This window comes from Zootoca vivipara, chromosome 15, assembly GCF_965207765.1.
Source record: "Zootoca vivipara chromosome 15, rZooViv2.hap1.1, whole genome shotgun sequence".
NCBI lineage: Eukaryota > Metazoa > Chordata > Lepidosauria > Squamata > Lacertidae > Zootoca > Zootoca vivipara.
This window is the reverse complement of record NC_142598.1, coordinates 38,271,048-38,559,405: the sequence shown is the minus strand read 5'-3', so window position 1 is coordinate 38,559,405 and position 288,358 is coordinate 38,271,048. Positions and strand designations below refer to the sequence as shown.

General features: G+C 43.6%; 1 protein-coding gene and 1 pseudogene across 7 annotated transcripts; one reads left to right on the top strand and one right to left on the bottom strand.

Annotated features, from left to right (window-relative positions):
- Window positions 1–79,909: 79,909 nt before the first annotated feature.
- Window positions 79,910–282,565, bottom strand: CCDC171 (coiled-coil domain containing 171). Of its 7 annotated transcripts, none has more exons than XM_060269246.2 (26): window positions 282,326–282,565; window positions 280,648–280,814; window positions 273,529–273,655; window positions 271,817–271,991; window positions 267,324–267,514; window positions 264,760–264,891; window positions 257,093–257,243; window positions 247,114–247,202; window positions 244,936–245,096; window positions 241,944–242,082; window positions 226,013–226,115; window positions 212,832–212,938; window positions 210,548–210,637; window positions 209,840–210,040; window positions 206,614–206,781; window positions 202,451–202,639; window positions 196,469–196,976; window positions 194,522–194,638; window positions 188,399–188,625; window positions 187,614–187,796; window positions 184,844–185,029; window positions 163,871–164,016; window positions 160,578–160,632; window positions 140,548–140,679; window positions 110,157–110,309; window positions 79,910–81,963 (listed from the first exon to the last, which is right to left on the bottom strand). In XM_060269246.2, exons 2-26 carry the CDS (start codon window positions 280,695–280,697, stop codon window positions 81,748–81,750), a joined length of 3,996 nt encoding a protein of 1,331 aa, XP_060125229.2. In that variant the 5' UTR covers window positions 280,698–280,814; window positions 282,326–282,565; the 3' UTR covers window positions 79,910–81,747. The 7 variants fall into 7 exon arrangements, with proteins under 7 accessions (XP_060125229.2, XP_060125230.2, XP_088514868.1 ...); XM_060269247.2 differs by having other exon boundaries at window positions 282,331–282,501; XM_088658742.1 differs by having other exon boundaries at window positions 273,529–273,658; window positions 282,326–282,450.
- Window positions 274,943–275,317, top strand: LOC118097629 (transcription initiation factor TFIID subunit 13 pseudogene; annotated as a pseudogene).
- Window positions 282,566–288,358: the final 5,793 nt, after the last annotated feature.

Here is a 288,358-nt window from a genome sequence, read left to right as displayed (position 1 = left end):
TAAACCCTTTTTAGAGAATGAAATGTGAACTAATATACACAACCGTTATCAATATTCTGTTTTTATGACGATGTGAGAGGGAAGGAGAAAAGGAAGAAAGGGAGACAGAGAAAGTTTTTACTCGGACCACAGTAGCAAAACTTTTGAAATCGCATTTGCTCATTAAAAGATCTGAAAATCACTCCGCAGAATCTGTTACTCTCATCAGCATTATACTAAAGTGCTCTTGCGTATAGCCTGTTGCACATGAAAGATGGCTGTTTGATTCCCAGCACAGTTGGGTTCCAGTGTTTCAGACAGCGGGGCTGCATGGATTTAAGAGCACTTTCTACTTGAGGAAGTGAAAGCCCCGAGGAAAGAGAGGTTGGGGAAGCATGCTGTTGATTGAGAACCTTCGACTGCCCAGCCCAGCTCCAGAGGTCAGTCTTGTCTACTCTACACCGAATCAAACAAAGCAAGGAGTCACAATTCATTTCTCCAGTCAGAAAGAATCGGGTTTCTTTGCTGGATGGCAATGGGAGTTCAGCAACTATAACTGCTGTGCGGCAAATCTATAAGTGAAAAATGTTCAAAAATACTGAATTGCAGAGAGAGAGAGAGAGAGAGAGAGAGAGAGAGAGAGATGAATAAGAAAGTGAGTTCTGGATTATTTTTATCTGCACACCCATTATTTCTCGCTACACACGCTATCCTAATATTGAAATGTGTTTTCTGTCAATAAGTCAGAAATATATCCACATCATTTATTTATTTATTTTAAAATATATTTATTAAAGATTTTCAAACATGCAAAAATACAAAACATACAAAACACAAAAATACAAAAAATACAAAATACAAAAAAACACAAAAATACAAAAACAAAAATTCTTACTTGTAACCCTTATTTCTAATCTATTGACTTCCTCTTCCACCTCCTGCTGCGCTTCTTTACATTTCATATTTAGTAAGTTCTGAATCTTATGTAAGCTCTAAATTTACTTCAATATTACCATTTTACTATATCTATTGTATCTTATCCTTTAAACACTCAATCTATATCTTACTTCTTAATTAAAATATTCTTATCTTCTAACAATACTTATTTTCAAACCCTTATATTATCTACAACCTCCTTGTATCTCCCTCACTACCATTGAAATATATCCACATCATTTAACTGAGTAAATTGCATATTACTCTGTATGGGAAGAGCATTCCTAGGCAGGTATGTTGCTGTAAGCAGGCATTATCACCTTTTCAGGGAAGTCTGTGAATGATCACAAGAGTGGGTGGAAGGGGCAATGTCCTCATTCAGAACGACACAGACTCCTGCAACTGATAAATATAAATATAAAGTTTAAGCCTTAGAAGTACATCAGGGACTTGAAATACACATTTCTATGGTCTTGGGTGCATCATGAAAAGGGTTGGGCACTATGGAATCACAGCAGGGGCTTGCTGGTGTGGTAAGATGAAAAACCGTTTTAAAAAAAAGACAAATCTTGGGTGGGGACACAAAAAAACTTTTGACAGAACAACATCACAGTGGGATAACTCTGTGAAACATTGTTATATTCCTTTAAGAAACAAAAGTGAACAAACTTGGAGGCTCTAAGGGGCTACTAAAAAGCTTTTTTGTATCATAGCATCACCCCAGAATACTGTGGTATCTTGGTAGCAGTGAGTAAAACATCTCTCTCTCTCTCTCTCTCTCTCTCTCTCTCTCTCTCTCTCTCTCTCTCTCTGTGTGTGTGTGTGTGTGTGTGTATATATATATAACATATATATATATACTGTGTGTGTGTGTGTGTGTGTGTGTGTGTGTGTGTGTGTGTATGGCCTTGGGGCTCAAAAAAATCATGGTATCACAAAGCTAACCACTTTGTTACTGTGTGCATGTGATGGGCTTCATTTGAACCCAAATTTCTCATGCCTTGTAACCTGTTTTCAGTGCCAGGAAGAAGTGAAGCAATAATAAAGAGAACAGTGCCTCTGAGAATACTTAGAGTGCATTTCCCTTTTCAGTCAGTCACCCCAGCTCCCTGCACGTGGAATTAAGATGTAGGGCTTCTAGAGCAAATAATGTTCTATCTAGACAAGTTGAGCCAATATTTGTGTGTGTGTGTGTGTGTGTGTGTGTGTGTGTGTGTGTAGACTTGCATTTTCAACAAAAGAAAGCATTTTGCCCTCCCCACTGCCTTTGTCATGTGACAATTTAACATTAATTGCTAATTCTTCAAGAAGGCTCACTTGGAGCAATTATGGGTTGCAGCCCCTAAAAGATAATACAGTCATACCTCGGTTTAAGTACTTTCAGTTTAAGTACTCCGCGGACCCGCCTGGAACGGATTAATCCACTTTCCATTACTTTCAGTGGGAAAGTTCGCTTCAGGCTAAGTACGCTTCAGGTTAAGAACAGACTTCCAGAACCAATTACACTCATACTTCGGGTTAAGTACGCTTCAGGTTGAATAGGCTACTCCGCGGACCATCTGGAACAGATTAATCCACTTTCCATTACTTTCAATGGGAAAGTTCGCTTCAGGTTAAGTACGCTTCAGGTTAAGTACAGACTGCCGGAACCAATTGTGTACTTAAACCGAGGTAGCACTGTATCACCTTTAGAGAACCAACAGAGCCTAATAAGACAATGCGTGCCCAACATTTCCACAATTGTGACCTATTATCGTGCACATTTTGACACTGAAATTTGCATTCCCGTTTAGAATACTGTTTACCACAGCATCAAACCTATTTGAGCCTTGTGGTTGCATATCACACCAAGGTGCAATCCCAATGTAAGGAGGAGGGAAAGGAGACGAGAAGGCAATGTTAACCTCAAAGTTAACTGAAGAATTAATATGGCATCTGCTTTCTGCTTTTTATTCCACAAACCTCCCAGTGACACCATTCGGTGATTTTACATAGCACCACTTGTGGTTTAGGATTTCAACTGCATCCTTCTCAGACTATATGGAGAGAGTTGTTTCTCCAAAGGACTGGTATCAAAGATTCAAAATGATGATATTATATCTCTGTCTTGCAATGCAACATCCCTAATGAAATACAGCCAAGATACATTAAGTAGGAACAAGAGATAAGAGAGGAATTTTGGCTATAACTCTTTCTGGAGGATTATATTTAGGAACGCTTGGAGAAGAAACTTATATTTATGGCTCAACAAAGAAATAAGATCTCTTCCAAATTGCTGAAGGTACGAAAACCTTGTATTAAATCCATTAAAGTTTACATATGGAAGGCATATGACCACCTCACGATCGGTCAGCAACAAGGTGTGCAAAGAATCCGGTCTCTCCCCCCCCCCCCCATACTCCTTATGCTTGAAATAGGAAACCAACTGAGCAAGCTGCAGCTTCGAAACACGCACGCACGACGGCTGCTTGTGCAAAACTCCCATTAAGTTAATCCACACGATCATTTGCACATGGAATCTTGACAGCATCCAAATATGTCGCCTTTGCCCCTCTGCAGATGCTTAACTGTGGCTTTTTGTAAGCGCCAGATTGAACAGGGAGATGTGAGGGGGTTTAATTAGCTGAGAAATGTAAGCATTGGCATGTTTGGACAGTTTTTACTGCTCATGGGTATCGGTTATTGCACCGGCCAGGAAGCGTTTAGTATGTGAGTCACAGCCATGCCAGTGTGGCACCGTGACCTGTAGCAATGTACTGGCATCGTATAAAAAGCCAGGATATCGTGCCAGCAAGGAGGGGTGCTTCAGTACTGCTGTGCCATCAGTGCTCATGACGGAGAGAAACAGGGCTTGCCCAAAGTTGTTGAATTGGAGAAGAACATGGCCAAAGAGGGTACTAAAATTATTCACACTGTGGAGGCGACTGCATTGCAACTCCATGTGCAGGGCCGGATTTAGGTTTGATGAGGCCCTCAGCTACTGGAGGTAATGGGGCCCTTTATATGTCCAGCTGTCCTTTGTCAACAACAAATTGTCGCTGTTTTTTTTTTTTTTTGTCGAATAGATGCTATATGGTCATTTATGGACCTCATAGGTATCTCAGGCCATTTGCACATCACAAAATATGTATTTTATCAAAGGAATTGTTGAACTGAAATACAATTAAGCAGAAGTATATTAATAGTGAAATAATTACTAAGCTCTAACTTAAAATTATTTTTTATTCATAACAAACACATTGCAAATTGCACATTGCAGAACACATTGGCATTTGGCAATAACAAAAGTTCCTTTAGAAACACAATTTTCAATTTGGGGGGGGATGCCCCAAGAGAGAGGAGCCCCAAGCTATCACTTGTTTAGATTATGCAAGCTTTTTTAAAAAAAATATTCAGTTGGGAGCCATCCAGAGTGGCTGGGGAAACCTAGCCAGATGGGCGGGGTATAAGTAAATAAATCTATTATTATTATTATTATTATTATTATTATTATTATTATTATACGTAAATCCACCACTGTCCGTGTGTAGCAATCAGCAGGTACATCTTTGCCACTACATTAATGCAGGCTACTCTGAACGATTATAGCTATGCAAGCTATAGAATCTGTGTGCCCAGTGGGGAAACCCACTGATTCACAATATACTGTGATTCCTTTTGAAGTGAAATATTTATGGATCCATATTTCAAATTTCCCCCAAGTTAAGTCACAGGAATGTATTTCACTTCTAGACATCTACTATTTTAAAGATGGAAATGGCGGCTTCTAACCAATAATCAGATAATACAGAATTGGCACATCTCTTTTTACCTAGGGATCTACCTGGTACTCTAGCCACAGCAGGTAGCAGAATCACGTCGTCAAGCTCGTTTTCAAAAATCTGAGAAGAGAATGTGAAAATGGGGAGATTTTGACAAATGAATATCATGCACTGCTAAAGAAAATCCGTACTTGTTCTTTATCACAAGAAAGCTATATTTATGATTTGGAAATCAATGATCAGAATGTAAGGGTTTCCTTGAAATGTGGGCAAGAATTCCTTCCTCTTCTTCCATTTCGTGATGGGGATGGTGATAACTTAGAAAGGCAGATCTATCTCATTCACACTTCATATGAACTACAGTCGTACCTCGGTTTACGACCCGCTCGGGTTGCGACACCGCTCGAGTTGCGACCTTTTCGGGTTACGAACCGCGATCCGGAACGGATCATGTTCGTAACCCGAGGTACTACTGTATATATATATGCAAAATGAACCCATCCTTAGAAAGTCACATTTCTCCGAATTTTGCACTGCAGTTCTCTGGCCAAGCAAGGTGTGTAAAAATGTTTAAGCTAGGAAAAGTGTGCATTAAAATGCATATATTAGTAAAAAAAAAAAAGCATTAACGTGCCTTGTATTACAGAGAAATGCTTTGCAAAAATGTGTATGTTAGGCAACATTGCACACAAGAGTGCATACTGATGCATTTACATGAGGACCTCCTGCTTTTCATTTTTTTTATAAATGCCAATTGACGTGGTAATGTGGAGAACTAAATTTAAGATTGGAAAAATGAGAGGCTGGGAAACAGAAAGCAGATTCACCCATCTTCAACTACTTACAGCACCTCCTTTGTGGATGAAGCCTCCACAGATACATTTCCTGTACTGATAGAATAAAATAATCCCTTTGGGGGCATTGAATAGTGCATAATGCACATGTGTGAGGGAGTGGCATTGCTGCTGCAGCCTCTGCCCTGAACGTACGTGCATCCACTAATTTTTATTATTTAAGTATTAAGTATTTTTCCAATCTTTGTTGGGCTGAACACTCTTTTGTTTCACTCAGGGACCCTACAAAGGCAAGCACATGCGCACACCATTAGATAAAGGTGCCATTTTGGCTTTTATCTGGATTCATTTTATTTGCACAGACTTTCTGAGGGAGTGGGTACTGTTGATCGTTTGGTTGGTTTGGTTTGCTAGTAGGGATGTTACAAGGAGGACAGGCGAAAAGAGTGGTAATAGTACCACTGTATTCTGCTCTGGTCAGACCTCACCTGGAGTACTGTGTCCAGTTCTGGGCACCACAGTTCAAGAAGGATACTGACAAGCTGGAACGTGTCCAGAAGAGGGCAACCAAAATGGTCAAAGGCCTGGAAACGATGCCTTATGAGGAATGGCTTAGGGAGCTGGGTATGTTTAGCCTGGAGAATAGAAGGTTAAGGGGTGATATGATAGCCATGTTCAAATATATCAAAGGATGTCATATGGAGGAGGGAGAAAGATTGTTTTCTGCTGCTCCAGAGAAGCGGACACAGAGCAATGGATTCAAACTTCAAGAAAGAAGATCCCACCTAAACTTCCTGACAGTAAGAGCTGTTCGGCAGTGGAATTTGCTACCAAGGAGTGTGGTAGAGTCTCCTTCTTTGGAGGTCTTTAAGCAGAGACTTGACAGGCATATGTCAAGAATGCTGTGATGGTGTTTCCTGCTTGGCAGGGGGTTGGACTGGATGGCCCTTGTGGTCTCTTCCAACTCTATGATTCTATGATTCTATGGGACTGGGTCTCAATACAATGGACTGCTGTGTCCAAATGAAAGTTTCATAGACAGCTTTGCCGTTTGGACAAAAAGAGAAAAAATGCTGTTTATTTAGCTGTCCAAAATCAGTTTTTTAAAAAATTGTAATCTGCTGTGTCAGAAGGTTAAGTTAGTTCTTTGCTTTGCTCCAGAGCCTTGGCACCATTTGACTGAGTTATGCAAAGCCATGGGGGGGGGAGGCTGGGGAGTGATTTCCTTATTTCTCAAGGCACGCCGGACAGTACTCTTTTCTTCTTTGGCGTGTGCTTTCCTATATGCTGTTCCCTTCCCCATCCTTTTCCTAGAGGCTGTGAGTCCAAGGGCCAATATTGACCTACATTACAGGGGGACTCTAGCTGCAGGATGAAAGAGCAAAAAATAAAGACAGTGGCAAGAACAGAAAATCCTCCTCACTAGCAGCCATTAACCGTGGAGCAAAGGCTCACATCCACCCAACTTGTGGTGGCCTCTTTCCTTCTCTGCTGGAAGTGGCTCCCTGCTTGTGGTAAATAGGTCACAATTTTTTTTCTTACACCACAAACATCCTCCGTATGGGCTGAGTGGGTTGTGTACATAACTGCAGCTTCTGCTAAAGGCGAGGAAGTCAGGCAACCCAGGCAGAAGCAGAGGGTCGCTGTGGGGAATCAGCAAGCCCTGGAGGAAAAAGTTGTTGTATAAATGTACAAATAAGAATGCATGTGGACAACCTGTATTCTATATTATAGGGTTGTTTGGTTTGTGGGTGGTTAACCTGATGAGTTCAAGATAAGGGTGGGTTGTCTAGACCAGTGTTTCCCAACCTTGTACCTCCAGATGTTTTGGGACTACAACTCCCATCATCCCTAGCTAGCAAGACCAGTGGTCAGGGATGATGGGAATTGTAGTCCGAAAACAGCTGGAGGCACAAGGTTGGGAAACACTGGTCTAGACGTTGCTCCACTCCAGCTGCCAGTGGTCAGGGACAGCAGAGGCGTAGCTTGGGGGGCAGGGTTAGGGTTAGGGCCGTGCCCCTGGGTTGCACATTTCTGAGGGGGCGCAATCAGGTGCCCCCGTGACAGGCACAGAGCCCTGGCAGCTGAGGTGTCGTGGCAGACGGATTGGTCTAGTGGGCAGGTGGATGGAGGCAGTGGGCAAGGAGCCTGTTGGAGGTGGGATCTGCTCACCCTCTGTGTGGGCTCAGGGGCGTCTTAAGGTTATCTGGCGCCATGGTGCAGGGATCCCTCAGGCGCCCCATACCCCCACGTTACCCTCCGGGCGGGCAGCACCTCTCCCTCGGGCCCCTCTGCAGCCCACCTTGCCCCCCCCCACACCGCCATGGCGCACCTTCTGCTTCTTGCCCGCCGTGGGCAGGACCGGCAACGGCGATGCCGGACTGACTCATGCTCCACCAGGCAGGGCCAGGCGCGGTGGGCAGCCGGAGGGGCGGCCCGAAAGGCGGGGATGCCGCCAGCTGTGCGGCGCTGCTGTCCAGGGAGCCCTGGCTGTTGCGCTGACGGGAGGCTTGTGGCCGGCTTCCCCGCAACGGCGCCTGCAGCCCGAGAAGAGTTGGGCAAGGGCAGCGCTGCCGGTGGGGCTTGAGGCGGCTCCTTGGGCAGGGAGGAGGCTCTGGGTGCGGCGCGGCATGGCGGAGGCACCCTCCAGCACCCTCCAGAACTTGCCGCCGTGGCACCTTGCGCCAGTAGCCTCTATAATAATAATAATAATAATAATAATAATAATAATAATAATAATAATTTATTATTCATACCCCGCCCATCTGGCTGGGTTTCCCCAGCCACTCTGGGCGACTTACAACAGAAAAATGAAATAAAACAATTAAACATTAAAAGCCTCCCTAAACAGGGCTGCCTTTAGATGTCTTCTGGTAGCTGTTTTTCTCTTTGACATCTGATGGGAGGGCGTTCCACAGGGCAGGCGCCACCACCGAGAAGGCCCTCTGCCTGGTTCCCTGCAACTTGGCTTCTCACAACGAGGGAACCGTCAGAAGGCCCTCGGTACTGGACCTCAGTGTCCGGGCAGAACGATGGGGGTGGAGATGCTCCTTCAGGTATACTGGACTGAAGCCATTTAGGGCTTTAAAGGTCAGCATCAACACTTTGAATTGTGCTCGGAAACGTACTGGGAGCCAATGTAGATCTTTCAAGACCGGTGTTATGTGGTCTTGGCGGCCGCTGCCAGTCACCAGTCTAGCTGCCGCATTCTGGATTAGTTGTAGCTTCCGGGTCACCTTCAAAGGTAGCCCCATGTAGCCCCATCTATGGCTAAGACGCCCCTGTGTGGGTTCCACACACACCCCCTGTTATAAAGGGGATAAGGAATTATCCAGGGATGTTTGTGGCGCTGTTGTCTAAACCACTGAGCGTCTTGGGCTTGCTGATCGGAAGGGAGTGAATCTCTCCCACTTCCTCATTTGTCATCTTCATCATCTCCTTTACAGGTGCTGCTAAGTGCCCTCTGTCTTTGAGCTCTTTGCTCTCCTACTCTTTGCTCTCCAGTTTCTGGAAGATGGGGAGTCTGGAATACTTTCTAGCAACGTGTCAGCCAGCTACTGCTCCAGCTCTGCCTGCACCCCCTCTCCCATGATTCCCCAACTTCCCCCCTCATCTGCCTCTGAGCTGTGACCTCCCGCAAACTCCAGTTGTAAATCTATACTGGGGAGGCCGTAAATCTATACTGGGGTGGTCAGGCTGGGGAGGCCGTCTCACCCATTCCTCCTCATTCTCTGCCCAGCCCCTGACATCCATGTGTGTGGGAGCTCTGGATGGGCTTCTGAAGCTTCCCAGACAGGGCCGGTGCTAGGGTTTTTTGCGCCCTAGGCGACATCACCTTCTGCCCCCCCTCCATTTCCCAGGGTTGTTGACTTTTTAAAGAAAAAATAAAAGGAAAAAATAAATAGAAATAGAAAAAATAGAAAATAGAAAAAATAAAAATTAGAAAAAATAAAAAAGTAGAAAAAATAAAAAATAAAAAGAGAGTTCCTTGGTTGTTGGTGAGGGGAAGGGGTAAAAATCAGTCTCTTTACCTGGCCATCAGGGGCGTGGAAGGGGCGCAAAACTCAGTGGTTTCAGGCAGCTCTCCGAGGCCGCCTGTCAATCAGCCGCCAACTCGCTCGCGGCGCAAAAGGGGCCAGCAGCGCTCCCGCCGCTGTCCATTGCCCTGGCGGCGCAGAAGGGCCCGCGGGCCTCCCGCCGCCGCTCAGCCTTGGGCCATGCAGCCCATGACGCTCCGGTCGCGCAGAAGGGGCGGCGGGCGGCGGACAGGCTGGCAGCGCCCCCTCCATGACAGCGCCCTAGGCGGTTGCCTAGCTCACTTATATGTACGTGCCGGCCCTGTTCCCAGAATGGGTGTTTCCAAGAGTACCTCTTATTTATGCTATATTGGTTTATGGTAGGAAACATGAGAGTACTGATGGCAAACACAAATGACGAAACATGCAGCTCCTTGCAGATCACCATTTACAGCTAGATACAGACCCTCAAAGGGACCCTATTTTCCAGGGACAGCCCTGGGTGTTCAGAAGCCGTCCCAGTTTCTCATTTCATCCCAGAATGTCCTGCTTTTTCTTAGGATGTCTCTATTATGCGACCCCCAAGCCAAGTAACTATACAACCTTTAGAAGCCATCTGTAGGTAGCTCTGCATAGGGAAGGTGTGTGTGTGTGTGTGTGTGTGTGTGTGTGTGTGTGTGTGTGTGTAATGATTTATTATGTTTTTATATATGTTGGAAGCTGCCCAAAGTAGCTGGGGCAACCCAGTCAGATGGGCAGGGTATAAATAATAAAATGATGATGATGATGATGATGATATAGGACACCCCTATTTTTCATTGGAGAAATGTTGGAGGGCATGTTATAAGACAGCTAGATGTTTTTGGCCTACAACTCCCATGCATAGCTGCCAAGTTTTCCCTTTTCTCACGAGGAAGCCTATTCAGCATAAGGGAAAATCCCTTAAAAAAAGGGATAACTTGGCAGCTATGCTCCCATGATCCCTAGCTAGCAGGACCAGTGGTCAGGGATGATGAGAATTGTAGTTTCAAAACACCTGGAGGGACGAGTTTGAGGAAGCCTGTGATAGCTAGATGTGTAGGCTGCAACAATAACAGAAAAAGGGGGAAAGAAATAGCCTCTGCCCCATGTAACTACCAAAGACTACCAAAGACTACTGGCCCAATGCGGGCCAACTGATACATAGCTAATCAAACCAAAAATATGTTGTCTTGGTATGTAAATCTATACTCAAGGTCAAATATGAGAAGGGACAGAGTAAGAAGTTAGGAGATCCACATTTCTAGTTGTGTTCATATTCTTCTGAACACCATGACTTTAATATGGATATTTTTTCCTATGCCAAAATTTGTGCTAAAGGTCAGAGAAGGCTATGGGACTGTATTTAATATCTACTTCTTGTCTACTGAGAAAACACATTCTCTCAAAGCTTATTAAAACCTGGAATCTGCCATGTTTGTCCTGGGTTGTGGTCTTTCCTGGGAAATTTTTACTTACCTTGCCTATTAAAAAATATGACCTAAACAGAATAAATGTATTGAAAATAACACATTTTCAGAGTCATCTAGAGAATCAAATACATTTATATTTGATATCTGCTCATTCTTGCTCCAGAAGCTGTTTAAACCTGATGGCATACTTGCACTTCCCCAAGGGCTAGTGACGAACGGCTCATATTTTCTACTAAAATGGAACTTGCCCTTTTTGGTCAGATTCCACGACACATTAAATTATATTCTACATTTGTATTGTTTGCATAGCCCCCTTTCATCTACCAGCATTGATCTGTATTACCAGTTGGCCTCTAATTGATCTCAGTAACAGGCCCTCCAAAATTTCACAGGTGAAAATGGGGACTCTTGCATATATACTTTGACTGACCTTCCTATCTGTGTGACTCCCCATTGCTGAAAGTTCTTCCTCCTCTTCCACACATTAGAATCCATTTATTAGGCAATCGTTGGTCCTGCTGTGGGCGCCTTCGAAGCAAGTAAGTTTTAACATGGAGCAGTATAGATTTGGAGCAGTGGTTTGCAGAGAGACGTAGTTCAGAAGACAAAATCTGGGCAGAGTTGAGTGGGGGACACCTAGGAGGGGGAGAAATGGGAGAGAGAGAGTTGACAGACTCCCTTTTGCTGGAAAGTGTCCAAGGAAATTAGATAAGGTGGCTGCACAGAAGGCACAGTGGTTGCAAGAGGAGGAAGTGATGAGGGGGGTCTTGCGGGGAAGTAAGTGGAAACCTTAATTGAGAGCACCTTTACCCCAAGAATGGACTCTTTGTTCTTTCGCTGTGATCATTAAAATCTCTTTAAATGGTTTGTTTGTTTGTGAAGACAGCACCCTGCGTCTGCTAGAACTTATCACGGGAGACAGTTGCCTCAGAAGAGCAAGGAGCATTATCAGGGATGACTCACACCCTGTCCAGCACCTTCTTAATCTCCTGCCCTCGGGCTCGAGATATAGAAGCATGATAAGCCACACCAACAGGTTAAAGAACAGTTTCTACCCATGGGCCGTGAGGCTGCTGAATGGAAGATAGCAACATTACAGCTGACGTTCGGGGTTGGTGGTTGTACGACAGCACACAGAGTGTAACAAGGACGAAGAGGTTGTGGGTGGGTGGGTGGGTGGGTGGGTGGGTGGGTGTGCACGCGCAGAAACTAGCTCTCCTGCTCTCAGAGTCCGACCCACCCTGCCCACTCTACTGCATGAAAACTCTCTCCCACACTGGACAAGGCCCCGCAAACTCCCTCTCTCGCTCTCTGACCCACCCGACACCCTCCTGCCCACACAAAACCCAACACTCCACTATAGCAGGCCTGTGTACTGAAATTGCAAAGCCCTTCTCTCACTCTCCATGACCCACCCTCTGCCCACATCCCACAATAGCTCTTGCTCTCGAACTCCCACTCAGGGTCTCACTCTCGTCCTCCCACAGGACCCACCCTCTGCCCACGCAGTTTTGAAGAGGAAGAAAAGGATGAGCTCAAACATGGGAGGGGAAGGCACCCCATTTGAAGTCCAAACAGGACAGCAGACACTTTTCTCAAAAAAAGATGTCCCCCTTTTTCTAGGGATGGGTGGCAACCCTAGACAACCGTGTTAGCTCTGGCAGAAACCATGTTTTCCTCCCTTGAGTGTTGTTGAGATAGGCAAAACATCTAGATGGAGGCAGGAAGTTTTGCAATATATGTGTTGTGGGGGGAACCTTCTTGCTCTAGGGGTGCATGATTATTGATTAAAAGAATATACTCCCTTTCTGATGAAAACGCTGAGCTGTTTATTTTTTCTTTATTCAGAACACATGGACTCCTAGGAAACTCAATGAATGCTTCACAAGAGATTAACTTGCAAATTTAAATGACAGAATTGTAAACAATAGCAATTATTTACATTATTAGGAAAGTTAATAAGTTGGACATGTTTATGTGTTTGCAGCACGAAGTGCAGAGTGGATATATTGTGAATGGCACTCGGCCTCCTTTCTAGATGAACATCTAAACATGCAGTGACCCAGACCAGAATATGCCACTACTTCAAAAGTCGCCTGGTTCCTCTGTCAACAGGAGTGAATTTCATCACGTACCACTTCTCTCTTCACCACAATACTGAGTGTTCAAAGCAGCTGAAGTTTCCCACAAAACACAGCCATGAAAAGAATTGGCCATTTTAGGAAATATGAAATATTTTGCACAGTTCCTCATTTTCTTATGGATTCGCTTTTGTAGTGTGCATGCAGTCCAAGTGAAAAGGGGGATAGACTTAGCCTCCTCTATTTCATGCTAGCAGAAACATGGGTAGATTAATGCTGTTTCTAACCAACTGTCAACCACATAGAGTGAAGATTGGAGACTATCTTAGGCCATTATTCACCGCCACTTTGCTTTCCTTGTCCAGTGTACAGTGGTACCTCGGTTTTCGAACAGCTTAGGTCGTGAACAACTTGGAACCCAAACGCTGCAAAACCGGAAGTAGGTGTTCCAGCTTTTGAATGTTTATTCGGAAGCCGAACGTGCTCCATTTTGAGTCCCCCTATGTTTTCTGTTGCGCTGCTAATTTGCGTCCCCCCCATTGTAATTCAAGCCTTCTGTTTTCGATTGCAGTGTTCTAAGGTGATATTTGGAGCTTATCTTCGGTGCTTTTGTTTTTGCTATTTATTTTGTATAATAATAATAAAGTTATTTTGTTTTTGTGACTGTGTGGATCCCAGTTCAGCTACTGATTGATTGATTGCAGAAATGGATAAAAGCCCCCCATCCAAACAATGACTATCATCAGTGCAGGTAAGGAATTTTTTTTTAAATTTTTATCATCTACAATACTGTTTTAATTATTTTATAGTACAGTACATTGATTATTGCTTTCATTTTTATGGATCAGTGGTCTCATTAGATAGTAAAATGCATGTTAACTTGCTGTTTTAGGGGTTGTTTTTAAAAGTCTGGAACGGATTAATCCATTTTGCATTACTCTCTATGAGAAAGTGCACCTTGGTTTTGGAACACTTTGATTTTGGAACAGACTTCTGGAACGGATTAAGTTTGAGAACCAAGGTACCACTGTATAACCTAAAGATTTGTAAAGCTTTTTGCAGATATGATCTGCTTGAACCTGTGGAGCAGCCTAAAACACTGAATCAGATGTCATCCTGCCAAATCCCAAGATAATTTTTTTAAAAAAACTCAGCGCTTCAGTGGATAACACGGTAAGAAAACTGGGCTCGGAATTGTTCCGCGGGTGCCATGAATATTTGCATTCTCAACTGCAACAGCAGATTAGTGGCACAGGGATAGGATGTCTGATAATACAGTTCTTTGAAACATGGTTGTCGGATTCCCTACCCAATCTTGTCACATAGGAGATGCAGACAGACGGTCCCAAGTTTCTCCTCACTTCTCACGCTTTCCGTACAACAAACCTGCTTTTACCAAAAAAAAAAAAGCCTTGCTCAATGAAGCTCTGAGCTTGGAAGGGAAACTTAATTGGATTTCTTTATGACTTGCAACAATCCCATGGAAAATTATGTAAGAATAGCATCATTCAATCTTGGCATTCACTTGAACCGTGTTTGGGGTTTTTTTTTATTTAAAAAAGAGCTTTAAAAAGAGAGAGAATTCTCTATCTTTCAAAAAGGAACGAAAACAGCAGAATCCAACCACGCAACTGAGCGTCATTTGTAGCTGCACAGAAACCCTACATGTGTCATTGTCCCAACTCAGTGTAACATAAATGCGCAAATTATAAGCCATTCACTGTGAATTCCAAAGCCTTTCAAGGCTTCCGGGCCTGACATTGTGAGGAAATAATGCTGCCTTTCATGCTATCCCCATGTTCTGCAGCAAAGTGTAAGCTTTGTGAATTAAAGGGGAAAATATTGCTCCGTCTCATTATCAGATCTACCTTTCTGAATAATGACGCGCCTGAGCGTTGCAGCGCTGACATTCTTGTGTACAAGTTTGTACTTTCGTTATTCCATATAGTTTCACAATGAAAAAGAACGGAGGCAATCAAAGACTTTTGATGAGTGCATGTGTTTCACCCTTAGGGTGACCAGATATATAAAATCAGGACAGGGCTGCTGTTCTTTAACCATTGGGGAGAAGAGAAATTTCAGCAGGGACAGTTTTTCTCAACTCTGGATGACAAGCTGCACTCGTCAGTATTTCCTCCTTCGTTCGTTCGTTAAATAAAATGGTCAGTTTCATTATACATACACTGCAGTATATACTGCAGTAGAATTGCTGCATGTGGGACGAATCCAAATAAGTTATTATGATTGCATAATAACTTCAGCTGACATGACAGAAATTTGCCTCCCCTCTTTACACACCTTTCCCCCCTCTCCAAATCTGTTCTTCTGACTGAAGGTGTTGGGATGCAACTCAGCTTGTTATGACGACTGCTGGGTTTGCATGGGGAGAGAGGAACCTCCAAAATGTCCTTTAGCCTGTGCTTGACTTCTCATCAGGTGCTAGACCAGAGGTCTAGCTTTTTCAACTTTTTCAGCAGGGGGCCGGTCCACTGTCCCTCAGACCTTGTGGGGGGCCGGACTATATTTTGAAAAAAAAATGATGCAAGAGCACCACGAGCCCCGGTGGCTGCTTACCTGTGTCTTGCGGGCGGCAGGGGCTGGCGGCGGTGGCAGAGGGACGATGAGTGGCGGGCGAAAGGGCTCTGGAGAGGGGCTGCTTTAAATGGTGGCCGCTCGAGCGCTGCTTCTGCTGGCACCAACAAAGCCCAGTCCCCTTCCTCCTCTAGGCAGGGCGGGGAGAAGCCAGGAGGAGGGAGGGAGGAGGCGCCGCCACCGTCGTGTGAGGGAGAGGGAAAGAACGCGTGAGCTGGCGATCCACACAGCGATTCCTGGAGTGTCCGCGGGCCAGGTCCAGAAGGCAATTGGGCCTGATCTGGCCCACCAACCTCAGTTTACCTACCCATGTGCTAGACCAAGACTCTCAGGGTTGCTGAGCAGATTTCACTTCCTACTTCTTCATCTTTGCCTTGGGAGGGGAGACACTTTTGTGCGCCTCTCCTGCTGAGATCAAAGTCCAAGCATGGCTCTATCTCCAGCTTTGTTAGAAAGAACTAGGATCTTCCTATTTCATTTCATAAACGTAGCTCTTGCTGCATTCATGACTATTGTAGTGTGAGAGCCAACTGGGGGAAGAACGAGCCCTCAAAAGGGCATGTGGTTGTATTGGAGATCAATTGTGATTGCTTTCGCCAAGGCCTTGACTCTCTCATGGGACTTGGCTGTACCTTGCCAAGTGGTAGACCTATTTTATTGTCTCTCTTTTTTCAAGGACAGCTACAGAACACTAATGTCCCTAGAAGAAATGTTTGACTCACCAGTTTTTCTTACAAATATAATTATTTTATAACATAGAACCACAATCTCTGGAAAATATCAACATCTTGACAGTTTCTTCCACTTAACTGGTGGAATACATCAATTTCTTCTCCTCATCTAATCAGCAATTAAGTCTCTTCCAACCAGAGCACAAGATCCCTTAATTTCATTTTGCTGAACTAATTGTATATGATTATGTCAATCCCTAAATCCATGTTGCCCTGCGATGCAGCTAATCTCACAGTTTCGAAATTATAAGCTATAAAACAGCACACTAGAGTGTTTTCTGCCATTTGCCAATATTTCCATTTTACTGATACCAATTTATTTAGGTTTCTTCTTTCACCTATTAATTTGGGTATTTTCTTTCATTAATATCTAATATAATGCATGATGACATTTTTTATTTTAAAAAAATGTTATTTGCTTGGCTTTTGATTTTGTGTGGCATTCGAAACTTTTACTTTTAATATGAATGATGAACAGGGATCTCGTACAGCTAAATTTCAGACATCTTCATGACAAGCCAGGAAATTGAGATATTGAGGATTATCCACAGCCAGTAAATTGGGAATGTGATTAATTAAAAAATTATCCATTCTGAGATGGTGGCATAGCTGCCAAGTTTTCCCTTTTCTCGCGAGGAAGCCTATTCAGCATAAGGGAAAATCCCTTAAAATAAGGGATAACTTGGCAGCTATGGATGGTGGGGCAGCCCTATCCCTTGAATTTGGAGGGTAGAGGAAAAAGTAATCACCCTGTACAATGTGACACAATATAGGTGTGTCTGAAAACTAAGAGTCACAAATCAAGATAAAGTTGGTTGTAACTAACAAGTCCCATTATTTTCAGTGGGTCTTAACCATGAGCAACATTTCTGGACTGGAACAATGGTAAACCTACCACTAGGAGCCAGGATTCACCCCAACTCTTGCATGCATTACACTTTAGATACACAAACATCCCCGTGACATCCCTGTAAAGGCAGTTTTACATTACACATGGATCTGAGTAAAATAAAAAAATTCCTTCAGTAGCACCTTAAAGACCAACTAAGTTTTTATTTTGGTATGAGCTTTCGTGTGCATGCACACTTCTTCAGATACAGTGAAATGGAAGTTTCCAGGCACTTATGTAGAGAAGGGGGGGAGGGGTGGGGATGGGGAGGGGGGATCACTCAGAAGGGTGGTGGAAATGGGTGATTGACTGACTGATAGCTGTTGATGACCGCAAACGACTGCAAATGGTTTTGCATGAAAAAGCAAGGGTTGAGATGGCTGAAGATCGCTTATCATGTATAATGAGATAAGAACCCGATATCTCTGTTCAAACCAGGTCCCTCCATGGTTTTGAGCTTGGTGATACGTTGCAATTCAGCAACTTCTCTTTCCAGTCTATTTCTGAAATTCATGCTACCTACCTGTAACATGGATCTGAGTCAGCTGTGGTGATCATTCGGTTGGAGAATATTTATTTGTTTAGAAAAATTTGATCCTATATCACCCTTTCATTAAATATCAGGTCAATACACAGCAACATAAAACCCCATTAAAAGCAGCACAGGTAGAAAATGGCACATATCACATGACTAGCGCTTTCTGGTTGAGGAAACTGAAGCATGGGGGTTTAGAAAAAATTCCTTCGGTACAGCTATTTCTTTGTATTTATTTAGGCGATGGAGAATAATATCCTTACTGGTGAGACAATGGTGAGCAGAAGTATGAATCAACCTTCCTGTCCAACAATGCTCTCTCTTTGAGGAGAAAGCTCTTTATCATTAGCTGTTAATCATGTTTCCCTCTTTCTTTTCGTCTTGATGCTATTAGAGTGATGGGTAGCAATTGTGTGTTATTTACTCTTTGGGTTGCTGCTGCTGCTGCTGCTAAGTACTGTGTTACATTATCACATAATTTGTCTCCATTAGAATAACAGGTGGCAACTGTACATCTTTTTCTATGGGTGGCCATTACTGAGGTAATTTCTCTTCATTTATTGTGCCCCACGCCCTTCCTTACTATTGGTGAAATTCAACATCTTATAAGGATTTGAGTAATGGATTTTCAGCCCCAGGTTCATTGACTGACCTTGGTCATGTGACATTCTCCAGCACTTCATTTTGCCTATCAGTAAAAGGAAGATGATAATATTATTCTTACTTGAATTTCACCTGAAGCCTAAATACAGTCATTTAGATGTAAAACCATTGATTTTAATGGGACATTCTTCCAGCTGTGTTTAGGAGCATAGCTGCACATGGTTTGAAGACTCAATCCCTCATGTTTACCACACTTTTGTTCTTATTTCTGGTTAACAATATATTAACTGTAAGGTTATTCAATTTTGAACTACTACTGTTAAGAATATGGAATCATCCACTCTCCTAGTTTTCTGAAAGTGCCAGGCTTTAAAAATTCTCTCTCTCTCTCTCTCTCTCTCTCTCTCTCTCTCTCTCTCTCTCTCTCTGGAAACATATTTCCTAATCAGGCAAATTGATTCAAGTACTAACTGAATATTTGAGGAAGAGGACTTTTAGCCCTTAGCTGGTTGTATTCAGCCTCAACCTATCAAAAACAAACAAGCCAACTTTTGAGCTATGTAATTTCCTTTCTACAGTTGATGGGTAAATCTTACATTGCCTATACATGAAAGGATTTTCTAGCTATCGTTCTTACACAGAGGTGATAACTGTCCGCCATTTCTGATTACTTAAGGTTTTCTCTTCTGCTTAATAGTGGCCACTGCAAAAGCTCGTCGTTAAGTTGATCTTTTAAATAATGTTGATCTTTTAAATAATCAAATGGTACCTTTAACAATAAGCCTGCTTTAAAGCAATGGACAATTTGCCTCTTGCACCTCCTCTTCTGGAATATTCCTCCCAGTGGAATACATCCATACTCTGATTACACATGACAAGCATGCTGTTTCATCATTTCGAATCCCAAAAACTAGACATGGGTTTCTCCAGCCTGCACAGAACCAGCAAACAAGAGAGGGCAACACCCAAAATGACCAGGAAAACAAAGCAAGCACAACTGGCCCTATTATTAGGTAGAGGCAGCAGTCTCAGGTGGTAGATGTTGGAGTGCAGGGAATGGCGGGATGGTGTTCGGAGACAGAACTGTGCTCTGTCTGCCCTGTGCCTGCTAAGCTAGCCTACCACTCTCAGTGTTGAAATAAGGGTCAGCCGCAAACTTGTTCGGCTTCTGCTCATGTAAATTGGAGGGGCTGGGAGACTTGCCTCAGGCAGCAAAATGTATTGGGTCAGTCCAGAAAATGAGAAGCAGAACTTGAGAGAACTGTGTAATCTTCTAGCTCTTTTCTTCTTTTCTCTTTTATTCTTTTTTGTTTAGTTTTTTAAAATTGTAATGTGAAAAGTTTTAATAAAACGAGAAGCAGAAGTTAGGTGGCACCCAATAAAGAATTTACCAGAATGGGGGGCGGAAGGGGGAAAGGTCCAGCATATTTCAGTATGTCTCTTCTTTCAGGGAAATAGCTTTGTATGCTTCAGTTTGGAGTTCTAATTGGAAGAGTGCTATTCCTTTTGAGAACTGGAACTCTTGAGAGTACAATTCACTGAAACAAGAGAACACATAGAATGATTACTCTTGAAGAAGCCAGATTGTTATTTGTTCCAATAAATTCTTCATTCAGCACCAGCCTAAAGTTCATCTTTCTCTTTTGTCCCTGTTTTGACTATTGGCATGGTAACAATGTGAATTGCGCATTATGCACAGACAGATTCCTGTGGCGGGCCTGGAGGACTCCTGGGCACACTATGCTGCCCAATCAGAACCACAAGAAGGTGATGTTTGGTCATACCTGTGCAAACAGGACCAGATTCGTACATCAAATGGTTCCCAATTCATAGTCCAAATCCATCATTTAAAAAATGGATTAATGAAGAGAAGGGGGGGGGATTGGTTATACTCTATGCCTGCACAGTCAAGCGGAACTATTGCAAATATCTGCAAATAATGCCTCTTTCAGTGCTCAATCTACTGTAATGCCAATACAACTATGGCACACTACACCTTTTTTAAAAAAAAAACCCTACACATAATTGGGAAGAACTGGATAACCTTGTAGGTTGGCAGTACTCACATATTTCGCTGTAACATGTCATTTGGGCCTCGGTTACTGTCATGTTGTGCAGATGCCTGATGATCGTCTTCCAAAGCAATTACTCTATTCCAAACTTAAAAATGGAAAGCATAATGCTGGTGGTCAACAATAGAGGTTTAAAGACTGTCTCAAGGCAAATCTTTAGAAATGTAGTATAAACATTGACAAGTGGGAAACACTGGCCTGCGAACACTCTAGTTGGAGAACAGCCTTTACCAAAGGTGCCATGGGCTTTGAAGACACTCGAACTCAGGACGCAAGGGAGAAACGTGGTAAGAGGAAGGCACGCTTGGCAAATCCACACCGTGATCGACTCCCACCCGGAAACCAATGTCCCCACTGTGGAAGGACATGTGGATCCAGAATTGGCCTTCACAGTCATTTGCGGAATCATTGTTAAAACCGTGTTTATGGAAGACAATCTTACTCGGCTACGAGTGATTGCCAAAGAAGAAGACTGTAAAGATTCAAATAACTGGGCTTTGGTTAATAACATTACTTTGGCGTTTTATGTTTTTTTACTTGCAACCTTAAACATTGCTGTCGATGCAGGGTGGTTATCTTCCTGAGCTGGTTTCATGCAGAACCACCTCAGATTTAGCCCAAAACATGAAAATAAACTTCCAAAGATCTGTAAAGTGCTCAGTGATTTTGTGGTGGTGATGGCAGCAAAGCCTCTCACACTCATTGGCTGAATCGATGTGACGTCGTGGAATGACATCAGAGTGTGTTCGCAACATGCCCTGCCTGCTGAGGCAAATGGTCAGCAATGAATTGTTCACACAGTCCATTGCTGAGAATTCAGGCTAAGGAAGAAAAGCTTCACGCAAATTAATTTTCAAACTTCAAACAAATGAATGAGCGGAGAGGCAACTAGCACACATCAGGAAGCCTCCTGGTGAAATGGAAGGGTTGGCAGTGAAAGTGGAATTAGGCTTTGCTCCAGTTTCACCAACACACGGTAGTGGCACCAGCCGTGGTGCAAGAAGCATGGGGCACCCTATCCCAAGGCGCCAAGGGGACGGGCAGCGAGAAGGGGCTCCGTCCTGGTAGGAGAAGGTCTGGCTGGCTGCCTGCTCTCCACTCCCAGTCCATCTGACCGCCCAGAAGATGTGCGTTGTGTGCAGATCACATGTTGCCGGGCTAGAAAAGGTAGCCACCTCCCTCCCAGTTTCACAGCACCTTTGGGACTGCTGCAGCCCAGTTGCGCCCTTCTGAATGTGTGCCCAGGGCGACAACCCTTGCTGCCCCTCTCCCCACTATGCCTTTGAGAGCAGCCAAGCTTCGGATCCCACCTCCCCACTTCAGAACCATAGTTCAAAGCTGGGCCACAATGGAACAGCCTTAGGGGAATGGTATGGTGAGGGAAAGTAAAACAGGAGCCACGAAACCTAACGTGGTTTATCCATCTCTTCACACACAGAAGAACCTGCTTGAGGTGAGCTGAGTACCCTTGGTGTTTGGTGGGTTCTTGACCTTTGCTTCCTACAACTTCCTGAGAGAGAAAAATCAAGGAAGCGTATTTACGTAGCAGTTGTAAACGATTGCCTTGCGCTTTTTATGCATGAACTTAATACGCTTGTTTTACAACCTTAACCCTCCCTGATGAATTTGTAACATTAGCAGGCACAAGCAAGTTGACATGTGTGCTGTTTTGTGACAATAACAAGACGTAGGTTAGAGCAAAATGTTCTGGCTAATAAGGGATGAAATACAAAGCTCTTTGTCAACAAATGTGACTGGGGCAGATTTGATAAGTCCTTTAACTGATCCAACTGCTGTAAAGTTAATTGGCACAAATTTGGGTGACTCTTCCTGAGGTTTTATGCTCATGTAATTCTATTCGCTCTGCATGGATTGGCTATAATTTCCAGTGGTTTAAGCCAGATGAAAAGGAGACTTTCTTTCTGGGAGTAGGAAGTAAATATATACTGATTACAATAATAGTGGCAGAACGAAAAGGAAAAAAGCAGTCTTCCTGATGTATTGTTATCTGCTTCTTAAGAAGTTCAATAGTTAAATGCAAGAAAATGTGGCATGTGATGTTATATCTGTTATAGAACTTCTAGTACCTACTTAGGATAGTTTAAATATCATAGGCTCTTTTTTCATATAGCAAGAAAAACCCACACCCACAATGATCCCAGATTAGTGGATTACACTGTCAATTGCAGAAGTCAATAACAGCATGTCTCAAATGGCAGATCTAGGACTCAGCTATACAGCGGCAAATAAATGTGTTAAATGTGTTGTAAAGTGCAATATATAAATGTGACACTGGGTGGCGACAGTGAGCTATGCCAAATTCTATGTATTTTTCAAAATGTTTTTTAAAAAAGCATTTTCAGAGCGTTTTTATAGGTATGTAGATTCCACCTTAGTGAAGCAATCAAGTCAAACTACAACCGCAAACAAAAGGGGGGAAAGTTGAGGCAGAAATGAACCCTAAAGCAAGATTAATCAGTTTGGGATAAGGAAGTATCTTACGTTAGAGCCAGTTTAGTTACTATTTTTTCGCTACTGTGAGTTGTCTCGGTTGTGACTGACCCCGCATTTACTTGGGCAAAAGTAATGGTGTGAAACAGGAATCATAGCTATTGGCAGCAGCAACTTCTGTGACCTTGGGAACATATTTCATGACCTCTGAGACACAGAATAATAATAATTTATTATGTATACCCCAGCAATCTAGCTGGGTTTCCCCAGCCACTCTGGGCAGCTTCCAACACAATATTTAAAATACAATAAAACATCAAACATTAAAAACTTCCCTAAACAGGGCCGTCTTCCAGATGTCTTCTAAAAGTCAGATAGTTCATTATTTTCTTGACATCTGATGGGAGGGCGTTCCACAGGGTGGGCTCCACTACCGAGAAGGCCCTCTGCCTGGTTCCCTGTAACCTCACTTTTCACAGGGAGGGAACCGCCAGAAGGCCCTCGGAGCTGGACCTCAGTGTCCAGGATGGACGATGGGGGTGGAGACGCTCCTTCAGGTATACTGGACTGAGGCCGTTTAGGGCTTTAAAGGTCAGCACCAACACTTCAAATGCCTGAAAGTACTATCCTACATAGTTCATGATTCACTTGCTTACACAAATGCCATATGTCAGAATGCTTGAGATGACTTCTGAACCTGCACAGAACCCTAGATTTCCAGCACAGTTGCCACCTTGGAAGATGCATGTCTACCCAAGTCCAATTGCTGTTGCGTTCTCTACTAAGATGGTGACACCCTACACCTGTTGATCCAAAGATGGCAGTCATCCAAGAAGGGGGACTCAGCACATCCACGTTATATACTAGATATAACTTCAAAGAGGAATGAAAAGTTCACCTAATACCTACCGTATCAGATAGTATCACACTTTTGAAGTCCTTCCCTGTTTAAGCCGGCTGATGTGCAAAATTCCACACTTTTCATCGGCTGATATTGGCCAGATGGGCTTTTTAAAACCATTGTTGTATTTTCATGTTCCAGCTCTCTTTCTCTGAAGGGGAATTGTTTAACATCTCACATTTGCTATTAAAGAATTGATTGCGTAAGCCTTTGATACACCAGGAAACTGGTTGACTTTAAATCAGTACCTGCTAAGAAAGGATGTGTTCATGACCAGTTGGAACAGAAAAATTTCACATGCTCTAATTGGGCTAAGAATATACATTGGCCAGAGCTTCTGGTTACAAGTAATTTTAGATGAGGGTGAATAGTCAGGAGGGCTTTGCAATTTAACAGACAAGTAATGTGGCCTTACAGTTGATGGAAAAAGCAGGCAGTTTTACTATGGGAGGAAAATTCATGGGGGTTTTTTTTTTACCTTGAACACTGGACAAATTATAGAGTAAATCTGACTTTTACAGAAACAAGTACCCACTTACTTGAGAATAAGCCTCAGTGACCTCAGAGGAACTAATTCTGAATAGACCTACCCAGGATTGTGCTGCAACACTGCAATCCTAGACATGAGAAACAAGCCCATAGAGTTTAATATTCCCAGGTAGGCAGCAATCATGTAACACTTAAGGCAAGGGATAGGTGAATCTGAAAATTTTAGTTCTCTACATTTCTCATTTTTCCAGTCTTAAATCCAGTTCTCCATCTTTCTGTGGGAAATTTCAGGGTTGTTGTTGTTGTTGTTGTTGTTGTTTTTAAACTGATCAAGAAAATTGATCAGCGTTTTAATGTTAACATCTCCTAATAAACACATTTTGTAAGCACTTTTGGCTAATACATACATTTCCCAAGCAATCTTCCATAGTGTGATGCATTTCTGTAGATTATTTTTACTAATATATTCATTTATGTACATGCTTTGAACTAATATGTACATTTCTGCGCATGTTACATGGTTGGAGAACAGCACTGCAAAATCCGAAGGGTGGCAAAATTTCAGTTCACATTTTGTTTTGCAAATTAGATAAGTTCGCCCTTAAATGTGACCTGAATCAAATTTCTCCCCCAAAGCTGCTCAAGGCAACATATCTTCTTTCCTGTCTCCCATCTTTGGAAACACTGATTCCCAAAAGAAGTTGAAGAAAACCTCTGAAACTTCACGGTAGACACCATTCTCCCTAAAGCAGTTCTGCCCAAATTGAGGCACGATATTCCAAACCATTAAAGTATCCTAAATGAATACATTGACAAACATTTAGTATAGACGGAAAAACCACTGTTATTTGATGGTACAGTGGTACCTCTACTTACGAATAACTCTACTTACGAATGTTTCTACTTACGAATGGAGCTCCATCCGCCATCTTGGATGCGGTTTAGATAGGATTTTTTTCTACTTACGAATTTTTATATAGGGTTGCTTCTACTTACAAAATTTTTCTCCCAATGCATTCCTATGGGATTCGACTTACTATTTTTTCGACTTACGAATGTGCGTTCGGAACGCATTAAATTCGTAAGTAGAGGTACCACTGTATTCTAATTTACTGTACTCCATGTTGGTGCAAACTCATGCAAATGGCAAATGTGTGGGCTATTCACTGGGCTGTTCAGATATATGACTGCAGGATAATTGAGTAATAATTTAGCTGCTGTATTCATTGGCAGCAGATCCCATAGCCATGGGCAAGTAAACTTGGAGTATAATACAACATGCTTTGAAGTCGGTTGAATGTTCCCTTAGTGTGTACCAGTTTTCGAATTAAACCACATATACAGTTTCTCTTAATACTGAAATATGTAAATAGAGTTTCATTGTTGCATAGCTTCCAGAGAGATAGCTATCTTACTCCTTTCCAGCAAAAACAAAAAAAGGAGATTTGAGCAACCTTTAAAAACTAACAATTTTAGTATAGCTAGCCATAAACTAGAGTCCACTTCAAAATAAACTTGCTGTCTTGTATCCAATTTGGTTATTAGACACTTAAGAAGCGTCCAAATTCACAGCGGACAAACAACAAATTTCCAAATTATGTAGTAGCTTTGTTACAAGACTCTTTGTAGCAACAGTGGTACTTAAGGATAAATCACAAGATGGTATCCGATTAAACAGTTCTACTAGCATAAGCATTTTGGGCTGCACAATGTTGAAGTAAGAGTAGAGAAATCGCAGCTAAGAAGCTCAAATCATATATATGACTGACACCCTTCTCTGGTAATTAAACCAATGTTTAATTGTCATTCAAAAGCTTTACTTGCAAAAACTTTTAGATCAGGGATGTCCAACAGGTCGATCACAAACTACTGGTTGATCACAGTCCATGTGGTAGATCACGGTCAATCCTCCCCCCCCCCAACTTTTGTCAATCCAATGGGTAGATCACTGCCAGTTTTTTTTTTATAGTGGGAATATATTGCAGTCTCTTGTAAGTTGGACATCCCTGTTATAGATGAGTTAAAACAAGATATTTACTCCTTTCAAGCAGAGAAGAAGCACTCTATCCAACTTAGCAGTGTTCACAGTGGATTCTAAAACATAGTCACATAAAATAATCTCACCTTCACTACTCGCATGTGACCAACATTAACCAATTACATGAGAACTACTAGAGAATTCAGTTACCAACCAATCAAATTAAAACACATACCGGTAGTAATGCATACAAGCATGTGCAATTTCAGTGAATTAAATTGCTATACTGAACAGGCTTGCGTTATCCCAGCATGACCACACCAGAGGGAAAACTGTGCTGTACGACAGACCAGAATGAGATTTCTGGGGGATTTGATACCCCAACCCCCCTGTGTTGGCACACCAATGCATGAGGCCCTTTGCGCTGTTCTTAAGACAGATGGAATTGGATGCATGCTGCCACAATGTCAGCACCAGGAAATCTACATTTTGGTAAATGCTTGGAAGCACTCTGACTTGTGGATGGCGTCACCAAAATGCATGCCCTTATCTTAACAGCTATTGAACATGCCAGCTTTAAAGAATCTCTTTTGGGATTGTTGTTTTTACTCATGCTTCCTCTGGAGTTAACATTAGGGGTGAGTAAAATGATTATTTCTCCCTTCCTGGTGCTTTAGGAACAGCACACGGCCTGTTTGAATGAATTCTGTCATTGTCCTCTATTTTAAATGTGCAAATCACTAAAGAAACTCGCCGCATGTGTTTCAATTACTTGAATCCCTTTCCAACACACATTTCCCAATCCCAGCTGATGCTGGGAGGAGAAATTCATCCTCTTTGCACTTGACAGCTACCGCAGCACTCAGAGGGGAAAGCAGGAAGTTACAATGACCTCTCTCTCTATTCCCTCCCTGGGTCTGCGAAGTACCTTGTCTCACTTTCTTAGCCATTCCCAAAGCAGCTCACTGTTGTTTTTATAACTGTAATGACCCTGCTATAAATTCATCACTGTAAATCCTCTCCTTTTATTTGCAGTAGTGGAACTATTTAATCCAGCTGGCTGCTGCTGCTACTGCAAGTGGGGGGGTTTAGGAAATTAAAGAAAATGTAGCTGAGACATCTTTATTTCTGTTCATTACGTTGGTGTTAAACACACACACACACACACACACACACACACACACACAAGGGCACATTTCTAAATCGGATTCATACTTGTGAATTCTAATGAGAAGTAGAGAATGAAATGCCAGCGATATAGGGAGCTGTAGAAATGGTTTCACATGGTGGGTTGAATCTCAAACTGATGGTAGGAGGTGTGTTGGTTCTAAGGGGTTGTAAGGAAGATTGATTGATTGATTGACTTAATTTTCTATACCACTCTTCACCCGAAGATCTCAGGGTGGTTCACAAAATAAAAACACAAGATAAAAACACAAAATACAAAAGAAAAACAAGAACAGAACGAACCAGGTTTGGCATCCATCTGTCTCAGAAGACAATGGCATAGCTGCCAAGTTTTCCCTTTTCTCACGAGGAAGCCTATTCAGCATAAGGGAATTTCCCTTAAAAAAGGGGATAACTTGGCAGCTATGAGACAATGGAGGAGTGTGTCTTTGGGGGTGAGGTCCAGCTGCTGGAAGTTTGCAGTTCCTGCTGTGGCTGTAGAGACTGATGTAGTAAAGGATGTAACGCATAGGTCTTTTGTTGTTCTGGCAAGACATGAACTGAAAGATGAAGGTCATGAAGCTCACAGGGTGACCTCAGGGTACTCACTGCCTCTGAGGCCAAAACGACCTCACAGGACAGTTGTGCGGATTGAATAAGGAAGGGAGAACCATCTACACTATCTTGAACTTGGAGAAAAGGGCAGGACATAAATGTGATAGAATAAAGAAAATAAACAAATGAGATAACTGCAAGGTGGAAAATAATAATTCACACACAGCCCAGAAAAGGCAAGGTGTTCCCTTTTGAAGGCCAGCAATTTAGTGACTCGCTTAACTAATTTATTCACTTTACTAATTTGATCATTTTCTCACTTTCCATGTTAGATCAACCATTCTACTATTTTTTTCCCATTTTACCTGCTTACTCGTTTTATTAAGGTAGTGATTAACTCATTTAGCTTTATTCATCTACATATTCTCTCTCTCCCTCCCCCCTCTCTAATTGCTCCCAACCATAAATCTGTGCTCCTGACATCGATATGGCAAAAGCTCAGTCAAAATTAACTGTGAAATATCCCAGCAAAGGAAGAATGGATACAAAAACTTATGGAATAGCAGAAATGTTAAACTTACCGGAAGAATAAGAAATCAAGATAACAAACATTTTTTTATAAAAGAACTAGCTGGCCTGGCCCCGCATTGCTGTGGCTCATCCCTGTGTTTCCCCCCACCCTGACCCGATCCATGACGTATCCCATATCCCCCCCCGGCTCATCCCTGTGATTCCCCCACCCTGTCAAGACCCATTACCTATTCCGTCCCCTCCTCCCCCCAACACCCACCCACCCATTCAGCCTAGTGCTGTGGAGAGGGAAGGTTTTCTACCTGCAGTACCAGTGTAGCCGCCGCTAGAGGGTGCTGTTTTGCAACCTCTACTGGCTTCTTTTTCCCAGCATGCACTTTTGGGTGAGTTGTGTGTTCTGAAACACGGGGTTTATGTTGCGCAGGTGTGACATCTGTCTACGCAAATGGTATATGCTTCCTCTCACAGTAGCATGGGACGTTGTGTGCAAATTTGAATGCTATCGGTCAAGCAGTTTCGGTGAAAAGTAGAAACACACCCACATGCCCTTTTTACATTTTTATATACTGTATATAGATGGAAATGGTTTCTTGAATATTTACAGATAAATTGCAAACAGATAAGAACATTGGCAGGATTGTTGTAATAACCTGCAGTATTATAAGAGTATATAATAAGTGGATGAATAAATGAGCAAATTAAGTTGATTTAGATATGCAGAAGATCTTAAAAATAAATTTAAGAAACCGCGGAAAGAGGGGGAAGGAGGTCAGGTTTCGAAATGTTAAGATGATTGTAAAATTGGTGAAATGTATATATTTGAAAAGTATAAATAATTTTTAAAAACCTGTGAAATAAGAGACAACGAAGCAGAAAGTTTGTTAAGCAGGAAAGGATCATACAAAAATATATGATAGAACTGACAAGCTAGACAATAAGATACTGAACAATAACACAGGGTTGCAATGTATCCCCTAAGCAGCAAAACAAACAAAAAACAAAAACAAAAAACCCTGGCCATTCTGTGGGAAAATGTGATTAGTTTATTATTAGACTTGTAAAATGACAGGCAATATTCGAAATGGCTTTTAATTACAATAAAGACACGTAAGCAAATGTAAGCAGATCTTTGAGTCATGTCAGATCTTTCATCAGAAACATCAAAGAAATGTGGAGTTTTAAGGTTTGTTGTCAGAATCTTAGGAGGAGTGGGAACAAGTTGGCTATCGGTAGGCTTTTTCATTTAAATTAAATCCTTTTCTTGCAGGTCAAAAAAGTACTTCTTCTGACACTGAAGATAAACTTTTTGTGAAATAGATTAAATGGCGATTAAACGATGACAATTCTTATGGCACTTGGCGGCATGTGCATTCGTGGATCTGATGCTTCTGTTGAAAATTCACGACAGAACTATTTGTTAATCGTTATGGTGCCACGTGATTCTATGTTCTTTAGGCTGCAATAGACCAACACTTGGCTAGCCCTCTTGAAAACACATTACGGTGGCCTTTCTCAGGGTGAGAAACTGAGGAAGAGGACGCTCTTGCAGGTGGGAGGGAGGCAATTTCAACTCTCTGCATGTGTGAAGATTAAGATAAGGGCTACATAGATATATTTAAAATTTTGTGTTTTCCGAGGATCATATGAGGATTATTATTAATGCATTTTACTTTCTTTTTTCCTTTAGCCTTTTCTGTTTGATTATTATTAATTATTATTATTATTCATACCCCACCCATCTGGCTGGGCTTCCCCAGCCACTCTGGGCAGCTCCCAACAGAATTAAAAGCACAATAAAAGATCAAACATTTAAAAGGTCCCTAAACAGGGCTGCCTTCAGATGTCTTCTAAAAGTCAGATACAGCCATACATCGACATCCGAATGCTTTGACCTCTGAAGGTTTCGACTTCCGAAGTCGACAACCCTGGATGTTTTTTCGCCCCGCGCGGTTTGCGCATGCGCAGAAGCGCGAAATCACGCTTCGCGCATGCGCACAAGCAGCGCTTCGGCATCCAAAAACCTCGACTTACGAAGACCGCCGTGGAACGGATCGTCTTCGTAAGTCGAGGTACCACTGTAGTTGTATTTCCCTGACATCTGATGGGAGGGTGTTCCACAGGGCAGGCACCACCACCGAGAAGGCCCTGTGCCTGGTTCCCTGCAACCTCACTTCTCACAGGGAGGTAACCACCAGTAGGCCCTTGGAGCTGAACGGTTGTTGTTGTTGTTGTTTAGTTTAGTTTGAATTTTGTGGTCTGTTAGGTTGAAAACCTTTAGGAAAATTGATTTTAAAAAAAGAAAACACATTGCACTTTAAAGTAGCCAAGCCAACATCTAAACCAGAGTTGAGTTCACTACTGGCATACAAATCTATACAGCAAACTGTGAAACTGGAAGGAAGACAGTCTGAAAGATTCCCTGAAAATCGTTTCTTCCTATTACATCTGTCTTCACACTAATACAGCTCGGTTTTTATGATGCAGCTATGGTTTTGCAAAGAGTCGGAGAGAAAGAGCACCGTTCCCTGGGCCTGTGGAGTTAGGCTATGAAGCCACCACGGATAGTCTGAATTTTCGGTTCAAAATGCCCCTGACCCCCAAGGAAACAAAATAAATGGGCAGGAAACCTATTTCAGATGTACTGGGCTGTGCTGTGTCTGAAAGTGAAAGGAAACTTATTACTCACAGATGTACTTCAGCAAACTTAGGGATGAAGCCATGAAGGGCCCCTTAGTATTTTCTTTGGCCTCTGCACAAACTGTTGACATCATTTTAGTATTCACCATTCATCCACTGTTCTTCGGGGCTTAAGGCTGTGTGTGCAAGCTGCATTTCAGAGCCCAGGGAAGGTCTGCTCACTAGCTTGTGGGATTTTTCAGGGAACTTGTGCATCTCTCTCTCTCCCCGCAACCCCGTTCTTTTATCTGATTCTCAGATAAAAACGGGACTAGCAACTGATACGCCAAGCAGCCATGACGGTGAAATGCAGTTGCTTCCGCCTTCAGCACTCCCACCAGCAAAACACAAGATTAGCTCTGGGAACTCAGCAACCCAGACAGCCCTAGAATTTCTTCAGCCATGTGCCAGTCACAGGTTTGCACACTGATGGCTCCCCCGCCCCCCCCAAAGGTGATTGGCATTCAAATGGTATGCATGCTCTGTGTCATGTGATTGATTATGCGGGGCAGGACTTACCTGTCCCCCCCAAAAAATATTTGATTAAAGTTGGCACCCCCGTCATTCCAAATCTCTTTTGTTCTCTCACAAAAGACACCTTCATAATAATAACAACACCTAGTATTGTGATGAAATATAATCTTCTAGAACTGCGTTGCAGTTGAGGTGATAAGAGCTAGTACAAACTGTGGTACATGACGATTTTTGAAATATATAGCTAAAGCATCTGTGTGTGTGTGTGTGTGTGTGAGAGAGAGAGAGAGAGAGAGAGAGAGAGAGAGAGAGAGAGAGAGAGAAATAATAATAATAATAATAATAATAATAATAATAATAATAATAATTTATTTATACCCCGCCCATCTGGCTGGGTTTCCCCAGCCACTCTGGGTGGCTTCCAACAACAGATTAAAAATACATTAAAACATCAGTCATTAAAAACTTCCCTAAACAGGGATGCCTTCAGATGATTTTCATTGATTTGGGGGGTGGGGGCAGCTACCCCCCTGCCCCCCCTTGGCCTTGCCCATGTATAGGGCTGCCTTCAGATGTCTTCTAAAAGTCAGATACTTGTTTATTTCCTTGACATCTGTCGGGAGGGCGTTCCACAGGGCGGGCGCCACCACCGAGAAGGCCCTCTGCCTGGTTCCCTGTAACTTCTCTTCTCACAGTAAGGGAACCGCCAGAAGGCCCTCGGTGCTGGACAATCAAGGAAAATCAAGCAATTTCCCAAAATCCCCATAAGGCACACACCTTCATCCAAAGTCGCTATCATTGCATGCTTTTGGATCAAATTTCGTCACATTTAGAAAGAACTCCAGTCTCTTCTGAACATTCTTCCTCTGCACTAACCCTTGAGCAACGCTTCCTCCCTCTAGACTTCCCACCCAGCCAGCTGCCTGTTTCTGCGCACTCTTCCGAGAAGCCCCCTTTATACCGATAGATAAATGGTGTGTGTGTGTTTGCCTTAATTACAGTAACATGTTGTCCTTTTCATTTATGATGGCGCAATCCGCTTTTGACATTGTGTCATAAAAGTTTATGTGCTGTGTTCTCTCGGCTCCCTACTAATATCCCAGCCGTTCTCCCATGCTATCCAAAATCAATATCGTTGCTCCTCTCTCTTGATACACACACGTGCACAGGCATAAGAGCAATGAACGGGGCCAAGATATGCAGGCAGGCAATTTGCAGGGCTGACAAACGACTCTCCCGAGGGGTGGGAGGTAAGGCAGGACGATGAGGATCACAGTTGTCATATCCGAGGTACCTGGGTACCTCTTGTCACATCTAAAAATTGGGTTCAGTCTCTGTTTTTTTCTGTCAATGGGTAGCAAAACGCAGGAGTGGGGTGTGTGTGTGAAGAGGAGCCAGGAAAGAGAAGCATGTAAATTAGGAACCCCTTGCAATCAATTTTTACTTGCAGCTGGTGGATTGTAATCAATGTTAATTAACCAGGCTCCTTTTTCAGAACAGGCCAGATCAGGAGAGCAACTGCATATATTCTTGTCTGTGACAACAGGCTCTGCGAGTTTTCAGGAAGCGAGAGAGTGATGGGTCTGTGAGTAGCAATAGAAAACAAGATTAAGAGAGAGATAGAAAATGGAGGTTTCCTGGAGCACTTCATAGTGGTGATAGCTTTAGAATTACATAGGGCCCGGCAATGAAAGGAGCGATTTCCTAATGCAACCTTAGTCTGAGAGCCAGTAGCCTAAAGCAGCGTCTACTGTAGCCAAATTCTATTAATTCAGTGGGACTTACTCCCAAGTAAGCGAGCACAGGGCTGTAGACCTAGTAGTCACTTTGTTCATCTCTGAACGTTTGCAATCTCGATCCAGATGCATTGGGAATGGTTCTTTTGCAACTGCTATCAAACTCTGGATTGCATATACCCGGTACATATGAAAACTCAACCATTCATTCCACACACCCCAAAAGATATCATCTGCAGATGGCGGAAGCCCAATTGGCCTTTCGGAACAGGGGACTTCCTGTCCACAAAGACAAGACATGGGGGGGGGGAGGCCACTCACAATATTTATATACCCTCCTTTATGCAAATCTCCCTCCCTGCTCTATTGATTGTTGCATTCAGTGACTAAAGCTGTTTTTCCAGGTTCTTTTGAGGCTGAACTCTGGAATGAAATGGATGGTGCAATGGAAACTATATATATATATATTTTTCATATCCTGAAAAGGAACTTGAAATGAGATCGGCTGGGGAAACCCAGCCAGATGGGCGGGGTATAAATAATAAATTATTATTATTATTATAATTATTATTACATGAACCAGAATGTGGGTTGACATTCACAACGGCCACTGACTATCTTTCCTTATTCTTAGCATGTGGTCCCCTGGGTGAAAACTGTATCGCCGGCATCTGTCTAGAGCAGGCATAGGCAACCTTGGCTCTCCAGATGTTTTGGAACTACAACTCCCATGATCCCTAGCTAACAGGGCCAATGGTCAGGGATCATGGGAGTTGTAGTTCCAAAACATCTGGAGAGCCAAGGTTGCCTATGCCTGGTCTAGAGAATTTGCAGTCACTGGAAGCCACCGAGAAAGTAGAACCTGACTCTTGGAAGTATGCTATGGGCATTTTTTAAAGAAACCTCTGCTTGAGGTTGGGCTTTTACATAACAATATTCTCTGTGCTATACATGCTGCTGGATATTGACTATTAAAATGCATTTTTTTATTTGTTTGAGTTTTTAAAAATAAATTTCTAACTAGTTCTGTTATTGTGGGGTTGCCCTTCTCTGGGTTGATACACTAAAATCATGTAGGCATTCTGTGATGAGCCAGCTATCTTGTGTCAACCCTAAAGTACCCGGGGTAATCTAGTTCAGCCTTTAACATAAGAGGAGTTGTCTTACCCTAAAGTCAAGCTATTTGCCTCTGCAGCCCAGTACTGACTGTCTGTTCCTTTTATTCTTGTTGTTTAAGATTTTATTTGTGGCTTTTTATATTAATGAACAATACAGTTTTACATGCCTCCGTTAAACTGATGGCTCTTGCTAACACTTATGGGTATCTTATGTAATCAATTACCCACACTTTTCTCAATCTCCAATACCCCAAGAAGATGGCAATCAATAGCAGTTAGAATAATTGAACAAAAGAGATTCTCTTGACAAATGTATCTTTTTTTACAAACACAATCCTGGGGTAGTTGATTTTAAAGATGGAAATTATAGTAGAGGAAGGGGCACAACGAGCTGTTAATTCTGCTGGTTTAATTAATATTGGGGAAGAGAGACTACCTGAAAATCTTGTGCCCATATTCTGTTTTCAGTATGCCCAGCCCTGAATGAGGCTGGATTGTAATGAGCATCATGTCGGAAGGTCCAAATGTTTTGGAGCTTTGCAGCTTACATGGATTGGGGGCCTGCAGTACACGCAATGCCAAAATCAACACGGTTCTGGGTGAGAACTAAATTGTCTAGCAAGAGGCCAGCTTTGTAGGATTCCAACAAATATTTGTTGATTGTTTTCTCTATATTCCCTCCTCCCATTGCTGCCTTCACTTGGTGGGGGTGTGTGTGTGTAATCCTATTGAAATAGCTGAAGTATAATACTCAAGCAATAAACCATGATGTTGCATGGTAGTATATCCTCTCTCCGCTCAGAACGCAAAACCTTCAGCGTTCTAGCTTGGATTCGCCCATGCAAAGCTCCAAATTTCCAAATTCAATTACGTTAAGAGAAAGCAAACAGACAGCTCCCTTAGGGCCAATTTGCACTTTTCACAGCACACAAGGGTTAGAGACCCTAGGAAGTAGTGTGATTTGCACGGCAGAAACAGTGGGCAGAGTGCGGGCAACTAACCACTCCTTCACTCAATCATGAAAGTTCTTCTCTGTTTCCACCCTCTTCTGCAGTTTCTCTTCCTCACTTGATGATACAGCAACTGCAAATCTGGAACCCAAACTGAAAAACTTGCAGGACTCACACTTCGTTGGACTGGTCATGTTGTGCAGATGCCTGATGATCGCCTTCCAAAGCAACTACTCTATTCCGAACTTTAAAATGGAAAGCGTAATGCCGGTGGTCGACAAAAGAAGTTTAAAGACTGTCTCAAGGCAAATCTTAAAAAAAAATGTAGTATAAACACCTACAATTGGGAAACACTTTCCTGAGAGTGCTCCAATGGGAGAACAGCCTTGACCAAAGGTGCCATGGGCTTTGAAGACACTCAAACTCAGGACGCAAGGGAGAAACGTGCTAAGAGGAAGGCACGCTTGGCAAACCCTCACCGTGATCAACTTCCGCCCGGAAACCAATGTCCCCACTGTGGAAGGACGTGTGGATCCAAAATTGGCCTCCACAGTCACTTACGGACTCGCTGTTAAAACCATGTTTATGGAAGACATTACTTGGCTACGAGTGATCGCCAAAGAAGAAGAAGAAGTTCCATCCAGATGAACATGCCCTTGGCATAGTGCCACTGATTCCCTTCTGTACCAATAATAATATAATAATAGGAAGAACTTTCTGAGCAGTTCAACAGCGAAACAGACTCACTCGGAAGGTGGTGGAAGTTTTTAAGCAGAGGTTGAATGGTCATCTGCCATGGATGCTTTAGCTGAGATTCCCACATTGAAGGAGCATTGGGCTAGATGACTCTCAGGGTTCCTTCCAACTGTATTCTGTGACTCTAATAATGACAGACACTCTGCTTCACGGAAGTAAAAGGCAGATTCCTCTTTCTCTGTTACAGTACTAGGAAATGAACTACTTTCATTGCCATAGATCAGCAGAAGACAGTACATAAAGTAGTATCTGTTTCTAGGCTAGCGACTAAAAGGCTTCCTGTCTAGCATGAATTTCATCTTTCGGTAGAAATAAACATGTGTTTATTTTTAATTAAAGTCTGGATGTTTTTGCCAAACCTGTGATTTGGATAGCACGCCGATTCCTTGCAATCCTGTTCCTCTCTGATGAAACTGCATGTGTTGGGCAGAGTCCAGCTAAAGTTCCTTGGGATGGCCAAGTCCCATTGAAAAAAATAAGTGGAACGAGTTGTTTGTCCTGGCCAACCATTGATTTCAGTAGGCTTTAATTCTGACATAGATTATGTTGGACTGTGCCTGGTGCCTGTACAATGTCTCTAGTTTGACTCCAGCAACACTTGCCATTAACTGTGGTTGATGGGTTCGTCACTGAATGACTTCACTCTCAGAAATCTGTTTGTAATGAGTAATAATAACAATGAAGATGTCATCACGCTGTAAAATCCCCTAGAGAGCTGGAATCTGTTCTCAGCTCATAGAGTACATAAACAGTCGAAATATATGTGGTGTTACGAGATCCTAGGGTCCTGCTTGTGAAAATATGGCAGGGGGAACTTTTTCCCCCTTTCTTAGACAAACACAAATAAATTATCTTTAAAAAAATAAATAAATCAGTGGAACTCAAATCTCTACCCTCCCCGTTATTCTACTGAACTGGGAAAGAAAAAAACCTAGTTTGAAACCTGGAGTGACATAACGAAAAGTTATGAACAATGGAGGCACAGTAAGTGACTCAGCAACTATCTGGTAAGATTAATGGATTTGCTGAAATCACGTCGACAAATTCAGAGCATAGCCTGCCATCTTGAGAAAAATGTGGGCAAGTTGGGCTGCAATTTCACAACATACAGTTAGATCTAAAGGGGCGCTTCTGTATGCTCTATGGCTGAGGCAACTCTGAATATGCATATATTGTGTACATTATTATTATTATTATTATTATTTATTAATTAATTAATTATACCACCCTTCATTTGCATGTGACTGCAAGTCTCAGAGGGGAATCATTATTGACTCAGTATACATGCACAACAGTTTGCAAACTCCTTGTCCCTTGGAGTTACCAAATGGCCTTCTGTACTTTTATATTTTCAGGTTCAGCAAGGTGGAAGACCGTTTTGTGTGCACCGCCCCATCCTCCATGCTCTGATGTGTTGGCTTTTTACCTGTTCAGCTTAGCTGGAAAAAAAATCACTTTGTGCAAGGCTGCACTTCTGACTGTGCCTGAAACCATTAGACTCCATTGCCAGGATGTTGATGTGAGGTGGTTTAGAGAATGGGACTAGACTGATGAGGCTTAGGTTCAAAATCCCTCCTAAGCCACAAAATCCATGGTGACCTTCTGCAAGTTTTAGATTATCCTACCTCACAGGGTTCTTTTGAGTATAAAATGTGGCTGAGTGGAGGTAGAACATACACTCCTCTGAGATCGTTGGTGAAAGGAAAGAGTAGGCACATACAGGGAACATTCAGCAATGCGATCCCCACATGCAATCTCATGCCCCCCAACATGTCACCACGGAAAACCGGGACGTGCGCTTTCTGGGGATCCAATCATGTGCAAGTTACGTGACCCATGCGAGATCGTGTCCCAAACATCTTTTTTTTATAAAAAGAATTCATTAGGGTTTCACATAATACATCTTTAGAACCTCATATATTACCGTTCCTATTTTTCTGTGACTAATAATAATAATAATAATAATAATAATTTATTATTTATACCCCGCCCATCTGGCCGGGTCTCTCCAGCCACTCTGGGCGGCTTCCAACAGAAGAATAAAACACAACAATCTATTAAACATTAAAAGCCTCCCTGAACAGGGCTGCCTTCAGATGTCTTCTAAAAGTCTGGTAGTTGTTTTCCTTTTTGACATCTGTTGGGAGGGCGTTCCACAGGGCAGGCGCCACCACCGAGAAGGCCCTCTGCCTAGTTCCCTGCAACTTGGCTTCTCGCAACGAGGGAACCGCCAGAAGGCCCTTGGTGCTGGACCTCAGTGTCCGGACAGAATGATGGAGATGGAGACGCTCCTTCAGGTATACTGGACTGAGGCCATTTAGGGCTTTAAAGGTCGGCACCAACACTTTGAATTGTGCTCGGAAACGTACTGGGAGCCAATGTAGATCTTTCAAGACCGGTGTTATGTGGTCTCGGCGGCCGCTCCCAGTCACCATTCTAGCTGCCGCATTCTGGACTTCCCATTATCACTCGATAAGCTGTTCTCTCTCTCCACTCTCTGAACTGTCTGTTGGTTTCTAACATTACCCAAAGTATAAAATAGAAGCCTGAAAATAACATCTTCTTCTTCTTCTGTTGCTCAAGATATAAACCCAACCTGCATTGGACAAGAATGAAAGTATTTACTTAAGTAATCCGAAACGAGTTTCCATTCTGTATCAGGAAGATTTAAATGTTTGATGTTTTATTGTGCTTTTATATATGCTGTAAGTGGGGTGTGGATGGCGCTGAGGTTTAAACCACTGAGCCTAGGGCTTGCCAATCAGAAGGTCAGCAGTTCAAATCCCCGTGACGGGGTGAGCTCCCATTGCTCGGTCCCTGCTCCTGCCCACCTAGCAGTTCGAAAGCACGTCAAAGTGCAAGTAGATAAATAGGAACCGCTACAGCGGGAAGGTAAACAGCGTTTCCGTGCACGGATCTGGTTCGCCAGAAGTGGCTTAGTCATGATGGCCACATGACCTGGAAGCTATACGCCGGCTCCCTCGGCCAATAATGCGAGATGAGCGTGCAACCCTAGAGTCAGTCACGACTGGACCTAATGGTCAGGGGTCCCTTTACCTTTATATATGCTATAAGCTGCCCAGAGTGGCTGGGGAAACCCATCCAGATGGACGGGGTATGAATAAATAATAATAATAATAATAATTATTATTATTATTATTATTATTATTATTATTATTATTATACAAACACATCATCATTAGAGTCTCTTAGTCTAGGAGTTAATTTTTCCATTTCGGCATACTCTGTTAGTTTGTTGATCCATTCTTCTTTTGTGGGTATTGCTATTTCCTCCCAATTCTGTGCATATAAAATCCTTGCTACAGTTGCTGCATACATAAACAATTTTATCATTATCTTTGGTCCCAAACACCTTTTGGGGCCATGCTCCCCAAAATTGTTAATTGAGGCAGATGGCCAACTCAAATTGAGAAAATTTGAGGAAATAAGAGAAATGTTAGCAGATTGGTTGCAGTATCACCAATTAAATGGTGCATTTAAAGTAGTTAAAATAGAGGGTTTGAAACAGAAAGATCAAGATTTGAAATGGATCTGTTGGAAAATAAGGTGAAAATATTGTCAAAAATGTATAAATTACTGTTGGAATGGTATACAAAGGATGAAGAAGTTAAGGGTGTGATGATAGACTGGGCTAGAGATTTTGGGTACAATATCCAACTTTCATCATGGGAAAAGTTATGGAAAGAAGGAATAAAATTTATAGCATGCTGTCCGCTGAAAGAAAATTATATGAAAATGATGTGTCGTTGGTACCTAACACCAAGAAAGAATGCAAAAATGTATAAAACTAAATCAAATATGTGTTGGAAATGTAAAGAGAAAGAAGGTACTTTCTTCTATATGTGGTGGTCATGTTGTAAGGTAAAAGACTTCTGGGAAATGATTTATAATGAATTAAAGAAAATGTTTAAAAACAGATTTGTTTAAAAAACAAGAAGCCTTTCTTTTAGGTTTAATAGGGGAAGAAGTGCCAAGAGAAGATAAAAGACTTTTTATGTATGCAACGACGACGGCGAGAATGTTACTAGCCCAAAAATGAAAAGAAGCATTACCAACAAAGGAAGAATGGCAGACAAAGTTGGTGGACTATGCAGAAATAGCAAAACTGACGGGGAAGATCAGAAAACAAGAAGACCTAGAGAGTGGAGTAAATTTGTACTTTATTTTTAAAAAACCACTGTAAACAGTTAAAATCATTGGTAGCATTGTAATGACATTTGTAATGTGAAATTAATTATGATAAATTAGGGACGCATAATAGTTGGGAAAAGTTGCAATTTTTTTTTATGATTTTTAATTTAAGAACCCATGGGTGGGAGGAGAGGAAGTTGGAAGGTTCAGAGAACCTTGGACAGTGGTACCTCGGGTTACGAACTTAATTCGTTCTGGAGGTCCGTCCTTAACTCGAAACTATTCGTAATTTGAGGTGCGCTTTCGCTAATGGCGCCTCCCGCTGCCGCCGCACCACTGACACATGATTTCCGTTCTCACCCTGGGGCAAAGTTCTCAACCCAAGGTACTACTTCTGGGTTAGCGGAGTTTGTAACCCGAACCGTTTGTAACCCGAGGTACCACTGTATTTGGATATATGTGTGAGAGATTATATGTATAAAAATGTGGAAACTAATATAAAAAACAAAAACCAGGATGTCCCGATTTGATTGGAGCTGTTGAGGGTTAAGCATTCTGAAGTGGTGCAATCCCTTCTACTACCTCAATCCTGCAGCTTGTATAGATTACGCCTCAAATCCTGGGCCTGTCAGGCTTATTTATAGCTCAGACAAGTTCATCTGTATTAGATTCCGAAAAATAAGCAATGGACACAGAATGGCCTACTAACTTTCTTTAAGACGAAACAAAACAAAACATTTCCCATCCCCAACCTTACGAGCTTCTTGGGAGAGCAGGAAGAAATTTTTGCAACAACACACAAGCAAACGCAGAAGAAGCCGACCAAGGCTCTACCGTGAGGAGACGGAGTGAGCAGCAGGTGAACCGCAGCCATAAATGCGCTGCCTTGAGAATGTTCACTAAGACATGTCAGCTTGATTTGAATCACTTGCTAAAGTGCAACCTCGCCAAAGCCAAGAGAACCTCCGTTTCTTCAATAAAAGGGAATCCCAAAGCATAAATAAAAGATTTCACCTGTGAAGAGTGATTTATTATCTCTCACTCATGAGAGAGATAGATGTGATTTTTCCCTGCGGTGGCCAGTGCTCTTAGTTTTAAAGTAAAAACAAGCCCACAAACAAACAAACAATCCTCTGCAAGAAAGGGGAAACTTCGGAACAGGTGAAAATGCGATTTCTTACGCCGATGCAAATTCAAAAATAGCAGGTTGATCACCAAGGCAACTTTCGGTGGCCATTTATAAAACAGCACTTGGAAGGTGGGCAGACTGTATTATTATTATTTTTAAGCACCACTTTTCCCTGATTGTGGGTCACTCACTGCAGGTAGAAACTCAACTGGTGAAACTCAATCACCTTACTTCTTCGGTATGTTAATAAAAGGCATATCCATTGAATTTCCAGGTATCACAGAGCTCTCAAAACCATCATACTGGAGGCGGGGGAGAAGGCCTTTCCCTTTTTAGTTTGTGGGTTGTGTGTTATGGGGTGCTGCTAAATCCTATACTTTCAGCAGAATTCTGATACACTGAAACTAAGAAGGTGGTGCTTTTCTTGTCCTGGAAACTAAGCAATTAGAAAAATCTTTTACCTCTTAAGGTAAAGTTGCTGTCTCCAGATCTAGATACAGGTAGGTAGCCGTGTTGGTCTGAGTTGAAACAAAATTTAAAAAATCCTTCAGTAGCACCTTAAAGACCAACTAAGTTTTTATTTTGGTATGAGCTTTCGTGTGCATGCACAAGCTCATACCAAAATAAAAACTTAGTTGGTCTTTAAGGTGCTACTGAAGAAATTTTTTTATTTTGTCCAGATCTAGACTTTGTTGATTTTTTTTTTTTGCTATAGTTATCTTTACATATTTTGCTATTTTTCATCAATAACTCTCTTTTTCTTTTCTCTCTCTCTCTCTCTCTCTCTCTCTCTCTGTTACCCACATTGCCCTACATACATATTTCCATATAATTCTTCCTTCTGCTGTTATTTTTTAAATGGGAAAGAATAGCATGTTTGGATCTTATTGACATTAATTTCACTAAATGTAAATTCGATCCTGTTACAGCCACTGACTACTAGATTCATCTTGGGGCAGCGTGCTTATACCTCGGCTGTGCAAGGAGAAAAATTCCCTCGGGGACTGTTTCTCCCACCGAGGAAGTATTATAGCAGAAAATGTTCTTTCTGTAGGAACTCTGCATTCTGTAGGGCAGTGATGGGGAACTTTAGCCCTCCAGGTGTTGCATGAAGAACAATTCTACCTTTACCTATGACACTGGGGGCACGGGGATTGCTTTTTAAAAAACATTTTAAGCTTGTTTGTTTTCAGAATATAGAACTGTTGGTAGTTCAGTGTAATTCTTGTAGAATGGGGCAGAAAGCAGACTGTTGCTGGATCTTTCATCAAGATGCCATCTACCCCTGCTTTTCAGAGGAGCAGAACTCCCCGCAACCTTCCCTCTTCATTCCTGCTGGGTTTGAACAGCAGCAGCAGCAGGAGGAGGTGCAAATATAGCCTTAGTGTTAGGTGAATGTTCATGAAGCATAATCAATACAGCTGAGGGTTTTTTTAAAAAAAGAAAAACCCAATGTACTATTAAACCAAGGACCTTGATTTAAGAAGCTCCCTACAACTTGGGATTCAGCACTTTTTAAAAACATAGGTGCTGCTCTCTAACAAATGACACTTTTTAAATGATATCCGACTCTCAAGCTTGGTCGCTGTGATTGAGCTAATGTTCAGAGCGCAGTGATTTTCCTCGACGGTGTTCATCATCTTACGGGACGCCAAGTGCTTCTCAGTGACAAATGCAAAAACTCGCCGCCTGGTGATTGCATTCGTTCCGAGTTTACTGACAGGAAAACAATCATGTGCAAAATGCAGGAGCTGCCCTACAAGTCTCTTTGACTGTGCAGCAAAGGTGTAGCTAGAGACACGGCTGATAATAAAAAATAGGGGTGTTGAGAAGCCACTCAAATGTATAATGATGATTGCAATGGGTTGAGCTGTGGAGCAGCCAATCAGCATCCACCGAAGAGCACCTGCCATTCAACAGTGCTGGGGGGGGGAGAGAAATTAATGAGCCCCAAACAGGAAATTTAAATATGCGAAAAGTCCAACTTAGATTCCACTTTAGATGATGTTGGATGGTACAGTCTGCCTAGACTCATGCAGTATATTATCAGTAGCTGAAGGCTTAACAACAACATATTCCATCATTAATTACTATTATTATTACTATATTATTATCAGGAACGTACCTAGGGGTTGGTGAGGCTGGCACAGAATTGGTGCTGTATGCTCAATTATTACTAAGTCTTGGAAGTTTATGTGAGAAACACACAGACCCCCACAGAACAACATTGCTGGAATCCTGATCTTACAATCTCATTTTGTGACTATGACAATGAGGGTTAAGAATGAACAAATAATCCAGTATCCAACATAATGTTGCCTTGTGATATGTTAATTATCTAGTACTGTAAGATATGTTAACTGTGGCTGACATTTTTTGTCCGTTTTCCCCTTCTCTTCCAGACATCAGGCAATGTTCCTGCCACATGTGCATGAAATTCTCACTTTGAAAAAAATGGACTGGGTTTCTTGATAACCATCTCTTTAAAGGCTTCTTGTGCCAGGGGGAGCGTTGCACAAAAAAGGCAGCTTGCAAGCAATGCCCTAAGAGAATGCAGAGTAGACTGTGTCGAATAAGCACATCAAGAAATAGCCTATTAAATGCAGTGGGTGCTTCCAAAACTACTCTTTTGGTTGAAACTTTGTACTTAATGCCAAAACAAGTGCATTTCCCAGTTATTTTCACAAGCAGAAAGATATGGCAGCGTGTAGAACGATGAAGAGGATCAGCCCTACTTTTGGCAGAGTACGACATTCAGAGTTTGGCTCAGTGTGAGAGAGAGAGCCAGTGTGGTGTAGTGATTAAGAGTGATAGACTCGTAATCTGGTGAACCGGGTTCGATTCCCCGCTCCTCCACATGCAGCTGCTGGGTGACCTTGGGCTAGTCACACTTCTTTGAAGTCTCTCAGCTCACAGAGTGTTTGTTGTGGGAGAGGAAGGGAAAGGAGATTGTTAGCCGCTTTGAGACTCCTTCGGGTAGTGATAAAGCGGGATATCAAATCCCAACTCTTCTTCTTCTTCAGGAGACATTTCTAGCTCTACCTACAAAGGCTGGGGGTTGAACCTGAGACCTTCTGCATGCAAAACCGGTGCTCTGCCACTGAGCTATGGGGCTTCTCTAAGTTTATAAGGCAATTCAGGACCAGAATAACATGGGGCATATTTGCTGGCGTGGGTACCATAGAAGGGAGTCTGTAAACAAGCACAATTTCTGACATTGTACAGCATCTTTGCTGGTCATGGGGCACACCTGTGTATGGAAGGTTACTTCCAATTTCCTGGCTTTGTAGAGCTTGACTCAGTTGTGATCTTAACTCGACAGGGTTCTTTGTTTGTTTGATTATTGAATGCAATATTAGCATTTAAGAGTTCTGAACCAATAAACTTCATCTGTTGCTTAGAAAACAACGTTATCTCTCTCACATAGGACCAAACTACAGGTTATGTACCAGATCCATAACTGATTTGGCTTTTCTTTCTTTATATCAAAATAAAAGGGGAGAGGGGCTTTAATCCTCAACTCCATGCTGGCTTCTCAACCAAAAGCCCCTCCCAATATGTTGCTTACCTCTCAAGTTGGAAAGTACAGCTGGAAAATATTGGAGCATAAACAAGAAAGACCAGGTCTCATTAATCTGAAATTATCATACCACCTACATTTATTGACAACAGTTTCTTAAGGGTCTTTCAGAGACCTTTCTGCGGTGTGGACCAGTCCAGAACCTCTATAATGCCATTTTATTTTAATTCTGTCTCCTCGAATAAGTTGATGACAAACCAGTGGCGGATTTGGGGCTTTCAAATTTTAGCAGCACCCTGTGTGACATTAAAATTTTGCAAAAAACCAAACAAACCCATTCTTGGTCTGTTTTGCCGCATTCTTGTGGCACCCCCTGCAGCGCAACGCCCAGTGTGGCTGAACCAGTCGTGATACCCTCAAACCACCTCTGGAGAAGCTGAGGGCAGCCAACATGAAAGCATAGGTTTTTTTTAATCCCTTTAATGCCCCAGAATGCATTGGGATAGTCTTTGGAAGAATGAAATCTCTGCCTTCCTCTCCAATTTTTGGAGCAAAGTTCCTGGGTTCTTTGTAAAAGAGTAAAACTGTAGTCTGCTTCCAATGGTGTTATCACCGCAAGCACCAAACTAAAGGCTGTAAACACAAGTCATTCAAACACCCACTCACAAAAGTATACACACATTTCCTTAATACTGGTACCAGCAGGGGTGGGGAACCTGTGACGCTCGAGAAGTTATTTTTCCGCAAGCCCTATCATCCCTTGGGAAGGGGCCAATGGAAGTTGGAATTCGGCAACATGTGGAGGGCCACATCCCTGTTATATGGGAAGAAGTGTATCCTTTTCATCTTCCTTGATTTCTCTCCGAGATCAAGAGGTGATAAGCTAATGTATTATAAATTCTAGCTCAGCACAGTCCTTTGACAGGTGTCTCTGCTCTTTCTTTGCCTCGAGCTTTATCTAATAATTCATCAGATCGTTTCCGTGACACGTAACTAAAGTTGCATAAAGCCCAGCCATGCGCACAGAAAAACACACACTGAGCACCTACCGACAATGTTTCTGTACACCGGACTTTGTTCACTTGCGTCTGAGGTCTGTTCCCACATCCATTAAATGGAGGTCCCAAAGGGTAGGAATGTTAGTCTATTGCCACAAAACACAGCCAAGAATCCTGTGGCCTATTAACACATTTAATGTAGCTTTTGTAAACAAGAGTCTCTTCCACTGGGTGCAGGAACTGGTCCGTGAAGTTGTGTGTGTGTGTTGTGCGGTGTTTCCAGTGGGGATGGGATGTTTTGCAAGTGAGTTTTAAAAATGGACAGAAGCAGATATGTTACACATGTCAACCAATTGAAGTTAGCAACATTCAATGAGTAGGGGGTCAATGAGTCCATAAATGTAGACAGGACTGAGCTGAAAGTTCTCTAGGTTTGCTTTGCAGCTTTATAATGGTGAGGGTTTTTATTTTATTTTAGAGTTTTATCAACCTCTTTACAGCTAACAGATACCAAAGCAGTGTGCAATAAGACAAAATTCAAAAGGTATAGTCTTAGAAAACTAAAAACAGTAAAACTACAGCAACAATAGTACAGTTAATATTCCATAAAATCGCTGAGTTACACTTCAAAGGAAGCCTTCCTAAATAAAAATGTAACAGCCTAATTATCAAAGCGCTAGGTGCTTGTCTAATTTCATTGGAAACTAATTTAGCGGGAACTAATTTGGAGGAAGCTAAACCTCTTCAAGCCCCTTAACTCTACGTATTTGTTCACAGACACTTTCGCCCCCATTCCCTCAAAATGTAGGGGGTGGGGGGAAGAATCCACCCCAAAGCGGAGCTTCAAGAAACACAGTAGGCTTGAGCCATCATCTGCTACACTGCTTTCCCCATTGTCATTTTGGCCCTCCATCCACTATTGGAGTGAAGTCAATATTTCCCTAATCCAGTTCCTTTAGCAACAGAGAGATAGCATCGATCATCATTCTTTTCACATTAGATTTTTATTGAAGAGTTTTCCTCCCATCAATAAGAGCTACCTAGTGCAGCTCTGGCATCTCGCTGTATTCCCTCTGCCTCCTTTTTCTTTACTTTCCTTCTGGTCCTGAACTTCCCTCAAATCTCCCGTCATGCCAAGGTTAGAGGTGACCAGTTTATAAAGAGTGCATCTCTGTTATATTGACAAAGCGAGAGGGAGAGGGAGAGTAGCAAACGAAAACATTCCCAGGCCCAGGACTAGAGAGCAGTGCCTGTGGGTAAAGCAGAAGGCTTTTTTGTGAGGTGACCCATCAGGTTTCGTATACGCAGCAATAATGGAGAACGTGATAAACTGTCACCAGAAGAGGGTCTCAATTCCCTGGGTCTTAATGGTGGGATAACACAATAGGGTCAGACTAAAAAGGTTTCCTTATGAAAATTTTATCAGCAACTTTGGTAAATTGCTGTGGGAAAGGTGCTCAGCTCTCAGGCAGACCTGAAACCTGGTTTTTTTTTTCTTTTACAAGGTGCAGCTAGCAAGCATTGCATCACCCCCCACAAGATATTAAGGGCACTCAAATTGAATTAACACCAAATCAGGCCGGTGCACTTAACAATACAAATGCACTTAAGGGATGCCTCAGAATGATTTGTGACTAAAGAAAGCAAAGAAGAAAACAGCCTTCAAGACCACAAGGGTGGTGTTGTGTGTCATATACAGGAAAAGCCATAAGTAGAACTTAGAATACCGGAAAACCATGAACTTCGGGGGCTCTCAAATACCTTAGACCCAGCCATAAAGTAGATGGCCTATTTTGTGGTATGCAGAAAACAATTGATAAATAAATTACAGCCAATTTTCTTAGTGGTACAGTCTCCATTACCTCTGACAGCAGCAAACTGCCTTGCTAAAATGATAAGAGGCGAATAATAGTGTATCAAGTAGCAGCCGAGGAAATTCTTTCCCAGTTCACTTTGCGATGGCAATGACACAAAGATCATTCACAAAAGGGGAACGGGATGAGCTGTGGCAGCTGAAGGAGGGAGACAGGAAGACTCCTGCGAGAGGGAAGCCAAATCTATTACTTGACTGGCTTTGGGTGGTATTAAATTCCCCCGCTCTGCTTTCTAAAAGTTAAGTCAGACTTGTGGAATCTTCTTACAGCTAATAGTTAGCCTCAGACTTCCTCAAACAGACCCTGAGCTTCACATCTAATACGACCAGCCTCAGCATCTGTCTCATTTGCAGAATAGCCAGTGGGATTTGAGAGCACTCCATCCTTGATAGAAATAGCCAAGGTATCACAAGATTAGCTTAATGCCTTTCCTAGCAAGTAAAATTACTTTAACAGGGAAATATAGACACCTACCATTTCTCCTCCTTCCTCTGTTGTAGGATTCTACAAATTTATAGTAGAAAACACTCTGCGGATTTATCATATTGTTAAAATTCCCAAAGGATTGGCCTCCCTCATAGCCAATAAGCAGTCCAGCTGATAGCATGTCAGGAGTGCGATCAAATTTTGCCTCATGTGTAAACAGTGCTATTTTTCACAAAAAAAGAGGTGCTGTAACTCACCATGAACGCCTCCCTTGTTCCCTTATAATGGCAATGGCGCCCACCTGAGAGGGGCCGGAACTGAGTTTCTGTGAGTTCCAGATTTTTAAAAGCCCTAGGTGTCAACATTCTGCTTGACCTTATGTGGGTATCCTTGAGAAATGAGCCACATAAAGTTGTGGAACTCACTCCTAAATGCATAAAATTTTGACTTTAGTAGGAGCTAGAGCAGGGGTCTCCAAACTAAGGCCCGGGGGCCAGATGTGGCCCAACCGCTTTCTAAATCCGGCCAGCGGACGGTCTGGGAATCAGCTTGTTTTTACATGAGTAGAGTGTGTCCTTTTATTTAAAAATGCATCTCTGGGTTATTTATGGGGCCTGCCTGGTGTTTTTACATGAGTAGAATATGTCCTTTTATTTAAAATGCATCTCTGGGTTATTTGTGGGGCATAGGAATTCGTTCATATATTTTTTTTCAAAATATAGTCCGGCCCCCCACAAGGTCTGAGGGACAGCGGACCGGCCCCCTGCTGAAAAAGTTTGCTGACCCCACAAGAGAGAGAGAGGGAGAGAGAGAGAGAGAGAGAGAAGAGACTTCCACAAGCCCCACCTGTGACTTTTCCAGGTCCCTCATAGCCTTCAAAAAGCAGAAACTAAGGGACTACTACCACAAAAGATAAGAGAGTCTGCAGCTGCTCTTTGCCCTCATGATTCAAACACTGCTTCATGGATCCTACCGGTAGATTAGCTTCCCACTTGTTAACGTGGGAATGATAGCGGTGTACTTTGCAGGGTTGTTGTGAAAATTAAGACGGCACGGTTACTTGGTTACCCAGTTTGAGCATAAAGGTAGACCAGTAAATGTAAACAGAACATAAACAGGCTTTTCCCACATGTCACGTATCTAAGCTCACTTCCTCTGGCAGATGGAGCAGGGCATCGGAAGAGGATCTGAAGTTTGTGCAGGTACATATGGTAGAAGCCGGTTTTTATAGGAAACTTGATCCAAAGCTGTTAACGGATTTAGAGGTAAAGAGCAGCACTATAAATAGGGCAACCTCAAGTTACACATATACACATGTTTAATAAAGTATTTCAAAAAAAAGAAAGAAGCACAAAAGTCCCATCAGCTCAGATAAACTCCACTTAAGGAGCAAAAAGCATGGCTTGGATCCATAGTTTGTTTCCAACAGCAGGAGCATCTCTTATCAGCAGTTCCAAGCAGCAGAAATGAAGGAGTTTTGCTAATTCTCCCTTCTCCCTCCAACCTCTTGTACCCAACAAATACTTGGTAACTTTCTGATGCACTGGAGGGGAGGGACTCTAGAGCAGGCATCCCCAAACGGTGGCCCTCCAGATCTTTTGGCCTACAACTCCCATGATCCCTAGCTAACAGGACCAGTGGTTAGGGATGATGGGAATTGTAGTCCAAAACATCTGGAGGGCCGAAGTTTGGGGATGCCTGCTCTAGAGGGAGGAAGAACTGGGGGGAATTGCCTCTCTCCCCTTCTGCTTGCAAGATCTCTTTTTCTGGTTAAAGCCTTCCATGGACAGGAGAAGTCCTTCTTCTCCTTCTTCCACGAAGACTAAGTTTGGATCCAGCCCCATAGATATAAGTGACCCAAGCCTTTCGGACAAGGAAGAGTCATCAGAGATTTTTCGCGGCCTGCACCCTCATGTGGTGAGATTCAGTACCAGTAACTTGGGCAACCAATGGCCATGTAGCATTCCCACATTCAAGTTGACCTGTGAAGTGATATTTCAAAAGGCAGTCCCAGAAGTAACAAAGGATATGCCGGAAAATTCCTTCCATCATTGCTCCCCTCCGCCCGTCTCCTTTTGATTTCTTAGGAGAATAAACAGTATGTGATATTCCGGTACCCGCACTGCTTTTTGCCATCTGCAAAGTCAGCAGATGATCTGGAGACGATTGACCTGGATTCTTATCTTATGCAATTACTAAAAGATGACTTAGGATTTCCCTACGGGTAGCTTAAAATACACACCATTCTACCCAGATCCCAAGCCATATTTAGCAGACAAACCTGTCTTCCGTTAATGTAGTTTGCCACTAACCTGAGTTGCTTTCTCTGACGTACTTCTTTGGACAAGCTCTTATTGACTAAAAGGGGAATTTGTCTGGCTAAAAAGTTGGATGGAAGAACCCCGATCTATCTCCTATAAAACAAGTTTGTTATGGCATCAGATGGCCATGTTTTCTCCCCACACATCTCGCCCTTTTCTTGATCGTTCGTTTGATCATTAACTTTTCCTTTTATCAGGCATATGTTTTATTTGATGTATGCAGTGGAGGGCGATATAAAAATCAATAATAAACATAAGAAATAATGTATTTTTTATTATTGGGCATAAGTCATCTAAGCCATTTGCTTTTAAGGAACTTCACAAAATAAAGTAATGAAGGGCAAAGTTCCTTCTCTGCTGAAACTATGGAGCCATTTCTTAGCACATACTGTATATTTAGGGGCCGGATCCCCCTCCTTATCATATTTTCCTTTCCAATTAATTTTGGGGTTCGAAACTTGGAGATATCATTTCTGTGGGGGGTGCTCCAAAACCATTTGGGGGGGGGGTGAGTATTATTTCCAATCTATTTTTCTGAAAGTGTTGCTGCAGCTCAGTTGAGCACTTGCTAGCTGTGTTGCTCCAATTTTCTTTGGAAGGCCGCTCCACTTCCTTGTGGGGCGCTATTGCAGGCAGGCCACGTGGTCTCCCCTTACACAGCAGGGGCGTGGCTAAGCCCCCGCATCATGAAGGGAGTCCTTAACGCGTCACGGCCCCCGGCCAACCAATCTGGTTGGCTGTGGGCGTGGCTTAGCGTATTTAAACAGGCGTGCAGCCGGGGATCTCCCTTCTTGTTCCTGCTTCTGTGGATCTCCCGCCCTCTGGCCTTCTTTCCATGCTTTCTACATATTGGCCTTGCTATGGATCTCGGTTGGTTGCCTGTTGAGCGGGCCTGGTAGGAATTTTTCCACTTAGCAAATTGGCACCAGCCATTTGGTTTTTGCCTATCTCGTAGCAATCGTCACCACTTTTGTAAGGTTTGGCGGTTAGGCATAGGTAAAACCAGGTTCTTGGGGAGGGAGTTTGTGGCCATCACCTGCCCCTCCTCTTTAAGGGTATTCCGTTAAAGAGATCCGGGTGTGTGGATCTTGTCCAAAGCCCGGGTAGGGGCTAGGGCAGGGGTCACCAAGGTTTATCTTGCCTGGGCCAGATCAGTCCCACGGAGATCCCTTCGTGGGCCAGATCATGCATGCAGGTGCGATTTTCGGAACCGTGGAAGTGAGTCCCCACACTGCGCCGCGCCGGTTCAGTGCAGTGGGCAAGCGGGCAACTTGGTTCGGGGGCAGCTCGTGGGTCGGTCAAAAGACCTCCGCAGGCCGCCTCCGGCCCATGGGCCTTAGGTTGCTAATCCCTGGGCTAGGGCCATGCCACGACCCCATCGGGGACCCTGGGGCAGCTCTTAGTTGATGCACATCAACAGGGCTCCCCCTACTGGTGGTTGACCCTTACTAGACCACCTGCATGGCAGGCAGGAGTCAGATATAGCCGGTTCAATTCCAGTGCCTAAGCCAATACCACTCACATTGTGTAACCAATAAAGGTGTAGCCTTTATTTGCCCATTAACCTAAAATACTGTGTCTATTGTTATTATTCAACAAATGGGGGGGGGCTCGGGGCCTTGACACGCAAATAGGGGTTCAAAAGCCCCTGGGAAGTTGCCCCATGAATATGTTGCCTTGTATGGATGAGCAGGTGGTTAAGTAGCCCAGAGATCATTAAGCTTCTTTATCTGCATCTGAGAGCCCTATCCTTGGCTGAAGCCAGAACGTACTAAGGGTGGGTAAGGGAACCTTGTCTATTCATGGTCTGGAAACCAAGCCCTATGAGGAATTTGGTCCTTAGACAATTGCTATGTAAGGAACATTCACAGAGCATTCAGGTTCCTTGCTTATACAGTAGTACCTTGGTTCTCAAACTTAATCCGTTCCGGAAGTCCGTTCCAAAACCAAAGCGTTCCAAAACCAAGGTGCGCTTTGCCATAGAAAGTAATGCAAAACGGATCGATCTGTCCCAGACTTTTAAAAACAACCCCTATCACAGCAATTTAACATGAATTTTACTCTCTAACGAGACCATGGATCCATTAAATGAAAGCAATAATCAATGTACTGTAGTATAAAATAAATAAGACAGTATTGTAGATGATAAAAATTAAAATTATTTCCCCCCCTTACTTGCACTGTTGATAGTCATTGTTTGGATGTGGGGCTTTTATCCATTTCTGCAGTCACACAATCAATCAATTAGCTGAACTGGATTCCACACAGTAAAAAACAACAACAAATTAACCGAAAAGGATTTTGTTCCAATGCGCAGAAAGTGGGGAAAACAAAGTGTGCTCCAAAGAAAAACACTGACTTGCAGATATATGAGTCAGAGCTGAGGCTGCATTCCTTTTGTCACAGGCTCTCTTGGGAGTCGTAGATTCCGGGATGTGGCTATTTTTCACAGCTCTGGGAAACTGGGGGACAGATTACTAAACGGATGAATCACATCCAAGAGAAATACTTTCGTGTCATCAGGTTTGATCCTGGTCAACAGAATGAGGTAGTGAGTCTGACTGTGCTAGAAATCCTGATTTGAACCGGGAATGAACCACATTCGGGGTTTGTGTTTCAAGGAAAGGGCGGGTGAGATCGTTGGCAGGATGGAATGTGGATGGAATGACAGTCGGGGAATGACGGCTGGGGAATTTTGCCAGTTGACAGTTGGAAGAGAGAGAGAGAGAGAAAGAGAGAGATAAGAGGGTGGAGATTAGAGAGTAAGTTTAACTGGGTGGGAATATTTGAGTTGTTCCTGCTACTTCTAAATGCATTGATTCCAGACATAAATTTGTTTTCATTGTTCCTATGCAATCTTGCCTAATGAACACATTTTTGAAAACCTAAGATCTATGTTTTCCCTAATATAATGCAATTTTCTCTGTTATTTTTGCTAATATGTGCCTGTTCATGCACACTTCACCTTAGTAAATACATTTCTGGCTGGAGAACTGCCCTGCAAAATTCAGAGAAGCGCAAACTTCAAAGGTTGGCTGTGTTTGGCTTCACATCTTGTTTCAGAAAGTGCAAATGACGTCGGTTCACCTCTAAATGCGAATGGAATCCAATTTCTCCCCCACCCTGCATTGCCCAAACAGATGCAGTTCCTCTCCCAACTGCAGCAAACTGAGCACCAATGTCTGAAAGAAAATCCCACTTGCCTTCAGCAACATGGTTAGAATCCTCAGGATTCCTAAATGAATGGAAGGGAAGGCAGTTCTCTGAAGACTTACAGACACAGGTTGGAAGAAGAGGGGCAGAGTTTGAGCCCTCGTGGGCCCTTTTGAATGCCCATGAAGAGCTTGTGGCAACTCTGAATCAGTTGGGACTAGTCTACAGAGAGAAATCAAAGATCACATGAGAGATACAGAAAAGAATATAAGATAGAAATTCATTGGGCAGTTTCATAGGATCTTAGAGCTGGAAGGGTAACCCAAGGGTCATCTAGTCCAACCCCCTGCAATGCCAGAATCTCAGCTAAAGCATCCATGACAGATGGCCATCCAACCTCTACTTAAAAACCTCCAAGGAAGGAGAATCCACAACCTCTCGTGGGAGTCTGTTCCACTGCTGAACAGCTCTTACTCTCAGAAAGTTTTTCCGAATGTTAAGTTGGAAACTGCTTTCTTGCAATATGAAGCCATTGTTTCAAGTCCTACCCTCCAGAGCAGGAGAAAACAAGCTTGCTCCCTCCTCCATGTGACAGCCCTTAAGATATTTGAAGATGGCTATCCTATCTCCTCTAGGTCTCCTTTTTCTTCATAAGGCTTAATTTCCAGACCCTTGATCATCGCCCTCCTCTGCACACATTCCAGCTTGTCAATATCCTCCTTAAATTGTGGTGCCCAGAATTGGACACAGTGTTCCAAGTGTGATCTGACTAAGGCAGAATAGAGTGGGGCTATTACTTCCCTTGATCTGGAAACTATACTTCTGTTGCTGCAGCCTAGAATAGCATTAGCCTTTTTTCGCTGCTGTTTTTCTCGGGCCAAGGAATCCTGGGTCCACCTCCTTACTGAGCCATGAATTCGTTGTACAGTCCTCATCGAAATCTATGCAAGTCTCTGTTCCCCATCTGCTAAAATACCTGTTGTGCAGGTATATGGTGAGGGGAACACGGAAAAGGATCCAGGGCTTGAATATTCACGTCACCTTAGTCCTTAGAGATCCTACATACATATCCATTGTAGTGTTTTATTCGTTTTCTCATGTAGGGCCTAGAACAATCTGATTTGCTTCCATTGAACTAGTCCCTGGGGCTTAAAATGGTATCATGTTGCTTTTTGCTTTTGCTTCAACTGGATTTCTTCTGCCTTTGACATTTCTACCGCACTCCCACCCCCCACCCTCTAGGTACAATTTCTTTTTTTATCTCAACCTTCAATAGTTAGTTGCTTTCTTTAAAAGGTTTCGGTTATGCTGAAAGAACAAACAAAATCAAACTGCACCCATGTTGTGATTTCCTGAGAACTCTTACTGGCTTGCTCAAACTTTGTGGTTGTGAATCTCTGCAGGCCCAGTGCAAAACTACTTGCCCTTCCCTGCAGAGGGGGAGCGACTAATTTGGCAACGCCTTCTTCCAAAGACTAAGTCAGTGGGACTTGAGACTTTCTCTTCATCGTTTGACCCCCAGACCTGAGCTTCTCCACCCAGTATACAGGGAAGCCCATTAGACCTAGGCAGGGGTCAACCTCAAAAGCTCTGCCATTTGTGCTGGTAAAGACACAAAGAACACACCCCGATACATGGAGACGAGCTTTCTGTTCTTTATTCAAATGCGACTTAAAAGGTAAAGGGACCCCTGACCATTAGGTCCAGTCGTCACCGACTCTGGGGTTGCGGCGCTCATCTCGCGTTATTGGCCGAGGGAGCCGGCGTACAGCTTCCAGGTCATGTGGCCAGCATGACAAAGCTGCTTCTGGCGAACCAGAGCAGCACACGGAAATGCCGTTTACCTTCCCGCTGTAGCACTTTATCTACTTTCACTTTGACGTGCTTTCGAACTGCTAAGTTGGCAGGAGCTGGGACAGAGCAACGGGAGCTCACCCCGTCGCAGGGATTCATACCGCCGACCTTCTGATCGGCAAGGCCTAGGCTCTGTGGTTTAACCCACAGCGCCACCCACGTCCCTCCAAATGCGACTTAAGGACCCACTTAAAGACCTCTTTTTCAAGGAACAGGGCAAAGTCTTGTTCCTGCTGGCCCAAAGGACAGGGCTGGAGCTCAAGGGCTTAAGTTACAGGGTGGTTGAACATCAGGAGAAACTTATTGATGGTAAGAGCACTTTGACAGTGGAATCATTAATAATAATAATAATAATAATAATAATAATAATAATAATAATTTATACCCTGCCCATCTGGCTGGGTTTCCCCAGCCACTCTGGGCGGCTTCCAGCAAAAGATTAAAAATACATTAAAACATCAAACATTAAAAACTTCCCTAAACAGGGCTACCTTCAGATGTGTTCTAAATGTCAGATAGTTGTTTATTTCCTTGACATCCACAGGGCAGGAGCCACTACTGAGAAGGCCCTCTGCCTGGTTTTGCAGTGAGGGAACCGCCAGAAGGCCCTCGGAGGAGGATCTCATTGTCCAGGCTGAACCATGGGGGTGGAGACGCTCCTTCAGGTATACTGGGCCAAGGCCGTTTAGGGCTTTAAACCAGTTTTGAAGATGGTGTTGGGCTTTCCTTCACTTGAAATCTTCAAGCAGAGATTGAGCAGCCATCTGTTGGTGATGCTCCAGCTCTGCATTACTTGTACTAAGTAGGACAGATCCTGAAGCTGAGGCTCCAATACTTTGGCCACCTCATGAGAAGAGAAGACTCCCTGGAAAATACCCTGATGTTGGGAAAGATTGAGGGCACTAGGAGAAGGGGACGACAGAGGATGAGATGGTTGGACAGTGTTCTCGAAGCTACGAACATGAGTTTGACCAAAGTGCGGGAGGCAGTGGAAGACAGGAGTGCCTGGCGTGCTATGGTCCATGGGGTCACGAAGAGTCGGACACGACTAAACGACTAAACAACAACAAAGTAGGACTTGGTGTTCTTGAGATGCCCACACTCCAGGGATGTTTCTATCTTTTACAGGGAGAGAAAACAAAGACACAGTGATAACTAATAGGGCTAAGTGTCCACGTTTTAGCTTGTGGTTTGGGGAGGAGCAAACATTTCATCTTGCAAAAGTGCAGGTATCTGCGTGGATCCCCTATGAAATGGGCAGTGTGGAGCAATGGGCGCATCTGACCCCAAGCGAGTTAAGACAAGGGAAATAGGGGGAGCAGGACAAACATGGGTCCACTGCAGGTTGTCAGTGAAAACTATACAGCATACTGACTAAGGCATGCAGCCTTGGGTATTGCACAGATTCGGAGATGCTGGAGTGAGCTGGATATCAGGTCTCTTGGTCCAATCAAATTACATGGGGAGGAATCAGATTGTGCCTTCAGCTGACACTTTGAGAACCATTAGGCTTCAGCGCTTCATTTTAAATTCCTCTGAAAGACAAAGTTGTGTTCTGCCTTCAGGGAGCTAAAGGCAGAAAGGGAGCTGGGGAAAAATTATATTTACTACCAGCCAAGCTGTATCTCTTGCTCCAGTTAGCATAACTATGGTCGTAAGTGGCCATTATTCTATAAGTGCTCCCTTAAATTACCTGTGAGAAAACCCAGTTCAGCACATCTTCAGTACTAATGCAAGAATCCAGTCTGGTGGCTGGTAGAGGAGCTTCTGAGAAGAGCCTAGGAGTCACTTCTCTATGCTGCTACTGTGACATGAGACACAGAAGCCGCCAAGAGACTTTCAGATCATCTGGTGCTGTGCCATCCTGGTCCAGATACCAGCAGGAAGACACAGTACTAGTTTGGAAGCTTTCTATGGCAGGTGGAAGGACCACCCTGAAGCAGTTGTTGGGAGGAGGAAGCACAGGTGACTGTCATCAAATGCAGAGATTGCCTTCCAACGTTGCTCACATACAATGAAGTGCGAAAATTGCCCAAGAGACAAATGCCATAAATGTTTACTAATGATTGACAGGTGGGCAAGGCTCACTGGGACACCCCTGATGGGACAGAATGAGAGGTCTTGCAGACTGGATACGGCTGAAGGTTTCCAACCCCACTAGCAAAAAAAAAAAAAAAAGGATGGTGGTCTTGAATATCCCACTATTCAGCTCCATTGGATAATCCCACGTTATATGTGTGTGGGGGAGAAGTTTATGTGCCTCTGTCATGCCCCTCCTTACTCACTTTTCCCTCTTAAGTTTAAAAACCAAACCTTCTATTGCTCAGAAGGAGGAAATATTGCCCACGCTTCTTTGGTTATCGATTATCTTTCCAAAGGAATCCCCGGATGGCTTTGAAAACACAAAACAAACATTTGAAGTCGAAACTAAAACCACACCTTAATAACAGCAAGCCCATAAAGGTAGCTTTGCAGTGCAATTCTGTGTGTGTCTATTCAGAAATAAACCCCACTGAGTTCAGGAGGACTTACTCCCAGGTAAGTGCATGGAAGGTTTCACTGTTAAAAATAATCATTATTCAAAGCAGGAGCAAATTAAACCGCACCGATCACATCAAGCTGGAAGTACGAGTAAAGAGGTCTTCACCCTCGAGCGAAACCAAGTGAGCAGTTTGGAGGCTTGCAGTGGGAAATTGAAGGGTTTGCCAAATTGGATTCCTCCCATTAAAAGTGTTCATAACTTGAAGTGGAGTTATGTATTTTTCATCTGAAAAGTCGGAATGCTGCAGCGGGGTAGAACATGGGTGAAGTGTTCCCTAAGCACCCATGAACCTGTCATTAAAGGAGTCGCGAGTCCTCCAGTTGGGGGATTACATGTTCCTTAATGTTACAGGATGTATCACTTGCAGAGAATTTCTGCCACTGCAAGCTAAGAAAACAATAAAAAAAATTGTATTAAATAGCAGCACAGATTCAACATCCATATTTCATCTAGATTTTTTTTTATTCTTCTGTGGTTTCTCACCATGGCCAGCCATGTCATGCCATTAAAATGAAGCCCCTAAGTAAATGACTGGGAGATTAAAAAAAAACAAGCCAGCACCACACCGTTTGCAAAAGGTAACCAAATTCCTCTTCCTGACAGGCTGTAAACAATGTCACAGGACGACATTGTTTTTCTTTCCGCAGCCCTGCCAAGTGAAAGAGGAAGCATGAGATTAGAAGAAAATATTTAAATCAAAAAACCAAATCCTCAAGTGAACATTGGTCAAGTCCCTCTTTCCAGTTCAGTTTGTAAAGCAGATGTGCGCTTAAGAGAGAGATATATATAATTGCTGAGTTAAGGGGGAAAAAACCCATTGGGAAGAAAAACAAAGTTCAAGGACCAGGTCTTCAGCTGACATTTGCTGTGTTGTCTCTACTAAGCAGATTCTCTCCACCAGTGATATCTAGAAGTATTGCGGGGGAGACTGGTGGATGTTTTTAAGCAGGGCCGTCTTAAGCATATCTGGCACCGTGGCGCAAAGATCCCTCCGGCACCTCCCCCCTCGTTTCCCAGCGCAGCTGTCTGGCGGGTGCAGCAGCATGGTGCCCCCTGGCGGCCCGGCGGCCTGGCGCATTGCGCCACCCAGCCTTGCCTTAGGGCCGGCCCTGTTTTTAAGTGAAAAGTATTCGGTTTGAATTTTCTGAATCGGCCGAATCTCCGGGAATTTTCAAGGGTGACAAGTTATGCATTTGCATTTTTTAAAATGAGCAAGCTATTTTACATATCTAGGCCAGGATTCAGCTAAGTCGTTGCATGTGTGGAACAAGGTCTACATGTGCAATGGGACTTCCCCTGTCTCCTCCCACCCACATGCCTCCCATGCTCCCTAAAACTGCTCTGGAGGATTGCAGGAACCCCTAGAACAGATTTTGGGAGGGGGGCATATGAGCGAGCAGAGGGAGGGAAGTCTCATTGCTCAAATGGATCTAATTTCATGCATGCATACCTCACTTAGCACTACATTGAATTCCAACCTAGATGCATATTTCAAAATAAGTGCCATAATGCAATACATCTTGTCCTAGTACAGTGGTACCTCGGTTTTCGAACAGCTTAGTTCACAAACAACTTGGAAGCCGAACACTGCAAAACCAGAAGTAGGTGTTCCGGTTTCCGAACGTTTTTCCGGAAGCCGAACGTGCTCCGTTATGAGTCCCCCTATGTTTTCTGTTGTGCTGCTAATTTGCGTCCACCCCATTGTAATTCAAGCCTTCCATTTCCGATTGCAGTGTTCTAAGGTGATATTTGGAGCTTATATTTGGTGTTTTCGTTTTTGCTATTTATTTTGCGTTTTTTGTTTTTTATCATCAATGCAGGTAAAAAATAATAATTTTTATTTTTATCATACATTTTATTTGTTTTATAGTACAGTACATTGATTATTACTTTCATTTTATGGATCAATGGTCTCATTAAAATTCATGTTAAATTGCTGTTTTAGGGGTTGTTTTTAAAAGTCTGGAATGGATTAATCCATTTTGCATTGCTTTCTATGGGAAAGCACGCCTTGGTTTTGGAACACTTTGGTTTTGGAACAGACCTCCAGAACAGATTAAGTTTGAGAACCAAGGTATCTTTGTACTCAATACTGTGGCCAGGTCACCTGTGAGCTAGCTCAGTCTGTTGCCCAGGTGTGATCTGTTGATGAGCAACTCCAAGGTTTCTGCTCTACTCGCCTTTCTGATGATTTTTTTATCTATAAACTGGACTTGGACCAGACATCCTTTCAAAATAGAGGACTCCGGCAAACAGAGGACCGTCCTCTGATAGGCCTGCAAGCAGAGAGATGCTCTTTGTAAACTGATACACAAGGTCGCCCTAGAGCCAGGGGAGGCAACCTAAGGCCTGGGGACTGGATGCAGCCCAATCACGTTTCAATCCAGCCTGCGGATGGTCAGGGAATCAGTGTGTTTTTACATGAGTCCTTTTATTTAAAATGCATCTCTGGGTTATTTGTGGGGCATAGTAATTCGTTCATTCCCCCCCCCAAAAAAAATAGTCCAGCCCATCACATGGTCTGAGGGACGGTGGACCGGCCCCTGCTGAAAAGGTTTGCTGACCCCTGCTCTGCTATCTACTGTATATTCCTGCATTTAAGACTACTTTTTAACCCAGGAAAATCTTCTCAAAAGTCGGGGGTCGTCTTATACACCGGGTCGTATTTCTTATACGGTGAGTATATCCCAAACTCTATATTTAAACTGGAAAAGTTGGGGGGTCGTCCTATACGCCCAGCATACCTGCCAAGTTGATATCAGAGAAATAAGGGACCGGGCCGGAAATAGCAGACCGGAAGTAGCACTGGCGCCATTTTGGAACTGGGCGGAGCATGCTCAGAAGTGACTTTTGATGCTGCTTTGCCCAGTTCCAAAATGGCCGCCACACCAGAAGTCGCACTGCAGCCATTTTGGAACTGGGCAGAGCAGCATCAAAAGTCGCTTCTGTTAATATATTATAACCGATATATTAACCGATATATTAACCGATATATTAACCGATATATTAACCGATAAAAAGGAGAGAGGGGGCTTTGCGCTGCCAGACCTCAAATTATATTATGAGGCCTCCTGTATGGTGTGGTTAAAAGAGTGGATTTCGTTAAAAGACCCTGACCTCCTAGACCTCGAAGGATTCAACAATAGATTCACTTGGCACAACTATCTGTGGTATGAAAAAGTTAAATCGCACAGAGGCTTCCTATCTCATGTGATTAGGAAACCACTGTACGAAGTATGGGCTAGAAACAAAAGTATATTAGAAAGGAAAACCCCAAGGTGGTTGTCACCAACAGAAGTGTTGACCATAAAAAAAACGAATATGGAGCTAAATTGGTTAAGCTATGACGATATTCTAGTTGAATCGAAAGAGGGGTGGAAAATCAAAACATACGAACAACTGAAAGAAAGAGGTATAGGATGGCTTCAGTATTATCAGATTCAGGACTTGTTCAAAAAGGATAATAGAACTTACGGATTCGAGACTAAAAAATCTAAGTTTCAATTAGAAATTGTGGAAGGCAATGAGAAATTGTTAACAAAGATGTACGACCTCCTTTTAGATTGGAACACACACGATGAAGCCACCAAAGAGTGCATGGTTAAATGGGCAATAGATTTGGGCCATAATATTAATATCGATCAATGGCAAAATCTATGGAAACATCAGATTAAATTTACGGCCCGCACTCTTTTAAAGGAAAACATCATGAAAATGATGTTTAGATGGCACCTAACACCTGTTAAATTAGCCAAAATTAACAAAACAAATAACAGAAAATGCTGGAAGTGTAATATTAAAGAAGGAGATTATTACCATCAGTGGTGGCTCTGTGAAAAGGTTAAAGTCTACTGGGAGCAAATATATAATGAACTGAAAAGACTATTCAGATATACCTTCCCAAAAAAACCGGAGGAATTGCTATTAGGAATACTGGGTAGGAATATAAAAAAAGAGGATCATAAACTTTTCATGTATGCCACCACTGCCGCAAGAGTTATCTTGGCCCAAAGGTGGAGAACGAACGAAATACCGACTATAGAGGACTGGAGAGAGAAAATGCTAGAATATTTGGGGTTGGCTAGGCTAACGGGAAGAATAAGGGATCAAAAGGAACAAAAATTTCAAAAAGAATGGGACAAATTTACAGTTTATTTGAAGGAGTATGGTAAGATATGAAAAGCCAGTTGGTTATCATTATAAAATGCAACAGAGTCAAGTAACCCAAGTCATAAACTCATGTTTAATCTGAGAGATAACTTGTGACAGGTACAATTTTATAGAGCGCAAAATTAAATAAATGGAAGAATAAATCCAAAAGAGAGAGAGGTGGAAGTCGAGGTCAAGAGAAGAAGAACAAAAACAAATTTTTGGAATGAGAAAAGGAACCGAAATAAACAGGCTATAAAATGAAGGTGATATACGGTAATAACCTTTAGTTTACTCAAAAACGACAAGGCACATTTTGGAATTTGTATATCCTTTATTTGTTTTTGTTTTTTTGTATTGTGTGTTCCTTTCTCATTTTTGCTGATGTATGTACAGAAAAGTTAATAAAAACGATTTTTTTTCTGAGCATGCTCTGCCCAGTTCCAAAATCGCTGCCGCCCCAGAATAAACTGGGAAAAAACAAAAAAATCCGTTTTTTCAGCTAGGAACAGCTGGAAAAACGGGGATTTCCCGGGGAAAACGGGAGACTTGGGAGCTATGACACCCAGTTGTCTTATACGCCAGAATTGCAGCTATATGGTAGCTGCAATTCTGTACTTGCTTGCCTGAGAGCAGCTACTTCTGAAAAGATCTATAGGGGATTGTGCAGTAAAACTCAGCTTCCTTGTAGAGAAAGAATGATTATTATTTTTAACACTTTCCAAAAATTATTGTTATAGTATCTTGAGGTTTATTGGATGCAGGGCTTTTTTTTCCAGCCAGAGCTCACCAAAGCTCAGCTCCGGCATCTTTCAGGTTGGCGCCATTGGCATTCTAAGAGAACAAGGGAGGAGTTCGTGGTGAGCTCCAGCACCTCTTTTTCTAGAAAAAAAAATGTGTTAGGAAAACATTTTTTAAAGAAACAGATAAAAGTTCCTGGAAGCTTTAAAGAGGGTTCCAAAATTCTCTTTAGCGTGCAGGAGGTGTCAACTGGAGATTTACAAAGATTTGTCTGGCAGGGGAAGAAACCAAGAATTAAACATAAAATATTGGTAGATAAGACAGAAAGAGGTGGATTCTCCATGACAGACTTGAAATTATACTTTGAAGCGTCATGTCTCTGTTGGATAAAAGATTGGATAACATTGGAGAATACGGACTTGTTGGATTTAGAAGGATTCGACAACAGAGCGGGTTGGCATTCATATCTATGGTACGATAAGAAAAAACCCCATAAAGGATTTACAAATCATGTGATAAGAAGGTCGTTATTTGAAGTATGGGAAAGATACAAAGCCTTGTTAGAGACTAAGACTCCATGGTGGATTTCACCAATGGATGTAATCATAGTGAAGAAAGTGAATATGGAAGGGGAGAGACCAACATATGAAGAATTTTTAAGACAATCAGAACAAGGCTGGAAAGTAAAACCGTATGAAGAGGTTAAAGTATACCTGACGAGCTGGCTGCAATATCATCAAATTAATGATATATTTGTAAAAGACAAAAAGACTGGTTTTGAGGAGAGAAGGTCCAAATTCCAAATAGAGTTGCTAGGGGGCAGAATATACAATTTGCTGTTAGAATGGTATACTAAAGATGAATTGACGAAAGAGGTAATGATAAAATGGGCTAAGGATTTTGGGCATAATATTGAATACGATGCGTGGTTGAAACTATGGAACCAAACAATAAAATTCACAGCATGTACTGCTTTGAAAGAGAATGTTTGGAAGATGATGTATAGATGGCATTTAACCCCGGTGAAATTAGCAAAAATGTATAGAATGAGTAATAGAATGTGCTGGAAATGCAATGAAAAGGAAGGGGATTTTTATCATATGTGGTGGAAATGTGAAAAGGTTAAAGGCTATTGGGAAATGATATATAATGAACTGAAAAAGATTTTTAAGTATACCTTTCCCAAGAGACCGGAAGCTTTTTTGTTAGGAATGATAGGTCAAGAGATAACCAAGGAGGATAATACCTTATTTTTGTATGCGACAACCGCGGCAAGGACATTATTGGCCCAAAAATGGAAGACCCAGGACTTACCGACAATCGGAGACTGGCAGACAAAGATGATTGAATATGCAGAATTAGCGAGACTGACTAGCAGGATTCGAAACCAGAGGGAGACAAGGTTTCTAAGGGATTGGAGTAAATTTGTGGATTATATGGAAAAGAATTGTAGAGGTTTAAAGACACTTGCAGGCTTGAAATAAATCCTACGAATTGACTTTAAAGACTAGATATAAAGGAACTGCGAGATAAGAACGGACTAGAAAACCTATTGAGGGGAGGGAGGGAAGTCAAACTCGGCGGAGTATTTTGTAGTTAGGAGTAATGAGAATTGTTAAAAGAGTGATGTATGTATTTTGAATGTTTGTTTGTTTGTTTGTTTTGTATAATGTTTTAAATGTGTTTAATTGGAAAATTTAATAAATAGTTATTTAAAAAAAAAGAATTAGAGTATGGCTCCTGTTCTTGTCCTCTGCCTCCGAGGAAAAAGCTCTGCTACAAATAGTAAGTAGTAGTTTTACCGAGGTGCCACCACACTAGCAGAAAAGTGCCGAGGTAGTGTGTGGGTGGTAACCTCTAATAAAAAGCACTGGTTGGATGTCATACCTAGTGTGAGGTAGGGTGTCAGCAATAGGTTTGAGAAATACACGGAAGATGATAACATTTCTCTTCTGTTATTTGGGGAGGGATTATTGCCACTCAGTTTGGCATAACAAGATGTGTCTTCCATCCAGGGATAGACTGTTTAATGACTGTTTAGCCACTCTGAGAACTGAAGCTCCGTGAGGGGAACAGGGGCTCCCAACAACTTTCGGCATCCTTAACAAACAACACTTCTCGGGATTCTTTGAAGGGAGCCACAAATATTTAAAGTGGTACATTCCTGCCTTAGATACAGCATAGATGGGACCCTAAATGATTTTAGCTGCATTGTAAATAAGAAATAACAAAAACCGATATGATAATACTGAAGCGGAGCTGGACAAGCACCTTGAAACCCTGAAGATGTAGAATTAAATATTTATCTTCCCTGTCTACCATATAAGTACATGAAAAACCGCCCTGTCTAGGGTTGCCATATTTCAAAAAGTGAAAATCCAGACACAAAAGTTATTGAGCCTTTTTTCTTTCTTTTTTCTGGGGGGGGGGGTGTTGTTGAGATTTTTTTGAGCTATCTTTTAGGGAATTTGCCCAAAAAAAGGCAACATGCTATATGCCGAGGTTTTCCCAGACATTTCCCCAATTTTTGGAAAATCCATCGAGACACAATTTCCTGGAAATGTCTGGGCAATTCCAGATGTATGGCAGCCCCAATCCTGTCCCAAGGGAGACTTTTGTTTTGTATTGTTTTGTTTTGTTTTTTCAGGCTGTAACAACGGAGCTTTTTGCAGTGTTGATTTCACACATAAACACAGTGAATGCTACCTATTGAAAAGGGGATACATGCGGGTGGCGCTGCGGTCTAAACCTCTGGGCCTCTTGGGCTTGCCGATCAGAAGGTCAGCGGTTCAAATCCATGTTACTGGGTGAGCTCCTGTTGCTCTGTCCCAGCTCTTGCCAACCTAGCAGTTCGAAAGCACACCAGTGCAAGCAGATAAATAAGTACTTCTGTGGCAGGAAGGTAAACGGTGTTTCCGTGCGCTCTGGTTTCTGTCACGGTGTCCCGTTGCACCAGAAGCGGTTTAATCCTGCTGGCCACATGACCCGGAAAGCTGTCTGTGGACAAACGCCTGCTCCCTGAGCCTAAAAGCAAGACGTGCACCGCAACCCCATAGTCGCCTTTGACTGGACTTAACCGTCCAGGGGGTCCTTTACCTTCACCTTACCTATTGAAAGTGAATCCACTTTAGATTCCGCCTGTAAATCTCCTTCTAAAATCTCCATATAAAATGCTAGACTCACGAGGAGGAGAAGCTAACCTGTGAACAAATGTGAACACCACCCTGAGCGCATTTTTATGACACAGTTGCCCCCAGTGCATTCAGACACATTACTGTGTAGCAAGTGCTAAGTACTGCAGAAAAAGAGGAGGAGAATGGTATCAGCTGCCCTGTTCCACAGAGTATAGGCTGGATACACAAAGCTGGGCCGTAATGATTTCTCCACCCCTGCAGTTTCACTTGTGAGAAGAGAGCAGCAGCCACTCTCTCTAAAGTCCCTCTCTAAAGCAGGGCTCGAATGTTGTGTGCAAACAAACAGCAGGGAACCTCGAACAGTTTGCAAAGTACAAACAGGATGGCATCTTGCTGCTTCACACTGCGCAGGGCTGCCATTGTCTGGGTGATCCGCAGCAGAAATCAATCGAGGAGACTAATGATGGCTTCAGAAGGGGATGAAAGGAAAAGAGACGGAGACTAACAAGGTGGAAAAAAGGCACGGCTGTCAGAAAATGTGCCGGGGATTGTAAGAAATTGCTTGTTGTTCATTTTGGATTTCCTCGTAGAACAGTAAGGCCAGGCTGTACCACGTGAGAGGCGCATCCCAGCCAATATCCTTTGCAAGGCTGCAGGGTATGTTGGGTTGGCACCGTGTGACCCAGAATTTGTGCCCCAGCATCCTCTGCGAGACCTTGGGCCATACAATTCACAGACAATTCACAGACTCTCCAAGTGTCCCTATTTTCCTGGGACAGCCCTGGATTTAGATGGCTGGGTGCCTACTGGAATAAATAATAATTTACTACTCGTACCTCACTCCTCTGACTGGGTTGCCCCAGCCACTCTGGGCAGCTTCCAAGAAATCGAAACATTAAACACAGTAAAAATCAAACATAAAAAACGTCCCTATACGGGACGACCTTTAGACGTACAGTTGTTAATTTCCTTGACATCTGATGGGATGGTGTTCCACAGCACAGGTGCCACTACCGAGAAGGTCCTCTGCCAGGTTCTCTGTAGCTTCACTTCTCACAGAGAGGGAACCGCCAGAAGGCCCTTGGAGGAAGACCTCCATGTCCGGGCTGAATAATGGGGGTGGAGATGCTCCTTTAGGGCCAAGGCTGTATACCAAGACAAGGGAGCGTGGGAAATACAGTTCTCAAGCCATATTTCCCATGCTTCATTGCTCCAGTAGATTCTGCCAAGTGTGATCATGGCAGAGTCTAGGTATTAATCCTGAGGCCCGCACCTAACCTTTCCAAGTTGAGTTTGGGAAGGGGGTGGGTCCATAAGGATTGGTGGAAGAGAAGATGCCATGGAGACAAGCTAATTCTGAACCTAGAGGAATCTGGGCCCAATTCAGGATGGGTTCAAGGGATTGGAATCAGAGGCGGAGCTAGCTGCTCCGGGGACAGGCCAATGGGAGTGGGGCGAGCGTCCCAGGGTGGCATCGCGGCGAGCATCCCAGGGGTCATTTTGTATTTGCTCGTAGAACATTAAGCCTAGGCTGTACCATGTGAGAAGCGCATGGGGGGTGGAGCGAGCCATGGCGGGCTGCTTCTTGGGCGGGGGGACGGGGACAGAGCCGCGCTGCTGTGCCAGCAGCCTCCCTCCCTTCCCTCTTCCTTTTGACAGCTCAGGAGGGCTTTCCCCCAAAGCAGCCCAGGATAGGGGGGCAACAGTGTGCCACCCGCGACTCTCAAGCCTCCTCCAAGCTGTCAAAACGAAGGGGGAAGGGGGAAGGGGGGGAGGCCGCTGGCAAGGCGGCACAGCTCCGCCCCTTCCCCCAATGGCTAGGGGTAGATTTGGGAGTCGTGGGCGAGCAGCGCACCAAATGTCACCCCCCTCAGTGATGACACCCGCGGGCCAGCTGCCCCCACCGTCCCCCCTTCCTCTGCCCCTGATTGGAATACACAAATTCAATCTCTTCTTCCTGAGATTTGGTGCCATCACTACTTTGAATTGCCACAACATGGTGTGCATGGTATCATCTGCCTTTCACTGGACCACTCATGTCCCTGGTTGCCCTCTCCAATACAGTGGTACCTTTACTTATAAATTTAATGCGTTCCGGACGCACATTCGTAAGTAAAAAAAAAAAAAAGTCAAATCCCATAGGAATGCATTGGGAGAAATGATTCGTAAGTCGAAGCAACCCTATCTAAAAATTCGTAAGTAGAAAAAAATCCTATCTAAACCGCATCCAAGATGGCGGACGGAGCTCCATTCATAAGTAGAAACATTCGTAAGTAGAGGTACCACTGTATACCAAAGAGAGTGCAGGATGCCACTATCTGTCTGTGGCAGGCTAAGAACACCAAGGTGTGTGCTCAGCAGCATCCCAGCTTCAAGGAACCCTGGGACAGGTAGATTTTAGGGAACCTGACACCCACACCTCCTTCCCCTTTGGCTCAACTGTTGCGAGAACCTTTCTGGAGGGAGATTTCCAGCTTACTTGTCATTAGACCTCTGAAGAGCAATCAATCTGGAATCAATTCAGGAACCTGAAGCTACAAGTTATCTGTTCTTGTTTATTCACCATGAGGAGAAGGCTTTAATTAATATAATACATAGTGGTCAATGCCTGGCTTTTAAACTTTACCTTTTCCCCATTGGTCAATCAATATGTATTTTAATCTTTCTCCCCTTTTAAATGTGTTTTAAAAGTCTCACAGAACAGGAGAAGCAGATTGCACAGTTATTAATTGCTATTATCAGCTCTTTCATTTTCCAAACATCAGCAGTTTCTATAAATTCCGCTTTTATCCTTATACTTAAATCACCTTAGTCTTCTACATCACTTATGTCTGGAAACAATTGGTTCACAACTGAGGAGACATTCCGTTAAGCCAAAAGTGGTAACAGATTAAAGCCAAAAGCCAGCTTCTCCTTAAAAAAATCTTTCCTAATTTTGACAATGAGAAGAGACAAAGATATCACATGACTAATTTCACGGCACTTCTGTATCTCACTGGGGGTGAGGAGGTGCTTACTATTTCATATCTATCACATATAATGTAGTGAGATTGTTGTGGCATCCACAGCTGAGCTTGTGGTCCAGATATCCAAAGCAGATTTCCCCTCCTCTCAAGGTTATTACAATTCATGAAAATAGGTGGAGTGATCACAGATTCCAAGAACTTAGCAGCCAAATCAGGACTAGTGCTTGTGCAAGTTTGGGGGTGGTGCAAGTCGGACGTCTTATCTCTTCCGTTTGACCAACACAGGGCCTTCATGCTGGTGAGACTGAATGTGCTACCCAGGGCTGTCTTTACTCAGGGGTGCAAGGGGTGCAGGGCACCCAAGCGCCAAATTCTGGGAGGCACCAGGCGCCCACCGCTGAAGCCGCCTAAGCTCTTAACTATCTACCTGTTAGGAAATAATAAATAATTTTGATTAAGCTGACATTCAAAGCCGGCTGCCTCCACCCTGGCTGTTTTCTCCTCCTTGGAGTCCTGCCCTGCATGGAGAGGCGTTTCTCTCTCGCCCACCATTGGCGCAGCTGCTGAGTCCCTCTTCTTCTCCTTCCTCCTCCTGGGGAGCTTTTAAAAGCGCCTGGATCATAGAATCATAGAGTTGGAAGAGACCACAAGGGCCATCCAGTCCAACCCCCTGCCAAGCAGGAAACACCATCAAAGCATTCTTGACATATGCCTGTCAAGCCTCTGCTTAAAGACCTCCTAAGAAGAAGACTCCACCACACTTCTTGGCAGCAAATTCCACTGTCGAACAGCTCTTACTGTCAGGAAGTTCTTCCTAATGTTTAGGTGGAATCTTCTTTCTTGTAGTTTGAATCCATTGCTCCATGTCCGCTTCTCTGGAGCAGCAGAAAACAACCTTTCTCCCTCCTCTATATGACATCCTTTCATATATTTGAACATGGCTATCATATCACCCCTTAACCTTCTCTTCTAAACATACCCAGCTCCCTAAGCCGTTCCTCATAAGGCATCGTTTCCAGGCCTTTGACCATTTTGGTTGCCCTCCTCTGGACACATTCCATCTTGTCAGTATCCTTCTTGAACTGTGGTGCCCAGAACTGGACACAGTACTCCAGGTGAGGTCTGACCAGAGCAGAATACAGTGGTACTATTACTTCCCTTGATCTAGATGCTATACTCCTATTGATGCAGCCCAGAATTGCATTGGCTTTTTTAGCTGCTGCATCACACTGCTGACTCATGTCAAGTCTGTGGTCTACCAAGACTCCTAGATCCTTTTCACATGTACTGCTCTCAATGTGAGATGTGAAGCTGCACGCCTTTGCGGAGCTCGGGCGCCCAGTTCTTGAGGTGCGATGGCAGCGAGACTCAGAAGGGCAGGACGCCGCCGATGCCATGGCCTCGTCTGCAACTGCAGTGAAGCATTATGTTGGGTGTAGACGTGGACAGCACTAAATTTGAGGGCCCTGGGCAGATCTTTGCACCCTGGCAGCGCATATGCTAAATACAGCCCTGGTGCTACCCTCAACAGTGCTTACAGAGAAGATTCCAGAAAACATGACTCATGAAGAGACAATGGCGCTGTGGACAGAGAAAAATAGAATCAGTCACGCATGTTCTTTTATACTGCCTCTGGTACCAGAGGCGTGGGAAAGGGGAAACCGGGATGTTCTCGGTTCAAATCAGAAACTGGGATGGCTTTGGTAATTCCAGGACTATCCCTGGAAAATGGGGACACTTGGAGGGTATGGTAACAGGATAAGGCTTTTGGTCTCAAATCCTGCTTTGTCTAAGCCAGTGACCCACATCACATGATGTGCCGTGTGAGGAAGCTGCCCGCTTCTGAATTTACTGCTCCCTTTCTATTGCATTAGGCGTTCCTGAGTTCTAAAGTTCAGTTTGGGAGGCACATTGCAAATTTGTGTTTGCAATGTTCAGCGATTGCATTTGGACGGTTTTAAAGGATATAAACACTACCGACACAAATACAGCTTATTACTCCTAGGAAAGTAGGTGAACGATTACAGCCTTGGCTTTCTTGTGAGGAAAGGGCAGGCAGAACTAAAATATGATGTTTACCAATGTTTTTTTTTTAAAAAAAATGTATAAAATGAATAATTTTAATGCAAATAAATTAATATCAATGAATTTTTTTGGGGGGGAAACTAGAATGTTTCAAAATCTCAGTGAATTTGCCAATGGAGGAAAACACTGAAAGGTGAGAGCAGGCTTTTTTAAACCGCTAACTTAGGGAAAATACTGTCCTCTTTTCCTTACTATTCTACCTGTAAAAGTAAAATAGTAAATCAACCAATCAATCATTTTTTTAAAAGGAAAGCAGATCTGTTTTCCACAACCACCACCTCACCACCCTCGTTGTGGCTACAGGCCTAAAACAACTCCTTAGGAATCAGTCCCCTGGGCACCATAACCTGGGAGTAAGCTCAGTTAAGCACAAGTAGAACTTGTGAATCTAAAACATGAAATAATCAGGTCAAATTAAGATTGGTTGGTGCTAAACTTGGAGCTGTAATATTTTGGCCAGGAGGGAGCATGGCCCTTTATAGTACACGACAAGGCATTGATCCATGAAGGGGACAAAGATGCATTACTCTGGTTAAAAGAATCAAAATTCAATGCCTACAAGGATTAAATCCACTTCTGCAGCCATTTTATACTTATATATCTCTTCCATTCTGTGTTGCACCCTTTTGTCCTGCGTAAATTTGGCCTCGACTGTCAGACTTCCTTGAAACAGACTGGATTTCAGGAGCAGGAATTTAGTTGTTTAACATGATCATGGCAACTAAAAAAACAGTATGGGTATGTGCATAGTTTAGGCCTCCCATACGTCTGGAATTTCTGGGACATGGCCGGGATTTGGCGGTCGGAAACAGTGTCCGGGCAAAAAAATCTCTGAAATGCCTGGGAAAATCTGGACGTATGGCAACCTAGGCCTGAAGTGTAGTTTTTGGTGAACTTTCGTTTCCGGATTTTCACTTTTTGGAATATGGCAACCCTAGCATAGGTGTTGTTTTTAATAAGAGTGACCAATTGATTATACATATGGCATAAGTTCATAGAATCATAGAATCATAGAGTTGGAAGAGACCACAAGGGCCATCCAGTCCAACCCCCTGCCAAGCAGGAAACACCATCAAAGCATTCTTGACATATGCCTGTCAAGCCTCTGCTTAAAGACCTCCAGAGAAGGAGACTCCACCACACTCCTTGGTAGCAAATTCCACTGTCGAACAGCTCTTACTGTCAGGAAGTTCTTCCTAATGTTTAGGTGGAATCTTCTTTCTTGTAGTTTGAATCCATTGCTCCGTGTCCGCTTCTCTGGAGCAGCAGAAAACAACCTTTATCCCTCCTCTATATGACATCCTTTCATATATTTGAACATGGCTATCATATCACCCCTTAACCTTCTCTTCTCCAGGCTAAACATACCTAGCTCCCTAAGCCGTTACTCATAAGGCATCGTTTCCAGGCCTTTGACCATTTGGGTTGCCCTCTTCTGGACACGTTCTGACCAGGTGAGGTCTGACCAGAGCAGAATACAGTGGTACTATTACTTCCCTTGATCTAGATGCTATACATTGTGTTTGTTTCATTTAAGCACAGTAAAGATGTTTAGTTGTTGACTTGTTAGGGTGCAAAGAGAAGACAGACCAGATCAAATTGAAGGAAGAAGGAAGCAGACAGTGGAAGAGAATGGGGGAAATGTAATAAGTCGGCTACAGATGGAAGGATGCGAACTTTCTGAAATTTTCACCTTCAGCCTCCCAAGGGAAATGGCTGGGTTTCTTAACTTATTCTCAGAAAAGTAATCCTCATTCCCTCCCCAGGTCTTCTATCGAGGGTTTGTTTATGACACCACTTACCCATAATTAGGTCTAAAACGTCTGCCTCTTTTGATGTACAAAATGACTGGCAGCTATTCAAAAGAAATAGGTTTGTAGCCTAATAGTTCTCGTGGTGAACTGGACCTACTTGGTGAACTTTATACGGAGGTTCTTGCAGACTAACAGACAATGGTAGGAACCGTTCGAGTTATTAAAAGAATCTTCTTTTTTTGGAGTCCAGCACCAGAAAGGAGAAACTCCTCCCCTTTCAAATTATATATCTTTTACAGTGCGATTCTTTCTGGCTAGGAGGAAGACTTCAGACACGTTTTCAAATAACCCCAACTGTTTAATCTGTACCCTTCAGGGAGTCCTGCTGTGTGTATATATGTGAAAGTGAAACACTGAAATAGGAAGAGTCTTTGGGTTTGGCTGGCCCTCTCTGGAAAAAAGTAGCAGGAGAAGGTGACTTGTCTCCTTTATAGAGAGTGGCATTACATGGATCATGAACCTTTATCCTTTCTTAGCTTGGACGGGATCATCGGCTCGCTGGGGACTGTCGGAGAAAAGCGGACACAAATTCTCTTTGCAACATTAGATCTGCTGACTTGGCTATTTAACTTTACTTATGTAGCAAAGTGGCAGCTTTTGATCTTAATTTATAGCAAACAGATCCGCCTGGGCTTTTCTTGAAAGGTCTTATTCATCACCTCCTTTTAAATTTTACTCTTAGTGACAATCTAAAACCAGATCAGTCAGGGTGTTCTCCCTTAGGTTTTAAGTAATTTGTTTGGATTCCCAACAAATCTAATATCCCAATAGTAATGTTCATTGATCTCACTACCTTTCCCCGTGTGGTGGCGAACCAATCAGTCAAGTACACACCCGCAGCCCCCAAATTGCATAAATACTCAGAAACTACTATGGTGGAATCAATGCTGTTGGAGCAGGGGAAGAGAGATCTTTTCCTCCAGTGAAAATATGCATGGTATACAAATCAGAGTAAGTACTGTATTTCAATATTTCTCCTTCACGTTCTCAGTTCCTGGGAATTATTTGCCTCGTCTGTTTTCTTTCTAAGCAATATTATTACAGTCTACGAGTTGGCTTATGTACTCTATTATAATTATTATAGAAATGTAAAGATGAGATACCTTGTCATTGTGTTGGTTACACCACTACAGTACAAAAAACCAGCATTTTATCAAGAAAACGCCAGAGAAACACACTTGATGAAGCAGTGACGCACAAGCTGCATTCTATGAAAGAGGCTGGGACATGTCTTGAGAAATTAATAATAATAATAATAATAATAATAATAATAAAATTTTTTTACAGTATATTCTGCCCTCCTCGGCCAAGACCGGGCTCAGGGTGGCTAACATCAGGTATAAAAACAATTGATTAAAATACAACTTAAAAACAGGATTAAAATACAACTTAAAATGCAGTCTCATTTCAGTGGAAATCCAGATCAAAAACTGTTTGGGGGGAGAAAATGTCAAATCTTCACCAAGGCCAACTATCCAGACTGGTCCTACGTGGGCCAGAAAAAAGCCAGGGAAGTCCCCAAGTAGGGGTTCCATCACAGAAGGATAAAGGAAAGAGGGGGAGGGGACCAGGCTGATTCCAAGCCAAAGGCTCGGCAGAACAACTCAATCTTACAGGCCCTGCAGAAAGAAATGAGATCCCGCAGGGCCCTGGTTTCATGAGACAAAGCGTTCCACCAGACCAGAGCCAGTGTTGAAAAGGCCCTGGCCCTGGTTGAGGCTAATCTGACTTCCTCGGGGCCCAGGACCTCTAGAGTGTTGCTATTTATGGACCTTACCAGGAGAGGCGACCCCATTGGTACAAGGGTCCTAGGCCACAAAGGGCTTTAAAGGTCAAAACCAGCACCTTAAACCTGGGCGGCTTCCAACAAATGATTAAAAATACATCAAAACATCAGTCATTAAAAACTTCCCTAAACAGGGCTGCCTTCAGATGTCTTCTAAATGTCATACAGTTGTTTATTTCCTTGACATCTGATGGGAGGGCATTCCACAGGGTGGTGCCACTACCGAGAAGGCCCTCTGCCTGGTTCCCTGTAACATTGCTTCTCGCAGTGAGGGAACTGCCAGAAGGCCCTCGGAGCTGGACCTCAGTGTCCGGGCTGAACGATGGGGGTGGAGACGCTCCTTCAGGTCTACAGAACCGAGGCCATTTAGGGCTTTAAAGGTCAGTAAACCAAAACAAACCACCACAAACTGGCTACTAAATATAAAGGAGAATTTACTGAGATAACAACTGGACTAGACTAATGACTATACAAACAAACAAAAACATGTTACAATGCCATGTGCAGATCTATATTAGTTTTGCCAAAAACATGGAATGAATTATATGCTCAGTGAACAATTTAAGTCTGAAAAAATGAACCATTCAACAAGTGGGTAAAGTCCATGCATAGAACAGCAACCCGATGCCAATAGAGAAATAAAAAATGTTCAAGATAGTTTGTAAAAATGCTTCAGTTGGTCGCAGGTTGCCACCACCCTCATGAAGTTAACACAGGTGGATGGAAGAAAGAGCTGGATGAATGATCTTCAGTAGGTCTTATATAGCCACCATCATGATGAAGTAAACGCAGGTGGGCAAAATGAAGGAAGACCTGTCCTCCGGATATGCAACAGGTTTTGCCACAAGCTTCATCAGTTCAAAAGGCTGCATAGTACAAATAATCCTAAAATTGCAATGTATATTAATACAAAGAAATTGTAAAGCACAAATAACATACCTTACCCAGTCAGACAAAACAGCACAAGATAGGAAAATATTCACAGGCACAGCTAATCTTCAAACATAGCAGGTGAATGGAATCAATCATTACATGGTTACATGGTTAAAGGTACAGTAGTGTCACATTTCTGTTACTACTAAACAATAGAATACCTACAAATTAAACTCATACAAAACATCCCAAATCAAATTCAGTATTAAGACCTTTAGGATACAAGGTTCCAAGTTGAAATATTAATTTGTACTCCTTAACAACACTCTTCGTACGTCCACAGTTCTTAATGGTAATTTTGTTGTTCTTGTTTAGTCGTTTAGTCGTGTCCGACTCTTCGTGACCCCATGGACCATAGCACGCCAGGCAACTCCTGTCTTGCACTGCCTCCCGCAGTTTGGTCAAACTCATGTTCGTAGCTTCGAGAACACTGTCCAACCATCTTGTCCTCTGACGTCCCCTTCTCCTAGTGTCCTCAATCTTTCCCAACATCAGGGTCACGAAGGTAATTTTTTAAAAAGTCCACAAAATAAAGAAGCTCAGATCATTCTCTGTACGAGCTGCTTGCTGGAAATGCTGCACTGCACCAAGCGGGCGTCTAAACATGTATTACGTATTTTGGACCTATGTTCAGAAATTCTGGTCCCGATTGCACAGGTGGTACTACCGTAATAGCCCACAAGCACAGTGTATACAATATGCACAATTTTTGGTAGAACAATTGGAAAATTGTTCCAGGGGTTGCTTCAACCTTCCTTCCCCTCCACGGCAGTATGAGGAGGAGGAGGAGGAGGAGGAGCTGGCCACTGGAGCCACACTGCACTTGACTCCATGCTTCGCCTCTGCACCTTGGGACATCGGGGAGGGGCTCCTAACCCAAATATATAGGCCCCCCAGGAGCTGGTGCCCCTGCCCAAAATTACCACCAGTCCTAATTTGGCCCAGGAAATCTTCCCCTCCTGTGTTATCTTTCTATGTCTCATCACAGGACAAATGCTTTATGGAATAACCCGTGTTTTGTGACCACAAACCATCATTTACTGCATTAACAATGGGTACATCTCCATATTCAAGAATTCATGCACACAACCAGCGATGTTTATAATATTGAGCATGGAAGAAAAACCCCAAAGAGACATGAGTTGTTGTTGTTTAGTCGTGTCCGACTCTTTGTGACCCCATGGACCAGAGCATGCCAGGAACTCCTGTCTTTCTCTGCCTCCCGCAGTTTGGTCAAACTCATGTTCATAGCTTCAAGAACACTGTCCAACCATCTCGTCCTCTGTCGTCCCTTTCTCCTTGTGCCCTCAATCTTTCCCAACATCAGGGTCTTTTCCAAGGATTCTTCTCTTCTCATGAGGTGGCCAGAGTATTGAAGCCTCAGCTTCAGGATCTGTCTTTCCAGTGAGCACTCAGGGCTGATTTCCTTAAGAATGGATAGGTTTGATCTTCTTGCAGTCCATGTACTTTGCTCAAACCACAGACCTCCATCTTCAACAAAAGATATGGGTCATATTATCCATCTTACAAAAAAACAACAACCATTAACTACATTCTTCATCAGAATCAACGACAAAAATCATATTCTAAAGATTCTGAAGTGACACCGTAGCTTTTATTTTCAGTTGTTAATCATATGTTCAGTCGTTCAGTCAACTTATATGAGAGACGTGCTTCAGAGTATGCCCCATTGAACATAGCTTGCAAACTTTAGCAGCCATGCAAAGGATTCCACTGCAAATATCCATCCTTGTTTTTAATACACAATGAATCCGTTTGTTTGTTTCAAAAATCTCGATCATGAATGGTTTCCCCAAATATGTCCACCCTTCTAAAATCAGATGCATTTCAAACTATGGCAATAGATGAACTGCAGGAGATGTAAAAGTGAGTGAATCAACTGCAGAAGAGAGAAAAACGTCCACTGGAATGGGGGGGGGCGCATAGCTGTCAATAGGCTTCCTCGCGAGAAAAGGGAAAACTTGATAGCTATTGGGGGAGGTGGGTTTTTTGGCTTTTGCACATCAGGTGGTGTTTCTAAATCTGCTCTGTTTCACCTTATGCATTCCCCACCTCCCCCAGTAACACATTTTTGGATGATGGGATACATAAGCTGCATTACTGTCACAACAACAATATATATAAAAAATACCCTGGAATGCTTTTCTTGCCAAAAAAATATCTGATGAATATTTCCATCCAAGTTATAACTCAATGTCACAAAGGCTTGCACCGAGTGCACAGATATTCCTAATGACTACAGGATGCTGTTCAACTGACATATTAGAATCAGCTGTGCTAGTTGACCCAGGACAATAAAACAGTGGTATAGAATAATAGACCATCAGTTAACTAGAGCTCTTAAAACAAAAACAAGCCATTTTCAGGCTAATATTTAAGGAGCTAGGCAGCGAAATGGAATTTTCCTCTTCGCCATCATTAGAGAGGACTTTAGTACAAATAGGTAAACGCGATTATTAGGACATTGATATCGTGCAAAGCTTTCGTCTGATTCTGAGAGGAAGCCCCTCTGAGCTCAATGCCACTTACCTTCCGAGTAGACGCGTAGAAATGCGACTGTTAGGAGCAGCATTAGCAACAGAAATGCGACTGTTAGGAGCAGCAAACCGATTTACCTGTGGGGTCGTTCACCCAGGCAGCTTGTGGCCCGATGGGGATTCATGAGAAGAGAAGAATCCTTGGAAAAGACCCTGATGTTGGGAAAGATTGAGGGCACTAGGAGAAGGGGACGTCAGAGGACAAGATGGTTGGACAGTGTTCTCGAAGCTACGGACATGAGTTTGACCAAACTGCGGGAGGCAGTGCAAGACAGGAGTGCCTGGCGTGCTATGGTCCATGGGGTCACGAAGAGTCGGACACGACTAAACGACTAAACAACAACGGGAGCAGCATTTACAGCTACAAAAAAACAACTGAGGAAGAAACTTCCCCGAAAAGCAAACCAAATATATTTTCAGATCTATTCCCTTGACGGCTGTTCACCATGCTATCAACACTCTGTTTCCAGCAGTTCCCCACCAACACTGGAGGATGGAAAGAGTCCTTGAAAACCAAACCGATTTACCTGTGGGGTTGTTCACCCAGGTAGCTTGTGGCCCGATGGGGGTAGTTTTCAGAGTCAGATTTTGGTTTGATGAGGCCCTCAGCTACTGAAGGTAATGGGGCCCTTTATATGCCCAGCTGTCTTTTGTCAACAACAATTTGTCGCTGTTTTTTGTGTTGAATATTTGCTAGATGGTCATTGATGGACCTAATAGGTATCTAAAGCCATTTGCACATAACAAATAGGAGCCTACGCAACACAAAACGCTGTTGCTGTATGTAGGTTTTATTTGTTTTTTATCTTATATTTTGGAAAGGTACATTGAGTCCCCCCTCTTTAATTTTTTTGGGGGCTCTCAAGAGAGTGGGGCCCTAAGCAATAGCTTGTTTAGTTTGTTTAACACTCACGGAAATGAGACTTGTGAACAAACATATGTGAAATTGGTATCGACTGGTAAAAGACTGATCCATCTACCCCTATCTATCCTATAATATTCATGCTAACCTCCTTGCAAAACAGCCGTTCCTATACACCATTTACAAACTTCCAGTTGCGGCTCTTCTGCTGAGTAGGGAAATGCAAACCAGAAATGTTCTGATTTCCCAAAGGCAGCAATGCTTAACTCATTATTACTGCACGACCTTTTTAAAAACTATAAATTACATTGTGTCACTGTTGTGACAAGCAAAGTTTAAAACTGAACATCACCACAACCAATGTTTGGAGGTTTTTTTTGGGTGTGTGTGGAAATGGTTTTGGTAGTGCAAAGTCATGCATTGTAAACAAGCAAAGTTCTGGCCATATAGTCTTAAAATATTTGTGGTGGCTTTTAATAGACTCAGATCTTTGCCTTTGAGCTCACTTTAAACAAGAAACAAGGGTATGGCACAAAGAAAGGCAAGCCCTGTGTGTGGATAAAAGCAACTGATCCACGTTTGAGATCAATGTACAATATTTTCAGTATGTGTGTAGCAACCACAACGACTAGGAGGAACAGAAGCAGAATAGAACTTTGCCTCATAGAGAAAACACACCATGAAAAGAGGGACTTTTTCTTTTCTTTTTTTACTGGTTCATTTGAAAACAAGTACATCTGCAATTGTACGTGTGCGACCACTTTGTAAACTAGGGATGAGAAATACTTGAAATTTTTCAGAGTTCTACAGAGTGGCTTTGGAGTACATTTCTTGGAAATTTGCATGATTTTACTTATAACGGTAGGTGTATTACATATGGAAATTTTATCTTCTAGGGCAAAAGAACAAAGACAAATGTTACTAGTCAGGACCTGTGGAATCAAATCACTGCTCTTATCAAAGCACGAGAAATTACAAATTCCATAAAGCACATTGTTATTTTTCTAATGTATCCCTGATCCATAATGAGAAGCAATCTAACATATAGATTTTGCATTCAATATCGCTGTCAAAAACTACATTACACATCAAATGTTAATGGCACTGGGGAGTTGGGGTGATTAATACCATAACAAATGGTATATATTACAAATTTTCTTTTGTTCTTTACTCACAATGACGCATACAGCCAGGATTTAACCTTTAAGGGTTAAAGAGTTTAATCAATGTCAATGTCTGATCTTCTGAAGGCGATAAAGAACGGTCTGTCTAGCGATACCCAACAGAACATCACTTTGTCAAGCCACAAAGCCCCCAAAAGCTTGTCAAGTAAGTTACTAGAAACCTCTTTGTGGTTAGAACTCAGCTCCTTCCTGCTTGACCTATTATTTGATATTTGACCACTTGGTTGCAAGACACTTGCTCTTTCCAGCTGAAATGTCACTGGGGCATCTTGTCAGCTCCCCGACATCTCGGCCTGACATACAATTTTACTTTTGTGTGCTACAAGGCAGAAAATGCAGGGCAATGGCCTTGCTTTAAATTCTGTCAGCATCCAAGATGGGCGTCACTCTTGGGTCCTACTACCAACAACAACAACAACAAAAAAGGGGAGTCTATTTTGAAGGTCAAAACGGCCATTACTTTAAAGTCTCTGCAGCTTAAACTAAATTTATTACCTGCAATCCTGGTTTGGGAACTGCCCTTATAAAAAGTACATAAACATATCATCTAAAAAAGAGAGAGGGAGAGATTCCTCCCTGCACAATTGTTTCTACTTTCTTATCAAATGCGGACTTGATAAAAGGATGAGTTTGCAATGCCTGCAGGGACCGGATTCCACACTTAACTTAACTTGTTCAAATGGGCAAGTAGCATCATGTAGGTTTACAAGAAGCAACCTGACCTTCTCACATTGACCAGGAGTGACATTATTGTGCAGGAAGAGAAGCAGTCACATCATTTCTGTTTTGCACAACCTGCTTAAAGTTTGCAACTAAATGCTTGTCTTCAGTTGAGCTGACAAGAGAGGAGAAGGGGGCTCAGTGAACCATGGCAGGGCTGCCATGAAATGACAGGAATCATTGGCATACATTTCAAATAGCTCTCTCAATCCTATTAAAGTATTGCAGCCCTGTTTTAAAATAGACAAGTATGAAACAACTTTGATAGATAGAGACTAAAATGGCTTATTGATTTTTTTATATATATAAAGTCTCAGGAAAATTACCCAAAATGTGTCATTCTTTAACATTTAAAAATATATTACATAAAAATGAGCTGCCGTGATAAATAAAAACTTTTTCTTTTTTCTTTTAATGAACTCTTTTTCAGTATGCTGGGAGCGCAGGAACATAGGAACGACCCGTGAAATCCCCGCAATGAATAATGCAAAATTAATGCCACGGAAATGCATAGAGAAATAAGTGCAATTCGAAGGCTCAAAACATCCAAATAAGAGGTTTTTTTTTTAAATTAGTTACACACATTTATTTTTATATAGCTGCTTACAAAAAAAATATCAGATCTTAACATCCATTTTGCATTGCTCGTTTGGTGGTGGGTATGAAATTCAGGGTCGAGGAATATGAGGAAATCTCAGATTGGGATCTGTTGTGTACCAAGGCAAAAGATGTATCGTAGTCTGACTCTGCCTTGAGTGGCAAAAAGTCTGGGATGCAACTCTGGTCCAGCTGGGTTAAGGATCTTGAAGGTCTAGGGATGCTTAAAGTGTTTTGCGGGTCCTATAAGGCAAAAAGAAAAGGGAAAAAACCATAAATAAAACACACACACATTAGCCATAGGCCAATTAAGAAACAGTATGCTCAAATTCTACGGCATATTAGTACAGCCCAATGCACGGTTTAAAGCAGTTTTAAGCCCCATTAATTTCAACAAGCACACCATGATTATCTATGGATTACATTAGTTAACAATAATTTTTGAAAACATTACTTGTTTCGCCTTATATTTCGACTACCCTTCTCATTTTCACATTTGAATGCTCTAGTAAAGGTTTTGATTCTCTCATTCCTGTATCTCTGCTGCACTGCTATCATTAAGACTGAAAATTGCTAAATTGCATCAATCATCTACAAATCGGAACACGTGATTTTTCGCACTGTACAGTAAAGTCTAGAATAGTTTTTTCACTAAAAGTGTAACTTCATTTCTTTTTTTTTTTAAAAAAAAAGCCTATTGTTTGATGATGCTGAATTATGCTTGGCCCTGACCTTTCCCAGTTTAAAATTTTGTCTCATTCTGTGTCTGGAATTAATTAAAACATGGTCAGCAACTACATTCCTTCCAAATAGGATACAGTCTTGGAGAAATATTGCCTTGCTCATGCTTATTACATAGCTGCCAAGTTTTCCCTTTTCTCGCGAGGAAGCCTATTCAGCATAAGGGAATTTCCCTTTAAAAAAGGGATAACTTGGCAGCTATGGCTTATTAACATCTACAACAGGCATCCCCAAACTTCGGCCCTCCAGATGTTTTGGACTACAATCCCCATCATCCCCGACCACTGGTCCTGTTAGCTAGGGATCATGGGAGTTGTAGGCCAAAACATCTGGAGGGCCGCAGTTTGGGGATGCCTGATCTACAAAACTGTAGCTACATTTTTCATTGATCAGAGCAAATGAAGCAGATAAAGTATTCGGGTACCATAACCCTACACATTTTTTACTCAGAACTAAGTCCCAGCAACTTAATCCTAGGTAAGAGAGCAAAGAGGAGCAGTTTGAGTCAGTCTGAAGAATATATAGGAAGAATGAGTGCCATGGAATGCATTCGATGAATTGTATGAGCACCAAAATACAGGCTGCAGTAATGAAGTGGAAGGGAATATTTGGAATTTTGCTACTGTGCGCATTGGGTTTTTGAGAGCCTCCCCCTCCCATTCCCATTACTGCTACTGGGGAGAAGGAGGAGGAAAAATCAATGGTTTGCATCTAACACCTAGTTCAGCAATTTCCTTTGATGTTGGCTCTTTGATTTCCTGATACAACACAAGCTATCTTGTAGCAGCCTGAAAAGGCGGACCTTTCAGAACCACCAATATGGTTGCAAGTTCAAATGGTTACCCCAAAGAGATATTTAAAAAGCAGTTGTACGCTCAGTTCTACAAAGAATTTCGGATTGTGAAGTTTGAGTTAGACAGAAATTAAACTTGTAATCTTTGCCGCGAGTATATTTTGGTCCTACTGCACACGGCATATTGGAGCCAAGTTAAAATCCATATGTTTATTGCAGTGGCAACACTGACTTCACATATTTGAACATCTGTTATTCTAATTAGCAAGTTTTAATTATCTAAATGTTTAAATAGGATGCCGCAGCAAGAATGCAAAAAAATTGGATTTCCTGGCTTACTCCAAAGAGAGAAATTCTGACGCTATGTGAAAATGTGCTTTGTTTTAAAATTCCGCTCCAAAAATCAAGGACAAATTGTCATTTTAAATAGGTGCAGTCAATAGGTAAAGGACAGGTTGTCTTGCATATTTGTCAGTGTCATTTTCCGCATTAACTCGCTTATCGTTCTGGCTAAAAATCATAATCATTTCTCACATTTTATTTCCCTCAAAACTCAGCTGGTTCTTTTTTTAAAAATAAAAGAACCTCAAAATCCCAAGCAAGGGGGTAGAAATCAGGTTCCCTCAGAGAGTTGCACAAAAAAAGTATGAAACTTAATGATTGGCAGCTAGTCAATAGACTGTTACAGGAAAAGGCTTCAATGTTTGGCGGTGGTGGGAAGAGGGGGGGGGGTCTGGTCTGCTTCAGTTCTCAGGCCCAGGCTGCACCTCCTAGGAAACTGAGGTAGAATAACATCCGACAAATGGAATGGAAATATGATTGCTCCTGTAGCCTTGACAGATGGAGGAAAAGCTTTCGCCGCTATTCATACGAACTGTTTTGATCCAGAACTGCTGTATGCATTTAAAACAAATGAAGAAAACACATAGCCCTGAAAGTGTAAACTTACACTGGAATAACTCAAAATAATATAGGTGGGTTTTTTAAAATTTATTACTATAACCATGTGTCTATGTGCATCAGATTGTGTTTTCTCTTTCTCAGTATCATTGCACTCTATCCCTTAGTTGGCAAGATTACAGAATTGGAACTTAAGACTCTTTTTCTGTATTTACAGATGGGTTCTGTCCAAGTGGGTGGCTCCATGTTGCAGCACCTTAAGAGACTAGAGATGCTCTGAAAGTTTGCCCTAGCCTGGCTTAAAAAAAAGAACTTCTGGGGGTCTTAAAAGGTTCCCTCAAAATAATGCTTCCCCCCCCCCCAATCCTACTACAGCTCAGATCAGTATTTGGGCTGGAGAATGATTCTTGGTTTGTCTCTGCTCATCTCCACCAGCCCCCAAGGCACTCGCCTTTTTACTTATCTGTATCTGGCAGTACAGTGGTACCTTGGTTGTCGAAAGGCTTGGCTCCCAAACAGATCGGCTCCCGAACGCCGCAAACCCGGAAGTGAGTGTTTCGGTTTGCGAACGTTTTTTGGAAGCCGAACGTCCGACACGGCTTCCCATTGAGTGCAGGAAGCTCCTGCAGTCAATCGGAAATCGCGCCTTGGTTTTCGATCGGTTCCAGAAGTCGAACAGACTCTCAGAACGGATAAAGTTCAACAACCATGGTACCACTGTATCAGAGAACAGGAAGAAGGGATCGTTCTTTCACCCTACACTGCTGTAGTGTAGCTCCTTAGACTTTTAGTCTACCTAAATGATTTCATATACTATTTGGAATTTCCAACACGGCTATATAAATACAGTGGTACCTCGGTTTTCTAACGTAATCCGTTCGAGTTCCGAGGCACTTACTTCCGGGTTTTCGGCATTCGAGTTCCAAAATGTTCGACTACAGAGGTGTTCGAAAACCGAGGTACATCATTCAAGAGCATTTAGAAATGTACTGTAGATACATGATGGGAGAATGATGTACCTTGAAATTCCGCAATAACCATTTGTGTCAGTTTAATGAATTTGCTGCATGATCCTCACCCAGTTTTTTAGGATTCAACAACTATCTTGTAGGTAGAGAACCAACATCCCCCAAGATCAGGTTTGTACTGTGGTCAGTAAAACGGGGTGTCTGCAGTTTCTTCACAGACTGCTCTGCTACCACCTTGTTTTCCCATCCAGATTTAGGATGAGCTCTAATGGCCTTAGACCCCACAAATCTGTCTAATTCTCCATTAAAGCCATCCAAGTCGGCGGCCATCACTGCAGCTTAGAATCACAGAATGGTAGAGTTGGGAGGAAGCAGCACCCTGCAATGCAGGAATCTACTACCCAACGTGGGGCTCGAAACCACAACCACAAGATTAAGAGTCTCATGCTTTACCAACTGAGCTATGCCAGCTTGTGGTAGCAAATTCCATAGTTCAACAATTTCTTTGGTGATCACTCATACCCAAGTAAGATTGTCTTCCATAACAATGGGTCTGTAAGTGACTGTGGAGGCCAATTCTGGATCCATAGTGGGGACATTGGTTTCCAGGTGGGAGCTGATCATGGTGTGGATTTGCCAAGCGTGCCTTCCTCTTAGCACGTTTCTCCCTGGCGTCCTGAGATCGAGTTTCTTCAAAGCCCATGACACCTTTGGTCAAGGCTGTTCTCCAACTGGAGCACTCGCAGGCCAGTGTTTCCCAGTTGTCAGTGTTTATACTACATTTTTAAAGATTTGCCTTGAGACAGTCTTTAAACCTCTTTTGTTGACCAACAATGCACTGTGCAGGAAGCGCTATCTTTTGTTCCGAATCTTCAAATGTTCAGCTCAAGTGCATGGTTCCAGGTTTCAGTACTGTGAGAGAAAAACTTCACTTTTCCCCACACCCCTAGAATCTCACGCAGCTCTATCATGTCTCTGCTTACTTGCCTTTGTCTTAACTAAAATATTGTAAACTTATTTTGTGGTGGCGTTGCTCCTGACCCTTGATCATTTTGGTCACCCTTTTTCTAAATCTTTCCCAGCTCTGCAATGTCCTTGCTGAGCGGCCCTTTTAACACCCCTCCCGCCCTTGTGTGCATCCCTCGAATGGGATGTAGGTGGTGCGGTGATCTAAACCACTGAGCCTCTTGGGCTTGCCGATCAGAAGGTCAGCGGTTCAAATCCTTGCTCCCATTGCTCTGTCCCAGCTTCTGCCAACCTAGCAGTTCAAAAGCACAACAGTGCAAGCACATAAATAGGTACCACTGTGGCGGGAAGGTAAATGGCGTTTCCGTGCGCTCTGGTTTCCATCACGGTTTTTCGTTGCACCAGAAGCGGTTTAGTCCACATGACCCGGAAAGCTGTCTGTGGACAAACGCCGGATCCCTTGGCCTGAAAGCGAGATGAACGTCGCAACCCCATAGCTGCCCTTGACTGGACGTAAGTGTCCAGGGGTCCTTTACCTTTACCTTGCATCCCTCGACTGTTGGCCAGGTAGACCTGATGGAGATCACTCCACGTTGGGGACAATATATACCGCAATCCAGAACAGCAGAGCTGCTTCTCAGGCTCTTATGGGAGATGGAACTCAGCGAGCACCCCGGGCTCTTTCTTCTTGCAGACAAGCAGAAAGCCAACTCTGTGGCTCTATCTTGCAGAACGATGACTATATGCTCTTGAGCGTCGCTCAAGTTTCTATGCAATGCGCTGCCATTATTAAGCCTCCATTGTCAAGCAACTCCGGCATGCACTCCTTTCATAGCACAACGCTCGACTCTTTATGCAGCTCTAAACATGGAGACGGAAAGACTGCCGACTCTGTTTTCCCCTTTCCTTTTTACCCTTTCTATTTGAATCTCGCGGGCCAAGCCTTGTGCTTGTGTTACTGGCCATATTTATGGGTGCCCATTTTATGGGCGAATGGAAGCTTGGCCCTAAATCCAAGCGAGCGGCCTTCTAATGTCCACACCTCCCCACCGCTAGTTTTAGAGGTGGCTGTTTTTCCAACCGTTACTTCAGTCGGTGGAGGCTGGGAGGGGATCAATTAAAAGGAAATAAAAAGGGGCGAGATTGTATTGACTAGCTACATATTGCTCGCTCAGCCTTTGCAACAGGCTGGAAGGGCCTGTACAGAAAAAAAGGTTTTCCAGCAGTCTATTTTTTTTTGTCAGAGTCCTGGAATCTGATGCAGATCTGTTCTCTGGCAGAAAGGGGAAAGGGGAAGCGGGGGGGGGGCGAGAAGAGGGAGGAAAAAAGACTATATTTACATTCACTTTGCCAAACATTAGCATCTTTTTGTCCAATCATTTGAATTCAGAAGGGTTAGGAGAAAACAGCTTAGAGAACAAGGGTTGACACATACAGTGTGAAATCTTAAGGTGCTTGAATGCAATGAGGGAGAAAGTGAGCCCGAACCGCATTTCAGCTCCCTAACTGCGCGGCAGCCCGCGTGAACTTTGTGACAGGTCTCTGTCTCTCAGCCACACTCGAGTAGCTTCTGCTGACATTCAGCTGTCAGCCAGCATCCCTTTACCATGCCCCTAACATGCTCTACAGCTTCACCCAATTAACTTGCTTTCACTTGACATTGCAGCAAAAAGCTTCATAATAGGTGGTCAAGGTGCACGCTGCCTGCCTGCCCTCTTAACTGCTCACGCACAGCAAGATGCTTAACTACTTTCCTTCTTCCCAGTTTGCTCCAAAGTCGTGCGACTATGATTTAGTCATCCCATTTACTAAACCGGGAAGAGAAATCCGGCATTCAGCAAAGCCACATTTCTCGTTTTATTTTAAATCATGCTTTAAAAATGAAAGGGGGGGGGGAATCCAAAACCAAAGGACCGAAATCTGACCATCAAAATAATTTGATTTTAAATATATACATTTGATTTATATATATATTAGCAACAGAAATGCAGGGAGTGTGGGGCATCATAATTATTATTTCCAACAATAGCCTTTTATGACACAGAAGGATATGGCTAAGGCACAATTAAAGTGTCTTTATGATTCAGCATTCTCACACCAGAAAAATCATTAGACATTTGGATGATTAACTCTATTACATACTCTGTCGAACAGCTGGCAGTATGTTAAGTAAAATAGTGAGCACCCCCTAAAAAATCATAGCAAAGAAAGTAAATGGATTGTAAATCTTTTAAGGGCATCCGGGAAAGATTTAAGATTCAGTTACACCTATTTTAACCCCAGATCATTGGTGAGATTTATTCCCCACTTTTTTTTTTTTTGCATGATCTAGGTAAATCCCCAGTTTTTATTAGGGTTAACCAAGTGCACAAGTGTCATCTCCTACTCTAAGGAAGTTACAGTATGCTATGAATGGAAGCCTGCTGATCAATATGCTATGGAAGAAATTTAAAGAGAGACCATATATCTGTGGCAGTATGCGTACAATGATCTATTGAGCTGAAGGATAAACTCATCGAGACATTAAAAACAAATGTCTTGTTTAAAAATGCATTTTAAGTGTTCCGGGAGTGTTTCGCGAGAAAAAGGGTCTCCCGCACAACAAATTCTCATAACCACCATTGTTTCTGACCCAGCTAATCAAAATGGGTGCATAACCCTTGCTGGCTTTGAAAATGGATCTCTTCATAGGCTTGACAGGCATATGTCAAGAATGCTTTGATGGTGTTTCCTGCTTGGCAGGGGGTTCGACTGGATGGCCCTTGTGGTCTCTTCCAACTCGATGATTCTATATGCTATATGAAGAGTAAGAATTGCAGAAAAGAGTAATTGGTGCTAGTTTGCCTTCAATAGAGACACTTTATGCTGTTCGAGCTAGGAAGAGAGCAGAGGGAATTGTCGCAGATCCTTTGCATCCGGGTCATCATCTGTTTGATTTACTTCCATCTGGACGTTGCTACAGGACTCTATACACAAAAACGGCTAGGCACAGGAACAGTTTCCCCCCTTGTGCCATCCAATTGTTAAATTCGTAGTTGTGTAGCGGAAGGGGAGGCCAGTTATGGGTGGGGGTTCCTTTGCTATGCTATTGTATTGTGAGTGGAACAGTGTTTGTATATGGTACGCTTTTATACTGCAATGTAGTCGAAGCAAAATTCCAAGTATGTTGGTACTTGGCCAATAAATTATTCCTATTCCTATTCCTATATTGAAGGTTGACGTTGTCTATCTCAAAGAGTTTTCTGCCGAAAAGAGTTTGTGAGGGGTTGAAGAGGGTGTGTGTCCCCTGCTTTGGAGGGAAAGTCACCCGTGGGGCACATGGGGAGAAGGGTTTGGTACCCCAAACCGTGATCCACGGCTCGTTTACTTCTGAATCCTTTCATTCAATGAAGCTGTTCCACCGTAAGTGGCCTGTAGGTTAGAGACATGTTCAAAACATCTTTCTACCAGTGTTGTGAGATTACAAACTGCACATGCTATCATGCCAGGCACCCTCAAGAGAGCAAAATTCCCTTTCCTTGCTCAAACTACCAATGTTTATCACTGATTTCATATCAGAACTATGCCGTCTTTTTTAAAAAGCCCCCTCCGGGGGGAAAAGAACAATGCTAGTCACATTGTGCCCTTGATAAACCGCTGTTGTATGTAGATAACACTTCTTGATGTGACAGCAATGTAACATTTGTATAAGAGCATCCCACTGGGATTTCAGAAACTCTTCAGAATTGCTGTTCAAACACTGGCAGCATTATCCAAATTCAACGTGCCTGAGGTTCACTCATTTTTTTAAAAAAAATAAATATATGGGCCATGCATTTTGTTGGATTAAAAAAACAACAACAAAGCAGCCAGCTTTTACCAAATAAAATAAAATAGAATAAAATAATAATCTGAGAAGGTGCTACATTCCGTAAATGTATCCTTTATAAAAGCAATAAAATCAGCAAATAGCTTTATGAGGAAATCCCAGAATGTTGCTCTGTATGAAATAATTTGAAGGAACTGCCTGACGGCAAGGAATCTAATCCAAAATTCTCGTACCAGGTGGGGAAGACGCTAGAATTTCTAACTCAATGAAGTACACTTGAGTGTCCTCATAAAAGTTAGCTGCTTTTAAAATACCTTTCGATCTGACTTAGATTTTACACACAGAGAGTTTTTGGTCCTGACTTTTGCTTCTCCTCCTCCTGGTGCAAGCAGTTTATGAGCAATACCAATCACTTGTGAGTTTTATAGAATCAGAAATTAAACAGAAAAGTGAATTTGTTTTGAAAAGGCATTGCAATGAGAGCGGGGGGGACGGGGACCCTTAATTGTTATATGAATAACTAGGAGGGGGGAAAGGGTCATACTCTAGGTTCAATTTCAGTTGATGTCTAACAGGCATGCAAGCTTCAAATTATGCTAACTGGGCAAGAAATCAAGCTTATCAGTTATAAACAATTTTTGAGTGTGGCTGGGCTAGGGTTACAGCTTCTATTGTTTCTGGCCTCATTCATATATACAGTTATACTTCTGGCTGCACCTAAATAAAAACCTAATAATTCAAGGGGGGGAAAACTATGTATATATACCAATCAGCCGTGGATTGGTACTGACACTGGAAAATCACTTTTCCCAAAACGGCCATACAAGCCGAGAGTCACTAAGCAAACGAAAATCAATATTTTCCGCATACCAATTGCATCCTAAGGGAATCAACGTTCTAGAAAGAAATTGTCCCCACCCACCCCCGCCTTTTATACGAATGTAAAATCTGTATACAAGAGAGAGGAAAGAATGTGCGCAAAAGTCTGTACGGAATGATTAAAATGCAGAGGAAGACAAAGAGATATAGGCAGTTATAATGTGGTTTTCCTCCAAGTACCTTGTGGTACCTTATGTGGCTAGTTGGGGAGTCACGGTCAACAGCAGAACCTGCTCCTTAATTCAGATTCACTTGTCCCTTGAACACACAGTTGGGTTTAAAGGTCCAGCTTTGGAAATGCAGAGACCAGCTATATGTTACGTGCACCAAGGCTGTCTCAAGGCAAATTTTTAAAATGTATAAACACCGACATTTGTGCTTGCCTGCGAGCGTTCCACTTGGAGAACGGCCTTTACCAAAGGTGTCATGGGCTTTGAAGACATTTGAACTCAGGACGCAAGGGAGAAACGTGCTAAGAGGAAGGCACGCTTGGCAAATCCACACCGTGATCAACTCCCGCCTGGAAACCAATGCCCCCACTGTGGAAGGACGTGTGGATCCAGAATTGGCCTCCACAGTCACTTACGGACACATTGTTAAAACCGTGTTTATGGAAGACAATCTTAGTCGGCTATGAGGGATCGCCAAAGCAGCAGCAGCAGCAGCAGCATGGGTATTCACGGGGGGCACAAAGGACGCAACTCCAGCCCCCCTCCCAATGAGCCATAATCTCTGGATCCCTATTTCTTTCTTCTTGAAAATACGCATCTAGCACTTAGAATCATAGAATTGTAGAGTTGGAAGGGACCCCGAGGGTCATCCAGTCCAAACCCCAGCAATGTGGGGATTTTGGTTAAGCTGTTATGAAATTTACACTGAGTAACTGCGCTGCAGAAAGCATGCTGAGGAGACTACACGTTCTGCGCATAATTAAGAAAATGCAAAAATAAATCTCTAGCTTGGTTGTAATTATAGAAAATAACAGAAGTTACATTAACACTACAAAAACCCCACCCACCAGGGTACTGAGAGAGGTACACAATGCTCCTTATATACTGTACCCAATTAGAATCATAGAATCATAGAATCATAGAGTTGGAAGAGACCACAAGGGCCATCCAGTCCAACCCCCTGCCAAGCAGGAAATTGCTGACACAGCTTAATTCACACAAACTTAACATCACCTGCTGTCCTGCCCCACAGCTGCAAGACTAGGTCATGGCATATACTTCTGGCTCTTAAAGAAATACACATCTTGTGACACAATAATGAACCTTAAAACTTAAGCCATTCAACAAAAGCATCCATGACAGATGGCCATCCAGCTTCAGCTTACAGGCCTCCAAGGAAGGAGGTTGTTCCACTGTTGAACAGCTCTTACTGTTAGAAAGTTTGCCCCATATGTTTTGTTGGAATTTCCTTTCCTGTAACTTGAAGCCTTGGGTTCGAGTCCTACCCTCCAGAGCAGGAGAAAATAAGCTGGTAGAACCCGAGTCATGAGGCAGAGGTGCAGGTGCTATTACAGTATCCTCATTTGCAGCGCTGCTTTTCTAGAAAAAGAGGCGCTGGAGCTCACCATGAACTTCTCCTTTGTTCTCTTAGTGAGCTCTGGCTGAAGAAAAAGCCCTGCTCATTTGTTTTGTAAAGAGAGGACTAGAGAGAAAGACCCGAGAGAAGGGACATTTAGTAGTTTGCTTTTAGGCCTTTTTATTCTCATCTTCCCAGATACAGAAGTGACCGCTGCTCTGTAAATAACAAAGTACATGGTTGTTGTTTTTTAAAATAATGAAGTTGCGAATGAGCAGTAAGGTGTTTACCCAAAAACAAAGACATGAGTGTGTTGTCCGTCTGACTCAGGTCTTATTTCATACGAAGCGTGTGTGTGTGTGTGTGTTCAGTCTGTAAGCATTTTAAAAACTGCCCAGTCATTGCAGACGAAGTCTCTCCCTATTCTACCTGTATTGCAGGGTGCAGGGCAGTGGCTCAAAGGGCATGGGTTACACCTACCCTGCAAAGTGTCTCCCCCAGGGCCGGATTTCGGTTTGATTAGGCCCTAAGCTACTGAAGGTAATGAGGCCCTTTATATGTCCAGCTGTCTTTTGTCATGTTGTCGTTGTTTTTTGTGTTGAATATACGCTTTATGGTAATTGATGGACTTAATAGGCATCTCAAGCCATTTGCACATGCAGAATGTAGGCACCCTATACTGGTATATAAAAATGAGCAAACCAGTGATATTTTAGGGAGCAGGCGGGGCCCATGACTTACATCATAGGAGCCTACACAACACAAAACACTGTTGCTGTATGTAAAGGTAAAGGTAAAGGGACCCCTGACCATTAGGTCCAGTCGTGACCGACTCTGGGGTTGCGCGCTCATCTCGCATTATTGGCCGAGGGAGCCGGCGTATAGCTTCCAGGTCATGTGGCCAGCATGACAAAGCCGCTTCTGGAAAACCAGAGCAGCACATGGAAACGCTGTTTACTTTCCCGCTGTAGCGGTACCTATTTATCTACTTGCACTTTGACGTGCTTTCGAACTGCTAGGTTGGCAGGAGCAGGGACCAAGCAACGGGAGCTCACCCCGTCACAGGGATTCGAACCGCCGACCTTCTGATCAGCAAGCCCTAGGCTCAGTGGTTTAACCCACAGCGCTACCTGGGTCCCTGGGGTTGCTGTATGTAGGTTTCATTTTATTTGTTTTTTATCTTATATTTTGGAAATGTACATCCAGTTTTTTTCTCCTTTAATTTTGGGGGGGGGGGGCCCTAGTGTTGTTATATCCATTTTGCTGCAGAGAAATTGGGGTAGAGTAGTGTATGACAACCATTAAGTATTGCCCAATGTTGCCAGCCTTGTGTGCTGGGTTTTTTTCAGAAAATGCAGCAGGGATTGAGAACCTGTGGCCCTCTAGAAGTTGTTGGATTCCACCTACCCAGGGTGCCAACTTGAATAAAACATCGGGGGGGGGCAGGCAAGGCCCCGTCTTGCATAATCAATTGCATATTGAGGCACACATACACCATTTGAATGGCAGTACCCATCAACTTTGGGAGGACCTGGCCCCCTCAAATATTTTATTAGGGGAGCTGAAGAGATCTTGACCCCCAGGAGTTGGCTCCTATATCATCAACTGCAGCCAGCTGTGCACGATTGGGGTTGTAGACCAGCAACATCTGATTCTACAGAATCAAAATCGGGTTCTACAGAATCTTCTTGGTATTTTAGAACAGGTTTACACTATAGATCAGGGATGTCCAATTCCCAATAGACTGCGATCTACTCACAGTATTTAAAAACTGGCAGTGATCTAACCACTGTTGTAAAAAAAAAAAACAACTAGGAGTGATCTACCCGAGCTTTTTGAGCTTTTTTTGAGAAGCAAAAGTTGTAGAGCTTTTTAAGAAAGCCAAAGTTGTGGGGTGGGTTTTTTTTGCTTTTTTTTAAAGGAGATCGCTGGGGGGCCAGAGATCAACCAGGATCTACCAGGAACACCCCGTGATCTACCAGTAGATCACAATCTGCCTGTTGGACATGCCTGCTATAGATCAACATTTCTGGCCTTTGAGAAGCAGTACGGTTTCAAAGACTTTCTTCAAATGAGTTCTACACAAAAATAGGAAACGGGAACATTAGGAAAAAAGTACAATTGCTGATTGTAAGAATGTACAAGCTCAATAAAACAAACATGAAGATGTTACTGCCAGTTCAACAGTTCTAAAACTTGTCAGCAATCAAAGGACCAAAGCTGTTGTCTAATAATAGAATATTAAACTTTTGTGCCCTTTGAACTTCCTGTCTTCTGCATCACACCCTCACAGACATTTCCAAGTATTTTCATGTTATTCCACTTGGATTTCCAGCACAAGACAATGGCTCAGTTGAGAAACATAAAGCACACACCCTAATACTTAATAGCAAAGTCGTCTTACGCATAGTGGAGAAGCCAGAACTTCTTCAACTACAAAAATGCTTCAGTGATAGCATAAACTGCAACAGAGCCATGAAATAGTCTTTTCTAGAGGATTTCAAGAGGAGTTTGTGAAAGCTATCAGAGATAATTTACTGGTGGCCCTCCAGATGTTGTTAGACTTCACCTCCCATAATCCCTTGCTATTGACCAAATGCTTTTATAATACAAAAATAATTTTATAAGTCGTGTGTACTTGTTTCCCAGTTTGATCCTTTTGCATGGTTTTGTATCCTTTGTGGTATTTTAAGCACTGTGACTTGCCGTTATTTTTATTGATTAGTAATTCCTTACTGTAATTGGTAAGTGTAAACTGTTTAACTATTATTTGCTGATATTTAATTCTACTGTTTACTATTATAGTCTAATGGGTTGTTGAATATTCCTTTATTTGATACAACTTGTTTACTTTAAAGTTGTTGTGGCTTTTTTTTATTGGTTCAGATTGTTAGTACGTGTGTGATCTTGGCCGTCTATTTTGTTGTTTCTTCAGCTTGTAAACTGCCTTTGTCTGTAGTAATATATGAAGGTAGTATACAAATTAAAAGTGGAATGAAATGCCCAGGGCTTGTCCGACAACACTCGGAAGGTCCCCACCTCTGTTGCAGGCTATGCTGTTTTAGGGCTGGAAGGCTAAACTAAATAGCTGCTCTTCAATTAGCAAGCATGGCAATGGGGGTCACACCTTGTCCCAAGGTAGGTTGCAAGAGTGACGACACCACCACTATTTTCTTTGTTTCTTTGAAGTTTCTATAAGAGGAAGGATGGGGTGAGAATAAACCAGAGGGGGAATGGCTTGATAGATTATAAAAAGTGGGTCCCGTACGGTCACTTGGGGCTGAAAGTCCTCAGTCTGAAATGAGTGAGTAATCTATTGAAAGTCATACTTTCCATGCTTATCACCAGCATCTGTGAGGAATACTAGATTTTATCAGGAGCTGGAGCAGGTGCAGCGTGCATCACTTCTTATTTGTGCAAAAAGTGCTCGCATGAGCAGCATGACCCCTGGGGTACTCAGGAAAGACCAGCAACACCAGGTTTTTTAGCAGAAATGAGCCATCTGAACTCAGCCGTAGGCACTTTTTACAGCAAAGGGTGGGTTTCCACTATCATCAGATCAAACGTGAGTTTGCTAATATGTTTGAAGAGCATTTGCATGCCCAGAACATGCACACGCACTCTCTCTCACACACAGAGAGAGAGCCTCAGATTAGTGCTGGACTAAGGCACATTCATACTCTGCAAAAACTCTTCTGACATTAATTAAAAGGTGAGTCTGGGCCATAGTGGAAGTTCAAGGATCTATCTTTTGGTGCAACACATCAAGTGGCCCTCACACATTTCTGCAGTGACCCAGAAACAGAAGTCTGGCGAAATGGGGAGTGCTTTGCTATGTTCTGTATGTTCTGACTTTATTGAGACATCGAAAAAGCAGGAAGGAGTCAAGAGAGCATTAGCATGCATAGGTCATTTGGATTGCCTCAATTCAGGTGTCATCCGAGTACATGAACCAGAGTCTTTTGGCAGCCTAACTAGGCTTTAGCTTCTTACAGAAATGTCTCCGTTGATTCATAACCCCAGAACAAATTTTACTTTCTTTTGTGTTTAACCCACAGTTTAGCGCTGAATAATGGATGCTTCTAGCCCTCTATCTTGAAATAGCTTCTTCAAAAGGAAGGAGGAGATGCTTAAGTAAAAGTCCTTGACACCAGAAAGAAGTAAATTTATCTACCTTTGTACAGAATAGTCTTTTCTTCTGCAAAGCCAGCTCAATTATGTTCTCGGCTCTATTCTTTCTTAAAAACTTTCTACTCGAGGTTAAACATCCTGATCCAGTTTTCAACACAACAGCATTCCCGCTTCTTACAAGCTTTTCATTCCCACTGCAGCCTAGGCAGTATTGTCGGATCTTTGTATCGTGGCGTGTCAGACACTGTCCCTTGGCAGACAAATGGGACGGAGGCAGATTGGGAAAAGGCAGGTACAATGGACAGAGCAAAGAGCACAGAAAACTAAGACACCTGCTCACTTGCCCATAAATTGTGCCAATGCTGTAAGGAAACGTGGTGACATTATTCTGTTCTATTCTATTGTGGTACAAATCCAAATAAAAATTATGCCCAGTAAGAAAACCTCAAATCACTTTTCTTTGTTTTTTACATGCATGATATTATTTGACTAAAGCTAGGTATCTGTGTTAATTTTCAATAAGCAAGTTCCTCTTAGTTCCATGGGCAAAATACAGCATGACCCACAAAATGCTAGGGACTTTGCCGTGGGATAGAATAGCAGTTGGTGGCCAGAGTGCACCCGATGCTAGCTGCTGAGATACGAAATACTGTAGTATGCTGACACTGTGCAGGAAGAGGATCACTGTACGAACCGATTTTCAAAATATAATAATAATAATAATAATAATAATAATAATAATAATAATAATAATAATAAATAATAATGTATTTATATGCTGCCCAACTGACCGGGTTGCCCCCTCACACACACAATCAACCTCTCTCACTGCCAATGAAAACTAATGAATGAATAGAAAGAAAAGCTACCCAAGTTTGTTGTTGTTGTTTAGTCATTTAGTCGTGTCCGCCTCTTCGTGACCCCATGGACCATAGCACGCCAGGCACTCCTGTCTTCCACTGCATCCCGCAGTTTGATCAGACTCATGTTGGTAGCTTCGAGAACACTGTCCAACCATCACGTCCTCTGTCATCCCCTTCTCCTTGTGCCCTCCATCTTTCCCAACTGAAGGGTCTTTTCCAGGGAGTCTTCTCTTCTCATGAGGTGGCCAAAGTATTGGAGCCTCAGCTTCGCGATCTGTCCTTCCAGTGAGCACTCAGGGCTGATTTCCTTTAGAATGGATAGGTTTGATCTTCTTGCAGTCCATGGGACTCTCAAGAGTCTCCTCCAGCACCATAATTCAAAAGCATCAATTCTTCAGCCTTCTTTATGGTCCAGCTCTCACTTCCATACATCACTACTGGGAATACCATAGCTTTAACTATACGGACCTTTGTCGGGAAGGTGATGTCTCTGCTTTTTAAAATGCTGTCTAGGTTTGTCATCGCTTTTCTCCCAAGAAGCAGGCGTCTTTTAATTTCGTGACTGCTGTCACCATCTGCAGTGATCACGGAGCCGAAGAAAGTAAAACCTCTCACTGCCTCCATTTCTTCCCCTTCTATTTGCTAGGAGGTGATGGGACCAGTGGCAATGATCTTAGTTTTTTTAATGTTGCGTACACAAAGCAAAAGATTGCAATTTTGCCACCCCCTTCTTCCCCCTCTCTTCTCCCCCACCCTTATACCGCGTACAACATTGATGTCTCACATTGAATGTAACTGATCAGTAGGGAAGACTCCACAGGCTGAAAATAGAGACAACTCATGTGCTTTTGTAACCCAAGATCTTTAATCTAAAATAAAATAAAAATTAAAGAAAGAAAAGGCCTGTTCTTCTGCTGCCACCCTACGGACATCTCTGGGATGGGGGACACAGAGAAGGGCCTTGGGTGACAAGGAGAGGGTCCAGGTTGGTTTGTATGGGGGAGAGGAGGTCCTTAAGGTATTGAGGTCCTGAGACATGCAAGGCTTTATAGGTCAACACCAGCACTTTGAATTGGGCCCGGAAACTAATCAGCAGCCAGTGCAATTGTTCCAGGACTGGTGTAATAATAATAATAATAATAATAATAATAATAATAATAATAATAATAATAATAATAATAATTTATTTTTACCCCGCCCATCTGGCTGGGTTTCCCCAGCCACTCTGGGCGGCTTCCAACAGAAACATTAAAATACACTAATTTCTTAAACATTAAAAGCCTCCTTAAACAGGGCTGCCTTCAGATGTCTTCTAAAAATCTGGTAGCTGTTTTCCTTTTTGACATCTGTTGGGAGGGCGTTCCACAGGGCAGGCGCCACCACCGAGAAGGCCCTCCGCCTAGTTCCCTGCAACCTGGCTTCTCGCAATGAGGGAACCGCAAGAAGGCCCTCGGAGCTGGACCTCAGTGTCCGGGCAGAACAATGGGGGTGGAGACGCTCCTTTAGGTACACTGGACCGAGGCCGTTTAGGGCTTTAAAGGTCAGCACCAACACTTTGAACTGTGCTCGGAAACGTACTGGGAGCCAATGTAGATCTTTCAAGACCGGTGTTATGTGGTCTTGGCGGCCGCTCCCAGTCACCACTCTAGCTGCCGCATTCTAGATTAGTTGTAGTTTCCGGGTCACCTTCAAAGGTAGCCCCACGCAGAGCGCATTGCAGTAGTCCAAGACTCGGTGTAAGACTCTTGGCTTTCTGATGTTCAGTTACAGGTGCCAACACGGCATTATTAATATGCCAACAGAACAAAAAGTTGGAAGAGGCGTTCATCATACACCAGTTAAGGTTTACAAGCAATACTTATTTGGGGTTTACTTACGAAGCCCATGACCACCTGCGGGGGAAGCTTTGTGACCCGCAGGTTGGGGGGAAAGCACTGCTACAATCTTCAGTGGTTCCATTTCACGCTCATCTTCCTGTCTGCAATGGGTTCCAGTTCTGAGCGTTTACACCTTACATTAAAAACTTGGGATGGACTGGGGCTTACTGCTGGTGTACGGACCACCCTTCGGACTAACAGTCTACCAACCTGAACAGAGAGAAGTGGCCTCAGATTTGGCTCAGCAAGGAAACAGCGCTATCTACTTTGATAAGCACAAAAGCCTGCCTCCCTTTTTGCAACCTTTCTTTTAAGAACATTCACCAGGAAGTCATTTCGCTTTGTAGTGGGATTTGGGGTTGAGTGCTAGAGACAGAATAGGAATTCTGTTGGGTGTGTTACAGAGCTCAGTGGCAGGGCACACGCAGAAAGTCACACGTTTGGCCCTTGACACCTCCAATTAGACAGACCGTGTAGCAGGTGATGTGAAAGAAAGCTCTGTGTGCCAGAAAAGAAAATACATGGACAAAAAAGTCTACCCCGGTATTAGGTAGCTTTCTGTGGTTCTAGGACGAGGACCCTGGGCTTTCTGTTACGGGGGAAGCTCAATAAATATGCTGAAATTGTCTTCTCCAGGGCTGTTCAGTTCTTCATGGATGGTAACTATGGAGCCTGACATATGGGGTGGGTTGCACTCAAAGATTCATAGAGCTGTAGAGTTGGAAGGGACCCCAAGGGTCATCTAGTCCAACCCCCTTGCAATGCAGGAATCTCAGCTAAAGCATCCATGACAGATGGCCACCCAACTTCTTCTTAAAAACCTGCAAGGAAGAAGAGCCCACCACATCCCAAAGGAGACCGTTCCACTGTCAAACAGCTCTTACTGTCAGAAACTTCTTCCTGATGTTGCGTCAGAATCTCCTTTCAATTTGAAACCATTGGTTTGAGTCCGACTTTTCAGAGCAGGAGAAAACAAGCTTGTTCCCTCTTCCATGTGATGGCCCTTGAGATACCTGACGTTGGCTATCACAGTTCCTCTCTTTTCCAGGCTAAACATATCTAGCTCCTTCGAGCGTTCCTCATAAGGCTCGGTTTCCAGACCCTTGATCATCTTGATCAGGGAACCTCAATAAATATGCTGGAGCGGTTTTGTCCAGGGCTGCTCAGGACTTTGTGGGTGCTTTGACAACCATGGGGGGCCTAGCGCATGGAATGGGTTACACTCTTGGCTAGGCAGGAAAATGTGGGAGACTTTGCGTTGACTCCCTAGTAATGGTCAGACCAGGTTACCTGAAGGTACACCTGTATCTTCATATACATACCCAGACCCTGAGGTCTTCATCACAGTCCCTTCTGCATGAGCACTCGACCAGGTGAGGTGAAGGGGGCTGCTACAGAAGGATGACCATTTTAAGGGTGGTGCCCCAACTCTGGAATGTCGTCCCCAGAGAAGCTCACCAGGCACCTCATTTTATGCTTTTTCAACAGGGAAGGACATAATATCCCATAATGCAGAGTTCAGTTAGTCCCATGGTTTACCTGGAGACTGGTGGCTGTAAACCAGGAATGCTGGAATGCAAGTGGCAGAGAACAGTGCAGAGCTCTTCCTCCATCGCTGATTTTATGAAGTGCTGGCCGATGAAGTTCTTTGAGTGCCTTGGGACTTTGGCATGCAAGGCAATGTTTAAAAAAGCCCTTGGGGGCATGTTGTGACATGTTTACTAAGCACCTTGAGAGTAAAATAACTCGCATCTGCAGCAACTTGGATAGAACTGTTTTGACAGCTCGGCCTAAGGACATGTTTAGAGCGCTGCCTATTCCTATTTTATTAGATGACTCTCGGTTATTATGGCCTCAGGACATGGACAAGGAGAAGTCTGGCCTCCCAGCTGTTTGTTCAATCCTTGGCTTCTTGGCTCATAACACCTAGCAGGATGGGACTGGATAGCTGGGTCCCAGCTTTGCCCCTCTTCTATCTCCGAGTCGTGACCTTCTGCAAACCACTGTTGTAAATCTATAACGCCTTCCTCTTCTAGGGAAGGTTCAGGAGGAAGAGGGGGAGACAGTCCCCACCATTTCTCCGCAGTCCAGTCCCTGACACCCCAGCCACTCTGGGCAGCTCCCAACAAAATACAGTGGTACCTCGACTTACGAATTTAATGCATTTCGAACGCACATTCGTAAGTCAGAAAAAATTGTAAGTCGAATCCCATAGGAATGCATTGGGGGGGGGAATCGTAAGTCGAAGCAACCCTATCTAAAAATTCGTAAGTAGAAAAAATCCTATCTAAACCGCATCCAAGATGGCGGATGGAGCTCCGTTTGTAAGTTGAAACATTCATTAGTAGAGTTATTCATAAGTAGAGGTACCACTGTATTAAAAACACAGTAAAACACCAACCATTCAAAACTTCCCTGGACAGGTCTGCCTTCAGATGTCTTCTAAAAGTCAAATAGTTCTTTATCTCCTTGACATCTGGTGGGAGGTCGTTCCACAGGGCGGGTGCAACTGCCGAGAAGGCCCTCTGCCTGGTTCCCTGTAACTTCGCTTTTCGCAGTGAGGGAACCGCCAGAAGGCCCTCGGAGCTAGACCTCAGTGTCTGGGCTGAATGATGGGGATGGAGACACTCCTTCAGGTATATAGGGTTGAGGTTGTTTAGGGCTTTAAAGGTCAGCACCTACACTTTGAATTATGCTCGGAAACCAACTGAAGGTTTAAAAGCAATACCAAACAAACACTGAAGGCAGAGACCTTTTCATTCAATTGGAAAAAATCCAGTTGTTTCTTGAAAGTACAGGTAATGAGCACCTGTGCAATTTCAACAGGGATGCTGTCTGGGATACGGCTATCTCTCAGTTACTGGCCTTGAACTGCAGAGGGCCTTCCTTATATGTGAGTACCAAAATCCTGAACCTGACCCACCAGCAGTTTGACAACCAGTTCAAATCCCATAAAGGAGGTGTTATACACTGAACATGGTTTTTCCTCCCCGCAACGAATACAATGCAACATGTTTTAAGACTGCTCAGAAATTGTGATCAGTCCAAATACTGTTATTAGGTTGCTCACAGGTAGATGGGAACATAGCTTGCTGGTACTTAAAACAACTTTAATTCTAGTCTTCTGTAAAGAATTTGTGGAAATGTACTAAATGTACTCAGATTCCCTCTCCATATATGTTAAAATCCAAAATCAGTTAAGGTATCCTTTGTAGATTAGCATCCTTCATCTCACTGAGGCAATTTCAACAGATCTAGCTTGTTAAATATATCAACTCCCTGTATCATCTCAGTAACAGAACTGGGTTCTTCTTCAAATATTACTGCAAAATAAGTTTCACCAGCTCAAATTTTCTCTTGCTACATTGGGACATTTAAAATAAGGAAGCAGTATGTTACTCTAAACTTTACTTATCTGCAGGTGTAAATACATAAGTCTAATAACAAGAGTTCCCACTGAGAAAAGTGTTACTTATATTAAAATATTAAAACTATTTAATGAGCTTTCTCCCACTGCCCTCCAAAAAAGTAAGTTTAAGTGTATGCCTTAACCTGCTTGAGGCAAAGGAAGTTTCAAACATATTGGATTTGAAACTAGCCATTATTTCCCATGTTGCAAAAAATGGCAATTTTATTTCCCGACAGCAAATGAAACTGTCAGGAAAATTTAGATGCAATAAAACTGTGTGGTTAAACCAACATGCTGGATTTGGACTAAAACTGAATTAAAGGAATTAAAATTAAGCATTATGTCAGTCAAAGTTTATAAAAACTTTATTAAAATAGGGATATTTGGTGGGAAAACCTGGGAGTTTGGGCCTCGGTGAAGCCCAACAGGACCTGTCCATTTCATCTCTATCAATTGTGTCACATTTGGAATTTGCACAATGAAAAATATTTTGCATAAGTGCCTTGCTCCTGGCAACCTTTCCACCTTTATAAAAAGTTGTCAAGGCAGTGTGTGACTTTTCGCGGCGCAGAGTTTGAGAATGGTGGCTTCAGTCCAAGGCTAGCTAATAACGGCTGACAGGCACTGGAACCTAGAGGCCTAAATCAACATTGTTTTCACAGCTGTAATTAAGCCACCTAATCAGAAGCACATTTTGACGGGACAGTTTCTGGAAGCCAGACATTATAATTTCTTATGCCTGGAGCGGAGTGGCTCATGAGAGGTCCTCATTTAATTTCAGTTTGTGTGTGAGTGCGTGTGTGTTTTAAAAGAGGCAGTAAAAAGAAAATACTATTTGGAGGGGGGGCGGGGAAGCAGGGTGCATCTGTTGAAATGAAGCAGGCCTATGTGTTCACGTCTTGACCAACTTGCAACCCACCCTCCTTGGGCCGTGCGCCGAGTCCCCGTCTCTCGGGTGGCAGCTGTGCGCAGTGAGAATACGGACCTCTGCCAAGATCAACAGATGAGCTGGTCTGAACTGGCTCTCTGTGTGTTCCCGATTGTAAATTGTGCTGGTGATGATTAGAGAACTCCGACACAGGATGTTGACTCTTAAAACTGTCCAGAGAAAATAAGTTTTGGGTTGCTTTCCTTCGAATTTGGTAAAAAACAACAACGGGGGGGAGTGGGAGGGGAGGGGAAAGAAAAAGTAAACCCTTTTTGTGACTTGGTGCGCAGAGTCGAGTCTCTGGCTGTCAGAGGATTCCTCTAACATGAATTCACACTTACAGGTAGAGATATGTTTGTCGGTCAGTTGGTTTTTGGTATAAGGTGATGTCTATACATCCATCCTGTATTTTTATAGTAGTGTCCAAAAAAATGTATTTCTTGCATAGATTGGTTCATTGTTAGGTTGATGGTGGGGTGAAAGTCATTGAATGTCTGGTAGAAGGTTTCCAGGGTCTGTTGACCATGTGTCCAGATAATAAAAATATCGTCAATGTATCGTAGGTACAAGAGAGGTTTGAGTGGGTAGGAGTTTACGAAACGTAGTTCTAAATCTGCCATGAAGATGTTGGCATACTGTGGGGCCATGCGAGTGCCCATGGCTGTGCCGCTGATCTGGAGGAACAGGTCATCACCAAATTTGAAGTGGTTGTGGGTAAGGACAAAGTGGCAGAGTTTGGTAGCAAAGTCAGTGTATCTGACGAAGTGTGCATGCACACGAAAGCTCATACCAAAATAAAAACTTAGTTGGTCTTTAAGGTGCTACTGAAGGATTTTTTTATGAATTCACACGAATCAAATAGCTGTGTTGTTTTTATAAAAAGATATAGAAGGCCCTCGCAATGTTCCCACAGCAAAACCCGTCATCTCGAAGTGTTTATAGAAGAGAACCATTGCTGAGTGCACTTCTTTAAGAAGCAAACCCAAAGTGTTTTGCATGCAACACAACCTGCTAAAAGGGAGAGGTACCTGCAAACCCCTTCAGTATCGAGAAGCTGGTTAGCGCTTATTATTACTTACCTATGCCCTGGTCATACCGAACTGTCATCTCGCCCAAGCTCTGTGAAACTGCTGCAATGGGGAACTTTGAACATAAACTTTCAACCTCAGAGGCCATGGTAAGGCTATCACTACGAAAGCCCTAGTCACTGGGGTCTGATTACGTTTAGTTCTGCATTTTAATTGCATATGGATCCCATTAACTCGCCCCTTTGCCTTATAGGCAACGTTTTAATCAAATTACTACAATTTTCAAATATGCTGCGATAGCTTGACAAGGTAAAAGTTCACATGCCTAGCATACATGGAATAGCAAAAAAACAAAACTTCATATAGAAGGGGAAATAATTTTTACACACACACACACACACACACAAAGCAGGAAAATTTGTTGTCAAATTATTCTGTTGCTGCTTGTCCTCATGAGGGCAGTAGGGGTAGGGAATTTCGATACTGTAGGCCAAACATCCACTGCCACTCTATCTAGCCCTCCCAATTCTCGCCCAAGCTGCACTCCTCATTGGCCGTGTGCCACACAGTCCCTGAGGGCTTATGCCCAGTTGAAGTATGTCCTTGAACTGCAATACCGCCTTTTGCTTGCTTGCCTCGCTGGAAAGCTGTATGGGTGGAATTCAGCGACAGGCTAATACTACAGTTCCGCCAGCGCAAGCATTTCCGCTTGACAGATGGAAGCATAGAATTGTAGAGTTGGAAGGGTCATCTAGTCCAACCCCCTGCCTGCAATGCAGGAATCTCAGCTAAAACATCCATGACCGTCTGCTTTAAAACCTCCAAGGAAGGAGACCGTCCCACTATCAAACAGCTCTTACTGCCAGAAAGTTCTTCCTGATGTTGGGTCAGAATCTCCTTTCTTGTACAGTTGTACTTTGGTTGTCGAACACCTTAGTTGTCGAACAAATCGGCTCCTGAACGATCAAAACCCGGAAATGGGTGTTCTAGTTTTGGAACATTTTTTTGGAAGCTGAATGTCCGATGTGGCTTCCGATTGGCTGCAGGAGCTTCCTGCAGCCAATCAGAAGCCACGCTTTGGTTTCTGAACGTTTTGGAAGTCGAACGGACTTCCGAAACAGATTCCGTTCAACTTCCAAGGTGCGACTGTAACTGAAGCCATTGGTTCAAGCCCTACCCTCCAGAGCAGGACTTTGTAATTTTCTTCTTTTTATTTCAGCTTTGTGAAGCACCTGCCATTTAATCATATACAAAATCACACTCCATACTGCAGTAGCAATCACAAAGGACATCTTGCTAGGGGGAAGGGAGCATTTCCCAGCACTTAGCATTGCAGTTCCTGTGCAGAAGAGATGTGTCAGGATCCCGACAAGAAATGAGTAACACTTTCGTTCGCTGTGCTCAAAACTATCTGGGAAGGCCCTCAGATCTATGATTCACAGCAACATGGTTTCCCCTCAAACATTCTCAGACTGCCTGTCCAAAGGTCTACTGAATTGTGTCATCTCTTCCTCGCTCAGCGTGTGGCATTTCATCACAACGACACCTCATGGAAACAAATGAAATAAATACCACACACAAAACCGCATAAAAGCATTAATGACACAAGCAGCGGTTGGATTGCGACATTAGTGGAGATATGCATCCAAAAGCAACAACTCTTGATATTTCCAGTGGTAGGATGACAGCCCAGCTCCTTCTCCAGCTGTTATCTCACTTGCAACCATCTTCTCCTGAGGTTCATAATTCTTCCCCGCCCCCTTGATCTGAAGCTGTCCTCCTGACCCCGGAAAATTCCCCTCCCCTCCCTCCTCATGCATGCAATCCCTGTCTCCTCAGCTTCTCTCACTCAATCCTCCTCCTAATTCTTTTCGCCCGTTTCCCCTCTCTTTTGTGATACTATCTAGATTCCAAACATTTGAGTAATTGCTGGGAATTCTTCCCAATATGCAATATACTTGCATAACTCTTTGTCTGAGGCCAGGTGGACATTTTTTTCGTTCTTTGTGCACAAGAACTTCAACATTCTCAACTAAAACCTCCTAACGTTTGCAGAAATAACCTTGTTTCCCAGTGGCCAACAGCAGGATTTCCCTGGCCTCAGGCAAGGAATGGGAATAGCTGTTCCTCCTGTGGGATTACGGATGGCAATCACACTCTGGAGTGGTGGATTTGTCCACTATTTGGTTGCTGTTGTGTTTTGGGGTTGTTGCTGTTGTTTAGTTAACAGAAACCAAAACATGCCTTCCACAAAAGGACAACACTTGATGGATATGTGGACAATGTGCACATTTGTTCAAAGACCTCTATGTATATCAATCATGATATAGCTTCCGCCATGCATAGCTCAGCCGGTTGAGCATGAGACCCTTAATCTCAGGGTCATGGGTTTGAGCCCCAAGTTGGGCAAAAGATTCCTGCATTGCAGGGGGTTGGTCTCGATGGCCCTCGTGGTCCCTCCCAACTCTACAATTCAAAGGTTCAATGATTCCATGAAGTTCACGTTTATTGTTTCTTTTTGACATGATCACAGGTATGGTTCTGAGCTGTGTGATGCAAACAAGAGTTGCCCAGACTCTTTCCTAAGCCAAACTTGGGAATATTTGAATAAGCAATCACTGGCTTAAACAAGACCAACAGGGAACCAGGCAGAGGGCCTTCTCGGTGGTGGCGCCCTCCTTATGGAACGCCCTCCCGACAGATGTCAAGGAGATAAAGAACTACACAACTTTTAGAAGACATCTGAAGGCAGCCCTGTTTAGGGAAGTTGTTAATGTTTGATGTTTCATTATGTTTTTATATTTTGCTGGAAGCTGCCCACAGTGCCTGGGGAAACCCAGCCAGATGGGTGGGGGATGTGTATATATATATATGTGTGTGTGTGTGTGTGTAAAGGTAAAGGTAAAGGGACCCCTGACCATTAGGTCCAGTCGTGACCGACTCTGGGGTTGCGCGCTCATCTCGCATTATTGGCCGAGGGAGCCGGAGTACAGCTTCCAGGTCATGTGGCCAGCATGACAAAGCCGCTTCTGGCAAACCAGAGCAGCACATGGAAACGCCGTTTACCTTCCTGCTGTAGCGGTTCCTATTTATCTACTTGCATTTTGACGTGCTTTCGAATGGCTAGGTTGGCAGGAGCTGGGACCAAGCAACGGGACCTCACCCCGTCACAGGGATTCGAACCGCCGACCATCTGATCAGCAAGCCCTAGGCTCAGTGGTTTAACCACAGCGCCACCTGGGTCCCTATATATATATATGTCTATGCATGTATAAATCTATATATAAAATAAATAACAGATATGCATAAACTAAAACAGTATCAGTTGATATGAATGTTGCTAAACAAGTGTTATATTCATCTCCTTTTAAGGAATTTGAGAGTTCTGCTTCCCCCCCCCCAAAAAAAAAAATTGGGAGCCCATACAGGCTTAGACCTGTATGCAAATATTACCTATCAATTAAGAATGATGGGTAATATAGCTCAGATGTTTCCCAAAATGTAACTGCACTATTACAATGCTAACACTTTGTGTCTGTACGTGGGATCTGGATAGTTTATCAAGCACGATTCAGAGGCTTTTCGCTCTGCAGATCAAACCCCAGCCCAACACTTCAAAAAGAGTTTGTGAGAACGAACTTTCCTCAAAGCTCTCTCTGGCCAGAGGAAAGCAGCTCCCTGCGTAGCAGGCTGCACTTGGCACGGCGCCCGCTCCCTTGTTCACAACTTAAGCACCAGTAGCAACCGCAACAAATATCCAGACGGAGACAAAAGGGAACATCTGAAAAAAACATGCTGGGTTCAACATGTAAAACCAAGCAAGATGCCAAAGATACGTAGAGAGTTTTACGCCGGTTAGGACCCTGATCCTAAATTTTGCATGTGTATTGCATGATCATGGCTTCCAAAAGTGCAGATGCAACCCCACACCACACTTTGACCCTGAAAAGCTAAAGAAGCCATGTGTGAATCCATGGCCTGTTAGCTAAACCGTGGCTTGTCTTAATGCCTGGACCCCAGGTCTATCTGCAGAGTGTGGTTTTGTTCAGGGGTGAGACAAGCCGCAACCTTGAAGCCGCAGTTGTTCTGCAACTCTCAATTGTTTCAATGGGAGAGAAAAGAACTTTTGATCCACAGCCTCCCCCAAACTGCCCCCAACACACCACTTTCATGCCCCAACATCCCTGAGGGACTGATGGCAAACGAGTGATCTTGGTGGAAATGTCTACTTCCACCCCAAGGAGGAGGCCTTGGGTGAGAGAACTTCTCCTCTACGTTCCGTGATCCACAAGGTCCAAGCGACCCTCAGCTGCCCTTCCCACAAGGTAAGGACTGCTCCCTTTGTTAGCCTTATTTTATTTGTGGGCAATAATGTTTCAGAGATTAAATTAGACTTGAAATTGCATTAAATCTTATAGTACGGGTTGGGGAGGAGAAACCCCATGTTTCGTTAGCAGAGAATATGGTATGACTGAAAATATAGATGTCTATGGAGAATATTCAGGTTTTAATTCACCAGTCTGGTTAGAAAAAACTAACTAAAAATATTACCGTATTTTTCCGTGTATAAGGCGCCCCCATGTATAAGGACCCCCTATTTTGGGGGACTAAATTTAAAGAATCATGGTGAATTATGGTGCTGGAGGAGACTCTTGAGAGTCCCATGGACTGCAAGGAGATCAAAACTATCCATTCTGAAGGAAATCAGCCCTGAGTGCTCACTGGAAGGACAGATCGTGAAGCTGAGGCTCCAATACTTTGGCCACCTCATGAGAAGAGAAGACTCCCTGGAAAAGACCCCGATGTTGGGAAAGATTGAGGGCACAAGGAGAAGGGGACGACAGAGGATGAGATGGTTGGACAGTGTTCTCGAAGCTACGAACATGAGTTTGACCAAACTGCGGGAGGCAGTGGAAGACAGGAGTGCCTGGCGTGCTCTGGTCCATGGGGTCACGAAGAGTCGGACACGACTAAACGACAACAAATTTAAAGAAATTGAGGGGAGATGGCCCAAAGTCGTTGTGCTTTCTTTAGGGGGAATTGCACATGCGCCGTCACCCCAGCGGGGCCGTTGCTGGGGGTTGGCAAAGTTGGCAGCCGCTGCCCGGGGTGGGGAACGCTCCCTAGAGCTCCCCCCCCCGTCACTATCCGTGTATAGGACAATTCCAGTTTTTTGACATGCTTTTTGAGTCAAAAAACCTCGCCTAATACACAGAAAAATACGGGATTTCTTAATAGGAGGTAGCAAACCTTAAAAAAACCTGTGCTCCTGAACCATTGCCAAAGAAAAAGGAGATGTGACGTTCTACTTTTTGATTTGGCCATCTTGCACACAAGCATTCATACAGGAAGAAAGGGTGACAAATTAATTCAACAGTTTCCTCCTCAACTATAAAGACTTTTACAGGGGCAGAGATCAATTTGCTCTGAAGGGCAAAAGCCAAATTATAGATAACGTAATATACTCCATCTTTCCAGCAGAGCCACGTAATGAATAAAAAATACCTTTTTGTAATGCAACCCAGTTATGCAACCAAATGCAGGGCTCTGTAGAGTTGTGTGGCAGAGTAAAATTCTGAGGGGGGTGGGGGAATAAATAAAAAAAAGCAGACACTTACCGACTGCAAGCTTTCATTTTCGCGCAGGCATGCTGTTTGGAGTTCTGCTTTCAGAGCTGCAATGTGATGCTGGTGGGAGGCTATTTCTCTTTCTAGTGTAGAGACTCTGGAGCACGCAAGTTGATAGACATCCATAAAACTTACAACCATCGCCTGAAGCGGAAGGAAAAGGAAAAGGAGTCGTTGTTATATACAAATGCTGGTATCAGGTCTGTGTCATCTATGCTAACTAACCATGTTTCTGAAGAGAGAACCTCTTATTATCTAGTTTGTATAACTTACTTGCTTACGAACACACTCCCCCCAAAATTGAACATCAATACTCACCTCTTAAAATATATATCAGATTATATACATTTCTGCCAACGCTGCAAATGCAATTCTGTTAATCTCGCAAAGCTTTCATTTCACTCTCTTCTACAATATTTGAAGAATAATGTATTTGGATGTGTAAACAGAGCTTTCTGGACTCATCTCCCAGCTAATTTCACTCAGCGAAGCTCAGAAGAATACCAGAGAGGGAGTATGAACATTTTCAAAATGAATGGAGTTGCTAATTCTCCCAACTCACCTTTAAAAAGAATTAGATTTAATTTGGCATGAAACTAAAGAAAGTTACAGACCTCTGAAAGTAAATAATCTGATTACAATATAGCTGGGAAAATAATTCTGTTCAGGTATATAGTGAAGGAATGTCCCAGCCGTGTAATATTGATCAGACCGATAATAAAGTTAACTGCACTAGAGAGTATAAATGATTTGGCAGTGGTGGTAACTTGATATCTGACCTAAATAGTATAACACTATTGGGATTATTGGACTTCTTTACAACTGGTTAATCACATTTTATAGTTATAGTTTCTCTCTGAAGTGACCTGTACTGATTTCTCAAATGTTAGGGCTGATATAAAAAAATTCTATTTCTTTACTGAATAAGCCAATATTAAAACAAAATATGGCGCGCTCTTTAGCATTTCTCTCCCCCACCCCCACCCCGATAAAGTAAATGAACATTTTGGAATGATCAGGCTGGTAAACATTATTATAGAACCTCCAAGTGTCCCTATTTTCCAGGGGTGTCCCTGATTTAGAGAAGCCACCCCAGTTTCTGGTTTGATCCTGGAATGTCCCGCTTTTCCTTAGGACGGCCCAGATTTCATCCGAGAAATGTTGGAGGGTATGGAGTTATGCGACCCCTGAGCCAAGGAGATAAACAACTACCCGTATATTCTGGCGTATAAGACGACTGGGCGTATAAGACGACCCCCAACTTTTCCAGTTAAAATATAGAGTTTGGGATACACTCGCTGTATTAATAAGACTGGGCGTATAAGACGACCCCCGACTTTTGAGAAGATTCTCCTGGGTTAAAAAGTAGTCTTATATGCAGGAATATACAGTACCTTTAGAGGACATCTGAAGGCAGCCCTGTATGGGGAAGTTTTCTTTTAATGTTGAATGTTGAATTATATTTTTATATACATTGGATGGTGCTCAGAGCGGCTGGGGCAACCCAGTCAGATGGATGGGGTGTTGTTGATGTCGTCGTCGTCACCATCATCATCATTATTGAATAGGGTGTCCCTATTTCCATTGGAGAAATGTTGGGACATAGGCAAGTAATCAGAGTCCTGTTTAGCATACCATATTCCAACCATGGTATATGTGAGTGAGAGCTGGCCCACAAAGAAGGCTGATTGCCGAAGAATGGATGCTTTTGAATTATGGTGCTGGAGGAGACTCTTGAGAGTCCCATGGACTGCAAGAAGATCAAATCTCTCCATTCTGAAGGAAATCAGCCCTGAGTGCTCACTGGAAGGACAGATCCTGAAGCTGAGGCTCCAATACTTTGGCCACCTCATGAGAAGAGAAGACTCCCTGGAAAAGACCCTGATGTTGGGAAAGATGGAGGGCCCAAGGAGAAGGGGAAGACAGAGGACGAGATGGCTGGACAGTGTTCTTGAAGCTACCAACATGAGTTTGACCAAACTGCGGGAGGCAGTGGAAGACAGGAGAGCCTGGCGTGCTATGGTCCATGGGGTCACGAAGAGTTGGACATGACTAAACAACAACAACATCCCAACCCTGCAGCTCAGCTATATGTGTTCCTTAAACATTTTTGAGGTTCAGTGAATTATTAAGCTCATCTGTAGAAGAAGCAGAAATAGGAACATTTTGGAAGCAATATACCTTGGGATGGAAGGGGATATTGGGTTAGAGAAAGAGATGCGCATTTGCACAGCAGACACAGAGAAGGAACTGTGTGTAGCGAAAAAGACCTTCCATGTAGGGGTCACTCGCTGCACTGGAAACCACACACAAACTGCATTGTGATCACAGAATCACAGAGTGTGATTCTAACCCCTAGTGTGCTTTCAAACACTGCCTTTATTTGCAGGATATGGCCCAGATTGATGTATTTATGCCTCACTATAATATTGGGCTATCCACATCCTATTGCAAATAATTATAGCTACATCAGGGATGCCAGATCACAGAAGCATAGAATTGGAGAGTTGGAAGGGACCCCAAGAGTCATCTAATCCGACCCCCTACAATGCAGGAACAGGCACAACTCAGTATTTTGGCGGAAGCTGAAAGTTCCTCAGCTGTTGTACTGGGTGGATTTTGACCACTGCTATTTATATAATAAATAGCACCTGGGACCCAGGTGGCGCTGTGGGTTAAACCACAGAGCCTAGGGCTTGCCGATCAGAAGGTTGGTGGTTCGAATCCCTGCCCACCTAGCAGTTCAAAAGCACATCAAAGTGCAAGTAGATAAATAGGGACCGCTCCGGCGGGAAGGTAAACGGCGTTCCGGTGCACTGCTCTGGTTCGCCAGAAGCAGCTTTATCATGCTGGCCACATGACCCGGAAGCTGTCTGCGGACAAACGCCGGCTCCCTCGGCCTGTAGAGCGAGATGAGCGCCGCAATCGCCACGAGTGGACCTGATGGTCAGGGGCCCCTTTACCTTTATTTACATAAGAAATCTATATTGAATATAGTAAATCCAAGAGTGTTTTTACACACGGTCTCTGTGCTTGAAACGCATCATTCGTGAATTATGTCAATGCACAGGCAAAAGTCGCTACTGATTTGTACAACATAGCTAAGGGGATTTTTAAAAACTGTTTAACAGAAATGCTTGTGGAAAAGCTTCCCGCCCTCTCAACTCCAACCACCAGATATTTCACGCGAAGTGTTGAAGAAACATTTCTACTTAAACAGTTATGTTATGGAGAAACAAGTTCCATTTTTTTTTCTCACGTTAACTTTTGTTTTGTTCTCAATTACAAAAGGGTAATCATTGCTCTCTTAAAAAAAAAAAACCACTGAAAGGTTAAAAACCACTTGTTCCATACTGTTCAAATATAAGAAACATAGACAAGTACAAATGACCAGATAGAACAGTATGCTATGCAATCATAAGAAACTATAGGCGTTATGAATCAACTGCAATCCAGTTTAATCTCCCAAGTGAAATTTAGACAGTGCTACATACATTTTAATTTGGACAAGTTCTTTGGGGTAACATTTCCTACTTTCCCAAAAGGAACAATGGAATTTTCAGTATCAAGTGTTCAGGGACTCATATTTAAATCTCAGTGGAAAGATGATATTTCCAGTAGCTCACAGTATTTATTAGTGTGCTGCCAAGAGTGGATTTATTGCTGACTCAGCATAAAATAACCTGTGCGGTAATTAAGAAAAATCAAGATTTCTGTTTTTGACTTTCCCCCCCTATGGACAGTAGGATGAAGAGTCTGTAGCTTCTATAATATAGAACTCCTTTTCTGTTTTACAGAGTTCAATACTTCTTCTTCTTTTTTTGGACAATTTGTTTTAAAATAGTACATCAAGAACACGGGGCAGTTCTTGAGGCATTGTGGTCCTGAGCTGTTTGCACCTAGAAACTAATTGGCAGCCAGTGCAGTCGGAAGCAGATGGGCCTGTGCAAAGGTGGACTGGGAGAGAGCACCTGAATTCTGCTAGATTCCCCCTTCCATTCGTAGCTTCCGTGTTCTACAATCCCTGCAATTGCAGAGGGTTTGCCCCAGCCTTCAGCAAAAACTTGCTGGAAAATCTTGCTGTAGATGAGAAACTCCAGTGATGGTTCTTTGGAACTCACACACTGCTTTCACAAAAACGGTGCTAAATATTTTTTTTAAAGGAGGAGGAGGAGGAGATGGAGAAGAAGAAGAAGAAGAAGAAGAAGAAGAAGAAGAAGAAGAAGAAGAAGAAGAAGAAGAAGAAGAAGAAGAAGAAGAAGAAGAAGAAGAAGAAGAAGAAAGTGGAATGATACAGGAATGCTGCCTCTTGATTTCTTACTGAATTGGCAGCACTATTACAGGGAAACTAACAACAGAACATTTGAAAGTAGTCACTTATCATTATAAATAAAACCAACCAACCCAAGAAAAGAAGGATTATACTGTTCTTGATTAGAAAGCAATCATGTCTTCCTGAACCGTTTTTTTACAACCCAGACAGATTCATATGGAACGTTCATTTAAAAACTGGAATCCCTTCCAGACTGGGGAGTACTGTAAAAGAATGTCAGTGGGGCAGGAAAGCTAGCCACAGCAATTCTGAAGGCTGAAGAATTTTAATTTCAAGCATTAAAAAGCCATTTTGAATTGAAACACAGGATGTAAGTTAATAAAGCCTAAAACATACAGGAGGCTGCCAATTTTAGAGTAGAAACAGTAACAAATTACTCAGGAGTAACCAAATGCAAGGAAGTAATAAGAGTGCAAATGTTTCCTGAGTCACCTCCTTCCTGTCCTTTTGACCTTTTTACTTTTCTATTGTACATTATATTATATTCTTAAGAAAACATCTTATACAGATGGTAAACATGGTGGCAACAGAGTTGACTCCCAGAGAATTGGCCAGTTTTAAGAAATGACCTCTGGGCCAAGACCAACTTCCAGAAACACCTCGCTGAACATGTAATGTAGTGTTCCACGTTCCTTCGCCCCAGTAAAATTCTGATATATCAACGGTGGGGAACTGATTCACCCCAAGAGCTGCGTTGCATTTTGGACTCACCTTCTGAGATTCACAGGGTCAAACCCTCCAAGTGTCCCTATTTTCCAGAGACAGTCCCGGATTTACAGAAGCCGTACCAGTTTCTGATTTGATCCCAGAATGTCCCGCTTTTCCTTAGGACATCCCTATTTTGAATGTTGAAGGATACGGAGTTTTGCAACCCTCGAGCAAGGAGATAAGTAACTATGCAGCCTTTTATAGGGACGTTTCTTAAGGTTTCATGTTTATTACATTTTTATATGTGTTGGAGGTCGCCCAGAGTGGCTGGGGCAACCCAGTCAGGTGGGTGGGGTATAAACATTAACATAAAAATAATAGGTGGTGTTGTTCCATAGGATGTCCCTATTTTCATCTGAGAAATGTTGGAGGGTATGCCTTTGTATTTAATTAATAAGATCAAGGAAAGTCACAGTTATTGCCAAGATTGAAGCAGCTCAAGAAGAATGTTTTAGAAAACATACAGTTCTCACGGCTCAAGTTGCTAAATGACTTCTTGCAAAGGCATTGTTATTATTTATAATACTTTCATTCATCTATAGGGTATTAAAATGAACATTCTTTACTGCAGGGGAGGACTTTAGTAGTGTGGCGCCCTGGCCAAGTACAAAATTTGGCACCCCCTAACTTTGAGTAGGTGCCAATATAAATATAGGCATTATTATTATTATTATTATTGTTGTTGTTGTTGTTGTTACTACTACTACTATTATTACTACTATTTTGGGCCACCTCAACTTAGTGTCCTGTGCGGCAGAACCGCCCACACTGCCCTAAATCCGGCACTGTTTACTGTACCCAGTGTCATTTTCCTGAGAATCTGTGACAATAGAAAATAGAAAACAGGCATAATTAAGGCTTATTAAAGATGTGAGTAAACACATTTATGAACTTAAGGATATTTAGTAGACAGCTGAAGAAGAGTTCCTTATCTGAACAGTTCAGAAGAGGTAATATTAACCATAAAGTGTAAAACTGAGCACTACAGGGTTGTTGTTGTTTTTTAAATCATTTAAGAAGTGAAGTATGTGTCTTCATAGATGGATACATAAAGGTAAAGGGACCCCTGACCATTAGGTCCAGTTGTGACCGACTCTGGGATTGCGGCGTTCATCTCGTGTTATTGGCCGAGGGAGCCGGCGTACAACTTCCAGGTCATGTGGCCAGCATGACAAAGCCACTTCTGGCGAACCAGAGCAGCACACGGAAACGACATTTATCTTTCCACTGTAGTGGTACCTATTTATCTACTTGCACTTTGGCATGTTTTCGATTGCTAGGTTGGTAGGAGCTGCGATCGAACAACGGGAGCTCACCCCGTTGCAGGGATTCGAACCACCAACCTTCTGATCGGCAAGCCCTAGGCTCTGTGGTTTAACCCACAGCGCCACCCATGTCCCAGATGGATACATATTTATTATTATTTTTATTATTAGCATATATTTTTTTGCTAGGCTTTAAGTAGTCTAAGATTTTAGAACGCTGATGTTGGGTTGTATCCAACTAGGTCATACTCAAGGTTATACCCATTGAAATCAGGGGACTTAACTTGACTGATTTCAGTGGGTCTCTTCTGAGCATGACTTAGCTGCACATCATCTAATACTATTAATAAAACCTTGTACTATGTGGTAACCTTGGCGTTCTACTTTAAAGTAACATCAACTTCAACAAAATTGGAGATTCTAGAAGCAGAAAAAAAGAACAACAAATATCAAACCTTGATATTTACATATATGTAAGTTTACATATATAAAATTATAATCATAAGCAGACCAAAAAGATAATACAGGGGAAAAAACTGTAAGAAAAATTAGAAACACAAGAAGAGGTTCTTCTGCTTTTTAAGTATAGAAAGAGAAGAAAATTCCAAATTAATATTTGCCTTTTAGGCTTCCAGCCTTCAGGAAATTCCTGAACTAAAAAGAATGTTAGTAGGTAATAAATTTACCTAAGGGCAATGTACACAAAGAGATGAAAAGGAACAAGAGAGGGAATAATAAATGTACTTCAAAAGAATGTGAGCCTAACTTTAGTGTAGCAAACTACTAGGATGAAAATCTGAAGAGACTACAAATGTTGCGTTCAGTATGAAGTTTGCCCCAAAAGTGACAACGGGCAAAGAATGCTTGGTGCAGAGCTACGAAGTAAAATAAAAATGGCACCCTGCATCTATACTGACTATTCTGCAGAAAGAATGGTCCATTCTACTTCTAGGGCAACATTCGCACATTCGTTTCCTTGCCAATTTGAGGGTTTGTTGTGCTCCCCATCATGCATAGGAGGGGAACCCGTGAAGTAGTTACGGATGTAAAATATCAGTGCATATTGACAGTATAGATTTCTGCCCAATCTGCTGGCCTTTCATTGCAGGGATGGGAAAATCAGATGTTAACGGAAAAGTAAGTACATGGTTCCACATTGCTCATTCAGGTCTGTGCTCCAAAATGGCAGGAAAGATGTATGAATAATAATAATAATAATAATAATAATAATAATAATAATAATAATAATAATAATAATTTATTAATTATATCCCACCCATCTGGCTGGGCTTCCCCTGCCACTCTGGGCGGCTTCCAACAAATATTAAAATACATCAAATATTAAGTTGCCCCATTTCTGGTACAGGACATGTTAATGGCTGCAGAAAGAGAGTTTTGAAGGAATACATTCCACAAATCATTCTGATTCTTTTATTATTATTATTTGAGAGAGGGGAGGACACTGTGTGGAGTGGGCTGCAGAATTTGAATTCCTCCTGAAAAGAGTATGCGTCAAAATCCATTCAGGTTTCCTTTGTCCCGCAACTCCTTATAGCAGCTACAGAAGAGGCTATAAACTCTGAGGCATTTTGAGGCCTCAAAAGAAGCCTCACGGGAAACAACATTCAACAGAAACTGCTTTTCCGCAGCTGTTTGGTACATGCTTTAATGATCTGCTCTCCATGGATCTTCATCTGACACTAAACTTGTGCTAGGCTTCATCTAAGCACGGCACATGCAAGTTAAATGCACCAGAAGGGAAGGCAATTCCATTCCAGTCCCCACACGAACACACACATACTACTACATACTACTTTGAGCCAAACCCTGCCTTCTTAAACTTCAGTATCAATTATTTTCTCTCTCCTGCCCCCCCCCTTCCACATCCCATCAAGGTCTTGGTGGACACCAGGGCCGAATTTCGATTTGATGAGGCCCTAAGCTACTGAAGATGTTGGGGCCCTTTATATGTCCAGCTTTCCTTTGTCAACAACAAATTGTCACTGTTGAATATATGCTATATGGTAATTTATGGACCTAATAGGTATCTAAAGCCATTTGCACATAACAAAATATGTATTTTTTTTCAAAGGAATTGTTGAACTGAAATCTGGAATGGGTTAAGTTTGAGAACCAAGGTACCACTGTATATAGAAATGAGCTAACCAGTGATATTTTAGGGCAGGCTTCCCCAAACTTCGGCCCTCCAGATGTTTTGGACTACAATTCCCATCATCCCTGACCACTGGTACTGTTAGCTAGGGATCATGGGAGTTGTAGGCCAAAACATCTGGAGGGCCGCAGTTTGGGGGGTGTCTGTTTTAAGGAGCAGGCTAGCAGGCAGGGCCCATTACTTACATCATAGGAGCCTACACAACACAAAACACTGTTGCTGTATTTATGTTTTATTTTATTTGTTTTTTATCTCATATTTTGGAAATGTACATCCAGTATTTTTCCCCCTTTAAATTTTAGCTTGTTTAGCTCATACGTAAATCCAGCACTGGTGGACATTGTCGTGCCACCTCCGGAGGAAGAAAAACTTAAACACGAGGCAGAGTTCCCAAAAATAGACCAAAGACTATGCAGCAGAGATTTACTGAAGGCAAATGAGCCTAATGGTCACAAATCCAACACATTCAGGATTGGCACAGTCCATAAAAAAATCCAGTTGCAGCACTTACAATAAAACTTACAATACTTACAATAAGACTGAACCTTAACACTATAGCATACAGAACACCGAACTAGAACAAAGAGACAGAAAGAGAAATGAAGCGAGACCCAGGCTCCTCCTGGTCTTACTATTATAGTCAGAAAGATAACAGAACCAGTTTTAAGCCAGCTGTGCTCAGCTTCTCAGAAGGAATAACCCAAACAAGAATCTTCTGCCTGTTTCTTTCACATAGGAAGGAAACTTTCCAGAACACTCTTGAACCAAGCAGAACAGGGAAGATCTCCACACATCAGATCAATACTTTCTCTACGTACTAAGAAATGCAAACTGACAAGACACCCCAAGAACTGAAGCTCTTCGAAGGATGGTAAATGTGCCATGAGAAGTAATGGGATGGTTTCCTCTTTGGAGAGCACTTTTTGAAGTTGGAAGATGGAAAGGGAACTGCTGCTTCTGGAAACCGCAACAGACAAGAGCCATCGTGGCATTTCTTGCCAAGTATCAGTATACACTGATTTTCTAAATTAAAGCTGTGGCTCTATGATGTCCCGTTACTGCAGACTAAGTTCCAGTGAGTTTTACGCGACTTGTGTCACGGTCCGGTCGGCGGGCGTCAGGACCAGAGGCAAGATGGTGGTGAAGAAGCAGGAACAGGTGCAGGGCTGAGGGTCCAGCAGCAGGCAGTTGCAGGGTCAAGGAGCAAGGCAGAGACGAAGGTCCACGGGGCAAGAAGCAAGGCGAAGGCTCAAGGAACAAGAAGCAAGGCGAAGGTCCAAGGAACAAGAAGCAAGGCGAAGGTCCAAGGGTCGAGGAGCAAGGCGAAGGCAAAGCAAGGGTCCCAGGAGCAAGGAGCAAGGCGAAGGATCAAGGAACAAGAAGCAAGGCGAAGGTCCAAGGAACAAGAAGCAAGGTGAAGGTCCAAGGGTCGAGGAGCAAGGCGACGACAAGGCAGGGGTCCACAGAGCAAGGATCAAGACATCGGCAAGACAAGGGTCCAAGGAGCAAGGATCAAGACGTCGGCAAGACAAGGGTCCAAGGAGCAAGGATCAAGACGCCGGCAAGGCAAGGGTCCACGGTGCAAGGATCAAGACGTCGGCAGGGCAAGGGTCCACGGAGCAAGGATCAAGACGTCGGCAAGGCAAGGGTCCACGGAGCAAGGATCAAGACGTCGGCAATGCAAGGGTCCAAGGAGCAAGGATCAAGAGGCCAGATGCAACCAGGCAGGGATAGCGTTGCTGTGGCAAAAAGCTGAAGGGAAATGCTGAGCTTTAATCCCTCCCAGGTCCTGCCACCAGGTGCAGTGAGATAACAAGTGGCCTCACCTGAGAGACTACTCCTTGCCTCTCCAGCACAAGCTGAGGTCTCCACCTGTGTGGCCACGCCTTGCTTCTCCAGCACAAGCTGAGGCATGCCCCAGTCCTGCAAAGCACTACAGGCCCCAGAGCCTGACTCCTGCCCATACTCCTGACAACTTGCTTCTGAGCAAACACACTTTAAGAGATAGTGCTGCATTATAATTAGGCGGGTCACAGTGCAGGTGGAGAAATTCAGCGAAACTTCTCTCTTTAGAGATCCTATTTTGGTGTCTGGTCAGAAACGGGTGGAGGTCAACAAACAGAAAAGGCATTTGTGCCCTTGGCCATGGTTTCACGGAGCTGGGATTAGACTTGCAGCCTATTCTGGATCATATTTGCAGCTGCAGTGAATATTTGGGCTGTGGTGCCCTAAAAGTGAAATGTAATCCCATGGAGGCTCACCTGCCACCTACTGCACTTAGGGATGGTTTCTCCCCCCCCCCCAGCACCAGGTGTATACCTTCTTAGTTTTACTTGTCTTTTTAAATGTTGATTGAGTTGTTTCGGTTGGCTCCCTGCTGCTGTTTTTCTGTTACTTTAATTGTTGCTGTTGATTTATTGTACCATTTTATTTCTGAAAATTGTCAGTTCACGTTCGCACTTGCCAGTCAGGGAGTTTCTTTCTTCTTCTTCAGGTGAAGTTTTGAGGTACAAACCAATTAAATAATGAAGTTTCAGAGCTCCTGATGAGGAAACAGAAGGGCCAAGTTCTTCTCTCACAACCCCCCTGACATTACCATTGGGTGTGATATCGCTGAGGATTACTGGCAACTTTCCACACACAACTTCAAGCAGATCCTGCGCGCCACAGAATTTGCCGTTTGAACAAGCATGGGCGGAAGGTACTTTGGGTTGTGGAAAAGACATTTAACTGGTGTCTGTTACCACCTTGCCACTTGAATTCACATAATTCCACAAGATCCCTTTATTCTCGTGAATCTGGCAAAGGGGTTGGAAGCCACAAAAGAAGGGGAGAAAATTGGATTGGAAGTGGAGGAAGGCAATAATGATGATGAAAATCAATACGGGGCAGTGCATTAAGGGAGGGGCAAACACTTCCAAGTTTAGATAGGCCTGCTGCTTTTAGTCAGGCTTCAAGGAATGAGAGATAAGAGGACTAAAGAATAATAAGGACCAATAGTGGAATGACTGATATAGTTGTTTTGTTTGTTTAGGGATTTATAAACTGCAGTTCTGCCCAAAATAGCACACAAAGCAGTGTACAATACTAGAAATTAAAATTATTGAAATCTAGTTATGGACCCTGAGGAAGTCAGCTGAGGGAAACTTGACAGAATGGGTCACAGGAACAAGCTGGTGTTAGCCAGTGTCTGCCCCTCTTATACGCAAGCACAGCAGTAGGGCACAATTTCAGTGGTGGTGGTGGGGGCAAGGGTCTGTCACCAAAATCTGCAGTTACACTTCATCGTGTCACCTGATAACTGTTAAAGGGTGCCTATTGAGAAGCTACTAGACATCCTGAAACCAGTTAAAGCTTCCAACTGAGTAGGATTCAGAACTGGGCTAGATGGAATATACAGTGGTACCTCTGGTTACGAACTTAATTCGTTCCGGAGGTCCGTTCTTTTCTTTTCTTTAATATATTTATTAAGATTTTATAACAACAACTAAATACATCTACAAAACACACTCTACACAATATATAAAACTGCAAAAATACATAATAGAAAAATACAAAAAACAACAAACACACACACAAAAAACAAAAAGACAAGAACCATAAAAATCAGAAATTCTCACTTATAAACCTCATTTCTAATCTATTTACTTCATCATTCCTCCTCTCACTGCGTTCCATTATAACCGGAAGTCTGTCTTTAACCTGAGATACCATTTTAGCTAATGGGGCTTCCCGCTGCCGCTGCCGTGCAATTTCTGTTCTCATCCTGAGGTGAAGTTCTTAACCCGGGGTACTACTTCCAGGTTAGTGGAGTCTGTAACCCAAAGTGTTTGTAACCCGAGGTACCACTGTATTGACCACGTTCACATGACCGAGTAAGCCATAAACCGGCCACTACTATGCATGAGCTGACTGCACCCGATCCACTCCTTCCCACGCATGTTGCGGGGAAGCAAACTATGATCCCTAGGCTGCCATTGTAGCCAAACCAAGGATATCGTTGGTTTTGCTCCAAACAAGCCACAATGGTTAGCCGAGGGTTGTTTTTGGCATATCAGCATAGCTTGAGCAGAGAGGAAGGAAGCCACAGTCCTTGGGTCAGTTGTTAAATTAGGGGATTGCAGCTTTTCTCTCTCTCCAGTATGGCTGAAATAGGTGGAATCAGCTCTTAAATGGTCAAGCATGGTTTACAACTGTGTGAATTTTTCCGTTTTGAAAAGCTCCTTGTATTTTTAAAGGGCAAGTAAAATGATGGCCAACGATTAGAGGGTTTTTAAGTTCCAGAAACAGGAGGCAGGTATATAAACTTAAGGATGCTGGGGCAAACATGATTATAAAGAAATGTATTATATTATCTCTTAAAATAGTGGAACTTGGGGGACAGCCAATTCAACTAGGTTCAAGGACATATTTCATCACAGAAAACATAATAACTGATGGAATTCATAGGCACAGAATGTAACGTTAGTCCCTAAGCTAAGGCGGCTTAAAAAAAGATTCAGCTCATAGAAGATGGTCTGTAGATGGCTGTCACCTATAGCAGCTAAAACAAATCTTCATGTTCACAGGCACAAAAAGACGGGATGCTAAACAATGGGTGAGTATGACCAACACTGGACACAACTCCAAGTCTCTTTTTTCCTTTCTCTTTTTTTTACAAAATGGCAAGGGAGGCCTAGAAAGGAGCCCTGGGCTACACCTGATAGTCCCCTAGCTAAAAAGCATGTCTTCATCTTACAAAAGAAACAGAGATTCCTGCCTCTCAAAAACTACATTCCTGATGCAACCGGGCTGCACGGGACATAAAGGATGAGACGATTTCTGCTATTGCCATCATTTATTTTACTTTATATGGTTTTATTCAGTTCTTTTTCTCTCTTTTTTTAAAAAAAAATATTTATAATTTTACAAGTTTCCCACATTTACGTTCACCAAAAGAAAAAACATTGCATTTGCCATCGACCTCTCCTCTACCACCTTCCATGGTTCGATTTAGTTATGCTTTGCTGCTGGAATATTCAAATGACTCCATTTGAAGTCTTTTTTCTTTCTTCTTCAGTTTTATCTCAGCTTACTTTACACTGCTGAATTTACCCTAATCCTGCTAATGTTTTGATTTTTTACAATGATTCTTCAAATATTCCTCAAACCTTTCCCAGTTTTCCTTAAAGACTCTTTCTTCCTGGTCTCTTATTTTGCTAATTTAACCAGCCATTTCTGAATCTCCCATCAATTTCATCTGCCATTCCTCCTTCATTGGTACTTTTCCCTCCTTCCATTTCTGAGATCAAACCATTTGGGCTGCCGTAGTTGCATATAAAACACACGCACGCCCTGATCTCTAGGGACAACTAGACCGATTATGCCTAAGAGAAAGGCTTTTGGTCTTTTTTAATGTTCTCTTTCTGCTCTGCTACCCTGCAAGTATTGCATTGCACTTTTAATAATTTGAAAAAGGCACAAGTACTTTGCATTCAGCCGTACGTAAAAAAAATATATGGGTGGGTGTTTAAAAAACAAATAAACGCTGTCACTTCAAGAGACAAGCGAGGAAGCACTCCTTTCCCCCCAGTATAAGTTAAATCTCTGCATTGACACGGGTGAAGTGAAGATGGGAAACCATGAATTTATTATTGAAGCGTAGGATGTTGTGGGGGAAACCAGCAATGCAACTTGGTAATGGACTGAACATAGAGGCAGGGAAAATGTCAATATGCAAATAGGTGAGCTAAGAGGCTTACTTCCTTGTAGCATGATATAGAATATTGCTGCTGCTTCGTTTTCCACATAATGAGACAAAGTAGAATATATTGTAGCAGATCAACCTCTATTGGAAAAAGCACAAAACCATTTAAAATGCCAATCACATCATGCAAGATTCATAAAATAATGCATCAAGTGTTCCAGCGGTAATTATGTGGGTGAACCCAAATAGTGCTTAAGACCACAAATGAACTAGTCAAAATTATTATTAGGGGCCGTACAAGATGATTAACTTATTCAGCCCGTTGAAACACTTGCAGCCCTCTTTCCTTTTGAGTGGGACAAACGGGACTGGGAAAGATATGGAAGACATATTACTGAATTTAATAAAGGACCTGACATTTGCTAGGTGCTGTGCAAAAATTAAAAACACTACAAGTCAATCCTTTCAGGCTAATAATCTAAAAGTAAGGACAAGATACCGTACTTTTCTGTGTATAACACCCCCACCCGTGTATAACACGCCCCCTATTGGGGGTGGACTCAACATTCAGAAAAGGGGGGGGAGATTCCCCAAAGTTTGGGGAGGATTGCCCAGAGTTGTTGAGCTTTCTTTAGGGGGGAATGCCAAAAAAGGCTCACCCGCCAGACCGACAATGCCGCTCGCGCGTGCCGCCAAATCAAAATCCAGCCCTCCATATGTTTGGGACTACAATTCCCATCATCCCTAGCTAACAGGACCAGTGGTCAGGGATGATGGGAATTATAGTCCCAAACATCTGGAGGGCAGGAGTTTGCCTATGCCTGCTCTGTCCCATCGCCGAAAAAGGCAGCAAATAGCCCGCCCACTTGCCGCAGCGACAGTCAATCAACACCAGACATTGCTGCAGTCACCAACAATCTCTAATTCACGGCAGCCACCAATTACAAGTCCCCACAATGCACTATCCATGTATAAGATGACCCATAATTCTGAACATGATTTTTCAATAAAAAAACATAGTCTTATACATGGAAAAGTACGGTACTTTGGAGAGGATAAGGCAGGGGTACCCAGAGAAAGAGATCAAAACTTGATCTCGTCATTGGGCAGGCACAGTTGAAACTTCGGCCCTCCAGATGTTTTGGACTACAATTCCCATCTTCCCCAACCACTGGTCCTGTTAGTGAGGGATCATGGGAGTTGTAGGCCAAAACATCTGGAGGGCCGCAGTTTGGGGATGCCTGCTGTAAATCATAATGTCCTGTGGACTGTCCGTCTGAAAGCTGGCTGCCCAGATAAATCTGTAAACATCATTTGTCTCCTCCATGATAATATGACAGCAACAATCGCAGATAACGATGGCTCTCAAAGTGAACCATTCACAGTGGGATCAGGTGTTAAACAGGGTTGTGTTATTACCCCAACTCTATTCATTGTTTTCATTTCCATGATCCTATACTTTGTCGGTGGGAAACTCCCCACCGGAGTAGAAATCATATATCAAACAGATGGAAAGCTCTTCAATCTGAACTGGCTGAAAGCAAAAAGTAAGGTTACCGTAACTTCCGTCATAGAGCTTCAGTATGCTGATGACAACGTAGTGCGTGCACGCTCAGAGGATGACCTCCAAACCATCCTAAATATATTTGCAGAAGCTTACAAAAAGCTTGGCCTATCACTCAGCATCCAAAAAACTAAAGTGCTGCACCAACAAGTACAAAATAACGCCTCTGCAGCGCCACAAATCCAACTCAGTGGTGTAATGTTGGAAAATGTTGATCACTTCTCCTACCTAGGCAGTTACCTTTCCACAAGGGCCAACATAGATGTCGAAATCCAGCATCGCCTGAGCTCTGCGAGTGCGGCTTTCTCCCGATTGAAGTGCAGAGTGTTTGAGGACCAGGACACTCGCAGGGAAACCAAAGTGCTTGTTTGCAAAGCTATTGTACTACCAACCTTACTATATGCTTGTGAAACATGGACCACTTATAAGCGCCATCTCCAACTCCTCAAAAGATTCCATCAACAGTGTCTCCGAAAATTTTTGCACATCCCTTGGGAAGACAGGCAAACTAATACTGTACTGGAAGAAGCAAAGATCACCAGTGTTGAAGCAATGATTCTTCAACATCAACTTCGTTCGAATGGTCATGTTGTGTGGATGCCTGATAATTGTCTTCCAAAGCAACTACTCTATTCTGAACTTAAAAATGGAAAGCGTAATGCTGGTGGTCAACAAAATAAATTTAAAGACTGTCTCAAGGCAAATCTAAAAAAAAGTAGTATAAACACTGACAACTGGGAAACACTGACCTGCGAGTGCTCCAGTTGGAGAACAGCCTTTACCAAACGTGTCATGGGCTTTGAAGAAACTCGATCTCAGGATGCAAGGGAGAAACGTGCTAAGAGGAAGGCACGCTTGGCAAATCGACACCGTGAACAACTCCTGCCTGGAAACCAATGTCCCCACTATGGAAGGACGTGTGGATCCAGAATTGGCCTCCACAGTCACTTACGGACCCATTGTTAAAATCGTGTTTATGGAAGACAAGCTTACTCGGCTACAAGTGATCGCCAAAGAAGAAGACCAGAATGTGACTATAATTACAGCTGTTCCTTCATACTCAGTCTGCCTAGAGACTTAACTGAGACTGGAGTGTTTTGGTAGAGGGAAAAATGGAAGCTGGCACACAACTCCAACTGTGGTTTATGTTTATGTGTATGTTTGGTGACTCAAACAATTGTTTGGATGCGCAAAGGTGGTCGGCACAAATCTTAAGTTTGGCCCAGTACCTAAGCAGAGTCCTTGTGTTTATATCAGCTCATAACAATATATAAATTGTAAGTATGGAAAAGAGGCAGACACCCACCCACGTATTTCTAGGTCTCTTGGGAAATGTTCCCCAAACTGCAGTATACATTTAACAGCAGTTTTCCCTGGCTTTGTTACCTATATATTTCTCGTCAATCCTATTCGACTTCGCTCGATGAGAAATGATGGCATTTAGAAGATCACAGTGCTGTTGTGCTATTTTATACCTGCAACTAAAGAAAATTGTGCTGCTGGCTGAAAGCGTGGTAACGCTTCAGCTTTGACGAGGTAAGCAATAGATCTCCTAAAAAGAGCAATTTAAAACATCCTGTCCCACCACGACAAGAAGTTTTACATAATGGGGAAAGAATAAAAATGCAGCACCTATGGATCCAAGGTTTAACTAAAACATTAACCTGAAAAATGGGACAGAGTCTTACCGTTTCCAAAACACAAAAAATTGAGGTGACATTTAAAGCTAATTTTAAAATGTTTCATTCATATTTTTTTTGAGAAACCGCACATTTTTCTCCCTCCCTCCCAAATTCTCTCCTATGGTTATAACCACAGCAGAATCCACTCCTGGGTCAGGAGGCCTCTCTGCCTGAAGCAAAAGCCAAATAGTGCCCCTTTCTGCTTCAAGTGCTAACCATATATATCTATATTTCTTAGTGTCAGAGGCAAAGTTGTGATGTTGGACTGGAGAAAGACTATTGTTCGTGTTTATCTATAATAATAATTGGGACTTTTTGTTTTGTTTTGTTTTTGGGGGAGGAAGGGGGAATGAACAAACTTGAGATGCCCAGACTGAAGAGGGGAAACACATTGCTTCACAGAGGGAGGACCAGCTGGAAAATATTCCAGATTGAACATGTGACTGTTTTGAAGAACCCATAGATATAGATATAGATATAGATATAGATATAGATATAGATATAGATATAGATATAGATATAGATAGAGGTGGTGACCCCTTTTAGACTTAGTACTGGGCACACACACACAGGAACAAACATGAATATAATAATAAACTATAAAGAAACAAACAAATATTCATAATAGGTTCTAAAGGCATGGACCCATAATTGTTCTTCTGAAAACAGAAGGGCTTCTTCCGAAAACAGAAAACACAAAGGATATATATAAAACTGACAAATGGATAGTGAGAAGTCCTTTTTATTCATTTTCTTTTTTTCTTTATTCCTCCTTTAATATCCTTATCCTTTTCCCTCTCTTCCTTTTTATTTCTCCTTCATTTTCTCGTTTTCTCCTTTGGCTTAGTTTCTGCTCTTTCGTATTTTGTGTGGTCCTCTACTCAGGGTTAAGGAGGGGGTAGCATGCAGATGAAGATGATGGACAGCTGATGTAGGACCCTGTGCAAGAGGCGGGGAAGGGAAGGATCTCCCAGGGTGGGAAGATGGGAGAAGAACGGGAAGTTCCCAGGTTAGAGCTGGGAGGGATCAACTTTCTCTGTGTGGGGCAAGTTAAGATCTACCTGTGAAAGAGTTCTCGTTCTCTCTCTCTCTCTCTCTCTCTCTCTCTCTCTCTCTCTCTCTCTCTCCATTTTTAAAAATAGATTAGTTTGTTTGTTTTATTGTAATGTATTGAGAATTTTTTAAAACAAAATCTTCTTCAAAAAGAAAAAGTATATAATGCAGAAGGTCCCAGCTTCAAATCTTGGCAACTCCAGGAAGCGCTAGGAGATATTCGCTGCCTGAACCCCTAAAAAGCTGCAGCCAATCAGTAGAGATGACCGGTGGCATTTGACTCCGATTAAGTTGGCAAAAATGTATAGGACAAGTACATATGCCTGCTGGAAATGTAAAGAAAAAGAAGGTACATTTTTATCATACCTTTACAAAAGGTATTGTGGACTTTGAAGACGCTCAAACTCAGGACGCAAGGGAGAAACGTGCTAAGAGGAAGGCGCAGTTTAGCAAACCCATACTAGGATCAACTCCCGCCTGGTAACCAATGTCCCCACTGTGGAAGGACGCGTGGATCTAGAATTGGCCTCCACAAACACTTACGGACTCATTGTTAAAACGGTGTTTATGGAAGACAATCTTACTTGGCTACAAGTAATCGAAGAAGATGATGATGATGGTGGTGGTGGTGATTGTGGAAAATATGGATGGATATAATAGAGTTTGGAGAAGATGCAGTTTTAAATGATAAAAAAGGGACTCCAGGGAAGGAGTGGGAGGAAGTCCTGAGATTCGGAGGAATCTCTGCACATGGATATGTTCTTATAATAATTCTTGTAATTTTGTATTGTAAAAATCAAATAAAAATGATTTCAAAACACACACACAAAACAATCAGTAGAGACGATGCCAACATACAAGGACCAAGGCAACTTCCTGTGTTCCTATGTAGTGAAAGGAAGCACAAGACCTCCTGAGGCACACTCCCAATCCCAGGAAGAATCGCTGGGACAAGATACAGTGGCACCTCGACTTCCGAATGCCTCGACTTCCGAAGTCGGCAAATCCGGAAGTATTTTTGCCGTGCACACGGTCTGCGCATGCGCAAAGCGCAAAATCGTGCTTCGTGCATGCACAAAATGGACGCTTCGACATCCAAAGGTTTCGACTTACGAAGAGCGCCGTGGAACAGATCGCCTTCGTAAGTCGAGGTACCACTGTATGTCCACAGACCCTATTTCAGCCACCAGCCATTATTTTAATTAGTCCCTTTGCTCATTCTCCCCTCCCAGAATCCCACTCTTTGTGGTACTTTGGCGCTTAACGCAGAAGGGAAAAGTGAAGCGAAAATCAACAGACTCCAATCAAACTAGTGACATTCTTAATACATGCTTCCCATTGAACTCCCTAATGTAACAAAAAAATTATGCCGCCTGAAGACTGATGCCGCAAACTACTAATAAATAAAGCTGGGACCTCTATCTTCGATCTCATCAGCAATTTATTTCCATTAGCCGTGCAATCAGTTCTGCAGACCAGAAACAAGGCCTTCCCCACACTTCTATGCAGTATGAAAGCATGAAAGCAAAGGAAAAATCTCCAAGGACCTCACAGATTTGAAATTCACATGCTTCCAAAAACCTACACTATCAAGCAGGGCAAACATTTAGCAGAACTCAGGAATATAGGTTAGTTTTTAATTCCCTCTAAACTTTTTTTCCCTTTGAATTTTTATTTAATACATCACTTGGGACACAACAATGCCCTATTTCCTGGATGCAGAAGAACTGTGGAATTAGCAGACTAGCCTGTTTCTTATGCGTAGTTTCATATTCTGAAGCGTTTACACTGCATTTTCCTTAATACCGCAGTTGCATATTCATTGCCATATTTTCCTTTAACTGCTGTCACTTAAATTGTCATGCAGAACAGGGCAAATCAGGGTCAGTTTGTGTAAGCCGCATCACTCTGAAGAACTTCATCAGTCTCTATTTCAATGCATTATGCAAAAAACTTGACATTAAGAGAGCCTTAACTGACAGCAAATGAAATCAATCAGCAAATCACTAAGCCATAATAAACTCGCTCAAGTTGTAGCTAACCCTTCCTTTTCCAGGCCCTCACCTAAGCACCCCATCAAATGATATCCTTTTCCAAAAAAAAAGCTGACAATTACATTACAAAATCCAATATTAATATGGTGCAGTATTTCACATAGCCTTTTGACTTTCAAAACTCTTTACAAGGGTAACAAAAGAAAGCCACTATAAAGGCAGTTTACTGAAATACTAGGCTGTCTTCATGACAAATTGCCCTAAAAATGCAAGATATTGAAACACTGAAAGTAGGCTTCTACCTGTGCAATCCTATGCTTACTCAGAAGTAAGTTGTACTTTTTAAAAATGGAATTAATTCCTGAGATGGCATGTCTAAGATTGTGCAGTAAAAGTGAAACTAGGAGGCAACCTTAAGCCTTAGTTTTGAAGGTCTGTACTTTGAAGGGACTTTGAAGGTACTTTGTACTTTGATGCGAGTGGCCCTGTGAAACTAGGGCTTGCCGATCAGAAGATCAGCGGTTCGAATCCCCGCGACGGGGTGAGCTCCCGTTGCTCTGTCCCAGCTCCTGCCAACCTAGCAGTTCGAAAGCACGTCAAAGTGCAAGTAGATAAATAGGTACCACTCTGGCAGGAAGGTAAACGGCATTTCCGTGCGCTGCTCTGGTTTCGCCAGAAGCGGCTTTGTCCTGCTGGCCACATGACCCGGAAGCTGTACGCCGGCTCCCTTGGCCAGTAAAGCGAGATGAGCGCCACAACCCCAGAGTTGTCCGCGACTGGACCGAACGGTCAGGGGTCCCTTTACCTTTACCTTTACTTTGAAGGTCATGAAAACCTGAGGAATGGACTGTCTCAGTCTTGCCTCTGTCTGACCAGTACAAGACTCCAAAAGTAGAACTTGGGCAAGAGGTGTTTTGAGGATTACAAGTATTTCAGTCAGAGCTCATACTTCCATTTTAAAGGTGGTTAAAAACTTCAGTGATGACTTTATCAGCTCTCGTTCAAAGATTAACCGTTCTGCAGAACGCGGCATCCTTCCCATGTGAGAGGCTCATGAACTCCAAAACAAAATGTTAACTTTGGAGCGGGACAATTTTACCTAAAATGCAGGCTATGTGAAAATGCAATGGGAAAGGAGTCACTTGGGTCTTCAGCCCCTCAAAATAAAAAATTAATAGACTCAAGCATTTGAAAACAAAGTACGGCATTCTTTCTATGATTCAATTAAGCGCGTTTTTCACATTTTTAAATCAAAGTAACACGTGATACATCTGCACACATATGATTCACCATCAACATTTCACATGTGTGTGTGCAGGCGCACAGTTCATTATCTTCTCTTGTACACCTAAAATACCTATGTATCACCTATTGACCGAAACATTCAGTTTTTGAATGTTAATTCAAGGAAGATGGCACAAAAAAGTACAGAGTACTATAAAACAATGAAACAGGATATTGTGGCCCTTTTTATTCCAGGGAAATAATATTTTGTCTTTCTTTTTTTAAAATACGTTTTCTGCGTTTCTTAACCTATCACTGTTACACAAATACGAATAGATCTAAACAGGCTTTGGAGTACAATGTTTATTCTACTCCTGCTGCAACATTCTCTCGTGCCTGAAAGAAATTTGTTTCAAAAAGCATAGCCTGCCTTTATCAAGCTTGCAGCCACAAGTTGGCCCAAAATGTCTTTTGCACCACTCCCTTAATAGTTTTGCAATGTTGGGGTAAGTTTTACATTCATGGCTAGTTGCCAAACCCCAGCAATCCAGCCCTTAATGGCAAAGTATTAAGATATATAAAGGCATACACAAATGTGGGCACCGTTTGGATGGCAAGGATTTCTCAAAGTGGATGAAAAATAATGCAGGAGGATATGCTTCTCTGAAATCTCAAGTTCCCATCGGATAAAGAAATTGGCCCTCTGATCCCATTTTCCAACGGATGCAAAGAGAAGCATTAGTTGAGGGAAAGCTGAATATTCTGAAGGAAAAACCAAGATTTCTTTTCAATCATAATAAAGGAATCAAACTGAATGAAGTAAAGCTGATAGGTGTAAAAAGAAAAAAAAAAGAGAAAAAGTTAAAAAGAAGGGATCCCAGGAGGACGTGTGGAGAATGTGGATGCCGAGAAGAAATTTAGCAGGAAGAGAGTACAAAAGAATTTGTAAAAAGGGTGCTTTGCCAGGAAGAATATACTTTCTTTGCAGTTCATTTTCCTACAATGATCTCTCTACAAAAACCACATAGAGCTGCATTAATACATTAATACAAATACAATTATTTTAGGGATTTTTCATTTTGCAGAGATACTTCCCTGTTTTTAAACATAATTTAACCTACGGTCCAACTTTTAAACCAGTCGAAACGCAATATAGAATCTAGGTAAATTTCTTAGTAGAATTATAAGTTGTGTCAGAATTTCCGCCCCAATCCTGTATGTGTGTGTGTGTGTGTGTGTGTGTGTATATATATATATATATATATATATATATATATATATATATATATAAATCTGTGAATTCTGGAAACTAGAGGTGACCTATCAGCCCTTCGGGGCGTTGGCTGTCACTGCCCATGCCAAGTGAATATTGAGTATTTTAGCCAGCAAATAAAGAAGGATTCAAATTTGTTGTATATTACATAAATATACAGGGGTGGGGTGAGGTGAGGTTTGAAATATTTCATTCTGCATAAGTGGTCTTACCAAACGTGGATGCGGGGAAGATAAAGGTGACATACCTTTCCGCAAAGACCTTCTTCTCTTGGCAACCTCCAAATTGTAAGGCCAAAATATATTTTCTAAACTGGAAAACCTTTTTTTTTTTTTTACACCACACTTTGTCGTATCAGATCTCACAGTGGCATACAGGAGAAAATTAAAAAAAAACTGAAATGAAATTCATTTTTCTCCTTGTACACTTACAGAAAGAGGAAGTACGAGGATGGGTGCAAGTACTTGAATGTCCAACTTTCTTTTCCACCTAAGCAGGTGAGATTTGCAAGTCATGGGGAGGTGTGTGTAAAAGAGAGGGGTAGAAAAGGGGGGGGGAGCGAGGAGGTTTTCCTCTTCGATCTGATGAATTGCTCTTTTAAAAACGGTTTCCTTGCAATGGTGTGAAGCAAGCAAACAAGTGATATATATTAAGCTTAAGGCAAATCACCATATGCAAATTTGTCTCTTTTTTGGTGTTACCTCTCTTTTTTTAAAGTACAGTGGTGCCTCGCTTAACGAATGCCCTGTAAGACGAATTTTTCGCTAGGCGAATGGATTTTGCGATCGGAGATTGCCTCGCAAGACGACGAGGTTTTCTATGGCTGCTGCTTCGTGAAAACGGGTGCATTTTACACGTCCACAAAGAGCTGCGGTTTGAATGGGGTTGAATAATGAGGAGTTCTGCCACCTGGAAAAGCGTGGCTTTGCCTTCATAAGTACTTTTCTAAGACGCAATATTTGCCACAACGTTCCGAACAGACAAGAAACAACATAATTATCTTTGTATTTGTAGATAGATATTTTCCCTTGGGCCGTGAATGCCTTTCGCTGTACTAGTACTATTGAAAGAAGGAACGGGGGGGGGGGTTAAGCGTAGTAGGAACCTAAGATTTCAAGCTGCATTTTATCTTTGCCCAATTGATTAGGAGAGCAGGCAATTTTGCTTCTGTGCCCAATACAATATGATAAACCATGACTGCATCATAACTGGATACATAATTTACATAAAATAAATGGAAGACATAAGCCCTTTATAAATTTATAATGATAATACTCTATCACTCAGAAGCGACGTCAACACTCTACTCTTGCTGCTATAAAACGAATAATACCCCTCCTTACATTTGTATAGCAGTTTTCGGACAAAAGAATGCCGTACCGGTACAACAACTGTAAAATTGCAGGTAGCGTGTCTGTTACCTGCCTGCCCCGGCATGTGCTACTACAACTCCTGATGTAAGGAGGACCAACTGTGAGGATGGTCCATGATTTCCACTTCTACTCACCTTCTTTTTTCCCTGTCTCCCTCACACCACAATTCCTTCCATTTTACATCCTGAAAACCAACATCTTTTTGGCAGATGTTTGCGAAGTAGGACACAGTCAGTAGAACATGTGCACATCTTAAAACCCAATTCTGAAGTAATGGGATAGGGCAGGCATCCCCAAACTTTGGCCCTCCAGATGTTTTGGACTACAATTCCCATCTTCCCCGACCACTGGTCCTGTTAGCTAGGGATCATGGGAGTTGTAGGCCAAAGCATCTGGAGGGCCGCAGTTTGGGGATGCCTGGGATAGGGCTACAGTACCTTGGTTCCCAAATGCCTTGGTACTCAAACAACCTGGAGCCCAAAACCTGCAAAGCCGGAAGGAAGCGTTCCGGTTTGTGAACATTTTTTTGGAAGCCAAACGTGCTCCGTTTTGAGTGTTACGCTTCTGTTTTGAGCGTTGAGGTCCGTCTGTTTTTGCTATTTATTTTGCGTTTTTGTTTTTGCGGCTCTTTTTTGTTTTGTTTTTGTGACTGTGTGGAACCCAGTTCAGCTACTTGATGGACTGATTGTGTCACTGCAGTACAGTGGAACCTCGGTTTATGAACAGCTCGTTTTACGAATCTTCGGTTTATGAACGCCACGGACCCATCTGGAACTGATTAATTCACTTTCCATTACTTTCAATGGGAAAGTTCGCTTCAGTTTATGAACGCTTCAGTTTATGAACAGACTTCCAGAACCAATTACACCCATGCTTCGGGTTAAGTACGCTTCAGGTTGAGTACTCCGCGGACCTGTCTGGAACAGATTAATCCACTTTCCATTACTTTCAATGGAAAAGTTCGCTTCAGTTTATGAACGCTTCAGTTTATGAACAGACTTCCAGAACCAATTGTGTTCATAAACCGAGGTACCACTGTACATTGTTTATTGCTTTCATTTTATGGCTCAATGGTCTCATTAGATTCATGTTAAATTGCTGTTTTAAAGGTTGTTTTTTAAAGTCTGGAATGGATTCATCCATTTTGCATTACTTTCTATGGGAAAGCGCGTGTTGGTTTAGGAACGGACTTCCGGAACAGATTAAATCTGAGAACCAAGGTACCACTGTATTATTGTTTATCAGTTTCGTTTACATTTTGTTTTTATGTATGCTGTGCCATCCTGGAGGCTGGACGACACAGAATGAAACATTAAATGATGGAATGTCTTCCTTTTCCCCCATTCCATAGCACCCACTTCATTATTTTGCTGGGCGCAGACTCTCTTCAATGGCCTGCATGGGCCACACATCTTACTTATGTGGCAGAAAGAAGAAGAAAAAAGGAATGAAGTCACAGGGGTGGGGACTATGTCATATCAGCCTTTAAAAACTAAGACCGATTCCCTATCTTCACAGTCCTGCCCTGAGTTCTGCTTCTTGGTCACAATACAGTATGCTAAAATAATGAAAGACTGGGACAGAATTGTTGGAAACAGGTATGGGTAAATGAAGCACTCAAGGGGGAAAATGTATATATGATTAAAAGATGATTGTTTTAAAACCTATATTTGGAGGGGTGTGTGCTATTTTTAACTACCCGTATACAGTCATACCTCGGGTTACAGACGCTTCAGGTAGCGTTTTTTCGGGTTGCACAAAAGCGCGAACCCGGAAGTACCTGAATGGGTTACTTCCGGGTTTTGGCAATCGCACTTTGCGCATGCGCAGAAGCACCGAATTGCATGCTGCACATGCGCAGACGTGACGCTGCAGGTTGCGAATGCTGCGGGTTGCGAACGTGCCTCCTGCACGGATCACGTTCACAACCCGATCATCCACTGCATACTCGAGTATAAGACAACCCGAATATAAGCCGAGGCACCTAATTTTACCACAAAAAACTGGGAAGCCTTATTGACTCGAGTATGAGCCAGTTTACCACACCACAAACCGACGGAAGAGGAAGGAGCAGCCCTTTCGGGCTGCTTTCAGGCTGCTCGTTCCTCCGCCGCCGCCTTTGCCGCTGTCGGAAATGTGCTCGGGTGGGACCCTCACTCGAGTACAAGCCGAGGGGGGCTTTTTCAGCATTAAAAATGTGCTGGAAAAGTCGGCTTATGCACGAGTATATACAGTATGTTTAGCTGTTTTTAGGGTATGTTTGTAAACTGAGTTATCTTGTAAAAGGTGATTCATAAATTAAACAACAACGGAAAACAACAACAACAACAACAACAACAACAACAACAACAACTGCAGGTAAATTTGGCATTTCTGTGCTGATTTGAAAGTGGGGAACAATACATTTAAAAGTGAGTCAGTTGTCCATCTGGAGGGTATTAGATCATGCAAGATTTCATCCTTCGGGTATTAGGACACCCTTGCCACAGAGTTAATACGAAAACTTTAAAATGAAACAAGATTGGGGAACAGGTAAAGTGTGTGCATTTGAGTGTTAGAGGAGAGTAATAGGAATAAAGAACAATTAAATAAGAATCACCTTTATCTGGTTTAACTAGGCAATGAATCAATTGAAAATCCTTTATTTTCAATTGATTGCAGTATTTCCATTTCCTGCTCCTAAATCTTTAGAAGGGACCCAAGCAAAAATAACAGAAAACCACCTGAACAGAGGTCCTCTGCAGGTTTTAGACATGAAGAGAAAACATGACTAACACAGGGTAACATCCAATGTCAGCCAAAATAGACCCATTGAAATAAGTGGAGTTAAGTGACTTAAGTCCATTGATTTCAATGGATCTGCTCTATGACGTAGTTGGAAAGAATCCATTATTTATTAACCTTGACTTTTTCCATTCCAAAAAGGTTTTTTTGTCGATAACTATAAACTATGTAATACTAAGGGGAAAATACATACCATGTAGATTTCAAGACATAAAATACATGTATAGAGCATTTCAATGATGGCCTCTTTCATTTTTATACCATTTTGATGTCAGCCGTGAGCACACTGGAAAGTAAGACCCATTGAAATTGGCTGTACATACTTTCCAAGAGCTGTGCTTGGGGTTAAGGTTACTTGTTCCCATTCTTAAAACTCTGGGGCATAGCCACCTGGAAAAACTCCACAAGGGACAAAGCCAAAGGATTTTATCTCGAAAGAGAAAATTTATACATGTCACTCAGCATACAATGTGGACATTCCTTTCGCCCCAGGGCAGTTAAAACTATCAGATTGGCCGATAGTTTACCTAACCAGCCTGGTAGAGAAAAGGAAGCATGAATTTGGGTGCTTGCAGGAATCAGAATCACAAGGGCCAAACTAGATGTGATGCTGGGAGACCTGTAGTTTTAGTTGTCAAAGGAAGAAAGCGACAAACAACCCCAGGAACTTTCTAGCACTTCTGTGCCGGGGTGTGTGTGTGTGTGCGTGTGTGTGTCATAACCCTTTCAACCCCATGCTGTTTTCCACATCCAAATCTCTTCTGCTGTGTTCTTTTTCCTTTTTCTTTTTTTAAATGTACAACCAGGGCGGGGGGCCAGACTTGAAGAGAGGGCTGGTACGGGGCTCACAATTCAGTCCACTCCAAACACACCTTCCTCCCAACGGGAGAGGTGGATGTGATAGCTGTTACACGCAGGCAGGTGTGCTGGGTTCTGCCCCACATTGGGGGTGCCCATCGTACGCATAATGTCACACGGCGCAACGGGCCCGTCAGACCCTCCCATGGCTGTGACAAGCCTCATCATTCCACTTCATATACAAGCCCAGCACTTGTGGTCAGCCTTGCTAGGCACTGATGAGGAACAGGGCCAAACCTGGCTCCCATCCACCCATGGTGGCCCTTCCATATGAAATCTATAAAGGTAAAGGTAAAGGGACCCCTGACCATTAGGTCCAGTCGTGACCGACTCTGGGGTTGCGCGCTCATGTGATGTGCGAGTGATGTGCCAGCCCCCACCCAAAAAAATTTAATGGGTGCCTCGGCACCCACAGCCCAACATAAAATTGCGCTTGTGGTCACATGCTCTTTCTGCCACTGCTTTGGCCAGCATGACTCACCTGAGCACATGGCCATGCTTCAGCAGGGATAGATAGATGGCTGTGCTTTAAAGTGAGAGCTCAGCTCAGCTCCTACAGACGGTGGCTAACCTGCCATCTTAAGTTATCCAAAATGCATTTGCTCGGGCCTATAGATTTCATAGAGGGACCCAGGTGGCGCTGTGGTTAAACCACTGAGCCTAGGGCTTGCTGATCAGAAGGTCGGCGGTTCAGATCCCTGTGACGGGGTGAGCTCCCGTTGCTTGGTCCCAGCTCCTGCCAACCTAGCAGTTCGAAAACATGTCAAAATGCAAGTAGATAAATAGGAACCGCTACAGCGGGAAGGTAAACGGCATTTCCATGTGCTGCTCTGGTTTGCCAGAAGCGGCTTTGTCATGCTGGCCACATGACCTGGAAGCTGTATGCCGGCTCCCTCGGCCAATAATGCGAGATGAGCGCGCAACCCCAGAGTCGGTCACGACTGGACCTAATGGTCAGGGGTCCCTTTACCTTTATAGATTTCATATGGAAGGGCCACCATGGGTGGATGGGAGCCAGGTTTGGCCCTGTTCCTCATCAGTGCCTAGCAAGGCTGACCACAAGTGCTGGGCTTGTATATGACACCAATCACAGATACCCTGATATCACACATAAAGGTAAAGGGACCCCTGACCATTAGGTCCAGTCATGACCGACTCTGGGGTTGCGGCGCTCATCTCGCTTTACTGGCCGAGGGAGCCTGCGTACAGCTTCCGGTCATGTGGCCAGCATGACTAAGCCGCTTCTGGCAAACCAGAGCAGCACATGGAAATGCCATTTACCTTCCTGCTGGAGCTGTATCTATTTATCTACCTGCACTCTGACATGCTTTCGAACTGCTAGGTTAGCAGGAGCTGGGACCGAGCAACGGGAACTCATCCCGTTGCGGGGTTTCGAACCGCCAACCTTCTGATCGGGAAGCCCTAGGCTCAGTGGTTTAACCCACAGCGCCACCCGCATCCCATATCACACATATCTGGGGCCTAAATCCGTGCCTGTCACCAGGTCCAGGACTCAATCTTTGCATTTCTATATCCAGTTATGGGGCTCCTTACTCAAGGCACTCCATAGCGTCTCCATAGCAATGCCCTAACCATCCCTAGTACAATATTTCCGCATTCTGATCACCCTACCGCAACCTCATTTGTCACTACAGGGGTGCATGCCAGAGGCCAAGGCCCAGAAGTTTAATAAAGTTCTTTCGGCGACTTTGTTAAGAATGGGTCCCTTCACAAAAACACTTAAGCACTTAAGAATTCTTGGATCATTTATATGAAGCAAGAAGATAAGTTGGGCCTTGCACTCCGTTCTAGAAGGGCTGTTTTCTGATTCCGATGCCTTGACAGCTGCATTCATTGTCTATTTCATTTGTCAGAGTACTGTCTTCAGCCGGTGCCAGAAGGTGTCAGAAAATGGCTAAAAAGATCAATAACGGTAGAATCTTTCTCAACCATTTGAACTGCCCCAGCTGTGGTGAAACTAAGGGACTCCAACACACCCTGCTCTGTGATTCTTTTCTCTTGGGTGACCCACTGCTGATGTCACCTTTAAATATTAATCTAGGGCACATTTCTTTTCTTCGAAAGTGATATTGAGAGAAATGCTCTTCTGAACCCAACTTTTTAAAAAAGTGCAAGGCATTTTCTCTCCCTCCTGCCTGACCACAATGATTTCTAGGTGTGGCGTGCACCATTTGTGTTTGCTAAATCCTTTCTACAGATCCTTGATACTCGATTTGGAATACGAAAGTGTTAATTCTAATATAACAATTTCAGTCAAGCACAAGTTAGAAAACTTAATTTTGTTAATTACCGGCCACTACGTTTTTTGCTTTTATTTATAGCATTATTATTATTATTATTAAGTTTTGGAAACCCTTTGCTTCGCAAAGAAAGGTTATTTAAGAATCTAACCTGGAATGCTACAACCTCTGGCCCGCCCTTTAGCCCTTCCATCGCAAAGGTCTCCAGGTGAAGCTTAGGTAGCTGCAGGGTGAAGTCATTCCTGGTTGCCGCAGTCCGTGACAGCGAGATCTGATCTCTGACCTAAAAGGGGAAAAAACAGTATCAATGGTAATTCCCCTTCAGACACATTAACTGGGATGAAGTGGGTCCCCCTGAGTCCACTGAGTGGACTTGCATTGATCGCTGGACCTGAAATCCATGAATAAATTTAGGACTAATTGATTTTTCGTTGCAAATAAATCTCTAATTCAGAGTGCTGGGAGAGAATGTTAAGAAGAAGAAAAGCATTCCCTTCTCCAGACTGAAATGAGACGGGAAGGGTAGTCACTAAAGGCTTCTCATCCAACCAGTACACAAAACTCTACAAACACACAATTTGAGACCAAAGGAATCGCAACGCGAAATTGTACGCAAAAATAAGCATACTATGGATATAGCCATAATTGCCTGCTTGGTTAACAGAGAATTGCCACCTACCCCAGAGAAGCAACACGCCACCAAAATATTTTTAAAACAACAACTGCTTTGACATTCATACAAAGATCTTATCTTAAAGCCTTTTTTGCAGGAAGGTCTTGATTTTGTTTTGTTTTTTTGTTAATAGCCAATTATGTGGCAAAGCTGCCCAAGTATACTTTACAAAAAGTATTTTTTAAAATGTCACTTGGTTAAGCATCTTATTAAAACAGTAGATATCCCCTAACTAGCAGTAGCCTCCAGTATAAGTAGCTAGAATCAGTGTTCTTTCCCAAAGTCCAAGTAGTTTGGATTTAGTATTCCAAAAGGCAGAGTTTAAAGAAACAACAACAAACCGCTCAGCGCAATAAATGAGATATTTCCATACATATGTAGATAAATATAACCTCATGCAGTTGGTATTGTACTGCCACCTTCTGTCAAGGTGGGAAATCCCTTCGTTCCTTATGTTTTCAGTAAAAGGAAAAAGTACAAGATCGGGGGGGGGGGGGATCACTAGTTCCCATGCTTGGGCTTATATTAACATCCAAACAAACAATTCAATCCTCAACACGATTATTATTACTGCTCTATATGCTGAATCCTGGCTCACATTCAATGGCAGCTAAGCGAAAATGGAAGCAAAAGCTTCCAAATTCCTCCAGCGTGGGTTTCTCCTTCCAAATTTGATTAGCCAGAGTCGCGATTAATTAGGGTTGCTATATGTCCAGATTTTCCCGGACATGTCCAGGATTTAACTGGCAAAAATAGCACCCTTGGGGACGGAGGGACATGTCAACCCTAGATTAATCCACACTTGCTTCAAAACTCAGGGTTCAAAGTTGGCTTGCTTCAAAAACAAACAAGGTCAAGGTTAGTCGTCACAATTGTCAGGTTTGGATGAAATAATAAGCTGCAGCCATTAAAATAAATAGATAAATAAATATTATTTGCAGCCTGATAGGAGGAAAGAGAACTGAGGAACACGTGTGTCCAGGGCTCACCTAGGCTGATTCCTAGCACATATTGTGACATCAGAACATAGACAGTGGTCATTGAACAAATGATGATTTTTCTTTACAGTTGTATTGCTCCATAATAGACAAAAGTGGTCACTCTGAAACTGCACAACCAACTGGCAATCTTTTAGGATGATGGGAACCTACTATAGTAACTTGTTCAATATCTGGTGTCCCTTGTCTGTAAAGCGAGGTAAGAAATACCGAAACTTTTCTGTCTGTCTCACTTGTTTGCCGTCTGTGATGTTTTATTTTCCTTGTTCTTTTCAACTGTCTTGGTAATCCAGAAAAACTATAGCTATTATCTATCCACCTACCTCAAAAAAAAAGACTGCACAATGGGGAGCAACTCTGAGCAAACGTGCATATGATATTTTCATTAATTAAAAGCAAAAGGTCTTTACATACGACATAGAGCTTCAAAGCTATTCCTTCTTTTATTCTACAAGGGGTCAACTGCAACACTTTTAAACGAATAATATTCGGCCTTGTTCTGCAAAATAATAATAATAATAATAATAATATCCAGTATCTCAACTGGATTGCATCATCCTGTACTCCAATACTAATGTGCTAACATATAAATATATATAAAACATATAAAAAATTATTCCCAGGAGCAGCAAATGATGCCAAGTACTTAATCTTAAAATCGGAAAAGGGAGAAAAAACCAGGTAGCACCACATGTGACAAATAAATACTAATTATGGATCTAATTAACATACGTGATACTAATGAACTAGGATACCTTATATAAAAATACCATTATGAAAGCCGATTTTGAGATCCAATTTGGACACTTCAAATCCTATGTGATATTTCCTTCCACACGTAATCCTCTTTTTAAGAATGGCCAAATGCATGCATGCATAAATAAATAAATATACGTGCATGCTGTCCGTACGATGAACAAATGTTGAGTGAGATTTTACAGATTTATAGGATACACACACACATACATTCTGTGCTGTGGTCTATGGGAATAGGGAGCTTTACGGTTCCCAGGCTGACCTAAAGAATTCCTGTCAATACCTGTGGCTGCCAAACTTATGCACTATAATGCAATTTTTATAACAGCATAGGTCCTTCGTGCACCCTCCTTTTCTGCACACACTGTTCTGGGTCCAGGATGGAGAGCCCAATGGAACAAATACGGTCTCGGGGGGTCTTCTGTCAGCATGTATAATTTTGTTCAGATGTTAACCTTAATACGAACACATTGTTTTCACCATACCTCTAATAATACACATTTCACTGGATTTGTTCTAGTTCACATATGCTAACGTTCCAGTTTCTCATTGTAGCCAATATGCACACAGATAAAAGAAAACATTAATGTGGATTAAGGTACTAAGAAATTATCAACATCAAACCCACCAGTGGTTTTTTTTTTTTTGCCTTCTCCCCTTCTGAACCATAGTCAATAGATCTAAATATTTTACTGCACCCTGGCCAATTCATTGTTTGATGTTTAAAAACGCACCCAGAATCAAAGAAAATTTATTAAATTTGAGCCCCCAAATGAGATACTATTAGCTTTGAAAGTCAAGTTTAACTGCGATATTGATGATTCTCTTTTTTCTGTGACAAAATTCACCAGGGAAATCCCCGATGTCAAAGTACCAAAGCAGATTGCTAATACCGAGGCGAGAGGGAAGGGGAGAGAGAGAGCACAGGGAATGGTGGGGGAAGAAGGAAAGAAAGCGAGAGGAAAACAATATATATATACGCTATGTAGGGATAGCTCCGCCAGCAGTCGGTCCTTTAACCCCATCCCTGGTCTGGTTCTGTCCTTTGCCACCAGGGTATATAACATAAGCCGGACAATAAAGCAAGAAAACAAACAAAACCATGCATATCTTTAAAATGCAACAACTGCAATAGTAGCTCATCATCAGAAGGGAATGAGATCATTCTTTAGATATAAACCTCTGGACACCATAAGCCCCAAGCACACACTCCAATGTTTTTAATTACTTTTGATGGAAATGGCTGCATTCTCCCCCCCCCCAATTCACAGTATACATAAAACCCAAGAAAAATGCTCTGCTTAGCTCATGTGTGTGTGTGTGTGTGTGTGTGTGTGTGTGTGTGTGTGTCATAGTTGTAAGTGGCACGCATTAAAAACTCACAAAACCTATATGAAGTGAGGGGAACAGAAATGCTTTGCTTGCATAACGTTTCGGGATCAAGAATGGCCCTATCGCATGATAAAAGCCTGCCATTTTATCAGGACAAGTTACTTGTTCTTTACTGTTGTAACGATCCGTTTTCTCCAAATTTATCCTGTGCACCATGAAAAGAAATAAAAGCAGCATTTATTCATTTAATTAAAAAGTATGGCCCTATCCATTTAACTCTCACCCGGTTCCAATCTGGACTAATTTGGGTTCAGAGGCCAGCACAGCAGAGAGAAGGGAGCTTTCGGAGTTGCAGTAATGCCCCTGAATCAGTCCTATTACCGTCACCTAAAGCAGTTTTACCGACACCTAAAGCAGTTTTAGGGACCCAGGTGGCGCTGTGCTTAAACCACTGAGCCTAGGGCTTGCTGATCAGAAGGTCGGCGGTTCGAATCCCTGTGACGGGGTGAGCTCCCGTTGCTTGGTCCCAGCTCCTGCCAACCTAGCAGTTCGAAAGCACGTCAAAATGCAAGTAGATAAATAGGAACCGCTACAGCGGGAATGTAAACGGCATTTCCAATAATGCGAGATGAGTGCCGCAACCCTTTACCTTTAAAGCAGTTTTACCTACGGTAAAATTTGCCCTGGGCTGTGGATAAACTGCCAACGTTTCCCCACAGGGCTGAGATGCCACTATAGCACAAAACTGGGTGCAAGCAAATCTTTTAGGCTGTGGACAGACGATAGCTAGTTTAAGAACTACAAAGGACATCCATTCCGAAAATCCTATGGGCTCAAATGCTCTGCAGGATATGGGTGCCGTGGGCAATGATGGCCTACGTCATGCAGCCTTCAGGTCACTGAAAAGCTGTTTGTCTGATGGAGACTAAAATAAAGAAGGATGCTGAATGCACGAACGGCATGGCTCAAGCCGATTCTGTGCTGATCCTCTACCCAAATGATTTTAAGGGACATGCAAAACCTAAATATGAATCTGGCACCTCCGCTTGAGTACAGTGCAGGGATCAGAAGTATGCAAAATGCACTCAGTGCCGAGAGTCAAGCCTACCTTTTAAGTCTGGCCCTGTGGGTTAAACCACAGAGCCTAGGGCTTGCCAATCAGAAGGTCTGCGGTTCGAATCCCCGTGACGGGGTGAGCTCCCGTTGCTCGGTCCCTGCTCCTGCCCATCTATCAGTTCAAAAGCACGTCAAAGTGCAAGTAGATAAATAGGTACCACTCCGGCGGGAAGGTAAACGGCGTTTCCGTGCAATGCTCTGGTTTGCCAGAAGCAGCTTGGTCATGCTGGCCACATGACCTGGAAGCTGTACACCTGCTCCCTCAGCCAGTAAAGAGAGATGAGTGCCGCAACCCCAGAGTCGTCTGCGACTGGACCTAACGGTCAGGGTTCCCCTTTACCTTTACCTTCAAGCTAATTGCATACAAATGGAGGCTGCTGAGGTGATTAATGCACCCAAAACCTACGTGCTTGCTTAAAATACACTGTTTTGCGACGAATGCTTCCTATGTCTCAAGACTGGGCATTGGAGTTACAACAGATGCTAAGCTCTGCCCAGGTACTGCACCTTGTGGCTCGACTGTAGCTAAGTGGTGGAGCATGCAGAAGGTTCCAGGTTTTTATCCCCAACATCTCCCGATAGGGCTTGGAAGAGGCCCCCGTCTGAAACTCTGGAGAGCTGCTTCCAGGCCGTGTGGACAGCACTAAGCTAGATAGGCAAATGGTCTGCAAGTAGCCGGCAAATGGTCTGCTTCCTATGTTCCTGTGTAGCATTTGACTGGGCTAGACCAGAATGCGCATGGTGACATCTCGGCAAGTTAATTGCAGCTATTTAAGCTACTGGGCTGAATATCGGGGTCCATAAATGTGAGAGAAGTAATGCAGATGGGGCCGGCCCACCCATGAAACAAGGGGAGGCAACAGCCTTGGGCAGAAGGATCCTCAGGGGCAGCAGATTCAGCCTCCAAGGAGTAAAGACGAAAATGAAGCCCCACTGAATGTTTACTTGCACCTACATTCTGGAAGCGAAAGGGTGTTCGTTCTCTGAGGGAACGAGACAAAGCTCTCAAGGGTGACGTGGGATAGGAATTTAAAAGATGTTAAAATGAGAGTTTGCAATGAAAAATATCTATTTGATATTGCGTAGCGGGGGCAATCGCCACACAATTTATACAAACACAAAAAGGGGGGAGATTTTGTCCGAGAGTCTGCTGTAGCTGTGATGAGCCCCTTTAGGTGCCAGACCACCTTTTTAACCAGGCCTTTGGCTGATTCGATTGATATCCTATGCCAGGGGTCAGCAAACTTTTTCAGCAGGGGGCTGGTCCACTGTCCCTCAGACCTTGTGGGGGGCCGGACTATATTTTGAAGGTGGGGAAAGAACGAATTCCTATGCCCCATAAATAACCCAGAGATGCATTTTAAATAAAATGACACATTCTACCCATGTAAAAACACGCTGAGACCTCTGGGTGTAGGCCAGTTATGCTTTAATATAATTACTGGAGATCTTTTTATTTTCACATTTATATTTATATATTGGCGGAAAGAAGTGTTCTCCAAGCTGAATTCCCAGGACGGTTTTAAAGCTTCCACGTATATATATATATATATATATATATATATATATATATATATATATATAAACAGCTTCAGATTTTGGCAGGGGAAAAGAGGAAACTCTTGAAAATCCCCACGTGAATCCCAGACTAACCCAGGGGAGTGTGTCAAGTTGGCCTGGGATACAGATATTAGTGGAATAGCATGAGAAGCTACCATGGGGGAACAGTAACCATACAGTGCCTGTAACCGTAGGTGCCAACCCCCTGGGGGCCCAAGTACCCACAAAACTCCCCATGAAGGGGCCGGGCACCCACAAATTTTGGCGCCAAGGCCATGCACGCTGCATGGCACTCACGGCCCCGGGCACCCACTGTCAAGTGGCCATGTGGGCACTCTTGCCTGTAACATAAGAAGTGGGTCTGTGTTTTTAAAAACTCAGCTCACTGAGACGAAGGTTGAAAGCTCTTAATTTCAGTTGTATGGAAAAGGGCCATTGTCCTAGCTTGCTCTGTCAGCCAAACCGCCACCTATTTGTTGTTCTTAGCAACGAACGGCTTGGATGAAAATGATCTGAAAGGAGATTAAAGTCTATTGACAATGAATACCGAATAATATGAATCAAACATTCTAGTTGGTAGACTGGGAGTTGCCAACGAGGTGGCCTGCGGGCAGATGTTCTCCTGGCACTCACAAAACTTCAGACTCCCCTCCCTCCCTCCCCCCCCCCCCGGCTAAAATAACCACTGTCCCTTTTGCCATGAGGCAGCGAGGGGGGCGACTTTTTCCTCCTCTGAAAAATACACAGAGCTGAAGGAAGATGTTGGAAGACTGGCGCTCTTTCTCACTTCCGGTTTCAGCTCTATGTGTTTTCCCAAGACGCAGATTGATTCTACTGGATACAACTTTTATTTGGATCCCTTGGGAAAACAAAAAAAGACCGCATAGGTGCATGCTTTCCCTCTGTTTCTCTGCCTGGGGGCTGATCTGTGGGGCTGAGAAGAGAAATAGCCAGAGCGGGTGACACCCGCGGCACTTTGCCAAACATCCCAATCTCCCCATGGGCCTAAACTCCCTGGTAGACTATTGACAGCAACTGGGCATTTGCTTTTAAGAAATATTAATTTATTTTGGACAGCTAAATGTAGCTTTCTGATATAAACAAGATGCATATTTGGGAGATGAAGCAGACATCTACCCATATGCGCTTACTTGTGGAGGAAATAAATATCCTTTGTTAGCTGCATGGCAGGGAGGGGGAATTGAGTACTATTTGGCAGTAACTTATTTCCTCCTTCAAAGAAGAACTAATAGTGGAGCAATTAGTTGGGGCTGTCTAAACCAACATTGTGCTGATTGAGCATTCATTAGTTATACCAAATTCACCACCAGGCAGTTTACAACAGTTTAAAAATCTGGTTTAGTGTGACAGTTTCCGAAAGTGGAGTGTTGGGGGAGGTTGCGGCGCTCATCTCGCTCTACAGGCCGAGGAGCCGGCATTTGTCTGCAGTTTTCCCAGGTCATGTGGCTAGCATGACTAAGCCGCTTCTGGCGAACCAGAGCAGCGCATGGAAACCCTGTTTACCTTCCCGCCCGAGCGGTACCTATTTATCTACTTGCACTTTGACGTGCTTTCGAACTGCTAGGTTGGCAGGAGCAGGGACTGAGCAACAGGAGCTCACCCCATCGTGGGGATTTGAACCGCCAACCTTTTGATTGGCAAGCCGAAGCAGCACAGTGGTTTAACCCACAGCGCCACCCGCGTCCCTGAGGCTTAGTAGAGTAGCTTAATAAAAAAACGATGGGCTTGAACCCAAGAAATCTGGGCTAACATCCCCACTCAGCCATGATGCTCACTTACTATCTTTCAGCCTAAATGACTTTCACAGGGTTAAGGTGAGGATAAAAAGGATGAGGTGTGGAAAAGAGGTATACAGTGGTACCCCGAGTTGCAAACCCTTCAGGTTACAAACTCCGCTAACCTGGAAGAGTTACCTCGAGTTGAGAACTTTGCCCCAGGATGAGAACGGAAATCGTGTTCTGGCGGCGCAGCAGCATCAAGAGGCCCCATTAGTGAAAGCACGCCTCTAGTTAAGAACAGTTTCAGGTTAAGAACGGACCTCTGGAATGAATTATTAAGTTCGTAACTAGAGGTACCACTGTATATACAGCAAGGAGCGCCAACTCTATGGAACTAAGGCCTCTACAGCTTCCCCAATATCCACTGGGATGGAGCCCAGGCCCCCCACCCCAATCTTGAAGGGGCAGAGGAGGTGAGGCGGGATGCCACCCCGACACAGCACAGCCTGGCAGGCCTCTCCCGATGCGACAGTCATCATGTGTGTGATGGCACACAGCCCCCCACAATGTTGGGCCCCTGTGTCTACTGCCTCCCGGAGCTGCTTGTTGGTAAGCGGGACAAAAACGAAAAAGAACAGCAGCACCATCAAGTCCAAGGGCTTTGCTTCAGCCTCCCAATAACCCTTTGAAGGGTATCGCCATCATCCCACCCGTTTTCACAAATCAAGAGCCGAGGCAGAAACAGCGACTCCAAAGCCATCAATGGAATATCCGCGTCTTTAACTTGAAGGGCGATGAGAGAGAGCGAAATCAACACGAACCTACGTTTTCGATCACAAATCGAAAAATCTCTGTTTTGGAACTAAAGTTAATCTGGATATTGATGTCATGCCCCAGGCGCATGGGGCCTGATTCATGCACTGAACCAACTACAAGAGCATGATAGCAAGAACACATTCAATACTCCCCTGCAGCTACATGTTTCAGGGTAAGATACACTATCTTCCAGGAAGCTCGTTTGCAAGCAATGACCTTCTCCTTGAGGAACCCCTGATAAGCATCTGAGGAACCCTGGAGTTCAGAGGAATGCAGTTTTAAAACAGCTACACTAAAGGGGGGGAGGAGAGAGAGAGTTGAGAGCTAACCGTTCTTTGCAAACTCTGTAACTGAGAAGCAATGCTTGAGGAACATTGCAAAAGTCGTGCTTCACGTCCTTCAGAAAAACAATAAGCAGCAGTTGTTGCCATTTCTTATGTGCTTCATGTGTGTCTTCAAAGTGGTTCTAAACAGACAACTCTCATAGTAGGGTCTTTTTAATCGCTCGTGCATAGCTGCCAAGTCTCCCGTTTTCCCCGGGAAATCCCTGTTTTCCCAGCTGTTCCTAGCTGAAAAAACGATTTTTTTTTGTTTTCCCCCGGTTTATTCTGGCGCGGCGGCCATTTTGGAACTGGGTGGAGCATGCTGAGAAGCGACTTTTGATGCTGCTCTGCCCAGTTCCAAAATGGCTGCAGTGCGACTTCTGGCACGGTGGCCATTTTGGAACTGGGCAAAGCAGCATCAAAAGACACTTCTGAGCATGCTCCGCCCAGTTCCAAAATGGCGGCAGCGCTACTTCCGGTCTGCTATTTCCGGCCCGGTCCCTTATTTCTCTGACAGCAACTTGGCAGGTATGCGCTCGTGTCTAGGGTACATTATTAACTTAATCACTTAAGGGTTGACAAAGTATGGAAATCTTCTTCTCAGGACATAATGGATTATGCGCTTTCATTTCCTTTTAGCCCCTCCAGCTTCTGACACTCGTTAAAGATTTCCTGAATCTACCCCCTGAAGGCAGTTCTTCAAAGTACTGGGACCAGCACTGCTTCTGGTTCTTGGAGGGCCAGTTTAAGAAATGGTGCTGAAGGATCACTGCCCGGTTCCCAAGCACCTACGCTATGGGGTCCTCTCCGGGTTCTATTTTGCCCCTCCATGCTTACTGCTGAGTGAAGTCATTCAGAGGTTTGGGGCAAGGTGTCCCCAATATGCAGGTGACACTCAGCTCTATTTCTGCTTTTCATCCCGTTCAAATAAGGCGCTGATGTGTCAGGGTCTGGCAGAATGCTGATGAATGTCCTCAGGGGGAAAAGGGCCTGGAGTCTAACTCGGGAGGGGCAGACAGTGGTCTGTGGGGACCTATCCCAGCCAGGAGGCAAGAATCAGAGGCAGGTGAGGTTTCAGAGCTGAATGATAGAGCACAGGTTGGATCAGGAGGATCCAAGAGGAGGAGAGACAGGCCAGGCACCACTGTCCCCCCAGAACCAGGTGGGGATTGAAAAGGGAGGAGCAGAGGAAGTTTGGATGGCGGCTAACCGATTGAGGTTGAATCCTGACAAGACAGAAGTACTGTTTTGGGGGGCAGGGGACATGTGGGTGTGGAGGACTCCCTGGTCCTGAATGGGGTGACTATGCCCCTGAAGGAGCAGGTGTGCAAGCTGGGAGAGATTTTGGACTCACAGCTGTCCATGGAGGTGCAGGTCAATTCTGCGTCCAGGGAAGGTGTCTACCAGCTCCATCTGGTACGCAGGCTGAGACCCTACCTGCCTGCAGACTGTCTCGTCAGAGTGGTGCATGCTCTAGTTATCTCCCGCTTGGACTACTGCAATATGCTACATGTGGAGCTACCTTTGAAGGTGACTCAGAAACTGCAATTAATCCAGAATGCGGCAGCAAGACTGGTGACTGGGAGTTGCCGCCGAGACCATATAACACCGGTCCTGAAAGATCTGCATTGGCTCCCAGTACGTTTCCAAGCACAATTCAAAGTATTGGTGCTGACCTTGAAAGCCCTAAATGACCTCGGCCCAGTATACCCGAAGGAACGTCTCCACCCCCATCGTTCAGCCCGGACACTGAGGTCCAGCGCCGAGGGCCTTCTGGTGGTTCCCTCACTGCGAGAACATTGGATTTAGTATTCCAAAAGGCAGAGTTTAAATACTACTACTACTACTACAACTACTACTACTACTATTTATTGATGCAGTCTCCAGGTGCAGCAACACAGCCCGTCGGAGGAAGCTACATAAACTGGTGGAGGGTGAGTGGCCCCCTGTTGCTGAAACTGCTCCAACACAGTGTGGACCCTGCTGAATTAAATGAGCCCCCCTCCTTTTATTTTGACAAAGTAATCATAAATAAATAAGAATAAAAATGTGCACCCCACCCCAAGACCATTCCAATGGAACTATCCAACCTCCCAAAATTTCAACACCCCTTGCGATGGTCTGACCCCTTTCCGCTTTAACAGTACAAATTCTACAAACACCTTCCATATCTCCTCAAAATATTTTCTCCTGCATATTCCCCATCTTACCTTAATGGCAACATGTTAATTTATCATTAATAGCTGTATCCCACACCTCTTTATACCATTCTTCCATTTTATATTCTGCTTGCCCCTTCCACTCCCTAGCTATTGTAACTCTTGCAGCTGTCAATAAATTTGTGAGCAGGTCCTTCATAGCCTGCGGACCTTCCACCCCATTGTAAATCGATAACAATGCTACCTCTGCACTTTCGGTCAGCTTTAACCCAGGGATTTCTGTTATCTCCTTAAACACCCTTTGCCAGAAAAACTGTACATGTTTACACTCCCACCACATGTGAACATAATTCCCAGTTTCCTGGCATCTAAATGAGATTTTTTTAGGTCACATCCGCAGCATACATTTAAAGCACATTTATACCACTTTAACAGTCATGTCTCTCCCCCCCCCCCCCCAAGATTCCTGGGAACTGTCGTTTGCCCCTCACATCTCTACAATTCCCAGTAACCTTAAACTACACTTCACAGGATTCTAAAATATTATGTCGTGAATTCTCTTTTTCTTAGGAATTGAACCAACTAACGACTAGAGTGTTGGACACAAATTTTATGCAAAGCCCCAAACCATTTGGCGTTAGGTAGGAATTCTTCCCATAGATTAAAAAATGGCTATTAGTCCTTGTGGCTAGGACCTTCCCTGCTACTTCAACCGTATGTTTTAAGATTAATTCACCTGCTTATTTTGCTGAACTGCTCCTTACATCAAGGGAGTGCTTTTGTCATGAGCAACCTTTTTCATGTTTGCTCGCAGACGGTGGCAAATTAATCCTTAAGCGATTTGATGTAAGGTACAGACTTAATTCGGTACCAGGAGGTTATTGCCACAAGGGACGGGATGATCTGCGTCATCTTAGATCACTTCCCTGCTTGCATTCTACAGCATAGTCTCAAACACACTTCTGCAGGACAATCTTATGCAAGCAAGCCCCCTGGTTTTCAATGGACTACTCATCCAAACCCAATATATTCTTAAACAAGAAATAAAAACCAACAGATTTTTAAAAAGGATACATGTCTCGGCTGAAATAAAAAAAGGAAAATTGTCTTCTATTTTAACAAAAGAAAGTTCAGCATAGCTCAGTCAGTAGAGCGTGAGACTCTTAATCTCATGGCTGTGGGTCCGAGCCCCAGATTGGGCAAAATATTCCTACATTGCAGGGGATTGGACTATATAACCCTCGTGGCCCCTTCCAGCTCTCAGATTCTATAATTTCATGAAACACATTTCGGGGGGGGGAGGGAAGTCTAGCATTAAAAAAAAAGAAATAGAAACATCAAACCCAAGCTCAGTTGGACGAAAGATTAATTTGATCCAGGCCCTTTTAAGCAAACACTAAGTACAATGCCAAAGGTATTCTGTATTTGTGGGATGTGCACAAGAATATGTCCCTTATGAACAGATTTCGTTGACCTTGGGCTGGAAGTGAACCCATGTCTGGATAAAATAACGGCTAACGCATGAACTAATTTCCATGCAAGGATGTTTCCTTACTTAAGGCAAGTCACACACACACACACACACACACACATTTCAGACTTTCCCAAAAAAATGAAGACAGACGGGCTCTGGCATTAGTTACTTAGATATGTCTAAGCTGAAAACAGTTTAACACATGGATATGACATTCCGCAATGTCTTATCTTTAGTTTGTCAAGGTTTTCAAATCCCTCTTGAACTGGAGTACCATTTTTAACTTGGCTAGGTCAGGATGACAGTGAGCAATATGAATGATGGCACACTAGACAGCTATATGGACAGAGATGTCATCAGCAAGCCAGCTGTGCCAACACCTGTATGTCCTGCACAACTGATCTTTAGGAACACGGATCAAGGAAGCCAGGTTATTAGGAGAGCCAAACAAAACATAACAAAAAGGCTGGTTGAGGCATTTGCAAAATAAATGCATGAACGTGAAGAGGAATTATTCAAAGGCAATGCTAATGTACAGTGTATATACAGAATATAAAATTAAAAAAATTCCTTCAGTAGCACCTTAAAGACCTAAACTAAGTTTTTATTTTGGTATGAGCTTTCGTGTGCATGCACACTTCTGTTTCAGTGAATCTGACAAAGTATGCATGCACACGAAAGCTCATACCAAAATAAAAACTTAGTTGGTCTTTAAGGTGCTACTGAAGGAATTTTTTTATTTTTGCTTCGACTCAGACCAACACGGCTACCTACCTGTATACAGTATATAGTCTTTTTTTCAAAATTCACAGCCCATGTTTCTTCCAGAAGGAGGAAAGAGAACTTATTGAAATATAAGCATGCCATGATCCTAATTGAGATCAAAGCGGTCCAAATCGTGTTTCACGGAGCCCTCTTTTTTGAAGCAACAGCAACAAATGGGTGCTTCTGAAATGCTTAAAAATATTTCGTTTCCTTGTAGGATTTGTTTGTGTGTGTGTGTGTGTGTGCCTACTGGTCCGTTTCACCTGTGGCAGGTACAAGGTTGATCGACAAAAGCCAAGAATAGGTACAATACACGCAACAGTCGCCTCAGAGTCCTGTCACTATCCTGTCAAGTACACCTGAGCCTTGCATTCCATATTTGTGATTCGCAACTTTCCAAAATATGGAACACACAGAAAGGAGAGCTATTTCATAACATCGTTAGATTCCTACACTAAGCAAGCAGAAATTAAATTAAGTATCTGTAGGGCCCATTCAAAGAACTAGGAGGGTCCTCTGGCCTTTTTACTGAAAAATCTAAATGTAGCAGAAAAATCTATTACTCAAACATCGTTTTAATCTAAATCTCCAGATAATTCAAGTCCTTGGGATTGCTTCAAGGTTCAGCACAAATCCAAGTACATTGCTGGCACAATATGAATATTAAAAAAGCAGTTGCACTAGTGGGAGTCCTGGCATCTCCTCTGTAAACATAGCGTATACAAGTAACCCTTCTGAGGATGTGGCCAAATTTGGAGCCATGTTCTCAGAGAATATGGATGAACAATGCTAGACTATAAACAGGGGCCGGCCGCCGCTGCCACGACTGGATTGCGAGCTTCCGGACATCTCTGGCTGACGTCTGAAGGAGACTCAATTCCTGGGCTGATCCAGCAAAGCCAGTTATTCGGCCCTTCCAATGATGAGCTATTAAAACTATGATTCTCAAGATGGGAAACAGCTCTCCCAAAGGTGATACTAGCATTTGCTGAGGAAGGCACAACTTTGTTCAAGGCTCTACTCACAAGATCCTGCTTGTGAGAGTATACACATTGGCAGAAGCCACGTGCAGGGATTCCATGGTTAGAATTGTGGGAGGGTGCAGATCCGGACACCAACTGCTTATCCTGCACTCTCTCTCTGCCCTATCCCAGTAGCCCAGCCCACCACTGCTCATGTGTGGGGCAGGGAAGGCCCAAAACATCATGCCTTCTCTACATGTAGGGTCCTTGCGTGGTTTGGAACCTTGTGAGATAAGGGTTCTAAGACCCAAAGGAAGCTTATGCGCGGAGAGGAAAAAAAGCCGTTTCCACAACTTCTTTGCAAGACAGTGGGGCAGGTAACAGGGATACGATTGGGAGGGCATGACTTGCAGGTGTGGCTTTGAACACCTGGATAGGAGGAGCAAAAGTCAGGAGATGAGGCCAAGGGGAATGTGCTCGCTCCCCTAACTGTTCCAATGACAGCTGACGCTGCTTGCAGACAAATGGAACTGATGCCTGTGCTTTTGGGCCAGTTCCGCCTGGGCTCAGGTTATGTGGCAGGTCCTTGTAGCATTCATTGAAAAGAAACTCAAACCCACAGTTACTACTTTGAATAAGAGGAAGATGATACCTCTCTCTAGAAAAGTGTGTCAAAACTAATGCAGGAATGTGGACTCAGGTTTCTATTTGTCGCTGGCATCCATCTGTCTCGGGAGTTAGGGGAGGGGTAGTGGGGGGGACGACTAGGGCTTGCTGATCAGAAGGTCAGCGGTTCGAATTCCCGCGACGGGGTGAGCTCCCGTTGCTCAGTCCCAGCTCCTGCCAGCCTTGCAGTTCGAAAGCACGTCAAAGTGCAAGTAGATAAATAGGTACCGCTCCGGTGGGAAGGTAAATGGCATTTCCGTGCGCTGCTCTGGTTTCACCAGAAGCGGCTTAGTCATGCTGGCCACATGACCTGGAAGCATTTCTTCGGACAAACACCAGCTCCCTTGGCCTGTAAAGCAAGATGAGCACCAGAACCCCAGAGTCGTTCATGACTGGACTTAATGGCCATGGGTCCTTTACCTTTTTTAGTTTGGGGGACGGGACATGATGTGATCCTTCTGGGTAGTTTGTCCACCTTGGTCCCCCCCCCCTGCACTGTGCTCTCATCTGTGACTCCTAGAAGCTGTCGTCATGCGACAGCATACTTCAACTGGCTGGCTAGACCAGGCGATGGGAGCTGATGGGTCTCAAACCCTCAGTGAGCTAGGGACTTCTCCTGCATATGAAGACAGGCTCCGACAGACTGACTGGATGAGACCAACAGCGGATCCAACAGTCAAGAAGGCAGTTTCTGCGTGTGCAGTAGAGGAAGTGGAGGGGCAGGTGGGGCTTGTCAACCCCTGGGAAGGGAGCCCATCAAGGAGAAGGAAAACTAAACCTTTGCTGCCTTCCGGCTACAGTCATTCGCAAGAAAGGCTTCAGGAGTAAACCTCGACGAACCATGTGTCTATTACCATCCCAGTAAATACATTGGGAGACTGGCTCCTAACATATACAGTCATACCTTGGTTTAAGTACGCTTCGGTTTGAGTACTTTCAGTTTAAGTACTCCGCGGACCCGTCTGGAACGGATTAATCCACTTTCCATTACTTTCAATGGGAAAGTTCACTTCAGGTTAAGTACGCTTCAGGTTAAGTACGGACTTGCGGAACCAGTTACACTCATACTTCGGGCTAAGTACGCTTCAGGTTGAGTACTCCGTGGACCAGTCTGAAATGGATTAATCCACTCTCCATTACTTTCAATGGGAAAGTTTGCTTCAGGTTAAGTATGGACTTCCAGAACCAATTACACTCATACTTCGGGCTAAGTACGCTTCAGGTTGAGTACTCCGCAGACTGTCTGGAACGGATTAATGCACTTTCCATTACTTTCAATGGGAAAGTTCGCTTCAGGTTAAGTACGCTTCAGGTTAAGTACAGACTTCTGGAACCAATCGTGTACTTAAACCGAGGTACCACTGTACATTAACAGGAAAGAAACAGACCTATGCACAGTCATCCTCAAATTGTATTTAGCACATATATACTTCAGGGACGTGAATTTAGATGACATGGTCCTCTTTAAATGATGCAGTAGGTACTTAAAATTATGTGGACACTGAGAACTGAAATGAAACAGTTTGCTACAGACCATAAAACCACTAAGATACGGTACTAAATCATATCTGTACTGATCAACTCTGAACTAGTTCACCAGATAGCTATCTGGTCTCTCTCCATCCTCTATCAAGTTTGTTATGTACTGAACAGCAGTTTAACTGTAATCTTCCCATCTGTTGCAGACTTACTTGGAAGTAGTCCCGCTGATCCGAGTGGGACATAGTTCTAAGTAAAAATGTATGAGATTGAGTTGCATGACTATATATAACAACCATGAAGAATGCGTATCTGAAGGCCGCAGTTCCAGCTTTCTTGAACTGTAAAGGGAAAGCGAAGAGGCAGAAGCTGCCATGGGATTGTCTGGAACACACTTTATCTAGGAAGGTAAGGTTTTCCAAGTTGACTGTTGATCAGGTTGCATCAAAAGAAAACGTCTTGGGACAGGAGAGAACAAAAACAAAAGGAGCCTTGGAAGGTAAGTGGATCTTGGGAACACCTGGGTGGTAAAATATTTCGAATTTACTTAAATACAACGAGGAAAGCCTGTGCTCATTTTAGGAAACCAGTAGCAAGGACAGTGGTACATGTAAAATGGGGTAAGCAGGAATAGTTTGGTGCAACCAAAGTGGGAAAACCACAAAGACTTGGGAATTCCTGACAGCGCAGAGATTTGGCTGGCTGCACCTCAAAATTAATTTAAACTCTTTGGGATTCTACAAGTTCTCAAGCCCGGTGACGGCAGCTGACGGGAGGGTAGGCCTGGTTTGAGGAAAATGGCTTCGCAGGCCAAACTGGACTCCGCTGTGGGCCAAGATTGGTGCACACGCTGACATAGCTGCCAAGTTCCGGCCTGAGAAATAAGGGACTGGACCGGAAGTAGCAGACCGGAAGTAGCGCTGCCGCCATTTTGGAACTGGGCGGAGCATGCTCGGAAGCTACTTTTGATGCTGCTCTGCCCTGTTCCAAAATGGCCGCCGCACCAGAAGTCGCGCTGCAGCCATTTTGGAACTGGGCAAAGCAGCATCAAAAGTTGCTTCTGAGCATGCTCCGCCCTGCTCCAAAATGGCCGCCACGCCGGAATAAACTGGGACAGCTGGAAAAACGGGGGTTTCCCGGGGAATACGGGAGACTTGGCAGCTATGCATGATGAGGGTCCCTACTCCTGTGATAAGTACTGCTCCAGACCCTCCAAGTGTCCCTATTTTCCAGAGATAGTCCTGGATTTCCGAAGCCATCCCAGTTTCTGATTTGATCCCAGAATGTCTTGCTTTTCCTTAGGACGTCCCCATCGTTCTGCCCGGACACTGAGGTCCAGTGCCGAGGGCCTTCTGGCGGTTCCCTCACTGCGAGAAGCCAAGTTACAGGGAGCCAGGCAGAGGGCCTTCTTGGTAGTGGCACCCACACTGTGGAACGCCCTCCCACCAGATGCCAAAGAGAAAAACAACTACGAGACTTTTAGGAGACATCTGAAGGCAGCCCTGTTTAGGGAAGCTTTTAATGTTTAATGTTTTGTTGGAAGCTGCCCAGAGTGGCTGGGAAAACCCAGCGAGATGGGCGGGGTATAAAAATTATAAATTATTATTATTAATTTCATCAGAGAAATGTTGGCGGGTATGGTAGAATGTCCCTATTTTCTTCGGAGGGTATGGAGTCATGCGACCTCTGAGCCAAGGAGATATGTAACTATACCACCTTTAGAAGACATCTGAAGGCAGCTCTGTCTAGGGAAGTGTTTAATTATGTTTTTATGTATGTTGGAAGCCACCGAGAGTAGCTGGAACAACCCAGTCAGATGGGCGGGGTATAAATAATAAAATTATGATGATGATTAGGAAGTAGGACGTCCCTATTTTCATCAGAGAAACGTTGGAGGGTATGGAGTTATGCAAGCTCTGAGTCAAGGAGATAAGTAACTATTCGATATTTCACTTTCCTGTGTATATTACAGATGAGGCAATCAAAACATGATTAAAAAGGAAACTAATTAGCACTGGTGAGTTTTCCTAAGTCTCATTCTGTTACTGCAACTGCAGGCCTTTTTCCACAATGGAAGGTCTTAGAGCAAACTCTTATCTTTCTAAATTTTTGTGGCTATGCTCTCCTGCTGTTAGTTATATATATATAAAAGAAGAAGAAGCAGTGAGAAGCATAGTACGCATTAATATTTTAGAGTAGCAGTTACCTTTCTGGCCTGATTTTCCAGACTGCTCACAAGAAAGCAAGCACCAATATAATATTTATTTTATCTATTTCATAAAAGAACCCACATCCTGGATGCTGTGTGCTCTGATAAGTAATTTAAAGTAGAAGCCGAAAACATAGAAAACACAATCCAAAAATCAACAACATTATAGATCAAAGAAGCTAACTCCTCTAATCCCTAGGAAAAGTTAACATTGAGCTTATGATCTATTGTTTTAGTACAGGCAGGTGTACATTAGGTATAGCTCCCCCAAGGGGCACTTTTCCCTCTAGTGAATTGCCCCTACGGCCCAAGTTCACCTTAAGGGGAAAGCTGTATTCAATGCATGTTGTTGAGGACCATTCAACAACAAAGGAGTAACAACTGAGTAGCTGTGGTCTGGGGACTTAGAAGTTGCTGGCAGTCTCCTCACATCGAGGTTGAAGGGGAAAGACTTCAGGCGTTTTCAATCTTGCATGGTTGGGAAAATGTGAATTGCCTGTTGCGGCGTAGCATTCCTGATGGGTTTGGCAATGGCAAAGAGCACAAGAGAAAAGAAGCTCAGGTGTGCAAATTGGCCTGAAAACACCTATTTGGACCCCTTAGTATGGCGTCAGGTGATCTGTGCCATGAGTTGGACAGCACAAATAAATGTGTTGTTGTTGTTGTTGTTGTTGTTGTTGTTTTGTTGTTGTTGTTAACAACAACAACAACAACAACAACAACAACAACAACAACAACAACAACATCTTGCCAAGGGTAAGTTGTGCCAGAGCACAACATCTTGCCAAGGGTAAGTGGCATTGATCAAAGCCAGGATTTGGAAATAATTAGATGTGGTCACATTTTATCATGACATTGTTTTTAAAATGTGGCCATTCCAATAACAGTTTTTCTTTTAGTACAGAAAAGAGGAAAAACCTGATATCATTCAGTCTATAAGACGCACCCTATTTTGGGGGACTCCGATTTAAGAAAATGGGGGGGGGGAGAGATAGCTGTGTATAAGACGAGACCCGATTTTGAACATTCTTTCAGAGTAAAAAAAACAAAACAGTCTTCTACACGGAAAAGTACGGTAATTCAAAAATACTATTATTGAGATACAAATGTGACTGGGGTTGGGGGTCAGGGAGTGAGCCAAGCAAGTTACTCACATTCTGAAGGTGGGCTTCTACTGATTTCATATGACCCGCGATTAATTCTTTGTCTCTGTTGAAGGAAAGAAAAAAGAAAACAACTCTTAATAGGCACTAGCTAGCATGTTTACAGTCACAATTAATGCCACATCCATTATTTGTTAGCTTTGTCAACAGCCTCAAGATTTGCTGCCCTTGGATATAACTCTGATGCAAGTATAAAATGCTTAGCTTAGGTAGCTATAAAGAGACGGGCACAGGCAACACTTTCTCTTCTTTTTCCCCAGCAGACTGAAGGTGAAGCATATGGTGTTTCCTGTAGAAAGCAGATTGATAAGCAAGTCTTTACAAATTTCCACTGTGGTGGCCGATATCAGCTCCACCTACGATTCCACACTGGACAACATTGGATAGGCTCCGAGTCTGTCTAGTATTTGCTAATGAGTTGCTATGGATGCTTCCACAAATTCAGAATTTAATGCTAGTGTACCTAGAAATGTTGAGAATAGGGTATGTCCTAAATATATTCCTCTTGGGTTTCAACAGTGTAAAGGAGTATGCCTTCAATTCTGTTAACAATCTGGTTAGCTGTTCAGTATTTACAAACCACAATCTGGTTAGCAATTCAGTATTTACAAACCAAACAGTTCTTATAAAAGAACATGTACATGCATATTTTTTCCTAACTGTTACAGTTTCATCACTATTTAGGTCAAAAGTCCCATTCTAAACAAAATGACTTCCTTACTAAGAATACCTACCAGAATTGGTCATGCATTCAGAGGTCAATGGCCAACACAGGGCTTGTCCTTTGAATTCTACCACCACATTTCCCTTCTTTACACCCTAATTAGGGAATGCAGAGGGGCAGAGTTTTGAGGGGGCAGTGGTGGGTATGTGGAAAATCCCCCTGCTTGTCACCTCTTCCCTGCAAAGATCTCTCTCCTCATTTTCCAGTGGAGAACAAGCAGCCTGGCTTCACAGATTGTTGTGTCCTGCCAAACTTCCTAGTTTTACCATATTGAGAGGAAAGCAATCAAACTCAGAATACCCTCCTTGGGCAGAGTGGAATAATATATTCCTAATGTCATCTTATGCCTAGCAAGCTCCGTTTCAGGTGTGTCAAGAAAATTGAAATTTCCAAGCCATTTAATTTGACACTTTCGTGACCGTGGGTTGTGGTGAGATTGCAATGTTAGTTTTCATTGTTTGCGATGACATTCTTTGTAATTTTGTAATAATGTTGTATTTTTAATTGCTGTAACCCATGCTTTGGCAGGTAACAAATTAAAATTGTTGTTGTTGTAGTAGTAGTAATAGAATAGACTGATAAGTTTACTTTTGAAGCATGGGAGAAAGGGTTTCTTCAGTTGAATGTCTGAAACGAAACAGCTAGGCTGATACAGTTAATGTATGTTTCATGAGGGTTTCCATCATCACAGCTGCCAAATTATGTGGATTCTTTTCTATGGGTCAATTTGATCAGAAAGCGTAAGCTGTGGTAGGTTATTTTTGCCCCTTTTGGCCCTTTGTTATAGTCCAATGATAAGTATGTAGGATTTTTAAAGTAAACTTTGCAATTTGTTAGGCCAGGGCAGTCCAACTTTTCATACCAAGTGGGCCACAAGAATACTTCGACACGGAACCTGTGGGCCACACACTGCCTCGTTGCATCAGGAGGGGAACGAAGCCAACATTTGACCCCAACCCCAGCTTTGCACTGCCTTCCCAAAGCCAGCTAAGTGAAGCGTCAGACTTTGGGAAGGAGGCACAAGGCTCTGGCAGGGTCCTAGAGCCCTCCCCTTGCCACCTTCCCAAAGTTGGGAAATCACAATGGCTTTGGAAAGGAGGGAGGACTGGAGCCCTCATACCATCATTATGCCCGGACACTGAGGTCCAGCACCAAGGGCCTTCTGGCGGTTCCCTCGTTGTGAGAAGCCAAGTTGCAGGGAACTAGGCAGAGGGCCTTCTCGGTGGTGGCGCCTGAGGAAAACAACTACCAGACTTTTAGAAGACATCTGAAGGCAGCCCTGTTCAGGGAGGCTTTTAATGTTTAATAGATTACTGTGTTTTATTTTTCTGTTGGAAGCCGCCCATAGTGGCTGGGGAAACCCAGCCAGATGGGCAGGGTATAAATAAATTATTATTCTTTATTATTATTATTATTATTATTATTATTATTATTATTATTATTATTATTATTACCTCCTTCCCAAAGACCAGTGCCTCACTTAGCTGCAGAGGCGAAGCTAGCTGCTCCGGCCCCCGGTGCAGCCTGTGGGGTGGCCCACGGGGATGTGCCGCCTGCAAGCGTCTCAGGGGCAGCACCGCCTGCGGCGATGTCACCCCCCTCAGGGATGACACCCGGGGCGGACTGCCCCCACCACCCTCACCGTTTTCGCCTCTGCTTAGCCGGCTTTGGGAAGGCAGCTCGCTCAAGGGCTGCAGAGAGGGCTCCAATGTTGCTGAAGGCTGCTGAAAAAAGGCATCAAGGGCTGCATGTGGGTCTCGAGACATGTGTTCGACCACCCTGAGTTAGAGGGTTCTGACTGAAGACAATCACTGCCTGCAGGGGGAAGAGTGTGAGGTGACACAGAGAAACTGTCACTGAGGGAAGGAAGAAGAGGCTCAGAAGAGGCTGAGGTTGAGCATGGACCTGGCAGAAGTAGCGTCAGCCGCTAAAGGAAGCAGTCGGAAGCCAGAGCGGAGCTGAGGGTTGGGAGATCCTTGCAGCGGCGGGCGGCTGCTTAAGAAAAAGCCAAGACATCAGAGCTAAAATGGAGGAAGGATGGTGCCGAGAAGATCTGAAGAGAGAGAGAAGCCCAGATTTGCCAGTGCACAGGTCTTTGCAAGCTGCAACCATCAGCTGACACAAAGCATGGCCAATAATCGTGCTTGTGTGTTGCCACAGTGATCCTCACTCTTGCAGATGCGATAGACACCTCGCTCTAGTCGGCTCTGCTACGTATTGCCCTACACCTGCTTTTCATATCAAGCCCTTTGCTCTTTTGCCAGGACCTCTTGCTCAGTTCGAGTCTGCTAGCCAGGGATGGAGAGAGAGAGAGAGAGGCTCAGCACTGCTTGTCCTAAAATCACACCCATCCTTGGGCTCCGCAATGATTGAAATGGGCCATTAGTATGTTGAGCTAAGTTTTCTTCCTTCAAGAGGATCTTTTGCTAAATTTCAAAGACAGGCATCTGTACTTTTTGTTTTCCAGCGCTGCATTATCCAAGGCTAAAACCCTTTGCATGAAAGTAAGAATTGATCTTTTGTCTGTTTCAAGTGATCTCCCCAAGGCCCCCTCGCTCACTTTGCTGCCATGCGGAGGGCACTCTCTGCATCGTGGATGCTCTCCTCCAGCCGCCGCTTGTCCTGCTCCAGCTGGGTAAGATGTCTATTGAGCTGACGCAGAGATTGATCTTTTCTTCTCAGCTCCATCTTTGCCTCGGAGAGACTCTGGGAGCAGAGAGGAAGCAGAGTTACTTGTCAGCTCCGATAATTAACTTCAATTTATGCCATAGGCTATTAAACAAAGAGGAATACAGACTGACTGTGAAATAGATTGAGGCTATTTTCTAATAAAAATGGTATCTATTTACCCTTCTTACAACATCCAGCGCGTCGAAAAAATTTAACTGCATTACAGCAGCACACAAGAACACTCCCACCTGCCACAATCGCAGATACTACAGGTGCTATATAGATTTTCCTTAAAGTTATTTTATGCTTTCATTACAATTATTTCGGATGAAGAGTTACCCGTGCAATTTAAAGTATATTTTAAAAGAGAAAGCCCAAAGCATCTGAATTTATGGTAGCGTTTTAATGGAAAACTGCTACTCAGGAGGGAAAGGAATAGAAATATAGATGGAACAGATGATATAAATATACATAGGAGCCAACTCCTAGAGGTCGAGGGGTCTTCAGCCCCCCAATAAAATATTTGAGCCCCCCCCAATTGATGGGCATTGCCATTCAAATGGTGTGAGTGTACAGCATCATGTGATCAATTATAAGGGGCAGGGCTTACCTGCCCCCCCCCAATATTTTATTCAAGTTGGCCACCCTGTAGATCTCTCTCTCTCTCTCTCTCCCTCTCTCTCCCTCTCACATACACACGATATATGCAGTGGTACCTCGGTTTATGAACACAATTGGTTCCGGAAGTCTGTTCATAAACCAAAGTGTTCATAAACCGAAGCAAACTTTCCCATTGAAAATAATGGAAAGAGGATTAATCCGTTCCACACGATGAAAAACACCCCCTAAAGCAGCAATTTAACAAAAATTTACTGTCTACCAAGAGGTTTCCTAGGCCTATGGAGGCCTCCACGGAGGCATCGGAGCGTCCGTGATTGGGACGCAGCCACGGAAGCGCTCTGATGCCTTCACGGAGGCAAACTGTGCAGAAAGAAGCCTTATCCCGATGCAAGTGCCCTGCACTGCGGCCGCGTCTCAGTCAAGGCGGCTGAGTAAAGCGCGGGAAACCGGGGGGGGGGTTTCCGTGGCTGCGTCCCAGTCGCGGACGCTCCGATGCCTCCGTGGAGGCCTTCATGGACCTCGGAAACCTCGGGTTACTTACTTCCGGGTTTCGATGGTTCGTAAACCGAAAGTTCGTAACCCGAGGTGTTCGTAAACCGAGGTACCACTGTATAGAGAGAACCACCCACCATATAGTCCCTCCATTTGTTACAATACCATTCTGACAATCATAACACACAAACATTCTGTAATTCAATTGAGTCATGTGGCTTTTCTGATTGTTACATTTTACTGCAGTTTGCATCCCTTGAAGGCTTCCCGGGGATCTATTCTCTAACATAAACTGCTTCAAGTAGAAAATTAGTTCAGATTGATACATTCATGCACACAATTCCCCAAATGACGAACAATTAGACAACTTGCATGCAAACTACAATCAAGGCCTTTATTCTGTTTGCTGTAAGGTAATGTTTTCAAAGGATTCTGGATTTGCTAAGCCCAATTTCCAATTCACAGGCTCAAGCTCTTATTTTAATCTAACCTTCCCCATTGTTGAAAGATATTACAATTTGTAGAGCCTAGAGATATGCCAGGGCTATATTAGATTTTTCGTAGTGCACTGTCTCTGCATTTTGTTTATTCCTGTCTGTATTTAGAGTTTCTTACACACACACCAAAAAACATTCTAATTCTAAAAATACGCCTTTTTATAAGAGTTTACCTTTCGGCTGTAATGCTTATTGCAAAAGGACTTAGCTGTACTGTAGCAGGACTAAATTCCTACATGCTACTTTGACAAATTAAAAAGTTATAACCTTTTAAAATGGAGCCAGGAATTTTAAATATCTGCATAACGCTTTACATCTCTTCTTAACATCTTCCATCTGAGGATTTGAAACATCAAGCAGTAGAAGAATTTGGGGTATTGATTTCCAGGAAGGCTGAGCAAGCAAACTTAGCCTATGTCAATGGAAACTCAACTGCGCAATGGAAGCCCAGAGGACCTTTTGCAGGGCAACCTCAGATGATATCAAACACCTGGGAAGCAGAGGGCCACTTCTAAGATTGCTTTTGAAAGACATGGGCACACACCTTGGGAGGGTTCTGGAAATTCATGAAAACAGTAAGCATCGCATACATATTGGAAATGAGGCTCGTGAACCCAAGAATTGCTCTGAGATTATTTCTCTACAGGTACTCTGAAATGGTTGTACATAGGATGATTGACAAGGGGGCCTCAAAGATCTTCAGATACAGATGTTTCTCTTGGGAGTGACCCAGAGAATGAATGCCGAGAAGAAATAAGAAATAAGAAATTGGGGTGGGGATGTGTGGAGTCCAGATCCTATTACTGCATTTTAACTAGCACTTAAATGCAAAATGGACACTTAAAGTCTGCAGGACAGTGACGATACAGCTGAAGGAGAAAATATAGTTCTCTCGTAACAACAGTGTTCTAGGATGAATGCCACGTACATTTCTTTATCAAATGGGCATACCACATCCACGCATTCAGTTGATTGAATTTAGAAGGGTTGGTGGGAGGGAGGTTGCATTACTCAAGAATTTCCCCTTTCCCTTTAAAAACTAACAAACCATACAGAAGATAAATTCATTGCTTCAATAGTCTTTTTGATACTGCAGGAAGAAAAAAGGGTCCTTTTTTCTTTCAGAAAAACAACCAGCACCAAATATTTCTCCAACAGAAATATGAGACTACAAAACAAGACACATTCTGTACATTAATAATAATAATAATAATAATAATAATAATAATAATAATAATACTTTGGTATTTATACCCCACCCATCTGGCTGGGTTCCCCCAGCCACTCTGAGCGGCTTCCAACAGAACATTAAAATACATTATTTTATTCTTATGCAGAATGTGCTATTCCTCGCATGCAGGTCTTTTGCCTTCCTACACCCTAGTGCAGGGCAATGAGGGGGGAAAACTTCAGTGTTTAACTTTAGGCCCTTACTGTCTTTTTTACAAAATAAAAAAATTCCTTCCAGCAGCACCTTAGAGACCAACTAAGTTTGTCATTGGTATGAGCTTTCGTGTGCATGGACACTTCTTCAGATACACTGAAACAGAAGCCACCAGACCTTTATATAGAGTGAGAGGTTGGGGAGGGGTATTCACAGAAGGGTAGTGGGAATGGGTATTTGACTGATAGGTTGATGACTGTTAATGACTGCAATTGGTCTTACAGGGAAAAGCAAGGGGTGAGATGGTTAAAAATAGCTTTATCATGTATAATGAGATAAGAATCCAATGTCTTTATTCAGATCAAGTCTCTCCATGGTTTTAAGCTTGGTAATCAGCAACTTCTCTTTCCAGTCTATTTGTGAAATTCTTTTGTAATAAGACAGCTACTTTGAGATCTTGTATAGAATGTCCTGGGAGATTGAAGTGTTCTCCTACTGGTTTCTCTGTCTTGTGATTCCTGATGTCAGATTTATGTCCATTTATCCTTTGGCATAGGGTTTGGCCTGTTTGTCCAATATAGAGAGCTGAAGGGCACCGTTGGCATTTGATGGCATACACAATGTTAGAAGATGAGCAATTAAAGAGTCCTGAGATGGTATGTTGGATGTTGTTGGAGCCAGTAATGGTATTGTCTGAGTGTATGTGGCAGCAAAGTTGGTGTCAGAGGTTATTACGGCTACTCTTGAGTAACGACTTTCCACATACCGGTACTTGTCTTTACAAGAGTCTTTATTGGTGCACGTTATTTACAGTGTGGTGAGCTGTCGGTTTCATGTCCGCTTATTCCGTCTCAGAATCCGGCACTGCCCCCTTTCGGAACCTGGACCAACATAAGAGTCGCGGAACAGCGAATCTCCTCCCCTTTCTCCTCCTCCTTAATTCCGGTGCCAGGGGAAAGGGTCTGCGCTCCGTCTTTTCCCTCTCCCCCCTTTCCGTCTCTCTCTCTTCCCGCCTGTGGAGCAGGGGCTCTCCCATGCTGCCGGAGCCCTGGCTCTCTCTCTCCGCCTCCTGACTAGCCCCTTCAGACCCCGCACTTTCCTGGCTGCTTGGGGACGAACTGCTCCTGATGAGAGGGGGAGGTTCTCTGTAATCTCTCCCCCTCACAGTTGGCATCTGGGTTTATTGCAGGCTCTGGTGCCAGTGTCCATGTTAAGTCTGGTGGTTGTATTATTGTGGGTGAGGAGTTGTTTAAGATTGGGTGGCTGTCTGTAGGCAAGGAAAGGTCTTTTTTACGTTGAGATTCCCCATTGAGAAGCTTAGATAGTCTTACAACACTGATTGTGTTAGGAAGACCTGCCTTCCTCCGCCTCCTCCTCCTCCTCCTCGAGGTCTTTTGCCCATGAAATGTTGCAGCTAGCTATGGGCAGGATTGAGAGTGGGCTGCTATTGGTGGGTAGCAGAAGACTAAAAACCTCCTTCTGTGTGCAGAAGATAGACACAGGCTTCTCTAGACTGCAACTATTTGTGTTTTTTAAAAAATAATGATAATAATAATAATAATAATAATAATAATAATAATAATAATAATACCCCACTTTTTACTTCACCCGGGTTTCGGAGTTGCTTGCCAATAATAAAAACATATAATATACAGAACTCACCATGGGGTGCAATCCATCTGAGATTAAATAGGTTTGAAACCAAGCTATTTAAGTGGGTTTTATGTGTGCTTTAAATGTTCTGACATGGCACTCAGTAAGCAAGGCAAAGAAGGTGCTACTTCCATTTAGCATCACAGTGTGAACTGTATAATATTGGCACACAGGCAAACACAATGAATTAATGAGTGCAGCCAAGTCATCGCTTCAAGCATTCAGTTTGCAGGCAAATGGGGTGTAACTTCATACGCTGGCAAACTAAAAAGAGGCGAGACCATTTCTCATCTTCCACATTTCCCAACAAAATAATTTAAATGCTTTTCCGCCTAGAAACTCAACGGAATTAAAATTACACCGAGTTATTTCCTATTTACTGCAAAAAACAAAACTGGCCATTACATCCTAACTGGCAAGCTGTGTTGCGCACTTGGCCACCCAACATGAACTGCAAACCATGATCAAACTGTGGTTTGCAATTCCGGTTTGGAGAAGAAGCACAAACCAGAGGGAACGTGTGAGCCTTAGGCTCACTCATATAACACCAAACCATGATTTAGTATTTCATGAAAACCAGTTCAGAAGGGTTTGCATTTCTGAAGAGCTCCTGAAGTAACCATCAAAATGATTTCTTACTACCATTGCACACAATTTTTACAATACCCCCCTTTTTGCCTCAGGTAAGACCACGACAGGTGGAATTTTAACAGGTTTCTGAGGTTTTGGGGGCTCCCGTTTGTTGTTGTTGTTCTTTAGTCATTTAGTTATGTCCAACTCTTTGTGACCCCATGGAGCAGAGCACGCCAGGCACTCCTGTCTTCCACTGCCTCCCGCAGTTTGGTCAGACTCATGTTGGTAGCTTCGAGAACACTGTCCAACCATCTCATCCTCTGTTGTCCCCTTCTCCTAGTGCCCTCCATCTTTCCCAACATCAGGGTCTTTTCCAAGGATTCTTCTCTTCTCATGAGGTGGCCAAAGTATTGGAGCCTCAGCTTCAGGATCTGTCCTTCCAGTGAGCACTGAGGGCTGATTTCCTTCAGAATGGATAGGATTGTGTTGTTTTTTTTAAGGATGCTAAATCCCGACCACCAAGTTGTAAGAAGACAATAAAGGGAAACCTAAATGCAACAAAAGTTTACGTGACCTGGACATAGCTGTCAACCCTCCCTTTTTTTGCTGGAAATTCCCTTATTCCAGCGCCGTTTCCCGCTGCTATCCTGGATTGTTAGATATACCGTAGACTGTCCCCGGGACAGGTGAGGCTTATTTTCGAATCCGAAAGTTGACAGCTATGGACCTGGAGAGGCGAAGAATAATTTGCAGGCATCAAATAATGACTATCTTGGACACTTTTAGGAGAAAGTCTCACCTCTGCTTTTTAAACCTGGCCTTTGCGGGTTAAAGACAACCTCAAAAACTGTTGGAATCACTTAACCTCAAAAAATTGTTGAGCCATAGTCTGGAGTGCTTTAAAGTAATATATTTTTGGTTGCTAAGCCTTCCCCCTCCGACACCCCCCCCCACTCCCCATTTCTTCAGATTGATCTAATTAAAACCCCCGATAAACTTTATGGGCTCTAATATTTCCAGCCGAACGATGGAAAACCAAGAGGGTGTGTGCCTCGAGGCAGCAAGGCGGCCATGATAAGCAGCGGGCCAGCCACTAATTTCTCAACCAGGGTGGAGATTGCGAAAAGTGCGATGTTCTGATATCCAAGAAACTGTTCAGGGGAGAATAGGATAAATCAAGTTTAATAACTCTGGTCCTAATTGTTCCCCCAATGCTCAACTCTAATTACTTGGAGAACTCTCCTGACTGTCACCTGATATTAAGTTGTTGGAGGCTGAGTGTGGAACGGCGAGATAATCAATAAACATTTAGAGGGGAGAAGAATGAAGATCCCCGTTAAGCAGTGGGAAGCGGCGGCACCCAAAGCCCTTCTGCTCATGAGAAAGCCTATGGGAGACGCGCCGTGATTGCAAAGCAATAATCCAAAGCCCTCTTTTCGGGCCTCGAGGCGGGAGTACGTCTGAGGGAAAAAGGTTAACACGGTCACCCTAATTACAGCCCACTTTCACATGCTTCGTATATAAGCGAAGACAAGCCAATTAGGTAGAGAGGAAGATAAGAGAAGTTTTATTTGTATACTAATTAAACCCCTGATGAAATTAAAGGAAAAACATACAGCTCTGTAATTGTGTCTGAGAAAGGTCACTCCAGGTTCAGTTATCAGAAAAGCACAGCCTTGAGATATTTCACTTAATCCACAATACAGCCCTTTCTCTTTTTTTGCTCCCTGGGCCTTAATATTTACAGAAATAGGAAAATTTCAAAGCCCGATAGCGCATTTATCTCGCAAGCGTTGTCGTAGACAAATTTGAACCGCTGGAAAGTTGAAGCTGAATAAAAGAGAGCAGGACAACATTTTTTTAAAAAAAAAACACCACAAAACGCCCACCTACTGCCTGCCTAAAGAATTGTGCAGACGCAGGGAGTGTTCGTTTGGAAATGCAAAGAGCCTTAAGACACATTATATTTAACACATTGTATTGTTAAAGACAAAATAACCAGGCATATAAAAAAGAATAAGTCTTGCTGAACCAGAGCCAGGTTCAAAGGGCATTTCGATGCCACCCCAGATCAGCTTCAGATAACAATAACCACATTTCGCTTTCACTGCATTAGCTGGCAAAATGTTTTAAAAATAAAATAATACTAATATCAAACTTGGCAATAGTGCAATGCAATCCTGTGCTCCAATTATCCCTTGGAAGTGAGATACAAGCTTAGGGATCAAGAGTTGGAAGGTCCATTTTTTATAAAGCAGATTTCACAAATAGAATTTCTTCTGATTTGTGTGTGTGTGTGCAAAAACTCACTTCCCACTATAATTATAACAAGATCCTGTTTACAGTGAATTTGTCCCAGGAGTCAGGTGACTTGTGGCATGAATATTAAGTGATAATACTAAGCGAGAATCCTGCTTATAGTGAAAACTGACTTTATTAAGTTTAGCAAAGTGGAAGCTTTTTTTTCTGGAATACGGGCTCAAGCCCTGGGTTCACCTTTCCCTGCTAAACCATCTTTAAATTCAATCCTCCCGGGGCCAGCTTTACATGATGGAATTTAATCTATGCACCCCCAAAAAATTGGAACTCTAACATTTGAAAATTGACAAGTTGCCTCGTGTCATGTTATGTAGAAACATCATGAGGTAGCCTCCATGTATAACAGCGTCAGACATCTGTCAGAAATAACATGTGCAAGTTCTCTAAAGTTGGTGTTATCGTTTTTATTTTTACTTCAAAAAAATTGGCTTGCCAAAGTTCCATAGAAGACAGGAGTCAGCAGACAATAGTGAAAATGCTTTTTAAACTTTATGATATGTTTTAATATCGTATCAAACATACTGTAATTTAATACTCATAAACACCTTAACAAAGAAACCGACAGGTTTGGGGGACAGACGGGCAATTAAATCTAAAGTAAATGTTAACCACTAGCAGATCTGACCTGCAAATATTATTAAGCAAACAAAATGTGGCTAATCACTGATAATAGCAGAAACTACATCTATGGAAATACTTTACAGAAGCACCATTCCATGCTCTATATATGCATGCTTTTTAACCAATTTAACTTTGAAAGCTAAATTAAAAGTTTAGAATACTGAAATATTGTGTATATTTAGAATGGAAGAACAGCACTGTCCGGGGTCATAAAGACTGTGGAGAGCATAACTGGGTGCACTCTTCCCACTTTGGATCAAATCTATGCCTCCAGGTGCTATAAGAAAGCTGCAGATATTGCGCAGGATAGTGTGCACCCCAGAAATGATCTCTTTCAGCTTCTGCCTTCTGGAAGGAGGTATAGGGTCATAAAGACCAGGCCTGAGAAATAAATCCAAGAGCGATTTTGGTTTTGAACGCAGCGAAAGGCAGTCTGTGAGGGAGGGTCTGTATTCAGTTGTGGGGCATCAGAGTTTTAGGGTGCAAATCAGGAGGGATATTAGAGTTTTTAGGGGGTTCATTATGTATAGGCGGGATGGGTAGCGAGTCGATATGCATTTTTTTGGATAGTAGGCTGGTGGTTGTTGTAAGTTTGATGTAGATTCTCAATTTCGTTGTTCTGCATGAGACAATGACAATAAGATTATCGTATCGTATCCTATTGCGTTGAGAGGTGCACAAGTCATATAATGAAAGCATCATGGTTTTGCAATCAGAGAACTGCAAGTGGAAGAGGACCTTCCATATATATATATATTTTACACACACACACACACACACACACACACACATTTTCATTAAACATTTATTATTCATTCATTCATATTTTTGGACCTCCATCAACCACATCTCAAGATTCCCAAGCTTTTCACTACTTCTTGTATTTCTTCTCTCACTATTACTTTTAATAATCACTAATCAATTTCCATCTCCTTAAATTTATCTCTGTAATATTTCCTCTATTTCTCCTTACAAAACATCCTGCAAACCTAAAAGCGTAATTTGTTGTTTACCATTGTCTTTCAAATATTTCTCAGATTTAGTCCAGTCTTTCAAGAATCTCTGGTCTCGCCAGTTTCAAATTCTCCCTATCATCTTATCCAATCCTTCCAAGTGCCTCCACCCGTAGCTCCCTAGACCTTTGGGCGTCTCTGTAAGGCTGCAGGCCTCTCCTGAACAGGATGGACTAAGGCATGGAAGGGGACTACTGGGGAAGGTAAGATCAGGCACCCAAGGTGACTTCACGTGATTTTGAAGGATTCCCCTCTTTCTGCTGTAGCCCCCCCACTCTCACACTGTCCAGAACTGCAACCCAATCTCCAGGGGAACTTTTTAGAGGCACAGGAGAGAGGACAGGAAAATCCCATTCTGCAAACCTCGTTTTACTTGTGGTTCTCTGGATCCAAGCCAACAGTTAACATTGGCAGCTAAAAAAAGCCAATGCAATTCTGGGCTGCATCAATAGGAGTATAGCATCTAGATCAGGGTCCCCAAACTAAGGCCCGGGGGCCGGATGCGGCCCAATCGCCTTCTCAATCCGGCCCGCGGACGGTCCGGGAATCAGCATGTTTTTACATGAGTAGAATGTGTCCTTTTATTTAAAATGCATCTCTGGGTTATTTGTGGGGCATAGGAATTCGTTCATTTTTTTCCTTTTTCAAAATATAGTCCGCCCCCCCACAAGGTCTGAGGGACAGTGGACCGGCCCCCTGCTGAAAAAGTTTGCTGACCCCTGATCCTAGATCAAGGGAAATAATAGTACCACTGTATTCTGCTCTGGTCAGACCTCACCTGGAGTACTGTGTCCAGTTCTGGGCACCACAGTTCAAGAAGGATACTGACAAGCTGGAACGTGTCCAGAAGAGAGCAACCAAAATGGTCAAAGGCCTGGAAACGATGCCTTATGAGGAATGGCTTAGGGAGCTGGGTATGTTTAGCCTGGAGAAGAGAAGGTTAAGGGGTGATATGATAGCCATGTTCAAATATATAAAAGGATGTCATATAGAGGAGGGAGAGAGGTTGTTTTCTGCTGCTCCAGAGAAGCGTACACGGAGCAATGGATTCAAACTACAAGAAAGAAGATACCACCTCAACATTAGGAAGAACTCCCTGACAGCAAGAGCTGTTCGACAGTGGAATTTGCTGCCAAGGAGTGTGGTGGAGTCTCCTTCTTTGGAGGTCTTTAAGCGGAATGCTTTGATGGTGTTTCCTGCTTGGCAGGGGGTTGGACCGGATGGCCCTTGTGGTCCCTTCCAACTCTATGATTCTATGATTCTAAGCAACATCACAACGTAGGATACCGTGAACCAGCCATTAAGATTTGGATCAACTGTTTTGGAGACACAGTTAAGTAGCATGCTCAGATTTTGTAAACCCCGTGATTAATGCAAACCTAAGATTTATCTGTGATAATGTGCAGTGGAAGGTTGGGCAAAGAGTGGCTGAAAGGAGGAAATGAAGTGTGGCAGTCCTACAAGGCCCTCCCTTTAACCATGGTAGTCTGTTTAAGTGAGCAAGGGCAAACAGAATTAGCACAGAGTTCGTGCTACTAAGATATCCAATCTCATTTCTATTTGAACAGCTATTTCGGTATGAATTCTATGGAAAGGAAGAAAAAGACGAAAGCTTTGCACAAAAGGAAAAGGAGATCATGGGAAAAGTTGGTTAAGGTTAATAAAGACGCCCACAGGGCAAGTCCTATAAGCAGAACTCTCTAGTCTAAAATAACAACAAAAACTGCTAGGTATAAGGGACTTGGATATCAGAAGGTATCAGAAGCCGCAGAAAAGTCCTATGCATTGATATTCAAGCTGCTCGGAAAAATAGGGTTTAGAACATTAAAAAAAAAAAAATTCCGCACAACTTTATAGGTCTATCGATTCCCCCTACACCTCTCAAGGTAATATAGTTGCTTTGTAGTTGATTCAATGCTCTAACGAAGATCTCTCAGGAAACTGGATTTAACAAGAGCCGTCTTGTATTTTTGAACAAAATCTTAAAGGTACATAAAAGCTTTAAACTAACCGGGATAAGTGGTCTTCGCGCACGTCTGTTTAACACCTTTGCATTTTACTGGTGAAATAATCCCCTTCCCCAACCCCCTCAAACATACAAGTCAATAAATCTTTCCCACTGCAGTCTAAATTCCAAGGTCATGGAAAGAAGTGTTTATTAGTATAATTACAAAAAAAGCAATAATACCATTAAGCCTTCCGTGGCAGATTTAAGAAGAAGAAAAACAACCCATTAGAAGCAGAAGGGGAAAAAAGTGTTTGGTAGGGGCATTTCCCCCAAGAGAAGGCAAAACAAACACCAATTTTCATTAGTTGTTGTTATTTTTGTTGTCATTGTTGTTGCTGTTTGTAAACATATCTCCTTATTTAACCATTCTAAGGGCAGGTACTAGTGCAAATTAAGGCCAGCACAATGGTTGCATTTGCAGGTAGTGTTAAGCCAGGGCTCGCCAAACTAAGGTCTGTGGGCCAGATCAGGCCCAATGGCCTTCAGGATCCGGCCCGCGGACTGTCCGTGGATCGGCATGGGGATTTTGCTCGTTCCGGCTGCGCCAATTCCCCCCTGCGCCATTCCATTGCCCCTCCTCTCCCTCACACACATCACGGCGGCGCCTCCTCCCTCCCTCCCACCTCCTGGCTTCTCCCCGCCCTGCCTAGAGAAGGAAGGGGGCTGGGCTGAGCTGTCTGTGCACCATTTTAAGCAGCCCCTCTCCGGAGCCAGCCCTTTCGCGCTGCTCACCTTCCCTCCACTGCCGCTGCCGCCCTGATACTCCTATAGGCCAGCAGAGAACGGAGCGGACGAGCTTCCTCTGCCTACCATGAGAAGCAACGGCGGCGGCAGTGGTGGTGGTGGCGGCAGCCCCAGAGAAGGTAAGCGCAGTGGCTGGGGTGGGACTACTTGCCCCCTTGCCTCTTCTTCCAGCTCCCCCCCCCCCCGTGCCGCTTCTCTGGCATGCCACAAGGTCTGAGGCACAGTGGACTGGCCCACGGCTAAAAAAAATGGCCAACCCCTGTGCTAAGCCAAATCATGGCTTAGGACCAACATGGCTGCTCCCAGGGAGATCACAGCTGCTTTGCTCCTACCAGGTCCTTTTAGTTCAGCACAACATGACAGCTAAACCAAGGTTTGGCTTAACGGAACCTTCTGAACCGGGGATTGCGGTTAAGCTCTCTACTCAACCATGATCTGCACTCAAAGATTCATACTCAAGGATACAGAGTGCCCCAATCTAGCCCAGTTTTGTGGCGGAAGATGCTCTCCATAGTCTCCAGCAGCCATCTTTCCTGCTGTCCAAAAATGACCCCCTTCCAACTCTACAATTTTATGAAACTGATACATAAATAAAGAATCTTCAAAGAATCTTTAAAAGGGTATCTATGAAAATCTCTTATCAAATAGGGCATTAAGTAGGGACCAGTACTCCTATATTTGTTAGCCAGTTTCTGGAACCCCTGAGAAATTAAAGCTAAATTTTGTCGGGGCTTTCTTTGCGGTAACTCCTTTGAGGTGTATGTTTTTTCTATGACAGTAGTACCTCAGTTCTCAAACGAACTCCGTTCCGGAAGACCGTTCGGCTTCCAAAAAACCGAAGTGCGGCTTCCCGTTGATTGCAAGAGCCTCTTGCAGTCAACGGCAGCCACGTTGCAGGTTCAGGTTCTGAAAAACGTTTGAAAACGGAAGCATTTACTTCCGGGTTTTCAGCATTCGAGAACCGAAATGTACAACAACGGAGGCGTTTGTGAACCAAGGTTCCACTGTACAGTCATACCTTGACATCCGAACGCTTCGACTTCTGAAGGTTTCGACTTCCAAAGTCGACAACCCCCGGAAGTCTTTTCTCCGTGTGTGCCCGACGCGCGCGTTCTGCGAAAACCTCGACTTACGAAGAAGACGGCCGCGGAACGGATCATCTTCGTAAGTCGAGGTACCACTGCACATGCTTTGAATATAATTCTGCACCGCACCCTCAGACCAGAAGTAGAAAGAAAGAAACAGTAAATGAAATCTCTGCAAACGTTTGGAGGAGGAATACCAGAACCTTTGATTGACTACTGAAAAAAGAAAAGAATTAAGAGCTATAATTGAAATCTAATACCTATGTGTATTTAAGATACCATTTTACATTTGTTTACATTTGTTACATTTGTTTACATTTGTTGTAAAATACATACGGTTATGTTGCACACTGTCTCATGTGCCCTTGAGCGAAAAATAAAGTACCTATGGATTTGCACACAATGTACCGCACTCCTCTAAAAAATGAAGAAGGCGGAAATGAGAGGACTAAGAGGAATGTTCTACATTTTTAAAAACTGATCCAAGACCAGAATCCAACCTTTTGGCATGCTATGAGCATAATACATTTCAACAAATCACCCTGCACATGGATTCACAGGAATATTTCCAACAGTCACTCCTGGGATATCAATAATGTCAATAGGGTCCCTGAGATGAAACTTTGTGAAAGGTGTTCCTATTGAGAAAGAAGAGCAATACTTTTCTAGAAATGTTGCACAGCAGGAAACAAGCAGGGTTGTGGCATGTGGGTTAGTGACTGTCCCAGGTTTTTCAAATCAAAATTCTAAAGATCTAGCCCAGGCGCTATAAACACATAAAAGGAGGCATCTTTCTCCATTCTCTTGTGGATATGGGGGGGGAAGATAAGGAAATATCAAAAAATGTTTGTTAAAAGGCATTGTCACACTGCCTATGAACTAATGGCTTTTTTTATGAATGAAAAAAATGAAAGTGTTCCAGGAATTATTGTGTTACTGAAGGAAGGGCAGGTGTAGATTCCAGTTTAAAATCCAGTCTCTATAAATTATTTAGTCGCTGAGAATATACATTATACAAAACTTTTTAAACAACTAAAGCCTTTAACTAATTAATGAATTATGAAATTTAGTCTCCAAACAACTCAGAAGGGATCTCTCTCTCTCTAGCTTGCTTTAACATGATAAATTTGATTAACAGTTTACTATTAACTTGTACACTAATGAATAATCAGCTACATTATGTTCTTTAATGAACAACAGCTTTTAATTTAATAGATACAGTGTTTAGAATTGCTCCTTCTTGCCAAAGTGACAACACGATTGCTGGCAAACATCATCATCCCTTTGAGTATTCTAAATCTAGCCGGTTTCTCTGGGGGGAAAGGAAGAGGAAAAACTCATGGGAGTCGATGAATGAGAGCTTCAGATTCATTTTTCTGAATTTACACCGAACGTATTCACAGTTATTCTACTTGAGTATTAGCCTTTTCATCTAACCTCTTTGAAAACGTACCAAAAAAATATGTTATCGCGTTAGAACACAATAATCGGCATTATCCCACCTGCCAAGTCTCAAACGCCCTTGGTGACAGATTGAATATTCTTTAAATTATGCAGCCTTCCTAGCAAATAAATCTAGCATATAAAAAAATTCCAGGCTGCATTACTTTTAAGGTTATGCTGTGTGCTACTTCCAAGCTCACAAGCACCTGTGAATTCTTTAACTGGGCAGTGCTAAGTAGAACATTATGGAAGAAAGGAGTCGTGGCTGAGCATCTGACCTGCTTGTAGAACGTCCCAGGCCCAACTTCCATCTTTTATGTAGGGCTGAAACAGACCCAGTTTTGAAAGCTCTGAGCCAGATGGATCAAACACAACTCACAAGTGTTAAAACTGCACTCCAATCCCCAAAAGCCATATTGAGCCACTAAAAGCCTGCTCATACGCGAGAAGCTATGGGAAATAGTGGCTGTTCACCGGGGGAACAGTACAGTGGGACCTTGGTTCTCAAACTTAATCCGTTCCGGAAATCCATTCCAAAACCAAAGCGTTCCAAAACCAGGGTGCGCTTTCCTGTAGAAAGTAATGCAAAATGGATTAATCCGCCCCAGACTTTTAAAAACAACCCCTAAAACAGCAATTTAACATGAAATTTACTATCCAACGAGGCCATTGATCCATAAAATGAAAGCAATAATCAATATACTGTACTATAAAAGAAGACGGTATTGGAGATGATAAAAATTAAAATTAATTTTTTTTTCACTGATGGTAGTCACTGTTCGTTTGTTTGTTTGCTTGCTTGCTTTTTGCCAATCATTTTCCTTTATTTGATGAATTCAAAAAGATATATAACGTAGAATTTGCATTACGAATCGAAAAAACAACAAATGCAAAGACCAGAAAAGGAAAGAACAGGGATGATTTTTCAGTTTGCTATAATATCAATCATCTTCCATTCTGTTATTCTCCATTTCATATCTTTATATGGATGATAGGTCACTGTTTGGATGGGGGCTTTTATCTATTTCCACAGTCACACAATCAATCAATCAATCAATCAGTAGCTGAACTGGGTTCCACACAGTCACAAAAACAAATTAACCGAAAAAGCCTCAAAAACAAAAACGCAAAATAAATAGCAAAAACAAAAGTGCCAAACTTAATCCGGTCCTGGAAGTCCGTTTGACTTCCAAAATGTTCAAAAACCAAGGCGTGGCTTCTGATTGGTGCAGGTGCCCTGGAAACAATAGCTGACAGCCGCATCGGACGTTTGGCTTACAAAAAATGTTCTAAAACGGAAACACTTATGGGTTTTTGGTGTTTGAGAACCAAGGTACCACTGTACTCCAAAGCTAAAGAATAAGCACATGGAACTTTTACACGCATCTTTGCTGTCCTAACTTAACACATTGATGGTAAATTTTAGAGAGCATTGCCAGTTGATCTTATAAATTGTGGTGAGATCATTGGGGGGTGGGAAATGCTTGTACTAATTGTTGGGCCCAATCAAGCAGGCACTGATGCAGATATTTAATTTTTCTCAATGGAAAATGATCACTGAAATAAAAAGAGCAGCTTTGCCTGGTGGATTGTGCCCATCGACTGTGAGGAATTATTTGCCCCCTGAATTCCTCTATCCAGAGGCTTCCGATAGTTAGGATGGCATTATTTCAGAACCTGGGCTGTAACAATTGAGTCCTCTTAGCATAGTTTGCTTGGGCTTTGCTGAATTCTGCTGTTGGGTATTTTATCTTTAATTATTATATATTTTAAAGTTGCTTATTATGATTGATGGTGTGCTTTGAGTGGCCACCTGGAAAAAATATATATATTTAATAATATTTAAAATATTGATGCTTTTGAATAATGGTGCTGGAGGAGACTCTTGAGAGTCCCATGGACTGCAAGAAGATCAAACCTCTCCATTCTGAAGGAAATCAGCCCTGAGTGCTCACTGGAAGGACAGATCCTGAAGCTGAGGCTCCAATACTTTCGCCACCTCATGAGAAGAGAAGACTCCCTGGAAAAGACCCTGATGTTGTGAAAGATGGAGGGCACTAGGAGAAGGGGACGACAGAGGACGAGATGGTTGGACAGTGTTCTCGAAGCTACTAGCATGAGTTTGACCAAATTGCGGGAGGCAGTGGAAGACAGGAGTGCCTGGCGTGCTATTGTCCATGGGGTCACGAAGAGTTCAACATGACTAAACGACTAAACAACAACAACAACAACAAAATCAACACAACTTACCAAAAAATTTCTCTTGAAATAGCACCTAGAAACGTACTTTTTATATGTTATGAATGACCACACACTCTAGAAAGAAGGAGATGCTTCTAGTACTAGTGGACAGGGAAAGCTCAAATTACCATAAAGCTTTACAACAGTATAGATTCCGTTCCCATAAGCACCAAGTCTTCTTTTTCTTTGCAAATGGAGACAGTTGGACTATCTCTTCCCACCTAATAAAGGCAACAATCTAAGAACAGTGCTTAGCTCTGAATGACCTTGAAACATAATTGGCAAGCATGCATGTCTCTACGGTATATGCCATTGGGTAGATAAAAAATATATGGGATTATAATCAAAACTGATAAAGCTTCAAAATTAATCAAGGGTGTTTTAAACTTCTTGATGAGAGCAACAGAATGTAATATGGCGTAATTGTTAATGTATGTTGCATGATTTCCAAACCGATGCGGTCAACGTGCAACTGTAAACTATATTCTCAGGTGCCTTTATTAGTACTTCCTTTTAAACGTGGGTTCTTTGGAAGCCTTTGATTGTGCAAAACCTTTGGTTGTGATTTTGCACAAAGGGAAACTGACAAATCAGCAGCATGTGTCATTCCAGGATTTTGCACATGTATGAATTCATTTATGTGGCACTTCTATTGCACATTGCGTACATTTCTGGTTACTTTTTTCATGTTGATCACTTCGATACGTTTCACAGGAAGCAATTTGTCAAGGAAATGAAAGAAAGAAATATTTGCAGAATCTGAGGCCTGGTTCTCACAGCCTGGTAAGCCAAAATTTACTAGGACTCTGGGGGGAAATGGGCATCCTTTTTTGCTTCTTCTCTTTCCTCTTAGTTCAGCACGGCAGTTAAGCCAAGGTTTCACTTAAGTGTACTGCCTGAACACAGACTCACAGCTAAGCTCTCTTCTCCTTAGCCAAGAGCTTAGCCAAGGTTTCTTTTCAGTTGCATCTCATAATCATGGGGGGGAACGTCTTAACCATGGCCTATGTTTGGACAACACAATAAGCCAAACCTCGGCTTAGCTGCTGGGGATGAGCAGAGCTGTTGCAATCTCCTCCCTGGGAGCCCATAGGTAAAGGTAAAGGGACCCCTGACCATTTGGTCCAGTCGTGACCGACTCTGGGGTTGCGCGCTCATCTCGCATTATTGGCTGAGGGAGCCGGCGTATAGCTTCCAGGTTATGTGGCCAGCATGACAAAGCCGCTTCTGGCAAACCAGAGCAGCACATGGAAACGCCATTTACCTTCCCGCTGTAGCGGTTCCTATTTATCTACTTGCATTTTGATGTGCTTTCGAACTGCTAGGTTGGCAGGAGCTGGGACCAAGCAACGGGAGCTCACCCCGTCACAGGGATTCGAACCGCCGACCTTCTGATCAGCAAGCCCTAGGCTCAGTGGTTTAGCCCACAGCGCCACCTGGGTCCCTGGGAGCCCATAGGTTCACACTAAACCACGGTCTGGCTTAGTGTTAATACTCCAGGCATCCTAAGCATCTTCTTCATATGTATGGATTTGGAATCCATTTTTTCCATGGGCGAAAAACAGTGAAGAGTCTCATTATATCTCTACACCACAGAAACATGTTATTAGTGGCATTCATGTCCCAGAAACAGTAGCATTCTCACTGTTGAACAGGCTGCACTCAGGCTTCCACAGTCACAGCAATGAAGCTTCTGCGGCCATGCACATTTAATTTTAATGCAGAAGGAAAAATCACCAGCAGCTCCTGTTTTGTGCTGCGGGGGCAGGGGGGCGGGAATAGCATGGCCCAATTGCATATGAATGTTTGACTCTGTCACAAACCACTCTGTGGCTTGTGCAAAGGGTGCTATGGAAATTGTTGGAAAGAAACTGGGTTTGAGATGAACTCCTAAGCACAATTCCCTGAGCTCATTTTGCTGGAGTGGACAGAGCTTCTGGTCCTTTCCTGAGAGCATCGATAGGCAGAAACTGCATATTATTTTCTTCTGCGGGCATAAATTCCTTAATTTTTAAAGAGGGGGCAATATACCGCTGTCCATTTTGGGTCAAAGCAACGGTGGACTTTGGGCTTTAAAATCTCAGCTGTGCCCCTGAGCAACGCCAAAATCCCCCACCCCCGCCTTACAATGCTCATCCTTATTGCGGTGTCCCCTGTGCCGGATATAGGGTTGATGAGGCCCTCAACTACTGAAGGTAATGGGGCCCTTTCTATGTCCAGCTTTCCTTTGTCAACAACAATTGTCGCTGTTTTTTTGTGTTGAATATATGCTATATAGTAATTTATGGACCTAATAGGTATCTAAAGCCATTTGCACGTGCAGAATGTAGAAATGTAGAAATGAGCAAACCAGTGATGTTTTAGGAAGCAGGCTAGGAGGCGGGGCCCATGACTTACATCATAGGATCCTACACAACACAAAGCACTGTTCCTGTATGTAGGTTTTATTTTATTTGTTTTTTTATCTTATATTTTGGAAATGTACATCCAGGTTTTCTCCCTTTCAATTTTTTGGGGGGACCCCAAGAGAGTGGGGCCCTAAGCTATAGCTTGTTTAGCTTATGGGATCCCTTCCAGTCGGGATTCAGGCCTCATCATGGGACTGCAACTGCCTTGGCCACACTGGTTGATGATCTCCGGCAGGCTAGAGACAAAGGTGAGAGCTGTTTCCTAGTTCTGCTGGATCTCTCAGCGGCTTTTGACACCATCGACCATAACATCCTTCTGGACCGTCTAGAGGGCTTGGGAGCTAGGGGAACTGTCATACAGTGGTTCCGCTCCTTCCTCCTGGGCCGTGTTCAGAAAGTGGTGGGGGAATGAGTGTTCAGACCCCTGGGCTCTCACTTGTGGGGTGCCTCAGGGTTCTGTCCTCTCCCCCATGCTCTTTAACATCTATATGCAGCCGTTGGGAGAGATCACCAGGGGGTTTGGGCTGGGTGTTCATCAGTATGCGGATGATACCCAGCTCTACCTCTCTTTCAAATCAGAACCAGTGAAGGCAGTGAAGGTCCTGTGTGAGTGTCTGGAGGCGGTTGGAGGATGGATGGCAGCTAACAGATTGAGGTTGAATCCCGACAAGACAGAAGTACTGTTTGTGGGGGACAGGAGGCGGGTGGGTGTGGAGGACTCCCTTGTCCTGAATGGGGTAACTGTGCGCCTGAAGGACCAGGTGCAGAGCCTGGGAGTCATTCTGGACTCACAGCTGTCCATGGAGGCACAGGTCAATTCTGTGTCCAGGGCAGCTGTTTATCAGCTCCATCTGGTACACAGGCTGAGTCCCTACCTGCCCATGGACTGTCTCGCCAGAGTGGTGCATGCTCTAGTTATCTCCCGCTTGGACTACTGCAATGCGCTCTATGTGGGGCTACCTTTGAAGGTGACCCGAAAACTACAACTAACCCAGAATGCGGCAGCTAGACTGGTGACTGGGAGAGGCCGCCGAGACCACATAACACCTGTCCTGAAAGACCTACATTGGCTCCCAGTACGTTTCCAAGCACAATTCAAAGTGTTGGTGTTGACCTTTAAAGCCCTAAACAGCCTCGGTACAGTATACTTGAAGGAGCGTCTCCACCCCCATCATTCTTCCCAGACACTAAGGTCCAGCGCCGAGGGTCTTCTGGCGGTTCCCTCGCTACAAGAAGCCAAGTTACAGGGAACCAGGCAGAGGGCCTTCTCAGTAGTGGCCCCCACCCTGTGGAATGCCCTCCCACCAGAGGTCAAAGAGAACAACAATTACCAGACCTTTTGAAGGCATCTCAAGGCAGCCCTGTTTAGGGAAGCTTTTAATGTTTGATGGATTTTTGTATTTTAATGTTTTGTTGGAAGCCGCCCTGAGTGGCGGGGGGAACCCGGCCAGATGGGGGGGGGGTATAAATAATAAATTATTATTATTAGTAGTAGTAGTAAATCCGACACTACCTGTGGCACCCTCTCGGCTCAGTACCCAGTGCGGGTGGAATCTGCCTTGCTCTCCTAAATCCCCCTCTGGGTCAAAGCGTTTCCTCTACCCAAGTGGGTTCAGGATACCTCCCCACCTGGAAACCCAAATTCACACCAAAATGCCTGAACGTGCTCTCCATCAAGTGTTCTCCTGAGCACTGCAAAACCCAAGTCTTGCACTGAGGCGAAAACAGCATCTTTCTTTGGATGCTAAAACGTGGTCCTACCTTTACAGCTTCGCTTAGAGTTTGGTTTTTGTCTGCTTCTTCGCAGGAATGCACTTCCAGTTTATACTGCAGCTCCTGAAGCTGTTGTGCCTGTTCGTTCAAAAGCATTTGCGCCTGCTGCTCCCGTAGCAATGCATTATTTAGTTCTTCACATGCACTTTCAAACCTCTCGCGGGTGATCAATTTCTGATAAAGGAAATAAATTGTGTCCTGTCATGAAACAGCGGCATTGTTTTATACACTCGACTCTCAGCGTTCCCACTTGCCAATATGCAACATTCTAATGCAAAAGTTTTTTAAAAACACTCAATAGATCCTGTCCTAGTCGGGACCGTTATGCAGTGCTAAATTGCCCTGCGATATTTATTCGCCAGATTCCCTTGGAAACCTGGTGCGGAAGTACAAGCGCAAGCGGAGCTTTTTTCTGATCAAAAAATTATTTCTGTGAAAGGAGCTGATTTGAACAAAGGTACCTACATTGTTCCAACATATTGCCTAAGCACAGAGCCATACATACAGGCCAAGCCAAGACCAATGGCTGTGATATGTGAAATGTTTTAGGGGGAAGAAAGCAATCCTGCTATTGTAGTTCAGCAAGCCATCTTCCATAAATTCAGCCTAATCAAAGACTCCGGCTCTCATTTTGCATTCTTCTGCAGGAATATATCACTTCATATATCACCCGGATTGTAATTTTAGGGACTTCTTCTGAAAGAATGCTGCCCAGAGCAAACAGTGTTTAAAGCAAGGTATTCATATACTTATGAAATCTCATTCTCGTGGTTGATGGGTCTATAAACACATAAGCTGCCATCTTTTCTTCCCACCGCCCTAAATCAAGTGTATGCTGTCGGTTCTGTGTGAGACTTAAATGTGAAGTTAGTCGCTTTAATGTTTTGTAATGAAGTTAGCACATCATACCCAATGCAACTTGAAATTTCTCTTTTGTAGAGATTTGTCTGGTTTGTGCATATTAGAATGGAAGGGAATCCTTAGTTTGTATATGTATGAAAGCAACTTTTATTACATGTTCCTTTTGAGTACAGTATGATACAGGAAGGTCTTTGTTTTGAGTTTTAAATACCTTGCCTTATTTAACAGGACAAAATAAACTGTTCCAATAAAAAAAGAAAAAAGAAAATGAGCATGTGCCCATGCAGTTTTGCCAATTTAAATATTGCAAAAGACAACCTAATAATGCAAAACAGATAAAGGGTAGAGCCCGTTTTGTCTTATTAAAAACAACTACTGTTTAAGTTGGAGCAAGATCCAAGATTTGAGGTCAAGTTAAAGATAAAGGTAAAGGGGACCCCTGACCATTAGGTCCAGTCGTGACCGACTCTGGGGTTGCGGCGCTCATCTCGCGTTATTGGCCGAGGGAGCCGGCGTACAGCTTCCAGGTCATGTGGCCAGCATGACTAAGCCGCTTCTGGCGAACCAGAGCAGCACACGGAAACGCCGTTTACCTTCCCGCTGGAGTGGTACCTATTTATCTACTTGCACTTTGATGTGCTTTCGAACTGCTAGGTTGGCAGGAGCTGGGACCAAGCAATGGGAGCTCACTCCGTCGTGGGGATTCGAACCACCGACCTTCTGATCGGCAAGCCCTAGGCATCTCCATGTTCTGACAGGGGGGATTTCTACATATGTGCCAGATAAATATTAATTGGGGGGGGGGGTACCAAAAGTAAGGTATATTAGAAATGAACACTTAGGGACAAAGATGTGAAATAGTTTGAGATAAAGCAATTACTATCTTGTATGTATTGTTTTCCTCCTCTTCCTCTTCCTCCTTGTTTTTTAAAAATGTTGCACATTCCTTTCTTTAAGAAATTACATTATTTCTCAAAGGGAAGAGAGATGGTCAGGGCAGCTAACAAGCTGAATGAATTTTACAGACCCACCAAGCCTTTACAGACCACTGAGGAAGTGACAAGATCTCCAGGACCCTGAAGGCTTTTTTCACCCGTTACAGAATTTCGGCGTGGAAGACACTTCGAATTCATGTTTAACCCGAGGTCAGGTTGCCACAGGTGACAATTGCACACGTGGAACTTTCACTACAAACACACCTTCTGGGAATCCCATGAATGGCCGCCATTTCCCATTGCTTCCCACAGCAACCGCACTCCCTACCCCCCCTAAAAAAACACACACATTGTGACTGTTGTACATCAGGGTTACTCTAATGTAGAGCAGGACACGCTAACTGTAACACTGAAGTGTCTCGCACGTAGGTATCTTATAAAATGTGAAACAGCACTTATTCCGTTCAGCGCTTCAACAGTTGGTAGCAACGTGGCTGATAAGGCAAGCAGAATGAACACACAGATCTATTTGCTTGAGTGATGCTAACATGCAATTTTGGCGTTCAGACTTCAGTTCTCTAGCAGCACAAGCATAATATTTAAGGAACTGGAGGTGGGGAGGAGGGAATTGGCTTTGTTGACAGATCTAACATCATTATTTACTCAACCTATTTTATCGTGCAACATAAGGAACTAATCATATGGAAAGAACCACTTGTTTCTCCGCTTTTAATATACCTGAATCACAGCAGGGAGACATTTACAAGACATGGTTTTTGTGTGAGCATGGGCAGAGTGGAAGGAAGGGGCGGGGGGGAGAGAGAGAATGCAAGAATAGATGGATTTTATTATTTGGTTTTCTAAGGAAGGCTGAGAGAAAATGGAGCAAAAGGAAACCTCTCCTTTAGATTAGGGTTATTCTCTCTCTCTCTCCCCCCCCCATCTAAATCAAATATACTTACAGATTGCTTAAATGCATTTAATTGCTCTTGCAGGCTCTGGGCTTTGTCAGCCTCGTTCCTCATCTCATTCAAATTCCTTTTGAATTCTGTGAGCTCTAAGCGGAGTGACCGTCGTTCAACTTCTGCTGTATGTAGCCTTTGTGTAAATTCAAATATTTGCCTCTGCAAGAATGCTATGCTTTTCTGGTAGTAAAAAGGAGGGGGGCCGGAGAGGAAACAATATTGTTAGCCGAAATGATTAGGCAATAAATCAATAGCATTTAAAGCATGGGAAAATTAAAATGAAGCATGTTTTCTGAATTCACACAGAAAAGTGAAGCATTCTGAAAGCTACTCTTGCATGCTCCTGAAGCAATATGTACAGAGGATATATTCCAAAACTCAACACAAGGCAGAGAGGTCCGTGTTGAGGAAACATTTATCATATTTTTGTAGATATAGCACATGAACTTTTGTAGCAACATACAACCCAAGTATGCAATAAGTGATACTTAAAGCACTTTTAAAATTAAAATAATGAATTGCTTTAAAAAGATTTGCTTTTAAAGAGAAGATTGTGCCTTGCCTTGAGTGCTTTCTCAATAGAGAAAGGGGGGGGGGAGAATATCAAAGCTAGGTCCGGTTTGAAAAATACACTCCCTTTCTTGCAATTTTACTTTTAAGGCGGAACACTCTGATGCTACACAAACTAAGTGTTGCGGGGCAGAGAATAAAAACCCACAGCCACCTGAAAGCAAATTCCCCGAGCACAGTAGTTGTCGTATGTTAATTGCTTTCATACCAACCGTAGCAGGGGCTCTATCATTGATGCCTGCTTTAAGAGCCTGAGCGTTTATTTTATGGAGCCCGCGAGCCAGTCTCTGAACCAACGTGTCTTTCTCTATGTAGGTAATGCTCTGGCGGCCGTCTGCTCCGGCAAACTCCATCATGACGAAAAGTTTGTCCATGAGTTTCGAAAAAGAATTCCTTGCCGCACTGATAAGCAAATGCCCGGAAAGCCATGAATTCATATCTTGAAAAGAAAAAGAAGGAAAGTCCATTAAAACAAGTGGGTTTGGGCCTGCCTCCCATATAAATTATGGAAATGCTTCATATAGGAAACAGTGAAACACAGCGCTCCAGGCATTTTAACATACAGAATTCTACGCCCCCAATATGGAAATAACCAAAAGTTCCAGTTTTATGCAACTTTATTAGAGACTATGGAACACAGAGGTGCTTACTTCTGAGGAAACCTGCTTGTGATTCTGAGTAATTCCAGACCCTCCAAATGTCCCTATTTTCCAGAGACAGTCCCAGATTTACAGAAACCTTTCTGGTTTCTGATCCTTAGGACGTCCCTATTTTCATCAGAAAAATGTTGGGGGGTATGGAGATATGCGACCCCCCCCCAAGCCAAGGAGATAAGTAACTATCCAACCTTTAGAAGACATTTGAAAGCAGCCCTGTACAGTGGTACCTCGGTTATCGAATGTAATCCGTTCCAGAAGACCGTTCCGACTTCCAAAACTTTTGACAACCGAGGTGCAAAGGCTGGTTGGCAAAGTCAATGGGGAAAAATAGAAAAACATGCAGTGGAAGCTGTTCAACTTCCAAGGTCTATTTGAAACGGAAGCAATTACTTCTGGGTTTTCGGCGTTCGGGTTCCGAATAGTTTGGCATCTGAGATGTTCGAAAACCGCACTATACTGTATAGGGATGTTTAATGTTTTATTTTGTTTTTATATATGTTGGAAACTGCCTAGAGTGGCTGGGACAGCATATATATATATATATATATATATATATATATATATATATATATAGGTAAAGGGGGCCCCTGACCATCAGGTCCAGTCGTGTCCGACTCTGGGGTTGCGGCGCTCATCTCGCTCTATAGGCCAAGGGAGGTGGCGTTTGTCCGCAGACAGCTTCCGGGTCATGTGGCCAGCATGACAAAGCTGCTTCTGGTGAACCAGAGCAGCGCACAGAAACGCCGTTTAGCTTCCCGTCGTTTAGCTTCCCACCCTATTTATCTACTTGCACTTTGATGTGCTTTCCAACTGCTAGGTGGGCAGGAGCTGGGAACAAGCAACGGTAGCTCACTCCGTCACAGGGATTCGAACCGCCAACCTTCTGATCAGCAAGCCCTAGACTCTGTGGTTTAACCCACAGCGCCACCTGGGTCCCATATATACGTATATATATATATATATATATAATCATTATTGAATAGGATGTCACTATTTTCATCGGAGAAAGTTGGAGGGTTTGCAACTCATGCTCCTTAGTGCATGATTGTTCAACAGAATCCCACGGTTTCTTGCAGAGGGTCTCCCCCCAAAAACTGTTCTACATAAAATGCTGTGTAGACCAACAAACCCCAAAATACTCCAAGAAGAGGAGTAGTCTATTGTCTACATAGGTACTTATTTGATTCCATGTTGGGACATGGCTCAATGTAACTCTTTGGGTAAAAATTTTGTTGGCTAACATCAATCTGCAACAGGGCAATTCTGGTGGACGAAAGAGAATCTCTCCCATTCCACACAACAACAAACAATTCTCTTAACTTCTGGTGAAATTGTATGTCCATTACGCATGGGCAGACTTTGCCTCAGGAGAAATAGTGGCTTTGCTAATGAGAAGTGGTCTTATGCGCTCTTCTAATAGTGCATCTTTTTCTTCGTCCTCCTTGCATTAATCCACAGGTTGCAATATATGGCACCCCAGACCTGTTGGATAAGTAGACTAATAACTGCTTATAAATATCAGTGAATGTGTTGCAGATTCAAAAGTAAAAGGTAAGTCGCTGAAGCAAATTTACAACTGTTTTCCTTTCTTTCTTGACAGCTTAGATGTCTACATCATTTGCTGCTTAAAACTACTGAGGCTTGGTACCTTAATGCCACACTATTTATATTCCAAGACAAGAGAATATAATTTACCTTATTCCAAGGCAATTAAAATTTTACAACTACAATTACTTATTTCCCCAATGGGTTTTGGTAATCATCCTTCTCATATAATGGGCCTAAGGCCCCAGCACACCCAACATGTTCTGCTTACTGCTAGATTCGTCAGGTCTGTAATTAATAATTGTGTTTAATGTTGATAAATAAAATTGTCAGTGCTCCTTCTACTAATTGGTATTCCAGATAACGGTTAATAGGTTTATTTATGCCTTAATAAAAGTCTTGTAATTTAGTTTTCCCTCTGCAAGTCAGGTCTTAATCTGTCATTACTTGTCTTGCGATACTATCAGGGTAGGATGACAACCATGGCAGAGCTTATTTACATTCAGGAGAATACCAGATCTCCTGTTGCTGCAGAGAATTAAAATATTTGCTCAGAAGTTTAAAGCAGAAAGCCTATCGAGGCACATTTTCAAAGCAAGCCATCTTTTTTTCCTCCCCCTTGCTTGTGAGAACAAAAACAAAGGATTTCGGGCAAAATAGAATAGGAGTACTACTCCAACAATATTATTTTCATCTGCAGCCAAAGGGGCACTTGAACTAATATGAAGTAGGAATCAAAGTAACTTTATGTGAAACAATAAGACCATCGTTGGTTTCTCTGTATCAACATTGCACCTGGAATATAATCTGTTCCAATTTCAAGTTGCCTGGGCATGGTTCCAAATACAGTAACTACTTCAGGTCCCGGTCCCCCCTTTCAGGATATAATCCCCACTGGGATTTTTTTTTGTCTAGGAAAAAAAATAATTTTGATAACGAGAACCCACATGTCATATTACACTGAAAGTCCCCTTGGTTTCAGAAATATGCTGCATGGGGCAGGATAGAGCAGCAGTGCAAATTAAACCCCCTTGGGCATGTAAAAATAGTTGTGTGGGGCTCTTAGCCATTATGTGGAACCAGAGGTTTGGGGTGCGAAGAGGCTGGTGAAACCAGACTATGGTTTTAATTTTATTTCCATTTAATTTTTCTTGGCCAGAGTTGTACTTTGAATTATCAAGGGCCATTGGTATAAAAAAACATTTGAGAGAATGCATTGTAAGGTAAAGGACCCTTGGACAGTTGACTCCAGTTGAATTCGACTATGGGGTGCAACGCTCATTTCGCTTTCTGGCTGAGGGAGCCAGCGTTTGTCCACAGAAAGCTTTCCGGGTGATGTGGCCAGCAGGACTAAACCGCTTCTGGCACAACGGAACACTATGACGGAAACCAGAGCGCACAGAAACGCCATTTACCTTCCCGCTGCAGTGGTACCTATTTATCTGCTTTCACTGGTGTGCTTTCGAACTGCTAGGTGGGCAGGAGCTGGGACAGAGCAACACCCTGTTGTGCGGATTCGAACCACCGACCTGATCGGCAAGCCCAAGAGGCTCAGTGGTTTAGCACAGCGCCACCCACATCCCTACAGAATGCATTGTTTTCTATCTCTGTTGTTTAAAATTAGAACTTTATATATACACATAACATTCGGGCTAATGCTATACCAGTCTTCTCCCCCCCCCCCAAACACGATTGCCAGAGAGATTTTAAAAGAAAATAAAAATATTTCCAGGATGGGAAAGCACAGTTTCTAAAACCAAAGCATCACCTCTGGTTAATTTTTAATGAATAATGGTTCTGACTAAAACAAAGAAATGTGCGGGGATAGAATCATTCACGGCTTTGAAAGGTGAAACGAGAATACAATTCAATTCCACAAGGTACTGTATTCTGCTGTATCTATAACCAGAGGGAAAATAATATATACACTCTGAGTACCTGGCCACAGACTATCAAGGAATTACAGTAAAAGCACTAAATAATTTATGCAGTGATGAGTGTGTGAGAATTGTCCTGCGCAAATACAGCTACAGTGCAAAGAGCAAGCAAGTCTTTATTAAACAAATGAAGCAAAAACCAATGAAAAGTGACAAAGATTACTCCAGTGACAACGGGGAGGGTGTCTGGTGTTTGTTTGTTTTTCCTTTGCTTTTTAGCAAAACAGAACAAGAAGGAAGGACCGGACTCTTTACTAACGTTTGTGTGTCCAAAAGTTGAAAAACTCAGCTGAATCTCCAAGTGATCATAATATGTTCAAATAAATCTTACACGCTAGTTTCCTCTAAGTGCCACTGTTCTACTGGTTAAACGTCGACACTCATGTAAAAATGAATTCTAAGCCTTGGGTTCAAAGAGGTACTTTGGGTGCAGCTGTGGAACTGGATAGAACCAATGGGGTTTTTCTTCCTTGCTGGACTACCAAGCCATATCAAACTGATTGGAAGTCAAAAGATGTGGTCAAGCACAGTTGGTTGCTGTTTAAGAAAGCTAAACCCAAAGCTCCCTTGAGTTCATGGAACAATTGTGTTGTTCCTTGAATCAGCGTTTATGCTGCAATTGTTTCCTGAAGATGTTTAGTATTTTCCCATGGTTTGTGGCATGTGGCTCTGGAGATGTGCCACACCAGCTTCGGGGAAATGCAACCCCTGGCTGTGAACCACAAACAATGGCGTAAGTGGATTTAATCTCACGGTCAACACCAGGGTGCAGAAGTATCCACATATCAAGCATGTAGTAAAAAACAAACCAAAAAATGAGAAATTTCATTGTTCCCACAAGGGGACAGTGACAATAAAGATCTATTCTATTCTGTTCTATTCTATTCTATTCTATTCTATGCTGAGGCAACCAATTAACAATTTCTGCCAATTAACAATCCTTGAAACAATGAAAAGGTAAACCACCATGAGGTGCAAATATATGTGTAAACAACCTTCACATATACAAGGAGATTCAAAAATGTGTGCAAAATCTCATGCTCAAAGTCATAAAAGTCCAGTATAAGTTCATAGGTGCATCATATGAACTTCTTATTATTTAAGAAAGAGTCCGCCCCCTGAGGAAACCATTCCTGTGAAACGGGCAAGAAGCTGGCCACCCGTCGGATGAGATAAGAACATATGGGAAGAGATAAGAATGCATGATACATCATAGCACTTTCTTGTCGGACTTGATTATTGCACGTTATACTGGACTTTTATGACTTCGAGCATGAGATTTTGCACACATTTTTGAATCTCCTTGTATATGTGAAGGTTGTTTATACATATATTTGCACCTCACGGTGGTTTACCTTTTCATTGTTTCACCAACATCGCCATGTTGTCTGTTGTTGCTGCTACAATTAACAATCCTTGGCAGCATATAGCTAGGACCATGTTCAGCCACCTTATACGGTGAAGATACCACTGAAGAGTTGCCTGACAGAATAGCCCATCCGGCCAGGAAAATTTGAGAACTGTGTGTGTCCTCCATGGCTTCCCAGAGGGTCCTCCTCTACCACAGGCATGTGGCCTTGTTCGTGAGGCTTTACTAGGTGCATAGCTTGTGCATGTGTGGGTAGGTAAAGGTAAAAAAAGTAAAGGACCCCCGGACGGTTAAGTCCAGTCAAAGGCAACTATGGGGTTGCAGCGTTCATCTCGCTTTCAGGCCGAGGGAGCCGGCGTTTGTCCTCAGGCAGCTCTCCGGGTCATGTGGACAGCATGTGGCCAACCTAGCAGTTCGAAAGCACGCAGTGCAAGTAGATAAATAGGTACTGCTCTGGCGGGAAGGTAAACAGCGTTTCCGTGCGCTGCTCTGGTTCGCCAGAAGCGGCTTTGTCATGCTGGCCACATGACCCGGAATTTGTACGCCGGCTCCCTCGGCCAATAAAGCGAGATGAGCGCTGCAACCCCAGAGTCGGTCACGACTGGACCTAATGGTCAGGGGTCCCTTTACCTTTACCAACACTTTGAATTGTGTCCGGAAACGTACAATGCCGGGAGTGGCTCTACAGGATCGCCCCACCAGACTAGATGCTATAGTTTACTGCTTATAATTAGCAAGAAAATTGTACCATTTGCCCCAAATGTACTGTCTGAAGATCCAAGATACCCAGGATATGATCAGCAGAAAAAAAACGGAAGCCATTACCTGTCTGGTTAACCACTTCTTGTAGCTCGACCATTGAACTGAGGACAGCGGCAAGGAGACTAGGACTGGTAAGCCAATTAAGCGCTTGAAGAGAACGGACATGTTCCTTCTGTTTTTCTGCATGACAAAAAAAGTGAAAACAATCCAATGGTATCCCGTGGTATTAGATTAAAACGTGTTTGGGTACATTGCTAAAACAATCACTCGGATTTGGAGGCTACTTGCCAAAACCACGCATTTACTCAAAGATATTTGTAACAAGTTTTAGCTGCTTATACGTGTGCAAAAGGGTTGAACCCAAAGTCCTCCCAGCACCATGATCCTACTCTCCAAATGATGCCTCCAACCAGAAGCTGTTCAAAAAAAATAAAATATACAGGGTCAAAAACGTCCCACTGTCTAGTAGCCATGACTATACCCAAATATTGCAGATGAGGAAGTGAAGTTGAAAGAACAGGGGCTCAAGACCATCTAGGGAGCTCACAGCAGAGGAGACATTTAACCCAGAGACTTTCTAGTGACTAGTCCATAGCTCACACTCTTTAGCAACCAGGAGAAGGGTTATAGCTTAGTAGGAGAGCAAATGATGGTGGGCTCTTCTGAAACGCTAAACAGCTGCTGCCAGTCAGATGGACAGGGCTGAGAAAGATGGACCAGACCTTACTTGGGATAAGCAACTTCCTGTGCTCTCCCGGTATGCCCCGCAGACGACATTAAGGTCCACAAATAATAACATACTGAAGATCCTGAGTCACAAGGTGGTTAGACTGGCTTCGACCAGGACCAGGGCCTTCTCAGTACTAGCCCCGACCTGGTGGAACGCTCTCTCTCAGGAGACTAGGGCCCAGGGGGAGTTGTCATCTTTTCGTGGGGCCTGCAAGACGGAGCTGTTCCGCTTGGCCTTTGGACTGACTCAGTCTGACCCCGGTGTTACCCTCCCCTAAGGTTTTATCCTACAGATATTTAAATGAGGTTGCACTTGTAGATTCCTAATTTTAAAATTGAATTTTAACATTGTATTTAATCTGCATTTTAATCGATTTTTTTTTCAATGCTTGCTTTGATATTCTTGTTGTTAGCTGCCCTGAGCCTGGTCTTGACTAGGAAGGGTGGGGTATTATTATTATTATTATTATTATTATTATTATTATTATTATTATTATGCTATGCTCATGCTACACTAACTCTTACAAATCTGCAAACGTTCCAGTTATTAATCCCGTGGCAGTTCAATTCAGGTATGCCAAACCATAGATTACAACTGAAAAAGCCTTCCCCCTGGTTACCATAAAGCAATTTCCGTGATTCCATAGGTACAGCACTCCGTGGGACAACACAAAAGCCCGATCTCCTAATCATGGTTAAAACATGTGCCACAGGCTTGCACACTTCCACCTCGCGCTTTAAGATTGTTTTAACCATGGAGAAGCAACGGCCATGGCTCAAACTAGCCAGCAGAGCTCACACAACGAGAGTAATGAACTGGGTTTACAAAGCCTGGATTGGAAGGGATCTCGTTTGTGTTAAGCATGGCTGGCCCTGGTGCAGACAGCATGCTACACTATACGATGGAACAAACGATGGAAAGAAGACCTGAAGCCACATGGAAAGCGCAGGACATACTCTGCCTTTCCTAAACACAGTTAGACACTGGGTCACAGTAAATTCAGATTCAGTTTACCATCAGTTCAGATGTAGATGTGTGTGTGTGTGTGTGTGTGTGTGTGTGTGTGTGTGTGTGTTTCCTGTGTATTTAACACAATCTCTGGAGTTTGGGGCTCTTTTAATTAACCCGCTAAATTTGGTCTAACAACTTAAACATAATTCCCCCCCCCCTCAAATTATAAAGCCTATGCCCCCCATTGCCTTGCCATGATATAATTGTTATTTAAGTACTGAAAGTGCAGTTTGACACCAAACATATAAATCACCGGGTGATTATCTTACTTGACAGGTTCTGCGCATCCTTGGAGTCTCCTGCACAGACCAGGATTCCTATGCCTTCTCTGAAGTTGTCCACCCAGGAGAACAGGGAGCTGCAGGACTGGCCCAAGAGATGAAGCCTGTTGGCGGCCAGAACGGCAATGACGCCCTTGCGGAAGAGGTGGAGGATGCTGCCGCCATGCTTTTGCTTCTTCGCCTGGCCGTCGCTCGGCTTCCTTTCCTCGGCCTCGGACAAAACGTTGGCCAGAGTCCGGATCTCTTGCTTGAAAACGTCGCAGGTGTTGACTTGATCTTGAAGGAGGTCCCTTTGAGTCGACAAGGTGCACGAGCGGCTGTAGAGCGCATACAAGGCTCCGGAAAGCAGCGCGCATGCAGCCAGAAGAGACATGTGCTCTTTTTGGTTTTGGGTCAACATGGTCTTGAAGTGCGAGTTCTCAAAGAGCAACTGCTCCAACCTCTTTTCGGCAGTGGCAAACTTCTCTTTGGCTTTCTCTGCCATTTCTTGATATTTCTGGAAATGTAGGAGGAGATACGTGTTTCAAGGAACGGAATCAAACTGGCAGCCGCTTTATAAATCGGGAGAAAGGGCACAAGGGGCCGCATGGCAAAGTCCAGACATCAAAGCCCCAGGCCTGCTGCATCGCTCTGTAACCAGCCCATTAAACCCAACCTCTGCAAAGGCATGTTCAAAATTATGAGCTCGCTAAAGAGCCAATGAAAGAGAAGCTGCTTTTTAAAACCAAACTGAAACAAACCAAAACAAAAAAACCAAGCCCTAATCTCATATTCCAAACCTATAATAGTCAAGACACTCACCAGTGGAGGAAGAAAGACAGGGATAAATATCAGTTTGGATTACTAGAAGGACTTTAGGGGGTAAAGGGTAAAGGGGGCCCCTGACCATCAGGTCCAGTCGTGTCCGACTCTGGGGTTGCGGCACTCATCTCACTCTATAGGCTGAGGGAGCCCGTGTTTGTCTGCAGACAGCTTCCGGGTCATGTGGCCAGAATGACAAAGCTGCTTCTGGCGAACCAGAGCAGCGCATGGAAACACCATTTACCTTCCCGTTGGAGCGGTCCCTATTTATCTACTTGCACTTTGATGTGCTTTCGAACTGCTAGGTGGGCAGGAGCTGGGACCGAACAACGGAAGCTCACCCCATCGCAGGGATTCGAACCGCCAACCTTCTGATCAGCAAGCCCTAGACTCTGTGGTTTAACCCACAGCGCCACCTGGGTCCCTAATACATACATACATACATACATACATACATACATACTAAAATAAAATATTGATAAATATCAATTTGGATTACTAGAAGGACTTTAGAACAGCCCTATTGCACTGTCTGAGTGACTGAAAGTTAAAGGAAAGAAATTTGGGGAAAGTTACATCTGCAGACAGGAAAAAACTATTATGGAATGCATATATTAAATATTTTGAATAACTGTTGCTACTGCTGATAATTGACGGATAGGCAAGTGTTGACTTCAGCTTCCAACTTAACATAACAACTACTGTATTTTATCCGTCCATAAGACACCCCCTTGTATAAGAGCCCCACCCCTATTTTGGGGGCCTCAATTTTAAGAAAATGAGGAGAGATGGCCCAAAGTTGTTGAGCCTCTCCCTCCACACAGTTGCAGGCAGGAAACACTCCATAGATCGGAGGCATCAGGGGCTAGTTGCACTCCCCTGATGCTGCCGTGCGGGGAAAATGACCCAGGGAGTGCCCCCCCCATGTGCAGTGACATCGCGGAATGTTGTGCTCCTGCCAACCAGTTGGCTGGCAGCACACAGCTTCTCTCCCTCCCCCCCCCCCATGCCACTATCCGTGTATTGGGCAACCCCAGTTTTCTGACGTGATTTTTAAGTAAAAAAACTTCGTCCAATACACGGGAAAATATGGTAACGCAGGCCAATAGTGCAGTAATCGTTACCCACCTTACCTATGAGCAAGAGCAAAGTCTACTGCTTAAAGAACAATTATGCTAGGATTTTGTTTTTTTGTTTTTGTTTTTTAAAAAAAGAACAGGACACATGGCTGGGTTAAGTTAGTTTAGCAAAAGAGAATAGTAAACTAGGGAAAACCTGGAGAGACAGAAATAGATAGGCAGCAGCTGGAAAGGGGAAAGTAAAGGTGATCTTTTAATTACTTTGCAATCAACCCCCTACTTATATATTCACAGATTAATTATGTCTCGGGCAGAATTGTATTTTCCAGAGAATGCTCTTTGTATTATTTGATCAATCACTTATTGCTTTATTCTTCACATACATAATACCTGCTATTCCAATGAATGCTCAAAAACTTAATTCGGACAAGTACGTAAATTAATGACTGAATAATAAGCATTGTGAGATTGAAGTCACAGTGATATAGAAAGTACTTTGCGATACGCGGAGAGAGAGAGAGAGAGAGAGAGAGAGAGAGAGAGAGAGAGAGAGAGAGCGCAACACCTCTAATTCATTCAATCCATGAAAAGGAGCATGGATGTAGATGCCTACTGCAAAGTTTCAACATAATAAAAAGCTTTGAATGCAGTATTTGCATAAGTTTAATTCATTCATGGCCTTGAATGCCAATTCACTAGACAGGCTAACAGTTTGCCTTTCTATTGAATCGACATCCTGGGCTATTAATACATTTATCTACTTTAAGCTACGTTAGCGGAATGGAAAATGAATATTTTACCGTCTCAGGAAATTACGCCTCATCAACAAGGCTAGCCAATGGGATGCCCTCTAGATTTTGTTGAACTACAACTCCCACCATTCCTGACCCTTGGCCACAATGCTAGTTGAGGCTGATGGGAGTTGCAGTCCAAAGGAAGCTGGCTACCTTCCATATTTAAACATTATTTTAAAATGCGAGTGGAAGTGAACATTCACGTAATTCAAACTCACAGAAAGGAAGCATTATTACAATAATTAATTAACCATTTAATACTTAAATCAGGTAGCTCTCTTGAATGACCGTTTCCTTGCTTCCATTTTGGCAACCCTATCAACCGAATTGTCAAAAGAGAGTTGCAGAGAAGGCTTTCCATGGAGATCTTAAGGCGGTTAAGCGTTCCTTGACTTGTAATAGGCAGGCTTCATTTGTGCAATGGAACTGCATTAAAGGTATTCTCTGTGCACAGTGCTGGATACAACCCACAGGGCGTATGGCTAATTCCTCCCCCATTTAAGAAACCATGGCTGTTGCGGGAATTAAATCTGGGCAGATGTCCGCAACCCTGTACACAACACTCACATTAATTTGGATCCCCCTTTTACATAAGATTGGCATTGGAACTATTTAAGGTTCCACAAGCAAATGATGTAGATTAAACCTAGGCACACCTGCTTGCTTTAAAGCAACTCATCCATACAAAGCAACCGAAACAATCTTCATAGTGACGTGTACTTTGACTGCAGTTCTCAGTTGCTGTGTCAAAGCAACCTTTGTTCAAGAAAGCTTGCTTGTGGTTTTTTGGAAGAAAAATGCCACGTTCTTTGCAAAAGGGAGAGGGAGAAGGAACCCTGAAATTGCTGAAAAGGAACGGATCTTCCAAAATAAGTGTAAAATGTGATGGGGACTGCATAAATAAGCAACAACCAGAGTTAAAAGGTGTCAATCATGGGGAAAGAGTATACCAAACACCAAAAATCTCTGGCTATATACACATACATGAATAATGCATGCAAAGTCTTATACAGAATGGATATTAGTATTTCCCGTTAGGCAAAAAATGCAAGGGCTAATTCCATTAATTAATCCCTACAATCCTGGAAATGCCCTTAACAAAAGACCACACCCCACAATTTCACTTCAAAATGAAACCTGAACATCAACCCAGAAACTACAACTGATTTTTGCTGATTTTAGAAGGAGCAAAAAAGTAACCTGAATTTGGGAAGCGCGGTGGGGGAGGAAGCACACACTAACAACTTATGGATCTTGGCCCTTGGAGGTGAAACATCCAGAATTTAAGAAGGCAAATATAAACTCAAATATACTATATAAAAAAAAAGCTCAGCTGGCATCTGTTACTAAAAACAAGTAGGCCCAGTATCACACTACACACACACACACACACACACACACACACACACACACACACGTATATGTACAGCAATCCTCCTTCCTTTGCAATATAAATGTAGACGCACAGGCTACGTTTCTTCCCTTCGGCAGCTTGTAATTGTTTTGTGCCCAAACCTACGTTACGTCTAATATTTCCTCAGAACCTTAAAAGTACAATTTCTTGAAAGGAACAGCGAGATTCTGTGCCTTGAAAGACTGGCAGCCCGACTTCATGGAGTGGAGCAGCTTTGAGAGGTGGCTCCCTGGGTTACGGCACTCTGCGGACTTCAAGAACCCTTTAAAAAAATTAGTCACTCCCCTGGAGAGTACAACTCTATTTTATCCTGTTTCTTGCTGGGTCTTTATCCTTTATGTTGGCAAGAAGACAAGACTGCAAACTGGAGACTTAATGACACCTGGGCTTCAAAGGACTTCGCTTTATTTCAACTATTTTATTTTCCTCTCTTACAACCCTCACTTTGATTCCACTGAACACATGATAGTCTTCAACTAATTCACCTCTTCTGATAACAGTCCTGCTCCTTCATAAAGCAAGTCAATTCTTCAAAGGGAGGGGCGTCCCTTGCCCTACAGAATCCCCCAAGCCTTCTATTTGACGAGTCTCGTTTCCCCCCCCCCCAATAGATCTATTCACTATCACATTATTTGTTTTTATGTGACTATCTTTTTGCCTGTGTCCCTGTGCTTCTGATTATACCCACAAAAGCAGATAGGTGTTTGTAAAGAAGGTGGCCTATCGATGTTGTTGGACTACAACTCCCATCATCCATGACCTCTGGGCTGGAAATGTTGGGAGCTGGAGTGCCAGCATTGTTGTAGAGGGATACAAGTTCCCCAGCCGTGTGTTATATTAACTCTTGTCGCAGACCCTTAACAATTAATATTAAGTGAGTATTAATTACAGTGGTGCCTCGACTTACGAATTTAATCCGTTCCGAAGGCACCTTTGTAGGTCGAAAAATTCGTAAGTCGAAAAGCGCCATTGGAAACGCGATTTCCCATAGGAATGCATTGGAAACGGAAAAATTCGTAAGTCGAAGCAACCCCACCTAAAAATTCGTAAGTCGAAAAAACCCTATCTAAAAGCGCCGCGGTTTCCGTTCGGATGTCGAGAAAATCGTAAGCGTGCGGCCATTTGCCCCATTCGTAAGTCAGAAAATTTGGTTGTCGAGTCGTTCGTAAGTCGAGGCACCACTGCATACGGAAGATTTACAAAATTAACTCTTGTTGCAGTATCATGGTGGCTACTTCTTTACACCTTAGGGCAGAGGACAACAAAAGCCAGTCAACGGCCTTTGGGTGTTCATAAACTCAGAAAATATAGTCCAACAGATACTGGCCTCCTTGGGGGGCTGTCACTTTTAGCCAGGATAACTAGCTTATGCCAAAACTACATTATCTTGCTGCCTCGCACACAAGAGTGCAGACTCTGTCTATGTGTTTAACCACCTTTTGTTACAGCAACTAGCCTATGAACCGATGGCTGGTACACAGTTCAGCACAAAGTGAATTTCAGTAAGTTTAATTCTGCCGCACCATAGGAAGAGCAATCACCAAGAGGGAAAAGCATCTGGTGCTCCGCGTAATAACATAAAGAAGCCAATGTTTTGACTCTGCAGGTAACTTTCGCATGGTAACTAAATGGGAAACACAACCGCAGGATCCAATTAAACAATGCAAGTTCTGGAATGCCTTCACACAAATCCATACACTTCCTAAAGAAAGTAGAAGTTAATAGTACCAAAAAGAGAGAGAAAGAAAACCATTTCTTTTAAGCATACAGAAATTCCCAAGCAATTTTAAAATTGGTTTGGAACCCAAACCACTGAAATAATATACTAAATATTTAAAGAATACTTTTAGAAGTTTATGGTTTCCTGGCAGAAATATTGTACCTGTGCCCTTGCATGAACTTCCCCGAGGAGCCCAGAATATTGCTGTTCCAATTCCTTCTTCTGCTTCAGCCAACAGCTTTCCTGAGCTTTCATCTGTTCCGTCACTTTGCTGAAAGTGTCTTCCTGGGTCTGCTGAAGCTCCCTCATCGTATCGGACTTGTTCTTACAAACATACTCAAGGTGCGATATCTGCATGGTTAGCATGAAAGAAAATCTTTGCTTAGCACTCTTTATGGGTATATTCCCAGCCCTAACTTAAACCAGGGCACTTGGAAACGTATTCAGCATCGTGGGCCGAACCCCGCAACCCGAGGGGGGGGGAATCAAGCACTCTTTGGTAACGGTGAAAAGCCAGCTATATCCAGAGTTCTGACTCACGTTGCACAAATGAAAATTCCGATAATAAACTAGTATGCAGGCTTCACTATCGGTTTATCTTCCAAAAGCCTCAGCATAAAGACCCACCTTAGTGAAAGAAACAAGCCAGGAGATCAGGGGTGTAGCATGGGGGGGGGACAGGGGGGGCGTAGCCCTGGATACACAGCTTGTTATTTTTTTAAATGTTTTTTTTATTAAAGATTTCTTGGTTTACAAAAGTATGTGCAATGTCTCTTTTTTCAAGTTACATTTTCTACAGATCAGTTTCATTTGTTGAGACATTAGCGTTACATTAGGAAGAAAAGGGGGGAAGAGGGGAATGGGGGTGGAGTTGGGTGGCGATGTTCTTATTTTACTTAATGTATGTGTGGGGTTTTGTGTCAGCGCCGCTTGTGTGGGTTCTCTTTACTATTCGCTTTTGTTCCTTTGGTGGCGAGAGAAGTTGGGGTTGGCCAAGGGCTTGGGTAGGCAAACAAAGGCCCGGGGGGGGCAGATCTGGCCCAATTGCCTTCTCAATCCGGGCCACAGATGGTCCGGGAATCAACGTGATTTTACAAGCGTACAATGTGTCCTTTTATTTATCTCTGGGTTATTTGTGGGGCATAGGAATTCGTTCATTTTCCCCTCAAAAAAATATAGTCCAGCCCCCCCCCCAAAGGTCTGAGGGACAGTGGACCGGCCCCCTGCTGGAAAAGTTTGCTGACCCCTGCCCTAGGGGTGGGGTTGGTTGTCTTTGATTGGCCGTAGTGATCTTTGTTTTCATGTGTGAGTGGGGTGGGTGGGTATTCTTGAGTCAGGTTAGCCATATTGATTCGTATACCGTTGGTGGATTCTTGTCGTTGTCTTGTTGGGCTGTGTATGTGATAAAGGGGAGCCATACTGGGGTGAAGGCGTCTTCTTCCATTGGTCCCTATATCAGTTTCAGTTTATTGGTTAGTTTTTTCTAATATGGCTGTTTCCCATACTATTTGGTACCATTGGTCCATGATTACTCCTGACAGGTCTCTCTAGTGTCTGACTATGGTGTTTCTGACGACACGATTTTGAGCGGGCACAAACCAGGCGTCCCCATGCAGGGATCCCCGTCCTCCTCAGTCTGCCACCGGGGGTCTCTGAATGGCTGCCCGGACATCACCGGAGGGGTGAGCACACCAGGGCCTGCGTTGGCTGGGCAGGTGGTGCAGCACGGCCCGTGAACCCTCTGTGACCCGTGCCCACCCAGTGGTGTGGACGGCAAGGGGTGATCTGGTGTGCGTGCAGGGGGGGTGTTCACCCTCTGCCTCCCGCCCAGTGGGTACCCCCCAGACACCACCAAAGGATCCTACACCGCTACAGGAGGTAGTAGGGTCTAGAGCCAGGAGGTAGTAGGGTCTAGAGCCAGGAGGTAGTAGGGTCTACGATTCCCATCATCCCTAGCTAACAGGACCAGTGGTCAGGGATGATGGGAATTGTTGTCCCAAACATCTGGAGGGCCGGAGTTTGCCTATGCCTGGTCTAGAGATCCCGTCCATCAGTCTTCAGGAGAGTTTGGCCGCTAATCTCTCTGTGCCACCTTCCCTGTTGCAAATCAGTAACAGGGACCAAATGATGGATTGGGCAGGTTCTTGTGCTGTGATTAGGCAAACTGCCACATTACAAACTAATCTGATGGGGAAAGCGTTACATACAGTGGTATCTCGACTTACGAATTTAATGCATTCCCAACACACATTTGTAAGTCGAAAAAAATGGTAAGTCGAATCCCATAGGAATGCATTGGGAGAAAAAAATCGTAAGTCGAAGCAGCCCTATCTAAAAATTCGTAAGTAGAAAAAATCCTATCTAAACCGCATCCAAGATGGCGGACGGAGCTCCGTTCATAAGTAGAAACATTCGTAAGTAGAGTTATTCATAAGCAGAGGTACCACTGTATTTGATATACCCAATGCATAAGCATATGCACAATTTTAGAGAGTAGTAGTAATAATAATAATAATAATTTATTAGTACCCCACCCAGCTTCAAACATATGCAGTTGCTCTGTTTCTCAAAACAACCACTTCTCAAACAGATTAAGTTCTGTCGTTATTGTTTGAAGGTACAGGTGACCCACTCCTGTCAGAATTTCAAATATTTAAAAGCGGTTGTGTGTCGGGTTAAGGAAATGTGCTTAAATTGGCATGTCTCTAGGTTTGTTTTAATGCAGGTAATCTAGACAGCAAGGCCAACGTATTCATTTTATGCAACTTCCGGTGAGAATATTTATTACAGCAAAAGTAGTTTGGGAAGTAGCACTCCCCAGTCAACTAAAGTTAATCTAGCCTCACAATTACCTAATTACCTTTTGGTTTGTTTCAAAACTAGGCTTAATAAAAAACAAGAAGAGGGTTTGGGAGTGTTGATCTTCTTTGGGCTCCTTGGATGAGAAACTGAACCAGTACCATCTTACAAAATGGTGGCAATGCCTTCCTTTTTGCCTATTTCAATGTGCATTTAGGGAGCTGTGCCCCTAGATTTTGGAATCTTCTCAGCACCCTGTGAAAGATCCAGGAGCTTCCCCTCTTTCAGTCAGGCTGTGAAGACCTTTGTTTTTAGGCAGGCTTTGTATAACCCACATTTTACTAATTGTTTTAATGCTGGCTCTTGATTTAATTCTACTTTTTTTTCCTGCCTGCAGTTTTATTTACATGTTTACAATCTTTTAATTCCACTTTGGGAATCTGACAGGATTGAAAAAACATGTGGGAAAGAACCCAAATAAAGAATATAACTGCAGTTTCTATACACTGGGTAGGAATTCATCTCCAACTAAGTCCTAGTCACGGCCATTCTCAACCACTTAGCTGACCGAGGCATTTATTCAGCAGTCTGTAGAGCTTCAAAGTGCCTTTTCGACTACCAGTTTGAATTAAATACAGTACTTTGGGGCGGGGGGCAATATTTCAAACAAAATTTCCTTAGTGCATTCGCTTGGCTCTTAGGTATAGACTTAAACCATCCCTTCATCCTAAACTTAAAATGAGTCCTGGCCGACGCAAAACATTTCCTCCTTCCCGTCCCTCCGGAGTGAGGCCAAAATCTGAAACTTTGCTATACTAGACCACAGAACACAACTGCGGCTCACCCAATGAAGTCTGCAGAAGCATGACAACTAAGGCTGTCGAGCCACTTCATCATAACAAAATGAGGGAATTATTTATTTTCAGCGAAAACCACACAGCATATCCAAGAACCTCACTGTCGGGGCCTCCCTTGAGGAAAATATTTATCTTCTTTAAACTCATGATGTATTTATCACTACACCCCTGCATTATATTTACAAAATGCAAGCATATCAAAGAAGAGCAACGGCCATTTCTTGGGAACACTCTCCAAATAATTCCTCCAATTCGCAAGCAAATATTTTAAAGATGATGTTCCTCGAGTCGGTGCATTTTGTTTCTGCTTTATGCCGAGATAAAGAGTTGGTTTATTAGTGTAAATGACTAAGTTCTTTGAATAGCTTCATCAGTAAGATTAATTTATTTTCTTTTAATTAGGTCCCTGTGGCTAACACTGGCTAGTAGTATTAGCAAGTCCTGCATAGAAGTTGGAGCTTAGAGACTTCATAAAGACTTCAGTCACATTTACATGCCCACAGCAATGGCATCAAACCGAGCTGTAGACAAGCCGTAATTAACGGTATTGAATTATTAACACCCAAATTCTTTTTGAAATAAGATGAATGTCAGTCCTTTTTAACGATACTGTGATGTGGACAAATGTCACTGGATTTAATAGAGTCGGCTGGTGCCTAAGGACAGTACCTTCTCATTAGCCTTGTTGAGGTCCAAGATCAGGGCATCAACATTCTCCTGCAAGACTGTGCAAAGCTCTGGCCAGGAGAATTTATCCAGGATGCCTTCTGGTTGTTTTAGAAGAACGCAGCCGGCTACCAAATGCTGGTACAAAGTGTGGAGGAAGGTTAGCTTCTCCTGCGATACGGGATTGAATAAAAAGGAAGAGGGGGGAAAGGGGGGGGATAACTGTAAATGGAGTCAGAGTCCAATGAAATATGTCATGTAAACAATAATGTGTGTGTTCCAAAGGAATATACGACCTATGCTCCAATCATTAGTCAAAATCAGAAAACAGATAATTGCCCATTATATATATACACACACAAACACAAAAGCTGATCCTGCAGACACTTTCTAGAAGCCGGGGCACCTGCTTTTCTCTCTGACAATGGGCAGAATGAAGAGAAGCAGGATCAGACCCCACACAATTATGCAAACCATAACCAACATATTTCCAGTTACAGGTAGGTAGCCGTGTTGGTCTGACACAGTCGAAACAAAATTAAAAAAAATCCTTCCAGTAGCACCTCAGAGACCAACTAAGTTTGTCACTGGTATGAGCTTTCGTGTGCATGCACACTTCTTCTGTTTCAGTAAAAAATTTAAAAAAGGAGTTTTTGAGCTATTTTAATGCAAATTGCCCAAATCTACACTAACAACATGAGCCGGTTCCCCCAGACATATGAAGCAATTTCCACCCAGTCGCTTTCGTGTGCATGCACACTTCTTTTGTTTCAGTAAAAAAAAATTAAAAATGAGTTTTTGAACTATTTTTAATGCAAATTGCCCAAATCTACACTAACAACATGAGCTGGTTTCCCCTGTTTAGGTAAGCTTTTAACCTTTCAGAAATTAGTGTATTTTAATATTTCTGTTGGAAGCCGCCCTGAGTGGCTGGGGAAACCCAGCCAGATGGGCGGGGTATAAATAATAAATTATTATTATTATTATTATTAAGCAATTTCCACCCAGTCACTGCTTACGAAGGCTGAATATCACCTATGTCCGGGAGATTCCGGACATCTGGCAACCCTACTCAAAAGTAAATTCCACTGGGTTATACCAATGCTATCGGAAGGGAGGGGGGCCGTCTCCCCCACCTCAATTCCCTCCAGAGCTTCCTGTGCCACTTTCCACACTGTTCTGGAGATTCCCCTACACTCTAGAGCAAAAACAAGGGTGTGGGGCCTACAGAAGGAATCATTGAAAGCCACACACCCCTTTCCATTGATGGATGCGCCATCTGGATCAAAACTGGATTCCACTCGCTCAGAGGCGGAGCTAGCTGCTGCAGCGCCCAGAGCGGCGTGCACCCGTGGGGGTGGCGCTAGTCGCCCAAGGGGCGGGACGAACGTCCCAGAGGACAGGGCACATCCTGGGGGGTGCTCCAGCCGCGAGCCTCCCAGGGGGGTGCCCCCCACGGCAACAGTCGGGGAAGCGGCGCAGCGATATCACCCCCCCCCTCAGGGATGGCACCCGGGGGTCGCATCCACCTTTCTCAGCCTCTGCACTCGCTGAGTCCAATCGGACTGCTGCTTCAGACATGTGAAATAATTTGGGTGTTTTTTTCTTGCATCAACCGTATCCAGTACATAGGTTACAACACAAATATATTTGGGGAAACGAATTAGACTATTCATTCCTTGGAGGCTTTTAAGCAGAGGTTGGATGGCCATCTGTCATGGATGCTTTAGTTGAGATTCCTGCACTGAAGGGGGTTGGACTAGATGACCCTTAGGGTCACCTCCCAACTCTATAATTCTGCGATTACATTATTAGCTATGGAGTCAACATTATATAGATTAACCTCTCCTTCTGGTTTCTCATCAGTCTACAGGGCAGGAGGAGTGCATCCTGCCTCATTTCACATGATGCAAACTGATTAAGAGTTTTTCCCTAAGTCCAAACCAAAAGCTAGAATCCCGATCCAAACCCCACCGGGTTTGGTGAAAAGATTTCCACGGCTTCCAGTATGCTTTAGATACAGTCCAACTCAAAACGTTTCCAAAGATATTTTACAAAGGCATTAAGAATGGAATTGCTATTGTGATATTTTTTTTCCCCTCTTCCCCTCGACCATATTCTGGTGTTTTAAATCCCCCATGGGAAACCACCAACAAGGCACGGTGGAATATTAACAAAAAGCGTTTCCACCCGATCTTTCGCTTCTCGCCGTTAATTTAATCTGTCGCCATTGTGTCCTTTTTGCTTGGGCTGTGATAAACCAAGCGTGGCAATCATCCGTTTGGCCTGGAGAAGGAATCCAAGGTCCCAGAATCAATTCACACATGTCGAACCCAACCACAACGCTGTAGACACGCTGACTTTACAATATAGTCAGGCTTCTAGTTTCCTCTACTTTAATCACTATCTGATGAGAAGAACAATTCCAACTGATCCATATGGACACAATTTAAATCCCAGACTGTTAGAAGGGTGGAAAGAATGTTTCCTTTTTACTCACTTGGCATTCCCGCTCGTATTTGTTAGAGTAATGAGCTCAATATGCAGCACAATTCAGATAAAGAATAATACAGTTGATGTACCTAGCGCAGGAAAAGTTGTGTGTGCAAAAAACAACAACCAACCAACCAGCAACGACAACTAAGTGCAAGCACACTGTGTATTTTTAAAAATAGGATAAACAACACGGTAGAAGGCATGTTTCAAAATAACACTTCATGAAACAATTATTGTACACAGCAGACCGTAATCTGCCACTACCCAAAAAACAGGAAACTAGTTTTACTTGGTTGGTGGGCGTGTAAAATGAGCCAGATCCTACATGCCGTGCTGCATTTTTTTTGGTTGTCATTTGAAACAGTTAATAGCAATTAGTGCCAAGGGACTGCAAAGCTAATCCATTCCAAATGCAGATATGTTGCAAAGGCATATGTTTGATTTAGCAAAGCAGGAGCTAAAAATGTGTATAAAAAACCCCCAGCCCAAGACATGTTTCTTAAAATACATTATGTCTCTTCGCAAGAGCTCCATAATATTTTTTTAAAAAACTGGAACGAATAAAATACTTAATGGCAGAAGTAAAATCGCATATGGGCCTTGCAGAGGACCTGCCCGTTATGTAGTATCTTACTGTGGAATCTAAATCTACAAACGAGTCGTCCGATATATGTAAATGTGAAAGGCTAGGATTAAAGATGCATTTGGACAGACGTCTTGTTCCTGAAATTACCTCTGCATCCTTCTCATAAGCTTGTGCAAGCTTCTGGATGTCATGTTCGGATTCTTCAGAACGCACTTTTTCTTTCTCCCAGCAGTGCAGGACATTCTGCAGCTCCTTCTTCAAAGTGGCTATTAAAGATTCTCTATCTGCACTCTTGGCTTGCAAATGGGTTAACTCTTTGCTGGCACCGGCGAGGCTACTCTTCACTTCCTAAAAATGACACAGGAGAAAACAAAAGAGGTAACAGAAGCATAGCATCCCGCCTCTGTCTTGATAGCCTTGAAAATAGGAGATCCAGGAGGCTCTCAGTACGTTTTGGAGCACAATTCAAGGTGTTGGTGCTGACCCCTTTCTCTCCCCCCCCCCAAAAAAAAGGACTCTTGGGAATTTGGAATTCCTTTAGAATGGTATGTGACATGGCATGGGGGAGCTGCGGCAGAAATTGGGGGTCACCTTGCACAGATGAAGCACTTTTCCAGTTGCACAGGGCACCTTTGATCGAACTACTTCAGCACGAAGTTGGTTAGAACAACATTCTAGCATTCTATCACATCCAAGTCGCATCCTCTTCCCTAAACCATTTATTCTGGAGTAAGCCTACCGAAGCTCATGAAACACCCAAACATTATTTTTTCAGCTCCTTTGCCCACCAAGATGAAACACACTGGAAATACATTTAATGAGACGAAACGTTTAGGCATGATAATATAGAGATACCTGAAGTTCTTGAGCTTGAAATTGTATTTGGTGTTGGGAAGCTTCGAACTCTTTTGCCATCTTCTCAGACACAGCTGTCATTCTCTTTAGCTGGGAGGGATAGGTGAGAAGGAACAATAAAATTGCAATATAATTGCTGACAGGTGATGTACGATCCTAAGCACGCTGACTTTTCTAGGAGTAGCCCTCATTGAACAGAGCGTCCATTGCCATAACACTTGTCAGCGTAAGGCTCGGTGTTTTTCTAGTTTAGCATTTTCCCTCTTTTATTATATCGCAGTGTCGCTCTCCACTGCGTTCCCTCTAACCGGCATCACCAAAAGCTACACAAAGTTTATTTTCAGCCACAACTGGGTTCCAATAAAATCATTAGCCTCTCAACTCTGCAAGCCTGTGGATATCTATTCAGGAATAAGTGCTCTTGAGTTCCATGGGACTTTGCAGGCAAGGGCGTATGGATTTCAGCCCGAGTGCGGCTCGATGTATACTTTTTAAAATGTGCAAAAACAAGCCCAATGGCCATGATTAATATACACATCCGAAATATGTGAAGCAGGAAGAAGCTGTGTGGATCTTTGTGTATTTCTAAGACTCTAAATGCTCTTTTACAAGCCCAAGAAGCTATGCCATGTGCAACAATGGACTGGTTTTCAAGGAACGTGCCTAGAGATTATCTAATTTTTGCTTGGTTTTTGTTCTTCCAGAAAGTTTAGTTACTAATTACGTTCGAGGAAAAGAGAGCTAGAAGATGCTCTCAGCGAGGGAAAGGGAAGAAGGGCATAGTTGCCCCATCTGCATATCATGCTCTCAGTGGTCTCTGACTCCATATGACAACTTCAGGGTCGAGCACCGGCAGTCCTACTGGGAAGTCTTGTGGCAGGTCATCAGTTGGCCCCCGCACTGCTTGCGATTCATTTTCCTTGACAGTTCATTCTTCTTGCTGACAGAATACTCTCTCTGCTTTCTTAACAGCCACCCCCTTGGTCTCCCCCACCGCTGTCTCTGGCATCGTTTCACAACAAAACAACCTTCCCGAGCCAAAGCCTGCTGAGTCGACTTTTCAGCGGTGCTGAAGATCAGGTGCCATTCAGCTTCCCAAATAAAAATTCACAGTGGCTACCCTGCGTCTAGTCGCTCAATCCTAGGCCTCGGAAGGCTGCTAAACATGTGGGTTGTCAACAGGAGAGACCTAACAGGGGCCGCCGTGTATGGATATGACTTTATTTTGTGCCCCTCTGAAATGCTCCAGCGTACTTGATTTTGTGGTTTTGCTGCTTGCAATTATTTACTACAGCGGACCAAAAATGCTTCTCAACATTCTTACGGTTCAGTATTTTAGAATTGTTATTTTTCCCCCATTTTGATTTCCCCTTGCTTTTGTCCAAAAACAATTGTCTCTCATAAATTCTAACACGGAGTAATCACTCAGCGCAAGCTCCTGAATTGTTGTTGTTCTCATTTATTGCCTGCCCTTCACCTTAAGGTCCCGGGGCAGGTTTCAATTATACTGCCATTGAACAGTCTAAGCTACAGGATGAACAGGGGGAGAAAACCCACCCTGGCAAGCAGTAGAATATAGCTAGGACATATCACAGACCGATCCATAACTCAGTTCAGCTGAAGTAATTTGATTTAAGTTCCATTTAACACCTAATGAAGTTAATGAGACTAAACTGGCATAAAAAGGTACGTGTTTAATGAACTTCTGCTCCTGCACTAAAGTACTAAAATACAGGGTATCTCAATCATTATAAACACTTTAATAAATTAAAAATTCCTATGTTGGATAACTTTAACAAAGCAGCCAGCTCTCTCCAGCAGGACTTAAAAACACAAGGAACATTCAAGGATCTCAACTTGTAATGTAATTTACCCCCAGTGCAAAAGCATCCACATTTATTCACCTGTAATCACTTTAAGGTATTTACGCCCAAATCGCAAATTATATATTTATGCTAAAGCCTTCAAAGAAGCAGTGGGTGATAAGCATCAGGTATGCATGTGCATTCACGAAAAAAATAATTGGGAAGCGCAATGCTTTGCTTGATGTGTGTATATTTATATTTTTTTAAAAGCACACAGCTGAAGAGTTTCCTAAGTTTAAGTGAATCATGACCACAGGGCAAGCTTAGAGGAAGAAGAGTGACAAAAGATTGTTTCTTTTTCTTATCTGTGAAGCTGTCAACTCAACATTCCCAGTGTTTTGACCTCTGTAACAAGCAAGGAATCTCTAGTATTGGGGGCCGAAGGCTATGTGTAAGGAGCCAAACAGTGCAACAGTTACCTCATTAGAAGCCTCTTCCAGCTTGTTCTGGTAATCTGTCAAGGTGTGCCTCAAAGTCTCAAGGACAAGAGTGAAGCTCGGAGGTTTATCTTTGTCCTTGTGAATGCCTGGAGAAAAATACAGAATCAAAACAAAGCCCTCCGAGTTGAACAGAAGACAGAAAACTTCTCCAAGAGCAACAGAGATATTTAAATTAGTTGGGCTCCAGCGACAACACAGAATATTGAACAACCGCCGTGTTTTCTCTAAGGCATACTGGAGTAACTGTTCTTTAATGCCAAGCAAAGCTGGAAGAAAACTCCCGCACCGTGGCTGCAAATTCACCACATGAAAAATATTAACTCCAGTTTGGTTTCCTGCGCGTCATGAGGTCTGTCTCTGATCTTATTTTTTAAAGGGGTCTAATGACTGCAGTTCAACGTGTCGTTCGGAAATGAGACCCGTCCAAATGAAGCAAATATTTGTTTTTTAAGTGCGTGGCATTCCTGCCTTTGTTGCTTCAGGTTCAGCCGTGCCTTTCAAAATGAAACGTTCCTACACGCAACCGTGCCAAGGAACACAGGACTTCCTATTATGCCTGGGTGCGACTTAACGCCATTGAAATGTGATTCTGAGTGTTATTTATCTCCCTACCCTGCCTGCAAATGGCGGTGGGGAATCCAGTTGATTATTGAAGCCATTTAAACTCACGACCGCATGGACCCCAGTGCTGCTTTCACGCTTACTCCCTCCACCCCGCAGCTCAGATTCCAGTATTCCCACTTGTCATAACTGGTACAGTCGTGCAAGACTTCGGCTATGTGCTCAGATCAAGGTTTGGCAGGCCATCAGTCAAATCACTTTCTCAAGATTTGTGCCAAACTGCAATTCAAGCCCAGTGACCGCAAACAACTTTATCCTAAGAACTGGTCCTGAACACCCTTCCCAAGAACTAGGAATGAAATCGGTTCAGATGGGCATTTAGCTCCTACGGTAGGAATATTTTTTAAAGCAGCATTTTCAGGTATTGCTAGAGGAAGAGCTGCGTAGATGTACAGCCGTACCTTGGAAGTCAAACAGCTTAGTTCCCGAATGTTTTGGCTCCCGAACGTCGCAAACCCGGAAGTGAGCGATCCGGCCTGTGAACTGTTTTTGGAAGCCGAACGTCTGACGGGGCTTTCGCGGCTTCCGATTGGCTGCAGGAGCTTCCTGCAGCCAACCGGAAGCCGTGCCTTGGTTTCCGAACGTTTTTGAAGTCAAATGGGCTTCTGGAACGGATTCCATTCGACTTCCAAGGCACAACTGCACTTCCAAGTTGTTGCATTGCTGCTGTATTGTCTGAAAGGGAACTCATGCAGATAAAATTGACAAGCATTGGCATAATCCCATGCCACATCATGCCTAAAAGAATGTTTCCTGGAATTCTACTCGCACACTGAAGTCCAAAGCCTGAAACACTGTGAGCTCTTGTGCAGGCATATATTTACAAAAGGTGCATAACAGAACATTCAATAATAATAATAATAATAATAATAATAATAATAATAATAATAATAATAATAACCCCGCCCATCTAGCTGGGTTTCCCCACCATTCTCAACCATTGCTCCCAGATTGGAGGCCACCAAGAGCCCAAGAGAACTTATGCTGCAAATTTCACCTCTTACATGTCAGAATCTGAAGCTGTGGGTAACAGATTCCACATTTTTAAAAGATCCTTTAAAAACTAATATATGAGCAAATATCCAAATGAGAGCAGGAGATTCCACATTAAAAGACAACACACACACACACCAGTCTGTGCTCTTAGAGCTAAACTACAGTTTATTTCTGGGGTGTTTTTTAAAATGGTATGCTTATGCTGACCACTTTGATTTTGAAGAAAAAAGCAGCCATTCAGAATTGGGTATTTAAGTTTTATTGTTTTATGATGGTCTAATGCTTTGCTTCCCTTGTATTTGATGGTTGCTGCTATTATTAAATACCGCCCTTGGATCTGTCTGGGCGAAGGGCAATTTAGATATAATAAATAGAATAGAATCATAGAATCATAGAGTTGGAAGAGACCACAAGGGCCATCCAGTCCAACCCCCTGCCAAGCAGGAAACACCATCAAAGCATTCCTGACAGATGGCTGTCAAGCCTCTGCTTAAAGACCTCCAAAGAAGGAGACTCCACCCACTCCTTGGCAGCAAATTCCACTGCCGAACAGCTCTTACTGTCAGGAAGTTCTTCCTAATGTTTAGGTGGAATTTTCTTTCTTGTAGTTTGAATCCGTTGCTCCGTGTCCACTTCTCTGGAGCAGCAGAAAACAACCTTTCTCCCTCCTTTATATGACATCCTTTTATATATTTTAACATGGTTATCATATCACCCCTTAACCTTCTCTTCTCCAAGCTAAACATACCCAGCTCCCTAAGCCGTTCCTCATAAGGCATCGTTTCCAGGCCTTTGACCATTTTGGTTGCCCTCTTCTGGACACGTTCCAGCTTATCAGTATCCTTCTTGAACTGTGGTGCCCAGAACTGGACACAGTATTCCAGGTGAGGTCTGACCAGAGCAGAATACAGTGGTACTATTACTTCCCTTGATCTAGATGCTATACTCCTATTGATGCAGCCCAGAATTGCATTGGCTTTTTTAGCTGCTGCATCACACTGCTGACTCATGTCAAGTTTGTGGTCAACCAAAACTCCTAGATCCTTTTCACATGTACTGCTCTCAAGCCAGGTGTCTCCCATCCTGTATTTGTGCCTTTCATTTTTTTTGCCCAAGTGTAGTACTTTACATTTCTCCTTGTTAAAATTCATCTTGTTTGCTTTGGCCCAGTTGTCTAATCTGTTAAGGTCATTCTGAAGTGTGATCCTGTCCTCTGGGGTGTTAGCCACCCCTCCCAATTTGGTGTCATCTGCAAACTTGCTCAGGATTCCCTCAAGCCCATCATCCAAGTCATTGATAAAGATGTTGAACAAGACTGGGCCCAAGACAGAACCCTGTGGCACCCCACTAGTCACTACTCTCCAGGATGAGGAGGAGCCATTGATGAGCACCCTTTGGGTTCGGTCAGTAAGCCAGCTACAAATCCACTGAATGGTAGCATTGTCTAGCCCACATTTTACCAGCTTCTTTACAAGAATATCATGGGGCACCTTGTCAAAGGCCTTGCTGAAATCAAGATAGGCTACATCCACAGCGTTCCCTTCATCTACCAGGCTTGTAATTCTGTCAAAAAATGAGATCAGATTAGTCTGACATGACTTATTTTTCAGGAACCCATGCTGACTTTTAGTGATCACAGAGTTTCTTTCTAGGTGCTCACAGACTGTTTGCTTAATGATCTGCTCTAGAATCTTTCCTGGTATTGATGTCAGGCTGACTGGGCGGTAATTGTTTGGGTCCTCTCTTTTCCCCTTTTTGAAAATAGGGACAACATTTGCCCTCCTCCAGTCTGCTGGAACTTCGCCTGTTCTCCAGGAATTTTCAAAGATTATTGCCAGTGGTTCTGAAATCACCTCTGCCAGTTCTTTTAATACTCTTGGATGTAGTTCATCTGGCCCTGGAGACTTGAATACATCTAAACTAGCCAAGTATTCTTGTACTACCTCCTTACTTATTCTGGGCTGTGTTTCCCCTGCTGAATCATCTGCTCCATATTCTTCAGGTCGGGCGTTGTTTTCTTTCTTGGAGAAGACTGAGGCAAAGAAGGCATTGAGGAGTTCTGCCCTTTCTCTGTCCCCTGTTTGCATTTCACCATCTTCTCCTCTGAGTGACCCCACTGTTTCCTTGTTTTTCCTTTTGCTACGGACATACCCATAAAAGCCCTTTTTGTTGCTTTTAACCTCTCTGGCGAGCCTGAGTTCATTCTGTGCTTTAGCTTTTCTGACTTTGTCTCTACACGTGCTGGCTATATGTTTGAATTCCTCTCTGGATATTTCCCCCCTTTTCCATTTTTTGTACATATCCCTTTTAAATCTTAACTCAGTCAAAAGTTCTTTAGATAGCCAGCCTGGCTTCTTTAGGCACCTTCCATGTTTCCGTCTCATTGGTATTGCCTGAAGTTGTGCTTTTAATATCTCCCTTTTAACAAACTCCCAACCATCATAATAATAATAATAATAATAATTTATTATTTATATCCCGCCCATCTGGCCGGGTTCCCCCAGCCACTCTGGGCGGCTTCCAAAAAAACAGAAATTCTAAAATACAGAAATCCATCAAACATTAAAAGCTTCCCTAAACAGGGCTGCCTTGAGATGCCTTCTAAAGGTCTGGTAATTGTTCTCTTTGACCTCTAGTGGGAGGGCATTCCACAGGGTGGGTGCCACTACCGAGAAGGCCCTTCCCTTTTAGTATTACTGTCCATGGGATTTCACCCAGCGTTTCCCTAAGTTTTCTGAAGTCGGCTTTCTTAAAGTCTAGAATTTGGACCTTAGTATGCTTGGTTGCTCCTTTCCGCTGGATAATAAACTCCAGAAGAGCATGGTCACTCCCACCTAATGCTCCTGCCACTTCTACCCCACTAACCAAGTCATCACTATTGGTTAGGACCAGATCTAAAATGGCTGATCCTCTTGTTGCTTCTCGAACTTTCTGGACAATGAAGTTGTCTGCAAGGCCAGTGAGGAATCTGTTCGACCTTATGCTCTTGGCTGAGTTTGACATCCAACAAATATCAGGATAGTTGAAATCCCCCATTACTACTATCTCACTTCCTTTGGACTGCTTGGCCATCTGTTCCAGGAAGGCATCATCTGTGTCCTCAGTTTGGCTTGGGGATCTATAGTAAACTCCCACAATGAGATCACTGTTGTTTTTCTCTCCCTTAATTTTGACCCAGATACTCTCAATTTGGCTTTGAAGTTTTAAATCCTGGATCTCTTCACAGGTATACATATCCCTAACATATAAAGCTACTCCTCCTCCTTTCCTGTTTGGTCTATTTCTCTTAAATAGATTGTATCCCTCTATTACTACATTCCAGTCATGAGACTCATCCCACCAGGTTTCAGTGATGCCTATTATGTCATATTTAGTTTGCTGTACCAAGAGCTCAAGTTCATCTTGTTTATTTCCCATGCTCTGTGCATTAGTATACAGACATTGAAGACCGTTGATCATTCCCCCATGTCTCTTATTTAAGGATATTTTCGTCCCACCACTAGGTCTGCATGCTGCTTGCTCCATTTGGTCCTTGACATTCGGATGATCATCTTCAGCATTTGATAGACTCCTACCTTCAGGACCACTGTCTCCCTCCCCCACATAAGTCAGTTTAAAGCCCTCCTGATGAGGTTTTTGAGTTTCGTGGCAAAAACATTCCTCCCAACTTTTGTGAGGTGCAGTCCATCACTTGCCAGAAGTCCATCTTCAAGAAACTGCAGACCGTGATCTAGGAATCCAAACCGTTCCTGTTTGCACCATTTGCGAAGCCAGTTGTTCACTTCCCCTATTTTTCCCTCTCTCCCTGGGCCATGTCGTTCAACTGGGAGGACAGAAGAGATGACAATTTGTGCATCTAATTGCTTCAATTTCCTGCCCAGAGCCTCATAATCATTTTTGATCTTCTGTAAGCTATGGCTTGCAGTGTCATTGGTTCCCACATGCACCAAAAGGAAGGGGTATTTGTCGGTGGGTTTTATGATTCCTTGCAGCCGTTCTGTTACATCTTTGATCTTGGCCCCAGGTAGACAGCACACCTCTCAAGACATCTTGTCAGGCCCACAGATTACTGCTTCTGTACCCCTCAGTAGGGAATCCCCAATCACCACTACACGCCTCTTCATAGGCTTGGTTGGGCTTCTTCCATGTGCTGTCCCTTCCAAGGTTACCTGCATATTCCCAGAGGACTGACTTGGTTGCTCGTCTTCATATTCCTCATCAACTGTGATGAGGGAGAGATCCTCAGGTGGCGTCTGTTTCTCGTCTTCCATGAGCACTTCAAAATAACTAAAATAAATAGGCTCCCAATCCTACTTGGGTCCTGCATTACTTTCCCACCAGGACCTGACCCCTCCCTGGCTGCTATTTGCCCCTCGAAGGTGCAATTTGCAGTAGTCAGAACTATCTTAATCATCGCCACCTTCCAATAGTTTTAATGAGTTGTGGGTAAACCTTTGTTCTATGCCACCCTTCATCCCAGGGTGCTTTACAATAGAAAAACACAAAGAATGCATCCCATAATAACAAATAATAACCCCACTCCAAGCACACAACTGAACAGGCCACAGATAACCAGCAAGAAAGCCCAACCACATGGACAGGAATTTTGTGTAGCCTAGGGCAACCGTACACTTGGAATTTCCTGGGTGTAGTTGGGATTCGCCTGCCGAAAATGGCGTCCGGGCGGAGTTTTCGGTAAGCAATAAGAAATGTCTGGGGAAATCCGTAACGGAAGTGATAGGTTTTTGGCGATTTCCCTAAAATTAGGCACAAAACTTCATTTTTCAAGGAGATTTTGCAAAAACAAAAAACAAAAAGGCTCGACATATTTTGTGTTTGTATTTTCACTTTTTGAAATATGGCAACCCTAATGTCGCCTCAGGGGAAACCATGGAGAGGCTATCAGGCTATCTCAGGTGCACATTTGAATTATGGTGCTGGAGGAGACTCTTGAGAGTCCCATGGACTGCAAGAAGATCAAACCTATCCATTCTGAAGGAAATCAGCCCTGAGTGCTCACTGGAAGGACAGATCATGAAGCTGAGGCTCCAATACTTTGGCCACCTCATGAGAAGAGAAGAATCCTTGGAAAAGACCTTGATGTTGGGAAAGATTGAGGGCACTAGGAGAAGGGGACGACAGAGGACAAGATGGTTGGACAGTGTTCTCGAAGCTACGAACATGAGTTTGACCAAACTGGGGGAGGCAGTGCAAGACAGGAGTGCCTGGCCTGCTATGGTCCATGGGGTCACGAAGAGTTGGACACGACTAAACGACTAAACAACAACAATGTCGCCTCAGGGGAAACCATGGAGAGGCTATCAGGCTATCTCAGGCGCACATACCAAGCAGACTGCTAGCAGAACAATCAAGGTATTTCCTCACATTGACCTCTGCATCAAGGGCAGGTAATTGGCCAGGAGACCCTGAGCAAATCTCGTGGTGGGTTTCAAAAAGAAAGGACTGAGAGCAGAGAATAACCAGAAGGCATGCAATGCTGCCATACTGTTGAAGGCAACCAGTTTTCAGCCAAGAAGAGAGGCTTCCTGGTGCCTTCATGTAAGCCACTGTGAAGGGAAATGAACTTAACAAGTACATTTCAAAAATTAGGAAAAATATATAGGACATGTAGCTTTATCCTAGGAGATTTACTGGAGAGGCAAACTCACAATAAGTTTTAACCACAGGAAATACTATTGTAATGCACACAGATGATTATAGGAGCCTTGGGCTCCAAGCCAGTTGCGCGATGCTAATATTTTATGTACAGCAATTCCATCAGGACTTCCTTTAATTTTCTTAGGAACAATTTCAAAATTACTACCCCACTAGTTTTCTCTTCATTGATCTTGGGTGGCCAAGGTGAGGCGTAGATGCAGAGGAGGTAGATTTTTTTTGGTGTAACTGGAGTTGGAGCGTCCACCAACCAGCTTATGGCATTAAATCAGTTCTCCATTCCTACCTGGCCCCTCAATAATGCACTATCGCTGATCCCCAACTGGCAAGATGAGAACCAAATCAAATATTGTGTGTCCTGTAGGAGATATTAGACTGGTCCTCATACTGTCAACATGTGACACACTTGCCAAAGAGAGTTGGCTGCTGTCGTTTTGCAACACAGACCCTCCAAGTGTCCCTATTTTCCAGGGACAGTTCTGGATTTACAGAAGCCAGCTCAGTTTCTGATTTGAACCCCTGCTTTTCCTTAGGATTCCCTATTTTCATTGGAGAAATGCTGGAGAGTATGGAGTCATGTGACCCCGAGCCAAGGAGATAAATAACTAGACAACCTTTAGAAGGCATCTGAAGGCAGCCCTGTATAGGGAAGGTTTTAAAAAAATGTTTTATGTTTATTTATATGTTGGAAGCCTAGACAGCATCTTTAAAAACAGAGACATCACCTTGCCGACAAAGGTCCGTATAGTTAAAGCTATGGTTTTCCCAGTAGTGATGTATGGAAGTGAGAGCTGGACCATAAAGAAGGCTGATCGCCGAAGAATTGATGCTTTTGAATTATGGTGCTGGAGGAGACTCTTGAGAGTCCCATGGACTGCAAGAAGATCAAACTGAAGGAAGGAAATCAGCCCTGAGTGCTCACTGGAAGGACAGATCGTAAAGCTGAGGCTCCAATACTCTTCTCACCTCACGAGAAGAGAAGACTCCCTGGAAAAGACCCTGATGTTGGGAAAGATTGAGGGCACAAGGAGAAGGGGACGACAGAGGACAAGATGGTTCGACAGTGCTCTCGAAGCTACCAACATGAGTCTTACCAAACTGCGGGAGGCAGTGGAAGACAGGAGTGCCTGGCGTGCTCTGGTCCATGGGGTCACGAAGAGTCGGACACGACTAAACAACAACATATGTTGGAAGCCGCCCAGAGTGGCTGGCGCAACCCAGGCAGATGGGCAGGGTATACATATTATTATTATTATTATTATTATTATTATTATTATTATCATTATTATCATTATTATCATTATTATCATTATCAGCAGCAGCATTATTGACATCCCTTTTTTATCAGAGAAATGTTTGAGGGTACGCATTTAGCCACATCGTTCCTTAGAGTTCTTATTTCTAGAAAGACCTTCCTAAAGATTTATATGAATAATGAAAGAGTCTCACAAACCTTGTTTGGCTAACTTAAGCAACCAGTGTAGAATGTCAACCTACAGTGTGAAGTCTGATTTTATTCAACATGAAGACACAGATAAAGTGTCCTTAACTTAGCTTGTATCGTTGACACAGAATAAATAAAAATGTTAGTTCCATGGGAGTTGATGGAGAATGTCGGGAGGGAAAAGGCAGGGGAAGAATCCCAAAACATTGCAAACAAGGAATATTTCCAACTGCCATCTCTTCCCAGAGGCTACAAAAGGACAGGCCAATTCCAACCCCAGAACTAAAGGACCCCCACAAAAAGGCATGTTTCATATCAATAATTATTCCCAGGAATTATTTGTATTGACTTGGCTCTCATCTCCAGGCAGCCAGTCTCCCTTGCCAAAAGCTCCAGCCTAACAAAGCGGATCCAAAACGCTGAGTTCAAAAACTTATTTCCATTCTTCTCGCGTGCCAAAGAGGAAGGGAGCAGCTAGCCAGCATCTGAGGCAGATTCGGTTCCCCAGGCCACACAACCCTTTTCCTTCTGCCTCCGGAACTCCCTAGGGCTGGTCTGGATTTCCCCATCGCGTGCGCATTGTTCCAGAAGCACTACGAAGCTTGTGGTGATTTCATTAACATTCATTTGTTGGGAAAGCTAGAACTCAAGAGAAAACTGCAGGAAGGTCCCCGCCACGTTACAAGCAGGAAGCAGACATGGAAGTCACGCCCCAGCTTCCCGGCTGCGGTGCAAACCCTGTGGTTGTGTCACCATTGATCCAAGATTTTCTGGAATCTTCTGAGTCACTCCTGTCTGTCCCCCTGAAATATCTGCTATCATATATTCATTAATTAAAGTTCAGAAAGTTCGGTGAATGGTCACAGGCATTAGACAGCGAGAAATATTTGAACACGCATGCCTTACAGGCCTTCAAAGTAGGCCCCCTCTGATACAATGCACCGTTGACAATAAGCCACGAACTCGGTCAACAATTGCCGCCGTTCTGCTTGTCGACGGTCTGCCAGACCGAGGGTCAACTTTGATAGTTTGCCGCCCTTCACAGAAACGCTTAAACCGCTCTTTTGAGTTACAGTTTCATCTCTGTAAACAACTGTGAGCATTTCGTGGGTTTCTGATGCCAATTGTATGTTCGAATATTTCTCACTGTCCGATTTCTGTGACCGTTCACCGAACTTTCCATTTACACCTTGTATATGAGGTCTTATATAATGTCTTGTATAATGACATTATACAATAATGAGGTCTTGTATAATGTCTCCAAAGACTGAGACAGTGTACTAAAACGGGATGTGCCTAGAATTAAGCCTCCTTTGTCTTTGAGAATGTGGCCAATTAACAGAACATTTCCCCTCTATTTATCTCAAAGAAATGGCTCCAAAATGTTTCTTCGATACAATTTCCCTTTGGCTTGAAAACCAAGCTTCAACAACTATGGATGAATGGCAGAAGAAGTTGATAGAATATATGGAACTGTCTGAGTTGACGGGGAGACTTTGGGATCGGAGTGAAGAAGCAGTGGAAGAAGATTGGAAGAAATTTAAAATTTATTTGAAAAATAAGCACGTAATAGATTAATTTAATGATAGTGAGGGAGATACAAGGAGGTTGTAAATAATACAAGGGTTTGAAAATATGTATTGTTAGAAGATAAGGATATTTTAATTAAGAAGTAAGATTTAGATTGAGTGTTTAAAGGATAAGATATAATAGATGTAGTAAAATGATAATATTGAAGCAAACTTAGAATTTATATAAGATTTAGAATTTACTAAATATGAAATATAAAGAAGCGCAGCAGGAGGTGGGAGAGGAAGTCAATAGATTAGAAATAAGGTTTATAAGTAAGAATTTTTGTTTCGCATTTTTTGTATCTTTTTTGTATTTTGTATTTTTTGTGTTTTGTATTTTCGTATGTTTTTTGTATGCTTTTGTTGTTTGAAAAATCTCTAATAAATACATTTAAAAAAAGAAAAAGAAAACCAAGCTTCAGATCAAACTTATCATTCGCCCCAGCACACTTGAAAAACACATTATTCAGGGATAGCAGCCAATTGATAGTTATGGACAAAGGATTGCATCTAGCTATGGTATACTCAGAGTAGATCCACTGAAATCAACAGACTGAAATTAGTTGTGCCCATTAATTCCAGTGAGTCTACTCTGAGTAGGATTAACATCACGTGCAACCCAAATAGTATTTTGGTCTTCTTTTTCCATCATTGGGGTGTTTGCGAATAGATAGATTTATCTACGTAAGTATGCACACACATTCTGCAGAATTAAGGAAAGTGAGTCAATGGACTGATATCGTAAATCTGTAGGTATTCCCTAAATTCCTATTTTACACATACACACATCCCTATGTTATAAATAATTCAATATGGGAGGGTCTTTTTTCTCCATTCTATTAGCATTTTGTGGGGAGCCATATCCTAACCCTGAGCAGTAGTTTGATATGGACTCCTAAAACGGCAATTCTTTTCTGAATGTTTGTCGCCTTTTGTAAAATATAAGCTCTTGAATGAAGTCATTCCAACTGTACGTGCCTTTCATTAATATGCTTACTTTGGGACTGATATTATGATGATGATGATTATATTATGGCTTGTTAGTCACTTGTTACCCAAGCGTTTTCCCCGAAACTTACATTTAAAAACGTAAATTCAAGTAGATTATGCCATTAACAAATTATATTAAAATACACTAACAAATTCATACAGAACACCAAGAACTCGGGAAGCTTTGGAAACACACTAACAAAACGTCATCAACTAAGGCAAACTTGGCCCTCCAGATGTTTTGGGACTACAACTCCCATGATCCCTAGCTAGCAGGACCAGTGGTCAAGGATGATGGGAATTGTAGTCCTAAAGCATCTGGTGAGCCAAATTTGAGGAATCCTGAACTAAGCCCATCGAAAGCCGGGGCAGGAGGTATATAAGTCTTGACCTGACACCGAAAGGTTGTCAGCAATGAAGCCAAGCAGATTGAAGTAGTTCTGACAGAGCAAGGATTCTTTACAATGATACTTTCCCTCCCTCTCTTCTCCCTGTGCGCCTCCCCCCCCCCCCTGTACTATCCCCAAACCTGCTCTGGAGGCTGGGGGAAACCCTAGAACAGATTTATGGGGTGCCCAGGAAGTGGAGAGGGGTAGTCCTGTTGCGCTGCCAGGTCATTTCTCTAGCAGAACTGCTTCACCGGATAGTGGCCTTTGTAAATCTGACCACTCTTTGTTTCCGTACTCAAGTCTTTTCTGTCCACACGCAGCAGAGAACAACGGGGAAGGAAGACATGCTTCATATCTGAACGTAATTACAGGGGTTCCAAAACAAACTTCAAAGGGACAAGGAGATAATCCAAACTGTGGCCTTTTATAATATATTTATATCAACCCCCATCGTTCAGCCCGGGCACTGAGGTCCAGCTCCGAGGGCCTTCTGGTGGTTCCCTCCCTGCGAGAAGTGAGGTTACAGGGAACCAGGCAGAGGGCCTTCTCAATGGTGGCACCCTCCCCGTGGAACGCCCTCCCATCAGAAGTCAAGGAAATAAACAACTCTCTGACTTTTAGAAGACATCGGAAGGCAGCCCTGTTTAGGGAAGTTTTAAATGTTTGATGTTTTATCGTGTTTTTAATATTCTGTTGGGAGCTGCCCAAAGTGGCTGGGGAAACCCAGCCAGATGGGAGGGGTATAAATAAATTACTACTAGTAGTATACATATACGTATACATATACATACATACATACATACATACATACACACACACACACACACACACATATGTAAATATGTATGTATGTATGTATGTATGTATGTATGTATGTATATGAGACACTTTGCTTTTTCGGCACTTCCATTTGGCGTGATCTCCGCTGCCACCACATGCCAGACAACAAAAAGGTTTGTTTTTGCACATCAGTTGGGGAAGAATCTGCGCTGGCACGGATCCTCACCCCCTTCTCAACTGGCTTCTCAAAAAGTTAACACCATAAAGAGGAACATGTGTACACTCTGCGTCCTGCATAACCTTTTTTGGAGACGTGACCTTTAAGTAGCTGAAGGTCGCTTCTGAATTTGGCTCGGTTCAATCAAAAACATCTGTTCCCCTTGTAGGCCTGGTGTAAAGGACTTTTTCTCTCTGCTGGATTCGGAGCGCAGCAAGCGAGCCCTTTCCTGACCGATCAAACACAACCCTGCACTTGTAAATCAAGCGCGGGGGGCTGACAACAGCGGGGCCGCATCCAGTCACCTCTTCCCAGCTAGCGGGGCCACGCGACTGCTGAGAGAACTGCTCTTATCATGTCATCAAATCAAAGCATGGAGAGAAGAGGGAATGCAAGAGGCATCTGCAGAATTCCCCCAACGTAGCGACTTTGGAACGCTGACAAGATACATCTGTCATTTTCTACCTTCAACTAACCTGCTGTCCGCTTGCCTGACACAGGAAAGCTGTCCAAAAGCAACTCCAGATCTCTCACGTTGTTTTCGCACGTCTCTGTTAGGAAGGCCTGGCGTTTCTTGGCCTGCGTTTGACGGGCAGGGGGGGGGGGGCGGGGAGGAAGAGAAGACAAAAAAAGCAAAGATATTGAGGGCACTAAGTAGCAAGAAGGGCATCTCCTACAATCAACACTGCTGTGGGACGTGTTGCACAAAATAAAATAATGCACGCGGACATACCAAAATGGTATCTCCGTTACCAAACTGGCTCCATTAACTGGAGAAATGGCATTCAGTTTAAGGAGAAAGCGAGTTCTCGTATAGATCGCAGAGCTGCAAAGTTGGACGGGACCCTGAGGATCATCTAGTCCAGCCCCCCGTCAATGCAGGAATAGGCAGCTGTTCCATATGGGGATCGAATCCACAACCTTGGCCTTATCAGCACCAAGCTCCAACCAACTGAGCTATGCAATTGGATTTTTCCAGATCATTATTATTATTATTAAGTCCGTCCCCCCCGCTGCCAAGTACAGTGGAACCTCGGTTTATGAATTTTCGGTTTATGAACGCCGCGGACCCATCTGGAACGGATTAATTCATTTTCCATTACAATTCCATTCCAGTCCCCACACGAACACACACATACGTACTACTACATACTACTTTGAGCCAAACCCTGCCTTCTTAAACTTCAGTATCAATTATTTTCTCTCTCCTGCCCCCCCCCTTCCACATCCCATCAAGGTCTTGGTGGACACCAGGGCCAAATTTCGATTTGATGAGGCCCTAAGCTACTGAAGGTATTGGGGCCCTTTATATGTCCAGCTGTCCTTTGTCAACAACAAATTGTCACTGTTTTTTTGTGTTGAATATACAGTGGAACCTCGGTTTATGAACACCTCGGTTTATGAATTTTCGGTTTACGAACGCCGCAGACCCATCTGGAACGGATTAATTCACTTTCTATTACTTTCAATGGGAAAGTTCGCTTCAGTTTATGAACAGACTTCCGGAACCAATTGTGTTCATAAACCGAGGTACCACTGTAGTAGTCATGAACAAACTGTGCATTACGCTGCAGAAGGGAAAGTTTGGATACAACTCAAAGATCCTTCTTTGCTGAAAAATGCACTGGAGGGAGGACTTTGCAGAGGACAAGGCTGAGGGGTGTGGGAGAATTTAATGGGCAGCATTCAACTGCATTTTAGTCAAGAAAAAGTCATGAGTATTACTGAGTCAGGCTCACCCATTCCAATAGTCTGCTTTGAGTAACACTTCTCTGAATGAAACACAACCTCTTCTTTCCAGCTGCTTTCTCCCCGAACTCTCCTTCCAAAATCAAGCTTACTTGTGGCTACCACCGCCACTATTTCTTTCAGCAAAGACAGGTTCTGGAACGCTGGCAAGCATAAAAGCAGCTTGATTTAACGGGTGGGGGGAGAGCAGATGGCAGGGGAGAAGCCCAGTGCTCCCTTCCCCTTCTCAGCTGCAAAGCAGGAGGTTCATTGCATGCAGCTGCAGGATTCTGTGAAGCTTGCCCCCTCAAAACCGGGGCATAACTTATGACAGGAACTATCCATTTAAAAGCACGCACTTGTGAGTGAGCAAAGGCCTTTCTTGCCCTTGCCCTAACCTGGAAACAAAAAGAGATGAGATTGGCACCACCCTTTTTGCAAACTTCCACGTGAAGTTGTGGGGAGGGGTGCGACTGTCCGCATCTCCCATTTCTTTCCTTTGGTAACTTTTGCTCGGGGAACCAACTGCGATCTTAACTTCTGATTACCCGGCACTTTTCACGCCTACAGAGTCAGCCGGAAAGATTTAAGGCTACGGCTTTTATGGCGAGAAACATCTTCTCCCTGTAAAACCGAGCTCCGTTACGAGCCAACTGTGTATAGTGACTGACTGGAAGACAAGCAACGTATGTGAATCTCTGCAGTGTTCTCCACCGTCCCGTTTAAATATTTTATAAATTTGCTCCACTATTTCAATTTTAATTATATGTTCTGTATATCCGCTAATATATTATTCATATACATTTCAGTGTTTGATCCTCTGTAGCATTTACATGGGTTTCCCTGTGTGATGGTTAGTACTGTACTTCACAAAGAATTTCCAGTGCCAATGGAATTCTCAGGCCAGGGTTTTTTCGTTTCTGAAACATCAATATTCCAGAAAAGAATTATTAAAGATGCATGTTATTCTTACAGGGTATATAAATAGACTAAACTTGTCGGGCTGCACATGCTTGTGTCAATATTACTCTGCCTGGCTTGCACGACGCTGGAGAAATCACGTTAAAAGCAATGTCACACCAATAAGATAAATATTTTCATGCAAGCCTAAGTATTTGGAGTACCAGATACTCAAACTGTGCAGGAAAATCACTTCCCACACAAAAGAGCTATGCAAGCTGCTGTAGGGCCCAGGCTGTTTCCTCTTCTCTTCCAGATGTTTTATTTTTAATTCACCACATGTTAGTATATTTATGTTTACACCACTTCTCTGCATATACATTTGCTGATTGCATTTGCCATTCCTAGCTCAAAGTTGGCCACTTCGTTTTTCCAATTGCAGGCAAGATTCAGAAGAAATTCTTAAGATTTCCCAGTACTACTCTAATGTTCTAGCTCCAAGCAGTTGCCTGCCCACCTTCCGTATGCTCCAAGTATCCTGATTTGCAAGGCAGAGTTTCCATTTTCTGGTACCTATCCCTCTCTTATTTTAGGGGAGAATTTTAGAGCTGCTTTTTTATAAAAAAAAACAAACTTTTTTAGTGTGCATATAAGTATACCGGGATACACTTCAGGGTTTGAGCTCCCTCGGTGTGGGGTGGGTGAGATATATCTATTGACTCCGATTAGGAACAAACCATAGCTGAGCAGAATACTCCATGGTTTGCTTGCAAAAAATCCCGGGCCCAATCACTCACATCTCCAGTTAAAGGGAACAGGTAGCCAGGTAGCAGGCAATAAATCTGCTAGTCGGACAGTCCTGGACTAAATGGGCAAATAGTCTGATCTGACAGGCGGCAGTTTCCCATGTTCCTAAGCCCCATGCGCTGCTGTGCACATCTATGTAAAACGCACACACAGAAAGCACTAAGACACCTTGTAGTTCACAGCCTGTCATTAGGTCTGGCTAGTAATCTTTAATTTCTAACCCGCCACTTCACAAGACTTTCCTTATTTTCTCCCTCCCAACTCTTATGATTTTGTCTGTGCAATGATAGAGGGCGCTGCTATCCAAATTCCCAATCACAATCCATGGTAATCTCAGGCCTGTAGGATGTTCTCTCCCCTAAATTCCCTTGAAGCAATTTAGCAACCCTGCCATTGGGTACTGGCGGAGCTCACGTCTCAACTGAAGAACTACAGGTAAAACTCGGAAAATTAGAATATCGTCAAAAAGTGCATTTATTTCAGTAATGCAACTTAAAAGGTGAAACCAATTTATGAGATAGATGCACGACATGGAAAGCAAGCTATGCCAAGCCTTTATTTGCTGTAATTGTAATTATTTGCCGTTAGGCGGGTCAATTATAAATGGAATGTAATTAATGAAATGTAATAGTGACGCTTATTTTTGTATTATTGTAACTATTTGCTTTATTACTGTGGAATTTCCAAAAGAAAGCATTTGTAAAAATTAAAAGAAAAATTAAAAATAATAAGTTGCATTGCTGAAATAAATGCACTTTTCGACGATATTCTAATTTCCCGAGTTTCACCTGTATTCTTCAGCTAAAGCCAACGCTCCCCACAGCAGCCATCTGAAATCAACAACTTTCCTTTGGCTCAAGAAGGCAGCCAGGGTAATACCGTGGTTTGCGTCCTGAGAATGAGAACATAGGAGCAGCTCTATTAAATGTGAGCAAAGTGGCCAACCAGATACCTATGGGAATAATAATAATAATACTGTAATAATAATAAAATTAATAATATGTTATTTATACCCCGCCCATCTGGCTGGGTTTCCCCAGCCACTCTGGGTGGCTTCCAGGAAAATATATTAAAATACAAAAATTCAAAAAATATTAAAAGCTTCCCTAAACAGGGCTGCCTTCACATGCCTCCTAAAAGTTAGATAGTTGTTTATTTCAATTGTGGCCTCCCCAAGTCAACCATATGGCCCATCAACAGCTGCTGATCATGTAAATGGGTTCATAGCTGGTAAAGTGGAATGATAGGAAACCACGGTATTACCCTGGCTGCCTTCTTGAGCCAAAGGGAAAGTTGTTGTGAAACGAGTCACTTAGCCGGCACCTCGTCAAGGTTTACTTTATTTAGAGGTTATTTTGAGATATTTATTTCTTTCCTATATCAAAGTTTCTTTTGGAACATTTAAATCTATTATTTTTCTTTGAGGAATTAATAGTTGAGTTTTTTCACCTTACCTATATCTTGTTTCAGGGAGTTATCACGGCACAGTTTTGTTTTTACGCTAGTCTCCCCCTATTCCAGCTCCCCAGAATAACCGCCTAACATTTTAAAACATTGCTGAGGACAAACAAGCTAGACTATATTTTCCAGATTTAATATTATTTGCGCCAAGATGTACTGGTTTAAGTGAGGCTTAGTTTCGTCTACAGAGCTATTTCCAAAAATGGCCTCGCTAGTTTTAAGGCACATGTACCAGTTTCAATTGCTGAATAGTCACATAGCTGCAAAAACTGAGCAGTCAGAGAGCAACATTAGTCCCAGCGCACTCCTGTTCTTTCTAGCCATCACAGGCTCTCCATAAGGAAACGCAACACAACAAGGGAGGCCATTTCCATAAACGCGCTGTCGGTGATCCTTATTTTACTATAAAGTTTCCCTGGGTGATCCTCATTCTGTTGCAAAGTGACTTTCAAAGTCAGTAGCTCGTTAAAACGTCTTGCTTGCCACCCACTTAAAAAGTCATTTATTTCCCAACTGGAATCACTGAGGGTTATGCTTTTTGAAACGTCTTGTTCTGTTCTAAAACAGTAGGGGGGAAAGATGGTGACACGTTTTAGCAAAAGGTCGCCAAGTGCAGCAGCAGCGACTTTCAGCAAAACAACAGCATATATTTATTTATTTAGTTGGTTGGTTGGTTATAGCTTGCCATTTCCCCCCAAACTTCCAATTTTAGAAAGTTTTCTTGCTTTTATTTTCCACCCCCATGATTTGCTTTAATGAATTTGGTCACTTATCGATATTCTTATCCATAAATAAATAAAACTACGTTATCTCGATTTCTTACTCTTCCGGTAAGTTCTGCCATTTATGCATATCCCATAAGTTTTTGTATCCATTCTTCTTTTTCTGGTTTCTGCGTAACTTCTCCAATGCATAGAGATTATATTCATTTGTGGATTGTGAGCCTGCCAAGAATTCTCCTCCAAAAAGCCCTGCAGGTCTCTCTACTACTGGAATTGTGGTGGTGGTGGTGGGCCCCAAAACATGGCTTTTTCAGACCTGAGATACCCTCCCAAGAGACGGTCCTAAGGACTAGCAGACCTATTTGTTGCAAAGCATCTTCCTACCTGTCTATCAGGAATGGAGAACCTATGGCCTTCCAGATGCTGTTGGACTGCAATTCCAATTCCATTTGGATTGCAAATCAGCCCCAAAGCCAATTATCTATGATAATGGGAGTTGTAGTCCAGCAACATCTGCAAAGCCATAGGTTCCTCACCCGTGCTCTGTATTTTGTACGCCTCCCATCTCTGGAGTTCCCGGACAAATTTTGTCAGCAACCAGCTGCATCTGCAGATGGCTGTGGTTACGATAAAGGAATAATTAATTGTGCAAAAACACAGAGCAATCTTGCAATAACAGATTTTATAGCTTAAACGCCCAAACTAAATGTGCTATTTACAACAGATTCTGTTGCACGTTAGCTTGATTTTACTGAGCAATTATAAACAACACTTCTATAGTGTTAAACATGTTATGAAAAGCTTCAAGCCTCTCCAATATGAGGATATGATTTCATAATTGTGAGACATATGTTTGTACAATGTCCTGTATTGATAATTTTCTGGCAGAAGCTAATAGAGATGATCAACACAACTGTACAGAATGGTCTTAAATTTGCAGGGGGAAATATCCTTTTGAATTGTTTACCCCTACATGGAATCTAACAAAGGGACAATATGAACAGACTTTTTGTGCCCTAGGACAGGCTCCCTTTAACGATTGGATTGAAGATATGTACAAACTCGCTACACATGAACAATTTGCGTACAAACGTAGACTTGCCATGGACAAATTCAGTGATATTTGGAATTTATTTTTGTAAACACCATATAAGGTTAAGGTCTGGTTAACTACAATAACATATTTTTTGGTAATGTCTACAATTTTTTGTTGTTCTGTTTTGCTTCTACATTTGTATTATTCCCCCCCCCCTTTTTTGGCTTTTCTTACTCTGCACACTTGTAATTATGTACTTTTTATCTTTCAATAAAGAATATAAAATAAAATAATTTCGTGTGTGTGTGTGTGTAGGTGAAAGATAGATAGATCAGAAACAGTGTCCTCCCTCAAAGAGGTCACGTGTTGCGGTGAGACCTGGCAACCAAACCCTTGTGTTGTGGGTGGGTACGATTGGATAGCCACAACACCCGATTGGTAGGTCCCTTGATGCTGGGGTTGAATCAGGCCAATGGGATGCTAGCCAAACCGATCAAGGGACCTATATATGCCCATGCACGTGACCCAGAGCTTCCTCTTTTGGTCAGTGCATCATAACTCCCGCCCACCTCTCCCTACTTTTAAGGCTTGCACGCTTGACCTTGCTATGCCGCCGTGTGTCATCTGTCGTTGGGACAGGGGCACGGCAGGAATTTTCCCCACTTGGCTGACTGGCTGGTGCCACTTGGGTTTCGCCTGCCGCATAGCAAATTGTCACAACTTGTACGGTTGCGGATAGGCTCTGGTCCAGGTGATAGGAATGGGAGAACGCTCTCGCCATCCCTATGCGAAGGGATATTCCGTTAAAGGAATCCAGAGACTCAAATGGTTTGGTCAACCCCTGTGAGGGGGTTGTGCCCGTGCCTGAGTCCAGGGGGACACCTGGGTGGTGGACATAGCATGTCCCCAGCTTTCTGCCATTCCAGGTGTTCACCCTAGGCTGACCTAGGATGGAGCTCTGGGTCAGAGCTACCTGCCACTGTGCAGGGAGCTAGTCGAACCAGAGCCTATGCAACCACTCACTTGCTGTAAAGTTGTGGCCTAAATTCTGCCAAAAACCAAACCAAAATTTGAGTCTTGTCTGAATTTATTGAAAGGGTTAAGGTCTTGACACACAAATATTTTCCCAATGCATTCAATGAGACATTACATGCTGCATGAAAACAGAATACAGAAGAAAACACATTGCCTCTCCTTCGGTGTACAGATTTAATTTGACTGGCAGTAACACCTATGCTATCCTGGAACCACTTGGTGGCACCACAGAGAGCCTTTTGTTGCAGATAACAGATCACTTGCAGCATTCAGAGGGTCATTTACAAAGTGTTAACTTGCAGCATTCAGAGAGCTATTTACAAAGAGTTAACATACCGAGTTTTTTACTACTTTATTCACCCAGAGGGCTTGAAAAGCTCTCCTGAAATCTACTTGTCTCTACTCAGCTATATCAATTTTCTACACAGCTGCATTCCCTCCACACACCAGTTATCACCTGTGCAGGTACATAATCATCGAGGGAACGATTTGTGCGAAGCACGCTACGAGCTGTTAGCCCTATCTGCGTTGGTGGCTGCAAGGACGCACGGCTGAAGCGACACCTTTCCTAGCAGCTACAATAATAGAGATGGATGCTATCACGCCATTTGCAACAGCAGCAGACCCTCCAAGTGTCCCTATCTTCCAGGTACAGTCCCAGATTTGAAAAAGTCGTCTCAGAATGATCCCAGAATGTCCCGCTTTCCCTTAGGACAGGGGTCGGCAACCCAAGGCCCATGGGCCCCAAGCGGCCCATGGGGGTCGTTTAACCATCCCATGGACCCCCACTGCTCGCTCGGTCGGCCCCCGTGCACTGCGTTAAATGGGCGCGGAGCAGAGAGGGGGCCGCCTTCCACGGCACTGGCCAGCTTCCCATTGGCAGAGTGCAGTTCGCTCCCCTGGATGTTTGAGAGTGGAGCGGAAAAAAACCAATTTGACTTCTGCAGCATACAAATTCCCTCTTAACGGGTTCTTTAGCTATGATTCTTGCATTGCGGCGCCAACCAGTTCCCGGCTGTTGGGGACACACTCTCGTTTCAACTCAGCTGCCCAGCTCCGCGCTATCACTGCTGCCACTCCAGTTCTTATACTGCACGTTATAATAATGCTGACTAGCCAAAAAAAATATTAAAAATTACCTAACGTAATTACGATACTAATTATATAGGTAAAGTTGTTCTGTTTGATGTTTAAATATATGGCACTAAATATACCAGAGACATCACTTTGCCGACAAAGGTCCGTATAGTTAAAGCTCTGGTTTCCCCAGTAGTGATGTATGGAAGTGAGACCTAGACCATAAAGAAGGCTGATCGCCGAAGAATTGATGCTTTTGAATTATGGTGCTGGAGGAGACTCTTGAGAGTCCCATGGACTGCAAGAAGATCAAACCTATCCATTCTGAAGGAAATCAGCCCTGAGTGCTCACTGAGTGCTCACTGAGTGCGGGAGGCAGTGGAAGACTGGCGTGCTCTTGTCCATGGGGTCACAAAGAGTTGGACACGACTAAAAGACTAAACAACAACAAAATATACCAGTGTTTTGAATATTTAATAAAATATCAAAGGACAGATCGTGAAGCTGAGGCTCCAATACTTTGGCCACCACATGAGAAGAGAAGACTCCCTGGAAAAGACCCTGATGTTGGGAAAGATTGAGGGCACTAGGAGAAGGGGACGACAGAGGACGAGATGGTTGGACAGTGTTCTCAAAGCTACCAACATGAGTTTGACCAAACTGCGGGAGGCAGTGGAAGACTGGCGTGCTCTGGTCCATGGGGTCACAAAGAGTTGGACACGACTAAACGACTAAACAACAACAAAATATACCAGTGTTTTGAATATTTAATAAAATATCAAAGTTGTTCTGTTTGTGGTTAAAATATTTATTTTTTAATTTGGAGCTCAAAAAATAGGGGTCGTCTTATACATGGGGGTGTCTTATACACTGAAAAATACGGTATACTGCTGTAAATTTTTAAGAGCAGGAAGACCCATATGTCATCTGCTAGGTCTACTCAGCCCCAAAGGAAAAGAAAACCCTGTTGTGAGTTTGACACTGGAAGGATGATTAGTGAAGTGGAAGTTTTCAGAATAGTCAAATTTGGGCAAAACACATTTTTAGGATGATGGGACCTAACAAACACAAACTGGTAATTCGTAAAACTGTTGGCTATGCTGATTGGGGCTGACAAGACTGGGAGTTTCAACAGACATTGGAGCCACAGGTTTCCTGTCGATGGGGTATTTTTTCCGTTTATTCAGTCCCAAGTTACAAAATTCACAAATGAACTTTATTTCTCTCTCTCTCTCTCTCTCTCTCTCGTGTTCCTTAAAAAGACGAGGCCTCATTATAAATTTTACACAGAATGCAAGTTGTGCTCGGTTGGAGTTGCAACTCTTTCTCTCCCCCCCCCCTTTTTGTTATGATGATATTCTCTAGCTGGCTAATTTGTATGTATCCGTAGAAAGAGGAAGCTGAAAAATATACTTTGTACTATTATGAAAAATTAAAATCCCCTAGTGGAGCTTTGACACATTATATTTTAAAACTCATTTGTTCATGCTGAGGTCGTTGTCTTGCAGTTTTCCAGTAGTGGAATAGGGAGGGACAAAGGATCTTGACACACCTGTAACACACACTTTCTCTCTCTGTGTGTGTGTGTGGGTGTGTGGGTGTGTTTGTGCCTGTGTGTTTAAAATAACCTTTCCTTTCTTATTATTCACTAGTCACATGCAAGTAGGTAGTTTCCGATTGCTTTCTAAAGCAATGTGTTTTAGTTGTGCATAAAACTCATTAGAGCTTCCAGCTTTAATCAACATAAAGGCAAATAACGAAAGCTGTGATTGCAGGCTGCGGTTTGGGAGTTCTCCGAGCACCTCTTGAGCACTTGCTATTTTGTGTGAGGAAGAAAGGCCATAACAGCATCCGCCAGGCCTTCCTCGAATTGCCCAAACAGCTAGGAAAAAAATAAGAAAGGGGGAGAGAGGTCTGATTTCCCTTCTTTATTCTCTCATTATACCTGATGGACCTGCTGTGCCAGGCTAATTTAGCCGCCCTGAAAGATGAAAATACACCAGAAGAATGAAATATATATTTAAAAACTAATAATTTTAGGAAGTGGGAGTGGGGAATCAGGAGCTGGTTGGCTAAACCAGGAATTCTTCTTTGGCTCAGATTTTCAATATGGGGTGCAGAATAACATTGGGCCTTTTACACTTTGTATCTTTGAGGTGGGTTCTTTTTATTTATTTTTTGAGCTCCCCAAAGTGATAAATGAGCCTCTGATTATAAAAGCCTAGTGAGGAGGAATTAAAGAACCTTTTAATGAGGGTGAAAGAGGAGAGCGCAAAATGTGGTCTGAAACTCAACATCAAAACAAAAAAAAACTAAGATCACAGCCACTGGTCCCATCACCTCCTGGCAAAGAGAAGGGGAAGAAATGGAGGCAGTGAGAGATTGATCACTGCAAATGGTGACAGCAGTCACAAAATTAAAAGATGCCTGCTTCTGGGGATAAAAGCAATGACAAACCTAGACAGCATCTTAAAAAGCAGAGACATCACCTTGCCGACAAAGGTCCGTATAGTTAAAGCTATGGTTTTCCCAGTAGTGATGGATGGAAGTGAGAGCTGGACCATAAAGAAGGCTGATCGCCAAAGAAGTGATGCTTTTGAATTATGGTTCCTTCAACAAAACTCTCTATATACGTACATATAACATGCATAGGGGTCTGTAATGATCTTCCATCCAGGTACTGAACAGACCTAGGACTGCTTAGCTGTCATGTTTCTGCATCTTGTATCTTTGGGCCAAAGTGTATAGAACATTATCTCTTCCCCCCCCCACCAAAAAAAGGCCAAAGAACCCATGATACGTTCACAGATTGGAAGACCGTTTGGAAAGAAGGTAATAAGAAAGGAACTTAAGAGTTCTTCCAGATGGAAGGTTTTTAATATGTCATTGCACATGAATCTGCACATATATGATCTGGAGGCTGCCTGGGGACTGTGCTAATTCCAACTGCTGATCCCCCAACTAGTCCGAACAGCAATCTGGGAACTATCAGGATAAACGCAAGTGATGCAACAAGAAACAGCAAGAGTTGTGCAAAAAACCCGTGTTGTATGAGGTAATAACCCCCCCCCCCGCCCTGCTGTCACTTCTAATATTGTGCTAAGTCAGCCATGAGGAACACAGCTTGCAGGACAACCCTCTAGAGTTGGTAGCTGCCTCAACAGTGAAGGGAAGGAAAGCAATACTGACCATTAGGTCCAGTGGCGGATGATTCTGGGGTTACGGCGCTCATCTCGCTTTATTGGCCAAGGGAGCCGGCTTACAGCTTCAAGGTCATGTGGCCAGCATGACTAAGCCGCTTCTGGAGAACCATAGCAGTGCACGGAAACGCCGTTTGCCTTCCCGCTGGAGTGGTACCTATTTATCTACTTGCACTTTGACGTGCTTTCAAACTGCTAGGTGGGCAGAAGCAGGGACCGAGCAACGGGAGCTCACCCCATCTTGGGGATTCGAACTGCCGATCTGATCGGCAGCCCTAGGCTCTGTGGTTTAACCCACAGCGCCACCCGTGTCAAGGAAAGCAATAGTGCCACTCTATTCTGCCTTCGTCGGGCCACACCATTGTCCAATTCTGGGTACCACAACTTACGAAGGATATCGACAAGCTGGAAGGTGTGCAGAGGAGGGAAACAATGAAGATCAAGGATCTGGAAACCATGCCTTATGAGGAGCGGTTGAAGGAGCTGGGAAGGGACCCAAGGGATCTTCTAGTCCAATGCTCTGCAATTCAGGAAACTCAACTACAGCACCCCTGACAGATGGCCACCCAACCTCTGCTTCAAAACCTCCAAGGAAGAAGAGTCCATCACCTCCCAAGGAAAACCGTTCCACTGTCGAACAGTTTTTCTCTCAGAAACAGGGCCAGCCCTATGGCCAGGCTGGGTGGCGCAGGGCGCCAGGGTGCCCCCCTGCTGCGCCCGCCGGCTCGGCCGCACAGCTCTGCCCGCCCGCCACACTGGGAAACGGGGCGGGGGCGCCGGAGGGATCCGTCGCACCACGGCGCCAGGGCACCAAATATACTTAAGACGTTCCTGGTCAGAAAGTTCTTCCTGATGTTTAGTTGGAATCTCCTTTCTTGTCACTTAAAGCCATTGGTTCGAGCCATTGGTCCTTCTCACCAGAGCAGGAGAAAACAAACTTACTCCATCTTCCATGTGACAACCATATCTCTTCTCATTCTCCTCTTTTCCAAGCTAAGCATACCTAGATCCTTCAACAGCTCCTTATAAGACTTGGTTTTGTGAGGGGGTGCTCACTGAAATGTTTTTTTTTAAATAATAATAATAATAATTGTCACAGGGTGGCTGGCGGCTACTCTAGAGTAACGACTCCGGATTAATTTAATTTAATTTAATTTAAACCAAGGGACAGATGCGTGCTAATGCACGCGACAACAGCGGGTAGACTCTTAATCGCTAAAAATTGGAAGAGTAAAAAAGTTCCAAATAAAGAAGAGTGGTTGACCAAATTAATAAATTATCAGAATTTAGCAATTAGAGTTGGAATATCTAAAGGTTTAAGTGAAGAAAAAGCAGGAGAAGAATGGAAACCGCTCAAGATTTATCTACAAAAACAAGTGGAAAAGGCGCAGTTAATAGCGGATTCATGAGGGGCACAATATTAAGAAAATAAATTAAATTAGAGAAAGGTATGTGGCATATCAGTGAAACCAAAATCAGAATACAGGAGTGGTTGGAAGTCTTGATACGGTGGAGGGGGGAAAGGGTGGGGGGACAGTAGGTTTTAGTAAGTGTAAATGCTAAAGTGTTTGAAATATATATGTTTTTCTTTGTTCGTTCTCTCCTTTTCTTCTCCTTTTTTTCTTTCTTTTCCTTAAATTGCATTTGTTAAGATATGTTGAGATTATATAAGTTATATTAGGTCATGCTAAATATTGTTATATGTTATGTTACGTTATGTTAGGTTAGGTTAGGTTAGGTTTTTTAAGTTAAGTTTTTTTTTTCCTTTTCTCTTCCTTTCATTTCATTTCAAGTAATTTTGAATTGACATTGATTTCTGTTTGGTTATGTCTGTCATATTTGCTATTTATACTTTATTCTTTCTATATGTTGAATTTTAAAGATTTTCAATAAAGATTGTTTTTTTATAAAAAAAAAATAGAGTAACAACTCCGACAAGTTGCCTTTTCATGCTTTTATTATGTGCAGACTATTTACAGTGCAGAAGCTGTACAAGGTACATGTTCTCAGTCTGGGTCAGTACCACGGAATAGGGATTCCTGCGTCTTTTTCCAGCAAAGTAGTCTGGGGATCCCCAATCTCTGCCCTCTTTTCTTCAGGCGCAGCTCCGGAACAGGAGGGGGGGTCTCCTAGCCACGCTTTCCTGCTTCCCCTTTTCCCTCTCCCTTCCTTCCTCTCCCTGTCGGCGCAGGGGCTCTGTGACCCTGCCAGAGCCCTGCGCGCTACTTCCTGTTTCCCCGCTGGACTCATCTCCTTCCCCGCTCCCGCTTGTGCTCGGAGAGGAGCTGGTGGTCACGATGGGAGGGGGCAGTCTATAACTCCTGTCCCTCATAATAATAATAATAATAATAATAATCTGATAATATATACTGCAGTACATATTTTGAGAGGATTTTTTTTAAAATTCTCAAATTGATGTGGAAACAAAATGCCATAATCATTCCAAACTCAGTTCTTCATACCTGCCTTAAAACAGGATTACAGTGGCAGCAACTATCCCAATTAACACGATCAACCAGGCTTTGCCAAAGTTTAGTGTTAATTAAGATAAGAAGAAACATAAATTTTAATCATGGTTGAGGCCAGCCGGGGTTATTTCGCAAGGAAATGCGAGGAAGTGCCTTAAAACAAAACCCAAGGACCAATTCGACTCCCCAACTACGATTAAGGGTGATACGGTATCTGTACCAGGCCTCAGAAACCCAGACAAAAGACAGTGAAGACTCTTCGAATGCCCAGAACCAAAAGTTAAAAACTAGCAGAGAGAGATTTAACTTTCAAGCGCTGTGGATAATTACACAGGGAAGCACCTAACACATAACATAATCAATCCATTGCTATATGGAGTTTCTAAATTGAAATAAGAAATCTCTCTGAAAGATATGCTTTAATCCAACCAGGATGAATTCCATACCCTATGTGAACATGAGGTCAGACTAGATAATTGCAACGGTTCCCCCACTGGTCTTAAAAGTGTGCGAATTTAAATTGCTTCCACACTTAATAGTCTACAAGAAGCTAAGGAGTAAGTATTCCTCGGAGGATGTCCAAATTACGGTCAGTGAGTGAGACCACAGATAGGTTTAATACCAGCTTGGGCAGATAAAATAGCAAGAGAGCACCTAATACGTTTTGATCCATGGAAGGTTCTCAGAGCAGAGAAGGGGCACTTAAACGTCTCCACTCACCCCCATGCTAATCCGCTCGAGCTTTATTGTTCGGTTTAAACTTTCTTTAACTTGAACCTCCCCCCACTCCCTCCCCCAACATGTACTAAGGGCAAGCAAAAAAGGTTTTCTTAAAAAAAAACCCACCACACAGCCTAAAATGTGGGGCTACCTTTGAAGGTGACCCGGAAACTACAACTAATCCAGAATGCGGCAGCTAGACTGGTGACTGGGAGTGGCCGCCGAGACCACATAACACCGGTCCTAAGATACCTACATTGGCTCCCAGTACGTTTCCAGGCACAATTCAAAGTGTTGGTGCTGACCTTCAAAGTCCTAAACGCCCTCGGTCCTATATACCTGAAGGAGCATCTCCAACCCCATTGTTCAGCCCGGACACTGGGATCCAGCGCCAAGGGCCTTCTGGCGGTTCCCTCACTGCGAGAAGCAAAGCTACAGGGAACCAGGCAGAGGGCCTTCTCGGTAGTGGCGCCCGCCCTGTGGAACGCCCTTCCATCGGAGGTCAAGGAGATAAACACCTACCTGACATTTAGAAAACACCTAAAGGCAGCCCTGTTTAGGGAAGTTTTTAAATCTGTGATATTTTAATGTATTTTTGTATTTGTTCGAAGCCGCCCAGAGGGGCTGGGGAAACCCAGCCAGATGGGCGGGGTATGAATAAATTATTATTATTATTATTATTATTATTATTATTAAATAAACTTTATTGTCATTGCAGAACAGTGAGCGGCAAAAGTGAAATAACTGGTTTTTGTAAAGTGGAGGAAGCTTATCCACAGTTTGTCGTCGGATGATGACCTGGAGATGGCAAATGTGGATAGCTCAGTTGGTTAGAGCAGGGGTCAGCAAGGTTTATCTTGCCTGGGCCGGATCAGTCCCGCGGAAATCCCTCCTGTGGACCGGATCACGCACGTGTGCCTGCGATTTCCGGCGTCTGCGCAGATGGGATTTCCGGCGCCGCAGAAGCAAGTCCCCACACCGTGCTGCTAAGTGGCTCTTGGTACTGAAAGCAACCTAGTGGCTGCATATCTGTTTTCGGTTGTGCAATGCAAGAACGGAAGCTGCATGCAACTCCCTAAAACCGCCATCCTTCTGTGCAAAACATCCATGAGCTGTCATGTTCACCAAACCACCCGCAGGCCTTCCATTTTCCAGCCTCCATCCCGAGCATGCATGACAACACCGTTGCGCACACATAGCAACATCTATAGCATCGTTTGGACCAATAAAGAAAAGGCCCCAGGGCTTCTTACCAGCACAAGTTCATCCTGTAATTCTTTGTAACTTTTTTCATTATCCAGGAGTCTCTCTGAGAGCTCTGTAATTGCTTTCTTCTTTTCTTCCAGCTCATCGTTTAGCTGCTTGTTTATGGAGACGTACTCCCTTTCCAGGCTGAAAGACGGAACAGAATTTTCAGAAACACTTTAAACAACTAATATTCAGCTCTGTCATATGTTGAATGAATTTAGTAGATTTTTTACTAAACAAAAAACAAAAACCAACAAAGCTGAACAAAATCAGAAAAACATTGATGAAGTGCTAAAAGTGTCTGACATGCTGCAGTCCTAAACAATATTGTGGTTTTGCATAACAGACAATTTACATGACATGGATGAAATATTTTGCCATTCAATTAACCTGGATATTTCCATAGCACCAATTTTTAGAAAATTTATTATTATTATTAATTGAATTTATATACCGCCCTATACCTGTGGGTCTCAGGGTGGTTCACAAAATAAAATCAAGATATAAAACCACAAAATAACTAATAAAAATCAAAACAACAACCCAGTAGGCCCCCCCCCATTTTTAAAAAAGCATAGGATGTAAATCAGATCAACCAAAGGCCTGGTTAAGGAGGAACATTTTTGCCTAGCGCCTAAAGGTGTGTAATGAAGGCACCAGGCGAACTTCCCTGGGGAGAACATTCCACAGATGGGGAGCCACTGCAGAGAAGGCCCCGCTCGTGTTGTCACCCTCCGGACCACACATGAGGGCGGCACAGGAAGAAGGACCTCAGAAGATGATCTCAGGGTCCGGGGAGGTTCATATAGAAAGCGGCAGTCCTTGAGGTATTGTGGTCCTGAGCCATTGAAGGCTTTATAGGTCAAAACCAGCACTTTGAATTGGGCCCGGAAACTAATTGGTAGCCAGTGCAGTCGAACCAGGATCGGTGTAATATGCTCAAACTGTCTTGCTACAGTGAAGAACCTGGCCGCTGAATTGGGCACTAGCTAAAGTTTTATCTTCAGAGGAAGCCCTATGTACTATAAGGCATTGAAGTAATCTAACCTTGAGGTTACCAGAGCATAGACAACAGTAGTTAGGCTCTCCCTGTCCAGATAGGGGTGTAGCTGGGCCACCACCCGAAGCTGGTGAAAGGCACTCCGAGCCACTGAGGCCACCTGAGCCTCGAGCGACAGCAAAAGATTTTCAGAGGAAGTGTAACCCCACCAAGAGCAGGCGATCTCCCACCCATCTGGTCTAGGGAACATTCATGAGCAATGATAGTCATTGTGGTTGGTATCGACACATGCACTGAAAACACATGCCACTAAAAAGATTGTAATTTCAAAGACAGAATGCTACAGTTCTAAGAGAAGTATTTTTCATTATTCTCAGGGCAGCAACAAGAAGGTATTTTCAGCATTCACTGAAAAACAATGCTCATCTCAGCCGGTTGCTACAATAGTAAGGTTTAATTCGCATAAGACCAGTGTGAAGATATTTTAAGGAATGAACGACAAGTTTGAAGATGAAGGAAAATGTGGATTCAAACCAGGGAACAGCATGAAAGTAGTGAAAATATGTTAACACAAAGGTCGTCAAACCAAGGATCAGAATGGGGGAGTGTGACAGGAATAAAATGGATGCCAAACCATGTAAGAACTACCTGAAAGTATGCAGCATCCGTATCAGAACGTCTTGCAAGAAAACAAAAATCCAGTTATAAATTAAAATTAAGTATACCAACACGTTGACAACCTTAAATGTCCGAGCAGAACCATGGTTATCCCCTTTATATTTTGGTTAGTCACCGAAAGAAAAGTTACCTCTCCCATTCAACGATGTCTGCTCGTACTGTCATGAAACGTCGAGTCTGTGGAACGTTGTGTTCAGGGTGGCACAATTCAGATGTCACACTAAACCAGTTTGGCGCAAAAACAGGAAGCCTGTGGCCTTCTAGGTACTGCTGGACTCCAACTCCCAACAGCCAAAGCCAGCATGGCCAATGGTCAGGGAGAATGCGAGTTACAGTGGTGCCTCGCAAGACGAATTTAATTCGATCCGCGAGTCAATTCGTTTTGCGAAAAATTCGTCTTGTGAATCACGGTTTCCCATAGGAATGCATTGAAATTTCTTTTTTTGCCCATAGGAACGCATTAATTAAATTTCAATGCATTCCTATGGGAAACCGCGATTCGCAAGACGAATTTTTCGCAAAACGAATTCGTCTTGCGAGTCACCATCAGATCGCAAGACGCATTTGTCTCGCGAAAAATTCGTCTTGCAGGGCATTCGTCTTGCGAGGTACCACTGTATAGTCCAACAACATCTGGAAGACCCCAGCCTCCCCATTTTCCCGTTTAGCACGATGAGTGCAAGCCATAGTGAATCTTGACTTATGGGCTCTGCTCCACTCATCTCTCTTACATCCTCACCGTAATTGCACCGTAATATGATGCCACTTAATGTGAATTTAATTATCATCAAGCGGCTACAATGGAAGACAACCATTTCCAGGCCCAACAAATTCTCACTCATCTCCACTGACTGCTATTAAATATGGTGGACCCAGAAAGATTTTGGGGCCAGCATTACAGATGTTTTTACATGTGACGCTTAAATTATCTTTGAATGCCCCTCATGCTAATATCTGATCTCTGTTCACACATACTTAGGAAACCTTTTCTCTATCGAGGGCTGCACTCCCTCCAAATTATCTTTCAAGAGTCTCACATCTACATCCACTACATCACGTTAACCTGCTAAACCAATAGGAGGGAGTTTTGACCCTCCAGATGTTGCTGAACTACAACTCCCATCAGTCCCAGCAAGCATGGCCAATGACCGGGGTGGTGGGAGTTGTAGCTCAGCAACATCCGGAGGGCCAAGGCTTCCCAACACCGGTGTTAAAAGTAGGAAAACGCTCAGCTCTGTGCTATAGAATACGAACGATTAGTCCACTGTCCAATGCAACAAATAAATAACAAATTCTGAATCGGGAAATAAGAGACTTACCTATTGAGTTTCTCGACGCTCTCGTGAGCGTTGCGCTTCTCTTTGTCATAGGCATTTTCCACCTCTCTAAATTTGCCTTTGATCATTTCCAAGTCAGAAAGCGCTTCTGCTTGGCTGGCCTTCTCCACCTGCAAAGCCCCTTCAAGGTCTCGAATTCTTAACTGCAACGTAATAAGAATCCGTCAAGCAACACTCCAAGGAGGGCTGTGTTTTGTTGCTCCACAGCACGTTAATTGTTAGGGAAGATAATAACTGTATCAGTACTGATGGGCTTTTAATACACTTAAGACGAGAGCACGTGGGCTTATTCATTCTTTAACCAGGGTTAGGTCAAGAGGCAAACCCTGGTTACGTTTAAATGTTATGCCCAGGTGTTCATCTGAATATGCAAAGAGTTAAACCAGGAGCATGCCATCTTTCTGAGTGAGCAGGACGCTTGAGATCTTCAGGCCAATAGTTTGAAGGTCAGAAAAGAATTTTCAAACATATTCCATTGAATGCACTTAGAATGAATTTCCCCTGCCCTTAACCATGGTTCTATGCTCACATGAACCATGGTCAGCACTAACCAGTGCTTATTTTTTTACTCAGAAATTGAAATCAGGGTTTGAAACTGGCATTGGATCAGGAGCAATGCTTGCTAGCATTAGCATGGCTGATGCAAGTGGAGACATTGCAGCAAATTATACTTGGCAGGAGAAGGGAAGGGCAAATTTATGCTGGAGGCACAGGAGAGATAGCGAGTGCAATCATATAGACCAGCGTTTCTCAACCGCTGTTCCGTGGCACACTAGTGTGCCGCGAGACGCTGGCTGGTGTGCCGCGACGTGCGGCGACGAGAAGGGCGATTTAGCGCTGACGGACTTCCGGCGAGGCAAGATGGCGCGCGGCACGGCAGCGCGAAGCTCCTGAGAGCGACCAGCGTGCCCGTGCCGCCAGCCTAGCCTCTGGACCGCCGGAACCGCCGCCGGTACGCGGGCGCCAAGCGAGCCCGGCGGATCGATCGGGGAGCCGCTGGAGGCCCCCCCCCCGGCGACCCCACTGGAGCGACACCGAAAGCGCCCGGCTGGAGGATCGATGGACCCCTGGGCCTCAAGGCCCGAGAACACTCGCTGGGCTGCGGACTCCGCGGCGGCTGCGGACTCCGCGGCAGCCGCGTGGGCGTCGGAAACGCCCGGCAGATCAAGCGGGAAGCTGCTAAAGCCCCCCAGCGAGCCCGCCGGACCTAACCCACCACGCGATGGCCCTGCCTCGTCGCCACAGCCGTCGCCACCCCAGCCGCCCCAGGAGAAGAGGAAAAGGAGGGAGGCCCCCCCAGGTGAGGGATCACCGCATCGGGGAGCCATGTGGAGAACCGGGGCACCGAGAGCCAAGAGACGCCCCGATTCCGCTGGCGCCGTTGCTGCCGCCGAAACAACCACCCCCAAGGAGGAGTAGGGAAGAGAAGAAAGGAAAAAGGGAAAGATAGGGAGGAGAGGGCCCCTCGCCACCCCCCAACCCAGGTGAGAGGGTAGGGAACCTTCCCCCCCCCCCGAGGGAAACAGAGTTAATTTTTTTCACTTTTTTAATGGTGGTGTGCCTCGAGATTTTTTTCATGGAACAAGTGTGCCTTGGCCCAAAAAAGGTTGAGAAACACTGATATAGACCAGGGATGCCCAACAGGTCGATTGCGATCTACTGGTAGGTCCCCGGGATGTTTTGGTAGATTGCGGTCGATCGCTGGGCCCCCCCAAAAAAACAGAGCTTTCCTTCCCAAAAAAGGTCAACAACTTTGCCCTGAACCCCCAAAAATGGGGGTAGATCACTGCCAGTTTTTAATTCTGTAAGTAGATCGCAGTCTCTTGGGAGTTGGTCACCCCGATATAGACTGTTGACAACCCCCAAATCATGATCAAAGAAAGGGAAATAAAGGTTTGATTTTAGAAGGAAAAACTGTTGTCCTGGTACACCTCTGTGGTCTGTGGCACTGAAACAGCACCCTGTGCCAACCTGGGATGCCAAGATGGTACAGCAGCAAAAGACAGCTCTGTGATGCCACCCACAGCATAAAACTACCATGTTTCCTTGGGTGCCCCCAATACTCCATTTTGTTAATAAAGCTACTGTGTTAAACATCCAGGTGAGACTTGGCTCAGGATGTAATTAGTCCGCTCCACCTAACGGCTGTCACAGACTTACCTGGATTATTTCAGAATTAAATTTTGATTCCAGGTGTGCTGCTCTCTCTGCCTCGACGTTCTCTTCCAGTTTCTTTATTCTCATTGTAGCTGCCTAAAAACAGAAAATTCAGGCTGGTTAAAGACGCAAACACCCTGGAAATCTCTCTCAAGTACTTCTCGGGTAGATTGCAACATCGTGCGTTTCCGAGCACAATTCAAAGCATTGGTGCTGACCTTTAAAGCTCTAAACAGCTTCAGCCCAGTATACTTGAAGGAGCGTCTCCACCTCCACCGTTCAGCCCGGACACGGAGGTCAAGCTCTGAGGGCCTTCAGGCAGTTCCCTCACTGTGAGAAGTGCAGCAACAGGGAACCAGGCAGAGGGCCTTTTCGGTGGTGGCACCAGCCCTGTGGAACGCCCTTCCATCAGATGTCAATGAAATAAAATTAAAAAAAAACCTACACAACTTTTAGAAGACATCTGAAAGCAGCCGTGTATGGGAAAGTTAATGTTTGGTATTTTACTGTGGTTTTATAGTTTGTTGGAAGCCGCCCAGAGTGGCTGGGGAAACAGAGTTAGATGGGCAGCAAATAATCCTATCCTATATAATAATGTCCAAGTTGTCCCTGCGTCCAGTTGTCCCGTGTGTCCCTGGGGTACTGCGCATGTACCCCAGAGACACAGGGATTGGACGGAGGGACAACGGCCAACCGCCGCTCCGCCAACCGCCGCTCCGAAGCCCAGTCTCATGCTGGAGGTGCGCGGCGAGGCGGCGGGGGAAAGAAGCGCTCCCCCCCGGCAGCCTTGCCGCGCACCTCCGGCATGGGACGGCGCTTCCTCGGCCGAAGCGGCAGCGGGCGCCGAGGGAAGCCGGCTTTGGCTTGGCGGCGGGAAGAAGAGGAGGAATTCCTCCTCTTTTTCCCGCCGCCGCCAAGCCAGTCCCCGAGCCGAAGTGCGGCGCGGCGGGTGCTTTTCGCCGTTTGCCTTCCCGGAGCGAAGGGGGAGGCAAACGGCGAAAAGCACCCGCCGCGCCGCACTTCGGCTCGGGGACTGGCTTGGCGTGCGCGGCGAGGTGGGGGGGGAGAAGCGCTCCTCCCCCCCGCCGCCTCGGCACGCAGCGCCGGCATGGGACGGAGTTTCGGAGAAGGTCTCCGAAGCCCCGTCTCATGCGGGAGGTGCGCGGTGAGGCGGCGGGGGGGGAGAAGCACTCCTCCCCCCCCCGCCGCCGCCTCACCACGCAGCGCCGACATGGGACGGGGCTTCGGAGACCTCCGAAGCCCCGTCTCATGCGGGAGGTGTGCGGCAAGGCGGGGGGGGAGAAGCGCTCCTCCCCCCCGCCGCCTCACCAGGCAGCGCCGACATGGGACGGGGCTTCGGAGACCTTCTCCGAAGCGCCGTCTCATGCGGGAGGTGCGCGGCGAGGCGGCGGGGGGAGAGAAGCGCTCCTCCCCCCCTGCGCCTCACCACGCAGCGCCGGCATGGGACGGAGTTTCGGAGAAGGTCTCCAAAGCCCCGTCTCATGCGGGAGGTGCGCAGCGGGGGGGCGGGAGAAGTGCTTCTCTCCCCCCCCCGCCGCCGCCTCGCCACGCACCTCCCGCATGAGACGGGGCTTCGGAGACCTCCGAAGCTCCGTCCCATGCCGGCGCTGCAGGACAGCAGCGTTCTAGCGCCCGTTTTTAAATGGGCTGAATTCCACTAGTAATAATAATAATAATAATAATAATCTTACTACTACTACTTCAGTGCAATCTACTTGGAATGGCTCTTGAAGATAGTTTGATCATTGAGCTACCCTCAATCTAAGACAGGGGCCAGCAATCTTTTTCAGCCGTGGGCCAGTCCACCGTCCCCCAGACCATGTGGTGGGCCGGACTATATTTTGGAAACAAATATGAACAAATTCCTATGCCCTACAAATAACCCAGAGATAAATTTTAAACAGGAGGACACATTCTACTCATGTCAAAACATGCTGATTCCCGGACCGTCCGCGGGCCAGATTGAGAAGGTGATGGGGCCGGATCCTTAGGCTGCCAACCCTATGTTAAGCCTAATCTTGCTCAATGTATTGGCTTTTAGTTAGGTTCTGGGTCTCTTAACGATGCTAGTTTTGTTCTTGAATGTCCCATGCTAAGTCCAACTGGCAGATCACTTTCTCCCATGCAATCCTCAAAGTTCTTTATATTAGGGGTGCAAGTTCCTTGCTGTAGGGAAGGAGGGCTTTCATTGGTGATGCCAACTTCTACAATAAATTCCATAGGATCCAAGTTGCAATATTATAATATGTACTAACAATCCAATGTCTTTTTAAGGAGCCCCACTAGATAACTCGTCTTAATTTTTTATGGCAAATAAATCCTCCCTATTTGTCTTCTGATCTATGTTTACCCATCACTATTCTGATACTTCCGTTGTCACCCGCCAATAGTATCTCTCAATGCGTATGTTACTTTTCTATAAAAACAGAGTTGGGCTCCTGTAGGGAAGAGAAAATGACGGGAAAGCCATTTATTGGAATTTGTGAAGACTTTAATAAACTATTAATAACGAGGAAATGGTTAGATGTTAAACAGCCTTGAGTACTCTTGTAGTAATATCAAACATTTTAAGGAAACTTATTAAATGAAAGCCTTCATCATTTGACCATGAATCCACGTCTCCGTAGTACAACTTAAGATTCTGTTCCTGAAGCTTTACAAAGTTGGGAAATCTCGATTTCTGATTTCTCTGGGGGTTCTGAAGTAGCATGCCGCACAGACGCATTTACTGCACATTAGAGCACAATCAACAATGCAGGAGATCACCAAAGACCCAACTGGCACAGTCAAGCTTTCAGGGGCGTCAATGGTAAAGAAATAAAGTCTTTTATATAAGGTCTTCAGGACCACCGGCAGAGCACCAGGCCTGCTGGCTCATGTAAGCAACCCAGAATTTGTTTATCCAACAGATCTGACAGCGCGTGCTAACATCAATATAGAAAAATCCCGAGGGAGGCTGGAGGGATCTGTCTATTTATAGCACACATTGCTTAAATAAGCTCAGCAGAGGATAGACCATGTCACAGACCAGTCTTCCCCCAGATGTTGTAGGACTCCAAATCCCATCAGTCTCAGCCAGCTTGGCCAACAGAAAGGAATGGTGAGAGCTATAGCCCAAAACTTCAGGGGGGGAGATTAGATCACAGAAGGGTGCTATAGATCACAAGCTAATTGAACTGGTAGCCCCTTGAGTCACGAAATTGAACAACCCAAAAAATTGGTTTGAGCAAAAACCATAGGCCCATCTTTCGCCACACGCTAATGTTCCTAACATACTTTCCTCATCCCATTTTGGGGCCCTCTTACTTTACATTTTGCATTCTATTTTACACTTTTTCCATTTTCAGACCAAAGCGTGACAAGACTAAAAAAAGAAAAAAGAAATTAAGCCAAAAGTATGCTACAAAACATCTGTGGGTCCTGTGAATGCCTGATCTTACACTAATAAATAAAATAGCATACAGTGGAACCTCGGTTTATGAACACCTCGGTTTACGAATTTTCAGTTTACGAACGCCGCAGACCCATCTGGAACGGATTGATTCACTTTCCATTTTTTTCAATGGGAAAGTTCGCTTCAGTTTATAAACACTTCAGTTTATGAACAGACTTCCAGAACCAATTACACTCATACTTCAGGTTAAGTACGCTTCAGGTTGAGTACTCCGCGGACCCGTCTGGAACGGATTAATCCACTTTCCATTACTTTCAATGGGAAAGTTCGCTTCAGTTTATGAACGCTTCAGTTTATGAACAGACTTCCGGAACCAATTGTGTTCATAAACCGAGGTACCACTGTATTGGCCATCTTCTGGTTAAAAGATGCAAAGGAACATTTCAGCGGAAAAGGGTATCCGAAACTCCAAATAACTGTTCTATAAAGACAGTTACGTCTACCAAAGCATAAAAGAACCACAATCCAATACAGTGGTACCTTGAGTTACAAAGACTTCGGGTTACAGACTCCGGTAACCCGAAAGTAGTAACTTGGGTTAAGAACTTGGCCCCAGGATGAGAACAGAAATCGCGCGGCGGCAGCGGGAGGCCCCATTAGCTAAAGTGGTACCTCAGGTTAGGACTTCCGGTCTGGCGCCATTTGCGATCGGCGGGGGATTTTCGGGCTCCGAAGTCCCCAGCGACCCAGAGGAGGGGGGGAGTCGCGAGGGCACCGCAACCCCTCTGAGAACCCCCGGATTTGGCTTTCCGGGACCGTGGGAACCCAGCTGAGCTCCGTTGAGTCCCGCCCGCCGCCCGGAATGCACCTTTCGAGGTGCGCTGAGAGCCGGCGGAGCGGGATGGAGCCTTGGGTCGATTGCTACCTCTGGGGTGCAAAGCTCCATGCCGACGACAATTTGAGCGTCAGATACCTCCAAATTGAATCAAGATCGGACTTGTGAGTAAAATTTGTTGGATTATTAAGAAGAAATTATTTGGTCCGGGTAGGGGAATCTAAAAAGGAAACAGAGGTCGTTCCCCCCCCATCCGAGACAAACGAGCAATTACCAAGCCCGCAGCCAACGCGCTAGATTGGGACCTTAAAAACCGCTTTAAAAATCAAGCTAGATCCTTCCCTGTGCGGCAGAGCCAAGGGAAGGAGAAATTTTTGTAGATCTCTGCAAAAAAAAAAACGTTTGAATTTGGGAATAAGCCCTCCATAAACCTGGAGGCGAGACCCTGGAAACAAAGTCCAGCCGATAGAGCGCTTCCACCGGTTAAGAAGATATTTAATAAAACGAGTTTGTGAACTGTCAAACCAGGCGCAGAAATATTAGAACTCTGGGACAAGAACATTTTAATTGGAAAAATCAAGTTTGATTTTATAAATAAATAAATAAAGGATTTGGAATCTGCACCATCTTGGGGTAAAGAAACCATGCCCTCTTCATTGTAATTTGAGAACACAAAGGAACTGGATAGACACAACAATGAATTCCCAGCGGGGCAAAGAGAAACTGCAACTTTTGTTACAGCTTGTTCAAGAGCTGGGAGAAGATGTCCAGCAATATGGGAGACAGATACAATGTCTTAAAGAAGTGCTATAAAAGTTTCCCCCAAATGACACTTTGGAATTACAGGATGAGACAGAAGAGCCTGAAACTGAAGAACCAGAGCAACTTGTGGGAGAAGTTGCAAAGGACATTGATTTTATGCAGACGGCTCCGACTCGAAATGTTGGTCTCTCAGTGGGAGAGGGAGTCCAGATTCCGGTCAAGGTTATTCAAATAAAGATGGAAGTTTGGAGAAAGCTATGGTACTGGGGGGGGGGGGGAACAGAGAAGAAAGTTGGGAAAGAGAGACGGAGAAAGAGAGTTGTGCAACAGAAGGAAAAGTGGAAAGAGGGAGGAGGTTTAGAGTGGGCAAGGGATGGAGTGGGGTGAAAAAACAAAATGAATTTTAATACGGGATGTCTAAAATGGTTTGGAAACGGATTGTTAAAAGGAGCTGGCCAAAGTTTTGCAGGAAATCGCCAATCAGGGGAAGGAGGGGGTAGTTTAAAAAAATGTGTTAATAAATTAAATAGTGATTTTAGTAAGTAAAAATTCGGGAATATTTTTTAGGGAAATTACAGGCTAAGGGGTTAAGTTTAGAGATTTGATTGAATATTTTTTGGATAAAATTTTATGCAAGATGAAAATAATTGGTTAAGTGATAATTAACATTATGAATTGTATTTGATATGAGAAAATTGCTGAAGTGGGGTGTAAAATGAACTCGGGGAGGGAGGGACGGGGAAGCCGAAGTTATGTCAGTGAATATTGGATAAGATTTAAAGATTTTTTTCTTTTCTTTTTTTTCTTTTTTGCTATTTTTGCCTTTTTCTTTTTTTCCCTTTTTTTTTCTTGTGCTCTTTTTCTTTATTGTTTCTGAGGTTAATAGACTATGTTATGATGATGTGAATAATGTTTAAATTGAAAATCTTTAATAAAAATTATTTGAAAAAAATAAATAAAGTGGTACCTCAGGTTAAGAACGGTTTGGGGTTAAGAACGGACCTCCGGAACGAATTAAGTTCGTAACCCGAGGTACCACTGTAGTCCACTTGTTATTTAAAAGGTGATAGTTAAATTATGGATGCTTACCAATAGAGCAAAGGATAGTGGATTAAATATGACCTCAATCTGTAGAAACCTCATCAAGTTTCATGCTACAGGTAGGTAGCCGTGTTGGTCTGAGTCGAAGCAAAATAAAAAAATTCCTTCAGTAGCACCTTAAAGACCAACTAAGTTTTTATTTTGGTATGAGCTTTCGTGTGCATGCACACTTCGTCAGATACACTGAAACAGAATCCACCAGACCCTCCTGTATATTCAGAGGGTGGGGGTGGGGTGATGGGAATGGATGATGGGCTGATGGGAGTGGTAAACCTGTTGATGACTGTTAACGACTGCTGATGACTGCTCATCTTCTAACATTGTGTATGCCATCAAATGCCAACAGTGCCCTTCAGCTCTCTATATTGGACAAACAGGCCAAACCCTACGCCAAAGGATAAATGGACATAAATCTGACATCAGGAACCACAAGACAGAGAAACCAGTAGGAGAACACTTCAATCTCCCAGGACATTCTATACAAGATCTCAAAGCAGCTGTTTTATTACAGAAAAATTTCAGAAACAGACTGGAAAGAGAAGTTGCTGAATTGGAACTCATTACCAAGCTTAAAACCATGAAGCCATCTGGGATGAATAAAGACATTGGATTCTTATCTCATTATGCATGATCAAGCTTTCTTTAGCGTCTCAGCCCTTGCTCCCCCCCCCCCCCGGACCAATTGCAGTCATCAACAGTCGTTAACAGCCATCTACAGGTTTACCACTCCCATTAGCCCATCACCCCCACCCCCCACCCTCTGAATATACATAAGGGTCTGGTGGATTCTGTTTCAGTGTATCTGACGGAAGTGTGCATGCACACAAAAGCTCATACCAAAATAAAAACTTAGTTGGTCTTTAAGGTGCTACTGAAGGAATTTTTTTATCAAGTTTCATGCTGTTAGCCAACGAGGCAACTTAGCGGGGACTAAACTAAGCACTGGTGATTTCACTGGGACACAGCCAATTGTCTCTGAATCGGGTCATTGACTCGGGTCGTTGAGGAGAAGAAGAATTCAAGTTACAAGGCAGAGGGTTGAATCCCAAACTGTCTGTGCACTAGAAGAACGAACCTCCACTCACACAACAGGGCTTCCACCTCCTTCCTCTTACAGCATTCAAGGGCTCTCAAAATCTGGGGGTGCACAGGGAACTGTAGCGGTGGGTGGGAAGTGAAGTCCCACTGCACCCACAGGCAAGAAGTTCACTCGCACAAGGTTGGGTTCTGCCCCCCCCCAAACCCATGTGACATCTTTGTTATTCTTTTAAGCGAAACTACGCTATCGAGTCCGCAAATTAGGAAGCAAGATTATACCGAGCAAGACAACTGGTCCATCTACTGTCTCCCCAGGCCAACAGCGGCTCTCCGAGAGTTCAGGCCTTGGGTATACTGTACTAGGGAGTGAGCCGCAATAGCAAATCATGTGGCTCTACCACAAAAAAAGAGGGTGAAGGGAAGAAAATGAACACTTCTTAGGCTTACTTCTTATTTTACTCCTGCCAGTACAAAGCTTCCTTAGGCTTTGTATATATCACTTCCGGCACAGCTGAAGTATCTGCAAGGATGCCATGAAAAAACATGAAGGAAAATGGCTACATGAAATCAAACCCTGTGTGCCGAAGAAAGCCTCTCTGTGCTTTTAAACAAGCAGACATTTTTGTCAAGTAGGAAGCCAATTAACAAGATCCCTCTGTTTCAGTATTTTATTCTGTATTTTACTGGAAACTGGGATTTACTATTGCACTTGCAATTATTATTCTGCTGTTTGCAAATTGCTGTTTTTGGTTTGTCTTTAAATGAAATGGGGGGTGGGTGGGGAAGGTTTAGCAAATCGAAAAAAAGTAATACGTGAACCTCCAAGCTCAGAAACCAGCTGTTGAAGGACAAAGAGCACAGGAAAGCTATTGCCTTCATGCCCTGCCATGTGGAACTTCCTGCAGACATCCCAAAAGGCCGCGCTGGGGGAAAGGATGAGAGGCTCCCAGCCAATATTCTCTTACGTTCTCTTGAAATTGCCATTACTTTCCAACCAGTGACATTTCCTTTCTACACCCACCAGAGGGCAGCAAAGGAACACCACAAATCTTCCTTAAAGCAGCTGGTCGACATGTGCTCAGCCAAAGTATCTCTCAAACTGCTATATTTTTTAATTTTTTTAAAAAAAGTTTAGAAAGCTATTCCGGCAATCATTTCCACTACTTTTGCAAACACTGTGCATTTTGCTTCATGTGCTTCAAAGCTGCCCAATTAGGGATTTAAAGACAATCCCACCTTGCAAACAACAATTGGTTGCTGTAACATCTGCTTGCACGGTTAATTTAATTTTAATGGCAGAAAGGGGTAGCCCATATCACAGAACAGCATGCCTTTTAAAAAATGTAGACGCCCCAAATCTCCCAGCCCTGAAGAATTATAAATATGTGGTTTTTTCCAATTAAAAAGGGGGGTGAGATAGCTCACCTGTGGCCTTGCAGAAGTAGCTGGACTATAACACCCCAACAACCTTGACCATTGTCCAAGCTGGTTGGGGCTGATGGGAATTGGAGTCCAAGAGTCCAACAACATCTGGAGGCCCCCACACGGGAGTGGCAGCTGTTTACACACACTCCACTTACACATAGGGCTGGGCGACATCTGGTTTTCAACACTGCAATATGTATATATCACCAGCTAAACATTGCGATATACTCAAAAGATGTACAAATATTTCTTTTGAGTATGGTAAGCGAAGAAATCAAGGCCAAAGACAGATGCATGGTAATGTATAGCACTATAGCCGCTAGAATTCTAATCGCACAAAATTGGAAAAGTGACAAAATTCCAAATATTAAAGATTGGCTGACGAAATTAGTGGGATATAAAAAAAATTGGCTATTCGAAATGGGATATCAAAAGGGTTGGGTAGGGGAAAAGTGGGCAAAAAGTGGGAATCCTTTGAATCATACATGAAAAATAAGGCAAAATAAGCGAATCTTGAGGCAGAGATATGAAGGGCAAGGAAATTAAAGGGAAGGAGAAAATCGTATTAAGTATGCATCAGAATAAAGAAAGATAATCAACATATAGGAATGACTGGAAGTCACCAGGGTGGAGGGCAAGGGGGAGGGTAATTAGGCCTTTTTTAACATAATTAATGGTTAAGATGAATTGGACTAGAGTCCGAAAAAATTAGGGGGTTGAGTACGAACGATTATTTGAAGGAAGATTTGATCTGTTTATTCTCATTTGTTTTTATTTTAAACTTCCTTATCTTCTGTTTGATGATTAAGATTCCTATGTTAGCATTTTTGTTACAATTATGATTTGGATACATTACAAATATTATTTGGATTATGTTATGTTATTAACTTTATTTTGTTTAAGTTACTGTTTCCGAGTATAAGTTTTTTTATTCTTTTTTTTCTTATTTCAGTTTTGTTCTCTTTTACGTTAACGCTATATGTGTATGTGTATGTTTGTGAGTGTGTCTGTTTAAATAATTCTAAATAAAGTTTGTTTTTATAAAAAAAACAACAACAACATTGCGATCTACTGATCTATCACAATGTCTGAAATAAGGATGGAGCGATGCAGAGGCCTTAGCCGGCTTCAAGGTCTTCCCATGTTGCGATTTTTGCACCCAAACCTCGTGATTCACGATATACTGCCAGTTAGGAAACCGATATCATGGTAGGGACTTCAAACCGGGGTTTGGACGATACACGGATAACCCATATTGAGATCCTGGAGGGCTGCCGGTCAGTGTAGACAGTGCTGAGTCGGGTGGGCCAAAGGTCTGACAGGCACCTTCCCCCATATGTTCTAGCAAGCTGTCAGTCCCCAACACCAAAGCCCTTCGGAGAACGGAGTGGGGGGGACGACGACACTTGCCTCAAGCTCTTTCTTAAGCCGGGCCTCTCGCTCGGCGCTGAAGTCGAGTTCGCTGGCCTGCTGCCTCAGCCCTTCGGCGCAGCTGCTGTGTTGCAGCTCCATGTCTTGCATTTTCTGGTGAAGGCTCTGCATTGCGCTGTTGCTGTCCTGATAGAAAAGAGGGGGGGGCACAGTTATTGCTTCAGCCACAAGCAGAGAGGTCAAAAGACGACGACCCCATTGGGTCAGGGTACGTGAGCGGCAAACCCGGAAGTATATTTCCGGGTTTTTACCACGTGCGCATGTAAAGAGGCGCTCTACCACCGCGTGTGCGTGCGCAGAAGCGGTCCCTCCGGTTGCAGAAACCTCGGGATCTGACTGGAGCTCCGGAATGGATCCCGTCCACAACCTGAGGTGTACCACTGTGCCGCCCTCATCGTAAGATCTCAGGGCAGTTCGAAGAATAAAATACAAGATAAAGACAAGTACATAAAACGAAACAGCAAAACTATAACCCTCCCTTCCCAGTCACGTTTAAAAGGCTGTAGGATATTATTCGGCCCAAGACCGGGTTAAAGAGGAACATTTTTGTCTGGCACCTAAAAGTGTACAATGAAGGCACCAGGTGAACCTCCCTGGAGAGAGTATGCCACAAATGGGGAGCCACTGCAGAGAAGGCCCTGTTCTCGTGTTGCCACCCTCCTGACCTCACAAGGAGGTGGGCATAGGAAGAAGGGTCTCAGAAGATGATCTCAGGGTCTGGGGAGGTTCACATGGGGGAGAGACGGTCCTTCAGGTATTGCGGTCCTGAGCAGTTTATGGTTGCAGTAATGGCTGGCCCAACACCACCTAGTGAGCTTCATGGCTGAGGGGGGACAGGACGGGATCTGAACCTGGAGGTCTCCAATCCTAAGCCAACTCACTATCCATCTGGGTTCCACACAGTCACAAAAAGTGAGCCACAAAAAAACAAAAAGGCAAAATAAATGGCAAAAACAGACAGACCTTAGCGTAACACTCAAATCGGAAGCGCAACACTTAAAACAGAGCATGTTCAGCTTCCGAAAAAGGTTTGTAAACCGGAACACTTACTTCTGGGTTTGCAGTGTTTGGGTTCCAAGTTGTTTGAGTGCCAAGGCGTTTGAGAACCAAGGTACCACTGTAAAACCATACACATCGCAAAGCTTCGCAAATTAGAATTCGGGCATTTGTATTTAGGATTTGCTTCCCACAAATCATTTGCTGGTCGCGAGCATCACCTGCTACTTTTCTGCGCCATTTAAAAGCAACAGCTGCGGGAGCGAGAGAAAGAAGATGGCGGAGCTAAAACGAAAATGTTTCAGCGGAGACCCCTCCCGAAGGAGGAAAAGATGTACAAACACTACTACGTCAGAATCTAGAAAAGCTATAAAATGATGGATTTTTTTATAGATGAATGGAGGCCTGTTGTGGGCTTTTGAGAAAAATTACAGTCAAATGTAATCACGGTCAGGATTCAGATAAAAGCAGCGCTAGAAAAATTACACAGCAAATGTAATGGAGAAGCTTTTGGCAATAACAATATAATGCAGAAGTAAAAAAAACACTGGGGAGGCAAGGACGGGCGGTCAGCCTATGAAATAATGTAATGATTTGATTGGAAGATTTTTGTGAAAATATTTGAAAGATTTAATAAAAAACTATATACAGTATTTTTAAAAAAAGAATCCAAAAAGGTTTTTTCCCATGAACAAAATACTCAAGAGGCTAGATCTGCAGATCTTCTTCTTCTTCTTCCTGCAACATATTACAATCAATTTAGCAGAGAGAATATTGTGCATTGGTTATCTGTTTGCCCGTGTGTTCAGCACGCTCATAAAAAACCACTTCTGCGGGGCATGTATTTACCGCTGTTGCTTAACTGCCCAATACGATGCTTTCTCCACCATTAATTTCTAAACGTGTTGGTCTTGTTTTAGCGCCGATGTATATAGCTCCTCTGTGCGGGGGGAGGAAAACACATATAATTAGCTGTTGGTCTGATAAGACGTCTTTGGGAAGATCAGGGTATTTAAGGCAGCATTTACAGCTACCTGTTCAGTTCCCCCTGCAGCAGCAGCGCTGCTTCGCGGTCTTAATCTCAGGCTCAAGTCGGCTCAAGGAAAAAGGTTGTTGCAGGGTCACAGCCCACAAAAAAAAGGGAAAGGAAAGAAACACCTCCAGGGCCAGTGTGTTAAAAGAACGCACACGAGGAAAAGGAGGCAGCCTGAGCTCTTACAACTTGGCCTCCTGATCCCGTCACAATTGTCAGCGCGATAGACCAGCTTCCTATCCTAAAAGGATCTCTTAGTTCTAGGAACAAATAGAGGCTCTTCTTGAATTCTCGGAGCACTCCGTTCTGACAGCTGCCCTGCCTCCTTAATAAATAAATAAATAATAATAATAATAATAATAATAATAATAATAATAATAATACTTTATTATTTCTACCCTGCCCACCTGGCTGAGTTTCAACCCAGCCACTCTGGGGCCGCTTCCAACAGAACAGAACATTAAAATGCAATAATCTATGATACATTAAAAGCTTCCCTAAACAGCAAATAAATAAATAATTTCTATCTATACCTCGCCCAAAACCGGGCTCAGAGCGGCTAACATCAGATGCGTAACACATTAACATAAAATCAGGCAATCAATTAAAATACATCCTAAAATCAAATCAGGGTCAGAGTAAAATCCAATCAGATGGCAAGCCGCAGATTAGGGCTGGGGACCTTAAATGCTCACCGGGCCCCAACTGTTTCTGCTGAACTTATATGGGCCTGTGAGAAAAATTGGGAGGCCAGATAAAATAAAATAATAATAATAATAATTTATTACTTATACCCTGGGGGTATGGGTGGCGTTGTGGGTTAAACTACAGAGCCTAGGGCTTGCCGATCAGAAGGTCGGCAGTTCGAATCCCTGCGATGGGGTGAGCTCCCATTGCTCGGTCCCTGCTGCTGCCAACCTAGCAGTTTGAAAGCACGTCAAAGTGCAAGTAGATAAATAGGTACCACTCCGGCAGGAAGAAAAACAGTGTTTCTGTGCACTGCTCTGATTTGCTGTGGTTCTGATAACTATCTCTCTCTCTCTTACACACATACCATACCCAATATTATTTTTTAAAGCCAGTCATGATTTCCAACCATGCAATAAAACGAAATTTCTGGTTTTTCCTATTTGATGCTGTTGGGCAAGCACACAGCAGCTGTCAGAAGGGTCGTCCATTATTATTTAGGCACCTGGTTTGAACTCCATGAAAGATGCAGAGGAAATAGACAGCACAAGCCTACCATGTTTTTTTGAACCCACCTTTCTGTCCTATCAACAAGATGGCCAAAGTGGTTAGCGACAAAATTATAAAATATTTCCATTTTACAAACAAAGGGAGGCAAAAAAAAAAAGCAGCAGCAAATGGAACATTTTGCAGGACATCAAGAGAGGAACAAGAAAAGATTCAAATGCGTCAGGCTGTAATAAAAATCATAACCACCACTTTGGCATATGTCGAGAGCAGGACGAAAAATCCAGGGAATTCAGAAACTATGCAGAGCCAATACAAGCAACTCCTTTTCATACGTATATGTCCCCTAATGTAGGAGGCATTTCGAGAGAAGCAGGCACCAGCCCAGCAATTCCTAATGTGCAAAGTTTTGAGCAGCAGGTGGAGGTGATTTCAATCCATTGTCAATATCTGCTTCTAAGCATTATATAAATCAGGCACGTCCAACACGTAGATCATGATCTACTAATAGATCACTGGACATCTGTGGTAGATCACTGGCTCCCCCCAAAGAAGCTCAGCAACTTCGGCTCCCCTAAAAAAAGCTCTACATCTTTGCCCTGAAGCCCCCAAAACAGGGCTTTCCTTCCTAAAAAAAAAGCTCAACTTTGACCTGAACCCCCTAAAACATGGATGGCTTTCCTTCCTAAAAAAAAGCTCAACAACCTCGCCCTGAACCCCCCAAAAGGGGGTAGATCACTGCCAGTTTTTAACTCTGTGAGTAGATCGCAGTCTCTTGGAAGTTGGCCACCCCTGATATAAATAAACTGAACTTCAGAAACATAAAGAGCCTTCGTTTTCAGTTCCTGAGGAAGCGTAAATCATCACCCACCTGCCATCTGTGCCTTGGAAAATCTGTCTCTAAAGAATCAGAGCCATCTCCCTCATAACTAAGCTAACTAATAGGCTTCCTCTTTAGGCTGCTTCTTGTACATCACAAGGTTGATTCACTATGTGCTAAAGTAAGGTTAGGGACCCAGGTGGCGCTGTGGTTAAACCACTGAGCCTAGGAGGGCTTGCTGATCAGAAGGTCGGCGGTTCGAATCCCTGTGACGGGGTGAGCTCCCGTTGCTTGGTCCCAGCTCCTGCCAACCTAGCAGTTCGAAAGCATGTCAAAATGCAAGTAGATAAATAGGAACCGCTACAGCGGGAAGGTAAACGGCGTTTCCATGTGCTGCTCTGGTTTGCCAGAAGCGGCTTTGTCATGCTGGCCACATGACCTGGAAGCTATACGCCGGCTCCCTTGGCCAATAATGCGAGATGAGCGCGCAACCCCAGAGTCGGTCACGACTGGACCTAATGGTCAGGGGTCCCTTTACCTTTATCTTTTTAAAGTAAGGTTGGAAGGAGGTGACCGATGATCTAGAGCAGTGCTTCCCAAACTTGGGTCTCCAGCTTCTTTCTGGACTACAACTTCCATCATCCCTAGCTACCGTAGCAAGACCAGTGGGCAGGGATGATGGGATTTGTAGCCCCCAAACAGCTGGAGACCCAAGTTTGGGAAACACTGATCTAGGGCCTTGGGCCTTCTAGGTTCTGTGGGATTGGTATTTTGCTTTGTTTTGTTTCTGTACAAAATCATCTTATACCGTCGTACCTTGGTTCTTGAACAGAATCAGATCCGGAAGTCCATTTGACTTCCGGAAACGTTCGAAAACCAAGGCACGGCTTCCGATTGGCTGAAAGAGCTTCCCGCACTCAATCGGAAGCCGCAGAAGCCGCGTCAGACATTCGGCTTCCAAAAAAACATTTGCAAACCGGAACACTTACTTCCAAGTTTGTGGCGTTTGGGAACCAAAATGGACAAGTACCAAGGCAGTCAAGAACCAAGATACGACTGCACACACAAAATAAGAGTGGATCAGTCATTTGCCCTAAATATTTCACCAAACTCTAGAGCACATGGCGAAGAGAGGAAGAAGAAACTTTATTGCATGAGATATGTTACATTGGATCTCATTCATACAGAACAGGGGTCAGCAAACCTTTTCAGCAGGGGGCCAGTCCACTGTCCCTCAGACCTTGTGGGGGCCGGACTATATTTTGAAGGGGGGGGGAATGAACGTATCCCTATGCCCCACAAATAACCCAGAGGTGCATTTTAAATAAAAGCACATATTCTACTCAAGTAAAAACACATTGATTCCTGGACCATACGAGGGCCAGATTTAGAAGACGATTGGGCCGGATCTGGCCCCTGGGCCTTAGTTTGCCTAACCATGATACAGAGGATAGGAGGAAGGGAGGAATCCCCAAAGCAACTTGTTCGCACTCAAACGGTACGACTAAGTATGAAGTTGAAACATCAGGGGAGAATTGAGGATTTTAAAAAAAATTCCACGGCCCAATTCAAGTAGCTGGAATTAAACATTTTATCATCACAACATCAATGGAAGGGAAATAGGAAAGACCCAAACTATGAGGACTTCAATGAACTGTAGACCCAGTTGTTAAATATAAATTTAAAAATCTACCATGGTGTGTTGTGTTTCTGGCCACAAGATGCTGCTGTTGCATTTTTTACAGAACCTCTGGTCTTCCTTTAATAAGAGAACACAAGGCAGGCAAATACCTCAGGTGGAAGCAACGACTTGAAAGCATGCTTAATTCTCCATATTTCTAAGGGACAACTCTTCAAATGGTTTATGGTCCAAGGCTGCCTTTCTGTCTGCTACCAGGCACTGGCCACATTTGCATGTGACAATGAATCGGTTGCTGGCTTATCGTTGTTTATCGTGGACACGCAGCATACTGGTCAATTGCTCCTGGCTCCCTCCTCCTCCTCCTCCTCCTCCTCCTCCTCCCTTGGTGCAAGCAGGAGAAACAAACCCGGAAGCCACAATTAAGTTTCTGGGATTGTGGTTTCTTGCTCACTAACAAGTCAGGAAACAAAGATCTGCTATCGGTTTAAAAATCCGGGCTTGTTAGGGGAGCGACTCACCACAATCCTGGGTTGGGAGGTCACAGGAAGCCAAGCTTAATTGTGGCTTCCGAGTAAGTTTGTTTCTCCCATTTGTGAACCAGGAGAGGTTGTGCACACGAGCACACTGCTCGTGCGCAAAAAGCCACAATAAAAAGCAGCTACCCTGCCTCCAGCCTCCCAACCTGATTTCCAGTGATTCTCTAGCAAGCATTTGCATGCCATGATTGAAATACGTTTTGAAAGGCAAGGCTAAAAGGATCGGGTCTTCATGTTCTGAGCCTGCAGTTTGATTGTTTGCGGACAACTGAAGGCAAGCGTTTTTCAAAGCAGCCACAAAACACGCTAATACCACAAGCTTGCCAGCCCACATCTTGTCTTATTTTAATGTGTAGTTAAATCTGACAACCCACCCCGCCCACAAAAAAACCAGCATTCATAGTTGCACCACAGGGCAGAGTAGGGAAATGTCAGAATCAATAGCAGAAGAAAACCTGGTCGACGTCACAGAGTGATTCACAGACTCTGACATCTAGATCTGAAAGGTATCAGAGACATGGGAGCACGTAGGGCAATATCTGTAGGAAAAGGGGGCGGGTAGCAACTTTTATGAACTCTCTCGTTGCAAGTCCAAAAAGACATCTGCTTTCCATTTCCATTTGAATTTCCAACTGTCCCTGAAGGGCTCAGACTCACCGTAATAATAAGTTAAATTATGTTATCTAGTGCGCTTAAAGAATTACAGCGGTACCTCGGTTTTCAAACAGGTTAGTTCACAAACAACTCTGAACCCGAACACTGGAAAAGTGGAAGTAGGTGTTCCGGTTTTCGAACCTTTTTTCGGAAGCCGAAAATGCTCCGTTTTGAGTCCCCCCCCCTGTGTTTCCTGTTGCGCTGGCAATTTGCGTCCCCCCCCCATTGTAATTCAAGCCTTCCGTTTCTGATTGCAGTGTTCCAAGGTGATATTTGGAGCTTCTATTTGGTGCTTTTGTTTTTGCTATTTATTTTGCATTTTTTTTGTTTTGAGGCTTTTTCAGTTCACTTGTTTTTGTGACTGTGTGGATCCCAGTTCAGCTACTGATTGATTGATTGATTGATTGATTGTGTGACTGCAGAAATGGATAAAAGGCCCCCATCCATCTAGAATACCGTTTTATTTATTTTATAGTACAGTACAATTATTATTGCTTTCATTTTATGGATCAATGGTCTTGTTAGACAGTAAAAATCATGTTAAATTGCTGTTTTAGGGGTTGTTTTTAAAAGGATCAATCCGTTCTGCATTACTTTCTATAGGAAAGCGCACCTTGGTTTTGGAACGCTTTGGTTTTGGAACAGACTTCCGGAACGGATTAAGTTTGAGAACTAAGGTACCGCTGTAAATGCATGCTAGGTTTAGTTCATCACATATAGACATTAGTACGGCTGAAAGTAGCATTGCTGAACATGACCAGGAATACCTGCAAGAGAAACTGGAGTTCATTTCTTTCTGCTTTCCACCGATCTGCCTGAGACCTCAATTCCTTTGCTGCCTCCTCCCTGATCTCTGACTCTATTATGCTCCTCTGCTTCTGGTGGTGCGCCAAAGTCTCCTTTGTATGGATAAAGTTTAACTTTTATTTAATTAAAACATAGCTACCATGTATCACATCTAAGAATATCAGTTAGAAATAAGGCCACATGCATTTCATTCCGATTTCCTAATGTTATTAACAGAAAGAGGCCATTCCACAAGACTATCTTCCTTTACTCACTACAAATTCAGCAGGCTGTATGAGTGAAGGGGTCTTATCTTTGCATCAAATATGTTAGTCACATGCTGAGGAGCCTTCAACCCACTGCTTAGATTAGAAGGCTTGGAAGAGCAACAGGGAATTGTCTAGCTCAGCAGTTCTTCTTCCTCTTTCTTGGGAGGGGTGAAGAAAGTTAACTTCTAGCAAGCAGAAAGCCATTGTACCTAAACACTACAAATGATGCTTTACTCAAAACATTCCTGCCTGCAAACCGGAATCTCAAATGACAGTATTACCCGGTTTTCCAGTCCTGATTTGCAGGCAAACTCCCGCTGGAGCAAACCACAGTTTATTGTATTTGGACGCAGCAATGAACAATGGCTAGCTATTAACTAGAGGTTTAAGGCTCTAATCTTCTTCCCTCGTTCAAGGGAATAGCAGAGGAGCAGGTTTGCAAGTCCAAGGCTTGTCATTTATCTTTTCAAATCCTCCCAGGCATGGTTTATGGCTGCAGCCCATCAACATGTCAGTGCTCTAAGCACCCACATCAAAAAATTGCCCAAAAAATGGCGCAGCCCGAATGATCACGCCGATCCAAGCGGAGATTCCAGGACTGTCCGCGGGCCGGATCCAGAGGGCAATTGGGCCTGATCTGGCCCTCAGGCCTTAGTTTGCTGACCCCTGATCAAGAGCCCATAGCAATAGCAGATAGGCGCTTTCCCCTCTACAAGCAGCTATGGGGCAGAACCCCTTGCTTGCCTTACGCTGTGGTCAAAGCCTTCTGAAACCCATGCACATGATATAGGGTGCCTTGCTTTTCAGGGTTTGTTCTAATAAACTTGTATAAAAGCAGCAGCAGCAGCAGAATCAATATGAAGAGACAGAATGTTACTGCTCTGAGAAAATTAAATTCTTGAAATGGAATCAACTAACTTACATGCCTAGCATGCCGCACCTTGGAGCGTTGGTAAAACACTGCATATGTTGTTATGGGGCAGCTTGCAGAATGTTTCTTAACGTTACACAGCTTTTGAGCTGGAGAATAAATCCTTAGAGCCACTGAACCTCGATTTCAACAAGGCTCCCACTAGGGACAAACATTTTTAGAGGAACTGGGCAGGATTCACCCATTGATCGCCATCAGTAGAAGCCCTGTACAAAGAGTTCTAACTTGTGCAACAGGGCTTTCCCCACCCCCTTTACCCCCAGCCCCCCAAATCGGCTTGGGGATGTTGGAAGAACCCCCCCCTCCCCAGAACGGTATACCGGGGAAGAGGGAGGGGGAATCATTCTGTCTGGCAGCCTGATGGGCTTGCACAGGAAGAATGTTTGATTTACACAACACTGAATTCAACCCGTTATGTTTTTGTGACATAGTACAAAGGTAAGAGATTCTAGACCTAATTACTAGCACATTTGCAAAGCTAAGCAGGGTCTGGTATGCTTTCAAACTGGATTGGGGAATGCCTGTTGAGATTCCTGCATTGCAGCGGGTTGGACTAGATGGCCCTATGGCTCCCTTCCAACTCTATGATTCTAGATCTGCAGCAAGGAGCTGCTACATATCTTAAATCAGGAAAGGAATGTTCCCAGCACTGGTAAGTTGGAATTGACTTGTTTTGTTATGCCAACTTTCTGTATACCTGTTCAATTTATCATGTACAGTGGTGCCTCGCTTAACGAATGCCCTGCTTAACGAAATTTCCGCTTAATGAAAGGTTTTTTCTAGCAGAGGTTGCCTCGCTAGACAAATTCGTTTTACAAAAAATTCGTCTAGCGAATCACGGTTTCCCATAGGAATGCATTGAAATTCAATTAATCCGTTACTATGGGCAAAAAAAATTCAAAAGAAATTCAATGCATTCCTATGGGATTTGCTAGACGAATTTTTCGTGAAAAGAAAAGACCCGTGGAACGAATTAAATTTGTCTAGCGAGGCACCACTGTACATGGGATGAGGGAAGTTTAACAAGTCATTATCAGAAAAACAGAGCCAAAAGGGAAGGTCATAGCATAAATACCACCCTATGCTCTTTGGAAGAAGAAGAGGTTGATAAGAAGAAGAAATAATAATAATAATAATAATAATAATAATAATAATAATAATGTATAGAAAGTACATTGTTCCAGATTCCCCCAATTAGGGCTCGGCGATATCTGGTTTTCAACACTGCGCTAAATCAGCAGCTAAACATTGTGATATACCGATATATGACGATGTCTGAAATAAGGATGGAACTACCGGTATGTAGAGGTGGATCCCAATACTCACAATTTGAATAAATGCATACCTTCAAAATGCTGTCCAGTTTAGCCCGCTCCTTCAAAAGTAATTCGTATTCACTGTTGCAAGTATCAATGATGAGTTCTTTTTCGGAGATGTCATTGATGAGTCGTTGCTGGTCTTCGTCCCACTGATGTTTAGCTATGTGATAGGCTCTCTCTGTCTCATTCAACTTGTGCTGCAAAGTTCTGATTGTTGCTAATGGGAAGGAAAACAAGGCCGTGAGCTAGTTCAACTTAAAAGGACTGCTGAAACATAATTAAAACCAGCAAAAGTTGTTTCACTTTTATGCATTCAGGTAGAAGACAACGAAAGAACAGCAAGATTCCAGGGTGCTCAATTTCTTACTACTGTATTTGTATGACAGCATTGACTTATTGCAACTGAAGCGATTTATACAATAACCTGCCCCAAACTGCCATTTTGTACCCAACAAAAGCACAAGATCTAAAAGGTCAGATTTCCCCCCAAGTATGTTGTACAATGGGCTTATTGACACAACACAATGCAGAATGGCATGTTAGGCTAAACCAGGCACCCCCAAACTGCGGCCCTCCAGATATTTTGGCCTACAACTCCCATGATCCCTAGCTAACAGGACCAGTGGTCAGGGGTGATGGGAATTGTAGTCCAAAACATCTGGAGGGCCGAAGTTTGGGGATGCCTGGGCTAGACTGAAGCTCAGCTTTGTAAAGCCATAACTACTACTAGCATACAAAATTTGCAATAACCTTGCCGAACTCACAAACATGGTTTAATAGAGCAAAGGAGCCCAGTTTTCTACAACTCCCCTGACAGGTCTCCAAAATGGCCTCATAATTATAATTTTTTAATAAAAGTTTTTATACATTCCCATCATTTTCAAATTTTGCACTCCTGGGATTACTTGGATCACTTGGGCTCCACCCCACCCCCACCCCCTGATTTTCAAATTTCCCCCTATATTCTTTGCATCTATTTACATTTTTCTGATCCATTTTGTCTCTTTCCCCCCCTTCACTAATTTTACATTATACGTGTCACAATAATCCAGCTAACGTTTTTAAGCATACGCAGGGTTTAAAAGATATTCTATAAACTTTGTGTATAAGACGCCTCCATGTATAAAACGCCCACTATTTGGGGGGACTTCAACTTAAGAAAACACCCCTCAGCACTACCCGTGTATAAGACGAGCCCCAATGTTAAACCTATTTTTTGGGTTAAAAAACCGAGTCTTGTACACAGAAAAATACAGAACTTCCTTTGCATGTGACTAGAGGTGGGTGCGACCTTACCTGCCCAGGTAACAAAAGGGCAAGGCACGCAGCACACCCTCTCTCTTTGACTTCCTCTCTTTGTCTTCCTCCATCGTTGGAGCAGCTATTTAGCTAAAGATGCTCTGTTGGCTTCCAGTCAACAGAGGACACCCTGAGATTATCCCCATATGGGATAGATCCACATGTATATACTCTGTAACTCAGTCTCCCTTCAGGGATCCAACTGTGAACTGATGATGTGAGTAATCTTATCCTATATAATAATGTCCAAGATGTCCCTGCGTCCAAGCTGTCCCGTGTGTCCCTGGGTCACTGCGCATGTGCCCCAGGGATACAGGGATTGGACAGCAGAGACTGCGCGCGCGCACTCTCCCCCCCCTGCCTCCTCCAACCGCCGCTCCTGCCGGACACCGCCTCACTGCAGGGCACGTCAGGGAAGCGAGGGTGGAGGCCGGTGAAGGCCTCCTCACAACCCTCCCTGGCCGTGAGGAGCGGCGGTTGGAGGAGGCGGGGGGGGGAGTGTGCGCGTCCTTCCTGTCGGCGGCTGGGGGAGAGGAACGGAGGAGGAGAACGCAGCGCTTTCTCCTCCTCCGTTTCTGTCCCCCTGCCGCCGACAGCAAGGACAGGTCCCAGGGTTCAGAGAAGCGCTGCGCAAGCGCTTCTCCGAACCCTGGGATGTCTGCTTGCTGTCGGCGGCTGCGGGAGAGGAACGGAGGAGGAGAACGCAGCGCTTTCTCCTCCTCCGTTCCTGTCCCCCTGCCGCCGACAGCAAGGACAGGTCCCAGGGTTCAGAGAAGCGCTGCGCAAGCGCTTCTCCGAACCCTGGGATGTCTGCTTGCTGTCGGCGGCTGCGGGAGAGGAACGGAGGAGGAGAATGCAGCGCTTTCTCCTCCTCCGTTCCTGTCCCCCTGCCGCCGACAGCAAGGACAGGTCCCAGGGTTCGGAGAAGCGCTGCACAAGCGCCTCTCCGAACTCCAGGATGTTCTAGCGCCCGTTATTAAACGGGCTGAAATACACTAGTTTTATATACTTTGCACAAGATTGTGGCATGTTTATTCTTTTAAGAGGGGTATAAGGGAACTTACCAGGAACCTAAGGGACGCGGGTGGCGCTGTGGGTTAAACAAGAGAGCCTAGGGCTTGCCGATCAGAAGGTCGGCGGTTCAAATCCCCGCAACGGGGTGAGCCCTCGTTGCTCGGTCCCAGCTCCTGCCAACCTAGCAGTTTGAAAGCACATCAAAGTCCAGCGGGAAGGTAAATGGCGTTTCCGTGTGCTGCTCTGGTTCACCAGAAGCGGCTTTGTCATGTTGGCCACATGACCTGGAAGCTGTACGCCGGCTCCCTCGGCCAATAACGCAAGATGAGCGCTGCAACCCCAGAGTCGGTCACGACTGGACCTGATGGTCAGGGGTCCCTTTACCTTTACCAGGAACCTAATATTCAGAGGCTTAAACAAGCCTGCAACCACCTACCTGCTGTGCGTTAAGAAGGGGGATGTAAAACTCTGCTAAGTTATAGAACTTGCTAGTGCAAGTTAGGGAGGTTATTAATAAACAATATATCCTCTCTTGCCTCCCTGAACATTCCAACAGTATCCTCCAGAAGTTACTGAACTACAATTCCAATCATTCCTGGCCACGCCAGCTGGCACTGATGGGAGCCAGGGTCTAATAACATCTAGATGATCCCAGGCTAAAATAAGTGAAACTCAGGCAGATTCTTGGCGTCTCAGACTTTGAAGACCAGATGGGAAATAAGCAAACCCTTTAATCTGAAGACAAAGCAGGAGCTGGCAAAAAAAAAGGTGACGTTTTGTCCAAGGTAGTAAATTTTCAAGCAACTGTGATCCACTGAAACCTGTAAGTATGATTACTTTTGGGCACAGATTCTACTGTTGCCACGGGGTACTGCGATTGCAAGCATGTGGATGGACACAATTTCAGACCATGAAGACTTGAACGACAGTTCCAGTCATTTAAAAATAGGCAATGAAAGGGAGCTTTTGCGGGGAGGGAAACAAGGTGTAAACCGAGAGGGAAAACGCTAAATCAAATGTCACAACCCAAACACCTTTCTGAGAAAAACAAAGAAAAAAAGAAGTCCACATGTGAACCTTTTAGACAGCATGTCTGAACATATCACAGAGGAGAAATTAAAGCACCAGCCCAAAGCAATCAAAGAAAGAAAGAAATCTCTAAGCAACCGGAGAGAAAAGGCATTAATTAAGCCACTACCCAGGAGAAAACGAAGAAGCCAGATAGTCTGGATTAATCACCAATGGCTTCTAATTCAGAAACTAAATGATAATTTAGGTTTATTCAATAGGCAGTGGAAAAGAAAGGTGCAGAAAGCCAAAAGCCTTTCACTTGTATATTTCTCCAAAGGAAGTTTTTGTTCAAAATATGACAAGGTGACTAAAAAGAAGCGTCATTTTAAAAAGAAAAGCCATTCTAAAAGACACACTTTTTAGAATGCAGTGATGGGTGTGATTTGGTGTATGTATACAAAGCAAAGCAGATCACATTTAAAGAGTTATTGGTGGCATTTTTGCAGCTTAATAATAAATAAATAAATAATAATAATAATAATAATAATAATAATAATAATTTATTATTTATACCCCGCCCATCTGGCTGGGTTTCCCCAGCCACTCTGGGTGGCTTCCAACAGAAAAATGAAATAAAATAATCTATTAAACATTAAAAGCCTCCCTAAACAGGGCTGCCTTCAGGTGTCTTCTAAAAATCTGGTAGTTGTTTTTCTCTTTGACATCTGGTGGCAGGGTGTTCCACAGGGCGGGCACCACTACCGAGAAGGCCCTCTGCCTGGTTCCCTGCAACTTGGCTTCTTGCAGCGAGGGAACCACCCGAAGGCCCTCGGTACTGGACCTCAGTGTCCGGGCAGAACGATGGAGGTGGAGCTTCAGAACTATGTATGTGAACAGAATTTTAATCCCATAGATAGATGGATAGATGAATTTCATTAACACTTACGTTTTGGGGGAAAGGGGGCTACAACTTTTTTAAAAAGACTAGGATAGCAAAGAATCTAAACTGATCACATAGGAACAGAAAAATGGTGAGCAGTGAAAGAAAGAAATCCAGAAAATAGATGTTGATCATTTTATTTACTTTGAGCAGCGGGGTTTGTAGAGAAGGTAAGGAAAGGTGTGGTCAGTGGAATCAAGGCAGCGTATCAGTTTTAGGGCCATTAATTCTTGAGTGGGAGGATGCAAATCTTACCTTGAAGTTGTTCTATTTGCAGGTCTGCTTCACACAACTTGCCTTCTGAGGAATACCGTTCTATACCAACTTCTTTCCTTGCAACAGCCAGCTCATACTCCAGGCTTTGTCGAACAGCCTCGCCTTTCTCTACTTCGGCTCTCAACTTGGCAATCTGGCTTTCGTAGTTGGATAGCTGCAAAAGGAATGACCCGAGGCGACTGCCATAGATAACGGTGCAATATTTCAAAAAGCAAATTGCTAAAGACATATTTAGAAACTATTTTACTATATTACGGTAGCTTCTAGGCAGCTGGTGACCAATGTGAGAAAGAATTTGAAAACGTAGAAGGGAGAACTTTAATATTAAGATCGGATGGAATCTCCTTGGAAAGAATTCACTGGACTGGACTGGAAATGGATAATTCTGGTCTTAATAATGAGCTTTTGGGGTTTTTTAGATTTTTAACTTTTAAAAGTCCTCTGTCTTGATGAGGACATACACAGGATGGTGGGTGATGAAGGGCTCTGTGTGAGAGACAAGAAAGAAAGGATATCCCAGGGTGGGAGGCTTGGGGGACAAACAGAAGCTCCCAGGTGAAAGCTGGGAGGGTCTACTTTTCTGTATATGGATAAAGGATGAGATATAATTGTGATAGTGGGCTTTTATATCTATTTTCCTTTCCTTTTTTTCTCCCTTGCCTTTTTATCTTTTGCTTTTTATTTCTTCTTATTTTGGTCCTTCTTAATTTTTAGATCAATTCGGCTCTTCTTGTAAGGGCAGAACGTTGTCCCTCGGCTGGGACAGAATACAGACAGGGAAGCTGTGGTGGTATTTGATCCAGCAAATCAAATAAAAATAGTTCCGCCCCCGCCCCCTGCAGAATGCACCTAAGAAAGGATAAGGGGACCCATGCGACTTTTCCTTGTTAAGAAAGAAGCCGAGTTAGTGGGAAAGGACAAAGGCAAAGAAAACTTTTGAGTGGCAAAATGAACTCCCTGCTACTGCCTCCTTTCACATGCCTGAGGAACTGATCGCTCTCCAATGAACACCAGGTGTCATACTGTACAAAATGCAAATTACTGAGCTACTTCCCCACTATAATTGGACTTTCTGTCAGGGTTTGTTGTGACTACTCTTGAGTAACAACCGTCCACATGCTTGTCTTTCAGACGTTTTTATTGGTGCACATTATTTACAGTGTAACAGATTGCTCATTTCATGTCCACCCGCTCGAGTCAGATTCCTGCACTACCCCCTTCCGCGCTCGGGACCAGCATAAAAGCCTCGGAACTGAGAAGCGCCTCCCTTTCCTCCTCCTTCTCAATTCCGGCATCGGGGGGACGGGTCTTCTGTCTGACCTATTCCTGTCCACTCTTTCCGCCTCCCTCTCTTCCTGCCTATGGAGCAGGGGCTCTTTGATGTTGCCAGAGCCCTGGCACTCCCTCTCCGTTTCCTGACTCACCCCTTCAGACCCCTCGCTCTCATGACTGCTTGGAGACGGGCTGCTTCTGATGAGGGGGGAGGGTTCTCTATAATCCCTCCCCCTTACACTTTCATTTTAAAAATTCAGTAATTTCATTCATTTTGTCATAAAACAAAGCAGCATTTGAATTCCCGTATCTTAAGAAGCGCTTCTAAATATTGACATAAGACAGGTAGAGCCAACACACGCCAGGCCATAAGACAAGATTGTATACACAAAGCTTTTGCACGATTATGAAGTACTTACTTCTGCATTATGTTTAGCAGTTATATCCAGTTTCTCTTTCTTGGCTTGATGGAGTTTTCTTCTCAGGTCCTCCTTCGTTTCCATCTCCGGCTCGCTACGATTGCATGGATATGTCTTTCTAGGTTGCCTGCTCCAAAATGCAGAGATTTTAATTGACAGCAATCTTGCACTCGGATCTGCTTTGAACTTTAAATGATCAAGAAGGCAACTCTAGACAACATCTGGCTCATTGAAATATGCCAAAGACCTGGCTATTCCTGAAGCTGTACCAAAACCCATTCACAAATAACATTCTATCACGTTTATTTCAAGCTTCAAAAATTGTGCAGGATATCTGCAGTGCTATTTGTTGCTGTCACATTTTGTCTCCAAGTATAAAAATGAAAGTTTTTCTATCATAGCCAGAAAAACACAAAGTCTTTCTCGGTTGGTTGGGAACATTAAAAATGTCTCTGCTTCTACATTTCTGCTTCAAAGTCCAGATTTTCTGTTAAAATAACTGTCTATATTTGGTAAATATACTTTGTATGTAAATGCTGACAATTTGCAATAAATTTGTAATACATTTTGTTCATGCACAACAGGAAGGAATTCAACGTCGTGCTAAGGCAATTGTTCTCTTATGGCAAGCATTTTGGCTTGCTTTTTTGGAACAGTACCCCATCCTCCTCCCCTCTGTTATAGGGTTCTACTGGAGCCCTCCCCCCCCCAAAAAATGCCAACTGTGGGGGGGGGCAGGGCAAAGAGAAGTAGGAAGACCCACTGTGCCAGCAGAAATATTCTTCTTATTTATTCAATTCATACACCGCCCTATACCCAGAGGTCTCAAGGCGCTTCACACACAAGACCACAACATATAAAATCAGACCAATTCCTTGTGGAGGGGGTCTTCCAGGGTGGGTTCCTCTGTTTAGCTAGAGCAGGCATGTCCAACAGGTAGATCATGATCTACCGGTAGATCACTGGATGTCTGTGGTAGATCACTGGCAGATCTCTGCCCCCCCAAGATGCTCAATAACTCTGGGCTCCCCTAAAAAAAGCTCAACAACTTTGCCCTGTACCCCTAAAAATGGGGCTTTCCTTCCTAAAAAAAAAAAGCTCATCAACTTTGACCTGAACCCCTCAAAAGGGGGTAGATCACTGCCAGTTTTTAACTCTTTGAGTTGAGTAGATCGCAGTTTCTTGTAAGCTGGCCACCCCTGAGCTAGAGAAAGGTGAATGCTGGCAATCACTTTTAGCTATATCAACACTGACATTTCAGAAGCCATGAGACAGCAATTCAACAACATTTAAAAGAAACATGGAAAGCCAATTCTTCTTTTCCTTACAAATAGCTCTGAGCCATTTTTGTTTAAGCAGATCACGGTTGGCTTATACCGGCGGAAGCCTGGAAGGGAAGGTGGCTGCTGCCATCATGGCGGACGAAGAAGAGGACCCTCCTTTTGAAGAAGATACTGAGGAGGCTGGAGGAGGCCCAGAGGGTGGGCAGGGGGAAAGGAAGAGGCTGTTCTCCAAGGAATTAAGATGTAGGATGGATGGATTTGGAGACGGCCAGAATCCTTACAAAGAGTCAGTGGATATTCTTGAAGACCCGGTTATAGAATTCATCACAGAAATGACCCACAAAGCAGTGTCAATTGGATGGCAAGGTCGAGTGCAGGTTGAAGATATTGTCTTCCTGATCCGTAAAGACCCTCGGAGGTTTGCTCGTGTGAAAGACTTGTTAACAGTGAATGAAGAACTGAAACGGGCCAGAAAGGCATTTGATGCAGCAAACTATGGATCTTAAGGCCTCATGTGATGCAAATGGGTGGTATGGGCAAAATGCTGAGGGAGGAATGGCCCATAACAGGTGCTAACATGTTTGGATATTGCCGCTACTAGAAGACAAACCAACACTTTGCTTTGCCAAGTGTAAGAATTGTTTTGTAAATGTTAATTCACAGACTTTGTAACTTGAACAATTGTTGTTGTTGTTTTAAGGGTTGTTGTTTTGCTTAGTTACTGCATAGATGTAATATTAATAATAATAATAATAATAATAATAATAATAATAATAATAATAATAATTTATTCATACCCCGCCCATCTGGCTGGGTTTCCCCAGCCACTCCGGACGGCTTCCAACCGAATATTAAAAACAGTACAGCATCAAACATTAAAAACTTCCCTAAACAGGGCCGCCTTCAGTTGTCTTCTAAAAGTAAAATAGTTACTTATTGCCTTGACCTCTAGTGGGAGGGCTTTCCACAGGGTGGGTGCCACTACCGAGAAGGCCCACTGCCTGGTTCCCTGTAGCTTTGCTTCTAGCAGGGAGGGAACTGCCAGAAGACCCTCGGCGCTGGATCTCAGTGTCTGGGCTGAACAATGGGGGTGGAGACACTCCTTCAGGTATACAAGACCGAGGCCGTTTAGGGCTTTAAAGGTCAGTACCAACACTTTGAATTGTGCTCGGAAACATACTGGGAGCCAGTGTAGATCTCTCAGGACCGGTGTTATGTGGTACACATAATATAGGCTATACACATTGTATAGGCTAACTGATTCAATTTATGAGTTGCTTCCCATAAATGTTTTTTCACAGTAAACACTAGTGATTTGGGATTCTTAGTTAATATGAATAGACAATTTCACCCATGCATTTCTTGCAATGGGAGAAACCAAATAAATAAACCAGATCATGGTTAACATTTGATAGAGCCACTAAGGGGCAGATACCGTGTTTCCCCCTTTTTAGGACACCGTCTTATAACTTTTTTTTCCTCAAAAAAACACACGGTGTCTTATTTTCAGGGGATGTCTTATTGTTATTATGTTTTTATGGTATCTATGGTTCCGTGGGGTGGGGCGGCAGGCCTCCTCGGCCGGGCCATGAAGAGGCCAGGCCGCTGGCTAGGCGCTCCGCCCGGCGATGCCTTTGTCTCGGTTTTTTAATTCTTTCTTCTATTTCCCCCCTGCCAACCGCTCCAAGGTTCCTGCTACTTTAATTTTTTTTTGGGGGGGGTGTTTTGCATGAGGATGAGCAGGGCTGAGGGATCCCGCCTGGCTTTAGACAGGCCACCCGCGTGCCTCCAGAGCTTGGCCAGCCGAGCTTGGTGAGGCGGAAGGCCTCCGGGGAATGTGGGACCTGGGCAAGGCGGCACTGAGAGCCCCCACGACCGCGCAGCCATCGCCCTTGTTGCTGTGTTCCTTTCAAGCCTCTCACTCAAAATGAGGCGCTCACTGCACTTGGAAGGAGCCGCGCGCCCATGGCTCATGCAGCAAGGGCCCTCCCGACTCCTTCCCAGGCGCCCCTTTCCCCTCCTCCTTGCTTTCCCCTCCTCCTTGCCGGTTCTGGGCGGCGGGCGGCAGGCAGGAAGGAAGAGGCCAGGTCGCTAGCTCGGCGCTCCGCCCGATCGGCACTGCGGAGCGCTCCGCCCGATCGGCGCTGCGGGGCGCTCCGCCCGATCGGCGCTGCGGGGCGCTCCGAGCGATCGGGGCTGCGGAGCGCTCCGAGCGATCGGCGCTGCGGAGCGCTCCGAGCGATCGGCGCTGGTTCTGGGCGCCGGGGTGGCAGGCCTCCTCGCCGGGCGCTCTGGCGGCGCAGAAGGGGGCAGCAGCGCTCCCGCCGTGTGTCGCCCCGGTGGTGCGGAAGGGCCTGCGGGCCTCCCGTCACCACTCTGCCTTGGGCCATGCAGCCCATGACACTCCAGCGTCGCGGAAGGGGCCAGCAGCGCTCCCGCCGCCGTCCATCACTCCAGCGGTGCGGAAGCACCCGCGGGCCTCCCGCCGCAGCTCAGCCTTGGGCCATGCAGCCCACAGGGGCGAGCAGCGGCCTCGCCTCTGCCTGGCCCGGCAGCAGCAGCAGCAACAGCAGCGGGAGGACAAGGACGGCGCTGCTGCTGGGTCCCGCTGCCTCGAGGCAAGCGGCGCTGCTGCGCGGAGGTATGGCTTATTTTCAGGGGGTGTTTAATCTGCACAAATGCTTAAAAAGCCTGCTATGGCTTACTTTCTGACTACGTATTAAAAAGGGGGAAACACGGTAATTGGCTTTGGGTATTGGTTCTTCCCCACAGGCGGAAACAGGCTATCCCTGCTTTCAAGCACAACGAAGCACATGCTGATTATCGGTGGTCGTCGGGAGGTTTTAGCAATGAACTGAGCTTAGCATGGCTACCCTTCAGCAACTGTGGAGGAATCGAGGGGTACCTCATAGCTGGAGCCTCCAGACAACAGAAAATCCATTAAAAAATGCCACCGCAGGGGATCTTTTAAGTTATGCCCACACTGTGTTTGAAATTCGCCAGGTGCCAGGAGCATTTAAGGACAGGAGTGCAACAGCACTTTTCCCACCTGCTATTCCCAGCAATTGGTATTCAGAGGCATGATGAGACGTGGGTGGCGCTGTGGTCTGACTCTAAACCACTGTGCCTCTTGGGCTTGCCGAACAGAAGGTTGGCGGGGTGAGCTCCCGCTGCGATGGGTGAGCTCCCGTTGGGGTGAGCTCCCGTTGCTCTGTCCCAGCTCCTGCCAACCTAGCAGTTCGAAAGCACACCAGTGCAAGTAAAAGGCGATTCTGTGCGCTCTTGCTTCAATCACAGTGTCCCGTTGCGCCAGAAGCAGTTTAGTCCTGCTGGCCACATGACCTGGAAAGCTGTCTGGGGACAAACACCGGCTCCCTTGGCCTGAAAGCGAGATGAGTGCCGCAACCCCATAGCAACCTTTGACTGGTCTTAACCATCCAGGGGTCCTTTACCTTTTACCTGTAGAAATAAGTTATATTTTATCTATACAATCAGAATGAATTTCAGGAACCCAAAAGTCATATTAAAAATATGACCTTTGAACCATCTGGCCCAAAAATGGCAACTCGGCATTCCATTTTGGGGGCTGCAACCCTGGTTTAAGAAGCCATTTGACGCCTAGCTTATTTATCTGAGTTTCTAACACTGCAGGGGAGGTTCAGACATTCAAAGCAAGAGGATGGGTGAATCTACTGTGGCAAGCAACCAGGTTGCTGGGTCCTTTGAAATGGCTTGCTTTGTTATCAAACTTTCGTGGGAATGATGTGTGAGCAGCCACAGCTGGCAATATATGATTCAAGCCATATTTCCAATTAACGAGAAGCAGAAAGGGAATCTGATTGGTTTGAACTGTGTCGAGAGGAAACAGGTTTGCACCAGATGAGCACAGCTGGCGGTTTAATTATGGCAATATTAGTGTTGCTGCAAGACAAACGCACGCAATTAATTTAATGTTCTATTCCGGGCATGGAAAACACAACTTGTTAGAAGCCAGGTATGACTCTTACCTCACAGACATGCATTTAGCATCTCGGGTAAAAGCAGGGGGGTTAGAAAAATAATATGACTGTTTTCTATGGGAGCAACGCACAAAGCAAGGGGAGCAAGAAACACAGTTAAATTAGTATTTAGAAAGAAATTATGCAATGCGTAGGGCAGAGGAATGATACATAATTAACAACAATACATTCACAGAATGCCAGTAGGCCTCTGAATAGGTAAAAAAAGGTAAGGGACCCCTGGATGGTTAAGTCCAGTCAAAGGCGACTATGGGGTTGTGGCGCTCATCTCGCTTCAGGCCGAGGGAACCGGCGTTTGTCCACAGACAGCTTTTCTGTGTCATGTAGCCAGCAGGAGTAAACCGCTTCCGGCGCAACGGGACACCATGACAGAAACCAGAGCGCACAGAAATACCATTTACCTTCCCGTTGCAGCAGTACCTATTTATCTACTTGCGCTAGTGTGCTTTCAAATTGCTAGGTTGGAAGGAGCTGGGACAGAGCAATGGGAGCTCACTCCGTCGCGGGGATTCGAACCGCCGACCTTCCCATCAGCAAGCCCAAGAGGCTCAGTGGTTTAGACCACAGCGCCACCCATGTCTCATCCTGCCTCTGAATACCAATCGCTGGGAATAGCAGGTGGAAAAAGTGCTGTTGCACTTCTGTCCGACTTGCAGGCTGCCCGCAGTCTTCTGGTTGGCTACTGGGAGAACAGGATGCTGAACTAGATGGGCCACTGACCTGATCCAACAAGTCCTTCTTTGGTGCTTATAACTGGAGCTATGCCACCGCTGCTTCTACCAGCAGAATGGCGGCTCTGACCCATGTGGGCTCAGCCCAGGTAGGAAGGCAAGGGAAACACATCACAGAAAACATAAAAAGCAGTGTGGAAACAAGACACAACCCCATCACCTCTGAAACACAACAGCAGCAGTTGTTAACAACAACTGTTTCTGTTTGAGAATTCCAAGTTGATGCTTCTTGGGAGGAGTTATGGGGAAAGGATATGGAATTTACCACGTGTTATATGTTAAAGAGAAAACTATCCTAAAATTTTGTGGTATTTAACACCAAATAAACTGGGTCAAGTAAATGCTTGGGTCATTCTTCCATATGTAGTGGACATGTAAAAAGAAGCTAAATGCTTTTGGGACGTGATAGATAATGAAATGAAGAAAATATTTAAATGGACTATTCCCAAAAGACCAGAAACTTTTCTTATAGGCATAATAGGGACAAAGGTTCCAAAGAAAATGGCCAAACTATTTCTGTATGTGACAACAGCAGCTAGAATATTATATGCACAGAAATGGAAAGAAGGGAAAGTTTCAATGAAGGAAGAGTGGCTTTTGAAAGTCATGGACTAGGCAGAAATGGCAAAGCTGACAGCGAAATTAAGAGATCAGAAAGATGAACTTTTTATAGAAGAACAGAGGCCTTTTGTAGACTATTACAAAAACTATACAATAGTCAAATGCAATCACGGGCAGGATTTGTGATAAAAGCAGTGGAAGAAAAATGATAAAATAACTAATAAACTTTTTGTAACAGATAAAGATATAACACAGTAGAAAAGTTCTGAGTAAAAACACAGTGTAGGGGAGGGTAAGAAGTCAACTTATAAAACAATGTGTTTGATTGGAAGGTTATTGCGAAAACGTCTGAAAGCTAAACAACAGAAAGCTGCGCTGAAGTTACAGTTCCTCTGGTCGAAATTCTTACAAAAAACTACACAGGGGCTTGTTTTCTGAACTGTCAAGTAGTAGAAATTGCCATCCACTCACACAATGGAAACTTTCATCATTGGATTGTGTTTTAATTAAAGGAATGAAACTCACCATTTCTTTTCGGGAACCAGAGAATCGATCTGAGGATTCATAGCTTCCATTTTTCAGCCACTTATTCTACATACTGTGGACAATTAATGTAACCACGTCGTTTATATTCTTTGTTGCAAGGGGAAAACTTTGGGCATTGTTTTGCTCCCACACATCTTGAAGAAACTCTAAATGATAAAGACATTTAAAGGGATATTTTAACGGCATGCACTTCTCAATGAGTGTTCTCCTTGAAATGTGGCACCCAAAACTAGGAGCACTACTCCAGGCATGGCTCAGCCAACACAGAACAGAGCAGAATGAATCCTTCTCATGATCTGAGATGCTTTTAATACAGTCTAAGGTAACAGTAGCTTTTTTTTTAGTAATCACATTGCTCTCCTAGTTCAGATTCAACTAGGGCACCTAGATCCTTTTCACAGGTATTGCTGTCAAGTGACAGGCCTCACCTATATAATACTTGGTGCCTTGGGCACAGGTTGAACTTAAATGCAGCACTTGTAAACAAGTGAATTTTGGTAGATGTGGTTTGCCATGCAGGGATAAGAAAAAAATGCAACTTCTGCACAACTACAGAAGATCAAGGAAATATCTCCTCCTTTTGCTTGCTTTGTTCATTTGAAATCAGCGGTGCTCACTTCATAGACAGAGGGGTTACAAGTATGCAAGTATGTGTGTGGTTTAAAAATAAATAAATCACTATTTACAATCACAGCAATCTAATCTCCTGCTAAGAGAAGCTAAATCAGTGCAAGACAAAACTGCAAGAAGGACCATCTGAAATCCTTGTTAGTTCACATTAAGGTGTTGCATGAACCACATATTTGTAATAACAGAAGTGTTATGTTTCCTAGGCAGCAGGGAAATGTACCTTTTGAAGTAAGTTTCCCAAATGCTTGTGAGACAGGCGACAATACACCTTGAGATAAGCTTGGCTCACACTTATTAACTAGCATTGTAACACAAAATCCCCCCCTTTTTTTTGCTTATAGCAGCTGCAGGGCAGAGACATATTCAGCGAGCGCCTCTTTCCCCATCGCCACATCTCAGTGCTAGGAAAAACTGCACCTGGCGAACTTCCACCTGCCGCAGAACTTGTGCCAGGACAAGCCGGCAGTCCTAAAAGCTACAGTACTCAACTTCTTTCCCCCTGCCTCCTTGTACAAATATTGCTCCTTGGGACAAGAGAACAACTTCGCTCTTGCCTTTTAGCCCCAAGGTTTCCCAAACGTGGGTCTCTGGCTGGTTGTTTGATGTTTTTTTGGGAGGGGGGACTACAACTCCCATCATCCCCAGCAGGACCAGTGGTCACGGATGATGGGAATTGTAGTCCTAAAAACAACAACAGCCAGAGACCCAAGTTTGGGAAACCCTGGTTTAGCCAAATCACCAGCAAGACAGGGATTCTTGGGTTTTTAATCATGCATTTTGTGATTCCGTATTGTGATTTTTTTAATGTTAATGTTGGGAACTGCCCTGAGACCTGCGGGTAACAGGGCGGTACACTATTAATACTAATAATAACAATAAATACATCACCCCCCCCTCCTTCCTCCCCTGCAAACCAAAGTGTTTGGGACCAACTCCCTCTACTCCCATCTATTTCCCCTGCCAAGCTCCCCCAACACAGGCAGATCGCTGCCCCCACCGCGATTCCCACGACCCACTTCATACGTACCGTACCCCGTGGAGCCGCCAGTTACGAGCAGCCTAGACCAGAAAAGTCTATTTAGGCTTGAAGAAGAAAAAGAAACGTAGAAAGGGGGACTCTAGGACCCAGGGGAGGGACGGGAAAGCTAAGCCACGCCCAGCGCCTCCTGGGAGGTGGGTTTTGCTCCCTCCTCCTCCGCAACGGCTACTTCCGGTAAACAGTTTCCAGGCACGCCGACCACCCGCTTTCAGCGGCTTCGCCCCGCCTTCCGGCCTCGGAACGCGACTTCTCATTGGAAGAGCCGGCGATTGTGACGCGGCGCGTTCCAAAGGGGAAAGAAAGCGGGCGGCTCTTCCCGGCTACAGTCGGCTTCGGATGTTGCAAAGGAGCATGCGCGGGTCCAGTGGGCGCGTATTTCCCGCGCTTTTTGGCGCTCTACAGAAATGCAGGAACCGTTAAAGGGCTGTTGCGGCTCTTGCCAAGGTGCACACTGCTGTTTCTGCATATATATTTTGAATAGTAATTATATAAGATATAATTGTAATTATTATATTTTGTGTTGGAATTAAGCATTCTATGAGGTTGATTTATTATTATTATTATTATTATTATTATTATTATTATTATATTGAAGGTTCTTTCCATCCAAATCAGTCTTTCATTTGGTTGGTAACATACCTCCACAGATAAAATAGAAAACGTCTTGTTCAGCAAATTATCGTGACTACAATTTACAAGTTGCATCACAGTGTTCAGCACTGAGTGTAAAGGGATAAGAATCTACTGTATATACGGTATTGTTAATAAGAGCATTGGACTTGAACTAGCGAGTATAGTGGGTTTAATGTCCATTCAGTCATGAATCTCACAGGTTCTTGGTTTAACCTACCTTTCAGGTGGTAAACTTTCATTCTTTTACAAAGTGTATGTGCAAGGTTTTTGTGTCAGCGTCATGTGTCGAGTATTGTGCTTAATACCCTCCTTAATTGGGGGGAGAAAGCAAGCTTCTGTGTGAAAAAGGAGACAGAATTGCAATGAACAGTCAAGGTGTACTGTATATGTTTTTAAAGGGTAAAGGGACCCCTGACCATTAGGTCCAGTCGTGACCGACTCTGGGGTTGCGTGCTCATCTCGCATTATTGGCCGAGGGAGCCAGCGTATAGCTTCCAGGTCATGTGGCCAGCATGACAAAGCCGCTTCTGGCAAACCAGAGCAGCACATGGAAACGCCGTTTACCTTCCCGCTGTAGCGGTTCCTATTTATCTACTTGCATTTTGACGTGCTTTCGAACTGCTAGGTTTTTAAGAGAGAGCAAATATTAGGAAATTACAGTAAGCTTACAGGTGACCTCCTTCCAAAGGAAGGCAAATCTTGCCTCTTAGTGAGGTGTGTCAAATTTAAGACTTTCTTCGGTTTACTGGAGCCAAAATCCTGTGTTTTTTCCTTGTTTTACAGCATAGGTGAGACAGCTACAGGAGCCCTGAGAGAACAAAACATTGGCAATGCAAGTAGTTGGCAATGCAAGTAGACAGAAGGGAGTCAGCCCGTATTCAACTTCTGCGTATCCAGCTGTCTCTGCCTACCGACCCCAACTTGCTGAACCTGCTACTGAGGTTTCTCCATTCTGCCACCCACTAGTAACTGCCTCTTTTCCCCTCAACCAGACTGTCCTTTTGTGACATCACAGGAAGTTTGTAGCCCGTGGCAACTGCTTAGGGATGCATCTGCACAGCCTCCCATCCTGGTACTGGAAAGGGGAATGCCATGAACGTTACTTAGATGTATTTAGAAATACCTTGATTTTAGAAGTAGAAGATGGCTTGCTTAAACTCTGCTGTCTCCTTCATTGCTGCTTTCGGGAAAAGCCTCGTCAGCTTGTGACATCCATGAAAGGCAAACACAGATACGGTGAGGGGAATGGCCCTCATTCAACAGTTATCATCCAGCCACCTCCACTGGCCAGCCTGCCAACCTCTGCTGGCTTCCACCCATGAATATCCAGTGGTTCATTCGCCCAGAGCCTGGAGGGCAGCCTACACCGCTGTCTGAACATGCAAGTCCCAGTCATAATGTGTCTGGTGGGTGACCTATGTTCACACTCTCCATTCATACTTACCCCAGCATCAATCCACAAATATCCACACAGCTTTTGTCAATGGCCTTCTGAAGGTGAATTTCAACCAGCTTACGTGCACAAACTTCGTCCTCCTTCAGCCCTGCGGTTTCCTGGGCTCCCACATGCTAATCACAGCTTCTGCCAGGTCCGTCGCCAGCTTCTACCATGGATATCTGCCGCTTTCAAGCCGCAGTCCTGCTCAGCAGGTAAACTTGCCTTCTCGTTGCTCCACAGCATCTCATTGATGGATGATGGCCTCCTTCCATTTGCCACTTCGCCTCCATGCGGAAGGAGACCGCCAAGTACTGAATAACACAACTGTTGTCCACTGTGACCTTTTCAAGCTTGGCCTTGGGCTTTCCCCTTGGGCTGCTTTTGTATATCCACTGAGATGCTATGTGCTTATGTGACATCACAGGGCGTCCACAGCCAATAACAGCAGCTGGAGAGGCATCATCATGACCTCCTCAGGCCTCACAATGGTGGGCGCAGCTCAACAGCCATTTCCCCTTTGCTTGTTTGCTATGTACAGCTCACTCCTTTTCTGTAATGACACCAGAGAAAGGCATGCCATAAACCCACCTTCCTATTTTGACTCTCTGGCACCCTATCTGCATAACCTAGCAATTCCAAAACATAGACGCACTTTTACTCTCGCAAGATTGAATGGTTTGCCCTCGGCTGGACTTGAGGGATGATTCCAACAGATTCCATATGATAAATGCTTATGTGGAGATGGCAGTCCTGAATCTGTGGCACATGACCTTCTGGCTTGCACTCTTTGTAAATACTTGAGGAATGAGGTCTCCATCTCTCTTTTATTGTCCATTCCAGGTCGCCCAACCACTGCCACACTGTCCATTCCATTGGCAGATCAATATGAGCAGGTGACAGCAAAGGTTGCAAGGCTTTTAGCTGAGGCAATCGGAATAAGATCCACTACAGCAGGCACGTCCAACAGGTAGATTGTGATCTACCGGTAGATCACTGGACACCTGTGGTAGATCACTGGCTCCCCCCAAAGAAGCTCAACAACTTTGGCTCCCCTAAAGAAAAGCTCAACACTTTTGCCCTGCACCCTCCAAAATGTGGCTTTCCTCCTCTCTAAAAAGCTCAACAACTTTGACCTGAACCCAAAAAACCAGGGCTTTCCTTCCTAAAAAAAAGCTCAACAACCTTGACCTGAACCCCAAAAAGGGGGGGGGGGTAGATCACTGCCAGTTTTTAACTCTGTGAGTAGATCGCAGTCTCTTAGGAGTTGGCCACCCCTGCACTACAGTATTTGACTATTGATTCAAAACCCTAAAATGTATTTTATATAATTGCCTTTTTATTTATGTTGTGTATATTGCAATGTTATTTTGTTGCTATGGCCTATGGCTGACGCAAATAAAGTTTATTCATTCATTCAATCAATCAATCAATCCATAGTGGGGGGTCATTTTTCATCCTGATGGCTGCATTCCTTTGGGTCAGATTTTCCATGTATGGGAGCCAACTCCTAAGGGCCAAAAAATACTGCCCCCCCCAAAAAAAAATTGATTAGTTGAATCCAGTACTGTAGTTGCATCAGGTGTGCTTGAGACAACACCTGTTTTTGTGCTGTTGTCAGGGGGTTGCAGTTTCAGCTGAATTTAGTGGAACCACTTGAAGCATCTGCTGTGTTGAGCTATTTCAGTTGCTTTTGTTTGATTTGCTCATTGCAAACAGCTAAAGGTCTGTAAACTTTGATAATAAATCTGATTTGCAATGGAGGTTGAATAATTTTGATTGCAGCTGTATGACTGTAAGTATGATTTGCACTTTTATCTATGGATATAAGTAATATACATATCATTTTTAATTCTCATGTAACCATTTCCCAGGGGGTGGTCATGTTAAACAGTTGCAGCACAAAGAAAGAGAATTTTGGCATATTAAAAATTAGCAACTTTAAAATGGTGTAAGGTTTTTTGATAACAATCCACAGACTTTCTAAGTTTTTTTATTCTCTACATTCAACCTGACAACCTGATATGGCACAAAAGCTTCCATATTTTTTTACAGTAATATGTCAATGTACGTAATTTTGCTTCTTGTTCTGTAAAAACAACATGATCACTCAGGCACTGATCAGTACAATTTTGCTTTCAACGTCCTTTTCCTCTCAACTATTCCCATGTTGGTGACAGTGCAGTAGAAGCAGATGGAGGAAGCGTTCAGGACTCAGGGTGGACGTAAATAAGAACAGAAAAATGCAACAAGAATCTTGTTTAATCAAAGCTGCTGTATAACCCTGCTCTTGTTGGTGCAATATTTTAGAATACATTACATTCCAATCTTGGGAGATGTTTTCCTTATAGCAACAACTCTGTTATCAGTGTGAGAAACCTTGCTGCATCAGTAGTATTGTTTTTTGTTTTTTTTAACAACAGCAACATCTACTGACTTTTCCCAAAACTATTTGTTCAAATTAACAGGGTTTTGCCTCGAGGCAAGACCATCAGTAAAACTGAAAAGCAGTTAAGTGAGTACTATTATATCTGTTCTCTTTTTAATCTACATTTGAATGCGCTCAGGAGAAAGACAATTTGCTTTATTATTCAAAGCTAAATATAGCGCTTTGTTTTTAAGCATTGTTCTTCAGCAGAAACTATTGATTGTTGTCTTTTTTCCCTTAAAAGTCAAAGGAGCACAAAGGGTTTCAACTGGTTAATGATATGAGGCAGACAGTTTCCTCATGTCTTAAGTACTGTATCTATAAACTATTGGGGGGGGGAATTGTGGTTTGGAAAGACATGCTTCTACATAGGTTTGAGTCCTGATAGCAGTACCTCCCTTTTTAGAAATGTATTTAATTCATTTATTATACAGTATGTTTATCCCTCTCATTCTTCAAGGAGCTCAGAACACCATACAAAGTTCTTCCATTCTCCCCTCCTTTTATATTTGCAACAACACACTGAGGTGCATTATGCTGGTACATGGAGACTGCCCTGAGATTACCTGAGATTACCAACCCAAGTCCAACACTACTTAAACAGGTAGGTAGCCGTGTTTGTCTGATGTAGTCAAAACAAAATAAAAAAATTCTTTCCAGTAGCACCTTAGAGACCAACTAAGTTTGTCATTGGTATGAGCTTTCGTGTGCATGTATCTGAAGAAGTGTGCATGCACACAAAAGCTCATACAAATGACAAACTTAGTTGTTCTCTAAGGTGCTACTGGAAGGAATTTTTTTATTTTGTTTCAACTACTTAAAAACCACTTAAAGCACACTAGTTAAGATATTAGCTACTTGTTGCACCAACCTGCAAGACCTGTGAGTTTTGAGTACAGCTCACAGTATCACTGAGGGTGCATGGCCACCATTAAATTCAGTGCCAACTCATGCCAATGTTCCGCTGCACATGGCTACGTGCAGGTTTTTTAAACATGCCAATGCAAACCTATGGCTTTGCCATTTATAACGACGTTCAAAATACTGTAGCATTTAAAATTTAATCCAGCACGTAATGGTAGCTGCACCCAGCAGACTCACTCATGAGATTTCATGCAGAAATTTGAAGCAGTTCCCACATATGTTCAGTGGCAACACTTGATACTATTACTTTTGAGGGAATGATTTGCTCATTCCATTTTATTTCGCCCTTCCTCCAATGCACTCAGAACAGCATTTTGGAGCCTGCGAAGCTAGCTAAAACTGAGAATGTTTCATCTAGTCAGCTGCTTCTCTGAGCAGGGACTTGACTCCAGGTCGACTTGAACACAAGATTTATACAGGGTTCTCAAATTGTGAAGTTTCATTTAAGTGGTATGTAGCGTGTCTGGATTTGTGGATGAAGACAGGAGGTGGCACATTCATTGCATTAAATATTCCTATGCATTTTTAATTCCTGAAATTGTAATACAATAGCTTTAGTATATAAGAAATAAATGAAGCAATTTAAATACAATTTAAAATT

Excerpts from the sequence above, each read along its gene's own strand:
- CCDC171 (XM_088658742.1), bottom strand. The coding sequence starts at position 280,697 with ATGGAAGCTATGAATCCTCAGATCGATTCTCTGGTTCCCGAAAAGAAA. Across the intron at positions 226,116-241,943 it reads TACAGGATGAACTTGTGCTG|GCCAAGAAACGCCAGGCCTT; the intron begins GTAAGAAGCCCT and ends CGTCAAACGCAG. Across the intron at positions 164,017-184,843 it reads CTCTAAGCGAAGCTGTAAAG|AGTCTCTCCGAGGCAAAGAT; the intron begins GTAGGACCACGT and ends CTCTGCTCCCAG.